This window comes from Argopecten irradians, chromosome 1, assembly GCF_041381155.1.
Source record: "Argopecten irradians isolate NY chromosome 1, Ai_NY, whole genome shotgun sequence".
Lineage (NCBI taxonomy): Eukaryota > Metazoa > Mollusca > Bivalvia > Pectinida > Pectinidae > Argopecten > Argopecten irradians.
The window spans coordinates 21,327,663-21,616,020 of NC_091134.1; the positions used below are offsets into that span (position 1 = coordinate 21,327,663).

At 34.9% G+C, this 288,358-nt stretch overlaps 13 protein-coding genes, 4 long non-coding RNA genes, 1 other non-coding gene and 1 pseudogene across 21 annotated transcripts; 7 read left to right on the plus strand and 12 right to left on the minus strand.

Moving 5' to 3' along the window:
- Positions 1–397: 397 nt before the first annotated feature.
- Positions 398–25,156, minus strand: LOC138317666 (nose resistant to fluoxetine protein 6-like). Its single transcript, XM_069259522.1, has 13 exons — positions 24,756–25,156; positions 24,142–24,396; positions 23,675–23,771; positions 22,849–23,075; positions 22,076–22,243; positions 21,595–21,691; positions 19,638–19,730; positions 17,591–17,756; positions 17,004–17,083; positions 15,824–15,934; positions 14,776–14,893; positions 13,930–14,119; positions 398–405 (listed from the first exon to the last, which is right to left on the minus strand). The coding sequence occupies exons 1-13, from the start codon at positions 25,111–25,113 to the stop codon at positions 398–400; spliced, it is 1,968 nt and encodes a 655-aa protein (XP_069115623.1). The 5' UTR covers positions 25,114–25,156.
- A 1,025-nt stretch (positions 25,157–26,181) lies between these two features.
- On the plus strand, positions 26,182–30,804 carry LOC138320629 (uncharacterized). Its single transcript, XR_011208223.1, has 2 exons — positions 26,182–27,357; positions 28,938–30,804. It is a non-coding gene; the product is annotated as an uncharacterized lncRNA (long non-coding RNA).
- Positions 30,805–33,105: 2,301 nt separating this feature from the next.
- On the minus strand, positions 33,106–48,453 carry LOC138320609 (coatomer subunit beta'-like). Of its 2 annotated transcripts, XM_069263708.1 has the most exons (22): positions 48,311–48,453; positions 47,301–47,438; positions 46,883–46,969; positions 46,443–46,569; positions 45,700–45,848; positions 44,124–44,270; positions 43,743–43,842; positions 43,367–43,509; positions 42,883–43,082; positions 42,477–42,676; positions 41,898–42,004; positions 41,607–41,750; positions 41,094–41,224; positions 40,552–40,759; positions 40,179–40,289; positions 39,458–39,672; positions 38,820–38,912; positions 38,333–38,513; positions 37,980–38,114; positions 37,464–37,604; positions 36,950–36,982; positions 33,106–34,647 (listed from the first exon to the last, which is right to left on the minus strand). In XM_069263708.1, exons 1-22 carry the CDS (start codon positions 48,311–48,313, stop codon positions 34,612–34,614), a joined length of 2,829 nt encoding a protein of 942 aa, XP_069119809.1. In that variant the 5' UTR covers positions 48,314–48,453; the 3' UTR covers positions 33,106–34,611. The 2 variants fall into 2 exon arrangements, with proteins under 2 accessions (XP_069119809.1, XP_069119816.1); XM_069263715.1 differs by lacking the exon at positions 36,950–36,982.
- LOC138320618 (transmembrane protein 107-like) lies at positions 48,453–53,765 on the plus strand. Of its 2 annotated transcripts, none has more exons than XM_069263729.1 (4): positions 48,453–48,793; positions 51,003–51,070; positions 51,384–51,484; positions 52,481–53,765. In XM_069263729.1, the coding sequence occupies exons 1-4, from the start codon at positions 48,710–48,712 to the stop codon at positions 52,645–52,647; spliced, it is 420 nt and encodes a 139-aa protein (XP_069119830.1). In that variant the 5' UTR covers positions 48,453–48,709; the 3' UTR covers positions 52,648–53,765. The 2 variants fall into 2 exon arrangements, with proteins under 2 accessions (XP_069119830.1, XP_069119838.1); XM_069263737.1 differs by having other exon boundaries at positions 52,109–52,623.
- Positions 53,766–54,557: 792 nt separating this feature from the next.
- LOC138320634 (large ribosomal subunit protein mL51-like) lies at positions 54,558–58,795 on the minus strand. The gene is made up of 4 exons (XM_069263758.1): positions 58,453–58,795; positions 55,943–56,322; positions 55,395–55,499; positions 54,558–54,929 (listed from the first exon to the last, which is right to left on the minus strand). Exons 2-4 carry the CDS (start codon positions 56,274–56,276, stop codon positions 54,703–54,705), a joined length of 666 nt encoding a protein of 221 aa, XP_069119859.1. The 5' UTR covers positions 56,277–56,322; positions 58,453–58,795; the 3' UTR covers positions 54,558–54,702.
- Trnaa-agc (transfer RNA alanine (anticodon AGC)) lies at positions 58,621–58,693 on the plus strand. Its single transcript has one exon. It is a non-coding gene; the product is annotated as a tRNA-Ala (tRNA).
- Positions 58,796–76,161: 17,366 nt separating the features above from the next.
- Positions 76,162–178,530, minus strand: LOC138320646 (phosphatidylinositol 4,5-bisphosphate 3-kinase catalytic subunit beta isoform-like). Of its 2 annotated transcripts, none has more exons than XM_069263778.1 (24): positions 178,401–178,530; positions 100,278–100,463; positions 99,382–99,477; positions 95,791–95,926; positions 95,274–95,380; positions 93,778–93,900; positions 92,890–93,072; positions 92,011–92,080; positions 90,077–90,246; positions 89,649–89,828; positions 89,193–89,325; positions 88,365–88,462; positions 87,710–87,763; positions 87,149–87,346; positions 86,225–86,349; positions 85,754–85,897; positions 85,197–85,350; positions 84,320–84,438; positions 82,153–82,262; positions 81,693–81,771; positions 81,099–81,263; positions 80,622–80,739; positions 80,088–80,230; positions 76,162–79,770 (listed from the first exon to the last, which is right to left on the minus strand). In XM_069263778.1, exons 2-24 carry the CDS (start codon positions 100,422–100,424, stop codon positions 79,512–79,514), a joined length of 3,111 nt encoding a protein of 1,036 aa, XP_069119879.1. In that variant the 5' UTR covers positions 100,425–100,463; positions 178,401–178,530; the 3' UTR covers positions 76,162–79,511. The 2 variants fall into 2 exon arrangements, with proteins under 2 accessions (XP_069119879.1, XP_069119888.1); XM_069263787.1 differs by lacking the exon at positions 178,401–178,530 and adding an exon at positions 106,440–106,585.
- On the minus strand, positions 134,083–135,507 carry LOC138317812 (uncharacterized). Its single transcript, XM_069259764.1, has one exon. The coding sequence runs from the start codon at positions 135,505–135,507 to the stop codon at positions 134,083–134,085; it is 1,425 nt and encodes a 474-aa protein (XP_069115865.1).
- LOC138317877 (paraneoplastic antigen Ma1 homolog) lies at positions 135,504–136,505 on the minus strand. Its single transcript, XM_069259883.1, has one exon. It carries the CDS (start codon positions 136,503–136,505, stop codon positions 135,504–135,506), a length of 1,002 nt encoding a protein of 333 aa, XP_069115984.1.
- LOC138320641 (uncharacterized) lies at positions 139,300–140,757 on the minus strand. The gene is made up of 2 exons (XR_011208225.1): positions 140,296–140,757; positions 139,300–139,814 (listed from the first exon to the last, which is right to left on the minus strand). It is a non-coding gene; the product is annotated as an uncharacterized lncRNA (long non-coding RNA).
- A 4,842-nt stretch (positions 178,531–183,372) lies between the features above and the next one.
- LOC138320659 (mitotic checkpoint serine/threonine-protein kinase BUB1 beta-like) lies at positions 183,373–202,470 on the plus strand. The gene is made up of 15 exons (XM_069263807.1): positions 183,373–183,574; positions 183,962–184,021; positions 185,973–186,117; positions 187,037–187,233; positions 188,337–188,494; positions 192,154–192,344; positions 194,788–194,885; positions 195,294–195,335; positions 195,924–196,135; positions 196,668–196,824; positions 197,245–197,490; positions 197,890–198,022; positions 199,254–199,407; positions 200,500–200,611; positions 201,018–202,470. The coding sequence occupies exons 1-14, from the start codon at positions 183,450–183,452 to the stop codon at positions 200,592–200,594; spliced, it is 2,013 nt and encodes a 670-aa protein (XP_069119908.1). The 5' UTR covers positions 183,373–183,449; the 3' UTR covers positions 200,595–200,611; positions 201,018–202,470.
- On the minus strand, positions 195,313–206,673 carry LOC138320669 (uncharacterized). Its single transcript, XR_011208231.1, has 3 exons — positions 206,535–206,673; positions 195,865–196,104; positions 195,313–195,641 (listed from the first exon to the last, which is right to left on the minus strand). It is a non-coding gene; the product is annotated as an uncharacterized lncRNA (long non-coding RNA).
- On the plus strand, positions 202,987–204,995 carry LOC138320655 (uncharacterized). The gene is made up of 2 exons (XR_011208227.1): positions 202,987–203,121; positions 203,532–204,995. It is a non-coding gene; the product is annotated as an uncharacterized lncRNA (long non-coding RNA).
- Positions 206,674–218,611: 11,938 nt separating the features above from the next.
- Positions 218,612–220,716, minus strand: LOC138310030 (hepatic lectin-like). The gene is made up of 5 exons (XM_069251181.1): positions 220,576–220,716; positions 220,077–220,177; positions 219,813–219,903; positions 219,045–219,270; positions 218,612–218,690 (listed from the first exon to the last, which is right to left on the minus strand). The coding sequence occupies exons 1-5, from the start codon at positions 220,613–220,615 to the stop codon at positions 218,651–218,653; spliced, it is 498 nt and encodes a 165-aa protein (XP_069107282.1). The 5' UTR covers positions 220,616–220,716; the 3' UTR covers positions 218,612–218,650.
- Positions 220,717–222,488: 1,772 nt separating this feature from the next.
- Positions 222,489–227,361, minus strand: LOC138320676 (lactose-binding lectin l-2-like). Its single transcript, XM_069263828.1, has 5 exons — positions 227,208–227,361; positions 226,874–226,974; positions 226,356–226,446; positions 223,894–224,164; positions 222,489–222,595 (listed from the first exon to the last, which is right to left on the minus strand). The coding sequence occupies exons 1-5, from the start codon at positions 227,236–227,238 to the stop codon at positions 222,556–222,558; spliced, it is 534 nt and encodes a 177-aa protein (XP_069119929.1). The 5' UTR covers positions 227,239–227,361; the 3' UTR covers positions 222,489–222,555.
- Positions 227,362–231,043: 3,682 nt separating this feature from the next.
- On the minus strand, positions 231,044–236,880 carry LOC138320682 (perlucin-like). The gene is made up of 5 exons (XM_069263840.1): positions 236,252–236,880; positions 233,319–233,428; positions 232,386–232,476; positions 231,768–231,996; positions 231,044–231,127 (listed from the first exon to the last, which is right to left on the minus strand). Exons 1-5 carry the CDS (start codon positions 236,418–236,420, stop codon positions 231,097–231,099), a joined length of 630 nt encoding a protein of 209 aa, XP_069119941.1. The 5' UTR covers positions 236,421–236,880; the 3' UTR covers positions 231,044–231,096.
- Positions 236,881–238,992: 2,112 nt separating this feature from the next.
- On the plus strand, positions 238,993–245,499 carry LOC138318106 (C-type mannose receptor 2-like). The gene is made up of 10 exons (XM_069260255.1): positions 238,993–239,129; positions 239,549–239,649; positions 240,045–240,135; positions 240,454–240,682; positions 241,438–241,465; positions 242,445–242,541; positions 243,169–243,266; positions 244,308–244,398; positions 244,847–245,111; positions 245,399–245,499. The coding sequence occupies exons 1-10, from the start codon at positions 239,087–239,089 to the stop codon at positions 245,436–245,438; spliced, it is 1,083 nt and encodes a 360-aa protein (XP_069116356.1). The 5' UTR covers positions 238,993–239,086; the 3' UTR covers positions 245,439–245,499.
- A 13,041-nt stretch (positions 245,500–258,540) lies between these two features.
- On the plus strand, positions 258,541–269,452 carry LOC138320689 (uncharacterized). The gene is made up of 6 exons (XM_069263852.1): positions 258,541–258,667; positions 259,134–259,844; positions 260,515–260,808; positions 265,025–265,105; positions 266,038–266,331; positions 266,693–269,452. The coding sequence occupies exons 2-6, from the start codon at positions 259,679–259,681 to the stop codon at positions 267,472–267,474; spliced, it is 1,617 nt and encodes a 538-aa protein (XP_069119953.1). The 5' UTR covers positions 258,541–258,667; positions 259,134–259,678; the 3' UTR covers positions 267,475–269,452.
- Positions 269,453–272,864: 3,412 nt separating this feature from the next.
- On the minus strand, positions 272,865–285,921 carry LOC138320695 (uncharacterized; annotated as a pseudogene).
- Between the last annotated feature and the right edge of the window lie 2,437 nt (positions 285,922–288,358).

Sequence of the window (288,358 nt, forward strand, 5' to 3'; positions counted from 1 at the left end):
CCAGAACAATTCGTGCGTAAGTCTGTAACTACGTCTCGCTCTGCTTCAGACAATCCTAAGACTAGTTTGTTTAAAGAGCATACTATGGAACCACATGTGGTGACCACCAAGGAACCGGATGTGACATCAGCACCATCACCAGTGGTACCACCTCCTATTCCAGCACCTAGAGTGACCAGATCTGGAAGGATTGTGAAGGCACCAACCCGCCTAGATGTGTGATGTTCTTATAGACAGACTGTGTATATTTGTAAATATTCAAGTTTTGTGTTCGCGTTTAAAAGACTTATAATTCGTGTTTTCTAGTCAAACATCTTCATGCTAAGTTAGAAAGACAACAGACAATCTAGTGCAGTGAAACAAATTTATTTCTAATTATTCAGTTTTGAGTTTGTGTTCAATCAGCTACAGATAAACAAATGAACATTCAAGCTTAAGTGATTCTACAATTTACGAACTGTAATTGTGTTCTAGAGACAGTAAAAATACAAAGACATTTATCTGGTAATTTAAACTTATATGCTGAAGTATATTTCTAATAACTTGCAGTTATGATTTATAAATATACTATTGTGTTCTTAGATATCATATTCTTTGGTATGGTAAAGATTATCTAGAAGATAATAATTTAGTATACTTTGTGCTATATGCTTAAGGAGGGGGATGTAACGTATCTATCAGTTAGGTTCGCTTACTTGTGTAAAGTACTAGTAGCACTACTTACTGTATAACTGATATGCTTGTGTTGAGTAACTTGTTGAATAAAACATGGCTGTTCGATATACATGGTTGTTGTCTAGCTGCTGCATTGTGTGTGCTATAGAAGCCATTAACCCACGTAACAGTACTGATGACAGCTGTACAAGAATTATCTTGCCTGAGGGATGAATTTGACCTGAGAATTTATATTTGAAGGGGTTCACCACGTTTTAAAAATAATTGATAGATAGTCCAGACATGGGACGGGGGGGGGGGGGGGGGGGGGGGGGGGGTATTCTTCGATTCAGCAAGATTTGGAAGATGGAAAAACTAATAACGTTCAGTGTCACCTGTAGACATTTGAACCTCGTAGAAAAACAGATTGATTGTGAGATAACCATAAACTCAATTACATTAGTTACAAACAAAAAGCCGCCGCATTATGATTAGTGGCCTTGGTGCCAGTTCCTAACTCATCGGGTAATATTCGCCTCATTCAGCGATGCCTAGGCGACGCCAAATGATAGGTTATTGTTGGGTGGCTTTGTCCTTAGGAACGGAGATTACATAAATTCAATCACTTCATGTACTTACATGGATTTAAAAAAAAAGGATAAGGCGGGGGGATGTCCAAAAAACTAATCACAGCCTGGATGGTTTTCTCGCCAAAGGTGGATTCTGGAAAATGCATTATCGCTTCGGCTACAACTATTCATCCAAGCAATGTATATCATGGCAGTCAGGGTCTCAAGTGGGTCGTCTTCACTGGCGATTCGACCCCATCTTAAATGCTTTGACAGGCCAAAACTATCCGCTTTTGGATCAGCTTAAAAAGCCTCGCAATTTTTTAAAAATTTTAGCAACGTGTAAACAGTGGACTGTGTGGTAGGATTTTGCATAGGAATGTATAATATCAATTGGGTCAGATAACCTAGTTCTGATGATCTTTGCTGGTATTTGGTGAACCAGTTCAATCTAATGTTTTTTGCTTACCGTGGGCCCTACTACACACTTATCGCGCTTAGCTCACGTACTTATGGGTTTCGCTTATCTAAATGAGGTCAATAGGTCGAAGGCCCATCAAACTTCAGTCTGTTTTTATCGGGGTTTGTTTATTGATCACACGTGGTTATGATCTGGCTCTTATTTACCTGAGTCGAATTTGTGTTGTAATTTTCCGACTCAGCTACATGGCATTCTCCACTTAAAAGTCAGTGGCTAAGCCGAAAACATTTGGAGGACCTTGTGTGCGGATAAACTGATCTTGGTGCGTCCGCAGTAGATTTTCACAGGGGGGGCGTACCTTTCTAAGGGGTGATAATTGTGATCTGTAAAGTCTCTGTGGGGGGGGGGGGGGGGGGGGGGGGGGGGTGGGTGGGGGGGGGGGGCATCAGAGAAAGAAGAGCTGTCATTCATAAGAGTTTGTTATCCGAAGAGATTCCGATGCCGATTTAGATTTGGTGTGCTTTCGACTTTCTAAGGACATTCAAGGCGGTTAATCGTTTGATACAGGACGCCATAACCAATAAACCTCAATCCAAACGGACGCTTGCAACCACAGGGCATGTGAGTTATTTATGATGTGTGACTAATTTTACGTATTTTGGCAGGATAGACACACGCCGTTGATTTGAGTGTGCAAACATTAATGTGAAGGAACTTATTAGCAGTAAAAGCTTCGTCGTCTGTCGTTGGATTTCTGTGTTGGCCAATAAGCGAGTTATCATTTATTCTCGGACAACAAGTCCACACGTCGAGCAATGGGTGTTACACTACAAAGGGTTCTTCGGCGGAATAAACTGTCAATGATGATATTTGCGCGTTATTATTCTGGATATGTGCGTCTGTCAATGTCTCTCGCTAAAAGCAATATACCTACCTGAGCTCGCAAATGTAATCGGCTGATACTTGTTCTAGAGCTAGGCAGGAAAGAGAACTAAAAACTATACATTACTCTATGTATCCTCTCATTCCATCATATAATTGTGTCACTGCGAAACTTTTGACTTGCATGCAACTTGGGCTATATCATATGTCCTATTAAAACATTCATCTATTTCAAGATGGGGATTACCAGAGTTCCATGTCTCCTGTCTAAGGGGGGGGGGGACAGCGGAGGACTTCATGAAAAAGGCGTGGGGCTAAGTCTACCATCGTAGAACCTACCCTTCTCCGCCCCCCCCCCCCCCCCCCCCATGACGGCACTCACCAAGTTGTATTATACAGAGTTTTGTGACAAGATGAATTATATCTTCCTGGTACCAGCGACTTCCTAAGGATGCTGCAGTTGTAGTTTGGCATACTAGGCATCGAGTAAACATTTTCACTACAGTACATGTGGCGTCAGTAACCAGTCACAAATTGTTGGTTCACAACATAAACTTTCAGAAATATAAAATAATTAAAAATATTAACCCTGACCCGATTAAGGAGAGTCTGACAACATAATCCGTAGAGGGTTACGAGGGGTTAATACGGGCTTTAGGTAACGGCTCAAATCCTGTGGATCGCGTTAAGCCCCACAAGTGTATAATAAAGATCTATAATACTCCAGGATCGCTCTTCACAGGACAGTTGCCGCTTTCATTTTGGGTGTGCCTGTTTGTTGGGCATTTTATGGTCTCCTTAGGCCACAGCAGACTGTGGTCGTTACACTTCTACATTCAACAGGCACGACGGATCTACGAGCGTATTGATGTTTCCCCATGTTCATGGGGTTATCCTTTCTCCGTGTTCGTTGGACGAAAAACTATTCCGTATTCCGTGAGCAGTTTGGATGGAGGTTCTTACTACCACGAATAGTCCAGCAACCATGAAGTACTTTGGCCACTGCTCGGCAGCTATCGAGTTCAGATAATTAAAATCTTACAGCCCATTGGGCAGAACCGGCTTTTGAGTCGGCACGTTTCCTGTCATCTCTCGCGTCAAGCCCTTACTTACCAAGGAGAATTTCGCAGTTGTCTCGCGCAGTCTCATCGTTCCGTCTCTTAGCTGATGCTTGATCCTAATCAAACATTTAAGGTTTCATTCCTTTAGAGAGAGAGTGGATGCCATCCGAGTTGCACATAAGCAGGGTGTTCCCGTGGACGGCAGAATCAAGGACTATTGGGCCACTAGGCCATGTGATGCAGTGCTTCGTTTACATTGAACCGAAACTTTAAAAAACAATTGTCGACTCGTGGTCAAACTTGTGAGTCAGTCATATAGAGGCATGTGACAGAGGTCATTGTAATAATTGTGACTTGCCTGCTTACTGAAGCTAGCGAATACTTCAAATCTCTTATTTCGGATATTGGGGGGGGGGGGGGGGGGGGGGGGGGGGGGGGGGGGGGGGGGGGGGTGGGGGGGGGGGGGGGGGGGGTGATAAAGAGATTATAAAAAAGAATTACAGATGACTGACTTTACCCCTACCGGATTAATATTACTCCCATTATTCTTACTCATGAATCTTATAGACTGTACTTATCCAGTATCTTATATAACCTTCATTTCAAAGCAGCTGGGCTGGGGTAAATTATCCCTCTTCTATTATTTTGTTATAGGTGTTCTTAGTGTTTTTGTATACATTATAAAGTTCAGTGGCCACAGCACTTATGGTCCAGTATGTGTTTATTGGAAGTAAGATTGATAATTTAGTATAAAATTGAATGTTTATGTAGATTAAACATGTCAGGGGCTTTCGACAGGTGTATCCTGGTTATCTGCCGGCGCCCGGCGAACTCTTTTGTTGTGTTCGTCCCGCTAGGCTATCATGGGCCGACTCACAGCGTCAGTACGCCAGCGTGGCTCTGGCTCTTTCGTTCAAAACCCACCACTCCCCCCCAATGTTTTTATGCTTGTAGAGGGTTTGCGCTTATAGTCGTACTATAAGTAGCATTACTTTGTAACGCACTATCTTACCTATTGGACCCTTGCACGGGCTCCTATAGCTCTATATATTCATGTTTATTTTGTGTAGGGGAAATTATCCTCTTTATTAATTTGTATGTGTTCTTGTGTTTTTGTATAATTAAAGTTCATGCCCAGACGTATGTCCATTATTTGTTTATTGAAGTTAAAAGAACCCAAGTAAACCAAATAAGATTCATGTATATTTACATGTACATACATTCTATATACATGGTACATGTATAAATATTTACCGGTAATGTTTCATAAAATGAAAGGAAGACAAGTAGATTTCTTTAAATATCTGCTTAAGTAATACTCCCTCTCACTCTACAGAGTATTCCCTTAATGTGAAACTCATGAGGAACTCACCAGAGCAAACTTAGTACACTTTACTTATACTGATTAAAGCCATATTTTCATCATTATATATAGGCTAGTCCAGATACTGGTTTTAATCCGGCAAAATTGCAAAAGAATTTATTTTTAGTACAATCGAAAGAAAAATGTATTTTGAATTATATGTAAAAAGTCCCAAAAGAATCTATAATGGGAAAGTTGTCAGATTGATTGTCAAAGTTTGCCTATTTTCGCTTATTTTACGTGTTGTGTATGGTCCTCCATACATGTGAAATGGTGAACTTCCGGTTACGACGACACGACATGCCACTGTCTCATGAAACGATTGTAATGCAACTAAACACTATAAATCACATCTTGATTATCATAGTAAGTCAGTATTAACTGTTTATATGTGCAATTACGACAGCTATGACTTTAAAATGTGATTATTACTCTATAGTGGAAACAATTTTTAAAAAATCGTCTGCTTCGACCGAGTGATGCCGCTTGAGCACTATCAAAACAAAATAGATTAGGGCCTACTGACTTAGATATAGTAAGTTTGTTAAATTAAATCAGTGAATGGTAATAACGAAATCAAATCATACATTGATGAAATTGTGTCACGATATGTTTATTACTAGCGGTTTTGAAATGTAAACATTGAATAAAAAGTTGTTGGTCACAGCCATAGAAATATTGTATGGAAGCCTGTGGTTGCCGTTCCTTGCCGTTTTTAGGTCTTGCGTACTTTATTTGCAAGATCAAATAACACTTTTAAAGGACATTTATCGTTGTTTAAATATGTTCTGTTTTATTTTTATAAGATGTAATTTATAAATTTTATGTTTTAATTATTTTAATGTGTATAACATGTCTCGAATTTAAAAAGAAAACAACATTTTGGCTTAATCTTTCTGACAGCACATACTTTTCCGTCATGTACACATACATGTAAGGTAAGGGATGTTCAGGGCACATATATGGGTTGTTGTAGTTCAGTAATAACATGCATAATAAATTTGTGCTGTATTGTATTCGAGATTTTATTAATATCTCTTTGTTTTGTCACAAGACTCGCAAAATATTACTGCTTAGTAGAAATGACGTCACTATAGAATTACTTGACGTCACGAAAGATTTGCGTGACGTCATGAATAGGAGATACATTAACATGACCAAAGAGTTGCCTCATGGCTGTTGTATCTTCACAACTCATTCTGACGTTATCTTCTTCAATAATCAGGTAGTTTTATAAGTTATATACACCAGGAAGTGAGTTTAAATTTACTTCAATTGATACATTAAAACACTAATATATGTAGGTATGCATATGTCTATGTTATTGTCTAATATAAATGTATGGAATTTCTTTGTATTGAATTTCTTTTACTTAACGATTGGTTCGACATATTTTTATTCAATTTTCATTCTTAACAAGTATTATATGTTTCTGTTTTGTATTTTCCTAACTGTATAACTTATAAGGTTTGTGTTAAGTTAACACCGAATTTATCAAGTAATTCAAAATATCGGTTACTAAAAGATTTATCGTTTTCTCATAATTATTTCAAACCTAAAATGTAAACAAAATAGCAAATGAACCCTTAAATGCTAATACTTTACAAATTATTGGCATTAACACAAAGCTCAAAACTTCTAAAAACCGGGAAAATGAAAAATAAAACACATACACGCACACGAACAGAAAAATAAAAGTGCTTGCTTAACATTGAACGTAAATATGCTGGATTCCATCTTCACAGGAGTTTACGAGATTTTAGCGAATCGGAATTGCGCTTTCATAACCATTTATTATATGTATGTATGTAGAGTTTGTGTTTTTTAAATATTAATTTCGAAAATTAATATACATGACGCATTCCAGTATTCAGGACAATGGAGCCGAGTTTGGGACAATTACTTATAGTTAATTTTATCCTGAGCCATAGGATGGGAAATGATTGAAGAGTCGGCTTTTATGATCAAGATCGTGCATATCACAACCAGGGATATAAAGAAAACAGGATATGTGCAAAATGTATGTTTATTTAACAGAATATATATATATATATTAAATACCTTCCTATTTTCCACTATTCTCATTGGATAATACATGGTCACGTGACGGTCAATATTCCTTTGTGAACTTCATTGCACAAACGCTGCATTTCAGGGTGCCGTTCTTTGACAAACGCTTTTCTTTTGATTACTATGCACATTCGAAATTACGACATTTGTTGAAGAAACGACATATCTAAAATAAAAATTAAGGACCCCTCGGTCATTATTTGAAATTCTACTCAACAAAGGCTCAAAAATGAAAAATAAGTTTTATTGCTGAATTCTGATTTTTTAGAAATACTTTCAGTGTACATGTACGTCTGGTACTTTGTGGACTACTTGATAGTCAAGAATAAGTACGAACAGAAAAGTGATCATTAAGCCATCGGTAACCGAAAAACCCACCAATCAGAGTGTTCATAGACCATTTTAGAGGTCTTAGGTCTAAGGATGTAGATAAAAACTCGGTAAAACTCATATTCTACATGGATATATCATACGTAGTACAAGAAGGGGGAAAGTTCGCCGAGACAAAAAATCTCCCCCACCATGTTGATTTAAAGGCTTTCGGTTCTCAGCGGATATTCAGTCTTCAGAAAAACGGTTGCAGTACTACCGTTGGAAAGATCGATCATTTGTCGTTCAAAATCATCCTAAACAACAAAGTGTCGTCCCTAAGAGGATAGCAGCCTCGTTTCAAACAAAAATGACACAAAAATGTCCTCAATTGGATTTTGTATAAGGTAATCGCTTTAATCTCATTGGCTGACTGAAAATGAAAGATGTTATGCTCATTGCGGGACACATGCATTGCCGTTTATCTCTGGTGTAACACACACATCAGAGACATTCGTGAAAATGCATACTTAATGTATAAATTGTAAATTATTCTCAAACCTCTGTGTTTCGTGAGTCATAGGTCGCTCACTTGGAAATTAGTGATAGAGCGTGCAAGTGTCTACATCCTCCAAAGCGATTCATAGAAGATCATTATTTATGATTTTTGAATACACGTATAATATTTATTAAATTAATGAAAAGGCATTTTAATTTTCTTATTGTTTTAGTGCTAATTCAAAACCGAACATCATTGTATCAGTATTGACTTTGGCTATAAATGGTTATAAAGTTATATGTGTCATGACTGGATGAAGATATTGACATACTAATTTTTTCTTCAGTAATCTTTTGAAAACTGTCTGAAAATTATTCAAAGGCCAGGTCAAACACGTATGTTGCTTTCAAGACCGTGGTCGGAGTGTGTATGAGTTCCGGAAATAGCGATCGCCGAAGCTAGCGATTAAAAAAAACCCAGATTTGTAGGTTTGTCTTAGATACAATATTGTATTTGCAACCGGTATGATATGATAAATATTGGTATCCTATTCTTAAACTCACATAATCCACCTCTAAACACCAAAACTTTCATTCGAGTTTACTATTTATAAAATTCTAATAGTATATCTGATGAATTACAAAAGGATTCAGAACTGGGTTTTTTTTAATAATGGATGTATGGGGGAAACAATCAAACGTAATGGCGTGAAGTTACTCGCAGAAATGCCTGGATTGAGTACAATCGCAATCAATCTCAGGCTACTGTATGGTTTGTTGCCAAAATCGCTATCAACATACAGTGAAGGTGCTATAAAGTCGAGGACGTAAATAGCTTATAAATCCTTGATATATAAAACCATACGTTAACTTGTCGAAGGGTGATATTTAAATCACATCTCACACTACTTTTTTAAATGTCTATTTTTTATCTCTTGAATACCAGTTTTTGAAACGAGAAATAGTTCCAAATGCGATGAAAAATTACATACATTTTCTTAGAGTTAAAGGTTCTACGGGTAATTCTTGTATGAAAATTAGCGGGATAACCGACTCAAGGCAAGGATGACTGTGCTTGATTCGGTCCATTTTTTATGTGTTTAATTAGTATTGTTGTTAGAATATTTTCAGTTTATTTATAGATAATTTAGTCTTAATCAATTTCCACATCCATTTTCATAATAATGATAATATGTAGTAAACATCGTATTGATCCAATTAGGTCACTTTCTTCAACAATATATCTCACTTCGGCGATCGCTTATTTCCGGAATTCATACAGTGCACTTCGACCACTTTGAGATATTTTGAGTGTCTTTGAAAAAACAACACTTCTTAGGTTGCCCTTCCAGTAAAAAGTTTAGCTCGATCAGTGTTACATGAAACGTACAAGATAATCTGTGACACGTACATGTAACAATCTAATTCTACGATGTGACGGGGTGAAACACTGCGTGCTATGTGTAACAAAATATTTTCGCGTGTGATTTAGTTTCATGGTTTGGAATTTTAAAATGTTTTCGTTGGTAGAGATATTCATGGTTCGACAATGATACCATTAATAAATCAAATATGATATTTTTTTTTAATATTCATGGTTCCACAGCAACTGCCAAAAGAACAACTTCACGAGGAAAATTTCATGCAATGATATTGATTTGTATGTTCGTATTTAAAAAGTCAAAGATCTGTGCATTTGATTAAAGTTTACATGTATATGCTTCCAGATTCTTTTAACTAGAATGTTGGTATACGAATAGCATTAATGGAGTGACCGATATATACCGAAGGAGTCAAATAATATTACATTTATGCATAACCAGCTTTTAGCTACATGCACATGCATGCGTATGCGCTCATGTGCTAAGAATTGACGAAGTCCGAGTAGATGATGTAAATCAAACCGACAAAACTAAATTGAATGTGGATTAAATGATCAAATAAAAAGACTAATGTATGAAACATCGTATTCGGGTTAGATGAGGTTTTCAAACTAAGTACTAGTGAATCGAGCCCGAACCCTCCGATCTCTTTGCGTTCACCCTTGGAAACCACAGTGTACATGTCTAAACATCCGTCGTGTAGGCTGATTACATTGGTAATCAGTAATATATATTTTCAATTCCCCATGTTCCTTTCCGTATGACCGGAATAATGTCGTTCTATCTCATCCACAATACGGCATATAATATATACAATTATACGGATTTATATATATATCTTGTTATATCTATACATTCAAGATCCATCTTGTTTTTGTATCAGTTGTTCTTAATCTGATTATAGTGAGCTGGTTTGTTAAATGGTTTTTTAAACGATATGACGTGGACAGTTCATACATGCACTCGGGATCGAGCAAAGTGGCCACAATATACATGTATAGCACTCGGGAAATGGTGGTGGGGAAGGAGGTTATTATGGTAAACAAAGGCAATTCAGTTTAATAACTGTTGTGTTTTTTAATCAGATCAACATTTAAAACATTAAAACGATGTATGTCTTTTACTGGGTTTTTTTTCTGTTAAATGTGTGTTTTAAGTCAACTATTTAGATTTCTTAAACTGTGAATCAGGAAGTGTTCGTAGTTCTCCGATTCACACATTTTAAATTTTATATCATGTAGATATACTACTGGATTTAGTATACTGACCCAGTATGGCACATAAAACAAAAACCTGTGGATGGAGTGATCAAATTTAAGAAACGATTGATCGCATTTACATTTCAAACTCTTTCCTTTCAATATATCTTATAGACAACTCAAGAACTAAACCTATTGTTTAGAGTTCTACTTTATATATATTTCGGATAAAAAACGTTAAGAGAAATTGCAATACACACGATTGAAAAAAAAGACGAAAAAAACGTTTCAAACAGAGGGTTCTGAGAATTAGTAACAGTTTATATCAATTTGAACCCACCACAGTGCCAATAGATCACTATATAGAGGTCCTAATGCTCTGGATCAAAAGTTCCACAGTTTTTTTTATCTTGATTATAAGACCCCTAAAACCAATATATGTACACTCTGGTACACAGATAAAAAAAATGATATAAATTGTAACTAATTCTCACACCCCTGTGGTTTCTAAAATAGTTTTTTTTCTACATAAAGCTCTTTCTAGATGATGTAGATGAAATGAAAAATACTGTTTCACCCTAAGATTTAAGCACTGGAGTGATTTGACTAGACTGGGTGGGGTTGGTGTGCGGGATCCTCACAAAACTGTACAAAGTACAGTGTATATAAATCATCTTCGTCCCTTGACCACTCCCTGCATCATGTACTGTATAATGTCATCAAAATTAATGCTATGGTCACAATGATCGGTCGGGCCATTTTCCGATACTGGACAACACCGGTCAAAAAATTTGTCCGGGGGGGGGGGGGGGCTAAATCGACCGATTATCATATGATGTCCGGGCGATAACTGGCCTATTCACTGGACATCGTACGATTATCGCCTTAGTTGATTACGAACAACGAAGGACACTTGTACCCCAGGCCCGGCCAAATGTCGGGCGATGTGAAACCGGGAATATTCTATCTTCGAATTAAAAATCTTCGGGCACGTCCCCGATGCTGTCTGAGAGTCCCGTCCACCGGCCGGCCATGTCTGGTGTCCGTCCGGAGACCAGGCAAAAATGGCTAAAATGCATGCCGGGAATACATCTTAAGCCTAATCGGAAGGGGATTGACCAAAGCATAAGTACTGAACTCTACCGACGTCCACTATAAATACCACATTCCTTGTTATCATCGTTGCATAGTTCTACAAGAAAATAGACATCATTTGCACTGATCAGAAACTTAACTTATTCTCATACAAAATTAAAGATCATCCACAGGTGTTTGGTTCTATAGATATTTTTGTTCTATCTCTATCTACTCGAATTACATATGTATACATGTAAAGAGAAAACCAAACACCTGTGGTTCATCTACAGAATTCAATTCTCGCCTGATGAAATCTGCTTCCTTGTCCTCTTACAATTCAGACGGAATATTTCTAACACAATTTTCTTGCCTTTATTTTGTCTTTAAAACAACATCCCGTTGTTTGCATTTCAAGTTTCTGTACTCGTGATATGTTTGCTACATGTATATCAATGTATTCGGTATAATTTCAGTGACTTTTACGACTTTGATTTTCGATATTTTATTTTAAATATGTTCCGACGTATTGCAAAATATTATCAACTTGTGAAAGAGCAAAGCCTGTGGAATTTCCAGAATATCCGTGAAGAAACAATATTGCTAGATAAGATTTGAAAATGTTAAAACTGTATTAGATTTATTTATAAATATATTTGTCCGGATCCCCTGACATGTGGCATATTGGAATTTCAGTCGAAACTGATTGAGATAAATCAGAATTTGTTTCATTCTTATCTTTGATTGATTTGCCATGAATATATTAATTGTTATCTCTACCAACGAAGAGAAAAACAATCTCAATATTTTTTTCTAATGTCCTGTTTGCAGCTATATTTATTTATTTATTTGTATTTTTGTTAGAAAGTACCTACATGTATATACTGATCACCTGATACTCACCAGTCTACCCTTTATATTATGTATTGATACTGTACAGGTAGTTAAATTTATACATAAAATGCGGGCTTTATGAAACGTAGTTTATTGAGAGTTTCCGCAAATAAACGTGGTGACGTCGGCAAAAAATGTGCGTAACTTTATAACGTCATTTATTCCGACGTCATAATCGCCGCATCTGGGCCCATTTTGTCAGTCGCCGTCACATATATGTATGTAATATACATTTCAGTAAATTTATTTAAATATTACTTGAACATAAATGCTTATTAAAAGTGAGTCCGAAGGCTTAGAGATAAAGATGCCTAAGATGAAATTGCAAAACATGTTAGTGAAACCACAGGTGTTCGTTTCTAATATAAGTATAAGTATAATACTGGGTCAAGGTCTATAACTCGGCCGGCCATATAACACTACCCAATTTCAGAAAAAGTATGATTATTATCCAACCGTATAGGATATAATAATAGAAATACTCTCAATCGACAGCCAGATAATTTATCTTTAATTTGGTATATGATACAATATATATCATGCCGTATAAATGTCACTAGGTATCCAGAAACATCGGAAAACAGCCAGATTTCAACTGGTCGGACACTGTGGTGTCCTCCGATAAACACGCTAGGGCTCTAATGGGTAGTTCAAAAACCACTGCATGTCAACACTTCAGCTTCATAGGAATTAAAGTTTGGTAAAAAACAAACTTACCGGTATGTTAGTGTTTATCTATGTACCATCCATTTGCGCAATACAGCCTTTTGGAATTTCCGATTGAAAAAATGTGTGTCTCTGGCCGTCATGATGATATGTGTGTAGTACATTTGTTTTCTCGGCGTTGATTGGTCAATTAATTTTCGAGAGCCAATCAACGCCGACAAAACAAATCTACTGCACACATACTTACATGGCGGCTAGAGACATAATTTTTTTCAATCGGAAATTTCAAAGGGCTACGTTTGGCAAATGGATGGTATTTATCCAGGGATTTACTAACCGGTAAGTTTGTTTTCTACCAAACTTTCATTCTTATGACGCAGAAGTGTTGACATGCAGTGGTTTTTGAGCTACCCATTAGAGCCCTGGCGTGCTCATCGGAGGACACCACAGTGTCCGACCAGTTGAAATCTGGCTGTTTTCCGATGTTTTTGGATACCTAGTGACATTTATACGGCATGATATATATTGTATCATATACCAAAATAAAGATAAATTATCTGGCTGTCGATTGAGAGTACTTCTATTGTCATATCCTATACGGTTGGTTAATAATAATACTTTTTTCTGAAATTGGGTAGTGTTATATGACCGGCCGAGTTATAGACCTTGACCCAGTATTATACTTATGTTAGAAACGAACACCTGTGGAATGACCATTACTAAAACTCTAAGCCTAGGATTTTACAATATTTTGTGATCCTCCGGTAGAATATCCCTACTAGAGAGTCTTATTATGTATAACTTAGTTTCATAGTAGGCGTCTGAATCTGACTCTGGGTGGAATGTTGACTTGGAACAATTCTGAAAGTTGTACTGGCGCTACATACCTCCACTTCCGTTTGCGCATGAAAATATCACCCAGCATACGCATGCGCCCCATATACTTCTGTGAACAGAGTTATACAGTGCTGACACCTCGGTGCTCAAAGTTTCATTCCCTCTGATTGGTTCATATAGACCGTACAGTATGGCACAAGCCAAGGCAGTGGCTACTGCCCAGCCAACCAGATTAAGGATCTGTGAATAACATAATGTATAATATATTGTGTAATAAGACATTCTTACTGTGTCTATATGGATTGTTAATTATAAAGGACGAGGTTTTAAGTTGATCTTCAATTGCTGTTATGTGTCATGTCGTTGTTAATAGTCGTCGATAATACAAATATTGTATAACATTTAATGTTCGAGAGTTTGGAGTGTTCAAAGTATCTCATTATTCGTGGTTGACTCAAATAATGTAGGAAACAAAATTTCGTTATAGTGATTTTCATAACAACCGCCTTTTTGACCGATCAGAAACCTTTTTTTTTGTTTCCATGCCAACGTAGTTTTCCAAAATGGTACCATTGTGTGCGGCATGCCTCAAACCCTCTAAATAATATACAAAGTTACTATGTTGATGCTGAATTATGACAATATCTTAATTTTGATGAATCAAAAACCAGGGAGTAGCGACCATGTTAAAAGTAGTCCGACGGTTTTTTGAGAAAACGCGCGGACAAATATCGTGGCAGAAGAATTTCACTGAATGCAAAGAAAACTCATAAGTTCCACACTTCGTTTGGCGGAGTTAAATACAGAAGATAGTCACGAGTTAGATTTAATCTTACATTTACAGGCAATTATTTACTTTCGATTTCATTTCTGTATAGAAAGAACCTGAACCTTACCTTATTTATGTTGTATCTAAGTTTGGATCGATACAGAAAATACCCGGCCATGATACCAACAATATAAGGTCCCATTCGTGTCCACGGTTTTATATAGTAATAATCAAAGTAATGCTCACTAAAAACAAAGACAAGATAAAAACATATCAATATATTTACAGTTTGCAGTGACATGGACTCAATAACCATGCTTTCTAGTATTATCATTATCAGTGTATAATGTTAGCACAACACGCGCGGCGATTCTATTGTTACGTGATAGTCGATGACCCCACTTTTGGCGGGAACATATGAATGACTCGATTACAATCAGCTGTTCAATCGAATTCGTTGATGATGACGGGAGAGAAAAAAATATGGGTATTTTAATCAAAAATATGCAACTGCCGCGGGAAAAATAATATTCATTTACTTGAAAAACTGTAAATATAAGGAATAGATGTTTATTTTGTTGAGATTATGAGGGTATAATGATAATGGAGCACGTATAAATTATGTAACCCCGGCGAAAGCCGAAGAGCCGTTACATAATTTACACGTGCTCCATTATCATTATACCCTCATAACCTCAACAAAGTAGACATCTATTCCTTAAATATAACGTAGATCAGATGAAATGTGTTCATTTAAGAAAGCTCATTAATACCATAGTACTGACTGGAACATTTTACATAGTAGAGAAAACGGAGCAAATCTTTCAGATATATTCTTTTGTAACAAGGTTCACATTTTCATTTCTTAAGGTAAACATAAATGTGTAAAGTAGTGATATCAAAATCGTAAGATATTTACAAATCTATGTCAGCATTATATCTCGGTACATATTGAGTAATCGAGTTCTCATTTCAATGACATGAAATACAGTGTGACTGATTTCATATCGGCAATCGTAGTACTTATCAGGAAAAAGGCAGAATATTGTTTTACGGTAAAAGTGAAATGGCTGGCAATTGTTTTACGGAAAATGTCTCAAGATCAGGAAATGGCGAGGGCATCAGGCTATAGTCATCAAATAACTTGTCAACATCTTTCTGACCCATTGACTTACCTGGGTATGAAGCTAGAGACCGGGAGGTCATACACTGTGGAGATAACACCAGAGGCTATGAAGGTTCCCGTTAGGAACACCAGACACATGATGTTACCGATAATGCCGGAACTGGGATGTACAAGCAAAAGTCAAATAAATCGATTAAGATAGGACATACAAAACAAGATATGTTAAAAACGTAATACAGGATACACGAACAAAAGTACATTAAAACATAATACAGGATACACGAACAAAAGTACATTAAAACATAATACAGGATACACGAACAAAAGTACATTAAAACATAATACAGGAAAAAAATAGGTACATTAAAAAATAATACGGAAGAAACAAAAGTACATTAAAACATAATACAGGATACACGAACAAAAGTACATTAAAACATAATACGGGACAAAAAAATAGGTACAATAAAAATAATACAGGAAAAGAAACAAAAGTACATTAAAACATAATACAGGATACACGAACAAAAGTACATTAAAAATAATACAGGATACACAGAAAAAAAAGTACACATTAAAAATAATACGGATACCGAAAAAAAGTACATTAAAAATAATACAGGAACAAAAGTAAAATAAAAATAAAACAAAAAGGAAACAAAAGTACATTAAAACATAATACAGGATACACGAACAAAAGTACATTAAAACATAATACAGGAAAAAAACAAAAGTACAAAAAAATAATACAGGAAAAAAAAGGTACATTAAAAATAATACGGGAAAAAGAAACAAAAGTACATAAAAACATAATACAGGGAAAAAAAATAGGTACATTAAAAATAATACGGGAAAAAGAAACAAAAGTACATAAAAACATAATACAGGGAAAAAAAATAGGTACATTAAAAATAATACGGGAAAAAGAAACAAAAGTACATAAAAACATAATACAGGGAAAAAAAATAGGTACATTAAAAATAATACGGGAAAAAGAAACAAAAGTACATTAAAACATAATACAGGAAAAAAATAGGTACATTAAAAATAATACGGGAAAAAGAAACAAAAGTACATTAAAAATAATTGATGAAATATAAACAAAAGCACATTGATAGATGACTATTTACAAAATAGTTTCGTGTATGACTAGTTTAACTAATAACTTGGCATGTGAATAACACATTGATGACAACTTAGAAAATGTTTCAAATAGTTCGTTGACTTACTAGTATAATGGCACCAACATCAGAGGACTAAGAACGAAGAACTGCATATCATTTGCGAGATACCACGCCCAGCCAAAACACTGAAAACATATTAAACATTGAAAATGAAAACCAGCAAAAACGCTGAAAACAAAAACTGGCAAAAGAAAAATGCCTTAAACAACAACCAAAGCCTCTATAATTAAAAAAGCAAATATTACTGCAAATAAAAACACTTAAAAATCATAAACAAAATAAACAAACCACATAATGTAAAAAAAAAAACCCACTGGGAATGGAACAGTGCTGAAATTAAAATAGTAGTAAATAACCCACTGAAAAAAAAAAGAAAAAAATAGAACAAAACAAACAAACAAAAAGCAGCAAAAACACTATAAATGAAAAAATACTGCAAATAATAATCATAAAAAATACATAAACCACCTTATGTAAAAGAGTCAAAACACTGAAAATGAAACTGGACAAAAAATTCAATTGACGTTTCCATCTACCGAGACAATAGTGAGACGTCATATGAAGATAATGACGACATTACCACGATGTGTCTCACGATATTTATGATATGGTCTTACGCCGTAATTACTTACCGATTTATCTGTCTTTACTAGGTTGTTGATGTATAGTAAATTTGTCCACCAGGTGTCCTCGCAGAAATCAAACTCAAAACCTCCTTCGGGCCAGAGGGGACCATCACCGAAATATCGTACCAGAGCCACATCCACAAACAGTACCAACATATAGGGTGGGGTAAGTCTGTGGATATATAGAGCGGGGTTAGTCTGTGGATATATAGGGCGGGGGCAGTCTGTTGATATATAGGAAGGGGTTAGTCTGTGGACAAATATAGGAAAGGGTTAGTCTGTGGATATATAGGTCGGGGGTAGTCTGTGGATACATAGGGCGATGGGTAGTATATGGATGTATAGGGCGAGGTTAGTCTGTTGATACATAGGCAGGGGTTAGTCTGTGGATATAAAGGGCGGGGTAGTCTGTGGATATATAGGGCGGGGGTAGTCTGTGGATATATAGGGCGGGGTAGTCTGTGGATATGTAGGGCGGGGGTAGTCTGTGGATATATAGGGCGGGGGTAGTCTGTGGATATATAAGGCGGGGGTAGTATGTGGATATATAGGGCGGGGTAAGTCTGTGGATATATAGGGCGGTGTTAGTCTTTGGATAGTATTTTGGGTATATTATAATAGTCGATCCGGAAAAAGAATTTACTAATATTCACGTCTTTAAAAATAAAATCGGTATTTTTTTAGAATTTCGGTGTGAGTTTATTTTCAGACAAAATAAATTAATGATAATAAAATTATTAATAGCAAATTAATTAGAAGAAATCAAATTAAAAAGAAATCTACTGTTTTCTATCTCAGATTAAATTACATTTTGAATACTACTGTAACAATTATCTTAATTAAGTGCTTGTAAATTTATGAATATTTTTTTAATTAATTACCCATTATTTTGAAACATGGTAAACTTATTCAATTTAATATAGGGCGGGGGTAGTATGTGGATATATAAGATAATTGAAATAAAGGTAATAGGATTGAAATAAAGGCATTTTCCCCATTCTTTTAATTAATATAAATGAAATTTATATCTTTCTTGTGAATCCATTATAGTCATGATCATATGATCGGCAGATTTATATTTCCAAAATCATTTTTACTCAGAATAATTAAATAGATTTCCTAATATTACTTAGAAACTCAGACAGTTTAAAGCATTAAAAATTGATATTAAGTTGAACCAGAATTAAATAAACAACAAGACAGTTTTACAGATTTTTCCTTGTATTGGAAGTCGTCGATATAACCTTTTTGGCCCTCTGATGGTTATTTATCGCGGTCAAGGTGCCCTTTTCAAAACCTAGCACCATGCCCTTTTTTTCCCTGTGGGAAACACTAGTGGGTATATAGGGCGGGGTTAGTATATATGTGGATATATAGGGCGGGGGTAGTCTGTGGATATATAGGGCGGGGGTAGTATGTGGATATATAGGGCGGGGGTAGTATGTGAAGCTGAGTTAGCTGAAATATATTTAGCGGGGTAAATATATTTATTTTTCTCATACTATGCAGCACGTTATCTTTAAAAGTATTTTGAGTTACAATATTGCAGCAGGTGTATTACATGACTACCCCTGTCCACTCAACCTTCCTATAATATGAGCCTTTATGTTTTTAGACTATATATCAGGCAATAACAAAAGCCTCATGATATAGAAAGGTTCAGTGGACTAATGGCTACCCATGAATGCCTCGGGTTTTACTACATTTTGTGATCCTCGGGTAAAATACCTCTATCCTTTATATCCACGTATGAAAGAGTCTGCTAGTGAATGGTCGAGGCGTTGAAATAATGGCCGGAGTAACATTAGATGAGTTTGTGTGTATAAAGGACAATGTGAGTCTAGACTATTGATTAAGAAATTTATGGGACCATGGTACCACATCGAGTTGACCTAGTTTTAGAGGTAAGTTGACTTGAATAAATGTTTGGAACCAATTAAATTGTACGATTTAAACAAGGTCTCAACATAAAAAGATAAATGTTGAAAAGCATGGTGAAATACATGATGGTTTATTTTATTACCATTTAACAGAAATATAAAACAGGATCTACCTCCAGAATCGGTGAAAGTAGAACAATCCCCAGTTCATCTTTCCTTTTGTTTTCTCCATCTCTCGCATGAACAGGTAGGATACAAGCAACCCACTTTAATGATACAAGACAATAAGCATAATTTTCAAAGATATCAATTCGTCTATATCCTACAATTATTAGACATTTGGACATCTGAAAACTTCAATTGCTAGAAGAAGGATCATTACAGTTCTAATGGTATGTACCATTAAGTTTAATGAATTCAGCTGTGAAAATCATTCAAATGGACAAACATACATGTATGATGCCTTGTTAAACATTCGTTACAACCCAGAAGTTATACATTGCATAAATCTTGTTATACTTATCTTGTTGTTTAGATGGAAACATACATGCATTAATCACTTTATAATTACCATGATTACTAATGACACTGTTAAAATGTGAAACAGAATTGTAGACCACAACTTGTTTTCGTGCGTTGTTCGTATGTATTCATTTCACTACGTTGTAGATGAAGATATAATGAATTTAAACATTACTACCAAAAATCATTTTCAGCTCTTATTTGTACGCGTAAAATTAAAAAACCTATCCATTGTAATTTTCAAATTGTTGGTAATTTTGGTGGTTAATAAAGTATTAAAAGCTCTTTTTGATTGGTGAGTATGAAAACTACGGCACATATAACTTTAAAACAAGACTATACATATTCACATCGCTATTTGACGGACGGGCATAGGTAATACTAACACTCCATATCATAATGGGATAGGGATAAACCGTGATTTCACATGAATCACTCATCTTTGGTCAGTACTATACTGGAGTACATAGAATTCTACTTGTGGTTTGGGCTAGCTGTACAATGATTTTAGCATTCATAAAATAAAATGTGTTCTACATATTTTTCTCGAACTCTCGAAGTTTTAAACATTCGATATGGACAGACTTTTGTAAAGTTCGTATTAGCAAAGCTATTAAACAATTAAATAAAAATATCGATTTTTAATCTGTACAGATATTGCAGATATTGACCACGTGATACGGCTCGGGAGGTTCCGATCTGTACGGGTCTCGCCGATGTCGGTCACGTGATGCAGCGCGGTGTTCCGATATTACCCGAAAGTTGGAAACATGTCGTTGACTGCGGCGGTTCTTTCAAAAGGTGTGATATTTCATGCGACATTTACCGCTATGTCAAAAGTATATTGGTGCTTTCATGGATCTGAACCATCATATATTAGCATCCATATTCACAGATTGTATGTTTAATGAAAGTTTGTGATTGTCAAAATTACAAGAAATACAACTTTAAGAACGATTGTATGCTGTTGTAATCTAATTGAAAAAGGGAGGTGAAATTACACACTGTGAAAAGTAAACGAATGCATTTGAATTAAATGTAAAATATGTAAGGAAGGAAAATACACCAGATTTAAACAAATTTATTTAAAGGCACACTACTTATCCGGAGCAAAATAAATATGTTTCTTAAAAACATTAATAACAATAGAAAATATATATGGATGGCCTAAGATGAGGTTATAACACCAAGCATATGTACGTTTTTTCTGGGTGATAATAAAGGAGAGTCATTTCGCTGTTTTGCCGTCAGGCGTAGTGATAGTCAGCTACCACACGGTATTTAGGACGACGGCGGAAAAATAAGACGATCCGCGTTATGTAAATTAGCATTTTATTTATCTAAATCAAATTGTTCAGAAGCCGATAATACGTGTAGTTTATTAACGGTAAGTTAATAACTTTTGCGACTCTTCCAAGTTATCGATCTCGTTTTATATTCCCATTTTAAAAATTAAAAGCTCTTTTGGAAAGGAAGTGGATCTTTAACTGTAATTTGACATTCTCATTAGAAAACCTTTATAACTTATTTAGCATTTTTTTTTAACTTAGCCTTTCTCTATCAATGAACATGTAAACAGTCTAATATAATGCAGCATGAGTCGAATACCTTAGAGCAAAGAAAGTATCCACGGAAACCAGAGCATTTATAATAACCTGGAATGTCCATCTGTCACTCATTTCTGGTAAAAATGTGTTGACATTTTCTACAAATAAAACAGGGAAAATCAACTTATAGAAGTAGTTAAGAAACAATACCAGAAATTGTAGCAATGATAACAGATAGAACAATAACAAAAACATTGTCATGACAAAAATGATTACCAAAAAATTAATTGCGATATCGAGAATTTTTTTTCATAAAAAGATTAAATAACTCTTCAACTCTATTGCTTGAATGTTAAATGTTAAAAAAATTTAAAAGATTTTCTAACTATCCTTTCAATATTGCAAAAGCGATTCCATGAATTTAATTGAAAGCTTCATGATCAATTCCCGGACAACAATCTTTGGTAACTGTCGTCTGTGGCTGCAATACAGTCATCAAAGAGGCAAAGTGAAATAAAGAAGATTTCAAAGCGCTTACTCACGAGCATTATTCATCACAAAAGCGTAAGTGTGACCAAGAATCACCCAAGTCATGCTCAGGAAGCGGATACCATTAAGAGCAGTCAGACTTCCGGCAGGAACACTTGTGTTCAATAATTTGACGCCATTGGTGTAGACAGAAAACGCCACTAATATGTTGGATAATACCCCTGTATCAATAAGAAAAAAGGGGATTACATCTGTAACATTTTTTCCCGATAGACATTTTGCTTGTAGATGCGTAACGCAAAGGATAAAGTTGAGCATTTTCTAAGTATAAGAAGCAATTTCAACAGTAATTTCAAAAAGAAAACAAGGAATGAAATAAACTCAAGTGAAGCATATGTTACAAATAGTTTAATTCAATAACTAACGGGTATAAAGCAAATTATGGTGCGATCAATAATTAATACAACACAATTTTGTCATACTCCATACTGAGCACACCCAGATTTTCCTGTAATCATATTGTAATTATCTCTCAATTCATAACTAAACTAAAACAAAAAATCTGGTTTTTTCCTGTCATCTTATATTGGTTTGTTAAGCTGATAGAACCATCTCATTGGGATGGATTGCATGGTTCCCCCGAGGTTACCCAAGGAAGGTGTACCAGGTGCAAAACTAAATCTGACATGGCAACGAGACTGTTCTTTTTAAAAAAATAAGAGCAATGAAACTGAATCTAATATATTACAATTATAATAAACCACTATAACAGTCTGCGATATTTCAATTGTATAGTTAAGGAGGAGTTCCAAATGTCAATACTCACCGAGCTCTTCCGGTTGATCACGTGATACAACTGGATTTGGCGCCCCATGTTCGTTTGATATCAGTTTAGTCTTTTCGTTTTGTCCAGACAGAAACGAAGTTGTCTCCACTGTGTCTGGTAGGTTACCTGCTTGACTAGTTTTCTTCACACGTAGTAAATCCTTCACAACGATTACGTCGTACATAGTGCCCACAATCATCATCCCGAGGATAAAGCTACATACTATCCTAAAATACAAATTTATATTTTGAAATAATAGTTTGATGCCTATACACGTACATGCATCTCCCTCGTTGGCCAGCTTCTCCCGTTAAATAACTATCATAAATAACCAGGAGGGATTAGCTGTTCCCAAAATTGTAAAAAAAACAGTAGTGATTTTTTTAAGCATTATATTATAGTATTTCTTAATATTACAAGTCGAATTTTAAGCTAGTGTCATTCTTGTATTTGTTATTGAAATCTGCATATTTTTTTTATTAGATCTACGTATATTCAGTTTTAGTGCAAATATGAAAAGGCAGTATGTACCATGTTATCCTTTGTTAAATTGTGTCTCTTTGATATGTCATAATTACTTAAAACATAATGTATCATATGCACTATGCACTTTGAATTTCCTTTCTAAGTAGCACTCCGTTGATGATAATATCTAATGTCTCTGGCATTTCATCGGGTAATGTACCCGTTGTGAATATTTACTTGTAAGCAGTTTTTAGTGTATAAATGCCATTATACAATTATAAGAAGACATAAGGTCATTTGTAGTAATATGCCGACACCTCAACCACTTTTTTTCTCTCTTCTTTAAATGTGTTGTTCTTACACTGCTCCAATGGCTCTGTCATCAAAGTCAAGTACTTCTTTCTTACACTCCACATATTTCGCAGATACATTTCTTTCCGGCTGAATGGACACCAGAGCTTAATATATAATAACGTTATAATGTCAATATCATATGGTGGCATGTTCCCTCCACCAACACTAATTGTGATCATGTCGGCGATATAATAAATATTTATTCCAAATTCGATATGAAAAATAACAAAATCATTGCGAAACTTTTGGATAGTATATTCACAATACTTTTTTTTTATTATTTATTTTAAATCTGATTTGGTACCAATGAACTTCAATGAAGATTAGATTTAAGCAAAAAAGGAGCAAACATAATAAAATCATTAATCTTAATTGGAATATTCTTAAAACAAATAAAGAAAATATAGAATCATGCGTTCCTAAAGATTAAGCGTCTAATGCCTATATCTTTATAGAATGCGGCTACAAATGTACCTGCGTTAGCTAGTGCCCGGGCGTCTGACGGTGAGCAGGAATCCGGCAAACACAAACCGAGCTGTGCCTCCGGTAGCGTAATGTTAAGGATGTTCAATGGTAGACCTACTATACAATACTGTCCATTAAAGGGAGGCGGCGGTTGTCCGAACTCGGATTTGTCGTTCTTGACACTGAGACATTCATCATAAGAACCCAGCCAGTCGGTATTTCCGTTTATGATGTCACTGGGAGGTTTACCACTAGCGTCGATCACTACAAGGAATGTCATTAGTTAAAAATAACTTATACTTTGAAATCTGCATAAAATGGTACTTAATTTTAACGACATGAAATTGTATTATTTTTAACAACACAAAATTGTTTTTACTTTTGACGACATATTTTTTTTTAACTTTTAACGACAATAGATTGTTTTTTACTTTTAACGACATAAAATTGTTTTTACTTTTAACGACATGATATTGTTCTTGCTTTTAAAGACATAAAATTGTTCTTACTTTTAACGACATAATAATGTACTTAACTTTTATCGAAATAATTTTTAATTAATTTTACTACATATCATTTACATAGGATTATACTTACTTGTAACGACATATGATGCTACTTACTTTTGATGGCCCACAATTGCTTTACCATAGCGCTAGGGCCAATCATCTGAGTGTCATTATAACAGGCGTCCGACACATTAAACCCTGCCACCATGGCCCCTAAGCCCTGGCCTTCCATTGGGCCTGGTGGACCTGTCAGTATCTTGACGGGGTTAATAGAATCCTGTAGTCCTCTTAACTGGTCTATATTTACCTCGGATAGGTCTGGTGGTCGTAGAGCAGCGTGAACCTTTCCCACGGCATTCAAAAACAAAGTTTGGTAAGACATGTCTTTTGCAATTTCGGTTTTAACATAAACTGGTAGAAGAAATAGAATGCAAGTCGTTCTCATAGCAGACGCCATATTTAAAGGGTTCATTTTACAGATTTGCTCTGTCGTTAAGAGAACGTCAGACACAATAAAAAAGATAATTCACAGTGGTAAATAAACAGCTATATAGGACATTGATACTAAGTATGAGTAATGCTATGATAGATAGATAACTTATCAATACATGTGGATATGGTTACACAAGTATACATATACTTATATGGTGATGTCCCATATGTGTCGAAAGTCATGTTGATATGGTCAGTGTTGAGTACGTTATAACACGTGTATGATAGATGCTGTATTCGTGATTTGTGTCACGTCAGTTTGGTCTAAAACTAAAACTTGTGTATTGGTTCAAGTTTTTTTTTTCATTATCTTCGTTTATTTTTATTTCCTTTTTTTCAACAGGAAGGAGCAACCGTGGCAGACTGGTAAAGATGGTAACGTATTTACTAAGAGCCCTCGGCCTCTGGGTTGCGAAATCGAGTTGCCGAGTATTGATCGTGGTTGGTTTACCTCCTGGTACTCCGATTTTCTTCTGCCATCTAAACGGTTTTACAAAGTTTCAGAGGTTGAAGAAAACAGAAGTACCTGACGATAAATCAATGGCAGTACTGTTACTTAGCATATCTACTGTCCCACATCACGACCCCAGAAACCTATGATTACTTTACAAATGAGAGCAAGTAAATTTATAATCCAGAAAATGTTACTTACAAATGTTACAGTAGTTAAATTTTAAATCTCATAAATTATTATTTGAATACAGTTTTAGAGGATCAACATATTGCTCAGCTCTTTAAAATTAGTATATTTCTATTTATTTATTAACCCTTAACATCGTTATGAATGGTGACGTATCCCTCTATATTGAAATAAATAGTGTTTTTAAAATCCTCGGGTTATTACTCCCTGGGAAACCACAGTGTCTAAACTCCACTCCATAATTTTCATATACTTTTGAGTTCCGTGACATTGTATATGTTCAACCTTTTAAACAATACTTAATACTTTAGATAAACAACACATAATGATTGGTATCCTTACACGGTACTTTAAATGTTTAATGTTTATTTACTTTTTATAAACACAATAAAAATTTATATTGTTTGGGCTCTTTTTTGGTCCTCAAATCAATTTATTTTTTTCAACTAAAGAGTCAAGAAATCTGTTGACCTATTTGAAATATTGAGCTCATTCCTGAATCAATTGTAATTCTAATTTTGCAGCTTTAGTTGCCATGGTTACCATAAACATACAAACTATGCGTAAATTGAGCTAATTTTGAAAGTTTTCTTAGTTTTTAACTTAAAAACAATAGAGAACAAACCTAAAATTAACTGAGTATATGTAGGTATTTCAACTACATCTTAGAGGAAACATCAAGTTTCTTCAAGGATGCGCTCGATGGTAATAAAGGGACAAAGTTAAACAACAATATTAATCCATATTATTATTATCTATGAAATATACATGTTAACGATCGTTGCCATAGGTACTGTAGCTGAAATGATACACAACCACCATATCTAATGCACCAAGGGTGCACGAAATATTTGAAATTTAACAATTTAATCACTTAATAACAAATCTGAAAATTGGACAGATCTGCGGGACAAATAGTCACAGTCCATACATGTAGCTATTTCTATATTTATTATCTTGATTTTATCCGATAAATATAAAATTAAATGAATTTAAGTCCAAACTCGCACACCTGAAACACAAGACAGTTGTGTTTTAAGTCCATGATGTCATGAGAATTTTGAACGGAAAGCATTGCAGGTTAGTTTGGGTGTGCTTGTTGGGTAAGTCAATCTAAGCTTGCTGACAATAGCATCTTATTTGTAACTCGAAGTTTTAATTGTCACATTCTTAAATAAATATACAGAATATGTCAAGCGAAGTTATTATTATGAAAAATAAAAATTATGTTGTCAGACCGATAATTATTACATGGGAGTGACAACAATACAGACAGTTAATTTCAAAACCTACAAAACTGATGTTTAACGCTCATACAAAACCCAGGATCTACATTCAAAAGTAACAACCCGATAGTTATACAGCGGCGTGACTCGTAATTTAGTTTTCAGGCGACGTGACACGTATAGTTTAGTATACACGACATAATGTAAAAATAAACACAAACAAACATTTAATTATCACATGACCAGAGCGAATATATGGCAACAACACACTTTGAGACATCAGTTTTAAGAAGACGTCTCGTATCTATTGAACGGCTGATTCAACGAGAGTATTTAAGGGCATTCGCTCGGACAAACAGTAAGTAATATTCGTTATGAAGTAATACATTTGTAAAATATACCACATTTAGTAATTTTTATAGCAAGTTATATTGATTTTTTTTCATGAAATATCTATGCGTCATCATTTTAAATAAATATCCCCTATTTATTTAGTGATATTATATGTTACATTTGAATTAAGTTTGAAAAAAAAATCAAATGGCTAGTTATGGTTTGATCGGATTATTGAATATAAAGGGATAAATAACGTCGTTAATGTAGTTTTTGATGTTATAGAAATAATCAAATCTTGTTTATAACGAGCATTTTCATTGGCTTAACCGCCCATAACGGAAAATGATTCCAGTGAAAAAAGAGTCCCTTAATAAACTTGAAATTAAACAGTAGAGTGAATTATAAGTATCCATTTGGATAGACGTTTTTATGCTATGACGCTATAAAGCAAACAATTGAGTAGTCTGTCATCAGTACACAACAGACGTTTGTGTCACATAAGCATAAAACATGTAATAAGCTAACCCTTAAATATTCTACCCTGGAGTAGCTGAAATCTCCAATCCTGATGCTTTCAATTTGTTAAAACTTGTTAGTAACCCGTTAGAGTATATACACGTACGTCAAACGATTTTAATTTCAAGAAAATAAAACTTGATACATAATTTTAAATGAATTGCCGTTTTATGAATTTAAAGTGAATAGTCGGGCAAAGAAAACCAGTCTAAATGCGTTCATTGGCCTTCCAAAAGTTCTCACATATTAATACGACGGCCAAGTTCTGCTTACGTTTCCCAGTTCTGACCATTAAAGTAAAGGAAAGTTGAAAGCATTGAAAGCGAGGCTGCGTGTAAATGTAACCACGGACATAGTCAGCCGGGAGGACGTTTAAGGATTCCTATACTTTAAATTAATTTCTTCGTACGCAGACAGATTTTGGCGAGAGATTTTATTTTTCTATTTCATAAGAAATTAAACTGGATACATTCACACCATTTTTACCGACTTTAGCCATCCTTGCCCGACTGTTCAATTTAAGAGACATTTTATGTAAAAGCAGTCATCACGCCTGAACAGCAGACGTCTGATTTTTAATTAGAAAATCAACGATTTTTTTTCTCTAAACAGTTTTATAAGATTTACAATTAAGTCTATATTAAAACCTAGTACCGTTAACCAATATGTTTTTGTGTCCACAATATTTCTCGTTTTCAGAACATCCATGAATACATAAATTCGCGATTCAGAGCTCTCACTGACAATCGTACATTTATATGATTATTTTTTTATACAATCAGTCACGAAAATTTGTATCTAATTTTTTATACTAAAGCTTTTTGAAGTAATATATTTCGTAGCTGTACAATGCAAGTATAGACAATAATACAATGACAGTCATCTGTGCAGTTTTCTCTCGTGATATCTTTCATAAAAACATGGACATTTCATGCGTCACATCATATGATCTGTAAACAGATTAATACGACTCCAAGACGAATACGCATATGAAAGTTGTAAATCTGTACAAAAGAAAACATTTTCTAATATCTACTCTCCACATAGACCTAATGCTTCTCATTCTGGTTTATTTAAATGTTACAGCGATGCTGGTTTTTGTTTTCTTGGCCATGTGTGTAACAAGTGTAACAGCACAGTCTCATCATGAGCCACCAAGTAGGGTCCATGGATCATCTAACCAAGGCCCAGGTGGAGGGTCAATTCCCGCGCAACCCTCTCCCCCAAGCCACGGAGATAATATTAGAAATGAATCGATAATGATAACGCCGGGAACTGGTGGAAACTCTATCTCCGCAGAAGGCATAGATACCAATGAGCCGCCGGATTCCAAAGATAAAGATCGATTTCCGGATAAGACTCTCGCAGTGAACGAGTCTGGAAAATTTCCACGTAGAAGATTGTCCAATTCTGCGTTTCGATCATCTGATTTCGTCATTTGCGCCACCGTTATTGCGACCATGGCCGTCCTACACGGCTGTCTGTAACACTCAGAACTGCCATTATCGTAACTACACGTGTGTGCTTAGTTTGTGTCATTTTGATTTAGACCATATTGGAACATCCTCGTTACTCCGGGGATTACTATCATCGTCGTTATTTTACACTAAGTCATAGCAAAGCTGAAAGCAGTTCAGGAGGAAAGAAAGGCTAATCACAGGCCTACAAAAGCGTCACCAAGCCCCAATGTTAAGTCATACAGAGATACTGTTATTCGGTTCTTCTGGTGTACATCAAAGGACCAAACTACCTGTTTCATCTGTTCTATTGTCGCACACAGAGCCTTCAGTTTTGTTATGACTTAGTTCATATATAACCGTAGTTTTGAATCTGAATTAGTCTTCAGAGTCATATTTTAGCAGCTTAATTGTGACACGCTAACAATCTCATTTGTGAGGAAATTAGAATTTAATTGTGTGAAAAGATGTGCTCTGTTTTCTACTTGTCTGAAGTATTGCATGTACACAACAAGACACCTTCGTTCTCTCGTGAAGTATTGAGTACAGAAAAGTCAAACAAACTGTTGTTTACGATTTCCTGTACAGTATTATGTTACGGTTGGTGCTTGTTGATTATGTCCTGAAATGGTAGTAGAATGAACAAATTAATAAATTGAAGCTTGCACCAGACTCATCATCTTCGACATTTCAAGGGTTTCCTTTACTGTCGTTATGTCGACCCCCTTGACTATGCCATAGCAAAACTGGAGGCATTTCAGGAGTGAAAGAATAAACCAATCACATGACTACAAATATTGTAGTCTTTGTAGGATTGTGAATAGTCAATTTCTCTGTAGAGAGCGACGCCCAACTTCAAAAGCATACTGTTTACCGTTATTCGATTATTTTGATGTACATCAAAGAAGCAAACTGCCTTTGTTATTTGTTGGCGTAAAGAGCCTTCAGTTTTGCTTTGACATAGTCCAGTGATGGAGTGATTGTAGCCCTGGAGTATCGATTGTGGAGACTCATATGTGTGCACTGCTTTGTTTTGAGCCTGTTTTTATTTTTATTTTAATTTTTTTTTAATTTTTTTTAAAAATATTTTTTAATATCCACGTATTTATGATCAACTTTCGTTCTCCAAAAACATACATATTGTATTTCATTTCTTTGGTAATTTTTCTGGGTTTATGAAGTAAATATGGGCATATCGTTGACATATGCGTTATGACCATATCTGTCTTTTTCATCATTATTTCAACCCCATAACAAAAACAAAATAATTAAGCAAGAATTAATTACTTATATACATGTATACTAAACTGCAATTTACCTTTTAAAAATTACGTATTGGCGGTAAGCTAATAACTTAACGGGAAACATAAAACATTTGTTTACAGAGAACGAAAAATGATTACAAATGTACAGGAGCTTATCTTATTTTTTGTGTGTTATCCCAACTGTCATACGAGTACTATGCTAATTTGAATAAAAATGCTTATATCTCTTCACCTGTTGTCGGATAGTTGATTTGCATATTAGAATATGTTGGTGTTTAATCGGCTCGGTTTCGTAACACATTGTATAGTTATGATGTGATAAACAATGTACCAATTTTGCTGAACTTTTGAAATTCTCATTGACTTGAACTGTTACATTTTAATGATTCGATTTAAATAATAGAAGTAGCAGACAAAAGTATATTTATCACATAATCCGCCTGATACCCAATGGTTTCGCCCGTGTAATATTTTTGCATATGTTACTAGTGTGATATGACCTGTAGCGATTATCATTGGCTAAAAATTCATTGTGACGTCAGACAGAAATAATAAAATGACGTAAGGAAAAATGACGCGACGTCAAGATAACGAGGACGGCGGGACAAAATGGCGGCCTTTGCTGGATTTTCGGAATACATTTTGACGTAAATTCTTTGTTATGTAGGTATTTGTAGTTATGTGATAAGAAGTATCTTAAATTTGTGTTCATTTCATATTAGATTTTATGAAACTAGTCTCGCCAAGGCTCGCAAAAATAACTTCTTAGACTCGTTTTATAAAATCTCACATGATATGAACACTCATGTAAGATCCTATATATATACAAGTCTCACCAAAACCAGTACTCGTGATAAACCAGAGAAAATGTAAAATACATGTTCTGGGGCCACAAATTTTAAGTTATATGTGCCGTTAATTGTATTCATGAATCAAAAATATCTTTTGATAAGTTATTCACCAACGCAAATTACCAAATGTTTGAGATTTACGATACTTACATTGCATAGATTTTAATTTTACAAACGAAAATAAGAGCTGAAAATGATTTTTACAGCTTTCAATTACAACGTTGTGAAATGAGTACATACGGACAGTCCACGAAGAGAAGTTGTGATCTACAATTCCATTTCACATTTTTACAGTAATCTGCATGTACGTTTTCATCTTAAAATACAAAAGTCATAAAATATCGTTCTCTGGCTTCGAATGGTGTCATTGGCACGTCATACATTAATAGACGTCATCAGATTTAGATTCGTGATAGCGACGTGTAAATCCTTGTGTTCTATGTGCAGTCTGAGCGACATCGGGCATTACACAAATGATTTATCTCCGCTCGGTCACTCCGGTTGGTTTCCCATGCAGACCACTTCTCTATAGAGACCATCCACTTCCCCAGATGTGTATCGCTAAGGCTTTGATGACGTTGACTATTCCTCCTACAGCTCATCTAGATAACTATATGTGCCGGTGTCATGTTATTCACAAGAACACAGCGACCACCAAAGACTGATCTATGTCATGACTATGGAAAGAGGAATTTTTTATCTGTATTTCCTCTTCCTTGGAAATATTGAACACACATAGTGCTTCTTAAATACTTAGCAAAATCCCACTTCATTTGTCAAATTTAATTACCATTGCCTGCCATCTTGTGTATGGAGTTAAACTCTGAACAGGAACACACTAGGTAGGCCTATAAGTTTAATTTGAGAAAACTGGACCTCTTCAGTACTTTTCTGAGAAAGCGACAAGTTCCAAGATGGCTCCTTGTCAGTCATGAAGTTCCCTTTTCATTCACAAATTGCAATTAACAATATGTACAACTAAGGTCCATAGGAGTCCTACATATGAACTTTGAGAGATATCCCTGCAGTACATTCTGAGAAATACTGGTAAGTTAAACATACTTCAACTATCAAAATCAATGATGGCTGCCTGTTGGCCATCTTGTTGAGTGATCGGTCCCTAGGTACAATATGCACAACAAGGTTCCTAGATGAATCTATATATGAAAGAGAAACATCCCTAATGTACTTTCTGAGATATATCGACAAGAACTGTTATCAGACGGAGGGATAAACACAGACGAAAGGCGCTTTGCAGCGTACCATCATCAGATAGTTGACTAAGCTTATAGACTAATCTTTTCCACACACATATTCATGGCTATAGAAAGAGGATTGCTGAAATCCCATGAATACCTGGCATTACTTGCCAGGTGGTGACTAAGTCCTGAAAATGTTCAAGCAGATGACGTACATTGTTTTTTTCCTCTCCGACATGTAATATCTCTTCAACAAACAGATGGTCGTCTTTGAGCCTCTTTTAACAATTGACCTGGTCATGTGAAGGGGGACCATGTAATAATCTATCTCATTTCTGTTCGAGATAGGTTTGAAACGTGCTATCATGAGTTTGAGTGTTAGTTGTAGAAACAATATTAATAATTTGCTGTCACTTTAATTTTGACGACAATCGTCTGTCAGAAAGTGTGGTTCCCTAATGTTTGATGAAAAATAAAGACTCTTGTCTATCTCCAAGTCGTTTATTCATTCATTACTCTATATCCTTATTCCTTACATTAACATTCATACACATGCATTCCATAGAGAACCAACTCACATTATTTTCATTACTGGTAACGATACATCTCCAATTACTTATGACCACAATGATATCACAAGTTCAGAATTTAGAAAAACTGAAAAAAATGTACATTCAAACTTCAACAATGAAGTTTTTAAAATGAAAATTAATAACAACAGTGACCTTCCTATCTTTTTGGAAGGTTATTGTAGGTGCTGATTCTCTCAATATGATAATTATACACCTCTTTTTTCAAAGCACTTAATTTACAAAGCACAATTAGAAGTATGGCTACTATTAAATATAACAGAATAAAAATGCTTTCACATTTAATGAAGTTGTACTCATTTTAAGACAACTTAATTTTACACTTTAAACAATATAAATAATGTCTCTGTCATAAACGGACTGTTGTATTTATTTACAATAAAATACAATGCACATCAGTATCATCTTACCATCCACCCCAGCGTACAGAACATCAAAGAGTAGCTTTTTGTGTTCTGATACTAGAAAACAGTTGACTCTGGTATCTTTTAGTGCTTCAAATTGTTAAGTATGGCTTACAGTTTCTGTGGATTTTGTTGTTGTTGTTGTTGTTGGTTTAATTGAAATTTAGTTGAATGTGTCTTTAAATTTGCAGTTTGACAGGTACCATAAAAACAACAAATTTTTACGACATGACGAAAAGTTATAAAGAAATATTTTTTATAATTGCATTTGCACACAATTAGACCTTTGGTTTTTAAAAAGATCATTACTTAACCCCGAGTCACAGATTAAGTATTTAATTGAAAGTGTTTCCATACACATTATACAGAAACTGTTAGTAAAACAAAAGACTTTCTGTCACAACCTAATAAAGGTAGGAGCCCATTGTATTCAATAACTTAATGTTTTATCATTTCAATACTGATGATCACAGCATAATGTATTGAGACATAAAACATGTAATTACTGAACTCAATTTTGTTTTACCATGTAGACATGAAACATTATTTCCATTCATTGAGCCCAAAGCACTGTATCCAGTATACATTTCAGAATAATATATCTATTTCATCACTGAAGAAGATTATTAAATAATTCTACACAGTGATGGAGTCAATAATATTTTGATGATAAATAGAATTATTTCATTCAAATAAGTTATATGCTTTTTTAAAGTTCTTGGGCAAAACTTTCATGAATCACTTCCACAATAATTTCCAGTCAATCTTGGTTCATGATAAAAAACATCCATCAAACGCTTTAGGGAAATTTTACGAGAAACGAGACAAAGAAGACGAGAATCACTGGAAAATCACTTTGGCATATATGATTTGCTGAGTCTGTTGATGACTTCTGTGGACCATTCCAGCATCTGTACCTCTACATCCCTCTCCACTTAATTGCCTTGTTCCCAATAGTTATATATCACACTGTCTTTATAACAACACCTCTCCATCAATCCTCAAGAAACTCTTCATCCAAATTCACATCCTGGAACAGGAAAAAACAGAATGAAATTCACTTCCAGTTTAAAAGGAAATCAACTATTATTAAAATATTTGTATACATGTATGTGTAATTGTATGACCAATTTTCCTTCCCATAATTCCACAAAATTAGAGAAGCCTACAATAAAGGTGGATTATATTCTTCTCATAAATTCAAAGATATCTCCATTCAATTTCACAGCTGCAAAACTTGATCTCTGCGAAAATGATTTGAAACGGAAATCACAACATTACAAAGCTGCGAAAAATTTTTTAGTTTACAGTAGCTATTACATATTTAAAATCTAGTACTGATACTATCACACAACCCCACCCCTACTGAACTCATTTTAATGTAAATCGGCTATAGCCTATAGTGGCTCAGAAATTGTGTTACCATTTTGAGTATGTAGTAAGTTTTGTATTATATCACTGTTATCTCCTCAAAAATAAAAAATACAACTTGTAAGGGTTACAATGTTGACCTGACCCTGATTTCTCGAAACAAAAGTGCAGATTTAAGTCAAAACTTTAAGTTTTTCTCCTTATGTAACTTATATGAAAATTTATGACTTAAGTCAGTTTTTGACTTAAGTTTGTTTCGAGAAATCAGGGCCTGTTATGTTATAATTGGGTGTAAACACATAAAAGGTAAACAGTGACATAGTGTCACAGAATTATAAATGATATATCGTGTATAATATCAACATACAATTGAGGTTACACATATGCATAAATTGATTAAAGGCCACAGGACTAATTATTAAGGTGCTAAATCATGCTATTTGTCATCACCACCATGCCCTTATTTATTACCTAAATGGACTTCTTAGGCATCATCATTAAATTATGATTTTCTCTGGCTGGTTATAAACTGTGGCCTTCTAATTCTCAAACTAAAGCTTCGCCATACAAGCGTCCTAGTCAAAAAATACTAGACACTCAAAATCATCTTGAGCATTATTTTGGTCTAGCAAACTTCAGGATTTTGATATGTTTTACTGTATTAGTTTCAGGAAGACAAAATCAATATTGAACCCATCTTTGTCCTATGAACGAAAATATGTCCTTTTATCAACACTTTTATTTCACTGGCATTTTCATCTAAAGCAAACACACACAGCAAACATCTGGGAAATGTGATTTGACAAAGCATGCATTGCTTTCATCTCAATGTTGAGTTGTTGCAAGCCTTACATCCAGGCATGGGGTATTCATAATCGTGTAATATCATAATCGATTGTAATTAATTACATTTTCTCAAGAGTTACATCCATTGTTTTGTGGTTGGAACTTTTGATTTTAAAAACACATTGACAAAGACACTGAAAAGATTAGTAATCAAATGGTTATATAATTTACTCTTTCCTCCAAGAAGTCGTTAATAATTTTGTTAGAAACAACATTGTTACTTGGTTAAGTAATACTTTCGTCATACAAACTTGAGGATATATGTGTAAATGTATCAGAATTAGACATGCATTTTATATTTCTACCTACTAAGCAACACCAATTGTTATTATGGTTGATGTTGTTTAGATAATATGCTACACATTCACCAAATTTTAAGCCCCATTTGGAAAATTTGTAAACTAAACCAGGTAAAACAAAAAAAATTAGCACACTAAACCAGGTTAAAAGGACAAAATGGCAACCTTAACCAGGTTAAATGGGCGAATTGGCAAACTAAACCAGGTTAAACAGAAAACTGGCAAACTAAACCAGGTTTAACAGAAAATTGGCAAACTAAACCAGGTTAAAATGGCAAACTAAACCAGGTTAAAATGGCAAACTAAACAAGGTTAAACAGAAAATTTGCAAACTAAACCAGGTTAAACGGTCAAAATGGCAAACTAAACCAGGTCTAATGGGCAAAATGCAGTCCCCCAGATTTGGAAATAGAGGACTTATATCAATTAGATGTTATACTAGACCTATTCTTTTCACCAAATAGGGATTGGTACTAGTAAGAAAATAAATTAAAATTTCATTCAACTGCTGAAATTCATATCAAACATAGTTTTAAAATACATGTGCTAATAAAGTTTAAATCAAACTTTAAAATTCATATAAATTCAGCTAATCCTAAATTAAGGTTGTAGTTTTTTTTTAGCCTTCCATAATATATTTTTAGCCAATCATTGTCATTGAAATGAAAAAAAACCCACCAAAATGTGCCTTTTGGGGAGGTAAAGGATATCTTTATGAATATGTACCCTGGTAACACCACTAGAAGCATTCATTAGCTAAGTACATAATGCACCTAAACACCAAGGTGAAAAGACGATATACAGTGAGCCTCTTACCTCGTCATTTGTTAGCTCTTTGTCATCTACTGCCTAAAAGGAGAGTGGTGTGGTCACATTTAATAATAATCACTTTAACGAGGACCAAAGAAACATCGTTTGTTATCAAGCGGCAAAATAAACACAGATATTAAAGCAACCAAATCCCAGCAAAGAAAATAATGCAACAAAAACATTGAATAAACTTGGAATGGAAACATGGAGCCTTCTGTCCTTTGTGATATGTAGATCAGTCGAGTAATGCAAGACCTCAGGGTTTATAAATGTAAGATGAAAGATTCTGCATGTTTTGCCAAAACCGTCCTCACAACTACTACAAACCAGGTATTAGTCAACTTCAAAGTCATTGGGGGATTGAAAAAATTCAAAAAACAATAAAATTTAAAATGAATTCAATGTCATCACCTATATCAATAAGCAAAATACTTATATTGAAAAACAAGCACAAAGAACATTTGAAAAGAGATAATGTTTTGTGGTATCAATATCAAAGTTCTGGCCAAGTAGTACTTACCGACGCATCAATATTATCCATATTCAGATTCTCAAGGTCTAGTTCTAATTCTTGTTCAATGTCTGCCATGTCTGCGCTTGATAACTGTCCATCTTGTGTTGGTGCGTCAGCAGGCTTTTGGGAAGGTTCTGTGGCTGGTGCCTGTTACCATAAAAAATTATTATTTCTGTTCTGTAGTGATGTTATTATCTATATCCGAACTTGTCAATCTCTATTGTTCCCATAACAGAGAGTTTATAAATTATAAGATAATCGGTACTGATTCTTGTATACAGTATAAAGAGTAAATTATACACCTGTAACAGTTAATTATTACATCAGTAAATTATCTTATAAAAGTTTTAATACAATAATTTTTAATGAAATAAGAATGAGATTGTTTTAGACTAAGCCTTCATTTTTTTCTTCTTTTGCATCCTCTTTACAGCCAGAGTCATATCAAAGTCTATTTTTTGTATTTTTTTCCCAACCAATTACTAACATTCTGAAGTCAAGTGGCAGTGTCATAAGAGATACCTGTGGTACAGGGGCTGAGGCTTCCTCAAACTGTTCATCATCATCTTCATCTTGTGCTCCACTCGGAGTGAAGTGGAATGCCCCTCTCTCTTCAGCTTGATTCATTTCCTCAACTGGCACACGGCCTGAGTTGGGCTACAATATATAAATACATAGATGAGACTGCATCTAAAACCCAAGATCTCCAATGACATGTTAGACTACAACACACAACTTGCTGAAGTTAGTGGTGAAACGCTTTGCAGTGGTCAGTATTCTCACTTATTTATAGGAGTCACCGACAGAAATCAAACACTGAACATGAGAGGATATATATAATCAAGAGCAGATCAGAGATGATTTTGTTGACTTACCGGGACATTGGGGTAACTGTTAGCGGGAAGGAGTTGAGATCGCTGTGGCCGTAGGTATTGTTCTGTTTTCAGTGCCTCCTTCAGACCAGGAAACAGGTTTTCATACTCATCAGGAGCTGCCAGGGAGCTGGCTGCTTTCTGATTCACTTTGGCTAATTGTTCTCTCCACAGCTCTACTACCCTATAAACATACAACGCAGCTTTAATTTGTTAAGTGTGGATTCAGCAGTTTAAAATGAGCTAACTTATTGTTCTAACAGCTGTAGTGATTTAGGATGGCTTTTTGTGTTTGTGTGTCATGGATGCATGTATAGTAAAAGTTGCTGTCATCAGAACAGTTGCAAAAAGATAACTGGCCGATAATTTTTAACACCTTCATCATTTTATATAGCAGACGTCATATTATTCAAAAATGAGATAGAACTAATTATCATATGTATAACCTGTAAATCCTATATACAATTTTTATTGTTGATCTTATATTTACCTTGTCACCTGACTGGGCAGGTAGGTTCTGGCAAAAAAAGCCGCCTCTGGAATTCGTTCTGTCTTAATTAATACTTCTAAACACTCCTCCAATCTACAAATAATTACAATAAGGGCATGTAGAATTTACATAGAAATGTTAATGATTAAAATACAGAACAACCAAATACATGTTTAGGGATTAAAATCTACTGTTCATTTCATGTATTAATGAAGACAGAATTGTCTCCTACAGAGAATTTTCACGGAGATCAAAACATAATTCAAAGATTTGAGCCAATAATATGTAGTATTTTACATATATTTGATTCTAGAATGTCTTTTTTAATATGATTTTTCACAGACATGGTAAATAACTACTGTCTATGTTTTTCCTCGATAGACCTTCTTATAAATATGACAAATATTTCCCCCATTTCTGTAGCCAAGATTTAATGAGGGGAATAATCATAAATGTCACAAGAAATGATTGTGTAGCAGTACTGTTTTTTTGTTTTACTTCCAACAAAGAACTATCATGCAGCAATAAAAAAAACTTTTTGTAAAGCAACTTCATGTTCAAATCTACCCCTCCCCCCATATAAGGAGGTTTCAAATCTATAACCAAAACCTTAAGAAGTACCATATCAATTTACTTACTTCCCCAGTACAAAGTTAGAGATGAAAGCTACATTGTTTTGACCAGCTTTGGCGGCAGTTTCTCCAAGTCTGGCTACCATCTGACTGTTTCCTGCTGAGCTGGCGAGGAGTAAGAGACCACCGAAGTCCTGAGCTTGGTGTAAACATTCCTGGGCCAGCCCAAACTCACATTTACTTATCGCCAACTCTGCCAGCTGTTTCCATTTCTGTTCAGCCTATATGTGGTAAAAAAATCACTTGCTTATCTTTGAGGTTTTCAGGTTTATAGGATTACATTTCTATTTGTTCCTTCATTTGTCCTGTTTAAAGAACAACACACTGTACAAATCAGTAGAAAAATCTGTATTTAATCACCAGAAATATGAAACAAGTTTTAAAATTCCTATTGAAGAACAAATGTCTTACAGTCTTAGAGAAAAATAACTGAATATCTAGTTTGATAAACATGCATATTGTTTTCTTGAAAATGTGCTCTCTATCATTCATTTCATAAATGCTTATTCCAAAAAAAAAACCAATCTACTTGAAGGAAGGGGTCTCATGCTCTTTGAACATAATACTAAAAAGTAAGTAATTTGGTCAACAGTGACAAATGAAAGGAATGCCACAGTTAATTAAAACAGTACTAAAACAATGTTCATACTAGGCCCAGAGTCTTATCAGGCATAGATTTATTACAAAGAGTACTCTCATAAGTCCTGAAATCATAATTCAATCTTACCTCAGATTCTTTAGCTATTTGGTAAGCTATCTTCAGATCTCCTAGTTGTACAGCAAGTTCAAACTTATGTTCTGAGTCACAAGTTACAGCAAGAGCTTGAGACTTAAATCCCTGGAAAATTAAACAAACACAAATTCCCTTAATAATCCAAGCATTGATAATTCTGAAATGTAGTCTTGCACGAAATTTCTTATAAATTGCTTCAATATTTGTTACAATGCTGTAGGGTATTGAGAAATAATTTGTATTTATTTTAAGTAGTTTTATTTGTTCAAAGTTTTTATCATGTATGTATATAGTTATTTTAATGTATCAATACATATTTCATTGTAATAAGACCAGAATGTTGCCTACAATGAAAGCATCAACAAACCTGTTTTTCTAGGAAGTGGGCCACTCTTGTTCGATGTTCCTTGGGAACAGTAGGTAGAACCTTGTCGGCTGTTTCAAAGTCTCTCCTCATCACAGAAGTTTGATACTCAAGTACGGACAATAACAGCGAATAGCTGACCACGTTAAGTTCCTTATCACCAAGGTAAAGTCGGTTATCTTTGGGGATGTAGCCAAGCAGGTACATCATCCTAAAATAGAAAGAATTTATACATCACTGTCAGCACAGTATTATTACGTATGTATATAATCCTAAAATAGTGTACCATCGCCCAAACTGAATTAATACAAGATCAAATAGTGTGCCACTGTATAAACTGAATTTATTCATGATCGTAACACAACATCTTAGGTTGATGTCAAAACTATGTGCTTCATATGATCTGAAGTATCATGAAATTATATGCCACTGTCAAAATTGATTTACAAAGTATCATACATGATCCTATAATGGCTGAAAATGACACCATAAAAACTAATGAGTTTTTCGTTATACTAAAACAGATATTCTGACATTGATTTTACCTATCAAGGTGGGCGACTGTAACAATCTCTCCGCCGACATAGTAGTTGAGACGGTTGACACTGTTTGTGTAGATGAAACAGTCCCCAACCCAGATACCAGTTTTTACTGTCTCCTCAATTTCGCCAACCACCTGTTAAGAAATCAGGGTTTTATGTAGTAAAGTAAGATAATAGTATATTTGATTGAGGAGGTTAAGTAAGAAATAACAACAGTACAGAATGGTGTAACTATGAGAAAATTGACACAGGAGGACCAGACAATTTCTTTCATGAGTTATTTAACTTGTATCCAGAAGGAAAGAAATATTAATATTCAATTATTGTATCAAATCAATATGTTACCAAATGAGTTCCATTACTATACTCACTATAAATGGTTACCGATAACAATAACAAAGACAAATAAATGTTGTCCTCATGTCCACTAAACATCTATACACATGATTATCTCATCAATATTGTAGCCATCATTGTATTATCAGCACAGGGTACTAGTGTATAGAACAAACGTACATCGAAGGCCTCCTCGATTCCGTCCTCTGTGATGTCGTCCTTGTTCTCCTTGGCTTTCTCTACAGCCTCAGCATTGTATTTGAGTATAAAAAAGGAGTCGTCAGTGCATATACACACCAATTCACCATTCTCACTCCAGGACACCTAAAACAGTAGTAAATTTACTAAATGAGACAATCTACACATAAAAATCAAATAATCATGCACATGAGCAACAATATCCTTGCAAAAATGCTGTCTTTTCAAATATATGCAATTTTAAAATAAGTTGATTACAAGGTGAGTACTTACAAACTTGGGTGTGATTTCTATCCTTCTAATGAGTTCGGTACTGTCCCATTCATAAAAAGCCAGTCCACTGACTGACCTTACACCAAGCATGTGACCACCATATATACCTACAACAGAATCATTAACATGTGAACACAGGTACAACAGTACACAGGTACAACAGTACACAGGTACAACAGTACACAGGTACAACATATAACAGGTACAACAGTACACAGGTACAACATATAACACCCACAATGATGGAGTGATTTGTTTATAATAATAAAATTGGCTGCGTACGAACATAGCTGTTAGAAAAAATTGTCAAAATTGAAAATTACATATGGAGTTTAAGACAATAACTTATCTTATTTAACTCTATTCAAATCTTTTAATAATAGACATTTCTTTCCTTATTGCTCAGAACAGACATGAGATCTTAACACAAATCATGTTTGACATCACAAAATAAAGCATTTAATTGTTATAATATTGACTTGTTTTTGTTCATTTTACTTGTGAGGCCGTTCAAGTGAAAACAGATGACAACCTATTTGACAATTGAATAAATATTTGACATGAAGATCCAAACCTTACCTTCAGCACCAAAGTCAGGTTTAAAAGACTTCTGTTCTTTAAAGTTTTTGAAGATTTTCACCATACTGGTGCTTTCCCTTGTAGCATAGATGGACGAGTCGTTACTCCACACAAATTCCTGGGCTGACCCAAAGCTCTTGTTCCTTAAAGCCATAGCTGTGTATATAATGTATTCTCCATCTCCACAAACCACTACAAATCTACAAATAATAATGTGTAACATTAATAAACGAAATTTAACAGACAAAATTATGCAAATTTGCAGTTTCAGACGTTAAGTATGGCAGTATTTTTAGACTAAAATGACATAAAACCTCCACAATGCAAAGAAATTCACACCGATAACGAATGAACCCATCTCACTTGATTTCATTGAGGAGGCATCCTATTAGGGTATATTGCTTACCTTCCATTAGGGTTGTGGGCGACATTTTGAGGGTATATCTCACAGCTTCCCATATCTTTGACAGCTAGAGGTAGACGCTCGCCATCCTTGATCTCGGTATCACTGATGGCCTTGATATTGGCCTGTTGGATTTCTGAGTGTTTGGCCCAGATGATCTTTCCACTGTTATCCATAGACATTGCTGGCTCTTCTCTTCCGAGCTAGGAACAGATAATTTAAATGTACACGTCAATGTTATTTTTTCAGTGTCCAATAAATAGCACTTTTTCATTAAAATAGTAATTTTTTTCATAATTATACATACACATTTTATTTGTTGTTTTATCTGCTTATTTCCCTAACTCTGTCATAGTTTCAAAATGTCTTGTCCAGGGAATTTCCTGAGCTCTGTCAGTTATAAGATGTCTGGATCAAGAAATTTCCGTAGCTCTAATATCTATAAGATAAATTTCCCATGAAATTTGTAAACAATATATATGTTTACCTTGATGATAATGCTTCCTTCGTCATATCCAAGGGCAACATTATTGGATCCTTTCTGACAAGCAATAGTCCACACCCTCTCTAGTCCATAGTTCAACGTACTCTCCAATCTGTAGGTGTTAGCATGCCAGATACGAACTGTCCCTATAAATAATACAAGATCACATTGAACAATTGGTCATTAACAAAATTTTCCTACCAGATACAGTAAGAAATTATGGGGTAACCAAGTGTACCAATGTAGCATTATATTTACATTATAATTTACTCTCTCCTGGAAAATACATTATCATATCTTTCCACCTTAAAACCATTTTAAATACAGTAAGTAATGTTTTTTTTTTTAAAATTTCAGTCTCTTTTTAAACCTGACATACCATCTTCTGAGCCTGTCATGATAATGGGGAGTTCTGGGTGGAAGGAGACTGTTGAAATGTTTTGGGCGTGTCCTTCCAGTGTCTGTACACAGGTCTTGTTCTGTCAAAACATCAATGTTTTTATTATATATTTTTATATAAAACTTTTAATTTTCTTTTTACATATTAAATAATTTGCTTTAAATTTGTTGTTCTAATGATAGGAAAATAAATACGATTTTATTTTAAATATACAAGCATATAATTAAGACTGAACTGATATGTATTACAAGAATTTTTTTTTTTCCCACTGAACCAAGTGAACTTCAACATCTTCCAAAAAAAAAAATCATCCATTCATTACAGGGAAACATCACCATAATGTTTTATAATCTATGTTACCTGGTAGTCCCAGATTTTGATAAGTCTGTCATCAGCTCCAGAGATAAGGTATGGCTTATCTCCCCCTGTGTAATAATCTAGACAGTTAACGCCTTTCTCATGTCCTTCCAGGGTGAAGTTTGGTGTTGGGGAGCCCAGCTGCCAAACCTACAAAACATAACGTTCAGTCCTCATAAACATTAATCAAAATAAAATGACTCATATATCTCCAATTCTTAGTTTACAAAAATAATACAAGGCTATGGCATATCATTTTCAGTACACCAAGGCACAAATATCTAGAATATTTAAGAATAGATGAAAACTAATGAAATCTACATGAATCATAAGCATATTATAGATTTTTCCTAAATGGAAAAATGAGTGCTTCTATATTTTAATGGTTGTACACCTCTGAGAAGTCAAAATTTTCTTGTATTAAACTTTTTTTCTCATATAGATTTTTGGAAAAAGGAGTTCATACCATAAAAGAAAATGGAAGAAAAAACATATGTCCGTGTGCTCGTTTTTGAGCTATTGTCACTCAAAGATACCTAGTTGACAAAATATTGGATTTTATGGGAATTTTGCCGTTTTGACCATATAAGATAGAGATTAAAGCCATAATTTCCTAATGGGGTGTTTGATATGTATGAATGTTTGTAGAATTCATTTTCTAGTAGTCTTCTTTAAAAATATATCAGTTTTGATCAAATAGACTAATATTTTTTCTCAGAATAACAACATATGCTACCCCTACCCCTTAATTTTGAGCTAAAAAATGCACCATTTGCAGCCATTTTTGCCAAATTTAACCCTTTACAGAAAAAGTTCTGGTATTAAACTTTTGTTATTATTTTGCATATCAATAGGGAAACGGTTGTTCTTTCTAAATCAGGAAGAAAAATTGGGGGTCCGTGTGCTTACTTTTTTGCCCTATTTGAATTTTTGTTATTTTTTCAGTATTTTAGAGAAAAAAATAAAAGTGCCAAAATTATCATTAAATGTAAAAAGAAAGTCACAAAAGTGTATCATTTCACATATTAATGCTAAATATTTTAATTACTACTAAGCTAGTAACGATTTGCAGCAAAAATTAGTTAAATACAGCTAAAAATGATGGCGCAGTGATGATTTAAGTAAAAACAATTTCAGGAAAAAATGGTAAAACGGTGGCTCTACTTGAAGCGAAAAAAGACACAATTTCAAAATGGCCGCCAAATGGGCCATTTCTTAAAATCCCCGTATAAAATAATCTACTAAAAATAGAAATGTAATTTTTTGACAAAATTTGCATCTGGCAACTTGCTACATATACTGATACATTATATTTGAAAATCTCATAACTTCTTTGGTCTATGTTGAAACGAGACTTCAACGGGACTGAAACCTCAGAAGAATACATCCTTAATGGTCCTAGCTAGTCTTAAATGACATACAATGCAACACGATTATAAGACTCAGATAAAGCACTTCTCTACACTGTGACAATCATGTACATATTAATTTTAACATTATAAATTAATTACCAGTAACTACATAAAAGTGTTATTAGATATGTATCATATGAAATTGACTGAGACCTCATCCCGCCTACCTTGACAGTCCTGTCGAGAGAACCACTAGCGAATGTGTTGTTATCTTTAGGATTAATGATGATCTGCATCACATAGTGAGTATGGCCTTCAAACACTTGTGTGCACGTCCACTTCTTCTCCCAGTCCCACAACTTGATCAGCATGTCGTCTGTTAACACATACAATCTTGGTTAATGGAAAATAAATCTCACAAACAAAACTTAAGATGTCTTATGAAACTTGTATACATACTCCTAAAGTACTAAATGGCAGGAACAACCAGCATGTTAAACACTACTGTGGTTTGGTTAAGAAATATACCGTATTTTCCAGATAATAAGTCACACCCATGTATAAGTCGCAAAGGCCTTTATTACGATTTTTTCAAGTTTTGTACACGTTTAAGTAGCACTGGTAAGTATGTCACACCGTAAAGTTAGGTCAATCTATCCACATGATCCTCTGTGTGTCGCTTGATCACTACGTCTAATGAAATACTGTAATGATTACCGATCGATCAGAATAACTAAAACTGTCTGTAAACTTGTACTGTAAATAAATACCTATATATATCTCATTTGTGGTTTGGATAGCAAACCACATTACAATTATTTTTATGGTGACATGCAGAAATGTATTGCTTTGAATAATTGCTTGTAAATGTTTATACATGTTTTATGAAATTAAAACATTAAAACAATCAGATGTTGGCAATTGAGTATAAACATTAGAAGGACAAGAAATCTGAAATATTCAAACTGACCGCTGCTACTAAGGATAAATGGCTGTGTTGGATGAACGGCAAGAGAGCGGATGTAGTCCGAATGAGCCTCAAACTGGTGAACTCTCTCCAGTGTGTTGTAGTTAAACGCCCGGATTGACATGTCATCCTGGAAAGATCAAAGGGAATTATTCAGAGAAACAAAATTACAAAATACTGTTCAAGAAATTTAAATCATTAAGCTTGCATATATGCTTAATTAAAGACAAATATACATAAAATAATGATAATAAAAAGACTAAAACCAAAATTGGAATAAATATCACTACTTGCTCAGACAATATTCCTCTCTCTTTCTTTTTCAAATGTATGACATATGTCATATATTGTGTTAATGGGCGTTTACATACTACATCCAGAATTTAGTATGTAAACATTCCAACAATACTAATGACTTTTTTTGTGGTAACTCTTTGACTTACAGATCCCGTTATAATCCAATTCTTCCTAGGGATGAATCTTGCAGACCTCACAGGCAAATCACATACTTCAAAGGATTTTATCAATTGCTGAAATTCAAAAGCCAAAGAGTATTCAATATGTTAATGAATCATTAAAATACGGCCTGTTAAAAAGTATTGTCACTAGTTTCCTATTTGAAAGAAATGTATTTTATTTCATTTTAAAACACCCTTCTATTAAAGTGATTGGCCAGTTTGGGAGCCTTGCTATTCGAAATATAATTTCCTTCCGAAATTCACATCAAAACCCAAATCATTTTGAAGTTTTTTCTTTCAAATATGTGGTAAAAATATCTTTTTATGTCAGTAAAAGTAGTTTTTACAGGTATAATCTGGTTTTTTTCTCTCCAACAATTTAAACTGACAACAGTTTACTTACTTGTGATTCGTAGTTCCATATATGAACATTGCCGTTGTACAAACTAGCCAACATCCATGGCTCAGATGGGTGGAGGTCTACACATTTTACTCGGTCTGACCTAGCAGACAATTTCCGCTTGATATCTAAACGAAGCGGCTGAAAAGAAAAACAATAAATTGTTATAAATTATATAGCGACATAACAATCAATAAGCATAGTATCTTCAACTTGAAAATTTATTTTTTCATAGCAGGTGCTGTTATCATTTTTATGGAAACACAACATGTTATGAAAATAGGCCAATGACATGACCCTGAAATTTTTACAATTCCCCTATTTTTAGTCTAATTCACTCTGCGAAGACTCATTGCTCAACCCAGATACAGGTAAGATACCGACCTATTCAACATACTCCCTTTGCTTGAAATTAAGTATGAACAGAAAAATGCACACCCAAACATTGGTTCAAATCCAGGACCCTCCCCACTAGACACTAGCAGGATGCAAAACCAATTGACTGACATTAGATACACTTGACTGGTCATTGATTTCGTTGGTGATCGACCTGTCGTAGAACCATTACTACTAAAACAAGTAATGGACTGATCAGTGTGGCTTCTTCTTCATTTAGGACCAGACTCAAAAAATCAACGCAGCTGACCCTTTGGTCCTAAAGTAGGGAGGCGGCATTATTTTATGTTTGAAATTTTGTTTCAATGTTTATATAGCCTTTTTCCTTTCGTGTAATTTGGTGTAAACTAGCCTGTCGGCTTCACATCAGACGATATAAAAGACATTTCTGAGATTGATTCCATCTACAAAGCCGATCGTCCATAAATACGGTACTTAGTACAGACACTGCAACATACAACTAATTCTAAATTAGTTAGCCCCCCCCCCCCCCCCTTCTTCTGCAATTTTGACATGTGAAGTATGGTTATTTTTAATTCTTTGTTGCTACCATTACGATGCTAAGAGAGTAATTACATATTCAAGCGATACGGATGTTTATCACAACATAATCTTACCATCTTCGTCTGTTATTCTCGTAAGCAAATGCTATTCTGTTTACCACACGATAAAATAAGTGTACGTTTGCTAGAATTACGTGGCTCCGTCCGGCTTCGTGTCTGCCCATGCGTTACCGGAAATCTCGTTGCCGAGAACGACGCGAGACTGCTTCCGAAAATGGCCGCGAAACAAGCACAGACACTATCGCGTTCCTCATTATGAACTGAAATCGGGTGGTTTTCAAGCTTGATTCGTCAAAACACTTTGGACTAAATGTAGTCTGCGTGGTCATCATTCCATAAAAAGTAACCTGGTTGGTGAAAGGAAGGACTATTTAATTACTTGCAGCATAAAAAGTCTGTTGACAAGGAAGCAAACGGGTGTCTTCAAGTTTTGAGACGTCAATATTCGACAAAATGAGAGTGAACGGCCTTGTCCCGGCTCGATTTCTGACAATCATTGCACATATGGTTATCGTCATAGTAATTTTATGGTCACGAGTATGTTTCTCTTTTCCCCTCAACATTTTACATGTTTGTATCATATATCTATATGCCTATTAAAATGGTATCGGGTTGTTGCGGTAACAAGTCGTTTTGGTAACATAGCTGGTCGTTTCGGTACATTGTACGGTCGTTTCGGGACACATAGAAAAGTCGTTTCGGTACTTTTATGTAGTTTCGATAGGGTTATTTTATGACGCAATCAAGTTATTTCTCCCAGAGATTTACAACAAACACATATATATATATATTTCAATTGTTTTGCCTTTATCAGTGAAATAGATTATGATATTTACAATACTGCCTTAGGCTCAATAGGAAAAATGTAGTTTTCTCTAGATAGGTTCATAATTTTCACTGCGAATATACTTGTCTTTAAAAAAACTTCCAATCTCTTATAGAGTAGAGTTCATAAGCTGTGAAAATTTAATCGAATTTGATCATGTGTAGTAGTACGTACTCTTCGACATATAATTTTCTATGGTCAAAAACGGACACTTTAATAAATACATATGTAGTGACATTGGTATGGTAATAAGTACAAATAATGCATATTAATCCATTTATCTGTTTCCACAATGAAGTAATGTTACTTGTGGTAAATAGTTCTGTCGCTGACAAGTTCCTGTGGACGTCTCTTTGATGATGAGTGTGGATTCAGGTATGATTGACGGGCATGCGGCGCTTGATTTCTCCCCTTTCAAAACATCAATGGCAATCGTCACTAAGTCCCATGAGTACATGCATATGAGCCAGTTTCACAAGACGCATTGTAAAATTATCTAGATTTTTTTATCCGGAATGGTATGTTGATCTTATACCATTTTGATACTGGTTAATGCAGTATTACAGCAGTTTATGGTACAAACTTGTAATTGTATTTTAATTATGTACTTAAATAATGTCATTTCAAAGCTCTATTATTTGTGCTGATTATGGAAATAAAATGCAAAATTGCCTGATAAAAAAACTCTGTTTATAAAGTAATTTACGAGTGTTCTGTAGATTTTATAGAGGAGAATTTGGTTGCCAATTGAAATCTATTACACAGTACGTATTGAATTTAATACCATGCGTTGATGCAAAGAAAGTTGCTAATATATGCCATGAAAATACAAATAAATAAAGAAATGTTGAGTACAAAAAAACCACTAAAAAGTTCTTTTCGGTACTCCCGAAACAACTTGTTACCGAAACAACTTATTACCGAAACGACTTGTTACAGAAACGTCTAGAATTCTTTAAAAACACATCAGTGAGTACTTAGACACTAAATAAAAATCACTCTTCAGCCAAGTTCTGGCGTCATTTTGTCAAAGAGTGCTCTCTATTAGTAAATATTGTTAAAGCCTTTTCAGCAATGCATTTTATAAAGTGTAGTAGAAACATACATGTACAGTTCCATAACAATAGTCTGAAAAGTCAGGGTCATTTAAGACCGTACCAGGTTTAGAAACAGTACTGTACCTAGAGAAAAAAATATACTGACCAGCAGTCAGTACAGATGTACCTGGCAACGGTCCCACATGGTATTCAAACACGCAACTCAAAGGTAGAGGGCTTGTGGTAATATATTGAGACATCTTAACCGCACAGCATGCTCTAGAGCTACTTGGTCATTGAGAATAAAATCAGCCATGTCTCGCTTCACTTCCCCCTCATTTCTTGATATGTTACTGTTTGCCTTAAATCATCCTCGATACTCCAGGAGTTCCGATCACTTACAATCTCTACACCCCTGTTCAGATCTGTTATTAACTGCAATGATTTATTTTGTATATATTAATTAATCTACCTAACACCTGCTAAGTATGCCTCGAATTAAATCCTGATTAAATATATGTATGATTGTAAATTAATGAAAGCCCAAATCCTACTAGCCTATGTGACTCTGCCCCCGACACTAGACATGCACTTTTGACGGAAATATCAGAGTGTAGATACATATCAAAATGTGAAAATCTTTGGGAAAAAAGATAAGTTATAAGAAGTGTTAATGTAATATGCATAAAAAAGGAGAAAAGATAAGTTATAAGAAGTGTAAATGTAATGTGCATAAAAATTATGATGATTAAAAGAAAATAATAGATGAATACATAAAACAACTTTTCAGTTAATGAATATTTTGAAATATTATTTGTAACACATAATATAGATTGTAAATAATTTTGTGTTAGATAATTCAATTTCTGTCTAATTTTGTCAGGAGGATAATGTAAAGCAATGCCTCCCCTTGAACTACACAGCTGATGAATTCAACACAAAAGACACAGAGTAAGTATCATTTGAGAGTTATTTCCCTTTGCACATAAAAAAGAAATTATTGTACAATTACATATGCTAGATACTATTTAGCTAACGAGGTTTAAAATGAAAGATAAAAGCTGCATGTACATGTTACAGATATCACTCAATTAATTAAAAATTAACATATATATTATTAACATTCAAAAGAACTCCAATTATTTTTTAAAGATTCAGTGCCCTTGTATTCTATTCATGTGTGTATTTTGATTGAATAGTACATTTTAATTAGTAGATAAACCTACAAATTTATTCTCCTTTTGTTCCATTTTCCCTGTTACAGGATGATCATTGGGCTATCAGTGACGCTTGGTCTATTTGTAATAGAACTTATCGGCTTCATTGGTGGTATCTCCATGTTCATGCCATTCCAAAGTTTACTTTGTATCCTTTTTGTTGACTGATACAAGCATGGTACAATAATGGTCGGTATTCCATATGTAACAAGGGATAATTTATAACAATACTATAAAATAGGAAATTTCCCTAAATAATTTTTTCCTGAGCTTATAACTTTAGCCTGACGTAGGTAAAAAATATTGTGGGGAACGTTTACTTCAGTTGTTAACTTGAATGAATACCTGAATGGCAAATTTTCCCAGTTCATATCTTTAATGCTATAGAGAAAGCATTTGGAAATTTTGTTTGATCTCTATATCGTAGATGTCGGAAATATGTGTATTAGTTTAATATGTCCAAATGAAGCAAAAGAAGCATATCCATTATTGTAAAAGATAAAGTCACTTTTGTTTAAACAACTAGGGGCAAGTTGATAGTTTTAAATGCTGAAAAATTAAAGACTATTCTTATACTTGTATGCTTAGAGATATGAATGAATTTTGTTTCTGGCAATAGTGAACATACATACCATTGTAATATCAAAACAAAATTGTTTAAGTGTTGTTCCTTGATAAACGCCACAATTTAGATGACAAAAGTTCCCATAGGCCTGTGTCACCTGATGTATGTTAAGTCGTTAGAAATATTATTCCTTGACTCGTACCTCAGCTATAAGTGCTCACTGTGGGGCGTGTGTGTCGCTGTCCTACTACCTATTCTGGTCCTGGCCGTGCTATAGGTACTGGTACGTGTTCGCTTTCTGTAGTGCCCTACCCACGGTGACGGAGGTGATCACAATGATAGGCGTTGGTTGTTGCAGACGTGGGTTATAGCATTAATAAATCAATTAAGAAATTGTATCATCAACATTATCATTTTGATTTTACGCATCAATGTCATACATACTTGTCACCTTGCCTTCTGCTACCACTAGAAATGACAAACAATTCAAGCCAGAATTGAAGTAACTTGATAGTATGAAGAATGTCTTGTGAAGTTTTGACCCCTTGAATTTGATTTGTCTCCTTGACAACATACCAGCTACAGCAGCCCATGCCTCCGGTGCCGTGACTCTAGTATTCTTTCTTTTCCAATTATGGTCATGTGACTATTACTGGTACGTGTTTGCATTCTGTGTGGCTCTTCCAGCAGTTGGAGAAATCTTAACCATGATAGGAGTGGCATTCTTTAGGAAAGGTACAGCATAAAAAAGGACAGTTCCCTGCAAGCAGTGTGAGGGACTGGGTCCCAAATTGGATGACCAAAAGTAGAAGCCTTGATGTGTCAATACCATTCGTCTTCATAAGAACCAGATCTTATGAAAAATCACTGTCATACAATTCAATGTTATTGACATTTTTTGAGTGATTTAGTATATTAACTGATTTTAATCATTAATTTTTTGAAAATTTAGTGCATGTGCATTATTAACTTTGCCCAGTATAATTTGCAAGAAATATAAATTGCTTATAATGTACCATTTTTTATTGAAAGCACAAAATATCTATGAAAATAATATACTGTGTCTTATGCTAGATATGAAATTCAATAATGTAATTTGATGACACAAGGGTCATTAATATTGAGTAAACATATATAGATAGCAGTTTTCAATAATTCATATTTTTATCTGTTGAAATACAACTCTTTTAGTAAAAGTAAGAGTAGATGTAAATCATGAGTTTTGACAAAAAATATGAAATATACAAGTGATGTTTTTACAATGTAAAAGTATGCATCAGGAAAATGTGAATGGTTGTGAGATTATATTCATTGTTCATATTGCCGTCCAAAGTCATGTACCAAGCTGTAGACTTTTTGTAGAGCTACATGTATTCAGCTAGATCTGTATTGATAATGTAATCGCTTGAAATTGAATTATTTAATATCTATGAAAATAATACACAGCATTTTGTCAAATTGTAGACTGCAGAAGTGTATATAAATTGAATCTTGGTCTCAGATGTTGTTATTGAAAATGTAAACATAATTTTGTAAGTCTAAATTAAGATTTTACTCAAATGAATCATTGCTTTACCGTACGCACTCACTAAAATTTCAGTTAGAAGGGTATATGCAGGTTTACAGTTTACCAAGTCTGTTATCTCTTTTAAAAATCCTTTAAAGAGTGCAAAGCGATGTCTTTTTCCCCCCAAAAAGCAAGATTGAATGAAAATACAGTACAGCAGGAAATCAGAAAGAAATATATACATATATGTACTTAATATACATATCAGATGTGCATGTATGTGATTCAATTGTATATTTCTACTTATGTATAAAAATGACTGTATTTATTTAAGTAAATAAAAAAGATATATTTATATTCTTGATATCATGTTATGTATCATTTTAAAAACTAAGCCTTCGATTCCAAAACAGTTGAACTGGACTAATATCCTTTTGTCTATAAAATGAATAACCAAAATATGGATGATTGTCATATTGCTCATTAGACTATTTGGGTATATAGAGGTTTCCCAACAAGTGACTGTTGATTATCATGTTTATCAAACTTCAATTTACATTGTATATGTTAATTTAGAAAGACAAGAGTTTGGCCTAGATAAACAAGTCATTTGTTGGAGAACTTGTTTACACCGTGGTGATCAGTTATTTCTTGTTTAGATTCAGGTAAACCAACCACCACATAATTATTGCATTATACAAAAGGATACCAACTTGTTCAAGGTCATTTTGAACACATTGAACCACATTCAAGGTCATTTTTGATAGAAACCAAACTGAATTTTCAACAACTTGTTCTCTGTAATTATGTACTGGGTAAGTTAAATGTCCAATGATATATAATGTCTCACTCCATTCTACCTTCAATATCTAGGTCTTGTGTTTCAAACCACCAGGGAGTTGTCCAGTATTAGGTTTGCCTGATAACACACCACTCGCTGCCATAACCTGACACATCCTTAAATGCCCTTACTACATTAATCCAAGTCAAAATGGAGTCAAATGAAGAGTAATCTTGGCCTTGACCTACTTTCAAGGTCACAAGTTTTAAATCTTATGAAGCCTTGATTAGAATTCAGAGTAATATGGTTAACTATTAACTGGTCTATTATGATATTTAAAGACAACAAAGATTAAAGGATTTTTTTTTTCTTTTTCATAATTTAATAATGTAAACTCTTCTCTTTAATATTATAACACATACAGTTGACACTCATAAACGGCTGGCACATAGTATTAAGATCCATACAAAAGCTGTTTCAGGAAGTCACAAATTAAAGTTTTCTAAATATTCATCAACCACCTAATCTATGAGAACGCCGTTTATTGTATCTCCTATACAGGTATCGCACCCTCTTGTTCATGTCGTGATGTTTAGATGGGAATGTTTCCCTTAATTTTTCCCCATCAAATCGTAGTCTACGAAGGAGTCTGTGTAGTTCAGACCTGTCTTTCTGACCAATCAGCCAAGATGGACCCTTTTGAAGATCTGCAGGATGAATGTCCCCATCTCCAAGAATATCTGATGAAAAAAAAACCATCAAAAGTTAGGAAAGGCTTCTTTTTTAACCCAAACTCCATACACAACTAGGAAAGGTTTCTGGATTTTTTTTAACCTTTTACCCAAACTCCATACAATATAAATACATGACTAATTGAATAATGTCATACCAATTGTGAACAACATCCTTAGTTAAATAGCGGGTTGAACAATGGTAGAATCCGAATGGTAGACACAAAGCTCAACCTAAAAAGTGTTTAATTTTCATCATCTCTAAAAATAAACCTGGAAATATATTAGACATGCAATAAAAAATTGTTTTACAATCCTGTATAATTACATCATGTACTTACAATATCGCCATCTCTTCTAGGCTTTTAAACAAATAAATTTCTATACTTAATTAACTTATTCCAAGCTGAAAATTGAGGAATTTTATTACTCTAAGGGAAACTAGATGTCCAATGTTCTATTTTATCAACCTACCTATATAGTCATTTTGTCCAAATAGAGCATGCTTTTCATCCCATCTATCCTTTGGTTTATATTTCGTCATACTCCTAAATGGTTTGTCATCACGTGGAAGTAGACCTAAAACAAGAGGATCAACAGTCATCTGACAAATTTGGATCATACGAAGCATTTTTGTACTGAAAATGAGTTGATTCTATGGAATCTAATGAAGAGCAATTAGTTCAAATCATATCTCTGCTAGATCTCTATTGTAGACCTAAGTACAGATGTTTGAAATACCGTTATGTTTTTCAAGATGGTGGCTGTGGTAACCATCTCGAATTTCTTACCGACCCTATAGCTAAAATAATGACACTTTGCCAGAACCATCTTCAGATCTTCACTTGCATATGTTTAGCTCAATCTAAGTGATGACTCTTGGAAAGTTTAAATTGTAAGAAGCACATAATAAATGTGCGACAATGCACTAGGGCTATCAATCAAAAAAGTATTACAGTCTACTCCAATGCTTTACTAAAAAAGAGTTTATAATATTAAATACAAATTAAAATTTAGCTCACCTCCCTTGAACATATTTTCATGATATCCGTACGACCTTGGGGTACTAATCTTGAATGGTGACTTTGGCTGATATTTGTTAGGTCCATCTTGATATCGAGTTCCGGGAATTTCATCTTCATTTTCAAACTTTTTCTTCTTGTTGGCTTTAGGTTTTTGGCGTTGAGACCAGTTACTACAACATGATACTGGTATACAGGACACCAATGGTTGTCCAAGAAGCAAGGACTCCTGACTGACCAGAAGAGGTTTTACTGAACCCTTAGCTACTGAGAGTTTAGACACAGCAAAAGGTTTTGATAGATGGCTGAATAATTTTCCTATAGTGCAGGCCATGGTAAATGTTGTTTATAGTTCAGCTGTAAATCTGGACAGATATCATCTGAAAGGAAAAATAAATAATAGATGCTTATAAATTATAAACAGTTTTCAAATAACGACTAAAAATTATTGTTAGGTCAAAGATATGCAATTGATGCCTATAGTTTCTTCCAGTGAGAAATGCACATTATACAAAGTTTCACTGAGAGGCTTCATCTGGCTGAAAATCTGGATGCATTAATCGTATACAGAATGAACGTTTTTAGCACAAATACAATTGTATATCAATTAATTTATTATCACATAATCTGTCTGATATCCAGTGAATTTGCCAGTGTAATATTTTTGAATGATGTCACATATCCAGGAGCATTTTTATTGGCTGTGCTGGGCAGGAAATTCCTTTTGACATCCATGACAGAAACAATAAGTGACATAAAAAAATAATACATGATATTACGCCATGTATGTCAGAATTTCACGACGGTGAAATGAAATGGCTGTCTCTAATTGGCGGGGTTTACAAAATTTGATCATAGTCATGGATATGAATCTGGTTATTTGCATAGTCTTTTGGAAAATGAACTATGCAAATAAGTGCCCTCCTTAACTAGCTAGCTGGCAAACTTTACAAAAATTTCATTATTATGTGCAGATGCATGCAAAGCTGCAATGATGTAGCTTGACTGAAGGCTGGCGGTCGATTTCTGACAGATGGTCCACGTCTTCCGGAAGGGAGTGGATGATTACTTGTTCTAGTGTGTGTGGACATTATATTACATGTACATAACATTAGTGTAAAAGTTTCTTTTTTCTCAAATAAATTGTAATTGATGTACATGTCCACAAATAGCCTGAGATACTCTGGTCCTGACAGCAGACTTAGACATTATAACAGATTGATGTCTGGTCAGGGCCAGAGCGCACTGCTATTTCAAAAGGTGGAAATCGTCAACACTGTTTGGTATCTAGGCCATCTCCGATTCAGACTGCTTACAAAACTTCACTGAGAAACTTCACTTACCATGGTCTTTTCAACAAATGAATGCAATCCATTTTCTCATGCAAGTATGTTATATTATATCAATAAAGTAGTTTCTTTTCCACAACTCTAAATTTCCCTTCTTGTCATCCATATTTTCTCACAGTATGCAAATCATCTCTAAATGACGGATTGCTTTACATGTATTTGTATTCATTTGTTGAAAAGACCAATGTTAATACTTAAATGTTGCTTTTTGGTACATCAATCTGTCATAATGGGGCTCAACGATTTACTCAAAACCACCCAAAACTACCAAAACATGTACATAACTTCTCATTAAATTAGTAACATTTGCTGAATCTAGATTATTTAGATTGAATGACGTAATTGATATTCAAAGAGCAGGGTTCGACATTGATGGTTGCCAAATAGCTCAGAACAAGTAGAACACTGGTCCGGGCAATTGAACTCTGACTTCTATTTGCTCGATTGGGTAACCTAGATTTTCACTGACAGTGAATTAAAACTAACCTTGTAACATGTAATATGCAGAATAAATATTTCATCAATCCTTGCTGATACATCGCTGTGTTATTTTATTTAAATCTTCATAATGACATCATTATTATGATAAATTAATGTCTAAGTCAGGTGACAGGGACACAGTATCTCAGGCTAGTCTACAAACACCTGTGGTTTTGTGATCATGATCAGGTGTGTCCCTACAAATACAACCTCGTCCATTCAGTCAATAACAGTTTATTGTTAATTTTGACCCATGCACCACTGAACACGCATTTAAATTTTAAGCTTTGATTTCTTCTAATTCATTGAAAACACTCTATTTTTGGAATTTCAAGGTGAATGACTTGGACATAAAGTTGATTACCGGCAAGTACATGCTATTTTAATTGAACACTGATATTTCTACGTGCATATAGTAGACTCTAAATATATGAGTGTAATTGTCCCTATCGGCTTTTGAAAAGGCCTGCTGAGCAGCCGATCAGTTTCCTTTTCCGTTCAACTTTGCCTTTCACATTCTTCAGCGTAATGTTAGGTCGAACTTCAAAAAAAGGATACTAGAAAGTGCAGAAACTAAACTTTTCATATAAAATATCGTTAGAGTAGAGCTTGAAGTTAACATTATTCAGGCAAATATGTGTATTGTTTCGTTGACATAAAGAAACCTGTATGTTTACTTACAATTATTAAACCACAAAAGTGGTAATGCTTCTCTCTTGCTCGTTCGCCATTATAAACAAGCTGCCCAGGGACCATGATCAAATTTGAAACCGAGCGCTTCAAACATTTAGGTGACCGAGAGATGCTTACAACGTTTATATAATATGTTTTGCCTTCTGCTACATGTGAGGGGAATTAGCTCAAGTGGTAGAGCGCTCGCTTAGCATGTGAGAGGTACCGGGATCGATACCCGGATTCTCCAAAGTTTTTTTATTTTTTTTGTATGTTTTAATTATTTTATTTTTGTCGATGTGGTGAGTTAAGTCTATGATTCAATTTTGATAGAACAACCATTTTTTTTTTTTTTTTTTTACTTTAATGTAATTTTGGTATTTTTTTTACTTTAATGTTTTAACATATAGTCTCTGAGACGGTTGCAGTCTATGATTGAAAACTGCCATCGAGTTGCCGACTTACGACTTAATGATGTCGACATAATTTAGGCATTAAACAGAAGAATATGTCGACTTAACACATGTGCCTGCCCACATAATGATTCAAAGATAATTATGTACAAAGTCGGTTACTCGGCGATTAATCGTGTTCACCTCGGGTGTGACACCGACTTGTTTGTTATATTGATGTCGACATGTAAACTAAACGAAGTCGACATCTGGTCTTGAAAGTGGAAACAAAAGGCCACCCTTTCATAAAGCACTGTATGATGCTGCAAGGCACCAAACAGCAGATATCGGCGTTGATTTATTAATTCAGGTTTTTATTTATTTAATAAAAAAAAATGTGATCCTGCACATCCCGGCCATGCAGCTGTAGCCTGCGTGTATAAATGTACGTAGCTGTTAGTCCGAGCTGAGGAAGCTAGAGTGCAAATTTCCATCCTCTTGGCCAAAGGGTAGAGTGATATTAAGGTTTTTTTTTACCGTAAATACGTTTTTTAAATTATTTCCATTTGTTGCCAAATGATTTTGGGCGCAATTGATAGTTGTTTGGTTAGGTTTTATGTCATATTAATTAATAGTTTTTATTCGTGCTATGTCTCTTTGCAATAGTGGAATATCTTGTCCATTTATAGTGCTATCTCACTGAAACATGCAGGCAGAGACACATCCCCTCGGTCATTTATACTGACAACGGGCAAACTCACTCACTCCCTTTTATGCTAAAGTGTTTACACCCCCAAGTACGAGTAGTGTACGGGAATGTAGTAGTTAGCGGAACGCCAGGTTCGTCCCAGGAAAACTAAATGGAACACGCTGCAGATCTTACACTTGAAGCCTCTACTTGACAGTGTGAACTGAATATGCATACCATATTTCATATGAAGCCGGTACCGTTGGGTAGTTTCACATTTATATTTCAAAATCTCTTTGGTCTGTAGTCAAATAAACTGTCAATTAAACTTGCGATTTCTTATTGCTATATACAATTGTAGTGTATATAAACCTCAAGCTTCATAAAACATAATTATGTACAAAAATGACATGGACATGCAGTATTGTAATATTTTTTATGAGTTCTAAAACGTGAGGTGATATTTATTTACCGAAATATTGACTGGTATATATAGGAATGTATGCCGTTATCGCTATGGAGAATCCATATAATACATGTACTATAGAATATGTGTGTTAAGGCCGCGAATTAGTTTGTTGTACTGTGACCAAATAAAGCTTTTTGTTGGCAAACAAAGCATAACAATTATTATATAGCAGACGCATGTTTCGGTACGACCCCGGTCATCCTGTAAACATGTTCTCCTATGTCGTTTTTATTGACGAGATGACAAGGAGAATAAAATATAACACAATGTATACAGGATAAATGAGCAGCATAGTGTATTGATAAGAATATAGTGATATAACATTAATAAAATTGTCTCTCTATTCTGTGTAATGCACATGAAACTGAATGAATAACAAGTAATAGGCCTAAAAATCGGTGGAAATGTCTGGATTAAGATGACGTCTATCCTTTGTAAATGACGTCATGCTATGTCATATTTGACGTCATAAAATGACGTCGGTTGAAATTTTGGAAGATATTTATTTACGGTCATTTACGTTAATTCAGTCATATATACGCAAATATCAAATTAAAGCAAAATGGGGTCTGGTATTTTTGAGATCGGCCCAATCGGCCCTCTGGCACTCTGGAAACCCGAAGATCGGCCCAATCGGCCCTCTGGCACTCTGGAAACCCGAAGATCGGCCCAAATCGGCCCTACGGCACTATAAGGGTTAATAAAATTGTTAAGAAACATTTTAGAAATTGTAGAATCCTTTGATAGACTTTTTTAGTCTAGTTCATGTTCATTGAATTTTTATTATTAATGGTTTGAACTTATGTGCTTTAACGTTTTAGGAAATGCGCCGCAAAGCGGCAAAATTTTCTAATATGAAGTACGAAAAATGTGCAGGAGGACCCTTTTTCTTCCTACGCCCATGCAGTTGCACATTAAAGTTTAATGAATTGACTGATGTAATTCATGCCAATAAAGGATGGATCTTTTCTCTATTTCTGTAATTCTTTACCTTTTTCTTTCCTCTTGGAAATGTTTTATAACATGGGAAAACTAAAAATGAAGTCTATATAGCAGTAATAATAATAATAAAAAAAAAAAAAACAACAGCCACCTGTCAGCCATGTTTTTTTCTGATTGTCACCTGAGTTCGAATACAAAATGAAACAAAAACATACACTGTATATAAGGACCATATATTGACCGATCAGGCCCATGAAACCAGTCAGTGATGAGGTATCAACTTAACCTTTTAATCTATGAAGAGTATTTGATTCCATTACATCTGTTACATTTCCTATGAAAATTGAGCAAATGATGCTCACAAAATTAATGTGTTTCCCAAAATAAACTATGGTAAATTTGACCCTCTCCCCTGGGGAAAATTCCGAGACCCCAGAGCCATGAAATTCATAATATTGGTAGAGGGCCTTGAGACCTTTCAATCTATGAAGAGTATTTCTGACAAACAAAATAATACATAATGGGTTAGGTCCTAGGTCCCAATTTACCAGGAGCGAATTAAGCTGCCATGTTTACACGCACATAAAGCCGTGCATGCTCATCATGAGCTAAGTGGGCTACGCAGAAGCTTTACCATTTGTTTGGAAAGAATATGGAAAATAAGCAATTTCAAATGGTGGAAATGAAACCACGATCCGCGAGGGATTTTCCCCATAATGGTACAAAACACAGGTCCTTTGTACAATCGGAACACCTCGCCCACTTCTTCGAACATAGGCTCGGACCTAACTGTATGAATACACATGAAAATGATGTATTTTGTGGTCCGCCGGACAATGACCAAATTACCACTACCTGTAGGACTATATCATTGAGGGTTACCTCCCTTGTGAAACATACAGCGTTATTTTTGTCTGCTTCAAATCTCTATATGTACCACAAAGAAGAACTTAAAACAAACTCCCTGATTTATACTATCTAAATTTGTGTTTTACAAGACGTATGCGATATATTTATTGGAATGAACATGAATGCTCGAACAAGAAACTTTGAAATGTTTTAGAAAATTTATCCAACGGTAACCTTTTATGAATGGAATATATGACTTAATACATTATACTTCTTTGAAGAATGTTCATAAATTGTACCTCAGTTCGTGCGTTATTTATACCATTAAAACCGCCGACCAATGGTATTTTTTTTCTATAGTATAAAAAACCGGAGCGGACGAATCAAGTTTTTTTTTCAGTTTCAAAAGTTACATACTTTACACCATTACCGTCATTGGAAAGTTTGAGCTTCTAATTTTACTTCAAAATAAAAAATGTCAAAAATAATTAATTGCTTTCCAAAAAAGTCCATAGCACTATGTCCTATATGGAATAAAGTACTGATCACGCATGCACCATTTAGTAAAATATACTATTTTACATATTTTTGTGTTAGTAAGACATACATTTACATGAGTAAACACTATTTTTTTCAAATGATGAGTATCGTTTATTCTCTGTCGGCGATGGAGCTTCTTAAAACACATTTGTACCGAAATATCCATTTATTTGTGTGGTGACTGTTCCAACTTGAAGACCAGATAAGATACATTTTTTTTTCATATGAAAACGATATAGACAATAATCTAATTTGTTTACATGCTTCATCCGTGATTCCGGTCGCGTGGCATTATCAGTTCAATTAATATATCATTAAAAATTTAATTCTCCATAGTTAAAACTTTTATTCCTCGAATAAGAGATACAGAAAATGAGATATAAATACAATGTATATATATATATACACGTGAACATATATACAATCAAGGAAACATTATCGTAATTATTACAAACTCCTCTTCTGATTTTACTTATCAGCCATTATAATCATACATGTACAAACAAATTTACTAATACTGCAGCTATTAATATACCGCTAATTTCATTAGTTTGTAATCATGGTTTTAAAGAAGTTCATAGAATATTCAAAACCTTTTGAATGATATCCTTAATCATCATTTTAATAATACGTAAAGATAAAACAATTACATGTTACAAGACATTCACTTTTAACAAAATTGGTGATGTCCATTAAAAACACATTTTGAGTCCGATATCGCTGTTTGAAGTAGCCACATGTACCCCATTCCTAGCATTAATGTACCATAAAGACGCTAATTGATTACCATTTCGTGTTTGGTTTTAGCTTTGTGTGGCTAAGTCATATTAAATCTAGAAATATACCTGTCTCTCATATCCCTACGGCCCAATAGTCCGAAGGCCAGTTAGTCCCTAAGGCCCGTTAGTCCGAAGGTCCGATAGTCCCAGAACAGATAATGTATCTGGAATTTATGCGAACACGGTACTCAAAATAAGACAAAATACTTTGTAGTTAACTTGCTAAGATAAAAGAGACACGGAAAATGCTATTGAAAAACGAAATGTAGCGAATTTTAAAAATTGCGAAAATGATCATAATCTTGAAATACGTAAACGTTTATGATGTTAAAGAGTATATACATGTACATTGCAATCACGTTTAACATTTTCCGAGAAAGTAATATTATGGAACAATTTTCATCATTTAAATAAATCAAAGAAAGGGGGAATGAGACGAAAATAAAAGTCGTTAGTCGTTAAATTGTACAATATAGCGACGTACAGTAACTTTCAAGAGCGGGACGCGTGGGTAACTGACTTGTGTGTAAAAAAAAAAAAAAAACACACAACACACACACACACACACACACAAAAAAACCCAAACATACCGGCCCCTCCTTAAATCAAAAAGGTTATCTATATATGTTGCAATTGATGGTTCACAAGATCAATTGCATTTATGATTTAACTTTTTTTTCTTATTTTACAATAACTCATCTTCGTTACCACAAGAAATTTGAAGACATTACAACTATCGGACACTACATTGTATATTCAAAGTAGGGATACGTAATGAAAAAAACCTTTTTATAGCATATTTTCTCTACCATTACTCCTAGGGTAGATTTTTTAAAGAGACTGTGCAAAAATTTGAGTAATTTGTTCACAGGATCCCCTCCAATATGCTAAATTATCATACTACCGCTAGATAAAATTCAATTCTAGACATTTAGATATATACTTTTAGATAGTATAAGTTTGAAATATTGAACGTAAACGGTTGAAAAATGAATAAACAACAAAGTCGTAAAATGTTTCTTGAATTTTAATTTTTACATTGATAACTCTAAATAACGGAACTGTTTTCACTGGGACCTTTTGAATCAAGGCCTGCTGTTTGACCGTACACCGCCCAAAAGAGAGCGACTGAGTCATTATCAAAAATGAGGCAATTAATCAAATTTCTAGTTGTAATCTATATACAAAATCAAAGATACCATCATCTATAACTCATGTACAGTAGATATAGATGCAATCGAGGAATAAATACCTCTTATAGCCAACTGATTACGTTGAAGCGTGCTACCATGGGCGCCGCCATTTTTTCCGAAAGTAGTTCAAAATGGTTACTACTTAGGTCCGAGTCTAGTTTCGGAGAAAATGACGAGGTGATCCGATTGGTCCTTTGTAGTCAAACGTAGTAACACAAGTCACGTGCTTATACCTCATTCATGCAATTGGCCGAAAAAAATATGTAATTGTAATATGAGTAACTACGGTGATCACATGAGTGTGTGTTTACTTCCAAATATAGTGATTTCTCTGACCTGGTAAAATTTAGTATATATAATTTGGTCTTATTTTTTCTGTGTTATATGTATCTGTTCTGAAACCTAAAGCAGGTAATTATATATCAGTATAAATTTAGAATTCTACGAATTTAGCCGGGAGTAGCCGATCTTCGCTGATCCTAGATTAGACGGTTAGACCTATTGAATTGGTCAATTCGCATTATATCATTTGTTTACAAAACATGAAATGGCAGTTTCATAACTCATTTCAGTTCATTATTTATGCTAAAACAGTACATATGTGCAAGTCAAAAATGATATGCATTCAATATTAATAACATTTTGGAGTCTTAATATTTTCAATTAAACCAATTTTTCCGAAGAAATGGCAAGCAAACGATCACCATATTTGGAAGTAAACACACAATCACGTGATCACTAGTTACCCATAATACAGTTGTATATTCCGGCCAATGGCATGAATGAGGCATAAGCACGTGACTTGTTTTACTATGTTTTACTACAAAGAACGCGTGTTTTTACTTCAAAAATTATGGTGGCATATGTCTGCCATCGATTTGCCGACTTACGACTTAATAATGTCGACATCGTTAAGGCATTAAGTCGACATCATATCGATAGATGTCGACATAAACAGAAGAATATGTCGACTTACCACATGTACATGCCCACATAATGATTCCAAGATATTTATGTAGACAGTCGGTAACTCGGCGATTAATGTGTTTATGCTCGGGTGTGACACCGACTTGTCAGTTATTGATGTCGACATCTAAACTAAAAGATGTCGACATCTGGTCTTGAAAGTGGAAATCAAAGGCCACCATAAAGCACTGTGTATATGCAGCAAAAGCCATACAGCAGAGATCGACGTTGATTGTTTTATTTATTTGATTTCAAAAAAAAAAAAAAAAATTAAAAAAAAAAAAAAATTGTGATCCTGCACATTCCGGCCATGAAACTGTAGCCTGCGTGTACGTAGCTGTTAGCCCAAGCTAAGGAAGTGTACAACGAATTATTAATATATATAACCGTGTGTTGAAAATTCGTTTCAAAGCTGTGTGTGTGTTTTGTTGATTGCCATTCGTACCAAGTCCATGTAGTACATACCGTACTATACTATATTAAAAGAATGAATGAAAAAAAAAAAAAAAAAAAAAAAATTTTTTTATGTTGTATTTTCTTGTGAATCCCGAAAAATACCAGTTACGTAATTTAAAAGCCATAAAGGTCACAGTACAGGTACACAATACACATTGGGAAACCAGCTTTACTTGTTAGCTTGGCCTGTCCATATATATATAATATACATAAATATTTACATCCCTCGATACACTTATATAAAGGCACAACGAATTTTTGTTACGGTCTCAATGGTCAGATACAACCTTTGGGCTAAAAATCCTCCAGGGACGCGGTTTTAAACTCCCAACTCGCGATACATCTGCATGTATTTTTCGTAGTAAAAACATGCATTCTTTGTAGTCAAACGTAGTAAAAAAAAGTCACGTGCTTGTACCACATTCATGCCATTGGCCGGAATATACAATTGTATTATGGGTAACTAGTGATCACGTGATTTTGTGTTTACTTCCAAATATGGTGATAGTTTGCTTGCCATTTCTTCGGGGAAATTGATTTATTTGAAAATATTTAGACTCCAAAATGCTATTAATATTGCATGCATATCATTTTGACTTGCACATATGCACTGTTTTACTATAAATAATGAACTGAAATGAGTTGTAAAACTGCCATTTTCCCGTTTTGTAAATAAATGATACAATACGAATTTACCAATTCAATAGGTCTAACCGTCTAATCTAAAATCAGCGAAGATCGGCTACTCCCGGCTAAATTCGTAGAATTCTAAATTTATATTTATATATATTATTACCTGCTTTAGGGTTCAGAACATATACATATAACACAGAGAAAATAAGATCTTCTTCAAAAGGCCTAATTATGTATAAATACCAGGTCAGAGAAATCACTCTATTTGGAAGTAAACACACACTCATGTGATCACTAGTTACCCACTAATACAATTCCATATTTATTTCGGCCAATGGCATGAATGAGGTATAATCACGTGACTTGTTTTACTACGTTTTACTACAAAGAACGCGTGTTTTGTACCATTATGGGGGAAATCCTCCGCGGATCGTGGCTTCATTTCCACAATTTGAAATTGTTAGCAATACTATCATATCATAGTTTATTTTCCATATTATTTCCAAACACATAGTATAAGCTTCCGCATAGCCCACTTAGCTTTTTGGGAATCTAATACATACATGTATGTACACATATACTAAGAAACACGGGTTTATGTGCTTACATGGCAGCTTCCCGCCTGGTAAATTGGGACCTAGGACCTAACTCATCATATGCTTCGGTAGGTTCCGTACGAAAATGTATCATTTTGTTTGTCAGAATAACTCTTCATAGATTGAAAGGTCTCAAGGCCCTCTACCAATATTGTGAATTTCATGGCCCTGGGGTCTCGGAATTTTCCCCAGGGGATAGGGTCTGTACCATAGTTTTATATAGGGAAACACATTTATGAGCATTATTTGCTCAATTTTCATAGGAAACAGATGCAATTGAATCAAATACTCTTCATATATTAAAAGGTTAAATGGGTATCATCACTGGCTGATTTCATGGGCCTGATAGGCCAAATATATGGTGCTTATATACAGTGTATGTATTTGTTTCATTCTTTATCCGAACTCGGGTGACCAATCAGAAAAAAAAAAACATGCATGGCTGACAGGTGGCTATGTGTTTTGTTATTCCTGCTATATAGACTTCATTTTTAGTTTTCTCTTGTTATAAAACATTTCCAAGAGGAAAGAAAAAGGTAAAGAATAACAGAAATAGAGAAAAATCCATCTTTTATTGGCATGATTTACATCAGTCAGTAGTGGGTACCAAGTTCATTAAACTTTTTAAATGTGCAACTGCAGGGGCGTAGGAAGAAAAGGGTCCTCCTGCACATTTTTCGTACTTCATTATTTCCTAAAAGTTCAAGCACGTAATGTTCAAACCTTTAATGATAAAAATTAAATACACATGAACTAGACTAAAAATGTCTATCAAGGGATTCTACTATTTCAAAAATGTTTCTTAAAATATTATATTGTTTATATGTCTAAGCAAGACAATTAAATCAATTCATTATTTTTTTTAGTTAAACAACAATGTGCTGATGGTGTGAAGTCGTATGTTCAGATCGAGCAGGGTTGCATAATGATATGACGACATTCACAATTATAATTTCTAAATGCAGGTAAATGTAAATCGAAAAATTACCACGTTAAGAACGCAGGAGAGACCCCCGGACCTCCAAACACCAAAATCTCGACCCTTCGACGCTCGCACGCCATTTTGCATATTCATTAATTTCCTGTTAGCGTCGCCATTGATATGGATGTGTACAAGGATTATATGTAATGATTTATGAGAAAAAGTATATAAAGTATATATGGTTGTGTGTTGAATTAATCTCCCCCTGTGTGACCTATTGCAATTGTCTTTTGGCCGGCAACATCCAGTGTCTGTTGTAAACAATTTACAATCTTCTTTATAACCAAGAACCTCATACATGGACATGTTATTGGGCCATAGCATGCTGGGATGAAGGAATACAAAGTTTGTTCAAATCGATGATCTTGACCTATGTGCCAAGTCACATGGCTGAGACATATTTATTTGTTTGTTTAAAAGCAAAACATTATTTATAACTGTGCATATCGGAATTCAGGTGACTGTTAGACATATATATCCTCATTGCCTTCTGCTCATTCTCAACTCTCATCCATTTGTAAACAATTCAAATTTTAACAAACTTCTTCTCCACAACACGGTTTTTCTCATTTTACAGCAAGTACAAAAACAACAACAATCAAATTACAATCATGAATATTTTGTATTGATATTAATTTTTTTTTTTGCAAATTTTCAGCAAAACAAACATGTTTCAAATTAAATTAATACACATATTTGATTAATATATTTGATCTGCATTCATTATTGAATTTAAAAAAAAAATGAAAAAATTCAAGTTTTAATCAAGGGAGATAAATCCGTTTTGAAGGATTTTCCACGAAGTGGAAAAGTTAAGATTAATCAGAGATTTACTATTTAAATCTCTGGATTAATTCACTTCCCATGCATTATTCAACCAAAATTTAGCCTGGTACATTAACACAAATTTATTAGATGAAGTAATTGTCGAGTATATATACATGAACTTCAATTTATCAATGTTTCACAATCAAAGTCTACTCTAAGCCTTCTGTTTCAAATGGTGGAAATGAAACCACGATCCGCGGAGGATTTCCCCCATAATGGTACAAAACACGCGTTCTTTGTAGTAAAACGTAGTAAAACAAGTCACGTGATTATACCTCATTCATGCCATTGGCCGAAATAAATATGGAATTGTATTAGTGGGTAACTAGTGATCACATGAGTGTGTGTTTACTTCCAAATAGAGTGATTTCTCTGATCTGGTATTTATACATAATTAGGCCTTTTGAAGAAGATCTTATTTTCTCTGTGTTATATGAATATGTTCTGAACCCTAAAGCTGGTAATAATACATATAAATATAAATTTAGAATTCTACGAATTTAGCCGGGAGTAGCCGATCTTCGCTGATCCTAGATTAGACGGTTAGACCTATTGACTTAGTCAATCATTTATTTACAAAACGTGGAAATGACAGTTTTATAACTCATTTCAGTTCATTATTTTTAGTAAAACAGTGCATATGTGTAAGTCAAAATGATATGCATGCAATATTAATAACATTTTGGAGTCTAAATATTTTCAAATAAATCAATTTCTCCGAAGAAATGGCAAGCAAACTATCACCATATTTGGAAGTAAACACAAAATCACGTGATCACTAGTTACCCATAATACAATTGTATATTCCGGCCAATGGCATGAATGAGGTATAAGCACGTGACTTTTTTACTACGTTTTTACTACAAAAAATAGATGCAGATACAATGTATATCCCGAGTTTGGAGCTAAAACCGCGTCCCGCGGGAGGATTTTTAGCCCAAAGGTTGAATCTGGCCATTAAGACCGTAACAAAAATTCGTTGTGCCTTTATTTAAGTGTATCGAGGGATGTAAATATTTATGTATACATGTATATATGGACAGGGCAAGCTAACAAGTAAAGCTGGTTTCCAAATGGGTATTGTGTATCTGTACTGTGACCTTTTTGGCTTTTAAATTACGTAACTGGTATTTTTCGTGATTCGCAAAAAAATGAAATCTTGAAAAAATCATTGTAATATAGTATAGTACGGTATGTACCACATGGACTTGGTACGAATGCTAATCCACAAAGCACAAACACAGCTTTTAAACGAATTTTCAACCCACGGTTATATATATTAATAAATGATTATGGCCAAGAAGATGGAAATTTGTTGTACAAAGCAGAGTCCTTTTGCACTCTAACTTCCTCAGCTCGAACTGACAGCTACAATGTGTACGTACACGCAGGCTACAGCTGCATGGCCGGGATGTGCAGGATCACAATTTTTAATTTTGAAATCAAATAAATAAAAAAACTTTTCTGAATTAACAAAATCAACGTCGATCTCTGCTGTATGGTGCCTTGCTGCATATATACAGTGCTTCATGAAAGAGTGGCCTTTGAATTCCACTTTTAAGACCAGATGTCGACATCTTTTAGTTTAGATGTCGACATCAATAACTGACAAGTCGGTGTCAGTCGACATATTCTGTTTATGTCGACATCTTCCGATATGATGTCGACTTAATGCCTTAATTATGTCGACATCATTATGTCGTAAGTCGGCAACTCGATGGCAGAAATATGCCACCATAAAAAATAGATGCAGATGTATACCGAGTATGGAGCCAAAACCACGTCCCGGGAGTATTTTTAGACCAAGGGTTGAATCTGGCCATAACAAAAATTCGCTGTACCTTTATATAAGTGTATCGAGGGATGTAAATATTTATGTATATATATGGACAGGGCAATTAAGCTAACAAGTAAAGCTGGTTTCCCAATGTCTGTTGTGTACTGTGACATTTATGACTTTTAAATTACGTAACTGGTATTTTTCGTGATTCGCAAGAAAATAAAACATGTTATAATCATTGTTTTGCATTTTTCATTTTTTATTCATTCTTTTGATATAGTATAGTACGGTATGTACTACATAGACTTGGTACGAATGACAATACACAAAACACACACGCAGCTTTTAAACGAATTTTCAACCCACGGTTATATATAGTAATAAATAATTATGGCCAAGAGGATGGAAATTTGCACACTAACTTCCTCAGCTCGGACTAACAGCTACGTACACGCAGGCTACAGCTGCATGACCGGGATGTGCAGGATCAAATTTTTTTAATTTTGAAATCAAATAAATAAAAACCTGAATTAACAAAATCAACGTCGATCTCTGCTGTATGGTGCCTTGCTGCATATATACACAGTGCTTTATGAAAGAGTGGCCTTTTATTTCCACTTTAAAGACCAGATGTCGACATCAATAACTGACAAGTCGGTGTCACACCCGAGCATAAACACGATTAATCGACGAGTTACCGACTTTCTACATAATCATCTTGGAATCATTATGTGGGCAGGTACATGTGGTAAGTCGACATATTCTTCTGTTTATGTCGACATCTTCCGATATGATGTCGACTTAATGCCTTAATTTTGTCGACATCATTAAGTCGTAAGTCGGCAACTCGATGACAGAAATATGCCACCATAATAGACTTTGTATATATAAACTTAGTTTTTCAAAATATGCAAGCAACCACGCAAATCAAATGTCAACAGCAACAGCAAAAACTAGTCATGGTGAAACTAAACCCTGTTATTCGCAACTAAAGTTTATCTAAAAGGAACGTCTACACCAAGAGCGAAGAACTCTGAAAAACGCCATGATTAGCTGATTTGATAAGATGTCAAACGTATTTTTCGAAACTGGTTGTAACTTGTTGAATTATTTGAATTAACACTTGTTAAACTACATCATTTGATGTCACGATTTAAATTTGTCTACATTTTAGAAAAACACACTTCACTATGAAGTGTATTTTTCTAAAATGTAGACAAATTTAAATCGTGACATCAAATGATTAGTGACTGTATTTTTTGACATTGCGTGATTGTGTTGAATTAAAAAATGATTTTATTTGTATGTTTTTGAATTTGTAAGACGGTTGCTTTTCATGTAGCCAAAACTTCTTCCGTTTCCATTTTTTTTTTCATTTCATTTTACATCCAATCTAATTAAAACCAGCTCTTCAATACGCTTACGCTATGAGCTGGTTTTAATCAGATTGGTTTACATCATATATGTTACCTGAAATTGTTTAGTCCCCGAAACTTGGCGCTACCAAATTATATTAAACTGTTTATTTTCATTTCTATTTTTGATTGTATATAACGTTTATCTTGCATTTTAATATTTATATATTTGAAATATCGTCTCAATTCTTAATCTTATCATCCCCAGTTATGTACGATTTTGATCCTTTGCGTCATTATCGAGTCCACTGAGAAGCCCAAAATAATTGCACTATACAATAACTGAGTGTTGGTTTACGATATTTCATACCATAGCCGCCATTCAGCGTACGTGTTAGGTGGTCGGTTAGCAACATTCAATGACATTCTGTCATGATTCTGTCTGGACTAAGAGTTGGTAGACATCAGCATGGGCAGACGTTGATTAAATATTGTTGAAATTCTCCAAAAGAATGAGTTTATTTTCAATCAGTTGTCCTGTAGTAATATGTAAGGAGTTGTTGAAATAGTTCTTTAGTTAATTTGGTTGGGTTGTGTTACGGCCAATGAACTGCTTTATTCACCACCGCAACATAGTCCTGGTGGCGTGAATACTCCATGGATGTTTGTGAATTCATTCCTCTAGACATTTATAATAAATGGTGAATGAAATTCGAAGGCAATTACGTTAACATACCACGTTATCGCGGAGATAAAATAGAACAATTTCCGTTATCATTTAGAACCTATCCTGGCATTGAAGAATACGTGAGACGCTCCTGGGATTGTGGAAATTAGCATTTGGTGTGAATGGATGCTAAAGTTATTTTACATACATGTACAGAGTTTGCCAGTTAAACACTCAACCAATTCGAATTGGTACATTGGACGGTGAGGAGAGGATGACACGAGATTGACGTGAAAGGTACATTAAAACATTGTCAGATCCGTTGGCAACATTTATAAGACGATTAAATATAATATTGCAAAAGATAAAAAAAAAAAAAAATACACCACACACACGAAAACAAAACAAGGATATCTCTCGTATGCTATAACATGACGTATCACCTGTTCCAAATAACTTAAGAAGTTTTACCTTATTAATTTTACATTGAGATGATCGATTTCAGTCTTTCCATCTGAAAACTATTTCAATTTCAATTCTATCATGAACATTCAAATAACAATATTTTCAATATCTTTATTTGTTGACAACTATGAGGCTACAAATGATTTTTTTCCTTGAAATAATACTGATTTGCAGAGATATCAAGACCTTGAGACGAGCGGCGCCGAATGGAACGCTACAATTGATCAAACAGCATGTCACTGAGAAGACACAAAGGTATGTCGTATATGTTGGTCAAAGTTTATGATCTATTGTGATGATCTTTTTAAACTTTCAATGCTTGAATCAATGTACGTAAATATGTTTCTAAACAAAAGTTAAAACTCGTTTACCATAGATTACTTTATGACATTTCAAAGGAATTGCAATCGCCCCTATGCCCGAGCCATTCACGATTTTTTTATTATTCATACCCAAAATGAAGTATCCAATCTATACTTAATGATAACTACAGCTGGATGTGGATCAAATGCTGACGAGCGACACACTCCACCATTTGACATTATTTACAGTTTCATTGCAGTCCCACTATATAACCTTACCAAGAGCAGTTGGCATTCACCATTCCATGAACTGCCATCCGCTTATTATGACGTCATTATCATTGTGGCGTCACAATTGTCGTGCAAACGATCACGGTAGATGGCTGTTCAATTGGCTGTTCCGTCTACGACGATAATGAATCCTTATGATTTCACCATAAAATTGTTATCAAACGTAAATATAAGCAGTGAGCGTATTTCAGTTGGCAATCATAGCCAGCTTATGAATGCCAACTGGACAGAGGCAAACTCAACATGAATCGCTCGGTCTACATGTATGTGGGCTACAATGACCAAACAAACAGAATAGAGACAAAACAAAGCTGTCAAGTAAAACAGTTTATTTGGAATGATAATGTATGTATGGATGAGAAATGAAGAACAATGTAATGATCAACATATTGTTCGATAAAAGTACCATACATCTATATTGTTTGCATATATAATTCGATATCGTAAGGCAACAAACGTTAAAAATTGTCATTTACATTAACAGTCGATGTTGGCGAACAGAAAGAATACTAGTCAAAATATCACAATTCTAATCTCAAATTGATATCGTGTAATTATTAATATAACTGCTAAATACATGTACTACATAGCTTGTTAATTTAGAAAAAAAAAGTTACTTAGCTTGCTAATTAAAAAAAATCGAAAAAAAAGTAATGGCATGGTTGCGAAAAATGATTATTTTTTTACCAATAATAATCCATGGATTAGTGTCATTCCCTTTAATACTGAATAGAAAACATTGATGGAATTAAAATTCCATTGTTAACACTCAATTGTTTTTACCACGCAAAACACGACTATGTTTCAATACACATATAGTACAATAAAGTGATATCTTCATTGTCGAAAGTGCATAATTTTTGATATAATGAAACATTTTTTGTCAAATTCAACAAAGACAGACGCAGGACAATTAGTTTCTTGGAATGCAGCAGTATTAGAAGACATTATGACGTAATGCTGAAATTTATACTGTAAACTGATATAAATATACATAAGTATAGAAGATTAATGGACGCTCTTAAGAGTATGGACATGCGAAAATGCGAAATGTGAAAATGGAAAGTTACAATAAGTATACTGTAAACAAACTTGTATGGATGCTTATTTTTGTGACTCCATTATATAAACCGTAGAAGTGAGAAGGTTATTATACCCTGTACACGTACCACGTAAGAAAGACATATAGTGAGATGTGAGAGTATGCCATCCCTAACCACAGCCAGGGACATTGTATGAACCCAGTAATCAAGTATTCTCGTTCTTTTATTCCACTGTGTTAATGATAAATAACAACGTACAGTATATATTTGGTCATTATAACATCCTCTATAGTAGAAGCCTTAAGAAGGCCTTTCTCTTTTTAAGCAGGCGAAAAAATCAAATCTTAAAATGTATGTCAATCGCTTTTGTCCAAACCTACTTCTATGATAAAATGTTTGAAGTTTTATTCATGACTGTAGCTCATAACAACTCTGATTTCGAAAGGTGATCTGAACGAAATACATTTTAATTTTTCGATTACATATGTTTGTGTAAGATGATCAAAATTATCATTAAAAGAACGAAGATACTTTAAATCCATGAAGCCTTCACAAAAAGTGATTAAGCGTATAAACTCCGTTTTTGTGTCAGGATCAATGACAACAAAAACTTCGTAAAAGCAATGTCAGAGAAGAGCTGAGTGGCTAAGTAAGATCTATTTTGTATTTATTTCGTTTCACAGTTTAAACTGATGCGATTAATTGGGTATACCAAAAACGCGGATATTTTATGTTGATTTGATTATCAAAGGACTTATTGGTAGAGTTTGGCGGCATAGCTTACCGTAAACAGTCCCATATAATTATGTTTTATAAGAAAATATTCAGTCCCAAATTATTGGGAAAAATAATCGGAAATATAACTAACACATACAGTCAATAAAAACATAAATACAATTTAGTTTTTAATATACAATGTAAATAGATGTCAATCTCTTTTTTATAAGAATCGTTCATACTTTATATTTTATAGTTTTATATACAAAACATAACCACAAAGCATATTTAGCACTTCAAAATTATTCAAAAAATAACTTTTATATATATAGCTATTCTAGACCAGCCACTAGTACTAGAATATTAACATCATCAATAACAAAGAATGTATCATTCCAGTTCACATTTATGGCTAATTTAAGGGTAGATACCCAAGTAGTTTGAAAAATTGTTCAAGAAATTCTCCAACAAAAACACCCGAAGAACAGTCCTGACCTCGACATTCAATCTATAGACAACAAAACTAGATAAGGCTGGTCATGATGTATTGTTTGCATTGGCACTGCGTTAAGATATAGCAACATCTAGTGTAGAAGGAATGTAAGAATTGACACAATAAAGAAATAAAATACAGAAACAAAACACAGGAAAAGGAAAGAACAACAGGTTATTCTTGTCAAAGATCCACTTCATAGATACCGATGAAGTAAGTTATTAATAATACATTTTATCCGTGGAACATGAATTTATGTACATTCATAGCATTTTTGTTAGTAATAAATGTGCGTGTATTTTATGGAAAATTATTTGGAAACATTAATCATTAACATCGTTGTAAAAAGTCTGCATCAGTTAATACAATTATCTTACTACTTATTGTTGAGAGTTGTATATTTGTATAACGATCCAAATGGACAGAAGTTCTCCTGGAATCTTCAAAGAGTTTTGTATTTTTTTTTTCTTAAACACAGCAAGCGTAAAGATATGTAATGATTATACCACCGGGACAAGTCAGGTTAGGTGTTTATGACAATACTGGAATGATACACTTGGAAAACTACCCAAATAACACATATACACTTTTCTTAACTACTGTCGCCCAAACATCACCCATACATTTTATTACTCAGAAAATGATTATCCTAATTTTATTGGAAACTACATTATATCAAACTAAAATATTGGTTTTAGTTATTTGTGATTTCAGAGACTAAAACTCATGATGTGATGTGTTTTTTCCGCGTGAGTAACGAGCAAAGTAATTGATATGGAATTAGTAATCAAACCAATGTGTTGAGCTTATTAGAAGAACTATGAAGATATGTTTATCTATATCGTGACACAATGAAGAACTACAAATAGTTTTGCTCGAGCATCATTAAGAGCATTTACAAAAACCTCCTTAACTCGAACATAGGGGGTTTGAGAAAATTCTATAAAAGATGGACCATAATTTATTGGTACAATGACATTTTCCATTATCGTTTGTTTCCATCTAAGAAACCACCAAACATTCGCCAATATGCTACTAAAATATCCCCATTTACGATTCACATCCAGTGTGTTATATCTGACCACGGGTAATCATTTTTAAAACTTAACATGTATTATAATTATAAACGTGGTTATTCAAATGTTAGGAGTTATTCAAATATTAGATATAAACCTTGTACTTTAATCAGAAGTTACTGAAAATAAACTCTGTTAAATAAATGTAAACACACATTAAACATTAACACATTTAAAGGCATACAATGTACAATCAACAGTTGTTTTTACACGATGTCATGTTTCGAAGAAGTGTTACATTGTATATTACCGACCACTGCTCTGTACTACAAAATTTCATGAGTATTTGTGGAGAGTAGATGTTTGTAAGGAATCTACAGAGGGAGCTATAAACATTGCTAGAGTATCTTAATTTATAGGATATTGTAATTATTTCAAAATAAAAAAAATATCTGTATGGAATGGTATTAAAGTAAGTATATAAACAAGGTTACTACAGGAGGTCAGCTTACGTAGTTACTACAGGAGGTCAGCTTACGTATCTCCAGTTAATTTTCAAGTTTCCCTCACTCCAAATAAATACAGTAATTCACATTTACAAGTAAACTACCAGTGAATGGAAAAGAAAATTGCATACAAAATATCTCTATAGTAATCCATTAAATCTTATACACATTCAACATATTTTCTGATTTATTTGCAATATCATTTAAGATGATCAGCTCAATAAATAAGTAATGAAAAAGAATATGACAGTAAACAATGCATATCTTGTACGTCTTGTTACAATACGATTTCACCAACAAGTAAACATATGGTATCATAATATAATATGATAAAGATATGAAATTACATCAAAAATAAAATGTTTAATTAAAGAAAAAAATAGATTTCAATATCAATATACTTTCTGACTTCTCCCACATGTCATAACTCTGCACCAAGTGTTCTAGCAATTTTACATACTAATGATGACCGAGAGACCGACGAATGTCCCTGTCTTGCTTTATAGACCCGACATTTGTATAATGGAGAGCAAAACTCTAGATCTACCACTTGACTTGAGATCTATGGAACAGACCAATATATAAGAATTATTTTATCCTTTCTAAGAAGGAATCATCAAACCTTAGTCTAAAAAATAAGAAATGTAAACCCTTCCGTTTACTTACACGATAGATCAACATATAACAATACAAAATATATTAGATAACAGTATAAAGTTTGTCATTATAGCAAATAATACATGATATTTGTATTTGTATGGAAATAACAAACTGAAATAACAAATATAATCCATCTGATAATCAGATTTAAAGTGCAGTTTCCGCAAGAGCAGATTGGAATGATAATAATATATATCATTTTAAAATATGATATTATAGATTTAATACGTCAATTTCCAGATACCAAAGCGATGTGGGTGGAGAAGGATTTACTGTCCATTAGTCTCTCGTTCCGGTGATATTTGAAACTTTAATAAACCTTTACCCACATCGTTTGAGTATCTAGAAAGCCCCCGTATTGATGGCACGTCATTAAGGAGAATGTTTTATATATATACATGTATATATATTAAATAGAATACATAATATTTTGAAAAAAAGTATCACACTTGATGGCACATTTAATGCAAAATGAGAAAATATAATTATATAAACTTAGTACATTTTTGTTTTTATAAATGTCATATGTAACAATTGTATGGGAATGAATCATATGAACGATACAAAGGGGTTAGTCTGATGGCACTATCAAAATCAATACAATATTTTATATTGGAATGGCAGATATTAGTCACAGATGGATAGAGGCCATTTCTGACATAAGAGTTTAAAATTAGAACTATATATTGTGTATTTTGCAGGGATTTATAGTACTTTAGAAGTGAAATCATTCACGGCATGGCAATTTTCACTTATTTCGATTTCTTTTAAATCTCTACAGATGCATTAATGCGTGAACATATTTACAAGTGCAAATGCCATATATAAATACTTTCATTGGATGCTCACCGTGACAATTGGCACAACATGAACAGTTTAAAAGCTGACTTAAACACGTAAAAATATCTAAGTTTACAAATAGCACATTCAAATCACTGTGGTAATTACTATATTTACCAGCATGAGGTATATAAGCTTAGTGTCTACTCTCAAAATAAAACTTTACAGTGCTCTAGACTTTTGCCAACTATCTGCATACTAGAATGTCTACTTCAGAATATATCTTAATAGGTCTTTTCACCACCAGTCTATATCATCTCTTGTCCTAATAAAAAAAAAAAAAAATGTACACTATTTTCTGGGTGAGCCTTTGGATGTAACCACCGGTTTCACCGGTTTCATTTAAGTTGTCAAGCTCACCCTAGTGAGCCCTTATATGTATTCACCAGTTCACTTTAGTTGTTCAGCTCACTCTAGTGGGCTTTTAGATGTATCCATCAATTCACTTAGTTGTCCAGTGCAACCTAATGAGTCTTTAGATGTATCCACCAGTTCACTCTAGTTGTCCAGCTCACCCTAATGAGTCTTTAGATGTATCCACAAGTTCACTTTAGTTGTCCAGCTCACCCTAGTGGGCCTTTAGATGTATCCACAAGTTCACTTTAGTTGTCTAGCTCACCCTAGTGGGCCTTTAGATGTATCCACCAGTTCACTTTAGTAGTCCAGCTACTATTTATGGCTTCCTGGAACTTCTGAAGGAATCGCTCCTTGGCCTCATCCTCGGATAGGTGGAGGGCCAAAGTCTCCTTCAGATATTCTACATCGTTAATACTGGTAAGCTGTGGAATTCCGGCCATCATCATCATCATAAAAAGTCGGATAAGAAGTGGGCCCTTCCGACGGATTATAAGATAGGCATCTACACAGACTTGCTGAAACCTATTATAATATAAGCAATTACAAATCTAACTCTCTTTTCTCTTATGAACAAAACATATTTGTCTCATTTAGCAGTTTCAAAATGCAAGTAATTTTATCATCTTTGTGTAAAAAATAAAATACCTGGAAGTTAAGAAAAACAGACCTTGTTGATCTTTGACTTTGGGGTCAAGGTTATAATAACCTTATTAAGCTACATAGTGCATTGTCAATATCTAATTAAGTTACTCAACGATATAAAAAACAAAATGAAGTATTCAAATCTCTCACAAACATTTGATTTTACAAGAGATCACCTGTCCTCAATTAAAACTTACTTGGTGAAGTCTTCCATTACTGTTCCTCCTTTGGAGATGACATAGGCAAAGTGTTCTGTTAGGATGAAGGGCACCCTCTCTCTCTTCACACCAAATTTACTTTTGAAGTTTCCAAGGAAATGTCCAAAATCAATATGGAATAGCTACAAATATCAATCAAATAATAATGTATTTTTTTATTGCACGGTAAAAAGTAGATCAGTATGACCTAGTTTTAGTACATGATACAATATTAATGTCTAATTCAGGTGAACCCATGATACATGTATGAAGCTTCATCTACTATTCATGTCAAATATTCCAAACTTGATCCTCGTAACATAATAACCAGTGATTTATTATCAGAACTACGGTATTACAATACTCTTACTTCCTAATCGTTGACAAACACTGGCCATAATACTTGTTTACACACAAAAATATGTCTAGAATAACTGTCACCAACAAGATATGAATCAAAAGTTAGCAATGACTTGGACAACATGTGGTTAATACTGGTAAATAAGTTTCCAAGGTATCATCTCCAATAGTTACCTGGCCCGACTCCTTTAACATGATGTTATCGTTGTGTCTGTCACCGATACCGAGAATGTAGGTGGCGACACTGTAGCCAGCACATGACAGGGTGAATTCATTCACTGCTTTCAGTAAACTGAATAAAATAATAAAATAACTTGTCTCAGGTCAGGGTGAATGTTTGTGACAAAAAAAAAATCCCTATTCATATTGTTTTTATACCTTATAACTGAGATCAATAGAATATTCAAATGTTTCAAATAGATGACATGCATGACAGAATATACAGTAAATTATCAGATGTGCTAACTTTTGAAATATAAAAACTCTGAAATCATATCAGGAATACAATACAAAGAAAAGCATTGATTGACAGCATTGTTTGACAGTAGATTGTATTGTGTTAATATACATAATTCTAATTTGCATGGCTTTAATTGCATGCTTTTAGGCTTCCAAACCTTTGAACCTAGATTTTTCACGGACCCTACTCACTTTTCCTCAAGTGGGTTTTTCTGTTTTAACCATTCAAAAAGGGCTGTCTTGTTGAAGGCCGACGACTGCCCCTTACATTGTATCTTTGCAATGGTAGCAGAGTTCTGTACCACCTCGATCATCCCTTCTTTTAAACCTGTTGCCACACATTGGTATGGGTTCATTCTGAGGGTACACAGAAATCAATTATTATATTAATTCTATAACAAGTCAGACAGCTGATTCTGTACCACAAGATCTACAAGACTGTGAGGTTATAACGCCACCAAAATCTTACGTCACACTTAATTAATATTATTACATATTTTATCTTAGCCGCTTACAGTATAACATCATAAAAGGTTGTGTCATTATAACCCACTCAACGTCTATGTCTGTCTGTCTCTCTGTAGACACAATGATCGACCAACTATTCATCCTAATCTACTGGAGGTAATAAACTATACATACTATACATAAAAGTGTTTCATTCTGCTGTTCCTGTTTTGTGGCAGGAAAGAAATCTGAATGAGTGTACCAATAATTCCTCCATTTTGCATTATTTTCTAAATATCCTAGGTATTAATTTGATCTAGTAGAAATATGTATAGTTACCTGAGATCAAGATCCTCCGCTCTCCATATATTATCCATGATGGTGAACATTTGTAAGGTCAACATATCCTGACGCAGATCTGAAACATGAAAAGACATCTTTATCTTCATTTATGTGTGTTCAATAGTCGCTAAAGTCACTGAAACAGCCATCAATATACCAGCTGTCTTATTTCATATTCCTTGAATATAGCACCAATGAAATTAACCGCTATAATTTTCTATAGGAGCATTCTGTGTACTGCAATCAATGATTACAATTCTAATGATTGGTAAAATATTTACAACTGGGAAGTCAATGGTACCACTCAAATTGTTAATGAAAGATTTGAGTGGCACCATTGTGCAGAAAGATTTGAGTGGCACCATTGTGCATAAGCAATGGTATTTTTTTTATCAAAACATATATATATTTTTTTAAATTTAGAGTAGATGTGATAAGATCTTTCCTGTAGACTTACCGTCCCCATTCTTGTACATAATTAGGATATCTTGACCTCTCTCATCAGCATTTGTCCAGTGTAACCAGAGGGGTTTCTTCTTAGAATCCATCACATTACATTTCTCATGTCTGAAGATACACAGGTGTTACATTATCATTATAATGTCTCATCCTTATCCCTTTGTCAGGGACATTAAAACACATTCTAAATATATATTACACAATGACAATAAAAGTAGATTCAATATTGAAATCATACATGTACATATGAATTATATGACTTATAAAAACTCATTCTCCCACAATTGCTATGAACAAATTAAACTTCTCTGCATAATGTTGTTTTATAGGTGTCATAAAATTACCCTACCCTTAATAATTTCAAAAGTGGTTTAAACTACCACAGGCTAAAATACTGTGCAAGTTGTATCCTTTGAAATTATCCCAAAATGACTCAAAATGATATACAGATTTGTAGACTTACCTGAGATATCCAACCTTGAAGAGCTTCGTCAGTGGAGTATACAGATCTGTACTTACCTGAGATATCTGACCTTGAAGAGCGGCGTAAGTGGAGTATAAAGATCTTTACTTACCTGAAATATCTGACCTTGAATGGCGGCGTCAGTGAGTATACAGATCTGTACTTACCTGATATATCCAACCTTGAAGAGCTGCGTCAGTGAGTATACAGATTTGTACTTACCTGATATATCTGAACCTTGAAGAGTGGCGTCAGTGGAGTATACAGATCTGTACTTACCTGAGATATCCAACCTTGAAGAGTGGCGTCAGTGGAGTATACAGATCTGTACTTACCTGAGATATCTGACCTTGAAGAGCTGCGTCAGTGGAGTATACAGATCTGTACTTACCTGAGATATCCAACCTTGAAGAGCTTCGTTAGTGGAGTATACAGATCTGTACTTACCTGAGATATCTGACCTTGAAGAGCGGCGTCATTGGAGTACACAGATCTGTACTTACCTGAGATATCTGACCTTGAAGAGCTACGTCAGTGGAGTATAAAGATCTTTACTTACCTGAGATATCTGACCTTGTAGAGCGGCATCAGTGGAGTATACAGATCTGTACTTACCTGAGATATCCAACCTTGAAGAGTGGTATCAGTGGAGTATAAAGATCTTTACTTACCTGAGATATCTGAACTTGAAGAGCGGCGTCAGTGGAGTATAAAGATCTTTACTTACCTGAGATATCTGACCTTGAAGAGCGGTGTCAGTGGAGTTTACAAATTTGTAAACTTACCTGAGATATCCGACCTTGAAGAGCTGCGTCAGTGGAGTATACAGATCTGTACTTACCTGAGATATCTGACCTTGAAGAGCGGCGTAAGTGGAGTATAAAGATCTTTACTTACCTGAAATATCTGACCTTGAATGGCGGCGTCAGTAGAGTACACAGATCTGTACTTACCTGAGATATCTGACCTTGAAGAGCGGCGTCAGTGGTGTATACAGATCTGTACTTACCTGAGATATCCAACTTTGAAGAGTGGCGTCAGTGAGTATACAGATTTGTACTTACCTGAGATATCCAACCTTGAAGAGCTTCGTCAGTGGAGTATACAGATCTGTACTTACCTGAGATATCCAACCTTGAAGAGTGGTGTCAGTGGAGTGTACAGATTTGTACTTACCTGAGATATCTGACCTTGAAGAGCGGCGTCATTGGAGTATACAGATCTGTACTTACCTGAGATATCTGACCTTGAAGAGTGGCGTCAGTGGAGTATAAAGATCTTTACTTACCTGAGATATCCAACCTTGAAGAGTGGTGTCAGTGGAGTATACAGATCTGTACTTACCTGAGATATCCAACCTTGAAGAGTGGTGTCAGTGGAGTATACAGATCTGTACTTACCTGAGAACTTAAGAGCGTCTGAGTATACAGATATACCAACCTTGAAGAGCGGCGTCAGTGAGTATACAAATCTGTACTTACCTGAGATATCCAACCTTGAAGAGTGGTGTCAGTGGTGTATACAGATCTGTACTTACCTGAGATATCCAACCTTGAAGAGTGGCGTCAGTGAGTATACAGATTTGTACTTACCTGAGATATCTGACCTTGAAGAGCTGCGTCAGTGAGTATACAGATTTGTACTTACCTGAGATATCCAACCTTGAAGAGCGGCGTCAGTGAGTATACAGATTTGTACTTACCTGAGATATCCAACCTTGAAGAGTGGTGTCAGTGGAGTGTACATATCCGTTAGGTGTTCGCTGTATGTTTTGTGCATCAGTAGAGGTCTTATTCTATCTGCTGCTTTCACATTGTTTTTCTACAATATAAAGTATGACAAAATGGTTGCAATGGTCTATGATAAGGAATGTTGTAATGGTTGTAAATTCTGTTTTATATGGACGGTTACTTTCACAGGTCAACATGAATTGTCGATCTATTCATCCAATAAGTTTGAGTAGGCTTATATGTGATAAAGCTAAAAAAAATCCTAATTCATGTAGTTTGGAATAGCCCTGTGATAGAAACCCAGCATTTTTATTGAGAGATCAACCATTGACTGCATCTGTCCATTTTGGTGTTTTGAAGTAATTGCTTCAGTGATTATTTGTAATTTTGCACTCATCCTCTATACTCCAGGGGTTACTTTCACTGTTGTTAAATTCACTCCTGAACTATCCCATAGTAAAACTGAAGGCAGTTCAGGAAGATAAAAAACTGATTAATATCATGCCTGCAGAAATGTACATCAAAAGATTTGAAAAACAGTGCATTATGGTTGACTGAGGTGTTTTGAGATGGGCATCACTCTCCCTACGATCTTCAAAGGAAATCTCTGTAGGACTGTGATATTTTAGTCAGTCTTTTCCTCCTGAACTGCCTACAGTTATACGAGATATTCCAGGGGTAAATATATTGACAGTAAAAGTAACCCCTGACATATCAAGGATGTTTTGGAGCCAGACCTATATTTATGAGTTTGATCACTTTTTTGTTTGCAGCTTAATATAAAACTTTTTTATTCATTAAACTTGTCAATGAAAACGATTCAAAGCAGTTTAATAGACCTTCACTTACGGTTTTCTGCTTGGCTATTGCATTGAGACCACACAGCTTAGATAGTGATTCCTGTTGTTTACAGATGTTTGGGATGTGATCCCGACTAAACTTGAGGTACATCTCCAGAATCAGACCAAATTGAACTGTGACTTTAGGGTCATGAAGTTCTGACCTGTAGAAAAAGAACACACAAGTGTTGGTCAAGTTTTATTCTAACTTCTGTCCTGTTACATGAGAATAACCAGGGTCATTTGAGGTCATGCCAGGCTCAGGAGGAGGAAGAATAGCTAGAGTGCCTAAAGCAAAATCATCAACCTACATTTGGTACCAAGGAACTGCCTTACATGGAAATCATATACCAGAGATTGAAGGCAAGTGATTATGTGACAGAACTTCTAACCACTTTGCCACAGCCAAGTGTCGGTCAAGGCAAGCAAAATCATAAAATTCCAACAATCCACTTTAAGGAGGTGAAGTCTATTATTTATCCATACTATTGTACTTAAAAAAATCTTTTCATACCTTGGTAATTATTGCTGGAAGGAAATAATGTGAGTAGCAAGCACAAGACTTACTTTAGAAGCCAATATAATTGGTGACCCATGTGTTGGTTACGTAGACATCTGTCCAACAGAAATTTGGCCAGTTCTGAGTACAGGTAAGACTCAAACTTGAGAGATTGGACCAGCTGTAGCATATACTGGGACAACTCCTCATCCCTGTATCAACACCAGCACAATGTGATTATTGTACAACTTCACATTAACTAGTCAGAAAAATTCATCATTACGGAACAAAACGAAAGAATAAAATGAGAAGATTATTGACATTTTGCACCATTCTTAATAATTACTCATCACTGTTACAACAAACAAAATGTTAACAAATCTAAATGGCTTTCTTCTGAATGGTTATTTGTTTTAAAGAACAGAGAGTCTTGTCCAGATATTCTTTGGCTTTTTTATCAATGAATAGCTATTTAACTGGTACATAAAAGGGAGCAGTATCCAACGATCCAATACAACAGACATCAAACTGGTACATACGAGAGAGTCTCATCCAGCCATTCTATGGCTTTTTTGCGGACATTTTTGTCAGGGAAGTTGTAATCCAGAAGAGATAGGACACAGTCGAGTGGGATCGGCCTCCAAGTCTGCAGCAGGGCCTGCATCTATACAAACAAACAAACATTAGCAATAGACCAAGCCACACATACATCAAGAGATACATCGTGAATAAATTCCTTTATCTATTTAAGTCTATGCTTTACAACTACATAAATCACAGTCACAATCATAAAACACTGTCAAGCTGCTTATTTTCGCAAACCAAAATTTTTGCAATTTGATCTAAAAACGAGAAAATCATGTGTTAGCGATATTAGATTTTCGTGATATAGATTTTAAAGATAGATACCATTCAACTATTTCTCATTACTTCGCTGTTCAAATTTTCGTGGTAACAGCAATGTGCCATAAAATTGTGAAAATATCATTCCTGTGACACATTATTTCTCAATACTGAAGCATTAAAAGTTCTCAAAAGTCTATGTAGATATTGAAAATCAGACACATATCTATAAGCCTATAATATTGACACATTTTGGCTTGAACAGAGCAATCATCAAAACTATAAATCATATAAGAATTTCTAATGACAGCATTTCACAAGCTGAAGTATCCAGGTATGTCCAAATGTATCTGAATTTCAACCCAAACATTTCATACCCTCTTTTACATAAATGTATGATTATTGCTTCAATCACCTACATAAGTAGTGAAAATGGGATTGAAGTTTATAATAAATACCATTTGTGGCACCTAAGCTGAAAATCATTTTTGAGACATTTAAACTATTGAGGATACATTTCTTGAAGCAATTTATATGAACTAATTGATAGTTACATTACTTGTTTATCTTTTAAACCAAATTGAATGTTCAATTTTCTGTTTGAGAACTTCTTTAGTTACCTTGGCAACATCCTTGTAGTTGTACCATTTGACTGAGGAGAGGAGTTGAGGAAGGGCGTGAGGGTAGTTGTCACGGCATTCATACCGTAATAACCACATCAACTCCTTTTCCTGCTCGGCCAACTGACATGTATTTGTAGAGTCCGTAGCCAAGATCTGTTGTAGTTGTATAAGGTGGGAGTTACTGGGGTGCCACGTCTGAAAGTTGAACAGGAAAAGAAAGATTGATATTACAATGTGTATACAACAAGAGGCCAATGGATCTGAATCTTTAAACTCATTCTTCCATTTCTAATAGATATTGAGAATTTTTTTTAAGAATTTGACATTTATAACATACTGCATTGATTTATAGAACTCCCTGAGATAAGTCCTGGACTTGCAATTTTCTTTTGGGACTCAAAACTTTGAGAACTCTCTACATTTCTTTGAAATGGATTTAATCAAAACTAGTTTCCAAGATAAGCTGATTGCAAAGAAAACTTAATACATGTGCTTTTCTATATCATGTACACCCCCATCTACCAGTAAAGCAGGGGCATAAAATGAATTCCAACTTACAGGAGACCCAAGGCTATCGGGATCCTCCATATTATCGCTGGCACACTGTAGCACCTTGAAAGTAAATGAATCTCCATATCATAATCAAAAACATAAAATGCATTTTTCATGTAATGATATTTGTTACACAACCAATGAGTAGATTATTTAATGAGTGACTTTTCAATGGCTAGTATGATGTGTACCTTGTTCATTAAACAAATGACAAAGCAACATAGGTGTAAAAGTGTACAAGTTGTCCTGCAAATGAAAATCAAAGATTGATAAAGATTGATGCTCATATAACAAAATTCCCACTAAACAAATGACAAAGCAACATAGGTGTAAAAGTGTACAAGTTGTCATGCAAATGAAAATCAAAGATTGATAAAGATTGATGCTCATATAACAAAATTCCCACTAATCTGGGTACTCAGCCCTCTCAGACCCTATAAAACCCACAAAACATCGTCGTTCCATGCTTTTTTGCCAGTCAGATGTGTGACAGAGCATGCGAGCTGGTACTGCCCGCCTCTATTTAGAACGATTACATGATGGCGATACTCAGATTCAACCTGATAAGCCGGTGTGGCTTGAATGAAAGAGAATCTGTATTACATTATATACTGTACAGTATTAGAAATCTTGATGGTTTACAATCCTGATTACACCATACCTCTTTGTCTGAAGGGAAGACGATCGGAACTGCTCTGTTGAAGTTAGGCACTGTGATAGCAATTACTGTAGCATCCTCTGGGTTCTGGGAGACAGTACCTGGAATAAGAATTAAGAAATCATGAGTTTCAATGTTAAAGATACCTTTGTGCTGAGTCTCGTGACAAGTCAGATTAACGGTCAGATATATGTATATATATATGATAAATTTAAAGAAAAATCCTTACGGACGAAATCTATAAGAAATAAAAACAATAACGACTGACTAGTGAGCGCTTTCGCCCCATTCAGTCTGAAGAGCTCCCTTGAATGGGGCGAAAGCGCTCACTAGTCAGTCGTTATTGTTTTTATTTCTTGTATATATATATATATATACACTCAACTCTGAAAGTTGTTATGCAACGGTAGTAGATATCCTTATGACCTGTCTGCACTGTCAACTATTACAGTCAGTTTGTGCTAAAATATCTTGTCTCCAGTGTACATTAATGGTAACTTTGCAATGAGTGTGTCAACTTAGCCCACAGAAGCATCATGGTGAGTGGACTTCAGTAATTTATATTTTTATTCGAACAGCAAAGGATATTAAAACTAGTTGGACCAATGTGAATTTACTTGCTTTTATTTATTGTGCAGAAGCAAATTATCTATTTATCTATTTCAAGTTTTGGGTTTTCTACTTTCAACAATCTGAATTATGAACAGAAAAGTGATTCCAAGCAACCGCATTTAGTAAGGAAAAGTCTGTACTGGTTTTATTGGCCTAGAGACTTGAACGTTTTGGGAATGAAAATGTATGCACTTTTTTGTTATAAATAAAATTGTATACCCATAGGATAGAAATTCTCATCCTGTTGTTGATGGTCTGATCTGCCCCACATGGAAAACTTGTACTCCCCTCTCATTAGTCGAGATTTGTAGTTAAACAATGGGACATTCACCCAAGCAATCAGAGTATTTTCCTGCAATTGAAATTACAATAATAGAAGATAAATTCCCTAAACTCCTAGCATTTGACAAAGACACACATGTATTTCATAAATTCTGTAGCTGAAAAGGTTTTTCATTGCAGGCACCCTTTTCAGTGATGGGCTTTTAGCTCAATAACATGGAATTAACAGTGTGAATATGATTTGTAATTATTGTGTCTTTTATAACCTAGATTTGCTATAATTGAAAAATATGAATATTTGAAATGCAACACAGAAGAAATAATTAATTTAAGTAAATCAGTAACAGCATTGAAAATTAAAAAATTGAAAATTTGGATTTTTGTTTTACAGACCTTGCCTTTGCGTCCATGCAGTGCCATACAGAGGCGGCACATATGTGGGATTTCGCTGACCTCTGTTTTGAAGGTCATTTCAACATTCCAGGTACACTGGCTATCAGAGATGACCATGTCCTCTGTACTGATTGTCTCAAGAGACTCTGGTCCATAAAACAGACCAGCGTAAAACTTCACCTGTAATTATACATAGCGTAAAACTTCATCTGTAATGCATTGTGCAGAAATTACATTTCACCTGTAACTCTTTATTTATGACAATAGGCTACGGTTATTTAAGTTAAACATACACACGTATCCAGCACTGGTACAGTATGATCTGTGAGTTGATTATGCCAAAATAAGTCTGTTTAAATGATCTTTAATCAAAGGTCCAGGGAGATTTTTTACAAACTGAATTAGCTTGAAGAAACTTAATGACTTACCTTATTACCATTAGGAATCTCTATGTTTTTAGCGTACTGTAGTTTAAAGGTGAATGGTTCCAGGACATGCCAGACAGACGTGGGTGACTTCATTGACTGAGAGGACATCAAACTCGTTGGGGGTCGTGCTGGGATACTGGGACGAGGACGAGCTACTATCTCAGTTTTTTCTGGAAGACATAATAAATATCTCAGATGTGACTATTATTATAATGACATCAAAACAGAATTCACATAGTACAATTATAATAAATTGATAGGTTAACATTTGCATTTTATGAAACTATAATGTTCTACGTTGTCTCCCTTTTTCAAACCGAGGAATTTGTGTGTAGACGAGATGTGAAAAGAACCTCATCACAATATTTTTTCAAATTAACAGCTCATTTACAGATCTTGAAAAATGTTTTAAGTTGATTGTTTCTGGCGTAAATCGTGAACTGATTCATTAAGTGAATGAAGCAATAATATACAGTTGTTGACTGGGATTGAGGGCAACAGATGATTTGGTGCACCCCAAGACCAATTGTTACCTGAGGCCGACACAGATGAAAACTCAGTCAATAACTGTTTTGTTATACCCATTAACTCAAAACAATGCATTGAAGTCACAAATTGTATGTGTGACATCACTCCAGTCCAACAGCACATTTTAACAGTCGATTTCAACAGTTCTTTGGACCTCTTGGCAGAACAGTTCATTTATTGGCATTTTTCTCAATAGAGTTTATAACGAAACGATTGTATAGGGGTATATACAACACTTTCATCTATTTACCTAGTCACATGTGTGTAGGGTCAAAGGGATGAACAAAATTCCATTTCCACCTCTATATTAAGTACTTTGTTTATTTGCATATTTTCTTCTGAAAAAAACCTATGCAAATAAGTGGATTCCTCTGTACTGTACTTAGCCCTGTATTACGGAGCAGACCTGGCCTTTAAATTCTAACTCCACTATGGCTTGCAGCTGTTTACCAATATTTACATTTTGCCACTGGGACTCCCATTACTCTAATGATAATCGTGATCTGCATTATGAGCCAATAAATGCAGCCTTAGACTTGGTGTAGTAATATCTACATAAATGAATGTGAGTCTTTGTTTACCGACACCATTTTGATTATGAAACTTATGAAAAAAATGTTTTTAAATATCTGAATAATTGAAAGTAAACTGAAAAGCTATTGAAAAAATTGAAATTTTGTTATCTTTTCATTTTGTTATAGGGACTATTTTTATCGCATTGAACTTGGCTGTTGAGGTTAAATGGCTGAAGCAGGAAATTCAAATGTTCACTCGCATCTAAATTCTTTGAACTAGAAAGTAAAATGTAAATATAACAATCAAAGGATTGTTAGTTTGCATTTATTGGAGATATAAATGCAATATGGGTAGCAGATAAATAGAATAGCGCCCTAACGGGCTTATCTGCCACCCAGATTGCATTTATATCTCCAATAAATGCAATCTAACAATCCTTTAATTGTTAAATAAGGATAATCATTAGTGTTGGACCGATTCTCAATTTTAATCGATGATCCATAGATTATTTAAATGGGAGATAACCTGTGCTTATTTTATACTGTTCTGAACCTTTATCATGTAATATTTATGTGTAAAACCACATTTCAAAATGTCTTAAATATGTTAAGATACACCATAATTCAAATTTGAATCAAAGAAAAAAATTGTTTCAAAATCATATTGTTGGTTCATTTCTCTATTTTTTTTTTGGGATAGAAATTAAAAGATTAATTAAATACATAAATATAGCAGAGTTTTCTGTAAATGGTATCTGATTATAAAATCGATGATTAGTAGGTTGTCCTAAAGCGATCATCGATCATGATTTTACAATCGATTCCCACCACTAATAATTATCCTTTTTTAAAACACGGAGCTTTACATTGCGAGCTTTAACCAGTTCTTACCCAATATGCTATCTTTGTGCTGTAACAGGAAAGCTGGCGCCTCATTCTTCATAATACAGTCATTCACATACTGAAATAAAAGTCTGCCATTATCATTGAGAATGGAAATGAGAATTCTATGGGATGCGAACATCACAACTTTTCAAATATATACTCCACTTGCCATGGGTAAACTATCCATTCACAATTAACTACAAGAAAAACAATATTAGGATAATTTAGCAATTGTATCAATGATAGCAGTAATAATATTGGAATTGGAACTTGTGCAAAGAGTATAATAATTAATCAAATGTTTGATTTAATTTATTTGACATTTCAGGATCTTTTAAAGACAAGCCAGATGTGATAAACACATGAAATCTGGAGTATCTGGAGCAAAAAAAAACAAAGTTCAGTACCTATAGCAACTGCTCCATATTGGTATTAAATAGCTCTCAAACCAAAGGATTACAGCAAGTAGTAGAATATCAGAACATTTGAACAGCTTTGTCACCACAGTCTATATCCATTGGACATACTCAAGTAAGAATCAATATGACTGATATATACTATAAACCAACTCCACAGTGACTTAGCTTTGTGTTTTGTGTCCATAATGACATTTTCACAGCGACTTAATTTAGTATTTTATGCCCATAATGACATTTTCACAGCGACTTAATTTTGTATTTTTATGCCAATAATGACATTTTCACTGTGATTTGATTTTGCAACATAAAGGTAAATTCTTCATAGTATTGTACTTACAACAAATTAATTTTCACAAAAACTTGTTTTCTCAAACTCTTATCAGACATAAAACACTTGAAAATAAATCACACACCAGTGACCAAAAACCAGTCGTTTTACAGTACATAGGTTTCCAGTTTTTCTTACCTTATACTTTTCTAGAGAGTGTTCGCCGTATACATAATCAGACAGACCAACAGCCTTGAGGAGGTAGTGATCCGGGACACGACCCTGTCGTCCCGTCTTAGTAGCCCATTTATTTAACGCTTGGCTGATCAATTGGTTAGGGGTGCTTTTAATAGATTCCCTCATCATAAAGGATATCTGGTTCTGAAAAAATAAGGGAAAGATGAAATTCCCTCATCATAAGATATATCTGGTTCTGCAAATATAATGGAAAGATGAAATTCCCTCATCATAAAAGATATCTGGTTCTGCATTCTTACACCGCAAATATTATACATTGTAATTTATCACATAATCTGCCTGATATCCAGTGACATCACCTGCATAATATTTTTGTAAATGTCACTAATGTAATATGACCTGGAGCGATTTTCATAGGCTGTAGCGGGCAGGAAATCCATTGTAACATCACGACAGAAACAATATACCAGTAGTGACATCAGAAAGTTATGATATCACGTCAGGATTTTGAGGACGGCGGGACAAAATAGTGGCCTTGAATGGACTTTAGCAATACATTTTGACATGTGATTCATCGAAATATAGATTGTTGTAGTTATGTGATAATAAGTTATTGTGTTAAATTGATATGAGATTTATAAAACTTGTTTCAAAGTTTTAATTTTTGCTGACAAATGCTCCCAAAAATAAAAACTTCCTATTCATGAAGATTGATAGTAGACTTGTAACTCTTTCATTAATAAATAATTGAACTAAGTCTAATAAGTAAATAATCCCTCTGCCGATACGTCTTATCATTATGAAAGACATATAGAACATAACCTCCATCTTTGATTTATTTTGATTAGTGTACCAGTAATTAAATCAGTGCTAGTAACTGATACATACCCCAGCAGGTTCTTCTACGTACACAGTTAGGACAAGGCCTTCACTGGTTATATCCCTTCCATAGATAGAGATGCCAGTGTTGGTCAGACGGATAGGGTACTTCACCACAAACGCCTGCCAACCCTACAATTGTAAATAGCAATCAATGATAAAACAAAACACACTATCATAACAAAAACCTTTAATTTCTGTAAGACTTAAATGCCAACACCTCTATTTGAAATTGAAACAATGTAATATTTCTTATTTTAAACTAGAAGTATGTTTGTTAGACATTAAGTGCTCACTAACTACTTCCTAACCTTAATTTCCAGTATAAAATCATCCTCGACAACAGGTGTATGTAGCACTTTTGCTCATTATCCTTGGGACTATTGCAAGGAGATGGTTTACGCCCCTGGTGTATTGCAATAAATACTTTTCTTTACTTCATCAGAACTTTAAATGTGAAATTACTTTAAACTTTGTTAAGTGTGTTCTTTGTAACATAAAAGTGTCTTTCTTATTATCATGATGATATTGATACAGTATGTTTCGCTGTTCAAAATAGTTATCCATTAGAACACTGTCCAGTCTCTGTGCACGTGGTGACTTACCTGTGCCATACTTGAACGCCTTTCTGGGGTACATTATATCTAGAGCTGAGACACTCAGACTGATATTCTATAATGTTTTTTTTATTCTGTTTCCCTTACGTAAGGCTGTGTCATTTTATAGATATTTATTAGAACTGAAGCAAATGCGGTCTGTGGTCACAGGGTTTAGTAAGCGATAGTGCAACGTACATTTAGGATAATGTGAAATAAATTAAATATGTGGCCGATACTAAAAGTTATCCATTTCGTCAGATTCTTTTATTGACTATATAAACCTGATATGCATTGTATTGTTCCGGAAGTATCAAAAGTCGATCATATGCTTAGAATATCGTGACCAATGCAAGAGTTTGTATGATATGCCGCTTGAAGTTTACACAAAACAAATGCGTTAAGTACAGTGTAATGTCACTGTTGTTATAGTAGATTACCGCTGACAAGTTTATCTTAGTATATGTTTTTGACAGGTTAGTGTCACTAAATCACGGCAAAATCTAGGTGGAATCTGCGCATAGCTGATGTACACAGACTCTACACCCGAAATGGAAAATAATACTTTAAATAAAATTCTTAGAAATACATATCATCTAATGACTCATCACAATACGTTATCAAAATATAAATTACACAGATGATCAACTAAATTATTGAAAAGAAAACAATATCTACTATTTGATACTGACAACACAAATAAAGCCAGATCAGGATATGGAATTCCAGAATTACATTTGTAACAAAAACGCTTTATAACATTTCCATGTTGGCGCTTTAAAAGTCAGTGTCTCTTTCAATTCAAACATGGTCGAATTTGAAATATTAAACCTATAAATACCCGTTTACCAAATAATTACATGAAGAAATGATACCATGGTGTAAAATGTCCTGTGGTAATTTACTTACTGAAGGGTCCTCATTTCTCTCGTAGGTAGCCTCGTTACCGACTGTCTGCATCTTGGATCGAAAGTCAGCTACCTCTGAAGCCTGCTGTGCTTCTATGATCTGTGTTGCTAAAACAAGACAATAGTAAATCATTACAAAGATTTCCATCACTAGCTGTTACATTTATTTCTTTATATTAAAATCTGTCGGGTCTTCAAACTGAAATCTGTTGAATAGCACACTTTAAAAGCAGGGCAAGAAACTTATTTTGAAAACCACTTGACTGAATTTAAGATTTCAGTCTAATTTTACCCAAAACAGGGTAATCAACATTAAAACCGGGCAAGTTTACACCAATTTTCACTTGCCCAGGAGCATATTTTACTGGTCTCTGCCCATCGGACCTGGGATATTTCTTGCCCTGAAAAGTATAGTCTTTGAATTAGAAGAACCTATATATGTCTTTGGGGATGAATGTAATATTGTTTAGCTTCGCCACCATTTACAGACAATACTTACCAAAAGACTTAAAGCTTACCTCTGGGCCCTATCAGCTGATTTTTCTGTCTATCAAGCGTCCGTTTTGGATCATCAGATTGTTTCTGTATGACCTTCAGGAACCTAACAGAAGGTCGGAGGTCATTTAAGCTCAAATCTTCATCTGTTACTTCATCCTGGAATAAGAAAACACAATATCTTTTTTTTAAATACACGTGTAGGTTTATTTTTAAAATACATGTACACACACAAGTTCTATTATTTCTATTATGAATTACAAGCGTGATAAGCAACTTGATCACATATTCCCCTGAATGTGATTGAATCACAGCTACCAGTGAAAAATAATTGAGTATTTCTATATACAAGTCTTTATCTCCCTGTAGAAAATCACCGAGATTAATATCAAAATCTAAATAACGATTTGTCTTGAAAAGCTTCAAGCAAGGAGAAGATAATCTAGAATAAAATCAAATTCAAGACCTATTAAGTATAGATAATCAAGGTTTTTAATAAAGCTTGATCAACTTCACAAAAATTATGAATATGAAAGGAATAATTACGATAGGCAATCATTTGCAAGAACTCCAAACTAAGGGAAGTTGATATTGATTTGCTAAATATTCATTAAAAGAACTCCTTTTGGATAGTATAGTACTACCCTCTTCAAAATTCCTTAACTAATTCGGGCTAAAAGTTAACTGCACCAAAAAGTGTAATATGCCATACAGTAAAAGTACAATACAAAGTTATTCGACATAAATTACACATAAAAAGAACAACTTATTACAATGCATGCAATACACTATGTTTGTAATAAAATATCAAGACTGCCATAGCTGAAAAAAGAAATGATGATCGAATGATAAAAATAGGTCTACCTTTTGTCCTGAACTGTTGATGTAAATCCATCTTTGAAGGAGTAAGACTGATGTTGACCAACAGCATTGAAGAGAGGGTAACCCTCAGCTATTTGAAATTGAAACCTTATTTTAAACTAGAAGTCATGTCTGTTAGACATTAAGTGCTCACTAACTACTTCCTAACCTTAATTTCCAGTATAAAATCATCCTCGACAACAGGTGTATGTAGCACTTTCGCTCATTATCCTTGGGACTATTGCAAGGAGATGGTTTTACGCCCTTGGTGTATTGTAATAAATACTTTTCTTTACTTCACCAGAACTTTAATGTGAAATGACTTTAAACTTTGTTAAGTGTGTTCTTTGTAACATAAAAGTGTCTTTCTTATTATCATGATGATATTGATACAGTATGTTTCGCTGTTCAAAATAGTATCCATTAGAACACTGTCCAGTCTCTGTGCACGTGGTGACTTACCTGTGCCATACTTGAACGCCTTTCTGGGGTACATTATATCTAGAGCTGAGACACTCAGACTGATATTCTATAATTTTTTTTTATTCTGTTTCCCTTACGTAAGGCTGTGTCATTTTATAGATATTTATTAGAACTGAAGCAAATGCGGTCTGTGGTCACAGGGTTTAGTAAGCGATAGTGCAACGTACATTTAGGATAATGTGAAATAAATTAAATATGTGGCCGATACTAAAAGTTATCCATTTCGTCAGATTCTTTTATTGACTATATAAACCTGATATGCATTGTATTGTTCCGGAAGTATCAAAAGTCGATCATATGCTTAGAATATCGTGACCAATGCAAGAGTTTGTATGATATGCCGCTTGAAGTTTACACAAAACAAATGCGTTTAGTACAGTGTAATGTCACTGTTGTTATAGTAGATTACCGCTGACAAGTTTATCTTAGTATATGTTTTTGACAGGTTAGTGTCACTAAATCACGGCAAAATCTAGGTGGAATCTGCGCATAGCGGATGTACACAGACTCTACAAACCCAACAAGGAAAATAATACTTTAAATAAAATTCTTAGAAATACATATCATCTAATGACTCATCACAATACGTTATCAAAATATAAATTACAAAGATGATCAACTAAATTATTGAAAAGAAAACAATATCTACTATTTGATACTGACAACACAAATAAAGCCAGATCAGGATATGGAATTCCAGAATTACATTTGTAACAAAAACACTTTATAACATTTCCATGTTGGCGCTTTAAAAGTCAGTGTCTCTTTCAATTCAAACAAGATCGAATTTGAAATATTAAACCTATAAATACCCGTTTACCAAATAATTACATGAAGAAATGATACCATGGTGTAAAATGTCCTGTGGTAATTTACTTACTGAAGGGTCCTCATTTCTCTCGTAGGTAGCCTCGTTACCGACTGTCTGCATCTTGGATCGAAAGTCAGCTACCTCTGAAGCCTGCTGTGCTTCTATGATCTGTGTTGCTAAAACAAGACAATAGTAAATCATTACAAAGATTTCCATCACTAGCTGTTACATTTATTTCTTTATATTAAAATCTGTCGGGTCTTCAAACTGAAATCTGTTGAATAGCACACTTTAAAAGCAGGGCAAGAAACTTATTTTGAAAACCACTTGACTGAATTTAAGATTTCAGTCTAATTTTACCCAAAACAGGGTAATTAACATTAAAACCGGGCAAGTTTACACCAATTTTCACTTGCCCGGGAGCATATTTTACTGGTCTCTGCCCATCGGACCTGGGATATTTCTTGCCCTGAAAAGTAGTGTCTTTGAATTAGAAGAACCTATATATGTCTTTGGGGATGAATGTAACATTGTTTAGCTTCGCCACCATTTACAGACAATACTTACCAAAAGACTTAAAGCTTACCTCTGGGCCCTATCAGCTGATTTTTCTGTCTATCAAGCGTCCGTTTTGGATCATCAGATTGTTTCTGTATGACCTTAAGGAACCTAACAGAAGGCCGGAGGTCATTTAAGCTCAAATCTTCATCTGTTACTTCATCCTGGAATAAGAATACACAATATCTATTTTTAAAATACTTATGTAGGTTCTATCTTTAAAATACATGTACACACACAAGTTCTATTTTTGTTGTAATATTATAATATCCAGTTACAATATGGGAGGATGAACTACAAGCGTGATAAGCAACTTGATCACATATTCCCCTGAATGTGATTGAATCACAGCTACCAGTGAAAAATAATTGAGTATTTCTATATACAAGTCTTTATCTCCCTGTAGAAAATCACCAAGATTAATATCAAAATCTAAATGAGGATTTGTCTTGAAAAGCCTCAAGCAAGGAGAAGATAATCTAGAATAAAATCAAATTCAAGACCTATTAAGTATAGATAATCAAGGCTTTTAATAAAGCTTGATCAAATTCACAAAAATTATGAATATGGAAGGAATAATTACGATAGGCAATCGTTTGCAAGAACTCCAAACTAAGGGAAGTTGATATTGATTTGCTAAATATTCATTAAAAGAACTCCTTTTGGATAGTATAGTACTACCCTCTTCAAAATTCCTTAACTAATTCGGGCTAAAAGTTAACTGCACCAAAAAGTGTAATATGCCATACAGTAAAAGTACAATACAAAGTTATTCGACATAAATTACACATAAAAAGAACAACTTATTACAATGCATGCAATACACTACGTTTGTAATGCAATATCAATACTGCCATTGCTGAAAAAAGAAATGATGATCGAATGATAAAAATAGGTCTACCTTTTGTCCTGAACTGTTGATGTAAATGAAGGAGTAAGACTGATGTTGACCAACAGCATTGAAGAGAGGGTAACCCTCAGCTTCCCTCCATAGTCTCTGCAACAGTTAAAGATTCTGTCAGCCATGCTCTTAAACTATATGTACAGTGGGACCCGGTAATATTGAAGTCCTCAGGGAATGGAAAATCTCTTCAAAGTTTCCAGATTTCAATATAACCAAGAAGAATGGCAATGGATAAGTGTGAACAGGGAGTTTCGTTAATTAATTTCAAATTAAGCAGTATTTCATAATAAACAATTTCAGATTAAGTGGGTTCCATTGTATATTGTAATTACATGTTTAGGAGAATAACAGTTTAACATATATACTGCAGTTATGACGATATTGTACAAGGACCTTTCAAGCTTTTGATTTCTGAAGTACAAAATATAGGTCACATTAGGTCATAGGATTTGTAGTGATTTATTTATGGTTTTATTTTGATAAACTTTTACTTCACTATTTAGAGAACAAAATGTAAGAAATAAAGTCAATGTATGGTAAACAGTATAAAATGCCATAAATGTTGATCAAATTCCAAATTGTTGTAGATCACAGTGACCTACTTTTGGTACAAGACACACAAACTTGTTTTGTTATATTATAAAGTTCCATTGACAGAAGATATTCAAATTTTCCAAAGACAAATCACTATTTGGAAGAGAATGGAAACAAAGAATTTGGATGGAAAATGCAAAACTATAGTGAATATTACAGTCAATCTGTAGTATACAAGCTTGTTTGGTTAGAATGAGTAAATGTGTAAAATAAATTGAATTTAAAAAGCTCAAACAATCAATCTCCTAATAATTTCAAATCATCTTTAACAAAATCAGTATGGATAGATCAAAAATTACCCTTTTCACTATTTCTAATGAGTCGTAAAAGTTGACCTTGAGGGGGATGAAGATTCCATTTGGCATGAGGAAGTCAATTTCCACACATTCATCAGCGCTGACCTCCGACACAATGTCAAGGTCAGGCACGACGACGATTGGTGGCATGGTGATATCCTACGGTATTGTCTCCATCATGTCAACATCCTAAAACAGAGAAAACGGATACATTAGACCACTTACATCACTGTCATTCTATTGGCCTTAAATCATATTCCCAATGGTACAAAAGACTTAGGGTTCTATCCCCCAGCCTATAATATTTCAGTTCCTACTTCACTTTTATCAGCAATCTAGGTAAAATTAATATAATGCCTCTTATTGATAAAATTCAATCAAATAGAAATTATTGTTCATTTCATTCAGACAGCACTATCTAATTATAAACTTCACGATAGTTCGTCTCTATTGCATACAGTCAGATATGAACACTGCCGAACAAAAATACTAGATAAGCTTTATTCTATGTACTTTGGTTTCCCTGAGGGCGCCAGCCACACGTTTCTATCTCGGATGAAAAGAGTTAAAAACATGTTTGCTTGGTAGATAAATACATATCTGTTAACATATAAACAGTTGGGTTCATGCTAACACAACTGTTTGGTCACAGGAGTGGAAAACAAGCTTTATATTTCACACTATATAAATATATTTGATTTGTAATTTTAAGCTTTTTAGATGAATGAAATTTATTTCTGAAAATCCTCTTATCTGATTTATAACAATAAGAGGCCCAAAGGACCTATATCGCTCACCTGGTTGTAATGCCAAGTAATGTTCTGAATACAAGATCATTATTTCTTTTCTGAAGGAATTTAAAGATCCAACTCTAATTTCCCTATTGGGTCCAACTCTTTCTGCTCCAGCACAAGGACGTATATATCTCACTTATAAATCAAGGGGTTTACATAAACAATTATAAAATTCTAAGATTGATCAAAATAGTGTTATTTTCTTTATTAATTATTAATTAATCGACAATATGAATTCAGGAAGGTATGGACACTCATAATCTCTACATAAACTGCATGCAGTTCAAGGTTTTGGAGATACACACACATGTAATGTACGACTTGTCGTACTGTATATACGTGAAGGAATCTTTCTGGTAGTTTTTGTATATATTTTGCCTATAATACTGAAAGGTTATAATTTTGTTACAGGCATAGGACTATAACATCTAATTTTAAATTGTAGGCGAATGTTTGTGACACAAGGAAAATAAGGACACAGGGTTTGTTTTAAATTGATACCACTCAAATTTGACCTGAATATTAATTTTACGGGGGGAATAAAAAATTAAAAACCATTAGGATTTCTGTAATAAACTGGTACAAATTACTATGTATGTGTTAAATGCAATATATGGTAATACAGATTTAAAAAAGCTTATAATCAGGTTCCGTGTGACCCATCATGATCTAATAAACGAGGAGTTTTTAAAAATGAAAGGCAGATACATATACGAAAACCTTAATGATTCCTCTTATAAAACCGAAACAATATTTGCTAAATGAATTTTTATGACAGCGAAATGTATGATTGAAGTAATAAAAACACCTTTTATGGTAAAAGAACATAATTTCAACGATAATATAAATTACAACACAATTTTCAAATCTTACCGGTAGGTGGATTTAGATATCGTTAGGTTTTGAAAATAATAAAGTTTATTAAATAATATTTAAAGTCGGATAAGCAGCGAACAATTACTTAAAAAAAAAAATGAAAACTTTTATAAAATGCCAGCATAAAACCATCTCCAAATATTATAAAAGATAGATTGTCATCACCTAAAGTTCCCCCTTCTGAATCAATTAAAACCCCTATGACCAATTTTCATTGAGACTGAAACCTGAAAACAGGAAGCGGGCCAGCAGCCATCTTGGAATACCAAAATCTTTACAAAAATGTTTGCATGTTATTCGTCATCAATTAAAAAACCCCTATAGACCAATTTTCATTGAGATCAGAGACTGAAACCTGAAAACAGGAAGTCGGGCCAGCTAAAATTAAGAAAATTTGCCCATTTTGGGCCCCGACACCCCTCAGCCCCTAGGGGTTGGACCAGACTTATTTTTATAAAATAAAATTGTCATTCCCCAATGATGTTTTCACACCAAATATGAATGAAATTCAATGAAGGATGAAGGAGGAGTAGGATTTAAAGCTAAAATTAAGAAAATTTCCCCTTATGGGGCCCCACCCCCTCAGCCCCTAGGGGTCGGACCAGGCTCATTTATAATAAAATATAATCGTCCGTCCCTAATGATGTTTCACACCAAATATTGATGAAATCCATCTAAGGATGAAGGAGATAGGATTTTAAAGCTAAAATTAAGAAAAATTTCCCCATTTGGGGCCCCGACCATCAGCCCCTAGAGGTGGACCAGCTCACTTTTATAAAATATAATTGTCCTTCCACAATGATGTTTCACACCAATATATGGATGAAATCTATCCAAGGATGAAGGATGAGTAGGATTTTAAAGCTAAAATTACGAAAATTTGCCCTTTTGGGGCCCTGCCCCTCTGCCCCTAGGGGTCGGACCAGGCTCATTTATATAAAATATGATTGTCCTTGCCCAAATGATGTTTCACACCAAATATGGATGAAATCGATCCAAGGATGAAGGAGGAAATAGGTTTTTAAACCTAAAATAAGAAAATTTGCCCTTTTGGGGCCCCTGCCCCTCAGCCCCTAGGGGTCGGACCATCTCATTTATAAAAAATATGATTGTCCTTCCCCAATGATGTTTTCACAACCAAATATAGATGTAATCCACTCAAGGGTTAAGGAGGAGTAGGCTTTTGTATAAATAGTCTAATGCACGTACGACGCGGACGGTGGACAGCGGACGGCGCACGACGACAGACAAAACATGATGACAATAGGTCATCTTGACCTTCGGTCAGATGTAAGCCAAGAAATATAATGATTTAAACACAATCAGATATAATCCACATGAATCTATATTCCGGGCTATGAGAATTTGTTTTGTAACATATCATTTTGTGAATAAAACAAATCTGTATAATCATGACAAATATCATACAATTAAAGCATTTTGATGAGGTCGATGCATGTTTTTATTGACCGAAGAAAAATTATCGACCAAGGACATAGTCCGAGGTTGATAATTTTTCTTTGATCAATAAAAACATGCATTGACTGAATTCAAAATGCTAAAATTGTTTTATTATTTGAATTATTGCTAAAAGGAAATAGAACTTTTTGTCAACGGAAGTCTAGAGCTACAATATTGATTAAAAGATTGATGTTTTAGGTAAATGAAATCAAGTTCATTTCAAATTCTCCATTCTACATGCAGATAAGCTGAATTACACATGAAATAATTATCACTAAGGTTTATGATCAATACGTTTAAAAATAGTTTTGGCCTCGCTCATGCATATTCTACCAGCAGGAGACACTATGAATTTTAATTAGATGATTGTAAAAAATCTAGAGAAATGTTTAGTAATTCTTAGTGACGAGACTTTATATAGATGTGTAGGATGATTTTGAAAGGAAAATTATCGCTCTTTCCAGTGGAAGTAGCCATTTTTTATGAAGATGTGCTAGAAATGGTGTCTTTATAGCCACTAAAGGTAGACCAGGTAGACCAGGTAGACCACCTTAGGGTGAGTGGGACTCGACTATCTTGTAGTATCACATCATTCAATACAATGTACACTTGCTACAGTAGTATAGTACTTTTGTTGTTCACAGATAGGGCTCAACGGCAGTAAAGGATTTACATGTACCTCTATTTCCCTTATTGGGCCCTGCCCCCACAGTCCTCAGGGGGTTAGAGCCAAAATTTATACAAACTCTGTTCCTGTTCCTCCAAGGATGTTTCTGGCCAAATTTGGTTAGAATCCATGCAGAACTCTATGAAAGGTCTTTAATATCAATCGTACATGAAATGTCAAATGTCCAAGCAAAATTCAAATTATTTACTTATCAAAATCATGAAAATAATTTACATTAGAAATAATCACATTTACAGTACGTACATCAAACAAACTAATCTGTATTCCGAAATGTTTTACCTAACAAGTCCTGCTGTATCTACAGGGAAATATACATATATAACATTGTTTCCTCATTAAACAAAATTCTCTAGGATTGGGAAGTATATAAGATTAAATGTGGAAAATAAGCCACCTATTTCCTGAACGTGTCAAAACTAATCAATTGTTTACACAGTTTCTATACACAACACAAATTTACTGTTCATTCTATAGAGAAAAATAAAACCATTTGTACAACACAGATTGTCTTTCTTCTTTAAAATTCAAATTTCTTTACAGGATACAATTTTAAATTCAGAGGAGTAACCAGTATGTATAATTTGTGACCTACTATGATCTGTAGGGGTTCTTTCAAAATACATGATATTTTATTTGATATTTCCCTCCATCTCAACACTACAGTATGTATTCTCTATTATTTATTATATAATCCAACATTTCCCTCTATCTCAACGCTACAGGATGTATTCTCTATCGTGGACAAAACAAAATTATATAATCCAACATTTCCCTCTATCAAAACGCTACAGTATGTATTCTCTATTATTACGAATAGTAATCCAACATTTCCCTCTAATCTCAATGGTACAGTATTGTATTCTCTATTATTATTATTATATAATCAAATATTTCCCTCTATCTCAATGGTACAGTATGTATTCTCTATTATTATTATTAATATAATCCAATATTTCCCTCTATCTCAATGGTACAGTATGTATTCTCTATTATTATTATAATATAATCCAACATTTCCCTCTATCTCAAGTGGCTACTTAGTATGTATTCTCTATTATTATTATTATTTAATCCAAAATTTCCCTTTATCTAAATGGTACAGTATGTATTCTCTATTATTATTATATAATCCAACATTTCCCTCTATCTCAATGGTACAGTATGTATTCTCTATCCAACATTTCCCTCTATCTCAATGGTACAGTATTTATTCTCTATCTCAACATTTCCCTCTATCTCTATGGTACATTATGTATTCTCTATCCAAAATTTCCCTTTATCTCAATGGTACAGTATGTATTCTCTATTATTATGATATAATCCAACATTTCCCTTTATCTAAATGGTACAGTATGTATTCTCTATCCAACATTTCCCTCGTTATGAACCCTACAGTATGTATTCTTTGTTATTATTATAAAATCCAATATTTCCCTCTATCTCTATGGTACATAATGTTTTTATGGATCAGAACCATCGCAGATATGCATCCATATTCATACATTGTACGTTATATAACAGGTTTTTAGCATAAAAATTGCATGAAATTAACTTCAACACAGCAAAAGATATCTTCCTTTTTAACTTAAGACAGAAAGCGTTATGATTTTTAACTATTTATTATGCTTATGATGTTGAATGAGTACGAAAATTGTTTTCACTGTTGGCATTTCAAATCAAAGATACAAAATGTATCTAGTGTGTGTTAATATATGGCCGGCACATTAACATCAATAGAATGAAGCAGGAGAGAATGTTTATATAGAGACAGCAACTAAAATAAACATTACTATCAGTAAGATGTTGTAAAGAGGTACTGATGAGGCTTTAAGTGGTGCATAGCACTTATAAATAATGTCATTTACTCATTTTCAAATATACAATTATTGAAAAGCCACTCAGGAAATATGTGAAATTGAAAAAGTAAAATGCATAAGACATAAATTTCCCCATCTCCACACAAAATCTGGAAGGAATACATGTAGTTCATTAGACGTGGTAGGACAAGCAATGGAGACAAGGACGTCACTGTATGTCCCCCTCCCCATCTTTCCAGCCATTCCTATCATGTTGAATTAAGGCATTTAAAAACTTCTAATAATTAAAAAAAATGTAGCTTTCAAATACAGATCACTTTAACTCAATATCTTAAGAACCTTAGGTTGAAAAATTGGGCTTCCCGAGAATCTGAACTAGGACAAGTGGTTTGTTATAGCCTAATCTGAATGTATGTATATATACATACCTCATGTAGATCTGTATTATATATTATATATTGTATATACTTTTTTCTTTTACTTGTTTATATCATGAAATGTAATATGATTTTTGTAATAGTTTACTTACCAAGCAGCGGTGATACTTTTGAACTTAGGATCATGACATATATCAATATTATTTGTATCCGTGAAACAAGGCCAAATAATGAAGTGAATAATTAAAAGGGATAGGGTACACAAGGATGTGTTAAGGCATCCTGGTCTATATATATGTGTAGTGATGATATCCGGATGTAAATACCATTACAAACAGAGGACTTAATAAACAATGCACTTCAAACTATATACTAATATACACAATAACTACACACATAGCAGGGTTCAACTTCATACACATAGTCACTAATTCAATTTCTCTTTTAATTTATGATCACATGGGCAAGTTCTGCCCTTACTCAATGGTATAGTTTAGGATGTATTTCCCCCAACTTCATGTAATTCAGAACTTGTTTACCACACTCTATATAATTGAATTAGGCCTTGTTTTCCCTACTCTATGCAATTTAGGTATAATGTTTGTCCTACCATAATTTAGGACTTGCTTGCCCTACTCTACATAATTTAAGTACAATGTTTGTCCTAGATGTAATTTAGGACTTATTAGATCACTCTATGTAATTTGGGACTTGTTTGCCTCAGTCTATGTAATTTAGGACTTGTTTGCCTCTCATTATATGTAATTAAAGGACTTGTTTGTCTCACTCTATGTAATTTAGGACTTGTTTGTTTCACTCTAGGTAATTTAGGACTTGTATTGCCTCACTCTATGTAATTTAGGACTTGTTTGCCTCACTCTATGTAATTTAGGACTTGTTTGTCTCATCATATGTAATTTAAGGACTTGTTTGTCTCATTCTATGTAATTTAGGACTTGTTTGTCTCATTCTATGTAATTTAGGACTTGTTTGTCTCACTCTATGTAATTTAGGACTTGTTTGTCTCACTCTATGTAATTTAGGACTTGTTTGTCTCACTCTATGTAATTTAGGACTTGTTTGTCTCACTCTAGGTTAATTTAGGACTTGTTTGCCTCACTCTATGTAATTTAGGACTTGTTTGTCTCATTATATGTAATTTAGGACTTGTTTGTCTCATTCTATCTAATTAAGGACTTGTTTGCCTCACTCTATGTAATTTAGGACTTGTTTGTCTCATTTTTGTAATTAAGGACTTGTTTGTCTCATTATATGTAATTTAGGACTTGTTTGCCCCATTCTATGTAATTTAGGACTTGTTTACCTCATTCTATGTAATTTTAGGACTTGTTTGTCTCATTCTTTGTAATTAAGGACTTGTTTGTCTCATTAAATGTAATTTAGGACTTGTTTGTCTCATTATATGTAATTTAGGACTTGTTTGCCTCATTCTATGTAATTTAGGACTTGTTTGCCTCATTCTATGTAATTTAGGACTTGTTTGTCTCATTCTTTGTAATTAAGGACTTGTTTGTCTCATTCTTTGTAATTAAGGACTTGTTTGTCTCATTATATGTAATTAAGGACTTGTTTGCCTCACTCTATTGTAATTTTAGGACTTGTTTGTCTCATTTTATATGTAATTAAGGACTTGTTTGTCTCATTCTTTGTAATTAAGGACTTGTTTGTCTCATTATATCTATTTAAGGACTTGTTTGCCTCACTCTATGTAATTTAGGACTTGTTTGTCTCATTATATGTAATTAAGGACTTGTTTGTCTCATTCTTTGTAATTAAGGACTTGTTTGTCTCATTCTTCTGTAATTAAGGACTTGTTTGTCTCATTCTTTGTAATTAAGGACTTGTTTGCCTCACTCTATGTAATTTAGGACTTGTTTGCCTCATTATATGCAATTAAGAAATTGTTTGTCTCATTCTTTGTAATTAAGGAGACTTGTTTGTCTCATTATATGTAATTTAGGACTTGTTTGCCCCATTCTATGTAATTTTAGGACTTGTTTACCTCATTCTATGTAATTTAGGACTTGTTTGTCTCATTCTTTGTAATTAAAGACTTGTTTGTCTCATTATATGTAATTTAGGACTTGTTTGTCTCATTATATGTAATTTAGGACTTGTTTGCCTCATTCTATGTAATTTTAGGACTTGTTTGCTTCATTCTTTGTAATTAAGGACTTGTTTGTCTCATTATATGTAATTTAGGACTTGTTTGTCTCATTCTTTGTAATTAAGGACTTGTTTGTCTCATTCTTTGTAATTAAGGACTTGTTTGCCTCACTCTATGTAATTTAGGACTTGTTTGCCTCATTTATATGCAATTAAGAAATTGTTTGTCTCATTCTTTGTAATTAAGGACTTGTTTGTCTCATTATATGTAATTTAGGACTTGTTTGCCCCATTCTATGTAATTTAGGACTTGTTTACCTCATTCTATGTAATTTAGGACTTGTTTGTCTCATTCTTTGTAATTAAGGACTTGTTTGTCTCATTATATGTAATTTAGGACTTGTTTGTCTCATTATATGTAATTTAGGACTTGTTTGCCTCATTCTATGTAATTTAGGACTTGTTTGCCTCATTCTTTGTAATTAAGGACTTGTTTGTCTCATTATATGTAATTTAGGACTTGTTTGTCTCATTATATGCAATTAAGGACTTGTTTGTCTCATTCTTTGTAATTAACTGACTTGTTTGTCTCACTCTATGTAATTTAGGACTTTTTTGTCTCAGTCTATGTAATTTAGGACTTGTTTGCCTCATTCTATGTAATTTAGGACTTATTTGTCTCATTCAATGCAATTTAGGACTTGTTTGTCCTGCACTCTATGTAATAATTGAAAATTTGTTTGTCCTACACTTATACTGTTATTTTTAAAAGGATCTATTTGCACCAATCTATGTAATTTAGGACTTGTTTGTCTCATTCTATGTAATTTAGGACTTGTTTGTCTCATTCTATGTAATTTAGGACTTTTTTTTTCTCATTCTATGTAATTTAGGACTTGTTTGCCTCACTCTATGTAATTTAGGACTTGTTTGTCTCATTCTATGTAATTTAGGACTTGTTTGTCTCATTTTATGTAATTTTAGGACTTGTTTGTCTCATTCTATGTCATTTATGACTTGCTTGTCCCTGCACTCTATGTAAACTGAGAATTTGTTTGTCCTACTCTTTCAATGCTATTAAGACTCTGTTTGCCCAAATCTATGTAATTTAGGACTTGTTTGTCTCACTCTATGTAATTTAGGACTTGTTTGTCTCATTATATGTAATTAAGGACTTGTTTGTCTCATTCTTTGTAATTAAGGACTTGTTTGTCTCATTATATCTAATTAAGGACTTGTTTGTCTCACTCTATGTAATTTAGGACTTGTTTGTCTCACTCTATGTAATTTAGGACTTGTTTGTCTCACTCTATGTAATTTAGGACTTGTTTGTCTCACTCTTTGTAATTTAGGACTTGTTTGTCTCACTCTTTGTAATTTAGGACTTGTTTGTCTCACTCTTTGTAATTTAGGACTTGTTTGTCTCACTCTTTGTAATTTAGGATTGTTGTTTGTCTCACTCTATGTAATTTAGGACTTGTTTGTCTCACTCTATGTAATTTAGGACTTGTTTGTCTCACTCTATGTAATTTAGGACTTGTTTGTCTCACTCTTTGTAATTTAGGACTTGTTTGTCTCACTCTTTGTAATTTAGGACTTGTTTGTCTCACTCTATGTAATTTAGGACTTGTTTGTCTCACTCTATGTTAATTTAGGACTTGTTTGTCTCACTCTATGTAATTTAGGACTTGTTTGCCTCTCACTCTATGTAATTTAGGACTTGTTTGTCTCACTCTATGTAATTTGGTTTGGTTTTGTGGGATGTCCTACTTAATCTTTGTATGTACTTTACAGTGAGACTGCACTACAAAGGAAGCAATGGTTTATCACTGTAATAAGAACACAGTAGCTTGTTATTTCCTCAAAAAAATGCACATTTGTCTAATTTGTCCACTATAGCTCATGCTCATGAGCTGTTCAAGCACTTTCATGGAAATATTTTCATCTACCTCAGTTTCCACCCCTGTTATAAACTTCAATAGTGAAGCAATCAGTGATAAACCTAGATATATTTTTAATCATTAAAATGTCATTTTAAGTCATGATAGCAAAATTGGGATCCCTCATACTAGATTAACTGGCCACAGTGTATCTACAACATCAAAATCATCTTTCTTCTAACAACAAAATTGTTTACTCACCTATACTCTTATCAAAATTCTGGTTTAATTTATATATGAATAACTCTATCATAGATAATATAAATCAGCATTTAAAGGAAAATGAAGCAAAAACTGACATAGACAATAATAAAACTACAATTACCAGGTTAAGAACCACATAATATTCTATTGTTTTTCTGCTTCATTTGTATATATGTATGCATATATCTAATAAATCAGAGATAACGGCTTAGCCGGCATGTAAACAATGATGGTCTGTAATACAATTCAGGAAGACTTCCTTATTGATATATTATACGGAGGACCCTTGAAGCCCAGCAATATCATGACCTTATGAGAGGAAAGACATTAATGGGATTATTGGAACTTTACCCTAGTAGATTATATGATCAATGGGAGGGGGGGAAAGGAGGTAGAGGTTGAAGGACATTGGAAATATGTGTTGAAGGAAGGGAGGGCAGAAAGAGCTGTTGAGAGAAGAGTGGAGGGGCCTTGTTTAAAGAAAGAGGGAAATGTTGTAGGGAGGGCATGAAGGGAGGGCAGAGGAAACTGAAGGAAGGGTGGAGTGAACTGTTGAAGGGAGGGCATGAAAGGAGGACAGAGGAAACTGAAGGAAGGGTGGAGTTAACTGTTGAAGGGAGGGCATGAAAGGAGGGCAGAGGGAACTGAAGGAAGGGTGGAGGGAAACTGTTGAAGGGAGGGCATGAAAGGAGAGAGGAAACTGAAGGAAGGGTGGAGGAAACTGAAGGAAGGTTGGAGGGAACTGTTGAAGGGAGGGCATGAAAGGAGGACAGAGGGAACTGAAGGAAGGGTGGAGGGAACTGTTGAAGAGAGGGCATGAAGGGAGGGCAGAGGGAACTGTAGGAAGGGTGAAGAAAACTGTTGAAGAGAGGGCATGAAGGGAGGGCAGAGTGAACTGTAGGAAGGGTAAAGAAAACTGTTGAAGGGAGGGCATAAAGGAGGGCAGAGGGAACTGAAGGAAGGGTGGAGGAAACTGAAGGAGGGTGGAGGGAAACTGTTGAAGAGAGGGCATGAAGGGAGGGCAGAGGGAACTGAAGGAAGGGTGGAGGAAACTGAAGGAAGGGTGGAGGGAACTGTTGAAGAGAGGGTGGCAGAGGAACTGGAAGAGAGGGCAAATGAAGGAGGGCAGAGGAAACTGAAGGAAGGGTGGAGGGAACTGTTGAAGGGAGGGCATGAAAGGAGAGAGGAAACTGAAGGAAGGGTAGGAGGAAACTGAAGGAAGGGTGGAGGGAACTGTTGAAGGGAGGGCATGAAAGGAGGGCAGAGGGAACTGAAGGAAGGGTGGAGGAAACTGAAGGAAGGGTGGAGGGAACTGTTGAAGAGAGGGCATGAAGGGAGGGCAGAGGGAACTGAAGGAAGGGTGGAGGAAACTGTTGAAGAGAGGGCATGAAGGGAGGGCAGAGGGAACTGAAGGAAGGGTGGAGAAAACTGTTGAAGGGAGGGCATAAAGGGAGGGCAGAGGGAACTGAAGGAAGGGTGGAGGAAACTGAAGGAAGGGTGGAGGGAACTGTTGAAGAGAGGGCATGAAGGGAGGGCAGAGGGAACTGAAGGAAGGGTGGAGGGAACTGTTGAAGAGAGGGCATGAAGGGAGGGCAGAGGGAACTGAAGGAAGGGTGGAGGAAACTGAAGGAAGGGTGGAGGGAACTGTTGAAGGGAGGGCATGAAAGGAGGACAGAGGGAACTGAAGGAAGGGTGGAGGAAACTGAAGGAAGGGTGGAGGGAACTGTTGAAGAGAGGGCATGAAGGGAGGGCAGAGGAAACTGAAGGAAGGGTGGAGGGAACTGTTGAAGGGAGGGCATGAAGGGAGGGCAGAGGAAACTGAAGGAAGGGTGGAGGAAACTGAAGGAAGGGTGGAGGAAACTGAAGGAAGGGTGGAGGGAACTGTTGAAGGGAGGGCATGAAAGGAGGACAGAGGAAACTGAAGGAAGGGTGGAGGGAACTGTTGAAGGGAGGGCATGAAAGGAGGGCAGAGGGAACTGAAGGAAGGGTGGAGGGAACTGTTGAAGAGAGGGCATGAAGGGAGGGCAGAGGGAACTGTAGGAAGGGTGAAGAAAACTGTTGAAGGGAGGGCATAAAGGGAGGGCAGAGGGAACTGAAGGAAGGGTGGAGGAAACTGTTGAAGGGAGGGCATGAAAGGAGGACAGAGGAAACTGAAGGAAGGGTGGAGGAAACTGTTGAAGAGAGGGCATGAAGGGAGGACAGAGGAAACTGAAGGAAGGGTGGAGGAAACTGTTGAAGAGAGGGCATGAAGGGAGGACAGAGGTAACTGAAGGAAGGGTGGAGGAAACTGTTGAAGAGAGGGTATAAAGGGGAGGGAAGAGGGAACTTGAGGAAGGGTGGAGGAAACTGAAGGAAGGGTGTAGGAAACAAAAGTTGAAGAGAGGGGCATGAAGCGAGGGTAGAGGGAACTGAAGGAAGGGTGGAGGGAACTGTTGAAGGGAGGACAAGGGGAATTTTTGAAAGAAGTGGTAAGGGTAAAATAAGATATTAGGGTTTTTTTTTTTTTTAAGTTAATTCAACAAGACCTTACATTTAACTTATGAACTTATGAATGAACATATAAGTACAGGACATGTACAAGTGAAGACTGGATGTAATTGTAGCACCATCTACATGCATTGAGTATGATAAAGTACACAGTTACTGACCAGGAACCGTGGCGATATCACGTTCATACTATATACTTTTATATAAAGCTCTATAATGGGTACTGTAGGCGAGGCTTTGTCGCAGACTGGAGATAATGTAATAAGGGATATTAGTGTAATGAGATCGGAATATAAAGATTTCAAATAGAAGAACAAGACTTGTTTTAATACGTGTACAAACATCCACTGGACACTTTAGAACTATTACCGGAACAACAGGTATCTGGGTTCTTCAATCATAGACACACATAGATGATATACATGTAACTTATTTCAGCACTAATATTTTCTGCGTTGGGTTGCTCTTCTTGAACATGTACTATTCAGTGATGAGCGATATGGCGATACGGCAACAAACTATATAGCACATACTACTTACTCTGTGAAAAAATCCCAGGTACAATAACTATTAATAGAATCATTGAAGACAGATATGGTTCAACTGGAGACTGCTGCGCTAGCCATGCCATCATAAGACAGTCACCTGTTCAGAGAGAAGAGTCTTTATCAAATACACAATATAGTCTACTGACTAGTCTTGGTAATGGTAACACCTTTAGGACTGAAGCTTTATTATATGGATAATGATGTAATTTAAACGAGTTTTGGTTGGAAAAAGTGCAAAATCTTTTAGAGACCAACCGACTAAAAATTTTTACATAGTTACAGTGATAAAATTTGTTAAAGTTTTGTAATGTACAATGTATTATTAAAACAACTGACTATTAGTTAGCTACTGTGGTCTATAATTTAAGTCTAGGTTATTACATAACACTAGATATAAAAAAAAAGTTTCAGTCCTTCAGATCAAACTCCAACCGGGGTATTCATTTTGAAAAAAAGTATAATTATTTGTAGGAATAATGATCTGTCAGAAAACAATTTTAAATTTGAAATTCATATTTCACCATCTAATCAGTGGCCGGGTCAAAATTCTATCCTGGGCTTAATTTTCTTTACAAAAGGGCAATTTCGAAGGTCTTTTATGTTTGACTTGAAACACAAATACATATCTTTAAAGTCATGATTATTCAAGCACACAATGGCAGTGTCAATATGGTAAAGCAGAATAAAGGTTAGGGAAAAGAGACGTGCTTGTTTGGTGAGAGGAACAAACTGGTAAGGTATATTCGTCACCTAAATGATCAGGTGTCGCAAGCGATGATGAAAGGATAAGACCCAGGTGACCGTAACGACATATGCATGTGTACTCTAACATGTAGATTTATATAGTATCACATAAGTATTTACCTTATCATTCACAATAATGTATGACTATTGCCATATTTATCAATAACAGGCAGACGGACACACAAATAGCACCGATTGCAGACAAACTAATTGCGTCCTATTGCCCCATATATGTACATCGTTATGTCGAATTTGCTGTATATCAAATCTACGCACATTTTGGTATATATCAAAATAGTTCAGTTTATTTTTCTCCGTATTTTTGACTTCGGACTATTTTACCTTGCCCAGGTATTACCGTCACCAAGTTCAAGAGATAAAACGACTTACAATACAACCCTTGTCATTATAGTATTCACATAAAAAACTAACAAGCATTCAAACAAAGGGTTTATATCAATACAAGAATGAAAAATTATTCTTTATTCATTTATGATACGAAAAAAATAAACAAATGAACAATAAACAAACATGTTTTCAAACAATCGTGACAATCAGTACACTGTTTTGAACATGTGTTATTAAGTGAAGCGGTATACGTAACTGAAATTAGACGCCAAGCCCACAAAATCCTTACGTTATTATAAGAAGTTTCGTGTTCATGGCTCGTAAACATACTCCGTTTTTTATCATTGAAATAAAAAAATCATTATTTTGCGAAAGTTTTTTATCCAATACGTTTAAATTCAATTTATTGGCCTTAAACCATCCATTAGTACGATTGAACCATGCAGCCGTTCACACAGCGTAATATATATTCTCATATTGTTTTTCACAAAGTAAACAGTATGACCATACACACGTATGTACATAGCTAGTACTATTCTATAATATAAAAAAAAAAAAAAAAAAAAAAAAAAAAAAAGGGGGAAAAATATTCGGTGTTGCCTTGGCGTAATATAAATAACTAGATATTTGTACAAGAATCTGATATAAAGTGTACCTGTTGCTCATGGGTCACACCGTTCACAATTGAGTCTTGGAACTTTACAAACTAATACCTCTGAAATTAGAATATCAAAATTACGATCTAATTAACAAGCCAAAGGATACTGTCCTTTGAGCTAAAGGCTTTTCTCATCAGCACATGTTATTACAACTTTGAACAATTAAAACGAGCATGCCTAATCAACGCCTGTAACACGATCAGAGCTCTAATGAAATAATCATTGACACAAAATCATAGTAGCTATTACATGTACTGTCCATTTTGTTGATAATGTCGTAATTAAGTGAAAATAGGAATTTTTAGAAAAGGAAAGATTTCTACATCAACTCCTCAGAGAGGGTATTTCAAGTTTGTACTATTACTCTCCATGACAATTATATTTTGGTGGAGATAAATAACAGGCTTAAAATGCGTTCCATTGGAATAGAAATTTAACATATAAAGAAATTATTATAACCTAAAGAACCGGTAACTTGGTTATTCATATGACGAATATGAATGATATGGAACCAAACATAGCTACAGAAGTCATCGCAATCCTGTATTATAATTAAGAATTAAAACCCAGCTAAGTAAAAGATTCCCTTTGGTTGGTATAAATGACCAAAATAGGAATACATAGAATGTTAACACCTATTAGTCCATTATGTAACTCACTTGTTCCTTTTATTATATGGTGCGCCGGATCCATTAAGTACCCCTAAATAAATGGACAGTAAATTATTTTTCTGCGAAACAAAGGAAAAAAAAAACGCTGCTGTATGGAAAAACTAAACATGTTTATTTGACTATCCAAAATTTTAACATTTAAGTTCACTCCTCCATCCGAAATTATTACTTCCCCTTCCTAGCTGTTACTGTCTTTCTGAAAAGAAAAAAAAAAACATAATTAGATTCTTGCATTATTATTTGTTACATCTTTTTAAAACTTGTAATTGACGAGGAATAGGAACTCTAAGATTCTTGACTGAGGTGGGATAATATGCAGTCTTTTAGATCAGATATCTCACAACCCTTATAACATAATAATCTGATGATATTATGTTATAAACATAATATACTTAAGAGCGAAAACCTGTCTAATCTGACACCTGCTTGTCCCTATCCTATTCTGCTAAACTGTTCCGTATTCAACAATCATCCAAGCAAATAATTATACAACAAAGATACTCTACCTTGACTTTTCTATTCTACAGCCCTGAAATAATCTGACCAGAAACCCCCACGTTGAGTGTCGGGATTTAGACAGGTTTTCATTGTTATTACCATAGTGCAAATGCCTATCACGTATGCAATCAGCATAATGGAGTTTATTTTATCATAATCTATAGACATTGCGTATTGTAGATATTAGTTGTATCGGAAAACACAGTAATGATGTGTTTGCTAGTCTGTAGCGAACCAAACACACCTTGTGCTTGTATGTTATTTCTGAATGTAGTAAGATTTAGGACGAATGCACCTGTCCTCTGATGCGAATAAATAGGTCACTTCTCAAACAGGCAAAACAATCAGAATCACAGCATGCGTACATCGCCTTTAACATGTAAAAGTGATAGGCCGAGATAAAGGAGAAAATATCAACTGATCACGACAATGTTCCAAAAACTCTGGATTTGTCAGACCGACCTAAATGGTATTAAAAAAAAACCTAACAAATGTAACTGTGTCATGCGATCCTCAACAATGTAGTTAGTACCATGTATATTTCACAGTGGTGAAGTGAAACAAACCTTTTGAAATTCTTCCTGAAAATGGGATTTCCCATTTCTCAAAACCGTTTACGAGCAATGTATTTGAGAAAGTAGTTAAGCGAATGGTCTTATTTTGTTAAAGTGAGATAAAAATTCTCTCTCACACTTGTCGCCATTTATTTATAGAGAAAGGATATGTACCTCGCCCCTGCGGGCTCGGTACACTATCCATTCTTCCATCTACTAAAGTGGAACATAGTTTAATATATGCGAAATTATTCCATTACATAGTATGCCCGATGGTCCACAACTATAAGTGTTAATAACCAATCTACATTCCATGTTGTCAGTGATACCTAACGACTGAGTCTGTTAAAACTGTGCGCCCAGTCCAAACTAATATCCAACCACATGATAAGCATTGATAAAAACAGTAAAAAGTACTAAGAGTGTCTCTGAGTAACGTATTACGTTAATCTCGATTTCGTCTGGAGTAGTAGTTGAATTAAACAAGAAATCTGATATTTATTATTTTTCGTGTTGAAACCAATCAATGATCATCATGTTAATTATCGATAACGTCTTGTATATATAGATACAATACAAAGACAGAATAACAGTCATCTATTTGTAAACACTAGAAGTAATATATATATATTCATATAGACAGGCTCTATAAAGCTTTCACCATGTGTCCTATATTTACATTGGCTAATACATGGTTCATGATTGACATACAAGATTATAAAGAATATAATGTACAAATTTACCACGATGTTGTCTAATATTCGAAACAAATCGAGTCAAATCATTAATCCTTTTTTAATAGCGATATAAACCAATCCAGAAAGCACCTCAACAAAGTGAGTTTCCTGAACTTGATTATCTAAAAGTTATAGAGAGCTATTTTCGAACACAAGGCTAATCACGATTTATAATAATCCTTTCAAGTATAACCTAAGAGCAACTATTTAAATTATTATTTATGTTTAAATTTTTGTTTTTTTTTTTGTACACAACAATGACCATTTCAAAAACAAATATGGGTTAACAAAATATTAAAATCACTTGAGCGTCTTCTCTTTTTTCTCAATAAGTATCGTAATAACCAACTTGAAATGCTTAAAATGATGATATTAATATTAAAGAAAATACCTAATTTAAAATCGCACTATTGATCCTGATGGCAAGAAATAGAAGAAGAGGTTCATAAGTGTTTGTAAAGTTGAAAGTGTGTCATTGTATATATATTACATTTACACACAGGGAATTATTAATGGGACTTAGTCTTTTATTTATAATTGTATTATATAAAAACTTGATAATGAAAGCGCCAAACACCCACCAATGTAATTTAACCATTAACGTAAATCATTTTTAAATACACACGCCGAATTAGCGGTTTTGTAAATTTAATGTATATCTGGTATATCCTATATATAGAAGGACCTTCATTTTGTACAATTGCCGCTCTAGTGTATGAACACTTGAACACCATTTCCATTCAAATAATTTTTCCCTTTCATAAATTAATTCCCAATTCATATGAATAATATTCCTTTGGTGCCAATACAAAAATGAGGTGGACATTTTCTTTTAGCTGCATTAACTGTGTAGTGCAGTCATGGGAAAACTGCCATCTGATTGTGGTGCGAATTCACAGTCTATGTTGTAGCATAATACCACAATCACACCTACTCCCCCTGATCTGTGCTTTACAATTGTATAAAGCAGTAAATATCAATAACACGAGTGTAGATGGAATACCGTGCCACAAAAAAGTAAACTAAATAGAGGTCGTAATTTAATCGTTGGTGAACATTTCAAATCATTGATCTTTTCGTAAAATATTAATACACATGAAAGGAGCCTTCCCCCTTCCTGAGTACAAGGTGTAAAACTAATACCTACATAAGTTTGCAACAATAAAGATGATTCAATAGTGTAGGACAAAAACTACATTTTATAATGAATAAACGACTTAAAGTTCATTACTTTATTGTAGCTAAATTATTATTATTATAGTGAAGTAGATAATAAAGAAGAATGTCAAACAAAACATTCTATACTTACACTGATATAATTTTTTATGTAAGTTCACCCCCCCTATCATACCAACGATTGTACTTCTGAGCTTGGTCCAGGGCTCATTACAACTCATGTCCGTCCTGAAGCTGAAATTGCAATGTGCTACCCATGCAAGTAAAGCCTCGTGACGTTACGGCTAATCAAAAAATTTAAAACAATTTTTATAAATTCACAAAAATATGGACTTTCGGTATTAAAACTATAAAAAGTATAGCTTAACAACGAAATTTTGTTGTTTGAAAATATCCACGACTTATTTATTCATGTAATGGAAAAATTGACTTCACAGTCTAGATTTCGTTATTTATCAAAATTGGCATGGATGATTAATACGTTTGTAAAAATTGCACAATAAAACGCTCGAGGTTTGAAAGCCTCGATGATTTTTTAACCACATTTTGTGACCCTGTCGGGTAATGATATCCCACATCCTTCATATCACACACATTAGAAAGAGATCTTATATTCTATGATCAATTTGAAGTAGTTATTAAGATTGATATCAACATTCGGTCCACAGCACAGGCCACCAGACATTAGATTGCTGGATAGATACACAAAAGCCATCAATTAAGCTTAATATTTCCAGGACATACAGTATCTGTTTTCTAGGGAATGGTACATCTCCCCAACATGTTGATGATTTTATAATGGATTGGTCAGATATTCACTATTAGGATTTTTTTCCACATGGTGTATCAAATGTCATAAAATCAACATAACTTGAAACTAATAAAAATAATTTTGAATTATATTATTATTTGTGGCAGTACTGAATTCATCAAATTCATTTGATTTCATTCTAATTTTTCTGTTTCTGCTGCGTTGTATTTGCTTTGATTTACAAATGTACATCGATTCGTTGAAGTATTGGCGTATCTCAACGATCTCAGGTGTTTGAAGAAATCACCGGCGTTCATAGAGTAACCAAGCGGTCATACCTGGAGAAAACTGAAAATAAACACTATAGTCGGTACATATTTTAAGAAGGAAAGGAAACAACTAGCTAAACACAGCTGAAACTTTTTTGGAAGGGAAAAAGGGAGACAACTAAAATTTCACAGATAACGCATCTATTTTGGAGGTGTGGGGAATAGGCGGAAGGAATCTTTAGTAGAAATGATAAATGAGATTAAAAAAACGTTTTTCTAGGCTACTTACCGGAATGTTGATGTGATGTAAAACAAAATAATTTAACTTCAACATCCTATTTTGTTAACAGCTTAAATGCAAAACTCGTTTATCTAAATCCAGCTAACGTTCTACACCCATTTCACTAAGTCAGTAAATAGCGGTTGTCTGTCTGTTGTCGCACCACAAATAAAATCTTTCTAAATGATCGTTAATTGTTGATCTTAAACCATTTTATATCTTCTAAGTGTGATTTTATTTTTATCCGTTTCCAAGCCATTCGGGGGTGAAACATCATGGGGGTAAAGGGGAGGGGGGGTGTAGGCTAACCGATTTCACATTTTTTTTTGCGTATTTTAGCAATTACATAAGCAAAATCTGTCTACATAGACCAAGAGAAAATTGGTTATTAGACCAAGTGGTCGTCATCCACAGGGCAAAATGTGCTGCAATTTACCAGTTGGGATCCTGAGAAAGTGGTCCCATCAACCAGATGGACTTTATACCAGATATAGTCGCTATTTGCAAGTTTGACTGTATTTGATGCATTAAGCAAGTTGTGTGTAGTGTATTTTCTACATACCTTTATACATAATGATAAATACACTCGACATCATCTCGGAATTCTGGTTTCAAACTGCAAAATAACCGAATGGTTTTTCACATATTGAAGATTAATAGTACATGATGGTCGGACAGAGAAATCTCTACCCGTGGAGAAAATAGCTTCTTTCTAACCCGAGGCTTGTCGATTTTCCTTTCCAGCAAATACGCAAATTCATTCAAAGCGTTGTCAATTGATTAAAAAAGGCTATGTTTGTGCAGGTAGTTTTAACAAAAATGAATGCGAAGATTTCAGGCCCTTTAGGCCTTTTGAAAATCACAAACGGAAAAAGTAATATGATTTTAAAGGGATAACTAGTAGTACTTTTGATATGCAAAGTTTCAAGAAAATTGGACTGTGGGCAGTTTCTATGAGATTTTTTAACATAAGCTTGAACACCACCTTTACATCAAGATCATGCTAGCTTTATTTTGTTTGGTTGGAACATCGTGTTCTCGTGGATGTGGATATTCGAATATAGTAATAGCTGGTTACTGGCTAGGGTTTGTGTCTGTCCTCTCTCGATTTATCTAGGTTTAATGCTAAATTCAAAATGCTGTACAAAAGAATGTCACTTTGACATGCGTCTATATAGAGATTGAACAGTGTTTTGATTGCGTTAAAGGTGGTATGAACGCAATGGGATACAGACATATTCAATGTAGCGCGTTAGCGCTACATGTAGAATATGTCTGTATCCCATTGCGTTCATACCACCTTTAACGCAATCAAAACACTGTTCAATCTATATATTTACATAAATAAGTCTGCTTTTACGTCAAATTTAAAACGGTGATGGTTGCTAAGTTGGGTAACTACGGTAGTCAGGATGACCGAAGATATAGTTCCGATTGTTGAATGTTATAGCTGCAGTTTCGTTTGAAATATAACAATGACACCTTTCAATTATTTTTAAAATATGTTTTTTTTTTTCAATTTGATAATATATCAATAATGTCCATTTCGAATAAAAATTGAGATAACCGAGGCGGAACGACTACCGGTACGGTATCGTTGTCAGGGTAGTGATGCGGTCCGAAGTGGAGCGAACCGCCATATTTGATTTTCAACCGAGGAAAGTTACTGTGATATAGTCTATTGATGGTATGACCGTTGAGCTACTGAATGTTTGTCATGTATGTATAGGTCTACGAATACGATATAGACTAAATTCTTCATAGTCATGACTTTTATTTTATTGTACGGATGATAGACAAGTGTTTGCGTGAGTGTAGGCCTATTTTGAATGCTAACGGTGGTAACGCTGATGATACTGTTTCGGATAGGCTTCCTGTAATGTTTATTTTCTGGAAACCTGTATATGATCTGTTAACCTATTGTTCGCTTAGATGCTCCAAGAATCATATTTAGGTGAAATGAGTGACCGTACACACATGTACTACTGAAGTAACTATGGAATTCCCCCGAACATTCCTGAGGAAAGCCCTCCGGTTGTAGCCCGACCAGCAAATCATTTTGTTGTTTACTGCCGTTACAATGCTAGAACACATCTTTTGTTTTGATGTCAAATAAATATTTAATTGGATCTAATAAAAACTCTTCATTGTTTTATTGAAATCCGTCAACTTATGACGCAAAATCTTATCGAAGCGTGAACTAGAAGTAGTCCGAACCTGTACTGCGTTTGTATTCATACGTCATTGCGATTACGTTAATTTGAACGCAACGCCCCTCCCATTGACTATATAGGGGCATATGTAAATATATTGAAAAGCAAATAGGTTCGAGCAGGTTTACCGCTGATCCACAAAACATGGCCATAAATCCACGCTACCGTTACCCGGAAGATGTTTCGCTAGTGTAATTCTGTGGTATGTGACAGAGTGACGTTGATTATTTAAACCAACTATAACATATAGATTCTGAAATCATTTATTTAGACTGTGAAAACGATTTATAACTCTGTTCGTCCTCGGTAAATCGGATGCGCTACTCTCCCAAGGAAAAGCTTAAATATATAAGTGCGATACAAAACTGACTAACTGGAGAGGTCTCAAAATGAACCTTCCTACAAATGTTTCTCACCCGGTAGTCCTGCTGCTATTTATGATACTCATCCTACCAGGGACTCTATCTCAAAGTAAGTAGTGTGTTTGTTTAGGAGATTTAGGATCTTAATATTGTATGAGAGGTGTGGTGTGTTTTTGTACAGTATGAAGTGTGTATTTTAGAGTACGAAGGGTGTATTTAAGAGTATGTATTGTATATTTTGGAGCATACAGTGTGTATTTTGGAGTATGAGGCGTGTATTTTAGAGTACGAAGTGTGTATTTTAGAGTATGAAGTGTGTATTTAATAGTATGAATTGTAGATTAAAGTATAAAGTGTGTATTTTGAGTATGAAGTGTGCATTTTGAGTATGAAGTGTTTCTTTTAGGGTATGGAGTGTTTAGTTTAGAGTATAAAGTGTGTTTTTGGAGTAGAAAGTGAGTATTTACAGTATGAAGTGTAGTTTACAGTATGCAGTGTATATTTTAGAGCATAAAATGTGTATTTCACGTTGATAAATCTTAGAGTGTACCTAATCCTTGTAACATTGAGAAGGAATTGAACACAATAAACGATTAGGTTAACATAATTAATTATGTTGAATTAGAGAAATGTAAAGTTAGCACCGGATTCGGGATTCGGGATTCGAATAACAAATCCGGTGCCAACACTTTATTCGTTATTCAGTTTTCAATTTTAATAACGAATCCGGTACCAGCACTTTATTCGTTATTCAGTAAAATATACAAAGACATCATTTAGAGACTTTAAAACCGTATAACACCTCTTTAGATCATTTTTCGATAATCAGTTTTAATAACGAATCCGGTGGTGGTATGTAAGTCGTACTGAGAAAAGAATAAGATGCCGGTACCTGATGCGTTATTCAGAATTGAAAACCGAATAACGAATACGGTGCTGGACCGTTAAAAAATTTTAATTGCTAAATGAATGTATTAATAACGAATCGTTTTTAATTATTAAAACAACTATTCCATGCATTTCTACTTACTGAACGTCTAAGAATAGCTACAATAGTTTGACAGTGCAAAAGCCTATATATAGTATCCAGTAGATGTTTCTATTAAACCATCTCTTGTTTTGATTTAATCTTTTACCAAAATTAAATATCTACAAATTCCTTCAGTAACCAAGTGGTGTTCTTATAAGAATGCTTATATTATTATTCCATAACACCGATACCCCTTATCATATTATCTCAACTGTAAGACAAAGCCTTGTTGTAAACATTTAGTTGTTGAAACTGTCAACATATGCCATAGCCTGCCTTACTACCCAATATGTGGTATTATCACGGTCAGCCTACAGTACGCCGTACATGTTTTAGTATTAGTACTTTATTTGTTGTGTTAGTATTTACTTTGTACTACTATAGGTGCTCCAACAGTACATGTAAGTATTGTCTACACTATCAAATCCGGGTTAATTCAGTTACACTAGCCTATACTGTGAATAATAATGAAAAAGCGCTGACTGGTGTAAGCTTGACACGAAATGGAGTTACTGTGCCAATAGATGGCACCAAGTACCAAAATGCGAACACTGGAACCCCCTCTCTTATCATTACTCGTGCTGATGATGGTACATATGTTTGTTGTGCTTCAAACAGTCAAAGGAACGATCTTACCGTGGTTTCAAGTTATTGATATGTACAACCTCTATTTATTACACAACGTTTACCATCAATTTTGACAAATAGTTTGAGTATGCAACATTTACTCCATTATTAAAAAGTACTTGTATTTAGATTGGGGTCTGGCTTGGCGATGCAGTTTTCCAGCGTCGTACTCGAAAATTGTACGTTTAGCTCTGGTTCTGAAGAAGGAAACACATTTACTAGACCAGCCAAATTTGAAATATTTCATTTAAAACATTTAGCAAACAGATTTATTTCAGGAATTCGGGGTTAAAGTATTTTAGACTGGTTATGTTTTGCAATTAGTTCAGTTTCTAACAAGTACAATGCTATAAATTAATAACAATTGGATTATTAGTGTGTGCTGATACGAGGGGTGTTCCAAAATAATGTCATCTGACCTCTGTTTTGTGAACATCATGACCTATGTACTCCAAACTGTCTGCTGACAGAGTGATCAATGGAGCATAACACAGGTTCACATTTTCATAACCTGACTGACCTTGTTACAACGCTCATTGTTTATAACGCATCCATTACACTCTATGCAATATAACTTAGAGCAGAACTTTAACATGCTATTGAAATTAGGGCCTACATATAAGGTAGGTCGTAAAACGATAGATATCACGGCAAAGCGTGCGACATTTATTGGGAAGGTATTAATTCTCGGACGTCTATTTGTTTTAGCACGTATCCGCACCGTCTATCATCGGTACACCGGAAATAGCTATACTCGAAGCGACAGCTCAAAAATACAGCATGACAGGGGATGATTCAGTCATTGTTTTAACTATACTTATAAGTATAAGTAAGGTTATAACTAACCGCACAATAATGCGGACTGTATCCTGGTCTCGTCGTTTCAGAAAAACATTCGAATTAAATTAAATGTAAAACTTGTGGAATTTTAATGCGTCTTTATTGAATAATCTGTGACTAGCGAAGTTGATGTGTCCAGTAAAATGACAAAATCAGTCAGTATCTATGGAAAAGCAGTCAAAACTGTTAATACGGCACCCGTAATAGAAAATGAATTTAAAACAGAGTTTGATTTCAAAGTTATAATTTAAATATAAAACAAGTTTTTTTTTAATTAATAGTTTTTAAACTATGGTATGCAGAAGTGAAACGATTGAATTTGGTATAACGTATTTACTTACGTGATCTTGTAATTCCCCAGTACATATATGTGTTACAGTGGATATATTTTCTGATGATAGTACAGTGTAATTGTAATTTTCTTATAAAAAGATATGTGAAGGAACCAGTCATGTGTTGGTGTACATGTTGTTCTGGCGATAGTATTGCTGTTTCCCTGTTTTACTTTTAACGTTATCATGAACGTTTGTCGCTTCGACACAAGACGAACAAGCAAATCTCCTTCATTCTCTTTGCTGACGGCAGAGGGACCATCGAGTTATAGGCTTAGTTTCCCTTAGCTAACTATTTTTTAGTGTATTTGTGCATAAATATAAAGTTTAAACATTATACCATGGTCTGATATAACTAGTTTTTTCAAATTAATATGATTAATATTAGTATGATTTTTGAAAGCATGAAAATAAGTTATTTTACCAGGTTTGTCCAAAACCTGACATTCAAAACCGACAGTGCATTTTCTTTTATTGGTGTATAAGTTAACATAATTTTATTATCCTACTGCATCTAACTATTTAGGAGTGTATTTAAAAACCCCAAGAGGCATACAGAGGTACATCTGTCGATCGTAAAAATGGTGAAGTTGCCAAGCTCTCTAATTAATATCATATTATAAGACTCTTTCATATGTGGATATGAAGGATAGGGATATTCTGCCACAACTAAAGTCAATTTTCCATACATGAAAAAGTAAGTGATATTTTCAGCATAAATTACATTGTATGCATCTTTTATAGTAAAACCAGCCAAGTTTGTGAAAAAATGTTAAAATTTTACCGAGGAAATATAAATTTTGTTGACGCCGTGACGTCACGAGGCTTTATTGTATGGGAGGCCATGCAATACAGCCTCATGCGACATGAGTGTATTGCCCTAGACGAGCCAGTATGAAACCCGTAGGTATGAAAGAAATATATATATGTTTCTGGTATGGAGCAATGTATACAAAGGGTGGACTAATCCCCGTGTGCCTGAGAGGTGCCATGACAGGAGAGATTTGGTTATATTGCTATAAACGACTATGAAAGTTATATATAGGATATTGCTGTTTTTTGTATGTATGTTTGTTTGTTTGTTTTAACGCCCTTTTAATAGCCAGGATCATGTAAGGACGGCCTCCCGTGTATGCAGTGCGTATCGCGTGTGAAGTGCGAGGTGCGTGTTTTGGGAGACTGCGGTATGTTCGTGTATTTATATTTATATTCTGTATGTATATACGGAAGGGAACTTCAAATTTCCCATGGGGTTATTGGAATACATGGCTAGTTGTGCCTTATTATAAGTCAGATAAATGTTGAATAAACCGTAGGAGCAAAACAGGTTATCTTGGAGAGCGGATTTAAGAAAACAGACAGATGGACGGATAAATTGAAATTGCATGCAATATCCCCTGTGTCGGTGAAAGCGGGTATAATTAAAAGTTAAAAACTTTGGAAATGTCTTATATTGTTTCGAAAGACTGTCCAAAGTGTTTGCATAACATCACTATTGTTATAGTATTGTATTGGAATGAGTGATGAAACGATCTAGTTGTGGGCAAGGGGGAAATAACTCTAAATCACATTTAGACTGGTTCCCGCCTCAGTTACCTCCCTTGCGTACGCTTCACTGAGGACCGGTAGCGGGTAGCCATCTTGAGTGGGAATTCCAACTCCAGAGTAGTGCGCATCATTTCTGCGCATGATATGTCATCATGGAGACGGCTACTTCCGTTAAGAGAAAATAACGTCATTAACGTCGTTCCTATGAACACTCTAAACTCTGTTAGCACGAAATGATTTCAAAACTTAAGATCTTATTTAATTTTGTTTATATATCGTTCAAATAAATTATTTATTCTTTACGTTAAGATCCGTCGCTTCGTGCGTAAAGGGGTTTCCCACGTCTAAAAAAAGTGGTACCAGCGAACCGGATATGTAGATTGACCAATCAAAAAAAATCATCATGGTTACCCGCTACCGGTCCCTAGTGAGCGGAGCGCAGCCTGGCGGAGAGTAGAGAACTAAGGGAAGGGAACCAGTCTAAATCACATTTGGAACTTTGGAACTCTTTTGTTGTGAAAGATAGAAAATTGAGAAACTGACGCGTCGCAAGATACTGGTGATACTTCGCGTAATCCGTACTTCGCGGTTTAGTATTAAACGTGATGCATTTAGTCAAGTTTCTAAATATGAAGTATTATATACCAAACGAACCGGAAGGATTCACAGATTTCAAATATGTAACTATTTGACAGATATGAAGAAAATATTTAGGAAAAATTCGTAGAAATTTGTCAACATAACGTCATTTTCTCGTTGTCCCATGTTACATCGCGGTTGCACAAATACGTAAGAAAGTCACGGTACTCTCGTAATTTTTCACTCAAAACTGTTAAAATTCGTCCATCTTAAGTACGATATATACTTATTTTGTAGATAACGGCATTTTGGAATTTGAGTCTTTTTTCAGTAGTAAAAGAGTAGAATAGAAAAAGAGCAAAAGTGTCCCATCTAGTATCAAGAAGTAGAACCGCGTTGTTTAGCTACGCTGAAATGTATTAATAAGACGATATAAGTGGACAATAAACAATCATTACAAAGTACAGGTTCAATAAAACTATCTGAGGTAGATATCATATGCAGAAATAAAACGGTATCTTAATTACATTGATTTTGCCGTGTCCAAAGCAAATGTCCCAAATGCGAATATGCCCGACCTTAATCAACGACATTACGTTTATGACGTACTCATACCAAAATCGCTTTGTTTTGTGTTGTTGGCTCTATAAGCATATAAAAGTACATTTTGTGTTGTTCATTTTCATATATAACATGACCCAAGTCAGTTGCAAATTATAAAAGATATATCCATTGCCGCATGTTACATAGAAATGTCCCAAGTTCACTTTTACGTCATACGTAAAAACTTGTTTCATCATGACGTCGCCGTTTATCCAACCATAAAACAACATTCACTCATACAATCATATATTGAAAATGTTTCCGTATGATAATACACTAAGTTTAATTAAAGTGAGTCCTTCTAAAGACTAGTCGAACAGTTATTATAACAATTAAACTTGTAACCCCCCCCTCCGCAACTGATACCCGATACCGATACTACTATAGCAAAACTTTATTTGCAAAAGTCATTGACGTTAGACGGCTACCATGTTTTACGGTAATTAATGAAAAAAGCTAAAGGCTTGCACTAAAGGTGCGAACTCCAAACTTCTCCCTACCACCTTCCATATATCAGTGTTGTGGGCATTTCGATTTCAGTGTTGTGGTCATGATATTACTTATCCTATTTATGCTATTGTTTATTTTCTTGTAAACATGTTTTTATCTGCAAATTAATGTCCCCAGAATATTGAAATGTTCCAGACATCTGCGTAATAAAATTTTAATACAAGCCGTGACGGTATCTGACGGGAACATTTTGGTTAAAATTTCAAACTATGAACACCGAAAAAATAGATTACACGCTTAGGCTTCCGTATCTATCTTATGTGCATGTGTAAATGTATTTCCATTTAATGAATTCATAGACGACAAGATTACTATACACTGAGAAGCTCGCGAGATGTCATAAGGGAAGTCTCAACAAATGGGAACTACGATAAGTCTGTGACCTTTCACGGTAACCTCTTCAAATGAATACTGATACTGGTATATAATTTATGTGCGTATGCTTACCTGAACATAATACTGTACATACAATACATGTAGCCCAGTATTAAAATTATGCAATATTATTGTTGCTGGGTTGGGTTAGGCCCAGATGATATAGATGATATGTAGTTAGAAAATGATGACACAACCATCTACTACGTCATGATGTTTTATTGTCTCTATACATGCGTAATCGAAGAAGCGTATAAACGTATAAACGTATAAACGTAGAAGCGTATAAACGTAGAAGCGTAGAGTCTGTAACAAGATAAAACAAGACTCATTAAGTACAAATTTCAATAATACATAGTAACATAACATTCATATTAATCATACATACATACAAGATCCCTGTGTAGCCTACAGTATATCAACATCAGATTCACAATATATATTTAAATATCAGAGTTAATCTATTTATAAACTCCAGAACAACTATTATAAATTAGACTTTATACTAATAGATATAGCTTCTGCTATCTATAATAAATACAAGGGGAGACAATCTGTTCCCTCTATGATCTAAAATCAGGGGAGATAATCTGTCTCCTCTATAGCATATGATATCAGGGGGAGACAATTCGCCCCTTTTCTACTATACAATAAATTACTCTAGTCTAAGGGGAGATAATCTACCCACTTAGACATTACAACATATAACACTATCAATGCATTACTTACATCATATTCTAATACAAATACAAAGATATACACATTATATAAATATACACCTGGCTATGGGCCGACTCAATTAGGCTTCGATCTTTGTTACATTGTTTAAATCTTTCGACCCAGGGTCCTATACATGAATAAAATATATAATATCACAAAAAGGTCTAAACTAATAAAATATCTCCATATAAAACACGATTTTCCATCTCTATAACAGTTATAATAAAGATCAATATATACATATCACTTTATATCAAATTGTCTATATAAATAAACAAATACTCTTAAATTCAAATACATACTTATGCTTTTACACTTTCAAGTCAATTCAACTTATTCAAAAATATAGTTTAACACATTCTGATAATTTTACCAAAATAAGGCAAATAAACAAAATAGTTTACTTTATGAACATTGCACAGGATATACAATATTAGTAAGAAATAGAAAAAGGAGACTTACAGAAGAAGAAGGAATTCCTCCTAGACAAATCCAAATTTCAACTAAATATCTGGGAGACCAGAACACAACTGTTCTCATGAAACTCTCTGTGAAACTGCCCACAGACAAAGAAAAGTTCTCCAAAGATAGAATTTTGGAGGGAAAGTTACACCAATAAAAACACACATTATTATATCTATAAACCAATAAAATCAATAAAAACAATCAGCTGACCAGCCAGGTAAGTCACCTGACTGGTACCTACCCACACCTATAGACAAAGAATGTGCTCATCCATCCATGCACTCTCTCATTCCAGGTAATATACAGGTATACAGGTAAACAAGACAGTGACATATAGACAGTACTGGAACAACACATACATGTAGTGCAGGGGTGCAGCTTAACTTATTACTATACATCAATACACTAATACTAATTACATAAACTAATTAGTTACTTAATTAATTACATAATTAATTACCCTGCCACATTCTCCCCCTGCTTAAGGATGTCGTCCCCGGCATCTGCAACTTTTAAAACAAATAATAAAGAACGATTAATCTGAAATTAATAATACATCTTAATTCTTCTGCATACCTGAAGAGAAATAAATTCAGTTAATAGCAGAAATATAATAATGTTATTTCTGGACTTCTGAAATAAAAGACATTTGAAACATTAGGCAATATTTCTATATAATCATAATTAAAACAATGATAAAACAAATTTAATCTGCATCATTATCTGTGATAACCTTCAGAAGTGCTCGAGTGAGGTCACTCTGAGCATTCTGGAATTCTCCAGACCTGGCGAGGCTTCTGATGTAGTTAGCCCTACTGACCCAATCTGGCTGCTGACTTAGGACATACTGCCCACTTTGCATCCATTTGGGTTGCATCCGTGTCCGCCTGGGTCGAGAGGTCGCTTCATCAAGGTCGAGGTCACCTTCTGGTTCCTCCTCTGACGGAGGATGTTGGACTTCTGCGTCCTCATTAGTCTCCTCCTGAACATCACTCTTCTGATCTTGCTCCTCCTCCTCTGATGGGGGATGCTGACTCCGTCCATCCTCCTCATCCTCCAATAACTGGTCGTCACCAGTACTCATGGGAGCATCATCATCATCTTGGTGGTCCTCATACTCCTCCAAGGTCACTTGGGGGTCAACCACACTCTTAGGAGTGACTTCTAATGTGACCTCTTCATCACTGTCATCCTGATAGGGGTCATTATCCTCCATCACAGTGATGTTGCGATGTTTTCGCCTCGGTGCAGGTTTCGGCCGTTTGACACTGGTGTCCGGTTCCTTAGTTGGTTGGTTTAATTCCAGTCCTACTGGCAGTAGGAGATTTCTGTGCAGTGTTCTCTTTCTCCCTGTACCATCCTGTCTCTGCACTTCGTACACTGGTACTTCATCATTTGGTTGCCTCAGAACTGTATAGAGTTCTTCCTCCCATCTGTCTGCTATCTTATGCTTTCCATCGAAAGCAACCACCTTAACCAGTACCCCGTCGCCTGGTTGTAGCACCGCACCTCTCGCTTTAAGGTCATAACCAGACTTCTGTTTCCTCTGTGCCTTGTTGACGTGTTTCTTGGCAAGGTCATAAGCCTCCTTCAGGCGGTTCTTCATCTGTTTGATGTAGACTGATGTCGGCTCTGTCCTTCCTGAAGTTCTGGTAAGACCAAAAGCAAGGTCTACTGGCAAAAGTGGTTCTCTCCCAAACATGAGGAAGTAAGGTGAAAATCCAGTACTCTCCTGTTTTGTACAGTTATATGCGTGTACCAATGTCGGAACGTGAGACTTCCAGTCCTGTTTTAATGGGTTTTCCAGAGTTCTTAACATTCCAAGGAGTGTCCTGTTGAATCTTTCGCATATTCCATTTCCCATGGGGTGATATGGAGTCGTGCGTGACTTGCTCATCCCTGTTAGTTGACATAGCTCCTTGATAAGCTTTCCTTCAAAATTAGGTCCTTGGTCACTGTGTATCCGCTGTGGGAGGCCGTAGTGAGTCACGAAGTGATTAAAGAAGACTTCGGCCGTGGTTTTGGCGTTGGTGTTCCTTGTTGGTATGGCAACCGCATATCTGGTAAAATGATCCACGATGACCAAGATGTTCTGAAATCCTCCTTTAGAAGTTTCCAAGGAGAGAAAGTCCATCATGACCAGCTCCAGGGGCTGTGAGGTGGTGATGTTGGTCAATGGTGCCCTATCCGTAGTCGTTCTCTTATGGCGACACCTACTACAGGAACGTATCCATGTTTCTGCGTCTTTCACCATCCCTGGCCAGAAGAATCTGTTCCTCAGAAGTGAAATGGTGCGTTCTCTCCCTTGGTGTCCCATATCATTGTGTAGATATTGCAGAACAGTTTTCTGGTGGATTTGTGGCAGGACCAACTGTTTAACCTCCTCTGTCTCCATAAGTACTTTTCGGTACAGTAATCCGTCCTCTATGGTTAGCTTATCATAGTTGTCGAGGAGTTTCTGGTGAGTCCTTATGCAGTTTGGTGGAAGATCCTGTTTCCTTGGTTTCCTGGACTCTCTAACCTTAGGTAGCCACCATCCTATTATAGGATCATTGGCTTGATCTTTACGGAGACTTCTTACAGGATAAGTCTTAGGCTCCGCTCCATTGGCATCTATAAGATTGCTGTCGGTTGTCAAGCATTCAGCGTATGGTGGTGTCGCCACGTTGCAGCAAACCGCTTGTACAGATTCCATTTCGATGACTTTGTTGCCCTCATCTGTTGTAGTGGTAAGTCCTGGTAGTCTGGACATTCCATCAGCATCAGCATTGCTGGAACCTGGTCTATATGTGATGGAAAAGTCATATGCTGCTAATGCTGCAACCCAAAGCTGAGATGTGGCATCTAGCTTGGCAGAGGTCAAGACGTATGTCAGTGGGTTGTTGTCTGTAAAGACGGAAAACTTGGAAGCAACCAGGTAGTCGTGGAACTTCTCACAGACAGACCACTTAAGGGCAAGGAATTCCTGCTTGTGGGCGGGGTATCGCTTCTCCGTCTTACTAAGTCCGCGACTGGCATAGGCTATAACCCTCTTCTGGTTGTCCTGTTGTTGGTAGAGGACTGCTCCTAACCCTAAGATACAGGCATCAGTGTGGAGTATGAAGGGCTTGCTAAAATCTGGATAGCCGAGGATGGGTGGCGACTGTAGTTGCTCCTTCAGGCTTTTATAAGCTTCCTCCTGGGCTCCTTCCCATATCCATCTAGGCTTGTCTCTATCAGCTTTGTTGCCCTTCCCTTTCCTAGGTGCTGGTATAAGATATGTTAAAGGTCTAGCAATCTTGGCGAAGTCCTTTATAAATCGGCGGTAGTATCCGACAAAGCCCAAGAATTGGCGTACCTGCTCTGGTGTTGTAGGGGTCGGCCATGTCCGCACCTTCTCCAGCTTTTCTGGGTCGGGTTCCACACCGTCCTCTGATACAATGTGTCCTACGAACTTGACCTTCTTCATGAACAGGGAGCACTTATCCGGGGAAAGTTTAAGACCCACATCCTCAAATCTTTTAAAGATGGCATTGAGTCGCTCCATGTGTTCCTCGTACGACTTGGCGAAGATTATGACGTCGTCCATGTAAACGTAGCATATTTTCAGGTTCATATCCTAGAGAATATACTCCATAAGGCGTTGGTAAGTCGCAGGGGAATTAGCGAGTCCAAAGGGCATCCTAACATACTCGTAGAATCCTAGTGGTCCTACCGTGAATGCTGTCCTTTCCTTATGACTCTCCTCTAACTCCACCTGGTGGTACCCTGCTTTCATGTCGACGGTGCTGTAGTAGCGGTTTCCTCCTAAGGCATCTAGTATCTCCTCTATACGTGGGAGGGCATGGGCATCCTTAATGGTCCGCTGATTCAGTTGCCGGTAATCCACGCACATACGGAGCTTGCCATTCTTCTTTCTGCATAGCACGACATTCGATGCCCAAGGTGAGTGCGACCTTTGTATTACTCCGCTCGCTAATAGTTGCTGGAGGTGATTCCTAACTTCTTCAAACATGGCTGGAGGTATCCGGCGATGTCTCTGTTTGAAGGGCACCTCATCTGTCAGTTCGATCCTGTGTTTTATGGTACTTGACAGGCCAAGGTCCGTATCTGAAGTGGAGAATATGTTGCGGTATCGGCTCAGCATCTCCTTAACTTCTGCTACCTTAGTCTGATCAAGGTCTTCTTTACATATGGTCACTTGGTCCAATATGTCGGTTGGTGTTTCATCTTCACCTGTGTCATCCATTCTCCCCTCAACTGACACTGGCTGGATCTCGCAGAGTATGGCTCTCGGTGATATGGTGACCGTCCTAGTGCTGACATTAGCTATATGTATGTCCAGTGATCTCCTCTCCTGTGGTCCATATGAAAGAAGTGTGGGTGTGATATCTAAATCATCAGGTATAGCCGATTCCTTGGTAGGGTGGACCATTGCACAAACCTGTTGATATCCAAGGCATTTGTCGAGGTATCCACTTAAAGTGATGTCGGTATTCGGCGAAATGGTAATTCTTTTATTGCCAGCTAGTTTCACAAGGGCGAGTCTATGGTGGTTCCTCTCTAGCTCCTTGTCTCTAAGATGCATACATCTGAAGGCGAGGTAATAAGGTGTTATAATATGCGTGTCTTGGAGGAATCTCGCTCCATGAATTTCTCTCATGCGAGTCATCAAAATATTCTGGATGTTGGTTCCAATCAACAGTGGGACATTGCTGTTGTAGTTACTGTCTGGAACAACGAGCAGGACACAAGACTCTACACGCTGGGTGCCGTTAATCCCATTTACCTCAAGATCAACTTCTATAATGCCGTCGTATGGAAGTTGCTGTCCATCAGCACACTCAATGTTGAGGACGGTTGAGAGTGGCTGTATATGAATGTCGCTCAAATAAGTCTTATGAAAGTGCCGGCTGATGGTGGAGACTGTTGATCCAGTGTCAAGTAATGCCTTGGTATCTTGTCCTCTCACCTTCATGCTTACTTCATTTGCCGTTCCTAGTAAATCTGGTGTCTGGGGGCGAGTCATCTCACTGCCGTTCATCTGCCCCCCGATGAAGGCTTCTTGGCGTTTAAATGATGTTTAGAGTGATCCATCCTCACCTTACAACCAATGCGTAGGTGTCCCGGCTGGTTACACCTCCGGCATATTGGCTCGTCTTTTTGATCGACATCTTTCCTCACTGTCTTCTCTGTACACCTGTTCGTTCTGTCGTGACCTTGGGCAGGGGCTTGTACCTTGGTGTCTCTAAGTCTCTCGACCTCTCCTGCCAGCTGATTGATCATTCCCTTCAGTTCCTCAAAGTGGCATTTCTGATCAATGGCCGCCTTAGCTGGGGTGATTTTCGCAGTCTCTGCTCGCCTCTTCTCTTGGTCTTTCTCTACTCTGCGAATAGCTACCCTCAATCTGTCGAAGTCCTTTATCGTCTCATAGAGATAGCCAGTAGTATCCTTTAAGGCTCCCTTGAGGCCACTCCAGAACACCTCCCTCAACATGTTGTTCTGCTCCATGGTGGGGAAAGGGTGTGTCTGGCATGCCTTTGAGATGAGATCCTCTAACCTACAGCCCCAGGTTGTGACATCTTCCTCTTTCCCTTGCCGGGCACTGTAGAAGGCAGCTAGGACTGACTCTGGCTTGTCGACAATTCCGTAAATACTCTCCATCTTCTGAAGAAGGTCCTCTATAGCAGTTCCAGATCCTAATCGCATGGCTATCCTGCTAGCCTCACCTCTCAGTGACCGTCTGACTGCTGCCGATATCTGCTCTGGTGTGAACTCTTCCTTTTGTAGAGACTCCACCTCATATCTCCAGAGGTCATAGGTGACATCTCCCTTTCCATCGCCAGAGAAGATAGGAAGTCTTGGAGGCTGGGTTACCAGGAAACGGGAATGGGGTTCCTTCTTCGTGGTCTTCCTACAAGTGTCAGCTTCCGAAACCCCAGGCTGGGACGTCATATGGCTACGGAACCAAGATACAGTCTGCTCCACTGAAGAGGCTTCTGGTCTAACCCTCATCTGCTTAAAAGCTGCGACAATGTTCATAACCTCCTGGAGTTAGCTCGCTGGGAGATGTAGCCTGGTTTGGTAAGTCCATGGTAATCTTGGAGTCCTTTACAGTGGAATTCTCATCTAAAGACTGGCTGTCATCACTGTCCAAAAGCTCTATTTCCGTATCCGACATAATTCCAGAATAATGTGTGGATATTATAACAAAATACTTACCACCTGAAAGAAAATACCTATCGCCTGAAAGAAAGTACTTACCAGCCAACACAGAAAATCCTTTGGTCAGCTTAAGTAACGCTATGTGACAAGTAACAAAACCAGCTCCTTGTGTAGGGTGTCTATAAAAACTATTAGTGTTGTAATGGAAGGTATGGTAATAATCAAAAGAAATCAATCTGTACTTAAAGCTATTGCTGTAAACAGTAGAGTTCCTGAAATCAGAAGTATTACTTATTACTAAGAACACAAGTAATACAACAACAATGTAAATGTGCATGTGAAGGGATGGGAATGACATATATATTCACTCAAACACAAATACAATCTCACAGACTCTTACCAAATACAACGAAGCAGATAAGAAAAATACAAACGACTGAAAACTGAACTCCATAGGTCTAGAAACCACACAGTAGAACAGAATAGAGCATAGTAGAACAATAGGATTAGCATGTATTCCTGTATAACTAAACCCTATCAAATTTTGAAAAAAAAAATGCAAAAATTTAAATGAATGGTAAATAGTGATAGAAAAATAAATATTAAGTGAATAAACAAATATATAAATGAATGAAAAAAAAATAATACCCAAGCAGACAACGCTATAATACAATTATTAAATAAATAAATTGACTAATTAAGACAAAGTACAAATACTGATAAAGTCTACAAGTACATGAAAAGTTATCAAACAAGATTTGTGAAAATATTATAGTAAGTAATTCTGAATGCAGAATATTTCCTATAATCCAATATCAACACAAAATAAAGAATAAATAAATGTCAGTTTCTAGGCAATAATGTCAATAGAATGCACACGGTTCACCATCACATCTGCAGCCTAACATAAATAAAGTGTCATGTGATCCTTTTCTGGCGTAGCGATTACGGAAAAGTCTGGACAGGTACATGATGTAACACCAAAGTCATCTCCACGGAAGAAGTTTCCAATGGGTCACGATAGACAAGCATATAAATATATAGTTCACAGGTTCACAGTACCTTAGTACACATCAGTAGTTGTGGTTCAGCATTATCCGGTATATCTGGTATATGTCTCTACTTCTGCCATCCTGGGTCCCTACATGGGCGCCATTGTTGCTGGGTTGGGTTAGGCCCAGATGATATAGATGATATGTTGTTAGAAAATGATGACACAACCATCTTCTACGTCATGATGTTTTATTGTCTCTATACATGCGTAATCGAAGAAGCGTATAAACGTATAAACGTAGAAGCGTAGAAGCGTAGAGTCTGTAACAAGATAAAACAAGACTCATTAAGTACAAATTTCAATAATACATAGTAACATAACATTCATATTAATCATACATACATACAAGATCCCTGTGTAGCCTACAGTATATCAACATCAGATTCACAATATATATTTAGATATCAGAGTTAATCTATTTATAAACTCCAGAACAACTATTATAAATTAGACTTTATACTAATAGATATAGCTTCTGCTATCTATAATAAATACAAGGGGAGACAATCTGTTCCCTCTATGATCTAAAATCAGGGGAGATAATCTGTCTCCTCTATAGCATATGATATCAGGGGGAGACAATTCGCCCCTTTTCTACTATACAATAAATTACTCTAGTCTAAGGGGAGATAATCTACCCACTTAGACATTACAACATATAACACTATCAATGCATTACTTACATCATATTCTAATACAAATACAAAGATATACACATTATATAAATACACACCTGGCTATGGGCCGACTCAATTAGGCTTCGATCTTTGTTACATTGTTTAAATCTTTCGACCCAGGGTCCTATACATGAATAAAATATATAATATCACAAAAAGGTCTAAACTAATAAAATATCTCCATATAAAACACGATTTTCCATCTCTATAACAGTTATAATAGAGATCAATATATAAATATCACTTTATATCAAATTGTCTATATAAATAGACAATTACTCTTAAATTCAAATACATACTTATGCTTTTACACTTTCAAGTCAATTCAACTTATTCAAAAATATAGTTTAACACATTCTGATAATTTTACCAAAATAAGGCAAATAAATATAAATAGTTTACTTTATGAACATTGCACAGGATATACAATATTAGAAAGAAATAGAAAAGGGAGACTTACAGAAGTAGAAGGAATTCCTCCTAGACAAATCCAAATTTCAACTAAATATCTGGGAGACCAGAACACAACTGTTCTCATGAAACTCTCTGTGAAACTGCCCACAGACAAAGGAAAGTTCTCCAAAGATAGAATTTTGGAGGGAAAGTTAGACCAATAAAAACACACATTATTATATCTATAAACCAATAAAATCAATAAAAACAATCAGCTGACCAGCCAGGTAAGTCACCTGACTGGTACCTACCCACACCTATAGACAAAGAATGTGCTCATCCATCCATGCACTCTCTCATTCCAGGTAATATACAGGTTTAAAACCCAGCTAGTAAAGTTTCCTTTGTTGTATATGACCATTATATTACATAATGGACACCTAGGAGTCCATTATGTAACTCACTGTCCATTATTATAGGGCCCCTGTCCATTATTCTCCAAAATAATGGACAGTCTATTTTGAACAAAGGAAAAAAAACGCTGCTGTATGGAAAACTAAACATGTTTATTTGACTATCCAAAATTTTACATTTAAGTTCACTCCTCCATCGAAATTATTACTTCCCCTTCCTAGCTGTTACTGTTCTGAAAATAAAAAAAAAACATAATTAGATTCTTGCATTATTATTTGTTACATCTTTTTAAAACTTGTAATTGACGAGGAATAGGAACTCTAGATTCTTGACTGAGGTGGGATAATATGCAGTCTTTTAGATCAGATATCTCACAACCCTTAAAACCCAGCTAGTAAAGTTTCCTTTGTTGTATATGACCATTATATTACATAATGGACACCTAGGAGTCCATTATGTAACTCACTGTCCATTATTATAGGGCCCCTGTCCATTATTCCCCAAAATAATGGACAGTCTATTTTGAACAAAGGAAAAAAAACGCTGCTGTATGGAAAACTAAACATGTTTATTTGACTATCCAAAATTTTACATTTAAGTTCACTCCTCCATCGAAATTATTACTTCCCCTTCCTAGCTGTTACTGTTCTGAAAATAAAAAAAAACATAATTAGATTCTTGCATTATTATTTGTTACATCTTTTTAAAACTTGTAATTGACGAGGAATAGGAACTCTAGATTCTTGACTGAGGTGGGATAATATGCAGTCTTTTAGATCAGATATCTCACAACCCTTATAACATATAATCTGATGATTATGGTTAAACATAATATACTTAAGAGCGAAACCTGTCTAATCTGACACCTGCTTTCCCTATCCTATCTGTAACTGTTCCGTATTCAACAATACTGAATAGCAACAATAGTATACAACAGTATCTGACTTTCCTACACCCTGAATAATCTGACCAAACACCCACGTGGTGTCGGATTAGACAGGTTTCATTGTATTCCAGTGCAATGCTATCATAGCAATCAGATATGGGTTTTTTTATCATATCTATAACATGCGTATGGTAGATTTTTTTTAGGAAAAACAGTTATGTTTAAATTGTAGCGAAAACTCACCTTGCTTGTATGTATTTGATGTAAAGTTAGACAATGCACCTGTCCTTGTGCGAATAAATAGGTCACTTCAAACAGGCAAACAATCTGAATCACAGCTGCGTACATCCCTACATGTAAATGATGGCCGAGTAAGGAAAATATCACTATCCGACATGTTCAAAAACACTGTTGTACCTCCAAAGGTGTAAAACTAAATGACTGTGCATGCATCTCAACATTGTTAGTCCATTATTTGTCACAGGTGAGTGAACACCTGTGCAATTCCTGAAATGGGATGTCCCATTTCTCAAACAGGGTACGCAAGGCAGTGAGTAGTGGTATGATGGGTTTTAAGTAGGATAAATTCCTCAAACTGTCCATTATTAGAGAGAATGGATTGTACCTCGCCCTGCGGGCTCGGTACTATCCATTCTCTCTAATAATGGACAGGTTTTCGGAAATTATCCATTACTTATAACATATAATCTGATGATTATGGTTAAACATAATATACTTAAGAGCGAAACCTGTCTAATCTGACACCTGCTTTCCCTATCCTATCTGTAACTGTTCCGTATTCAACAATACTGAATAGCAACAATAGTATACAACAGTATCTGACTTTCCTACACCCTGAATAATCTGACCAAACACCCACGTGGTGTCGGATTAGACAGGTTTCATTGTATTCCAGTGCAATGCTATCATAGCAATCAGATATGGGTTTTTTTTTTATCATATCTATAACATGCGTATGGTAGATTTTTTTTAGGAAAAACAGTTATGTTTAAATTGTAGCGAAAACTCACCTTGCTTGTATGTATTTGATGTAAAGTTAGACAATGCACCTGTCCTTGTGCGAATAAATAGGTCACTTCAAACAGGCAAACAATCTGAATCACAGCTGCGTACATCCCTACATGTAAATGATGGCCGAGTAAGGAAAATATCACTATCCGACATGTTCAAAAACACTGTTGTACCTCCAAAGGTGTAAAACTAAATGACTGTGCATGCATCTCAACATTGTTAGTCCATTATTTGTCACAGGTGAGTGAACACCTGTGCAATTCCTGAAATGGGATGTCCCATTTCTCAAACAGGGTACGCAAGGCAGTGAGTAGTGGTATGATGGGTTTTAAGTAGGATAAATTCCTCAAACTGTCCATTATTAGAGAGAATGGATTGTACCTCGCCCTGCGGGCTCGGTACTATCCATTCTCTCTAATAATGGACAGGTTTTCGGAAATTATCCATTACATACAGGTAAACAAGACAGTGACATATAGACAGTACTGGGACAACACATACATGTAGTGCAGGGGTGCAGCTTAACTTATTACTATACATCAATACACTAATACTAATTACATAAACTAATTAGTTACTTAATTAATTACATAATTAATTACCCTGCCACATTATTTGTACATTGACTTTTTGGTTTTAGTCATTTTGGTCTTGATCCCGGCCGAACACCAGACATGTCCGGCCGGTGGCCGAGGCTTTCAGGCATAATCGGAGGTACCCAAAGATTTTTGCTCGATGTTAAAATCTCTCCGGTGTCCCGTATATTTTCATAACCGGCAACATATTCTTCCCCTGGTTTAATATCGTCCGATATTCTTCCGGGAATCCAGTGGCAATCACACTGCCCGACATTCGGCCGGGCCTGGTACAACTATCGTTTGTTGTCCGTAAGATACTCGGGCGATATTCGTACGATGTCCGGTGAATAGACCGGTTATCGCCCGGACATCATATGATAATCGGCCGATCAGCATTATAATGTTCGGTTGATATTCACTGTCTCACCGGTCCCCTAAAAAATTTCTTTCGAAACAAATGCCATACGATTACCGTACGTGCGGCCTCCTTTTTATGTAAATGATGTGTGACAATTTTTGACCGTATTGTCCGATGTCGGAAAAATGGCAAAACCACCGGTACCGGTGTACTCCCGATTACCCTCTAACCTCGGATACTGGTGACCAAATTTAAAGCATAAGCGTCATGTACCGGACACTTTCATCAATTTCTGAACTTTTGAACATTTTTTGGATATAGACTGGGTTTAATATGGCGTATTTAGCCACAGGGACCTGGCACGATTTTTTTTAACTAACAGGATACATATATATATATATATTATAGTATCAAGGGTATGAACTCGGCGGTCGAGAAAAACGAACCTATTTTCTTAAAATCGTGATTATTTTAATAAATGGGTTCTATACAACATTGGCGGATATCTTACCTTAAAGAGAAATAATTTATCTTTCCATTGAGTGCTTGATGAACAAAATTGGCCAAGTATTGACGAAGTTATGGCTTGATGAATCGGGAATTTTGCTAAAAATATGCTAGGTAGACATTTCCTTGTCCGGTCGAAATGTCGTCTCGGCTCTAATGGGTACCTCAAAAACCAAGCCAAAATCACAAAATCTACGCTTGTGGTGGTAAACAGTACCCATAACTGTGTTCATCCACAATCTCCTTTGGAGGTGTCATGACCCTTACTTTGTAGAAACTCCATTTAAACATCGTGTAGCTCACTTACTTCAACCGTCACCGCCATGTTCATTTTTCTCTCGGAACGCTTCTCGACTTTACATATGGTGACTACATTATGCAAATTATGTAATGTTGTGCATGTGGGTAAACTCGAGAAGCGTTCCGAGAGAAAAATGAACATGGCGGTGACGGTTAAGGTAAGTGAGCTACACGATAAAATAATCACGGTTTTAAGAAAACAGGTTCGTTTTTTCTCGACCGCCGAGTTCATACCCTTGATACTATATATATATATATGTATACTATTGGTTAATTTTTTCGTGCCAGGTCCCTGTGTATTTAGCGATAGGTTTCTAACTTTTAGTCTATAAGAAAATCCATATAATTCCAAACTTGCATTGTTATGTTTAGTAAAAGAAACAGGTGGTCGTCAGCGGCACAGTACATGTACCTTGAAACTGTCAGGGTGTTGTTATTTCATTTAATTAACATCCTTATTATAACATATTAATTGGCTGCGCACAAAGCATATAAGGTGGAAAAGTAAAAGCATCAGAAGTAAAAACATCGACCTGTGGTCACTACATATTTTATGTATTTGTCCCACATTGGTTTCCAACTCATGACCCAGAGATGGACGGTTAGTGATACTACGCCGGGTTATCTTTATCACTCTATTATTGCACCAACCGCCAATCACTCCCCTACCCCAATCAGAATACGTTTAAAAGATTGATACATGTATACTAGTAATGGTTGGTCTCTTATTGTGTTGTCATTGTCAGGAAGCATGTGGCTACAAAATTGAGCGTTTCACGAATTAAGTATATCTAAATCACCTATACTTTTTGTTGATACATGTATGTATTATATTGTTCAGTAAAACCTTTGACCGTTTACGATGCTATCTTTAGTGTCCTTTTGCCGGGGTCGTAGAATTAGAGAACATTATGATCAAAAATTTGAGTCAAGCATTTTTTGTTAAAATATTCATGTAGTGAGTTCAACCTAGTCTTTATCGATCTGTATTTATCATGGTACTCTATATTTTATTTACAGGAAATACTACTGAACTGATGCCAAATAACAAATATCGTAATACTATCTTTTTCATTAAAACCTTACGTTAACGTTGCCTTATGAAAATACAATCGCTGTATTTGACTTCTAAACCGAGAACGGTTTAACTGCAGCTTTGTGTACAAGATTAGCATTTTATACCGTTATTATACATATGTACATTTTGGAAGTAAAATAAAGATGAAATATGATTATAGTCCTCAACATGAATATTGGAAACTTCATTCAAGCACAAGAGAAACATTACAGGAATCTTTAATTCGATTAAAATCAAAGAAAAGTCAGATACAGACACAATATACAGATGTATATACATACATTTTATATACATGGTCTTATAGGTCATATTAAAAGGATTCGATACATATATAACTTTTGTATTTCTATATTCGAAATTTCTTTAAATGCCATTTTTAATCCATGCCGCTGTCCGTATTTAACGCCGTTCGACGTCACGCTAGTGTAACGTTAAGTATCACCAGTATCTTGCGACGCGTCAAGAATAAAAGGAAGCCAAAATGAACGGACGTGTTGCTGTCACTCACTCCAACATTCCCCAAACATATGAAGCAACACACAACACTATTACCATTATCATGCGACTCTTTCGTCTGGAAGCTTTAATAACCGAGTATCAAATTTACGTGTACCAATCTATAGGTGTTAGTATTTGGTGATATATTTATAGCTCTTGATTTCTTTAGCAAGGGCTTTAATTGCTTGAACGTTTATAAAGTTCTATTTCTTAAAGACTTTGAACATAAAATATATAATTATGTGTCATGATCATACTAATTTTACATTCACTTTTGTGTAATCAGAAAAAGATGTCTCAAAACGAAATTCTCACCATTATTGTCAAATTTTAACGGCGACAGTATTTATATACGGGACACCTTCGTGCGAATATTACGCAACTGTTTTTTTTAATCAAGAATTTATAAGTGATACGTCATCTACGTCCTTGTTTTAACATAGTTTTCGGAGATGGCTTTATGCTGGCATTTTAAGAAAGTTTCCGATTTTATTTCAGTAATATATCAAATCAGTCTTCATTTAAAAATTACATGGTAGTTATTTCAAGTAGCGTTGCAAATCTATGAAATAGTTTTGAAACTATAAAATACGTTTTGAGCTGTATTCGCATTCACTGAAAGTTACATATCACACTTGCTCTGGTTTTACAAAGCATATATTGTATCGGTTATTCACGGTACTTTTATTATATATCTACCCTGCATTTGGCACATACAATGTACATTGTATACTTTATTATAGTTTTAATTAAAATTTATCTGTAATCGTAAATTTTTAGGTAAATTTTGTATTGAATACAAAACAAAAAACGAACTACCATGTTTTATGCATTGCTTTTGTCAACTATTAACTTACGATATAATATGACCTTTCAGTATTATAGACGAAAAACCAAAAAGACAGATAATACTGTTCCCATCTTAAACTGTGTATATGTTTTAAAGGTATCTTCTGTATTTCCTGGCCTTCCCAAGTTCATCACTGTCGTTACTAGCAGTATGACAACTAAACCGGGTACTAACTTGAAAAAACGCATTCTTAAAAAATATTAGCAATGATAATTCAACATAACAACATACTACATGTACTTTTATTTGTATTTATTCATGTTAGCACTCAACTGGTCATTATCAATTCTGTAGATTGGCCGAGTCACTACTGCACTGCACTTCAACCAAGGGATTAGCTCACGTGTCACTCTTACCTGTATGGGGAACCCCTGTAGTTAGCTTAAGCTACTCGTTGTTTCCCATGACTACCAATTACCAATAGTTGAAGAGTTGTCACACCTGTGGGTTATAGAGAAGAGAAGGTCAACGGAATCGGGATGGGCAAGGTACCCAATCGGACATCCTTGGGACTTTCCTACAAACACGGAAAGTGTACATGTATTCATGAATGCCCGAGGCACGGTACTCTCGACATAGGGGCGCTTCGACGGTATTGGGGTGAACTCGAAGGGAAAAAAAGGGATAAATTTTCACAGACGATACGAACATTAAAAATCAACAATTTTTACATGTTCAATGATTTCCATTCTATCGATGAGATGTAGTGATTGAGGCCAAGGAGGCGTTCGATTCGTATGCACATACGAGTAATTAAGAAATGCGAGTACGGGCGACAGGTGATTTGTTAACACTTTCGATGTAAAAAAAATCGGAGCACGTGGTGGTTTTACGTACTTTACAGTGTGTGTAAAGATACATTATTGATGTTAGATTATTGTAGATTTATTAGCATAGAAAGATATTGGGGACAGGAGGTGTGGTTGAGGAGGCCAGGAGCCGTGACAGCAGCCTGGGTGAGCACGTCATTATGAGAAAACTATTGTTATTTTGCCGCTTTGTAGAACTTTGTTAAGTCTTATTTAACACTGAGGCGTGTTCAGGATGACGAGAGCTCGCGCGACAAGAAATTTCCTGAACGGCAGCGGGTGCTCTGGTGTGCACTCGATATGGTGGTCTCTCGTTCATTTGTTTTCACACTATAATCAGAATATATGTGTATTTAAAAAATCCTTAAACAGGCACTGGTAACCCAAAATGTGTTAATCTTGCCGAAACTTGTTAGAATAACGGCAGAATACTTAATTTTTAACAAGTTTCGGCAGGATTAACATATGTGCTTTTTTATTCAGTATTAACCCTTTATATTAAGACTTTTCCTCAGAATTCCAATTCGATCAATAAAATTAAGTATTTCTGCCGTAAAATTAAGTATTTTTCTGTCCGCCGTGGATCGTGACGGCTGACGGCCGAATAACAGAGGGTATCAGTCACAATTACCCAACTTCGTTACGTGCACGGCTATTTATTGCTACATTGTCGGAGGTTGGGAATCGACAAACTTTTCCGATGCGACGGTGAAATTAACAGATTCGGCGATAGAATTAAGAGTTTCTGCGTTTATATTCAATGTTTCTGCGTTTATATTCAATGTTTCTGCGCTAATATTAACACATTTCGTCGCTTACATCGAGCGGGCGCGCCGAGCCGTGACGGCCGAGCACACGACTTACACAGGTAAACTTTACCTTGTGAAACGAGACTTACAGTACGTACAGCTGCCAGCCGATTGTACCTGTAAAATAATTATGTTTACAATTCTCTTTTCCCCTTTAAAATACATATATCCTCATTATCCTATTCTCCTATCTTTTGATGTTTTCTTTCCCGCGTCTCGTCATTTGAGCTATGCATTTTGCACCTTTTTTCGGAAGAGTTCCGATACGAGCGGTAACAAATGAATGTGTAAAATATGTGTATATACACGGGGATTCACTATGACAAACAAATTATGTGTTTGATTATGTGCAATTACATGTATGTATATTCTTCTCACAAATTTGAATTGTTGACGATATTTAAATAAGATCGTTTTCCATAAAATAAATAAATATTTGTTATTTACAGACGTTTTGAAAGATATTTTGCTGTTGCCTTTAATTGTAAAATGCTGATTAAGTGTTATACATAATGATCTGCTTTTCAGGTTTGCTGAATTGATTTGATATACATTAAACGACCGATATCATATTCTGGTAATATTTGATGTACTTTGTGGCACGTAATTCCAGTATTTATTTATTTCTGCGTTTATATTCAATGTTTCTGCGTTTATATTCAATGTTTCTGCGCTAATATTAACACATTTCGTAGCTTAATTACATCGAGCGGGCGCGCCGAGCCGTGACGGCCGAGCACACGGCTTACACGGGTAAACTTTACCTTGTGAAACGAGACTTACAGTACGTACAGCCGCCAGCCGATTGTACCTGAAAAACAATTATGTTTACAATTCTCTTTTCCCCTTTCAAAATACATATACCATAATTATCATATTCTCCTACATGTATATTTTGTTGTTTTCTTTCCCGCGTCTCGTCATTTGAGCTATGCATTTTGCATCTTTTTTTTCGGAAGAGTTCCGATATGAGCGGTAACAAATGTACACGGAGATTAACTATGACAAACAAATTATGTGTTTGATTATGTGCAATTACATGTATGTATATTCTTCTCACAAATTTGAATTGTTGACGATTTTAAATTAAGATCGTTTTCCATAAAATGAATAAATATTTGTTATTTACAGACGTTTTGCTGTTGCCTTTAATTGTAAAATGCTGATTAAGTGTTATACATAATGATCTGCTTTTCAGGTTTGCTGAATTGATTTGATATACATTAAACGACCGATATCATATTCTGGTAATTATTTGATGTACTTTGTTGCACGTAATGCCAGTATAGAGGCCAAACTTAACTGGTGAACTAATACGATAAAATTTAATTCATATTGTCAGAAACAATTATACATATATGTTTCTGATTAAATACATTTTTAGTTTTAAGAAGTATTCGTCAATTATTTATCATAAAATTATAAATAGTATACACGTGTCAATTTTCAGTTGTTTTTATTCATGCTAAAGATATATAATTCGTAATATATAAATGCGTATTTTCGAGTGTTCATGGGTCTTTTTGTGATATTTGGGTAGCCATGAAAATGGCTTTTTTTTATAAAGGATTGGCTGATTATAAGATCAAGCCCTCATGTGTCTGATGGCCCGGTCAATGCTGTTGGAGAAAGCAACTTCCGCCGACGGTTTCAGGTGTGTACCATCTTTAGCTCGGATTGAGGTTGTCTTCAACAAGTCTCTGTCGTGTTGGCAAATGATGTCAGGGTGTTGTTTCTTCATCATTCTGTTGATAAGTGATGCGGCTTGTTGAATTTGCGATCGTGTCTCGGAAAAAGCTCGCCGAACATCACCACTTCTACACCCTGGGCGATAAACAGTTGATGGATTTCTTGAAGAAGTCCAATTGTACGGGCCGTTGACTGGTCAGCGATGTCATTTTCGCCTATCTGTACAAAGACGGAGTGATAGATGGAAAAATCTTCGGCTAGTACGATGTCTCTCAGCTGTCGAAGCTTCAAACCACCTCGTCCGAAGGCATGGAATGACCAATTGGGTAGTGGTATTTCTTCTTTTCTCCATCGGGCGATGAGGCGTCTGATAAAGCTGTGACCGAGGATGCAGGTCTTCTTGGTGTCGCTGGACAGGTATCGGTAGGTTGCTTCTTGAAAGGTATTCATGTTGTATGATACTATAAGGATTGTGTGAGGGAGTATTTATAGCCTTGGCCACTGATATTTTTTGTCGGAATGACAAAGACTATAAAATCAAAACAAGATTCCGGCAATTAAGAAGTTTAATTGGTCATTAAAAGGATCACTCTTTCTCACAATTGTTTTTTTTTATTTGATATTACATAATTACATGTTTGACTTAAATAAACAATGGTGATATACTGTCTTTGCTAATTAGTCAGTGTTATGGTAAAGGTTTTTACTACTACCCTAATTACGAGGCCATGCCCAGGCCTATGTTATTACAACGAAGCGAACTTAGCTTGGTCATGTATGATTTCTTTTGTGTCGTCAAAGAGAGGTACTCTGGATACGACCATAAGGAGAGTAGTATAGGGAGCTGTATTCATCGATTGGTTAAATGATAAAACGTGTACATTTCTTCATATTCCAGTTTACACATAATGGTAGTGAGGTTTCAACGAATTTTTTAAAATCATTATTTCTTTGTCGATTAACTTATTGAATCTGAAACTTAACGACATACATTAATTTTTTATACGTTTCTGATTCAGTATGCATTTTTATACTCGTGACGTCGTTACACCTAAAAATATCTTTAAAAGGGTTTTTTCCTAATATTACTATCACTGGACAATATTAAAAACGTCTTTAAAAGCAACTGGTTAGCTGGGGATATTTGTTAGATCTATGTACAACTCGTTATAGGAAATGACATCGGGATATACCGGTGTCTGTATTAATCATCATATCTTATTTCTAAAAATGAGACACAAAAGTGAAAATAATATTGGTTTGAATAGATATCCTGATGAACCGTCATGGCAAGAATCGAATAAAGCACTAATAAGAAGGTCACATAATAACAGAATTTTCATACAATTTACAGTTTAAGAGCACACCTTTCGAAACCCAGTTACTGGGAGTTATAGCTGGCATGTTATTTATTACACCATAAAATACACATTTACATGGAATATTGTGTCAATACAAACCGACCAACGGCTAGCAATTTTTTCAAGGCTATATTTAGTGCGTGACGTAATCGATACACAACGTCACTATGATAAACATAAAATATCATATGAACGATCACTGTGCTATACATTTGTTAAAAATTATATACTCAAAATGCTAATCAACGAAAGACAGAGACTAGATTGTCAGTGAAGTTCGGGAAGACCCTTTTTAACCCAGTACACTTTAATGGGGGTTTACAAAGAATGAACTTTACAAAAAAAAAAACTTATTGCCAGTATATGTTCTTCTCTCTCTGTCAGGTGAATTATATTACCTGTACATTTACTTCGCTATAGATACACCTCTCAGGTGTACTGTGTACCGCACACGTGTCATCCGACTAATTAACTCCACAGATAACGGACGCCGTGGACAAATTTAGCTATATTGCTTGGGGCCATCCTGACACCACGGGTAGGAGCTAGCTAGCGGTACCCTGCGGGGTTACGAAGGGGATGCGTATGCATTTTGGGGAGCTCGAAGTGAGAAAAATGGCCGACGATAGTTGTATACACTTTTTCAATGCGATCATATGTGTATGATTTTTAACACCAGAAACACAGTCATACAGCTACCTAATAATTTAATGAGACCATAGTATATATAGTTTCATATGTAGTGTATGTCTAATTTCTGTGAGCACTTTTTCACACCGCGGTCGCTTATAATAAGATGATAATATGATACTAAGGATTTTTGTCTAAAATACATCCTTGATGATACCAAGGACGTATGTGAGGTGAATAAGTCACGCTGGGTTTTGGGCAAGTACGACGTAGGAGCTTTTGCGTTTGTGTACTGACCGTGACGTTGGGCGACGACTGATTTTCCGTTAATATCCGCCGGCGCAGCCTTTGATGTAGCTTGTGGGTGCGAGGGTTACCGTCTTACTTTCTGAAGCGTCATTTCATGAGTTGTTTTTTTTTAACAAAAATTTAAGACATATCTTCTAAATCTTCCGTCCTTAAAGCAAGTACTAAACGTTGTGAAATTTTATTAACTTTACATTGGTGTTTCGTTGGACTCGATTTCCCGGTTCGTCTAGCCAAGGATTTATAATTGAGACTCATATACGTCCTTGGTCTAGCGTTACGCGTGGTGTTTAGTAGGGTAAAGAGACAGTTCTCACTTATAAATCCTTGATGATACTTTTGACGATGTTGGGATACAAAATGGGGGTGGTTTCAGTACCAAGTATTTATGAATTGGCATATATAATACATTCACTTGACTTTATATATATATAATCATTGACACACACGCCATATTGCAAGTCAGCACTTTTAGGAGATTCATGTAACAGTACATCCGGGTACTCGGTAATCTGTACACATTTACATTTTTTATTATGATAAAATGGTGCGTTAGTCCGATAACTATTAGGCCTAAATCAAGTTCAAAAAGTGTAAATAAAATACGGAACACGATTACATATATACAAGGATTTATAAGCATTTATAATTCCGTGATATATTTAAAGGATTTGTGTAGTCAAAAATGATAATTTTTTAGTTTATGCTGGAAATGGCTTTATTAGACCGTGTAGAAACCTCTCCGTGCCGCGCGCGACCGGAATAACCTGTAAACCGCCGATATCGAGGTCAAATTTTCTGACCGCCCGATTATGCATATTTTCTAGCCCTAAACCGTGTGACGTCACAATAGTCCGTGGCTTATAGCTGTACTTTAACTGATGTGCTATCACTTACATCGACGGTCACAGGAAAAGCCGATCAAAGATTTTTTTTTTATGATTACTTTTGAGTGAAGTTAATCGTACAATAACTTTGTCTCGAATATACTCTAATTTATGCTCTAATAGCAGGTATCTTCGTGTAATTATAAAAGAAAATCCACACAGAAATAAAAGTTTCCGATTTTTTGTCGAGGAGTTCAGCAACGAATTCGCTTTAATTAAATAATATTTTCCTGTAATCTGTATCTTTGATACATTGTGAATTGCAAAGTTTGTGACTGTAGAATGAAATTTTACGTAACAGTTGAAGAAATTCTTGATTAAAGAATCAAGGATATGATGCTTGACATACGTACACACCGATGATTTATCATTACAAACATTGTGTTGTGTGTTGCTAACCGAATAAATCGAGATACATTTATTACAATACCGTAAAACGTTTCAACATGTGGTAGAAAGAATTTACTTTCGATATTATAAAAGATCTAAATATTCATATTAAGCAAAACAAACTATTTTTTCAGACCGTGCGGTCGCTTTCAATTTTTAATCGATATACTAGTAGATACACCGACATTATAGATATATAATTAGCCATGCCTTTGGTTTGATGGTTATGTAATACCTTGACCAGGATGTTGTTTACCTGTACACAACGCCATTCATCGAACTCACCTGTAATTACCTGGCCGCGGGCAATTTGCTATTCGGTGGACTATATCGGGTATTTGCTATTGTCTTACTGTCAATCAGGTTAGGACATCCGTTAATTGGATTGTGATTTGAATTATGGAAACCCCGTACATCTATGCTAAAGTTTTTTTTTATTGTCACCTCCATTTTTAGAATGAAGATGTAAAAGCAAATGGAAATAAAATATACCTGATCATACCTAGGAATATATATTACATATATATATGTCGTACACAGGTAAAACAAAAATGGAAGGTGACTTATTCAGAAACAAAAATGGTTCTAAGAACTAGTTCAACTAAAGGTTTAACCTTAAAAATTATTCCAGTCTAGACTGTAATTACGGAATCGTGGCATATAGCAATCTCCAGTAATTTTAAGGTATTAGTAAAAATTCTAAGCATGTATTTTCACCGTTTCGAATCTTAATGTACATGTATAGTCATACAAGAAGGGTTACAACATTATCACACTAAATATACTTATTTAAAGATCACTTAGTATATTTTTAAAAAGATACAAGATATTATATCTATTTTTAACGCCTGTATACGAATAATTTCAATTTTCATTTGAACACTGTATGTGGTTACTTTTTGGATAATACGATAAATGTTCATATATCATACTATTAAATCTCGGTATGATATACAAAACGGTCGACAATGAATATACTATTAAGGATTTAGTATAATTTTGAAATAATGAATTTAAATCTACACTTAAACTGTAATAAAGGAACATATATCAGAAATACCATTGATGTATTTCTGCTTTTTAGTAAACGTTATGGATAAAGTTTCAAAGGCAACAATATAGATATACATATATTATTTTCGGTATAAGTTCGGTACTGTAACTCCAATATCACATTTACTCAAAAACGGTGCCGTGTTTGCATCATATCATTATAGCAGAAGTTTGAATGAAATAAAAACACGGATTCTAGATATATTCATGCTAAATTTTGGGATTTTACTAGTAAAAAGATAGTGTTACATTATACTTTTTTTTATTACACTGAAATTTACATCATATGCTATCTAAATCTCAGTCCAGACTGATCCGAACATCATTTTGATATCGCTATCAAATTGGACTGATTATCTAATCTAAAGTTAAATATATGCTTGTTTGAATTTTTGAAGTGGTGTAAATGGAATGTTTTGAAACTGAAAATATCTACATCATAAAGCTAGAATAACCATTTACTCGAAAAACTCAAATTGTAGATCTAACGTATACGTATATATGCTGTATACATGTATAGTACTAGGCTTACCTTGCGTCACGGCTCGGCGCGCGCCCGCTCGATGTAAGCGACGAAATGTGTTGATATAAACGCAGAAACATTGAATATAAACGGAGAAACATTGAATATAAACGCAGAAATAAATAAATACTGGAATTACATGCAACAGAGTACAGCAAATATTACCAGAATATGATATCAGTCGTTTTATGTATATCAAATCAATTCAGCAAACCTGAAAAGCAGATCATTATGTATAACACTTAATCAGCATTTTACAATTAAAGGCAACAGCAAAATATCTTTCAAAATTTTTATTATAGTCTCCCAGACACATTTAAATGTGTTACATGGATTATAAAAATACAAGTTACATTTTTAACTGCACGTGGCAGGATGGACAATATATATCATTACCAATTACTAAAATATGGACAATTAATTTGGAAATTAATACTTATACCGTACTACTATCATAGCTTTTATTCACATCTACAAAAATACCATCATTTTTTTTAATGAATAGAGACACCTTCTTCAATAATTGGATATTACAAATACCTATAAGGCCACCCATTTTATGAAGACTGGGATTACTATAATAATGCTGTGGGATATATTTAATACGTATATTTTTTATTTCTTCGTGTTTACATACAAAAAGATAGTGAAATTCATCCCCGATATTTTCATTGCATAAATGGCATATTCTTTCACGTTTCTCAACATTACACCATCTTCCAGTCTCAATTGGAATTTTTAAATTTGATGTACGGAATTTAGTTATATATACATTTCCGATAATTTTATAAGATACTTGTCAATTCCAAATTTTTTTTTATATATTAGATAAGTTTGCCCTCTTGAGGAATTTTCCACATCTGAGACCCATTTTTGTGTGAACTGATCTTGAAGGCGCTGTTTCATAAAACTTTTATAAAAACTATTAATTATTTGTATTTCATTGAGGAAGATATTTGACTGACCAGATTCATCAAAAATATTTTTAATGAAAGATCATGAAAAAAATGATGATCTTAATGAAAAAACTATCTTTAATATCGTCAACAATTCAAATTTGTGAGAAGAATATACATACATGTAATTGCACATAATCAAACACATAATTTGTTTGTCATAGTTAATCCCCGTGTATATACACATATTTTACACATAACCTAGACAGTTATTCATTTGTTACCGCTCGTATCGGAACTCTTCCGAAAAAAGGTGCAAAATGCATAGCTCAAATGACGAGACGCGGGAAAGAAAACAACAAAAGATAGTAGAATAGGATAATGAGGATATATGTATTTTTAAAGGGGAAAAGAGAATTGTAAACATAATTATTTTACAGGTACAATCGGCTGTACGTATTGTAAGTCTCGTTTCACAAGGTAAAGTTTACCTGTGTAAGCCGTGTGCTCGACCGTCACGGCTCGGCGCGCCCGCTCGATGTAAGCGACGAAATGTGTTAATATTAGCGCAGAAACATTGAATATAAACGCAGAAACACTGAATATAAACGCAGAAACTCTTAATTCTATCGCCGAATCTGTTAATTTCACCGTCGCATCGGAAAAGTTTGTCGATTCCCAACCTCCGACAATGTAGCAATAAATAGCCGTGCACGTAACGAAGTTGGGTATATTGTGACTGATACCCTCTGTTATTCGGCCGTCAGCCGTCACGATCCACGGCGGACAGAAAAATACTTAATTTTACGGCAGAAATACTTAATTTTATTGATCGAATTGGAATTCTGAGGAAAAGTCTTAATATAAAGGGTTAATACTGAATAAAAAAGCACATATGTTAATCCTGCCGAAACTTGTTAAAAATTAAGTATTCTGCCGTTATTCTAACAAGTTTCGGCAAGATTAACACATTTTGGGTTACCAGTGAGGGCTCCGTTCATATCCGTTCAGAATAAATGAAAACTTCTCTTTAGCTCGATCGGTTGAGCGTCAGCCTAGTAATCCATAGGTCCCGAGTTCGATCCCTGGGTGAGATATTTTAAATCCTGCACCCTGTGACATTGGTGGCCATGTTTACGGACTCGAAAGTGACCTGCAAGGGAACCGATGTGACCTAAGGAAGCTCGAGGATAGCCGCAATATACCGCTTGGCTAGGGAGAGATTATCGGGACCTCTGGTTCTCCCTAGCTGAGCGGTATATTGCGGCTTGTAAACTATTGTCATGTGATCTCATTAGAAATTACAATTACTCGATATTCCAACTATACATGAAATCTGGTGAGATATACGCGTACATCTTATATAAATATCTTTCGTTTATTCAGGTAATTACTATATTAGACTTGTTGGACAAGGACCGGTGTCTGTGCATACCCGGGTCCGGATGTTAGTTACAGTATATTATATACAGTTGAAACAGTATGTGTGGTTTGGGTGGGGATAATTAGGGATCGTGTGGGAGATCAGAGGGTATTGTCTTAACTTTTATAGTAACACATGGAGTAGTCTGGTGATCTTTATTTTACTAGTTATGACTATACAGGTAGTTACAGAGTCTGTCACAGCATGATGTCAATTTAATTGAAGGCTATAAACGGACACCCTGGACACACGGGTCGACATTAACGCTTGTCCGCTTGCCCGGTACGTATACCAGACGAAAATCCCGGCGGACAAGTGAATACGTTAAAACACTTGTCCGATGGGACAAGTAACAATTTCTGTCTCTGTGTTTTTATTTACAACATATTTCTATTGTCAACATTCTGGCTGTCGAACATTCTGACGTAAGAAAACCAAGCAATACTCACGATAAAAAGTAAATAGAAAATGAAATCGGAAATTCTCTTGCCTGTAGTGTTAATGATTTCGGAACTCTATGATGATTATATGTAAAGACCTGAGGGGTTTCGAAAATACTCAATCTGCCTCACGGATACGTTTGAAATAATGTGCGAGTTTGTAAAGCATTACAGCAACACTGATAATTTGTGATTGAATATGGCAGGTGAGATCTCCGCAAGTTTGGCTTCGCTAGCAACAAACGAAAAAATACTGACGATGTCCAAATTAGTAATTCTAAAGAGGAGAAGAAAAAAGAGTATGAGAGAAAACGAATACGGAGGGATACTAGTGACTTTTAAATCATTTGTTTCTTAGTCACATGTTTTGATGGGTTAACAAAAAACAGACGCATGGTCATGATGATTACATGATTAAACTTTATTTCATTCAAGAACTCCACTTGCACATTTGTTATTGTATCATAATCGATGACATGTCATACCTTAAGTTAATGGAACTTAAAGCAGTAAAATAAGTTATGTCGGACAAGTAATAATTTCATTCGGACAAGTGAATTAACCTTTCACTTGTCCAAAGGGACAAGTACTGGCATCTTAAAGTTAATGTCGACCCCTGGGACATAGTAATTTTTGAAATTGATAATTATATATATTATGTTTCTCTATACAATGTATTTGTCAAAGAGAACTAATAAAGAAACTTGAAACTTGAAGCCTATAGGTAACTATAAAGTACATGCTGTGACGCTTGACTGATCATCATATCAGGTAAGGAGTTATATTTGGTGATGGGATGATGAATGACCCCAAAGAAATGACTCGAATGAGGGTGGAAAAGGCTCTTAAATGGTTATTCTAGCTTTATGATGTAGATATTTTCAGTTTCAAAACATTCCATTTACACCACTTCAAAAATTCAAACAAGTATATATCTAACTTTATATTAGATAATCATGCAGTCCAATTTGATAGCGATATCAAAATGATGTTCGGATCAGTCTGGACTTAGATTTAGATAGCATATGATGTAAATTTCAGTGTAAAAAAAAAAGTATAATGTAACACTATTGTTTTACGAGTAAAATTCCAAAATTTAGCATGAATATATCTAGAATCCGTGTGTTTTTATTTCAAACTTCTGCTATAACGATGCAAACACGGCACAGTTTTTGAGTAAAAATAAAATGTGGACGGTTATCAGTTATGTGATATTGGAGTAACAGTACCGAACTTATACCGAAAATAATATGTATATCCAGAGATTTAAATAGTATTTATATTTAAATCCTGGTATATCTATATTGTTGCCTTTGAAACTTTATCCATAACGTTTACTAAAAAGCAGAAATACATCGATGGTATTTCTGATATATGTTCCTAAATTACAGTTTAAGTGTAGATTTAAATTCATCATTTCAAAAATTATACTAAATCCTTAAAATAGTATGTTCATTATCGACCGTTTTGTATATCATACCGATATTTAATAGTATTATATATGAACATTTATCGTATAATCCAAAAAGTAACCACATAAAGTGTTCAAATGAAAATTGAAATTACTTGTATACAGGCATTATAAATAGATATAATATCTTGTACCTTTTTCATTTGCTTTTACATCTTCATTTTAAAAATCGAGGTGACAATAAAAAACCTAGAGCATAGATGTACGGGGTCTCATAATTCAAATCACAATCAAATTAACGGACGTCCTAACCTGATTGACAGTAAGACAATAGCAAATATCCTATATAGTTCATCGAATAGCAAATTGCCCGCGCCAGGTAATTGCAGGTGAGTTCGATGAATGGCGTTGTGTACAGGTAAACGACGAATTCCCCGAACACCTACTCTGGTAAAGACAAAGGGAGGTGTTTATGTAGGGAACCCTTTGAAGTTTAGTTATAGTCTGTTTCAAAATCTAACACCAACTCAGGTAACTTTTCAACCAGGTAATTTTTATACTCATACCTATGATAAGATACATAATAATAATAATGCATAATAATGTCACACATTTTTACACAACATTTACAATTTAAAAAAATATTCTTCATTAGTAAAAATGCCCAGCCATTAATTGGCTTAAGAGACACGAATGTACTAAAATTATGAACAATATATGTGAATAAAACAACATTATCAGTTAAAGTTATAATAAGTCAAAATTACTATTATAGAGATCGCCTTCTCCTCATCGCTAAACAGATATATTTAGCAAGACTAACTTGTAAAACATCACAATTCATTAAAAAGATAAGTTGATTATCAGAAAACATACTTTCAAAATGTTCACATAAAACAGTTACTGTATCAATTATGTAATCTTTCCTTATATCACAATACGCTTTACAGTTAAAAATAAAATGAACATAATGCATCCCAATTCTCCTGTAAGATATCGTTCCAGTAAGGTTTATATAACGACTTGCGTTTGTAACTATTATACAAGTTCTGTGTACGTAAATGTACACGGTATGATAAGATACCTCTTAAGATATACTACAGTTTTGTTAATGTTTAATTTGTATAAAATGTTGTACACTAGTGGAAGAGGGAAAGGGTTGATATAGGCACTGCCTGTTACCCAATCCCATTGTGTATAATTTATATCAAATAAAAAATATTTTTAATTGAATTGATATGAAAAATAGTTCCTGCCAATTTAACTGTGATGCTGATCATGAGTCGGCTTATGTCATCAAGTCAATGATTCCGTTCTGGTATCCCAAATAATGTCTGTATATTCTAAAATTGGTCTGATATAGGAGAGATACAAAGTTCTTGGTGAATTTCTATCTAGTTTTATGTTTCAATGTTCGTAATAAGTTCTGTCTTGATGAAACTTTTTCACAAATATTAAAGATGTGATCCGACCATGATCCTTTTTTTATCAGCCCATGAAGAAATTGACGATAGATCATCATCCAAGAACTCTGCATGTATTACTGTCAGTAAAAGGTCATCATGATTATCAATACAGAGATGTGTCATCAGCAAATATTTTTATATAAGATATAATATTATCTGTTAAGTCATTTATAAAACAATAGGAAAAGAAAAGACCAAGTACTGAACCTTGCGGTACTCAAGCATTTATCGGTTTTTCATTAGATTACCGGGTAATTGATATTCGTTTATGAATACGAGTTGTTTTCTGTCCGATAAGTAGGCTTCTAACCAATCATACAGTTTACCTTTAATTCCATTTTTTCAACTTATACATTAAGCTTTAATGTCTTACTCGATCAAAAGCTTATATCAAAGAAAATAGATGAAAATAGTGATCGATCCTATCAACAAAGGGAGGAAACATCTTCGCTTATGAGAGAAATCCCTCCACTAAGTGTTTAAAAGGGTCAATTTATAATATTTCAGATCATATCTGACATTATTTGTTTCTCCACAATATTGCCCAATCAAAAGAAATCCTCTGAATTAAAGAGGAAGATTCTCATCCTTGAAAACTGAAAAAATAACACAGTCAAGTATAGATCAATAATAAGCTGTAAATTCGACAATTCTAGTACAGATGTTTTACAAAGTGTATATTAATCTAAATCTGAAAACTAAAATAAGACAGAAAGTATAAGAAAATGATGAAATTGAATGATCTAGAATAGTATTTCTATTAAATATTTACACTTATAAAGCTGAGAAATAGCACAAAAATGTATAGCTTAAGACTAAGACAGTAAAGTCTACAAATACAAGTCAAGTTGATAATTTAACGTTCTATTCAAATATCATGGCAAGTATGATTATTTCTAAAGTATGCCTCTGTTTTATACACCATTCTGCAGCATCTTGACGATAACAGTTACTGATTTGCTGATCACCTACCAGGTGAGTTGATTTACCTGAGATTTACCTGTGATCTTACACTGAGAACAATTCTGAGATAGACTATAACTCCCTATCAACACACCATAACCCCTATGAAAACACCCCACCCTACCTAGAGTTGGTGTTCGGGGAAGACCCCAGGTAAACAACCTCCTGGTCAAGGTATTACATAACCATCAAACCAAAGGTTTTTCAGATTTTATTTCACTCTCAGACATACAAGTATGTAACAGGAGGTCACTATACGTAATATAAACATGCAAGTATATTGGGCCCATAGCACAACAGTGCATTACAATATGTATTAGTGATGTACATGCTCAATCAATAGTTTTTCATTTTTTTTTCAAAAACTTACATATATTTGTCAGAACAGTAATGTTACATATAGTAAACAGGCCTTTCATTTTGATAACACTATGGTTTCTATAATAGTAACTAGGTATAGATAGATAGATCGATAGATTTCTTTATTTCCTCTGGTTAGAGATTTACATCAATCATATCTTTTGTTTACATCAAATCAAAACAACAAAGTATATACAAAATCATAGAAGAGTGTTCATCTCTGAGATCATTGCAGGCACCAGATCAGCAATGTTCAACATCATTAAAGTCCACTTTTCGTGGTCCAAGTAAATGTCCTTTGAACTTCCAAGAATAAAATTGCATTGTCTTTCGTCTGTTAAATGGTCAAATTTTACGTAATCCGATACGTCTAATACGTTTACTAAAAACTCTAATAATGCATCGCGACTTTTGAATAGTGCCGGACACTGGACTAGAAAATGAACCGTTATATCATCAGTTTCTTTCTTACATATTTTACATGTCACCGTATTTTTCTCATGACGATATGATAATTTAACCAGTTCGGCAAGTTTCCATGTATATTTCGGGTATTCTAGACTCAGTAGCCATAGCGGGTTAGGACCATGAGTGTAGTGAATTGAATTGTATGTCTGTAGTCTTTTAGAAGATAACATAGCGTCTTGCCAGTTTTTATAATATAAATCCTCGACTGTTTTTCTGCAAAAATTCTTCCATGTTGTTCGCGAAGGACAAAATCCATCGAACACATAGTCCAGCAACAGGGATGAGATGTTTAGATTTCCTGCAATGATGAATATATCGTGAACAAAACTTTCTGTTTTCATCATTATATCACCGAATATAAAGGAGCACAGTCTAATCGTAAAGATAATTTTCCACACAAATTTACTATTTGCCACACAAAGCTTATTGAAGAACATGAGCTTTCTACGTTCAACCTCGGCGTAGATGTCTAATCTATCTATCTATCAGTATCTGTTTTCTGGGGAAAGGGACATCTTTCTAACATGTTGATGATTTTATAATGAATTGGTCAGATATTCACTATTAGGATTTTTTTCCACATGGTGTATCAAATGTCATAAAATCAACATAACTTGAAGCTAATAAAAATAATTTTGAATTATATTATTATTTGTGGCAGTACTGAATTCATCAAATTCATTTGATTTCATTCTAATTTTTCTGTTTCTGCTGCGTTGTATTTGCTTTGATTTACAAATGTACATCGATTCGTTGAAGTATTGGCGTATCTCAACGATCTCAGGTGTTTGAAGAAATCAATGAACAGAGATAAGAAAATTCAGCTCAGATGTTAGGGACACTTACATTCTGTAACTGCCAGTATTCATTGAATTTCGGCCTATGTCCGCTTACTCGAAATGAAAATACGTCGATCATATTATTTTCAAACTTTATTGGTCGACAAATCAAAAACGTTTTGCCCGCTGAGCTGTACTGAACATCATATGGATATGAAATATTAACCGTTACACGGTTTGCTACATACTATGCAGTATCGCTGTAAAGAGCAAAACTATGCATAGCAATGCATTCGTATGGGCCTATTTGGCTTTCATATCAAGCCAAACACAGGTAACACTATCCACGAAAACGGTAAACCATATAATCTGTATTTAAACGGCGACACTTCATATATTTAAAGTCCTTTACAATTCATTGAGGAAATCCAAATACATGTGAGCATGTTCGTTTTAAATGTTGAATTGTGCACAGATTTTGTATAATCAATACTCTCCATTGCGCTGCAAGAGGACAGAAATATATTTTACTGCAAATGCTATTGAAACATAATTTACACGGATGCAGACTAGTTATATGAATATGCATTAGTACGGCAATGTTTCACATTTTTACTAATCAACAATTGTGACACAGCAATACTATTTATAATATTTTTTTTTAATATTTGATTCATTTTACTATAAACATGTAGAATTCTTAATGCAGTACTTCACACCGAAGAAAATAGATTAACATGGTTAATATCAAAGAAACATCTATTATTAAAGAAGTGTATAGAACAAAGATAGAATAAAACGTTTGAGAATTCAGTTAATTTAAAAGTGCTATCTCATTTCCTTAACATCATAGAAACAAAAATTATGCAGATGCCACTGAATTTATCAAATCATTTTCCTATCAATTATACAGGATAAAAGCTTTCCGTTGGTTAGTCTATTTATCCCTCCGCTTCCCAACCAAGCGATATCACCACGGAGGAGACTCCAGGAAGTAAAAAGTTCTGCACAGTTATTAATATGATAAAGGCATATATATTGAGAATACTATTGACCGAAGTGTAAACACCGGCGTTCATAGAATAACCAAGCGGTCATACCTGGAGAAAACTGAAAATAAACACTATAGTCGGTACATATTTTAAGAAGGAAAGGGAGACAACTAGCTTAACACAGCTGAAACATCTAGGAAGGGAAAAAGGGAGACAACTAAAACTTCACAGATAACGCATCTATTTGGAGGTGTGGGGAATAGGCGGAAGGAATCTTTAGTAGAAATGATAAATGAGATTAAAAAACGTTTTTCTAGGCTACTTACCGGAATGTTGATGTGATGTAAAACAAAACAATTTAACTTCAACATCCTATTTTGTTAACAGCTTAAATGCAGAACTTGTTTATCTATATCCAGCTAACGTTCTACATCCATTTCACTAAGTCAGTAAATAGCGGTTGTCTGTCTGTTGTCGCACCACAAATAAAATCTTTCTAAATGATCGTTATTGTTGTTCTTAAACCATTTTATATCTTCTAAGTGTGATTTTTATTTTTATCCGTTTCCAAGGGGGGGGGGGGGTGTAGGCTAACCGATTTCACATTTTTTTGCGTATTTTAGCAATTACATAAGCAAAATCTGTCTACATAGACCAAGAGAAAATTGGTTATTAGACCAAGTGGTCGTCATCCACAGGGCAAAATGTGCTGCAATTTACCAGTTGGGATCCTGAGAAAGTGGTCCCATCAACCAGATGGACTTTATACCAGATATAGTCGCTATTGCAAGTTTGACTGTATTTGATGCATTGAGCAAGTTGTGTGTAGTGTATTTTCTACATACCTTTATACATAATGATAATACACTAGACATCATCTCGGAATTCTGGTTTCAAACTGCAGAATAACAGAATGGTTTTTCACTATTGAAGATTAATAGTACAATGATGGTCGGACAGAGAAATTTCTACCCGTGGAGAAAATAGTTTCTTTCTAACCCGAGGCTTGTCGATTTTCCTTTCCAGCAAATACGCAAATTCATTCAAAGCGTTGTCAATTGATTAAAATATTAAAAGGCTTTAGAATTTATAAAAGGTGGGGTTGCAAAATCCGCCCATGCTCCATTTTTTTCACATTTTGCAGTATTAAAGGTCTAGATATATAACTACTTTATGTGTGCTTTTATCTGTTTTGTATTTTAAAAAAACCATAAAGGGCCTAAAATGATGTTTTCTAACAATACTATGGGTATGTGGCAAAGGGGCCCCTTGTGTCCGCTTTTTGAAAATATTTTTCTATTTTTTAATTATTTTTGTTAATAAGAGATATTTCATTATTGATCTTCTACCCATTTATAATAATATTTGCTAATTATTTTAACTAGAAATTGATTATTCAAGCAAAAACATTCAAATTTTTGGCAGGATAAAAATTGAGGATATTGGGTTTGCTCGAAATATTTGGCATGTTATCGATTTTTTGTCATACTTTTAAACCATTCTAAAAACATGCTTTAGGTATAATCTTATAACAGATACTTTTTCACAAAATTGAAATTTGGGAAAATAGCAATTTGTAGGCTGAAATTCAAATAATTTATGAATAAAAAAATGTAGAATGTTTAACAAAGGCTATGTTTGTGCAGGTAGTTTTAACAAAAATGAATGCGAAGAATTCAGGCCCTTTGGGCCTTTTGAAAATCACAAAAGGAAAAAGTAATGTGATTTTAAAGGGATAACTAGTATGTAGTACTTTTGATATGCAAAGTTTCAAGAAAATTGGACTGTGGGCAGTTTCTATGAGATTTTTAACATACGCTTGAACACCACCTTTACATCAAGATCATGCTAGCTTTATTTTGTTTGGTTTGAACATCGTGTTTTCGTGGATGTGGATATTCGAATATAGTAATAGCTGGTTACTGGCTAGGGTTGTGTCTGTCTCTCTCGATTTATCTAGGTTTAATGCTAACTTCAAAATGATGTACAAAAGAATGTCACTTTGACATGCGTCTATATTGAAAAGCAAGTAGGCGAGCAGGTTTACCGCTGATCCACAAAACATGGCCATAAATCCACGCTACCGTTACCCGGAAGATGTTTCGCTAGTGTAATTCTGTGGTATGTGACAGAGTGACGTTGATTATTTAAACCAACTATAACATATAGATTCTGAAATCATTTATTTAGACTGTGAAAACGATTTATAACTCTGTTCGTCCTCGGTACATCGGATGCGCGACTCTCCCAAGGAAAGGCTTAAATATATAAGTGTGATACAAAACTGACTAACTAGAGAGGTCTCAAAATGAACCTTCCTACAAATGTTTCTCACCCGGTTGTCCTGCTGCTATTTATGATACTCATCCTACCAGGGACTCTATCTCAAAGTAAGTAGTGTGTTTGTTTAGGAGATTTAGGATCTTGATTTTGTATGAGAGGTGTGGTGTGTTTTTGTACAGTATGAAGTGTGTATTTTAGAGTACGAAGTGTGTATTTAAGAGTATGTATTGTATATTTTGGAGTATACAGTGTGTATTTTGGAGTATGAGGCGTGTATTTTAGAGTACGAAGTGTGTATTTTAGAGTATGAAGTGTGTATTTAATAGTATGAATTGTAGATTAAAGTATAAAGTGTGTATTAAGAGTATGAAGTGGTTTTTTTAAGGTATGGGGTGTTTAGTTTGAGTATAAAGTGTGTTTTTGGAGTAGAAAGTGAGTATTTTACAGTATGAAGTGTAGTTTACAGTATGAAGTGTATATTTTAGAGCATAAAATGTGTATTTCACGTTGATAAATCTTAGAGTGTACCTGTTCCTTGTAACATTGAGAAGGAATTGAACACAATAAACGATTAGGTCAACATACAAGTGAATATATTACAAATGTATGTTGAATTAGAGAAATGTTATAAAGTTAGCACCGGATTCGGGATTTCGGGATTCGGGATTCGAATAACAAATCCGGATGGGCCAACACTTTATTCGTTATTCAGTTTTTCAATTTTTAATAACGAATCCGGTACCAGCACTTTATTCGTTATTCCGTAAAATATACAAAGACATCATTTGCGAGACTTGAAAACCGTTAAAACACCTCTTTAGATCGAATTTTCGATAATCAGTTTTAATAACGAATCCGGTGGTGTTGTATGTAAGTCGTACTGAGAAAAGAATAAGATGTTCGGTACCTGATGCGTTATTCAGAATTGTGAAAACCGAATAACGAATACGGTGCTGGACCGTTGAAAAAAATTTTAATTGCTAAATGATTGTATTAATAACGAATTAGTTTTAATTATTAAAACAACTATTCCATGTATTTCTACTTAACTGAACGTCTAAGAATAGCTACATGTAGTTTTTGACAGTGCAAAAGTCTATATATAGTATCCAGTAGATGTTTCCTATTAAACCATCTCTTGTTTTGATTTAATCTTTTACCAAAAATTAAATATCTACAAATTTCCTTCAGTAACCAATTGGTGTTCTTATTAACGAATGCTGTATTATTATTATTCCATAGACACCGATCACCCCTTAATCATATTTATCTCAACTGTAAGACAAAGCCTTGTTGTAGACTTTTAGTTGTTGCAACTGTCAAACATACATGTATGTCATAGTACCCTAGCCGAGTGCGCTCTAAACCGACTAGCTCCTGGTCAACACGAATTGATCGACCCAGTCCAATCCGCTACACACTCCTCCATTCCTTTCTCGATGTCTTCGCCCTCGAAGACACACGAGACCCTTCCAAACACCACCACCGTGGGTTATTAAGTGGTGCGGGCGCCAAGTTTGTAACAGGGAGGGGAGAAATGAGCTGTAGATGGGGGGGGGTGAGGACTCCCCCTCCCGGGATTCGAACCGGGACCCTTCAGAATACTAGCAGAGTGCTGATACCGACTGAGCTACACTGGTCACCGATGATCGACCAAGTCCAATCCAGCATCAAATTTTCACTCTTTTAGTTATTTATATTCGAGCCAAAAGTTATTGTACGATTAAATTCACTGCAAACAGTAATCATAAAAAAATCTTTGATCGGCTTTTTCCTGTGACCGTCGATGTAAGTGATAGCACATCAGTTACAGTACAGCTATAAGCCACGGTGACTATTATGACGTCACACGGTTTAGAGCTAGAAATTATGCAATCATATCGAGTGGTCAGATTAATAATAAAGCGTGCGGAATTGATGATATATTTAATTAATACATAAAAGTACAATTAATGAAATCGTTGCCCACATACCATAAACTTTTTAATATTGTATTGGACACAGGTTGTAATACCAGACAGTTGTGCACACTGGCATAATTAAGGCCAATTTTTAAGATAACAAAGGTGATTGTAAAGAATTAGATAATTACAGAGCTATAACGCTAGTCTCGTGCTTGGGTAAAGTTTTTTACGTCAATAATAAATTCCAGACTTTCTAAAACACTGTTCAGATGAAATTAATCTTATTAGTTGCGCTCAGGCGGGCTTTAGAAAAAGGACACTCGACCATAGATAATATTTTCATTTTACATGCTCTGACATCTTTGTATCTGGCTTCAGGTAAAAAGCTCTATTGTGCTTTTATTGATTTTAGGAAGGCCTTTCGACTCGGTCTGGCGTATAGGTTTATAGGGGAAAAAATGATAAAAAGTAACATAACTGGAAAGATATTTAATGTTTTATATGGTATGTATTCTAGCACTAAATCTTGTGTGAAAAAATGGTAATGAAATGTCACAAATGTTCACCTCTCCAACATCGGTTGGAAACAAGGGGAAAATTGCTCTCCGTTTTTGTTTGCTCTGTATTTGAACGACTTAGAAGAAACGCTTTTTAGTGAAAAAAATGTTGATTGCTTTGTCTAAAATTTATGAACTGTGTCGCGACAATATTGATATGTATGTTAAACTGTTTATTATTCTATACGCTGACGACACTGTTTTAATGTCCGAAAAACAGCGACTGGTTTACAAAATATGTTAAATATTGTTTGAAGAACAATGTCAAAAATGGAAACTTGAGGTTAAACACAAAGAAAACAAAAGTTGTAATTTTTTTCAAAACGAAAACCTACAGGAAGAAACCGATTTTTGGTGTTCAAAAAGCAACTAGATATATTCAAGATACTTTCTCATACTTAGGTGTATAACTATTTTAACTACAATGGAAGCTTCACAGCTGCCAAAAAACAATCGAGTATTCAAGCCAATAAAGCACTTTTTGCTCTTTACCGTAAAATAAAAAATATTAATTTACCTGTTGATATACAACTTAAGTCATTCGATTCATTAGTTACTCCAATATTATTTATATTCATGTGAAAATATGGGAGTACGAAAAAACTACAAGTATGTTGGAAAAAATACATCTACAAGTTCTTGTAAAAGAATTCTTGGTCTACGAAAAAATACATCTAATTTTATGATTTACGGAGAACACCGGCACGGTATCCTCTTACTGTTAATATAAAACTAAAATGATAAAATTTTGGTATACTCTTCTATCCAATGAAAGCAAACTGTCAAGTTTTATGTACAAATTGATGTATACTCTCCATGTAACTGGTCAGATTGAGTTTAAATGGATGAATATGTTAAAAATATTTTAGACAGTGTTGGAATTTAAGTTTTGTTTGGATACATTAATGGAATTGTTTTCCTAATATTAAATATCTACATTCAATCATTACTCAAAATTGCAAGAACCAATTTATACAAACATGGTTTAAACCAATTAGAAAACACGCCGAGAGGACAGACATAATACTCTATATTTAAATACCATTTTGGATTCGAAGATTATCTTATGCGATTAAATGTAAAAAGACAGGAAAACAAATATGTAAATTTAGAACCTCAAATATAAAATTTCCGGTTGAAACTGGAAGACGGGCTGGGATACAGCGTCAAGATAGAGTATGTCCACTTTGTAGCGCAGGTACTGGAGACGAGTTCCATTTCTTTATCTGTGGTGTAACAACCATAATGTAGCCCAATTGCGTAGTAAATATATCCCAAATTACTACTACAGCAATCCTAATTACTACAAATGAAAGGAATGGTTCTCATATTTTATAAGAAACTATATATTAATGTCAGGTTTGTTCATCCAAAAAAATAGTCAAGTTGTTATAAACACACTTGTATCACCCAAGCATTGTGATTATGTAGTAGGTAAGTTTATTATATTTAATAGTTACAATTATGAAATGTTAAAATGTATGTATTTTTCCATATTTTCTCTGCAGTAATAATGTGACATTTTTTGCTGTCATGCATCCATTACTGTTAAAAATTTCTGACCTCGTGTTATACACTTTTTCTGAGTGTGTCTGAGTGAATAAATCAGGGGAGAGGGAAAATCTTGAGAAAATTTGATGATCAGTAAGATGTTGGTAAACGTAAGGTACTGATGTGAGGGCTTCTAAGTGGTAGCATGGGCTAGCATTATAGAAATAATGTCAGTTTACTCATTGTTCAAAGTATACAATTATTGTGAAGAAGCCACTCAGGAAAATTATGTGATATTGAAAAAGTAAAATGCGCGATAAAGACATAGAATTTCCCCCATCGTCCACACAATAGATTGTCTGGAAGGAATAATGTAGGTTCATTAGATCGTGGGTGAGGACAGCGAATGGAAGAGAGCCATGGAGGGTCCAGACACGTTTATGTCCCCCTCCCTGTCTTTCCAGCCATTGGCCTATCAAGTTTGATATTAAGGCACTTTAAAAACTTCTAATAATTAAACAAAATGCTAGCGCTCTTTCAAATACAGATCGACGTTATTACCTTCAATAATCTTAGAGAAACCTGGTAGGTTTGAAAAATTGGGCTTCCCAGAGAATCTGCTAACTAGGACAGTGTGGTTTATTATATTAGCCTAATTGAGTGATGTTATATAGGATACCTCATGTAGATGCTGTGGGCTTTTAGTATATGTATATATTGCTAATACTTTTTTTTCTGTTTTACTTGTTTATATATAAGTGAATTGTAATATGATTTTTGTAATACTGGTTTACTGTACGAAGCGTGTGGTGATACTTTTGAACTTAGGATCATGACTTATATCAATAATTATTTGTACCGTGAAACAATGCCAAATAATGGAACGTGAATAATTAGAAGGCGGCGGATAGGGCTGCAGACGAAGGAGTGTGTTAAGGCAATCCTGTGGTCTATATATATGTGTAGTGAGACTGATGCCGGATGTAAATTCATTACAGATCAACAGAGGGACCTTAATTAAAAAAAGCAGAAAGCACTTGTCGAAACTGTTATACTGAAATATACACAAATAATCTACGACATCGCACTCGTATAGCAGGTTCAAGTGCTTCTCATAACAACTTAGTGCGAGACTAATTCAATTAGTCTCTTATGATTTATGAGATCACGTTGGGAAAGTTGTCTGGGCACCCCCTCGCCCCTTACTCAATGCGTATAGTTTTAGGACGTATTTCCTGCCCAAACTTCATGTAATTCAGAACTTAAGAGATGACCACGCATCTATGATAGAGTCTTGTAGGCAGGCATGCGGGAGGGGTGGAGGGGGGCGAGGTCGAGGGTAGACGGGGTTTGCTGAAGAAAGTGGGGAGGTTCGGGTGGATGCGCGGGGGGTGCGATGGGGCGGCAGGGCGAGGCGTAGGGCGGGAGTCGAGGCGAGGGGGGGCGAGGGAAAGGGTGGGGGGCAGGGGGGAGAGGGCGAAGGCCTGGGGCGGAGCTTTGTGTAGTTTTTCGCCGCGTACGTCATATGCAGATTTTAGAGGGTATTAATGTTGTGTCCTACCATAATTTAGGATTAGGCGTGCCCTACTCTACATAAGGTAGTACAAATGTTTGTCTAGATGTAAATTTTGGACTTATTAGATCTACTATAGTCGCGTAAGTATTAGGACGTTGTGTGTTTTGGCCTCACTCTATGTAAATTTAGCTTGTTTGTATGATTCATATGTACATTTCGGACTGTTTGTATCATTCTATGTGTAACTTTCGGGACTTGTTGTCGTCTTAGTATCGTAAATTGTGAGGACGTTGTTTGCCTCGTCCTATGTAATTTAGGAGACCTTGTTTGCCTTCCAGATTATGATGTCGATTAAGGACTTATTTTTTGTCTCATTCTATGTGAAAGTTTAGGGACTGTGGGTTGTGCGTCATCACTCTAGAGGTAATTTAGGACTTGTTTGCCTCACTCTATGTTTGTATGACTTGTTTGTCTGCATTATAGTGTAAGCTTAGGACGTGGTTTGGTCTCATTAGATAGTATGCTGAATTAAGGACTTGTTTGCCTCACTCTATGTAATTTAGGACTTGTTTTGTCGTCCACTCCTTTAGTATTTTATGGACTTAGTTCTGTCTCATTATATGTAATTTAGGACTTGTTTGCTCCAATTTCGTAATGTAATTGTAGGAACTTGGTTTGTAGCTCACTCGTATTGTAATTATAGGCAGCTTGTTTGTCTCACTGCTATGTATGTTAAGGACTTGTTTGGTCTCATTCCCTTCTCATTATGACGTAATTTAGTATGTCTCAATTATGTTGTACATTTAGGACTTTCTGCCCGTTTTGTCCTGGCTACTCGGTATGTAATTAAGATAGGTACACTGTTTGTCCTACAGGAAGGGGTGGACAGTACTGTTATGTTAATTGTAGGACTGCGTGTGTTGTCACCACTCTTCAGCTGTACAGATTGTAGGAGCTTGTTTGCTTCTCATCTATGAATGATAATAGATTAGGACTCTTGTTTGTACTCACGTCTTTGTGAATGTATAGGACTTTTTTTTTTTCATTCGATGTGCAATTAGGATCTTGTTTGCCTCAGGTATATGTAATTTAGAGGACTTTGTCTTGTGCTCGGACTCTATTGTAAGTCTTAGCGACTTGTTTGTCTGCTACTCTATGTAAATCGTCTAGGAGCTTGGTTTGTGCTCATTTAGTATGTCACGGATTTAGACTTGTTTGTCTCGTACCTCCGCTCTATGTAATTTAGAGACTATCTGTGTTTTGTAACCTCTCACTCTATGTGTCATTAGGACTTGTAATTGTCATCAACTCAATAAACAAATGCTCCAATCTATAAAGACAACCCACACTTAAGAAAAATTCCAATGGGTACATCAAACAACATGACTCTAACTCTTCCAATAATACACAAACAAATAACACAGGTACAATAAATATGAGGACTGAAAACAACACAAAATTACAATAAATACATCCCTAACGGAGCAATGGTTACTATCACTAAAGTGTAATTCTGAGACACAAAAATTAGAGTAGCTTCGACAATTAATTATCACACCCACTAACTACCAAACTTAGATTAAATGCACCACACAAATACCGAATATTACATGTAAATAATCACTACAAATAAAAGAAAATTACAAATAAATACAGCACAACCAAATGAACGAAAATAAATAACAATACATGAGACACACATTCAAAGCATCATTCCAAATAAATAAAAACACGACCTACATTACACAAACTTCCAATAAATAAGCACTCAAAATAACAAAAACTTAGTTGTAATATACACACACAACTGTATGAAAAAATGACTTACTCAATAAATGTACTACCCCAAATAACAAGAATTCCATTCTAGGTGATACACACAAATAAAAGATATACTGTTACAATAAATACACACACAAATACAAGTTATTTAGATTAAAATATGTCACTATTTTCGTCAATGATAGAAAAAATTATTGGATCTCCAATGTTAGATAGACATCAGACTACAAATAACCACAGTAGGTAAATCTATCTGACATCTATACACAATAGACACTCAAATTTACTTACCCTATAACATACTAAAATTGCAGCTAAATGGAGACCAGTACTTTTACAATAAATCACACCGTACACACATACAAAACTTCAGTGTGTAGAATACACCCTCAAATAACATAAATTCAATAAAATATGCTCAGTACACTAAGTATCATAGAAAAATTACACAATAAATCCACACATCACATAGTGCACAAGATATGAGCAATATACTGACTGACACATATAGTACTCAAATTAAATTAAAATATTTTAATTACCAGGTAAGCAACCAATTAGAGATACCAAAACCTATCATACATGTTTCATGCCATGTCATTAATGCCATTTATATCTCACATAACAACACACACATGATTTCTACTGTAAAAACCATCACCCGAATCACAAGATACAAAATATACACCCAAATCAGCAGTCAATTTCGAGACATGGTATACATAATGGATTAGGTCTGTAATCAGAATTATCATAGGAAGGACAGGACTTCCATTTGTGTGATAACTAATATCAACACACCCATAGTGAGGATCCACTCTGCACCAAAATCAATAACGAACAACTATAGCATACTGCAGAACCTATCTAGATACCTATATAAAAGTAAAAGGACAAGTCAGATATACTTTAACAGAATAACCTGATACAATGGCTCTAACAAGTTTATCCCTAAACAGTAAAACGATTCCACTATAACTACAACAACAAATACAATATGGTGAACAAACGCCATTACCTCCAAACCTTTTAATAGTGTGTCCCAGGTAACACAAAAGTGGATAAAATTGAAAAGTGAGACTATTGATAATAATATGTTGTTGACAGGATTTAGAACATAGAGCAAACTAAAACCCACGTCCAAACCATTACACCTACACTGTCCTCAAAAGTACAGTGCGACGTTCCCTCACCACATCCTCCCCACCAAGAACCCCTTATTCTAATCCTACAAATACTAAACACCATTATCGGAGGGCATAAAAAATAAAAACAAATTAATGAACAGGGCACGAACCATCGGATATCAGTTTTCCTCTTCATTCAGGACCCCCCAGGGTTACATACCCCCAACACTTCTACATCACATAACTATACTAAAATTACAAACAATGGCGCTTTATTGTTCCAAATGACATACACACCCCATCCAGAGGATCCCAACATCTCTTGGATTGGGAACATTGCAAAATTGAACGACCCCACTACTAAAAAATAACAAATTTGATAGGTGTCTAATTGGCATTTTACATGTGAATCATCTTAGGATCTTTTAAGGTGACAGTATCATGATGACCAAATATAATCTGACATTGAGATTTCGTATGGGGATTACATAGGACATGGGAAGTCCCTCCTCGATTCTTTTCCACTGAAGGACTCTCCAAGGGTGGCACGGCATATATACTGTTGGATGGCAGAGGGCTAATTTTTTTCTTGACTTATGATACGACCAGGCTAATTTATATATTATATGCTTCAGCCATCTATCAAGTTAAATATTCGTACATAATTAATTTATTCTTTTACCAGGTGATGGGCTCTCTGAGTCTCAAACTTTGTAGGATTTGGGTCAATATCATATAAACTGTAATTACAATTTAATACTCAATGGGGACTTAATAAGTTTTTATTTTCAAGCCATTGGGATCTTTCATGATTTCCAGGATAGGGTGGATTGGGATTCTTGTAAACTGAAGAGAGGGCTTTTCAATGGGGAGGGTCAGCTAGATGGAAACATAATAGGATAGGGGTGAATGAATGTACAAACTGTATGAATTTATTTGAGGGCAATTTTATTTCATCTTTTGAACGTAATTACATTTATTTATATTGAAACATAAGATGTAATAGTATTTAACTAAGTAGGTCAATATACTGTGTAGGTATTTCATTATTTTACCAATAATTAACTTTATTTATGAAGTACCATTGTATATCGGATTTATATTCAATGTTATATTCTTCTATATAATTAATATTTCATCATCCAATATAAGTTATACTTGTATGTGTATTGATATGATAAGTTAATAAAAACATGTAATAATGATATTTGATAAGAAGCTTATGTATTTCAATTATTTAAACATAATGTAAATTTTTTATTAAAATAATTTAATGTAGTGTATGGGTAACAGTATGGATCATATGACATTTGCCAATAATTTATTACATAGCGAAACTGAATGAAAGGGTCGGTGTACGAAACTGTTGAAGGTAAGGCGTTGAAAGGTAGGTACAAATGAAACTGAAGAAAGGGTGGAGGGAAGCTGAGTTTGAAAGGGGCGGGAGGGCGTGTGAGAAAGAAGAGGACAGAGGAAACGTGAAGGAAGGGTGGTAGAAACTGAAGGAGAGTGGAGGGAACTGATTGAAGGATGAGGGCCATGAAAGGAGGACAGTAGGAAAGCTGAAGGAGGGTGTGAGGGAACTGTTGAAGGAGAGGGCATGAAAGGGGGCGCAGAGGGGGGAATTTAAGGAAGGGTGGAGGTATGAACTGTTGAAGAGAGGGCGTCTGAAAGGAGGACAGAGGAAGAACTGAAGGAAGGGTGGACGGTATAACTGTTGAGGGAAAGGCGATGAATAGAGGGATGGACAGAGGGAACTGAAGGAAGGGAGTGGATGGGAACTGTTGGAGATGAGAGGGCATGAAGGGAGGACAGAGGTAACTGTAAGGAAGGTGAAGAAAAACTGAAGGAAGGGTGGAGGGAAACTGTTGAAGGGAGGGCATGAAAGGAGGACAGAGGAAACTGAAGGAAGGGTGGAGGAAACTGTTGAATGGAAGGCATGAATGGGGCAGAGGGAAATGAAGGAAGGGTGGAGGGAACTGTTGAAGGAGGGAGGAAAGGAGGACAGAGGAAACTGAAGGAAGGGTGAGGGAACTGTTGAAAGGAGGGCATGAAGGGGGCAGAGGAACTGAAGGAAGGGTGGAACTGTTGAAAGGAGGGCATGAAGGGAGGGCAGAGGGAACTGAGGAAGGAAACTGTAGGAAGGGAAACTGTTGAAGGGGCATGAAAGGAGGACAGAGGGCTGAAGGAAGGGTGGAGGGAAACTGTTGAAGGGAGGGCATGAAAGGAGGACAGAGGAAACTGAAGGAAGGGTGGAGGAAACTGTTGAAAGGGAGGGCAGAGGGAATGAAGGAAGGGTGGAGGAAACTGAAGGAAGGGTGAAGGAGGAAACTGTCTGAAGAGAGGGCATGAAGGGAGGACAGAGGAAACTGAAGGAAGGGTGAAGGGAACATGAAGGAAGGGTGAGGGAACTGAAGGAAGGGTGGAGGAAACTGAAGGAAGGGTGGAGGTAATTGTTGAAAGAGAGGGCATGAAGGGAGGGCAGAGGGAACTGAAGGAAGGGTGGAGGGAACTGTTGAAGGGGAGGACAAGGGGATTTTTTGAAAGAAGTGGTAAGGGTAAAATAAGATATTATTTAAGTTAATTCAACAAGACCTTACATTTAACTTATGAACTTATGAATGAACATAGTAAGTACAGGACATGTACAAGTGAAGACTGGATGTACATTGTAGCACCATCTACATGCATTGAGTATGATATGAAGTACACAGTTACTGACCAGGAATTAATTACACTCTGTGAAATCTGGGGTAACTATGTTTCCTTTTCCCCTATTATTACATGCATTAGTCAACCTTGTAACATTCTTGAAATAGTTGTCATTCAGGAGATATTTGAAATGGATATTATCTGTTTTAATATCACAATATTTTTTCTTTTCTTTTTCTTTCCATATGTTACTTAATTTAGGTTTTTTCTATCTACAATTTACCATACTTAATGACCTAATAAATGCCACACACCAGCATACCCTCTCTGATTGATAAATTACTGGTATATGCTTAATTTGAATGAAATAGGAAGTTTTGAAAATATGATTATGTTTAAAATGCTGATACTGTTTACTTTTTGTTGAAACTGATGCTTTACTTGCTTAAACAAGAACAACACTCTAATACATGTAGATAAACTTATAGGATACCATACAGTGAGTTTCATTTTCTGATGTCACAATGAATTACACTCACGGTAATATTTCATTAGTGATATATGCAAAAAATAATACACAGGCATACCGGTATATAGATATGTTTAAAATGCTGGCGCAGGGGTAGAAATAAGGATTGACTTCAGCTTGACCAAAGGGCTTTGGAGGCTGCTGTGGCCGAGTGTGGTTAAGATGTCTCAACATATTACCACAAGCCCACCACCTCTGAGATGCATGTTCGAATCCCATGTGGGGCAGTTACCAAGTACTGTCCGCTGGTGGGTGGTTTTTCTCCGGGTACTTCGGCTTTCTTTCCACCAACAAACCTGCCACGTCCTTACATGACCTGGCTGTTAATAGGATGTAAGGGTTTGCCACAAGAAAAATATACTGGCACTTCACTGATTAAAGTGGTACTGATTTTTGGAACTTGGAGCGAAGCAGCAGATCCAAAAGTGCAGGCCAAACCCCCTCCCCAAGATAATTCTAAAAAAGTAGAAACCCTTTGGTGCATTCTAGAGTATTTTTAACCTAAAAACTCAGAATTGGAAATCAGTGGTTTTTTTTTTTTTTTTTTTTTTGAAAACTCATAAGCCGAGCATCTATGAATGATTTGTTATACAAAATAAATTAAGGTTTAATTTTGATTTGAAGGACACTCTTTTGGTTACAGTATCAACAAGACCAACAGACCAGCTCATCGAATTACCAATTGGCCCTTCATTAAACTTAAAGGCCCCAGGCCGACGGGCTTGCGGTTATTTCTACCTCTGCTCGTGTGCTGTATTACATAATTATATATATAATACGTTTTATATTTTTATACTCTCTGCTGAAATGATTTTTAATTGTTTAACAAGTATGGCTCAAATAGATAAACTTCGGATACCATACAATGAGAGCATTGTTTAGTGATGAACACTTGTAATCTGGACACATGTATATTTTATACATATACATTATATCTGATATACACCTTTTGTCTCTCATGTTATATACTTCAATGTATATAACCAAGCACTGTAAGATTTAATGTATTTGTAACAGTTTACTGCAGTTGACTACATATAAAAAATCAGTCTGATCAAATGTAAAAAGAAAAAAAAATAACAATTGTTAGGCCTATCCCAAATACAAATTCCCAGTGACTAAATTTTGAGAGGTGAAATCATGTCCCAAAATGGAGTAGGCATTATTCTACTTTCAAATTGAAACTCAACATTATAGAGTTCTTTAGGATTTTACAACATGTTTTGTCTGCTATAACTTTCACCCACATTATTAACAGAGCTCAGTAAAAATAAATACAGTTAAATATCCATAGTGTTCCGTTTTCTACATGAACAAAAACTTTAAAAATGTCAAGTTTTTCGCTTAAAGTTCAAATATACTATTTCCTCATTCTTGCCAGCGGATCGCACAGAAAATTGTCACTTCATTTACACAAGACTCAAACTGTGACAACGACTTGGCAGTGTTATTCTTTTCGTTTAATACAATTATGTTGCCAATGTCATGATCAACTGGTTGTCGTTCATATAACACTTGTAACACTTACCAGACGTCTATTTTTCTACTGGGTTGTTATCTAATGTGACACTAATGCGAAGTAATAAGTCATAGTTTATCCAAATTGGAAATATTTCATAAGCAAATGATAACAGTAGAAATCCTGACTTACCTCTCCGCAAACTTTGACATTATGTTGTTCTCGACTATGGACTTTCGCAAACACTTCCGCAAAACAGGAAGTGAAACTAGAAGGGAAAAGTAGTCCATAATTTATTATATTTTACCTAACACGAGAAAAACTGAAAATACTCAAAGGAGATGAAAGTTAAAATAACATATTATTTATTTGTGCATAATATTTACATTTACTATGAGTTATTCACACAAATACTTCAACGCAAGCTTCCAATGTGTACAAGAAAATACTTTGGGAATTATATTTTTAGCGGGAAAATACAAATAAGGTGAAAAAATAATTGACGGCATATTTCGCAAATGATGCATAATAAACGATCATATGTCATTTTAATTGATTCTTATCTACGCGTCGACTTAATTTGAGTGTTTCTTTCTGCTGTGCTGTGGCGTAGGAAGATGAAACGTAATGGGGGGGGGGCAAAGGCCCTCAAATATTCCGTAACCCCCCCCCCCCCCCAATCCGCACCCACAGGAGATACCTAAGATACCTTTTTCATATATCATTACACATAATCCTCGTATACTTCTATAGACAGAGGCGTCGCTAACAGGAATTTAATAATATATGCGCAAATTAGCGTGCGAGCGCCGAAGTCTCGAGATTTTTGGATGTTTGGGGTTAAAATGCATTTTGTGGCGTGGCGCAATATTTTGTTTATTGTGGAGTCCGGGGGGGGGTTACGATGTATTTTGATGAATTTGCCGAGCGCCGGAGGCGCGAGATTATTTTGTATATCGGTGGGTCGGAGGGAGTGTCCCCCGGGAAAAAATATTACGATTTAGAATGACTGAGATGAGTTTTATGATGTTATTTGATGAATTTGCGAGCGCCGAAGGCGCGAGATTTTGTTGTTTAAGGGGGTCTAGGGTGTCCCCCGAGAAAAAAATATTACGATTTAGAAAGGCTGAGATGAGTTTTACAATGTATTTTGACGATTTTAAAGCGTTCTTAACACGGTAATTCTTCGATTTAAAGTTACCTGCATTTAGAAATGATAATTGTGAATGTCGTCATATACATGTATACCATTGTGCAACCCTGCTCGATCTGAACATAACCGAATTCACACCATCAGCACATTGTTGTGTAACTCAAAATAATAATATCCCTTGATGGACATTTTTTTAGTCTAGCTTTCGTGTGCGTATAGAATTTTTAAATATTAAAAATTTGAACGTTACGTGGTTGAACGTAATAGGAAACGCACCGCGCCGAGCTGAAAAATTTTCTAAAATGAAGTACGAAAAAATGGACAGGAGGACCTTTTTTTTCTTTCAAATGTGCATATTTAGAACATTTCACTCGGCGAAAAATAGGGGGCGGGGGTGGGGGCACAACAAAGACATGTTGGTTTTTTCATATACGAAAATATACGAAAATATATGTAACTTCGCTCTCATTACTAGGGAAATCGCTAGAGAGAGAATTAGAGAGAGAAGGTGTGTTATGTTAACATTCAATACGGAAAATGGTCTTGTCGGTCACTCCCTTGGTTTTTTTCATTATGAAAGGCCACACTGACCTTTCCGGAGCAATAAATAAAGGTTTCTTATAAAGACACTTGTTTAAAGTCGAGTACAGTGTAATTTTATGGTAGACGCATGCAGTGAGAATGTCATTTTGCTGTTTTGGGCCGTTCTGGTGTTGATTGGATAGTTCATAAGTTACATCTGTTGTACCGCGCTCGGAATTGGGAAAGAAGAAGAAGAGACATGACTTTCGTGGATCCGTTATCCACACATGTTATGCAAATGCGCGCAAGCGCATTCATTTCTTTTAGAATCAAAGATAGTTTAGCAAGGAGATGTATGATATGTAGTATAAACGGGTAAGTTAATAAACTGTGGCGAGCTCTAGATACAAAAAGATTTTCGTAGCTCTTTTATACATTCACATTTGTAAAAATTAAAAAAGTCGTTTGCTCGGGGGAAGGTTGTTGGGCCTTTTAAGGGAACCACACCTCGTACGTATGACAATTATTAAAGAAAAATCATGTTGATCTTAATGTTTGTTCAGAAAACTATTTCTTTGTAAACTTAATGATTTAATTTACCATGAGTATCGTCTTATAGATAAGTTAAGATTGTGTTTTCTCTGCGCGACACGATAAGAGATCAAAGTCAGAGTGAACATAAGAGTCATACAATGTTATTGTTACGTCCTCTTGGTATAGGCCACCGGACTGATTGGTCATAGGGACTTGGATTTCGGTTTTTATGTTTAACCATTAGCTTGGGTTTGGTAGCAATTCTCTCTTAGGACATTATATTATATGGGGGGCGTTGTTGAATATATTCTTAGAGGAATTGCTACATGACGAAGCGATGGTTAATCAGAAAAAACGAGAAGATCCAGATCCCTATATTTACACTCGGCACGTCGAATTTTGTATGTTTATATTTTTATGCAATTAAATTCGTCATTTGAAGAAGTGACGTTAATTATTCTTTAAAAGTCGGTCAAATGTGGAGGAGGAGCTTACTCAATTGAACAGCGATTGATGACGATGCACCCGGTGAAGGTAGAATTATTTCATCGAGACGTCGAGAGAAAAAGTTCTATATTTTAGTGTAAAAATAAACATGACACAAAGCAAAGTTAATTTATACAGACGCTAATTTTATTGGTAATCAGATTCAGAACTTTAAGTAGGTATCTAAAGTTGTGCAAAAAATGTTCGATGTTATAGCTGTAAATAACATAAAATTATTTGTTGCTGGTCGGGTAGCAGAAAAACAGTAGATTTGGGACAATCTAATGAAATGTAGAGGCGCCAACGCACTTGTAGGAATATATAGATATTAGTCAGTTTGTGTAAAGGCGTGTAGAAGAATAAATACCTGTACAAAAGTATATAATATTAGATTAAATCAGCACAAACTTTTGCTATTACAATTTTATATTTTGATACAGGATTTGGCGCCTACATGATTCCTGCGCTCGCTGTTTCAGTGATGGCATGAGAATAGCATCCACGGTAACAACAACAAATAAATACCTGAAAAATTGCTCTCGGACTAAAAAGATATCATGATTTTTAGCCCAAAATTGTCAGAGAGAAATCGTTACTCTTATTTGTTTCTTAGGAGTCCATACCTCAAATTGAGCAGTTCTTATGTCACATTGGCAAAATAAGACTAAGTCATTTCAGTTAGGGGCGATTAGGTCGGAGTTTTTCAAGATGATTTTTGACCTTCAAACCCGCGCCATAGATGTGTTCCCTTCAAGTATAGCTAGCATTTCAGGTTCAAGATCGGCACTATGCCGGAGGAAGCCCAGAACTGAATTGTAATCTCTAAGCCCATTTTTGTTATGTTTATTTGTTGGTATATAAAATAGTGAAAACTGTTATATCAGAATCACCTCCATATTGGATGTCACCAATTTCAGTAAATATATTTGATTGTTTAATTGTTGTATGCATGGCTCAAATCAGGGGGCTCCCTGTACTTAATAAAAAATATGTAGACCGTGGCCTGGCTGTTCGCTTCTTCTGGTTTGACTACCTCGGCCACATGTGTGAGAAGCTTCGGTGCTAGATAGACCGTTATTGTGCAGCGGAGGCGACGGCTGACGCAACGTTCTTACAACAGTGGAGTTTTCCGAAGAAATTGTGCAAAAGACACCAGTGTTCAAGTATCTAAAATTTGTGTTGTGATTCGTCGGCTGAACTTGACGGGGGGGGGGAATAATCATCCTTCGGAGCTATGAATTGATTATACTACTTCTACGCTTATATATCCATTCAGCCTTCTAGATATATAAGTGCTATAGATGGAACCTACTTCAATTGTGTTCGATGGCTGACAATAGTATTTTGTCGGTGGCGCGGTCGTAATGGAAAGCAAACTTTGTTGCCAACACGTGGATTACTATGCGGTAGCGGTTGTTCATGTTTTTAATAATAACTAGACTGATGTCATATTCTATCAATATTAGAAAGAGGGACAAGAAGTGATATGTTTTATAAACGTTGACATCTATTCAGAAGGTTCTTGTCATCGCCACGTCCTCACCAAAAAAGACTCTAGAATTTAGTATGTACGAACACAGATCAAACAGAAATGTAAGTAAATGTTTGAAATATATTTAGAATGACACCCTTCATTTTTAACAAAAAGAGTGAAAGAGCACGGTCGCCCGCCTGGGGTCGGGATAGGTACTTTTTCCGTTTCTTTTATGACAATTGGTAATTTTAAATTGGTTTTCGCTTGTTGTGTTTGTTTCAAGTTGAAGTCATATATAATTACTAAAATATACATGTAATTTGAATTGTTTTGACTCCTTATTAGTCCTATAAGTTTGTATGGATATAAAAACTCAATATTCATCGTAATGTGTGCAGTTCAAAATGTTAAACAAAGCCCGCATGTCGTTTGTTTTTAAAAAAAAAGTATTTCTTATTACGTATGCCATAGACACATTTTATTACGCAAGTGTCAAAGTTTTTCAATTGTTACCATGCAGTTAGTATGGTAAACAAAATCGGCTGCTGTTTTAGGCGATGCAAGTGGTTAATTTTATGATTTCCACATAGAGACCTTTTTTTTGGATTTACATAATGTACAACGTAAGCTTTCAAAAAAAATGTATAAAACTTAATTTGTGAATTTTCCTCATCTGATGTAAGTTTGTATCGTTGAAGCCATAAAAATATATCTTATACATATACAAAATCACCCTTTAGCACATATGTTTTTACAGATGCTGGCTGGCAACTCGGGGATTATCTATATATCTTTTTCTTTTTTTTGACAGAAATGCAGCAATATCATCAACATGTATAGTACACGTTGGTGTTTCTTTTTTGATAAATTATGTGTATCACGTGGCCAATTTAAATCGACAAATAATTGAATAAGTTAACTTTTACAGTGTGATACAGTGTAGTGCCCGGAATCCGTCAACGGTTTAAAATATTAGATTAAATAGGACATCACTGGGCATGCGCGAGGCGGCCATTACAAAGTTATTACAGAAGATAAGAACGCCTTGACCGAAATCAAATCGACTTTCATTATGGCTTCAGAACAAGACGATTGGGAGCTCAGCAAAGAAAATGTGCAACCACTTCGACAGGGCAGAAATATATCTCGCTTAACGGCTGCGTTACAGCCAGAAACTGATCTGCGACAACAAAAACAGTGAGATGTTTACAAAATGGTCAAATATTTTCCGCGCCTACTGTACTGATATCAGATGGGTCCTTCTATCATTAGAGTACTTTTGATCTCTGTACAATTAAAACCTGCTATTTTCCAATTTCCACATTCAAAACCTAAGTTGTATCTCCAAAGCAGCCTCATAGTCTCCTATATAATTTGCACTGGGATTAATAGTCTAGACTGTCTTGTCCATCACTGTGCCAAGAGCTAAATACGCTTGAGTTATTGTAAAAATTCAATAGGTAACCTACCCAAGATTTAGACACATGTCTTAGGAGAATGAAATATTGAATGATGGGCCATGATGTTTTGGTACCAAATGTGAAGTGAAATAATATGAAACTTGCAATTCTCTCCTCTTAACAGAGAATTTGAAGCAGAGCTGAGGACATACAGCAGTGATGACCCTCTAGATGTGTGGCACAGGTAAGTGTTGTAAATGTCATATGCATAGATTAATCAACATCATCTTTTACACATATGAATATAAAATAAATAAATAAATGAAATAAGGGCATCACCAGAGATTCAGAGAATGGAGAAGAGGTCCATTTTTAGCTCACTTGGCCTGAAGGGCCAGTGACCTTATGTCATGGTGAGGCGTCCGGCCATCAACATTTCCTTTAAATCGCTATTAGTCATAGAGTTCTCTATGGATTCTGACCAAATTTGCACAGAAACATCCTTGGGGGGAGGGGAACAGAGCTTGTATAAATTTTGGCTCTGACCCCCAGGGGCAGGAGGGGCAGGGCCCAATAGGGGAAATAGATGTAAATCTTTTAAATTGCTACTAGTCATAGAGTTCTACATGGATTGTAACCAAATTTGGCCAGAAACATCATCGGGGGAAGGGGAACAGAGCTTGTATAAGTTTTGGCTCTGACCCCCCCCCCCCCCCCCCCCCCCCCCCCCCCCGGGGGCAGGAGGGGCGGGGACCAATAGGGGAAATAGAGGTAAATCCTTTTAATCGCTACTTGTCCTAGAGTTCAGCATGGATTGTAACCATATTTGCCCAGAAACATCATTAGGGAAAGCGGAACCGAGCTTGTATAAATTTTGGCTCTGACCACCTGGGGGCAGTAGCTCGAGGGGCGGGCCCAATAGGGGAAATAGAGGTAAATCCTTAAAATTGCTACTTGTCATAGAGTTCTACATGGACTGTAACCAAATTTGGCCACAGACATCCTTGGGGGAAGGGGAACAGAACTTGTAATACAGTATAAATTTTGGCTCTGACCCTCCGGGGGCAGGAGGGCCGTGGCCCAATAGGGGAAATAGAGGTAAATCCTATAAACCGATACTTGTCCTAGAGTTCTGCATGGATTGTTACCAATTTGGCCACAAACATCCTAGGGGGAAGGAAAATAGAACTTGTATAAATTTTGGCTCTCATCCCCCGGGGACAGGAGGGGGGCCCAATAGGGGAATAAGAGGTAAATCCTATAAATCGCTACTTGTCTTTGAATTCGGCATGGACTGTAACCAAATTTGGCCCCAAATATCCTTGGGGAAGGGGAACAGAGCTTATGAATTTTTGACCCTGACCCCCTGGGAGCAGGAGGGGTGGGACCCAATAGGGGAAAATGAGGTAAATCCTATAAATCGCTACTTGTCATAGAGTTCTGCATGGATTGTAACCAAATTTGGCACAAACATCCTTTGTGGAAAGGGAACTGAACTTGTATAGTTTGTTTGTTTTGTTTGATTAATTAACGTCCTATTAACAGCTATGGTCATGTATAGGACGACGCCTCCCATGGAACTGTGTGGGAAAGGGAACTGAACTTGTATAATTTTGGCCAAGACCCCCGGGGGCAGGAGCTTGAGGGACAGGTCACAAATAGGGGAAAATGAGGTAAATTCTATAAATCGCTACTTGTCCTAGAGTCCTGCATGGATTGTAACCAAATTTGGGTACAAACATCCTTGGGGGAAGGGGAACAGAACTTGTACAAGTTTTAGCTCTGACCGCATGGGGCCAGGATGGGTGCGGCTCAAAAGGGGAATGAGGGGTTAGTATTCAAATTCCTTCAGAAAAGAAGCAATGAACCTGTGTTCAGAACATTACTTGGCATTACAAACCAGGTGAGCGATACATGCCCTCTGGGCCTCTTGTTTGTTATCTGTTCTGAATTGTAATGCACAAAAAAATAAAAAGCGAATTCGAATGAATCAGTAATATTTCGCCTGAACACCGTTATCATAGAATATGAAGTTCCTTATGTTGTTAATGACCGTAATAATGTTTTCCACTAACAATCTTATATGTCACAGAAATATTTATTTGAGTGAAGAAACATTTGTAATTGTTAAATATGGTACACTATCGATAGTATTATTTGATACAGAATACTTACTGCTATGTTCACTATTCTAGGTACATGCAATGGATAGAACAGAACTACCCTAAAGGAGGAAAGGAGAGCAATCTAGCCGATCTGTTAGAGAGATGCCTTCGTACATTTTACAATGTACAGCATTACAAAAATGATCAGCGCTTTGTTACAGCATGGATCAAATATGTAAGAAAATATGATTATAACAGTGTTTTCGAGTCAGCATTTGGAACTTTCAAAGTTTTTTGAAAAGATAATGCCTTATGTTTTTCTTGTTCAAGAATCTGAGAGATGACATTTGTTAAAGAAGCTCCACCGCCGACAGAGCATAAATGATACTCATCATTTGAACAATAATTGATGTTTAATCATGTATATGTATGTCTAATTATACACAAAACAATAACAAAATAATTGTTTTGCTTTTGGTGCATTCGCAATCAGTAATTCATTCCATATAGGATATAGTGCCAGGAAATTTTTTCGGGATACAATTAATTTATTTTTTATATTTTTAAACTTTAAGTAAAATAGAAGCTCAAACTTTTCAATGGTGGGTAATGGTGTGAAGTAAGTAACTTTTGTAACTGAACAAAATACTAAATCGTCTGCTCCTGTTTTTGATAGTGAAAAAATACCATTTGTCAGCGGTGGAGCATCTTTAATAATTGCTTATTTTTAATGTACCTAAAGAATATAATTCCCCATAAAATTTCTGAAGTATCACACTGGTTTTTTTTTTCTATCAGTACAAAATATATTGTGCAAATATTTTTTATATCATTTAAAAAAAAAATCTGTGTGAAGAAAAAAAATACGAAAGCTGATATATACAATGTACTAAAATTGCCTGTTATGCAATATTGGTAGTATCATGTTTTGTAATTATAGTACTTAACAGGTAGATCTATACATTAGGTTAGTAAGCATTTTGTTGTTAGTTTTCCAATCTCTTATATTCTTGTAATCCCCAATTCGTATTCTAATGCTTTGTCTAAATGCATATATGTCATACCACCTAAATGATTCCACTTTGTGTTAGAAATGCAGGCCCTCTATGCCTTTTATTTTTCTGTAAGTTTCATTAATTTGTTGTTACCTATAGGCTGACTTCTGTAAAGAGCCACTGGAGATCTTCAACTTCATGAAGGACCAGGGTATAGGAGTAGATCTAGCCTGTTTCTATCAGGCATGGGCCTGGACCAACGAGCAGATAGGCAACAGTAAAAAGAGTGACCTCATCTTCCAGGAGGGAATTCGACGTTCAGCTCAACCCCTAGATGTCCTTGAACGCAGACACAAGTAACACATTAAAATCTTGTTGTATAGATTCACCAAGGTGGACCAGAACATATTTTTATGGCCCGAGCTGCCACCCTTTGTTTTTCTTGGCATAGCTGCAGTTTCTAATGACACAGTTAAATATAGGCATGATTGTTTTTTATTTTGGTATCCTTTCGCTACGAGTGCCAACTGTAACCGCCGCTATGCCAAGAAAAGCAAAGGGTAATAATTCGTGGCCATGAAAAAGACCTGTTCTGGTTTCCCATGGTGAGATTAAGAATAAGGTTTTAAAGTTAATGTCCCATGTTCGCTTTCTATGTCGCCTGCAACACAAGGGCGACACTTGGGTATCACTATGTCGGCGTCCGGGAAGTGGTTTCCGTGCGATAACTTAAGTATTTATTGTCCGATTTCAACCACACTTGGCATATAGCTTTATATTAATGAGATCTTGGATGAGTATGATAATGGTCAAAATCCGTCAATATTTGCAAGAGTTACGGGACTTTAAAATCGCCAAAACAGAAAAAACCAGGGTTTCCGCTCGACAACTGAAATATTTATCGTCCAATTTCAACCAAATTTTATAAAATGTTTTATATCAATCAGATCTCAGATGAGTTCAATAATGGTTAAAATCTGACTTTATTTGCAAGAGTAATGGGACTTTAAAATTGTCAAAACAGAAAAGTCCATGGTTTCTGCTCGATAACTTAAATATCTATTGTCCAATTTCAACCAAATTTTATACAATGTTTTATATCAATGAGATCTCACATGAGTTCAATAATGGTTAAAATCCGTCAATAATTGCAAGAATTATGTGACTTTAAAATTGTCAAAACAGATAAATCCATGGTTTCCACTTGACAACTTTAGTATTTATTGTCCGATTTCAACCAAATTTGGTATATTGCTTTATATAAATGAGATCTTCGATGGGTTCGATACTTCTGAAATCCATCAATATTTGCAAGAGTTACGGGACTTGATTACTTCACCTAATTATTAACAATATTTCAAACTGTAAATAACTAACACATCCACTTCCATGGAATTCTTGTGATTCAAGTATTTCTATGACAAATTTTCATCACAAATTATTAACTTTGTATTTTAAGAGAATTCCAGATGAGGATGATGAGAGAGGGAATGTCAGGACCTGTTACGCCAGAACCTGCTGGACAGGTGGAAGACCAAAGGGCAGTTCTTGGACGTCTCAGGCCGGAGGGACAAAAGAAAAAGGCTCCTGTACAGCGTATTGGGCAAGCCAAAATGTGTAAATATTCAGAATTTTAATTGAAGTGTTTCTATGGGAGGTGTTTAAAGTGTTTTTGGTTCACTATGATTACTAGACTAAAAGTAAACACAATTATTATTAAAAGTTAACAAAATTCCTTAGTCCTTGCTGCAAAATATATTTTACAGTTGAAAAAAAGTGAGAGAGAGTCTGAGAAAGATTGACAACAATAGGAGAAATCATCAAATCATCATTTGATTAAGCGAAATGAATCAGTTAGATAGTAGCTCTCATGATTATGAAGTGGTTAAATGGTAAGGTGGTTAATTATAAGCTATTTGCTATTTTCTCAATGGATCAGAGGTTAATTCTCAGATGTGAGGTTAGAGGTCCCCTGCACAATCACTTATATTTTCTAAGGACAATCCCAGTTTCCTCTTACACTAAGATCTCTTGTGTTCTTACATTTGGGCCATCGGACAAGTGATTTTTTACGAGTTGTGTATAAACATGTGTGTGCTAATCAATTATTTTATGGTTAATTCTATTGATTATTATGACAAAAAGTCAGGGATTACACAAAGTATTCAGGCATCTGCCACTGAAAAAAACTGGTTCTCACCATAGAAATGTTCAGTCTGCAACTTTAAGCATTAGTTTGATGCCCATGACTAGTAACTTTACAGGCTGGGATTAATGCCAATTGCAATGATACCAGTTCGATTAAACTTTGGAATAGTGACTCCTCATTTGAGTTAAAATTGTTGTTAAAATACTAAATTCACAAGAGTTGTGGATAAATTGCATTATTCAACTTTATTTTGAGTTCATTCTTTCTGCAATTATTTCAGTCCGGATGCATCATTTTGTGAGAATTTGTGTTCACGAAAGCATCCAGACTGTAATGTGGGTAAAAAATTGTAAACTGATCATGATTGAATTCGAAGTGCTGAAGCAAAACAGCTCTTCATTTTATTTTGACTAGTGATTAAATAGTCAGACTAATAAATTTTTGGGGTTTACAAGTCCAAATGACCAGCAGCAAAAAAAACTTAACGTCACTGACTGAATGTTGGCCTGATGTATGGTATACATATGGTATATGGTATGGTTTCTGATTGTCAAACATCAACTTGTTGCTCAAGCATTGATGTCACTCCGTGCGTTCCATTTGCAGATACACACTTGGTACGAACCCGCTGTATCTGTAATGGAATGCGCTGTACCAGACCGAACCGAACGGTACAAATGGTTTGATTTTACAGAAGCGTACCACTTGTATCCAAGATGGCGGACCCGAGATTCTTCTTTGTCACCCGGAATGTTTTTTTGTATGAAAACAATTGCAGAGTGTATCTATATCCGATAAAATTACATGAATCGTTTATTTCAATGTGTGCTGAAATTATTTAGGTGTTATTTTTTTATCCATTTCATTGTTAACACCAAATATATTACTAAGCTTTTATATATCGAAGGGTATCTTTCCTTATGGGTGCCGCCATCATTGAGATAAAATACAAACAGCTTTCCATGTCTTTGGCAGTGCCGTATCACTTCAGTGCCAACTGGTACGCACTTCCGCAAATGGAACTCACAGGACTATTTTTAACTTCATCGGGGTATGAAAGAAAATTTGTTTGCAAACTGTGATTCCTCATAGCGGATCATCACTAAATTTTGCAAACAAAATTTATTTCATAGCTTGTTGAAGTTAAAAAAATAGTTACATCAATGCTTATAATTAATTTTTGAGACTACTTGATAACACAATATATACGTTTAAACGTACAGTTCCATTGATTTTCCAAAGGATTATTTTTTCTTTATCAATACGCAATGTCAACGTCTCTATTGTGACGTCATAGGGAACCTTTGGTTTTCGTGCCATTCTCGGATTTTTTTAGCCTCCACCATCACAACGTAAGGGGTGGGCCTTCAAAATTGCTTTTTGTCCGTGGTCCGTCCTTTCTTTCCGGTGTCCCAGTTCCCGGTTCCGTCCGTTAACAATTCTTGTTACGGAGTGCTGAGTTTTCAGAAAGTACTGAGGTGATGTATTCTCAAAGTGACATATGTAGGTTCTCCTAGGGTCCCCTAAGATTGTGCATGATTGTATTTTGGGACCAATCGTTCAACAAAATGGCCGCGCAGGCAGCCATCTAAGGATTTTGATAGTTAAAGTTTTTTACCGCAATTTCTCAGAGAATGTACTGAAAGGGATCTTTCTCAAATTTACACATTTGTAAGTTTCCCTAGGGGCCTAGTTGTGCATATTGCATTTTGGGACCAATCGGTTAACAAGATGGCCAACAGGCCGCCATCTTTGGATTTTGATAGTTTAAAGTTTGTTACCGTTATTTCTCAGACAGTACCGAAAGAATTCTTCTCAAATTTCAGGTACAGGTTCCCCTAGGGCTCTAGTTGTGCATATTGCATTTTGGGACCGATCGGTAAACAAGATGGCCGACAGGCCGCCATCTTGGATTTTGACAATTGAAGTTTGTTACAGCTATTTCTCAGAAAGCACTGAAGGGATCTGTCTCAAATTGCATGTGCAGGTTCCCCTAGGGGTCTAGTTGTGCATATTGAATTTTGGGACCTGATTGATGAACAAGATGGCCGACAGGCTGCCATCTTGGATTTTGATAGTTAAGGTTTGTTACCGCTATTTCTCAGAAAGTGCCAAAAGAATTCTTCTCAAATTTCATGTACAGGTTCGTCGAGGGCCCTTGTTGTGCATATTGCATTTTGGGACCGATCGATGAACAAGATGGCTGATAGGCCGCCATCTTGGATTTTGACAATTGAAGTTTGTTACAGCTATTTCTCAGAAAGCACTGAAGGGATCTGTCTCAAATTGCATGTGCAGGTTCCCCTAGGGGTCTAGTTGTGCATATTGCATTTTCGGACCGATCGGTGAACAAGATGGCCGACAGGACGCCATCTTGGATTTTGATAGTTGAAGCTTGTTACCACTACTTCTTACAAGTACTGAAGGGATCTGTCTCAAGTTTCATGTGCAGGTTCCCCTAGGTCCCTGGTTATGCATATGCATTTTGGTACCGATCAGTGAACAAGATGGCCGACAGGACGCCATCTTGGATTTTGACGATTGAAGTTTTTTTTCCGCTATGTCTAAGAATGTACTGAAGGGATCTGTCTCAAATTGTATGTGCAGGTTCTTCTAAGGGTCTAGTTGTGCATATTGCATTTTAGGACCGATCGGTGAACAAGATGGCCGACAGGTAGCCATCTTGGATTTTGATAGTTAAAGTTTGTTACTGTTATATATCTCAGAAAGTATTCAAAGGATCTTTCTCAAATTTCATGTGTAATAATAATATGTAGTAAAAGCTTGAAAAGCAGAGAGAAAAGATCCCTCTTTCCTTTGTCAAACAAAATCTTCTTAGTGGCGCAAAGATCCCTCTAGGATCTCTTGTGTCTTCATAGTATATGAAGAAAAAGAATCTATCAATCAGAAAGTCAGATTTAGTGTGAAAACAAATAAAAGAAATTAATTATTAGATTTTCACACATGTAAAAATCATCAGCTGTTACAAGCCTTAGATGTGTCTCAGTCCATGCCTCAATTAATTTTTTCAGTGATTGCATTGGTTTATATTCTTGATTTGTATCTATATCTTACTGTCTTAGTATTTTAGTATAGTAAACAGTTTCATTTGATTGGTAAATTTCAGCATCCAGAGGTGGACTGAAGATGTTGGGTTTGGCTCCACAGCAAGTACAGGGTCAGAAGTTCACTGTATTTAATGATGAGAATGCCACTCCTAGCCTACCCGGCGAGGTTGGTGATTGGTCAGAGATGCCAACACAGGCATCACTTCACAAGGAAAACACCAAAAAGGCTGGGGTCTGGACCAAAGCAAAGGTACAGGGATTTTCTAGAATTATATAAGGAAAATATTACATAGTAGATTACATTATTTTCTTATATCATAGGTCTTTTATAGACTTCATATGTAGAACTATAATTATATCAAACAGTAGTCAAAGGAAAGAAAATTACTATTTCAATAAAATATCTATACATCCAATGTCTAAAACGATACTAGTAAAATGTCTACTCACCCCTGGGACTTCAGGCCTCGATTTCTTGAAACAAAAGTGCAGACTAAAAGTCAAAACTTCAGTTTTTCTTCTTATGTAACTTTCTGTAAACGTGGGGATTTTTGCGGGTGCTTGATTTCAGGATTTTCTTCAGTAAACTACTGTTAAACTCTGTTATTCTCCCTGGATTAATTCCTGTTTGTCCTTAAATTCTAACGGATGGTGTATGAACATAAAATCTGAACACATATTATAACATCATACAATTCTGAATACGATTTATTAACTTTAATTGGCCCTTTATTCTGACCAATTGCACATGCTTTTATACATACCTGCCGTGCAGCAACCAGTGGACAACTTGACATGTGACAGGCCGTCGGTCTTTTGTTATCTAATTATAAGATTTATGTTTGATGGGGAAAGTGTAATTAATTATCAATCTTTTGTTTATTAATCAAGGTATTATTTGTATACAGTGTAATTATCAATCTTTTACTATATAAATTTATAATGTTGGCGAACGACCGGTCGTTTTAGCCCCCCGTCATAGTTGTCACTTTTCGAGTACCGAGTACAGTGTGTGGGTATTACTTCCGGTACATAACATCCCTTAGTAAGCAAATGGCAGCCATTACTGAAGCCCCAAGCTATTAATTGTTTATACAGTACTGTTTTGGTTTATAACCTAGCCGGTCGTAACATTTGAGGTACAAATATGGTTGCCAACTTAAGGATGGAAGTTTTAACAACCGTTTATGCCTCTATCAAAGACTGAAATTAATGTTTGGTCGCCGAACGCCATGTGCACGAAAAGATCACTCGTAAAGCGTGATTTTGAAGCCACAACTCGGATGATACGGTAGGCAAAATAAAACAAAGCCGATTTATTTAATGTGTTCTGTTATTCATTGTCGTTTATTTAGCATTGTTTTATTACTAAAAAAATGCTGTTCTTAAGCTATTTCAAATTAGGCCAATAAATTTATGTTCTTCTGATTACAATTAGAGTCAGTCGGATTATTGCCCGTTGTGACCCGGGTATATTCTCGACCTGTTTATAAATAAAATACGGTCCCATTTCTTGGTAGAAATGTTACTGAAAGTTAATAAGTGTACCTGCATTGTGATTTTAATATTTTTTGAGACTGTATATTGTGAGAAAAAGCCTCCAAATCGATCTTTTCATGTTCCGAGATTAATCCGTCAAAACTGGTTACACGGCAATACAAACGACTTGCCAGCGAGAATGTGTTGTAAAAGTCAGTAATTAGGTAATGATTATGTTCATAGCTGAAAAAATCTACTATGTATCAAAACGAGTTGATTTTGTTATGATCGAAAATTCCGATTGCATTAAAAATAAAACGAACACAAGTCACGGAAATATATTGACACAATTATTTCTTAAAAAATGCACGGCATAAATCTGAACACATATTATACATCATACAATTTGGATACTATTTATTATTAACTTTAATTGGCCCTTTATTCTGACCAATTGCACATGCTTTTATACATACCTGACCGTGCAGCGACAGTGGACAACTTGACACGTGACAGGCCGTCGGTCTTTTGTTATCTAATTATAAGATTTATGTTTGATGGGGAAGGTGTAATTATCAATCTTTTGTTTATTAATCAAGGTATTATTTGTATATATATTTGTTGTTTTGTTGTTTGTTTGCCAATACAGAGTGTTTCCTACAATCTGTTATTATTGTATTCATGAAATCATCGTATGTCATCCGAGGTAAAGTCTACAATACAAAAATAAGTGTTTTATAAATTTCAATCACTCATGCCAAATAGATAAATTGTTCTTTCAAAGTAAATATTCTTCCCTACCTGTCATTAAGTATAAGTCCTTGATTTAGGAACAAAACAAATCATTAAGTGTTACTAGTCCATCTTTATAGTTTACTTTAATTGTGAAATTTACAAAATATTACGTTATACGCATGGGGAAAATTTTCGCGATCGAGCAAACTTCACATAATTAGCGTGAATTTCCCCCTTGGGTAAATTCCCATGTTAACAGTACATGTACATGAAAATTTATCACTTAAGTTAGTTATTTTACTTTTAATAGTTGTGTTTGTTCCGAGCAATCAGGACATGTGACTTATGACTCTTTTATATCAATGTATGCACCATGATTACCAGGTAGCAGGTAAGCGATTTTGGGCACATTGGGTTGAAGGTGCTTGTCAGTGAAGGTTCCATGGGTAAATAATCAGAATGGTTATCCTGTATTCCAGTTGGGACATAAAGGTGGAGTGGTACCTGTCCGCTCTGTCGGTTCTAACAAGCCAGCATTTACCATCCATGTAGAGGAGGGTGCAGACCAATCTATGGCGTAAGTATATCACTTTAACTTCAGTTTTCAAATTCCTCGTGTCAAATTAGCTTAATATCAATTCATGTGATTTGACTTAATAAAAGTTAAAAAAAAATATATATATGTCTACAATGATAGATTTTTCTTTAACTCATAAACCCATTTACTATTCTTTATATATTATAGAGTTAGCTCCCTTGCTGACAGGTATCCATTGTGATGTCATTATTTTTTGGGTGCAATTTATGTCTCCGAAAAGTGTGAAGTTACGCTTGCGAACTCATGACGTCACAATTAATACCTACCGGTACCCGCAAGGATAGATAACTCTGTAATATGCAAAAACAGAATTTCAATATTGAGATTAATAATGCACATTAATTCCTTCACTAAAAATTTAATACAAGAAGTTTTTACCTGTTACAGAACTCCTAGGAAAACATTGGAAATTGGAAATCCTGTCCTCAGGTAAATATCTCGGTAAAGATGGAACATATTTTATTTCAAGTAAATAGAATTTCAGAGAAGATTGGTTATAGACATTGAATTAGAGCCCAGGATTACATTAGTACTTCAACTGCATGTAAAGAAATTACACTCAAAGCAGCTCTAGGGACCAACTCTGTATCAAGACCACCTGCTAATACGTCCACTTTTTCCAGGGTTCCAATTGATCAATTTTATCACAATTTGTGCTGTGTGTAAAGTCCACATTGCTATTAAACATTTTTCTCGATCCCTTGGGTGGTCTTCATTGGAAGGTTTGACTGTATTCTGAAAATAATCGTTTTTATTTTAAATTATTCATAAGTTAAAGTGACTTATAACACATTCAGTAGAGTTTGTTCTATTCAAATATGTTAATAGTACAAAAATAAAATTTGAAAACAAGATAAAAAAAATGCTGGGTTGTAATCGGGTGTTCTTAATGTGTCTTATGACTTAAATAAAAATAATGAAACCTAAATGGAATTGTCCTGTAATACTAGTCTCATACCCTGAGTAAAGTTGTGAATCATTACGATTTGACAACTATGAAACTGTATTATGTTGCAGTGCCCGTAAACCAGACAAGTACGTTGATCCGCTCCTGCACATGCGGCAGACAGAGGACTGTAAAGAGAAACTCATGTGTTGTGTGGATAAGATTCAGTGTGGTACGGAGGAGTATTCATTTGAGGAGCTGCGTGCTGCTCGATGGAGGGCCCGTCGTAAACAGGAAGTGGAAAAGAAGAGACTGGAAGAACAACAAAGACAAATACTAAGTGGTAAAGCATTGATTAATCTGATAATAACGATATATTTTTAAACAGTTATTTTTAGGAAATCTGAAGGGTGTCAGTTGAACCATTGCTTATCGTTAGGTATGACTTCATGTAGGATAATTTTAATTTGGTTTGATGATGATCATGTGCTTCATGACAGATGTGAACTGAATGGACAATAGGCAAATATTTAGGCTTATTTACATCATTACGGCCGCACCAGGAAGTAGAGATGGGGTATTGTCCTGTAGTCTAGACCATCCCATCCTGTGTTGCTTTGACATATGGAGTGAAGATGGAGACATTTATGTCTGTAATACAAACATTTCTAGTTGACAGATAAACTGAATTTCATGCTATGGTATCAGTCAGTCATGTTATAGTAAAGACTTGGTGAAATTTTGATGGCCATTGGTCGAAGTTAGAAGTCGAAAGACACACCAACCACTCTGTTTCCTTAAATGGGACTATAATGCTGAAATAGACTTTTGTTCGTTTGTTACCATTGACTGAAATGTTTCATTATGTTAAATAGAATGCAGAGAAGAAATGCAGAGAAGTCGAGATACGTTGAAGGAAAAGGCAGAGAGAATAAAGCAGGAGCAGATTGCCTTACGACAGGAACAAGAGGCCATGATTCTACACTGTCGTCAGCAGATATTGATACAACAAGAACAGTTTAACAAAGAGAGGTAGAGACTGTCTATGTGTGAAATCATAGCTTGTTTGTATCTTACTCAGGAAAATATATACATCAGGAGACATTTTAAATGGGATGGTTTTGTTGGATATGTTAGCTTTAATACGTAGCTCACCCCATAAATATGTATATAGCTTTGTTGAGCAAGGAGAGTAAAACATTAACCAAATACTTCCTTCATATAACAGCACTGGGTTTTTTCTAATTCAGGTGAGCAACACAGGCCCTTTAGGTCTCTTATTTTAAAACTACTGACACTAAAATTAATCTGACAAGTTGCATACTAGAAATAATGGGATAGGAATTCAATCTAGGTTAAAACACATTTATCTTGTAGACTTGAAAAGCATTTATAATCATAAATTCATGGTTGAGCTGATGACCTTGGCAATTAATTCACTTTCTGTTTCAGGCAAATACAACTTCAACGGCAGCAAGAAATGTTAGAACAAGATATACAGAAAAGGATGTCATTTCAGCTCAACAACAGTGTTTCAAGTAATATCCAGGAATCTAGGACTTTAGTATCAAACAACCTTCAAAGTGGGTCACCAACATCGATTGATCAGACAGGGCCAGGAGGAGTATCCAACTCTTCACTGGAGACTCACCTGGGATTATCTAGTCATGTACATGACAAACCTATATCAAGGAAGAGGTGAGATCATTCAAAGTATTCATATTATACTGAATGAAATAAGTTTTTATTTGATGTAAAACAGTATCAAAATAAAAAATTTCCCTTTCTTTTTTATTTGAAAACAGAGTTATCAATATCTCGCAGTCATTTTTAGTTTTCTTTTTTATTATGGTCACCCATTGTGGCTGAAAAAATTCCAAATCTGACATTTCCTCAATAATATAAATGTTCACGGTAAAACTGGTCACCCCTTTTCAAAATATTTTTTGGTGAAACTTTATTGACAGAAAATAGTACATATAGATATATTAAAGTATAAGGAATTGGATTGGATACTAGCCTACCTTAGTACTATTTGTCTGTTACCTGGCACATTTTCTGTGTATCTTAATATATAAGATGAATATTGTTTCACAGGGAGGCTGGAGCCATGAAACAGCTTGTATTTAACGAATCCAAATCACTGAAGGATAAAGCAGAAAGCCCTAGAAATCATTCCACATCTCCCTGCTTATCCAGCAATAGAGACAAATCCAGCAGTAATGAACAGGTGAGTACAGATGTACTGATTCTTTACACGAACACCGATATTTTCGTCTTTTACCGTTCTCTTTCAGACATAATTACCTCCCCTGTTCACTTTGAATACAGGAGATTTTAACGATTAGCTCTTGCATTTATTTCTGGTCTGGTTCTTATTTCTAAACTAAGATATTTTGATAAAAATATTTTGATAAAAAAAACAGCAGAATTATTAATAGCATTGTCTAAAAACCAGCAGAATTATCAATAGCATTATCTAAAAACCATCAGAATTTTCAATAGCATTATCTAAAAACCATCAGAATTTTCAATAGCATTATCTAAAAACCATCAGAATTTTCAATAGCATTATCAAAAGCACCAGCAGAATTATCAATAGCATTATCTAAAAATAGTAGAATTATCAATAGCATTATCGAAAAAATCCAGCAGATTAATCAATAGCATTATCTAACAACAGGCACAGGAGCTAGTCAATTTAACCATAACTTTCATATAGCGTAAATAAAGTAGAGGTATAGTAACAATGTCTAAAAAATAGCAGAATTATCAATAGCATTATAGAAAAACCTGCAGAATTATCAATAGCAGTATCTTAAAACTAGCTGAATTATTAATAGCATTATCTAAAAACCTGCAGGATTATCAATAGCATTATCTTAAAACTGGCAGAATTATCAATAGCTTTATCTAAAAGAAAGCAGTATTATTAATAGCATTATCAAAAACACCAGCAGAATTATTTATAGCATTATCAAAAACACCAGCAGAATTATTAATAGCAATATAAAATTCACCAGCAGAATAATCAATAGCATTATCTAAAACCAGCAGAATTATCAATAGCATTATCTAAAGCAGTTGGATTAGGTGTGACAATATGCACACCAACAAATTAAATGGGAGAAGTAATATAGGCTAGGGTTTTAATCTTTGAATCACAGATTTAATATGTACAAGAAAATTGGTGATATCTGAAATTTTACAGGTCATTGATGTTAGTTTGACTTTCAAATTTATCAAGGTGAGGCCAAGGTTTCGTTATTTAAAAAGAAAATTTCTTTATTTCAAGTTTTATGTGTAAACCAATGAAGGTTTAAAACACTTAACGGATTTCTTGTCTTTAAACATACTGTCTGACATTGAACTTAATGACATTAAAAGTTTAATTGGTACAAACAGATTTTTGGTATGTATCAAACATTGGTTGATACATAGGATGTCCTTTTTTGTTGTAGAATGTGTCAACTTCATCTCCCATCGTAAACACTCGAGAAACTATGCAGCTTGTAAAAGGTTTATTTGATGCATCACTGGACATAGAGAGACAGCTCGACTGGAGTGACAACCTTTCACCACAGACAAACATTACTGCAGGTCAGGGGTCAAAAGGTAAGATAACAAAGTCAGGTCAAAAGCAAAAGTATTCCTAGGTCACTGTCGGGGTATTGGATTCAGAGGTCACTTGTCAATAATAGAAAATTTGAAATGAAGATGGTAATTACATATTAGTGAACAGCCATCATTAGACAGTCAATGTTATAAGAGAGCCAGTGTTCCAATCAGCATTTGGGTTTAATTTGCTACTTGTTACTGTTAAGCTCACCTCTCGAAGAGAGAGGGGGCTTATTGAATCACTTTGGCATCAGCGTTGGAAATCCCAGGTTAAGTTTTGTTGTTAGTGTTGTATTACTGTTATCCATCACAACTGACATTGAATTCTACAATAGAGTTGAATTATAGTTGTTGTAATGAGCATGGACAATCATTTAAAGGAGGAAAGACCCAATGTGCCAAAAGGGCCAGGTTAATGTTTTGGTGTAAGTGTTGTTATTTTACTATTATCCGTCACAACTGACATTGAATTCTATTATTATTTTGGATTATAATTGTTGTGATGGGTGTGGAAATCATTTAAAGGAGGAAATTGCTGGATTTTGAGAATTTGAAGAGGCCCAATGGGCCGAAAAGTTAAGTTAACTAATGACATTGCTATAAATTTCAAGAGGTGAGCTTTGCTGTTCTCAAACAGCTCGATCGTCAGCTCTAACATAACTGTAAAAACAAGTATGATAATTTTGTACAGTCTCACTGTTAATACCATGCTGATCAGCACATCCTGAACAATTGTAGATAGATAAATTAATTGGTAAATTCCATATGATGCAAGGTTGACTTATATTTCCTGGCGGCTTCCTATTTACAGCATTATCACTACCCCACATGGCAAAATGAAACTTCATTGTTCAGATTTAAACAGGAAACCTTGCATTCTAATAGTTGTTTTATGGATGTTCTGACGCTATGATTGTTATTTATAAACTTTTTTGTTTTGTTTTCGGAAACATGGTTGGACTTTAATATTTTGTTGGTTAAGATCCACCAAATAGCCAACATAAAGCTCTGCTAAAATTTTCCACTATATGGTATTTTTTATTAACTTTTTAACAGTAAATGAATCCTACTATGTCTGGTTATGTTTAGGAACAACTACCCAGTCTGCTCCTTCCAAACCCAGTTCTGGCTTGCCTTTTACCATATACGACGAGTCACAAGAAACAGAAAACTGTGGAAAATGAAGTTGATAGAACAGCAGGTATGATAAAAAACCCAACATTGATGCTTATTTTTAGGAATAGTAGCTTGAGCATCATATTATAGATGAGAAGAAAAGAGGATTGCATCTATGGGCATGGGTACTTATTGAAACAAACACTGTTATATATTTGATGTGCTAACTATCTGCATAAAGTGATACCATCCTACGTTTTCTTGATTGATGTCATTTGTTATAAATAGTAATTTTCAGGCCTCACACCCCCTTGCTATGAATTTGGGGCGGGGCATATAGTGTTACATTTTACTCAAACAATGCCCTGTCTTTTCTCACACTATCTTGTTCTAACTCATCTTATCACATTTCAATTTTCATATTGTATAGGAACAATTACCGGGGGTATGTCTCACAGAATTTTTTTCTGTTTTTTTCCCCTCCCCACTAGATTGTTTAGTGACTGAGGATCATCATACTAGCCAATGATTGGAGGCAGGATAATCAGGATCTACCTAGGGAGCTGGTACAGCAGTTCAGAGACAACTCAAGTGTCTACGTGTATCTAATCTAGAAATTAGTCCTGGAGATTAAACACTAGAAAAGCATGATATCGTAGAAGATGTGATCAGGAACACAATGAGACAGTGCCTAGAAAAGATCACCTTTCTTTAGAGATTAGCCCTTAGGATTGTGCTGTCTGAAGATCTGAAGACATAAGTGCTGGCTGTAGCTCGATGTCTTTGTAAATGCATGTGTGACAGTTGGGGTTGTGAAACGAAAATCAAGTGAAATAGGTCAATATTTCACTACAGGTTTAATGAACTAATTTTTGTCTACTAAAGTTAGATGTAATAGTGCAATATTTTCATATTGATTGTGTGTGTTAAAGGTTTTGTTAAGAATAAGAAATCTCATTAGAATTGTTTATTATGATTGTGAATCTAAGGATTTTTATACTAAGTGACTTCAGTAAAATATGGAGTCATGCTATCGATTCATGAACTCCTATATATACATTAATAGAGTCCATATCTCTTATACAGCTTAGTTATCACTCCAAAATGTGTATCCACTTCTAGTACATAAAGGTGGATACATCTGAAGAAGTAATATCTAATTAAAGACTGAGGTGATTAAAAAGGTAACTGACCTTAAATAAGTTGTGAAAAGACAACTTGACACAAACTGATTTCATTTCCTACATGAAATTTAGGGCTGTTCAGACAAAACATACAGGATATGACGTAAAGATAGCTTTAAGAGGGTCCATCTATAGAATCAACAAGAGGGCCCATCTGTAGGCTCAATTTCAAACTTTGATAGCCATATCCAATTTGTAGATAGAGATACCATAGTGCTGAATCCATTTTAGCTGGTAACTGGGGTAAGTCACCACATATATTGTGTATTAATATTGATTTTACAAGCGATGTGTTAATGCATCCACCAACTATATTTCTCTTACTTATGAAATAGTTTCAATTTTGTAACCACTCTGCCACCAGTGACTTATCAAATCCCCTTCCTGTCCCCTTACAATATATGGCTTTCTGGAACAGCTCTATGTTATCTTTACACTTTGTTTTCACCTGAAATCATGGACATCTCCCCTAAAAATTCGAACAAACATGTTTCCCTTATATAATTTGTTGCACTTTTTAATGGTCACGTGTTGTTGCAGAATCTGTGTTGTTGAATTGATAAGATAATTATGTTGAAGGTGCTCCAGTTCATAAAGATGTCAAGTTGTTTGCAAATTAAGCTTAATGACTTTATGTAGAATGCTGGAAGATTGTTGATATTGTTAGCATGTAGCCAGAGCATTATCACAGATCTATATGTAATATGTATGTACTCGTGTGTAAATATATGTTCCTAGTCATACATTAAAGTATCTATTACCTACCACCTATCGTTTTTTTCACAATTCATATTTTGTTTATTTACACCTATTGGATTTCATCTTATTCTATTTACTTCTACAGAAGGATTTTAAAGAATTTGTTACATTTTCCAGGTTCGGCTCCATCCCTCAGACCCCTGGGGGATCTGACCAACCGTTTATAGTAGAACTTATTCCCCTTAACGCAAGAAAACTTCAGACCGAATTAGAGTACATCCCTTATTTTTACAGAAGAAGGATTTTAAATAATTTGTTACATTTCCCCTGTCAGGCCCATCCCTTGGGGTACAGACCCACCGTTTACAGTATACAGAATTTGTTCCCTTCACCCAAGGAAGCTTCAGACTAAATTAAAACTAAATATCTTCATTCCAACTGCAGAAGAAGAATTTTTAAGAAGTTGCTATATTTCCCCTATTGAGCTTTGTTCCTCACGCTGGGAACCAGACTCTCCGTTTATACAACTAGAATTCCACAGAAGTGGATGTTGCGTCTGCACAGCAGTAAATGAATCCTACTATGTCTGGTTATGTTTAGGAACAACTACCCAGTCTGCTCCTTCCAAACCCAGTTCTGGCTTGCCTTTTACCATATACGACGAGTCACAAGAAACAGAAAACTGTGGAAAATGAAGTTAATAGAACAGCAGGTATGATAAAAAAAACCAACATTGATGCTTATTATTAGGAATAGTAGCTTGAGCATCATATTATAGATGAGAAGAAAAGAGGATTGCATCTACGGGCATGGGTACTTATTGAAACAAACACTGTTATATATTTGATGTGCTAACTATCTGCATAAAGTGATACCATCTTACGTTTTCTTGATTGATGTCATTTGTTATAAGTAGTAATTTTCAGGCCTCACACCCCCCTTGCTATGAATATGGGGCGGGGCATATAGTGTTACATTTTACTCAAACAATGCCCTGTCTTTTCTCACACTATCTTGTTCTAACTCATCTTATCACATTTCAATTTTCAAATTGAATAGGATCAATTACCTGGGGTATGTCTCACAGAATTTTTTTCCGTTTTTTTTCCCCCTCCCCACTAGATTGTTCAGTGACTGAGGTTCATCATACTAGCCAATGATTGGAGGCAGGATAATCAGGATCTACCTAGGGAGCTGGTACAGCAGTTCAGAGACAACTCAAGTGTCTACGTGTATCTAATCTAGAAATTAGTCCTGGAGATTAAACACTAGAAAAGCGTGATATCGTAGAAGATGTGATCAGGAACACAATGAGACAGTGCCTAGAAAAGATCACCTTTCTTTAGAGATTAGCCCTTAGGATTGTGCTGTCTGAAGATCTGAAGACATAAGTGCTGGCTGTAGCTCGATGTCTTTGTAAATGCATGTGTGACAGTTGGGGTTGTGAAACGAAAATCAAGTGAAATAGGTCAATATTTCACTGCAGGTTTAATGAACTAATTTTTTGTCTACTAAAGTTAGATGTAATAGTGCAATATTTTCATATTGATTGTGTGTGTTAAAGGTTTTGTTAAGAATAAGAAATCTCATTAGAATTGTTTATTATGATTGTGAATCTAAGGATTTTTATACTAAGTGACTTCAGTAAAATATGGAGTCATGCTATCGATTCATGAACTCCTATATATACATTAATAGAGTCCATATCTCTTATACAGCTTAGTTATCACTCCAAAATGTGTATCCATTTCTAGTACATAAAGGTCGATACATCTGAAGAAGTAATATCTAATTAAAGACTGAGGTGATTAAAAAGGTAACTGACCTTAATATTAAGTTGTGAAAAGACAACTTGACACAAACTGATTTCATTTCCTACATGAATATTTAGGGCTGTTCAGACAAAACATACAGGATATGACGTAAAGATAGCTAGCTTTAAGAGGGTCCATCTATAGAATCAACAAGAGGGTCCATCTGTAGGATCAATTTCAAACTTTGACAGCCATATCCAATTTGTAGATAGAGATACCATAGTGCTGAATCCATTTTAGCTGGTAACTGGGGTAAGTCACCACATATATTGTGTATTAATATTGATTTTACAAGCGATGTGTTAATGCATCCACCAACTATATTCTCTTACTTATGAAATAGTTTCAATTTTGTAACCACTCTGCCACCAGTGACTTATCAAATCCCCTTCCTGTCCCCTTACAATATATGGCTTTCTGGAACAGCTCTATATTATCTTTACACTTTGTTTTCACCTGAAATCATGGACATCTCCCCTAAAAATTCGAACAAACATGTTTCCCTATATAATTTGTTGCACTTTTTAATGGTCACGTGTTGTTGCAGAATCTGTGTTGTTGAATTGATAAGATAATTATGTTGAAGGTGCTCCAGTTCATAAAGATGTCAAGTTGTTAGCAAATTAAGCTTAATGACTTTATGTAGAATGCTGGAAGATTGTTGATATTGTTAGCATGTAGCCAGAGCATTATCATAGATCTATGTGTAATATGTATGTACTCGTGTGTAAATATGTTACTAGTCATACATTAAAGTATCTATTACCTACCACCTATCGTTTTTTTCACAATTCATATTTTGTTTATTTACACCTATTGGATTTCATCTTATTCTATTTACTTCTACAGAAGGATTTTAAAGAATTTGTTACATTTTCCAGGTTCGGCTCCATCCCTCAGACCCCTGGGGGATCTGACCAACTGTTTATAGTAGAATTTATTCCCCTTAATGCAAGAAAACTTCAGACCGAATTAGAGTACATCCCTTATTTTTACAGAAGAAGGATTTTAAATAATTTGTTACATTCCCCCTGTCAGGCCCATCCCTTGGGGTACAGACCCACCGTTTACAGTATACAGAATTTGTTCCCTTCACCCAAGGAAGCTTCAGACTATATTAAAACTAAATATCTTCATTCCAACTGCAGAAGCAGAATTTTTAAGAAGTTGCTATATTTCCCCAATTGAGCTTTGTTCCTCAGGCCGCTGGGGAACCAGACTCTCCGTTTATACAACAAGAATTCCACAGAAGTGGATGTTTCGTCTGTACAGCAGTTTAAAACATCACAAAAATAGTTATTTACAGTTGAAAACTTTTGTTAATAATTACGTAAAATTATCAATCACATATCTTGGCTCATCTTTTGAAATTTGACATTTGTCTAATACAACTTTCAGTTTATGATACAAAGGAAGTGAAATTTTATTAGAACTCATTATGATCTGAATTCTTGCAATCACCAATTCCAGCCAGATTAGCAAATTCTCTTGGAATTTTTTTTGACGATATTCAAGTCCCGTAACTCTTGCAAATATTGACAGATTTTGACCAGATCTCGTTGATATAAAGCAATATACAAAATTTGGTAAAAATCAGGTGATAAATATGTATAAGAATATATTAAAGTTATCGGACGGAAACCAAGAAATTATCTATTTTGACGATTTTAAAGTCCCGTTACTCTTGCAAATATTAAAGGATTTTGACCAATATCATTTTAATCGAATATTTCATTCATATAAAGCAATATACCTAATCTGGTTAAAATCTGACAAATAAATACTAAAGTTATCGAGCAGAAACCATGGATTTATCTGTTTTGACTATTTTAAAGTCCCGTAACTCTTGCAAAAATGACGGAATTTGACCAGTTTCCAACCAACCCTAGATATCATTAATATAGAGCAGTATACCAAATTTGGTTGAAATAGGACAATAAATACTAAAGTTATCGCACGGAAACCTTTTTGCCGGACGCCGCCGACGCCGACATAGTGTTACCTATAATTGCGTTGCAGGCGACACAAAAATGATCCCCTTCATCCAAGGAAGCTTGGGACCAAATTAGAATAAAAACCCTACATTCCTATGAAAGAAGAAAGATTTGAAAGAATTTGCAATATTTCCTCTACTGGGAACCGCCCCTCAGGCCCCTGGATAACCAGACTCACCGTTTTTACCAAATCGGTTCACTTCACCCAAGGAAGCTTCAGACCGAATTAGAACAAAACCCCTTCGTTCCTACATAAGAAGAATGATTTTAAATCATTTGCTATATTTCCCACACTGAGTCCTACCCCACAAACCCACCATTTATACAAGCTTTATTCCCTTCACTCTAGAATCCATTCAGCTAATCCATTCATGACTAGTAGGAATTTACGTAAAAAGTTGACGGACAACTGATGCCGTGCCATGACATGTACCTGCCCACATAATGATTCCAAGATAATTATTGTGACGTCACTTGGTAACAGGCGCCATTGTTCCGGTCTCCGGTAAATCGGAGACTTTTTATTAGTTTCTAACTTATATAGTTTATCAACGTCCAACGTGCTGAAAATTGTCATAGAGACTGTGTTTAACGATCTCTACACACGGGGAGTGGTGTTCGGAGTCCCCGTCCACCAAGGAGTTAGATTCAACCGACTTTCGCCATGCCACCCGCTGGAGGTCATGGAGGGTCCGCCAAAGCGACCGATAGGAAGGAGGCAGTGGTCACGCGTTCTTCGGAACGAAGAGGAAGCAACAACAGACGCAATTCCAACCCATTTTTGACAGATTCTTGGTTCTGCGAGATGTGCCAGAAGGTGGATAATGACCCTAATGCCAAAATGTTGGAATGCGAACGGTGCCGAGATCGCTTCTGTATTTCGTGCCTACAGATAACGGCCGAGGAATACAAGTTCCTCAATAAAACGGACTCTCTGTGGTTCTGTTCGCCATACATACAGAATCTATAGTGGAAAACAGATGTGTCGAAATTATGACAGCATTCGAGGACAGAATTAAGAGCTTGGAACTTGAGGTACAATCTAAATGTGGATCGGAAGAAGTGCGGGAAATAATCAAGGAAGAACTGGCCAAACTGGCAGGTTTTTCCCCAGACAACCCCCACACCACAGACTACAACATCTACTGTGCTGTCGGAACTCAACGACAAGAAACGCAGAGAAAACAACATTATCATTTTCGGGATGGTAGAAAAAGAAGACGGCGAGGAGGCAAAACGGGATGACAAGATAGTGGTATCGAAGATGCTCAAGACGTGTAGAGTCACAAGTGAGGCACTTGATAACATTCCAAAAATTATCCGATTAGGGAAAAAGCAGGAGGAGAAAACACGACCCATTTTAGTCACCTTTGGATGCATTGCCGATAAAATTGCGTTCTTCAAAAATATACGCAACCTACAAACATCCGAAAACTACAAATTAAATCGGATTAGCAACGATTTGACTAAAACAGAGAGAAAAGAGGAAGCTGTACTAAGAGAGGAAGCGAAAAACGGAACGATACGGAAACTGGGGGTTTCACCCACAGAGTAAAAGGTCCTCCCTGGAACAGAAAAATTGTGAAGATCAAAACGAAAACTCAGGGAGAAAACTAAAGAATAGTCCGGGCTGCTGCTACACAAACGCCGACAGTCTCCTAAACAAACTATATATTAGATGAGTTAAAACTAAGGGTTCAAGAGAACGAGAGCGGTATAGATGTTATAGGTATAACTGAAATCTACCCCAAAAATTACAGATTTTTACCAAGCAAAGCAGAGCTAAATATTCCCGGATATAAACTCTTCATCAACGAGAACGACCCTAATCGACACCGTGGGATAGGTATATATATCAAGGATGGCCTGAAACCAGTGGAAATGAGCATTAAAACCAGCTTTAAAGAGAGCGTCTGGGTTAAACTTACATCGCCAGATAACGGAAAAGTGTTGATCGGCTGTATCTATAGGAGTCCTAATTCCGATAAGGATAACAATGATGAGTTACATAATCTAATTAACAAAGTTTCGGCAGATAAAGAGTTTTTCACGCTTGTTTATATTTGGTGATTTTAACTTCCCAAGTATTGATTGGAGCACATGGATATCAAGGGGAGATAGACAAGGAGAAAACTTTATAGAGCTCTTAAGGGACAACTACCTCTATCAACATTTCAATAAATGCACCCGCGTCCGAGAGGAAAACGAGGCAAATATCCTTGATTTAATATTAAGTAACGAAGAAGAGATGGTAAATGATATTAATTATGATAGCCCTATAGGGAACAGTGATCACGTCCTTATATATTTTAAATACGCATTAATATTCCGCAAAACGGAATCCAAAAATGTTCAACCAGGTTATAACTTCCGCAAAGGAGACTATACCAACATGAAGAAGGAACTACGGGAAGTGGACTGGGACGAAACCTTGTCTAACCTAGATATTGAAGATGCTTACAACACCTTTCTTCGTATTTTTCATAATATTGCAGATAAGCATATTCCAAAAAGGAAGAGCGCATCCACAAATATAAAAAAAACGGCCTGGCTTTAAACAGGGACCTTACGAATAAAATTAACAAAAAGCATCGCGCATGGACAAGGTTTATGGAAACGAAAACACAAGATCGATATAAGGAGTATGCTAAACTCAGAAACCAAGTTAAATGGGAACTCCGGAAGGCAAAAAAGGAGATGGAAAAGGAGATTGCACTTACCGCTAAACATCAACCTAAACGATTCTGGAAATATATAAATGCTAAGAGAAAAGTGAGATCGAGGATTTCGGACCTAAAGGGACTGAACGGAGATCAAACACAAGTAGCAACAAGTGATTTGGATAAGGCAGAAGTATTGGTTAATTTCTTCAACAGTGTATTTACTAAAGAACCTCCCGGGGAACTACCTCCGTTCACAGCTAGACCTTTGAGTCAAGTATTTCAAGACACAACAATCAATGAAGTCGTAATTAAGAAACTATTTTTCAATTTAGATACTAACAAATCACCAGGACCCGACGGGATGCACCCGAAAGCCCTAAAAGAACTCCGCGACGTTCTATGTACACCAATTTCGATAATCTTCAACAAATCCCTATCTGAAGGTAAACTACCCCAGTCTTGGAAGGACGCAAATATCACAGCCATATACAAAAAGGGTTCAAAAACCGATCCCGGAAACTACCGACCTGTCAGTCTCACCAGCATCATCGTTAAAACAATGGAAAACTTATACGTGATAGTATAGTTCAACACATGCAACTGAATAATTTATTCAGCAAAAATCAGTTTGGATTTCTCCCCGGAAGATCAACAACACTTCAAATGCTAATTGTCCTAGATAAATGGACGCATATGCTGGATACGGGAGGAGAAATTGATGTCATCTATATGGATTTTATGAAAGCGTTTGACAAGGTACCCCATCGCCGTCTAATACACAAACTCTACAATTATGGAATCAGCACAAGAACTGTTAAATGGGTAGAAAATTTTCTAAGTGATAGACATCAAAAAGTGGTGGTAAACGGATCTGCATCTAATTTACAGAACGTACTTAGCGGAATTCCCCAAGGAAGCGTTTTAGGACCTATTCTTTTTGTCCTCTATATTAATGACATGCCAGAGAATACTGCTTCCTCATGTCCTCTATTCGCCGATGATACTAAATTATACCGCAAAATAGGAAATGAAGAGGATCGGGAAATTCTACAAGCAGACCTGGATAATCTTCAAAAGTGGTCAGATGACTGGCTTCTAAAATTTCACCCGAATAAATGCAAGGTACTGCAAGTTAAGGGATCGCCAAATAATAACAGAACATATCGTCTCGCGAACCAATCTGGAGAAGTCATACTGGAAAAAATCGTCAGCGAAAAAGACATAGGAGTAACGGTAGATGCCAATTTGGACTTTCGGACCCATATTCAAAATTCTATAAATAAAGCAAACTCAGTCCTCGGCATTATCAGAAGATCGTTTACATATCTGGACGAAACGATGTTTAAACAGTTATTTAAGGCACTGGTAAGACCGCACTTGGAATATGCAGCCAGCGCATGGAGCCCATATAAACTTAAAGACTGTCAGATGATAGGAAACGTACAAGGGAGGGCTACCAAGCTACTACCAAGATTTAAAGATCTGTCATACGAAGAGCGATTAAAAAAACCTGAAACTCCCAACACTTAAACATCGCAGGATTAGAGGGGATTTAATAAACGTTTTTAAGATTGTAAACAAAAAATTCGACGAGAGAGTTACCTCTAACATATTTGTTTATGATACGAACGAAAGAACTCGAGGCCATACATTTAAGCTGTATAAACAATGTTGCAACACGGAGCTAAGGAAAAACTCTTTCACGTTTAGGGTAGTTGATACCTGGAATTGTCTACCAGAGTCTGTCGTTAATGCAGAGACTACTAAAGATTTTGAGAGACTGCAAGATAACCATACGAAGGACAATATCTATAATAATTACTGATAAATAATTTTATTGAGTACTTCTATACAACTTTACCAGTGACAATATAATTAGTTTATATTATGTCTTATGATATGGACATAGAGGCTTCTAGCCTGCGTCCATTTTTTCCATTAAATCCATTAAAATTATGTAGAAAGTCGGTAACTCGGCGATTAATCGTGTTTATGCTCGGGTGTGACACCGACTTGTCAGTTATTGATGTCGACATCTAACTAAAAGATGTCGACATCTGGTCTTGAAAGTGGAAATAAAAGGCCACTCTTTCATAAGGCAGAGATCGACGTTGATTTTGTTAATTCATGTTTTTATTTATTTGATTCCAAATTAAAAATTGTGATCCTGCACATCCCGGTCATGCAGCTGTAGCCTGCGTGTACGTAGCTGTTAGTCCGAGCTGAGGAAGTTAGAGTGCAAATTTCCATCCTCTTGGCCATAATTATTTATTAATATATATAACAGTGGGTTGAACATTCGTTTAAAAGTTGCGTGTGTGTTTTGTGGATTAGCATTCGTACAAAGTCCATGTAGTACATACCGTACTATACTATATCAAAAGAATGAATAAAAAATGAAAAATGCAAAACAATGATTTTTACATGTTTTATTTTCTTGCGAATCATGAAAAATACCAGTTACGTAATTTAAAAGTCATAAATGTCACAGTACACAATAGACATTGGGAAACCAGCTTTACTTGTTAGCTTAATTGCCCTGTCCATATATATACATAAATATTTACATCCCTCGATACACTTATATAAAGGTACAGCGAATTTTTGTTATGGTCTTAATGGCCAGATTCAACCCTTGGACTAAAAATCCTCCCGGGACGTGGTTTTAGCTCCAAACTCGGTATACATCTGCATCTATTTTTTGTAGTAAAAACACGTGTTCTTTGTAGTCAAACATAGTAAAACAAGTCACGTGCTTATGCCTCATTCATGCCATTGGCCGGAATATACAATTGTATTATGGGTAACTAGTGATCACGTGATTGTGTGTTTACTTCCAAATATGGTGATCGTTTGCTTGCCATTTCTTCGGAAAAATTGATTTAATTGAAAATATTTAGACTCCAAAATGTTATTAATATTGAATGCATATCATTTTGACTTGCACATATGTACTGTTTTAGTATAAATAATGAACTGAAATGAGTTATAAAACTGCCATTTCATGTTTTGGAAATAAATGATATAATGCGAATTGACCAATTCAATAGGTCTAACCGTCTAATCTAGGATCAGCGAAGATCGGCTACTCCCGGCTAAATTCGTAGAATTCTAAATTTATATTGATATATATAATTACCTGCTTTAGGTTTCAGAACAGATACATATAACACAGAGAAAATAAGACCAAATTATGTATACTAAATACCAGGTCAGAGAAATCACTATATTTGGAAGTAAACACATACTCATGTGATCACTAGTTACCCATAATACAATTCCATATTTTTTCGGCCAATTGCATGAATGAGGTATAAGCACGTGACTTGTGTTACTACGTTTGACTACAAAGGACCTGTGTTTTGTACCATTATGGGGAAAATCCCCCGCGGATCGTGGTTTCATTTCCACCATTTGAAATTGCAATACTATCATATCATCGTTTATTTTCATATTCTTTCCAAACAAATGGTTAAGCTTCCGCGTAGCCCACTTAGCTCATACTAAGGAAAATGATGTGCATGCACGGGCTAATGTGCGTGTAAACATGGCAGCTTAATTCGCGCCTGGTAAATTGGGACCTAGGACCTAACTCATTATGTATCATTTTGTTTGTCAAATATACTCTTCATAGATTGAAAGGTCTCAAGGCCCTCTACCAATATTATAAATTTCATGGCCCTGGGGTCTCGGAATTTTCCCCAGGGGAGAGGGTCAAATTTACCATAGTTTATTTTGGGAAACACATTTATGAGCATCATTTGCTCAATTTTCATAGGAAATGTAACAGATGTAATGGAATCAAATACTCTTCATAGATTAAAAGGTTAAGTTGATACCTCATCACTGACTGGTTTCATGGGCCTGATAGGCCAATATATGGTGCTTATATACAGTGTATGTGTTTGTTTCATTCTGTATTCGAACTCAGGTGACAATCAGAAAAAAACATGGCTGACAGGTGGCTGTTTTTTTTTTTTTTTATTATTATTACTGCTATATAGACTTCATTTTTAGTTTTCCCATGTTATAAAACATTTCCAAGAGGAAAGAAAAAGGTAAATAATTACAGAAATAGAGAAAAGATCCATCTTTTATTGGCATGAATTACATCAGTCAAATCATTAAACTTTAATGTGCAACTGCAGGGGCGTAGGAAGAGAAAGGGTCCTCCTGCACATTTTTCGTACTTCATATTAGAAAATTTGGCCGCTTTGCGGCGCATTTCCTAAAACGTTCAAGCACGTAATGTTCAAACCTTTAATAATAAAAATTTAATACACATGAACTAGACTAAAAATGTCCATCAAGGGATTCTACTATTTCAAAAATGTTTCTTAAAATATTAATTTGTTTATACGTCTTAGCAAGACAATTAAATCAAATCATCATTTTTTTAGTTAAACAACAATGTGCCGATTGTGTGAAGCCGGTATGTTCAGATCGAGCAAGGTTGCATAATTATATGACGACATTCACAATTATAATTTCTTAATGCAGGTAACTTTAAATAAAACAAATTACCACGTTAAGAACGCTTTAAAAACCTCAAAATGTATCTTAAAGTTCATCTCAGCCATTCTAAATCGTAATATTTTTTCCCGGGAGAGACCCCCGGACCCCCAAACACCAAAATCTCGCGTATTCGGCGCTCGCAAAATCATCAAAATACACATCATAAAACTCATCTCAGCCATTCTCAATCGTAATATTTTTTCCGGGGGAGACCCCCGGACCCCCAAACACCAAAATCTCGACCCTTCGACGCTCGCACGCCATTTTGCATATTCATTAATTTCCTGTTAGCGACGCCACTGTCTATATATGTGCCGGAATGTGTACAAGGATTATATGTAATAATTTTGAGAAAAAGTATATAAAGTATATAATGGCTGTGTGTTGAATTAATCTCCACCTGTGGGAGCGAAGTCTCAAGTTTGGCCGGTAGCATCCAGTGTCTGTTGTAAGCAATTTGCAATCTTCTTCATAACTAAGAACCTCATACATGGACATGATATTGGGCCATAGCATGCTGGGATGAAGGGATACAAAGTTTGTTCAAATCAACGATCTTGACCTATGTGCCAATTCACATGGCTGAGACATATTTATTATTTGTTTAAAAGGAAAACATTATTTATAACTGTGCATATCGGAATTCAGGTGACTGTTAGACATATATATCCTTATTGCCTTCTGCTCATTCTCAACTCTCATCCATTTGTAAGCAATTCAAATTCTAACAAACTTCTTCTCCACAACATGGTTTTTCTCACTTTACAGCAAGTACAAAAACAACTACAATAAGATCATTTTGTATTGATATCATTGTTTTGCAAATTTTCAGCGAAACAAGCATGTTTCAAACTTAATTCATTAAAAAAATGAAGAAGAAAAAAAATAAATAAATCTATGAAGAGTAGTTCTGACGAACAAAATTATATTCTAATAACCAGTAGTATCTAGGCATTTTCGTACGGAACCTACCAAAGCAATTTAGCACATACAAGTGTAAGCCCGTGCATGCACATCGTTTTCCTTAGTATGTGTATTACAAGTGTATTCTAAGTACATGTATTAGATTCTCAAAAAGCTCAGTGGATACGCGGAAAACCATTTGTTTGGAAATAATTTGGAAATTAAACAATGATATGATAGTATTGCCTAGCAATTTCAAATGGTGGATATGAAACCACGATCCGCGGGGATTCTCCCCATTATGGTACAAAACACGGGTTCTTTGTAGTCAGACGTAGTAAAACATGTCACTTGCTTATACCTCATTCATGCCTTTGGGCGAAACGAATAAGTATTAAGGGTAACTAGTGATCACATGAGTGTGTGTTTACTTCCAAATATCGGGACTTCTATGACCTGGTATTTTGTATACATAATTTGGCCTTTTGACGAAGATCTTATTTTTTCTGTGTAGCAGGTAATAATATATATCAATTCAAATTTAGAATTCTACGAATTTAGCCGGGAGTAGCCGATCTTCGCTGATCCTAGATTAGACGGTTAGACCTATTGAATTGGTCAATTCGCATCATATCATTTATTTACAAAACGTGAAATGGCAGTTTTATAACTCATTTCAGTTCATTATTTATACTAAAACAGTACATATGTGCAAGTCAAAATGATATGAATGCAATATTAATAACATTTTGGAGTCTAAATATTTTCAAATAAATCATTTTTTCCGAAGAAATGGCAAGCAAACGATCACCATATTTGGAAGTAACACACAATCACGTGATCACTAGTTACCCATAATACAATTGTATATTCCGGCCAATGGCATGAATAAGGTATAAGCACGTGACTTTTTTTTTTTACTACGTTTTTACTACAAAAAAATAGATGCAGATATATCCTGATTCTGGAGATAAAACCGCGTCCCGGGAGGATTTTTAGCCCAAACGTTGAATCTGGCCATTAAGACCATAACAAAAATTCGCTGTGCCTTTATATTAGTGTATCGAGGGATGTAAACATTTATGTACATGTATATATATGGACAGGGCAAGCTAACAAGTAAAGCTGGTTTCCCAATGTGTATTGTGTACCTGTACTGTGACATTTATGGCTTTTAAATTACGTAACTGGTATTTTTCGTGATTCGCAAGAAAACAAATCATGAAAGAAAACATCATTCTTTTAATATATATAGTATAGTACGGTATGTACTACATGGATTTGGTACGAATGCTAATCCACAAAACTTTCAACTTGCGGTTATATATACATGTATTAATTAATAATTATGGCCAAGAGGAGGGACATTTGCACTCTAGCTTTCTCAGCTCGGACTAACAGCTATACGTACACGCAGGCTACAGCTGCATGGCCGGGATGTGCAGGATCAAATTTTTTTATTAAATAAATAGAAACCTGAATTAATAAAATCAACGTCGATCTCTGCTGTTTGGTGCCTTGCTGCGTATACACAGTGCTTTATGAAAGGGTGGCCTTTTATTTCCACTTTCAAGACCAGATGTCGACATCTTTTAGTTTAGATGTCGACATCAATAACTGACAAGTCGGTGTCACACCCGAGCATAAACACGATGAATCGCCGAGTTACTGACTTTCTACATAATTATCTTGGAATCATTATGTGGGCAGGTATATGTGGTCAGTCGACATATTCTTCTGTTGAATGCCTAAATTATGTCGACATCATAAAGTCAGCAACTCGATGACAGAAATATGCCACCATAAATAATCGTTAATTTCATCTAGACTAAATAATTTGCAAATCCTATACACCGTCTGCAAGGAGGTGTCCTTGGCCTATCGCTACCCACGATACTCTCGATCGTGGTCTTTCGCTACCCAGTATCTCATCAGTATCTCATCAGTCCAACATCACTGGAAAGTCATATTTGGCTTATATAGATATATGGTAATATTTACATAAATGGTTAAAAAGTTATACGTGTGATTGCGTTAGCATATGTATATATATAGTATAATAGTATTCCTAGTTTCTAGTAAGATATATGTGATGGGTCAGAGAGGCCTCCGGCCTATAATATGAAGACCTCCGGCCTATAATATATATATACTACCCACGATATTCTCGATCGTGGTCTTATATTATGTAACTTTTCATCGGATATTAAATCTAGATATATCCGTTTTCGACAGTTAAAATTTCTATGAACATGTGTAAAACAAGCAGTCTCAACTGCTATTCCGAGACCGTAAAATGCTATCTTGGTCACCTCAGCCAAAACACAGGGGCACGCAAATTATGACAGAAATGTTTACTGGTAAATTGATGCGTATGTCATTTAAAAGTATTGGAGACCTTTTGATATGCACATGTATATCATGACGTTTCAAGTGGCTCCCCGTATTATTTTTTGTGAAAATTTAACTATACATATATGTTATAAAATTCGGTTCGCTTTTTGATCATTATTGTTATATACACTGTGTGTGATATTTAAACGAAAACACAGATTTTACCTAAGAAGCCAATGATATATTATATATAATGTAAGTATCGGTTAGCTTGTAATGAAATAATATTTTTAAACGAAATTCAAGATGGCAGATTGTCAATTATTTTGTGTTCTGTTTGGTTCTCAAATTCGATACATCGATCAGTGCCTACACATATGTAATTTCAAAAAGATTCCTTTAGTAGTTCTTTAAATGTTAGCGATATGCAAGTTCAATACGGCGGTTTGAAGATCCCAAAACGACGTGGGTAACGTACAATTTACTGTTCGATTAGTCCCATCGAGTTGGGACTAATGGACGGTAAACTACCTTACCCGACGTCGCTTTGGGATTTCGAAACCCCCCATATTGTAAACATTCATATGAACTTTTATAACAATCCCTTCAAATGGTGAAAACAAACTTCATTAGTCAATATTAAAGATGGCTTCAAGGCGACTGTCTTGGATTGTGACTGGTCCGAATCCATTGTGCAATTGTAGGCGGCAAGAGGAATGCACAAATGAAATTTAGAAAGTATCCCTTACTTTGGTCTATATAGCGCATTATGAGATGATTTTCTGCAAAGCTCTGGCATCTATATAGACCATAGATGCAATAGGAAGATAGTTTAATTTATATTTTACATTATTAATTCATTTAGGGGTCTCTGAATTAACATTTCTTAAGTTAGACTAGGAAAACCGGTGACCAACGACGATTTATTCCACGAAATGGAACAGCAATTTTGACGTCACTACGTCAACATTAGTGCCGTTATAATAGTCACTTTTTGGGTGTCAGTTATACCCTCATATATTTTACTTTGCATTAGCTAGTTTATATAGTAGAAGTGGCGAGTAAATGTAATATTTAAGGAATAGATGTTTATTTTGTTGAGGTTATGAGGGTATAATGATAATGGAGTACGTGTAAATTATGTAACCCCAGCGAAGCCGGGTTACATAAAATTTACACGTGCTCCATTATCATTGTAACCTCAACAAAATAAACATCTATTTCTTATATTTACAGTTTTTCAAGTAAATAGATATCATTTATTCCCGCGGCAGTTGCGTATTTTTTTTTATTAAAATACCCATATTTTTTCTTTTCCGTCATCGTCAACGAATTCGATTGAACAGTTGATTGGAATCGAGTCATTCTTATGTTCCCGCCAAAAGAGGGGTCATGACCCCACGTTGCTACGCCATCGACTATTCCCGTAACAATAGAATCGCCGCGCGTGTTGTGCTAACATTATACACTGATAACGATAATGCTAGAAAGCATAGTTATTGAGTCCATGTCAGTGCAAACTGTAAATCTTAAATATCTATACATGGACCATGGTGTTGTTATGGCGTGTACTTGTAATTGTTTTTGAATGGGTCTCTGCGTATACGTTATTGATGCATGTGTTATAGGTGATATAGGCAACATGTTTGTTAGAGGGGCCTTATCCACAGTAACATGACACGGGAAAGGAAAGGGGCGTATGTATACTGAAATAGTATTCAACATACGTATGTCTATCTGCGGTGCGGTTACTTTTCCAAAGGTATCATGACTAATGAAATGGACAAATGAAATTGTAGCAAACTCTCTACTTACATAATTTTATAATAGTTCTATGAGCGTATGATAAACCCTGTCACCTTTAAAGTTTTCTTGTAAAGCGGATCCCAAAGTTATCAAAGGGAATATATTTACGTTGACAATGAAGCCTTAGATGATGATAGACTTTTGCCCTCATATACAATACAAAAACAACCAGAGAGGTTTGTACTGGTATATTGAAGTTTCAAAGATCATAATTAGCCAACCACATTGCCTGTTGGTTGGGTGGCGTTGCTCCTGGAAAATAAAAGAATAGCTTAATTCAGCATATGGCAAACTTATATATGCGTGTGGGAAGTATTTAAAAACATATCATGTAATTTGAATTGAATTATTAAGTTAAAGTTATTTAGATTACCCTTATATTTTTTCATCAAATCCATTCATCAGCTGCTGAATTTAATGACGTCTCAGTGATCCCATGTTTTCATTGAGGTGTAAAAAGTATATTTACCACGTAAATTATCACCCAAATAATCCGGCCTTTGTCATTCGCCCCACGAATACCACACATCTTAGAATTTACAGTTTACTATGCATCATTTTTCTATCGCGATAGACACAAAATTAATGTACATTTGCATTACTCACATTTTCTCACAGATAAAGTAATGGCCGTTCGAGCATCTTTCATCCTGCCAGAACAGATCTGTACCATTCCAGTTCAACATTAGACAGTTGTTTGTCCAGTTGCCGTTAGGATAGCCTGGCTGCCACTTAGTGAAGGGTCCTACATAACTTCCAGTCTCAACCCAACGGTATTGGCCTTCAAAGATGAAGTCGGTCGCTCCGATGAAGAATGGGTAGACTTTAAGTGCTGGCAATGAAAATAACGACGTCATATAACCACACCCATACAATAAAAAACGCTATTGTCCGATTATGTTAGTCGGCTAATAATGCTAAACCTCTAGCAGAGCATAATCAATACTTTTTATTCATAAAAAATGACATTTTTTCCCAGTATGTTTGCCATATCAACATTTTCAAATGAATTAAATGATTTGTTTGGCCTTTGACTATGATAGGTAAATGCCTTACAGCCAAATCGCGAAATCTTGACCAAAATTGAATTTTCTAAGTGTGTTACCTAAATCGCGAAAATCATGGTTTACCCATAAAGTAACCGACTATACGATTAGCGAAGTTGTATGGTATTGTATAAGTTGTACAAAGTTGTACGGTATGTTATAAGTTATAAGTTGTACAAAGTTGTACGGTATGTTATAAGTTATAAGTTGTACAAAGTTGTACGGTATGTTATAAGTTGTACGGTGTATATAAGTTAATTAGGCTAGTACATATGTTCATATACAGAACCTTGCTACTAATTGGTGCAAAAATGTGTCGGTTCCTTACTACTGAGAACGTTGGCCACGCTGTAGATGAAGTCGTGCTTATCCTGGGAATCATCAGACGCCAGCCAAGCGTGTAACTTCTTACATTCTATCTATAAAATCAAAACAAATACGTAACTAGAATTTTTAGAATTACTGTTGAAGCGAAAAACATTCTTCTAACGACTGTTGGATTTTACACTTCTTTTGTTTACTCTTGATTTCGGATTACTTTTTTGTTATTATTAATTTTTCACTTTCTGAATGTTTACATAAGTACTGTTACCTCTGCCTGGTTCCAGTTGGTTCTCTGTGAATTGAAATGAAGACAGTTCTCTTTGTACTGAACCCATCCGTGCTCACAATCAGAATGTACCAAGGCGACACCTAAACATATAACTATCATTTTATGTTCTTACAAACACCACAGACTACGTAACGGTAATAAAATATGAAGGAGGTGCTAAAGATGGATGATTTCAGGAAAGTTATCACAGAAGGGAAATATGGAAAATATACCAACAAATCTATTGAATGTTAAATTGATACACAGATATGTCTTTACTGCTTTTTATTCATATTAACTAAAACCCAAAATACATACATAAAATTAATATATATATATACATATATATATTGGATCAATCAAACTTAAAACAAACACTAGGCCAACACACAAGCACAAATATAACTAAACATAAAGGAATTATATTTGTGGACAAAGATTTTTTCCGAAAAAGCAGTACACAAATTCAGGTAATTTAAATGAACAAAGGCATACATACCTATTATGATAAAAATAAGGATGGTCTCTTTAATAAACATAGTTATGTCCTGGTAAATCTAATTGGGTGAGTTTACTATGGATGAGCCGCACTCCTTCTATCTCTGTAATGTCGACCTATACAGATAAGGTGGCCTCGTTATCAGAATAGTTAGTGCCAGGTAAACGTTGTCAAACTTTATGTAATTTCCCTAGTAAATTGACAAATGTGAACGATATATAAACACATACTACCATAATATTGGTGCACGAATTAAATTCGAGGCAAAAATTTCACTGTACAGTGTGTAAAATATTGCCTTTATGTATGTATGTGGTAGATTTATTGAAATATTATTAATTGCCTGCAACATATTTATATAGAATGAATCTCTGTTGTCATTCTTTGTTTCTTCGACGACAGCAATAGTTATGCCCAAAACATTTTGCCTTACAATGCCTTATGTAATGTAAAATTACTATTAACACAACACTGTGAAATGAAATTGCAGACTACAACATGACTTAAAAGTCTGACCACATGATCATTTCACTGCACTGTAGATGTCATGTAATATACTGTTTTCGGCAGTATTGCCAAAATAATTTTCCGCTCTTATATTCTCACAATGTTGGTAATTGATGGTTGGTGAATAAAATATTAAAATCTCAAATATGAATATTACGGCACATATAACTTTAATCACAGTATTAGTTTAACGCCTACCTGACTTATTATTATTGTATGCATTATTATATATTATCTTACTAAAGTTGGTGTTCTATAGTAATCGCAGTGTGACTATACTATGCTAATAGCACTGTATGTGTTGGTGGGGAAGTTAAAGATCCTCTTTGAGATATTTTTAACTTTGTGGCCGTGTTCTATCGAACCCCCACCTTAATATCGAGAAGTTCTAGATTATGTTATGTTTCATAATCTTTTTACATAATTTTATAAAACTGAATTATGTGTCATTTTGTTTGCATAATATTTATTTTATTATTTGATATGAGTTTTATACAATTCTTATAATAAATATGTCACATTATGGTGGCCATTTTCAATTCATTTAACTTTTTGTTTTCTGTATGTGGAGTGTGCATAAATGTTTTAACCATGTCGAGGAACGAGTCATTTTGTAATTTACAACCAGGAGGAGAGTCTAACTGTAATATCATAGGTAAACAAGCCACACCAGTACTTTACACCAGTACTTTACATGTGTGATGATAAGGCTGAAAGTTCGCTCAACGAAACTGTATGTTTACTGCATGTCTTTGAAATGCGATTTAAAAAAAATCTCATTGGAATATGTTAACTTTAATCAATTAAAGTTATATGCGGCATAACTGGGCGAATAATTTGACATGTGATGTCTTCTTCAGTAATCTATTGAAAACCTTGATGATTTGATGAATTCAGCTGTGAAAATCATTCAAAAGCACTGATAAACATGTATGGTGTTTAATAAGCATTTACAGCAACACCTAATTTATTAAATGTAATAGTTCAGTTTTCAATGCTTTATGTATGTTTAGATAAAATCACATCTGAAGAAGTCATTCAATATTTACTAATATCGATGGAAAAATGTGAAATGAAATTACAGACCGCTTCTTCGTTTCACCATGAGTACTCATGTCACTGCATTGTAGACGTAAATCTTATTTTTGTCAGTAAATCTTAATTTTGTCAGTACATTTTGAGCTCTTATTTAACTTCGAAAAATCAAAACCTATGCATTGCATTGTAAGTATTGTAATTCACAAAATGTTTCGAATGTTTCGTGGTGAATACAATATCAAGAGCTTTAAGTTATTCGTGAATATGAAATAACGGCACATAAAACTTTAAAAAGATGGAAGAAAAGTTTTACCTGTAAGGTTGTAACGACATTCAAAAGAAATTCAACAAAACAAGTCAAAGCTAAATGTAGTTGAATGATTTATTAATGAAGTAGTTTTTACATTTTAACTGATGGTTTTATTAATCCAACTTCTAGCGACCCACAACGTTAGGTCCATTTGTGTTGAGTAGCCTGCAAGACAATAAGGCATTGTTAAGTGTTTAGTGTAATTATGTATATACAAGGGTTTTGTGTTATTGCCAATGTATGCATGTCTAATTAATATATGATATATATGGAAAATGATATATAATAATGTTATATTTCACGAATGACAATTAGTCTTTTCCGTCGGTGCATTTACCAATTTACAAGTGAAATGATACTTTAGGGAAGGGATAGGCTGCTTGTGCATCTAGTATTATCTAGTGCTCTTGTAGACCCAGGAATAAATGTACCATAATAGTGAAATGGCAAAAGCAAAAATACGTGAATAAAAACGTCGATTAATCCTAACTATTTTTAAAAGATCTTGACAGACGCTAAATGAAATTGCTACACAAAGGTTTTTGATAATTTAAAAATAGCCATTAATTAGTTTTACGAAAAATAACACACAATTTTGGCCGCCTCTGTGGAGGGATTCGCCCTCGAGAAAATAACTCTCTCCAGAGATGTATCTCGACACATAGGGATAATATTATTTTCTTTTACCGAACAAAATTAAAAGAAATTCATAAATTTGTTACATCAACAAGCTATCTTTATCTCTTCCCATCAACGTTGCTATATTCGTTGGGCTGCAAAAAATAAGCAACAGCGTTGCCATAGTTGGTTGACGTTGCAGATGATGTCAACTTCCAATGACGTGCTGAGCTTCCAAGGGGTTATTTCCCTCAGGGTTTTTTCCCCGGAGTAATCTCCCTTGCCTTCCCATTCCGGTGAGATATCTAACTCATTTAATGTCATTTGATCAAATTTAATCCAATCAGAGCATTCTAAATGAAAGTGAGGTATGGTAATATTCGTTATATACATTGCTGTTCCTTCATATCTTATGTCCATTGTATGCGTCCATACCAACCCAAAAGTATCAAAAATAATTGTTTATTTAAGATTGGATGTTGTCGTGACGTCACATCGATGTTGGTTATTAATTTGGAAAAATAATCCTTTAAAATCAACGAAATTGTCCGTATTTTATCAAGTGGTCTGAGAAATGAATTATTCCGTATTTGCATATTACAGAGTTATCTGTCCTTGCGGGTAGGTATTGATTGTGACGTCACGTGTTTGCGAGCGTAACGTCATACTTTTCGGAGAAAACGGCGTGAATTGCGGTCACAAAATAATGACGTAACAATCGATACCTACCCGCAAGGGAGCTAACTCTGTAATATGCAAAGACGGAATAAGCAATGGTGCCACTAATAACATATTTTGGATTTTTTTCATACCCCGATGAACTTATCTAACATAAGTGTACGTACGGTTTTTCACATATGTAGTATTCTGCGCCATGTACATTTGATTTGTTTCCATGTGGATGATCTGAATGATATCCACAAGTCTCATCAGACCAGACGAGATCTCGATCGTTCTCAAACTTCAGCGATAAGCAGTTTTTACTGTTGTTACCATCCGGCTCACCCATCCCCCATCTTGTAAATGGACCGAGATTACGTCCAGTCTCTAGCCATCTCCACTGGTCTTCAAAAGTGATATCACTGCCACCAATGAAGAAGTGGTTGAAGTGGAATACTGAAAAATAAAACAATTTGGTTTGGTTACCATATTCCGGCAGACTTACCTCCCTCGTGGGTAGGTATCCATTGTTGCGTCAAATATAGAATAGTTGGTTGTTGGTAGTATTATATCGTTTGCTACACATATCCTGTGGCCGATGGGACATGGATGAAAGCAACACATATACATGTAGACAAAAAAGAAAGTAAAAAGATTTTATGATTAAGCAGAAGACATATTTTATAGATTGTCTAGGTCCATTACAGATGGATATGTTTAGTTAGTTTACAAAAACCCACCACAGAACAACTTAAATCACTATTTAAAGTTGTATGGTCTATAACTTTCGCTCTTTTTGTCATAGTGCAAACTGTTTAAGTGTTATGCATATTTTTCTCCGTCTGCCTGATTTTTAAACTTTCTAATTTTACCACTTTTTATAAAGTTGCAGCACTGGAAGTATTTTTAATTATAAAGGTAAAAAATCTTTTTAACGTGTTCACGTGAAAAATAGGCTCGAAAGATGCCGAATCATTCTGAACTCTTCCGAACATCGTCGCGACAATCTCGAAGTGAAACGAGAGTTGTGAAACCAAGAGAAAATGTCAACAATTTTTCATAAACAAAACATGTGGTCGACCTCAGCAGACTCTATCTACAAAGAAGATAATGCTCGCACATTACAATATTAGATAGACAATATTTTACGGCAATGTGTAAATTGAATGTTTCAAATACTCAATCTGTTGACATATACCAGCACGATTTGCTCATATTAGCCAGAAGGAAAACGTAAACAACCACATGTGAGCTTACGCTAGTTACCTGGCTCACCACGTGCAGGTCGTGTCGAACGTCAGCCACGTGATACGATTCGGAATCCGACAAAACCCGAAGTCACTGAACATGGCGGTGATTGAAGGCGCTTTATTCAAAACGATGAATATATGATCCCTAGATTTTGGCTCTCTTATAGGCCGACATATGCTTTTGGGGTGCTAAATCATCATCAAGTTACATGTCAATGTTTAAACATCAAATGTTTAAGTCACATATCGTTGCAGTGAAATTAGCAGCAATACAACTTTAAACTCAATCATAATCATACAATGAGCATCCCGTTTAAAGAGGGAGCTGGTAGAGTGAAATAATTGTTGGATGATTTTTAAAGATGCTCCACCGCCGACAGAGCATAAATGATATTCATCATTTGAACAATAATTCGTGTTTAATCGTGTATATAATAGTCTAATTAACACAAAATATAATATAAAATAATTTAGTTTGCCTTTGGTGCATGCGCATTCAGTAGTTCATTCCATATAGGATCTAGTGGTACGGAATTTTTTCGGGATGTTAATTATTTTTCATATTTTTAACTTGAAGTAAAATAAGAAGCTCAAACATTCTAATTGTGGTAATGGTGTAAAGTAAGTAACTTTTGTAACTGAAGAAAAATACAAAATCGTCTGCTCCTGTTTTTAATAGTGAAAAAATACCATTCGTCAGCGGTGGAGCATCTTTAAGGCCACCATTTTTCTTAATTTATGCTAACATATTAGATTGTATCACATACTGTTTTATTTCATATCTATTTGTAACAATTGAAATGATATTTTAATTAACTGTCATCATGTTTCGTCCATCGTCGTCCGCCGTGCGCCGTGCGTCAACGTTTAACATTTTAAACTTCTTCTCAAATTCTACCAGTGCAATTTGGATGAAACTTGCATGAAATGATCCTGACATGGTCCCGTCAAAGTGTTGTTATTTTTCGGGTCAATCCGATATCCATGATGGCCGCCACACCCGCCATCTTGAAAACACATTTGAACTTCTTCTCAAGTTCTACCGGTGCGATTTTGCTGAAACTTGCATGAAATGATCCTAAAATAGTCCCGAAAAAGTATTATTATTTTTCGGGTCGATCCGAAATCCAAGATGGCCGCAACAGCCGCCATCTTGAAAACACATTTTGAACTTCTTCTCAAGTTCTACCGGTACGAATTCGCTGAAACTTGCATGAAATGTCCTGACATGGTCCCGACAAAGTGTTGTTACATCTCTGGTTGATTCCAAATCGAAGATGGCTACCATGACACTATATCTTATCAATTTCCTAAAGAGTTATTGCCAACGTAGTCAGATGACCGTTAAGGCCCTTGGGCCACTTGTTTTACATACATGTCGGTAGAGATAGTCTTACCTCTGAATGCATATAAAATGTTGGACAGGAAATCGTGTTTATCTTCACTATCGTCAGACAGTAACCAGGAGTTTTTCTTGCGACAGTCAAACTGTTGAAAAGAAAACAATGGAACATTTTAAATTTATTTTTTAGATATATTTTCCATAAAAAAATCCTTGTATTGAATAGTCAGTGTATAACAGGCCAGTATATGAAGTAGTCTAAAGTCAAACACATACCCATCAATTCAAGTCCAAGTAACAACTCGAAGGAGATTAAATGCATTAAGAGTGTGATAAAATGCTCCCCACTTTCTGTGATACACACAGAGGGTGGTTTTACTCCGGGAACTTTCCACGGCTTCCTAAATCTGGCACGTAATTAAACGATACTGGCTGTTTACAGAACAAACCATACCAATGTCTTGAGGTTACCTGCTTTGTTTTGCTGTTGTAAACAACAACAATTTGCAATCAGCGCATGAGAAGGGTCTACTTTAATGAATATTAAATGTCTAATACTTCGTGTCATCTTACCTCTGCATCGATCCATGTTTTTGGTGTGTTACTAAACCAGATACAGTCTTCCTTATACTCGGTCCAGCCGGGCTCACAGGCAGGGTACACCACGCCCAAACCTGGGGAATAAACACACGAATGTTTACCCGTACTATAGACACACGGCGGTGGTATTACTGTTTGATCTGGCGATACAGTTAATATTATGGTATATAGATGGATATAATTTACAAAACAGTGACATCTAGTTATATTGGTTTGCAGAAGAAAACAATGAATTTGATTATAAATTTAATTATTGTTGTACACATCAAAAATCAAAGCAATTCACCAAAGAGTAAAGGAACCTTACCGCATAATAAAAGTATTATCGCCGCCTTCATCTTGGTCACTTGTCTGGAAATCCGACAGCTAGTGACGTGAACGCATATTTCGGACAAACGAGGTCAAATGCCAGGTCGCAAACAAGAACATTGCATAATAAGATAAGACCGTTTGGTCTAGAACGAGGAAAGGTTTTCTAATGGTGTCATGGTTTGGTAAGTGTAGATGTCGGTGAACATAAATAGAAACGCCAAGTTCATTCCATGTCTTATCTTGGTTACAATGTTGTTATGGATCTATGACAGACACCAGTAACCTAATTGATTATAGATTTGTTAGATAACGTTCCTGAAATAATTCACATTTGTAATATGTCCACACTAACAAGTCTTAGACTTTGTTGTCCAACCAGATGTCAATTAGAGAAGTCGTGCAGTTAATCCTGTTTGAACCTCATCCCCATGCGTGACCGAATTATAGGTCCGTATGTGTGTGGTGTGTGTGTGTGTGCGTGTTAGCACAGTCATCAATGCAGCTTAAGTACACGTAATATCTTTATGTATGTATTTTGATAAAGTATATAAATTATCTTTCTAATACTCTGAAGGAATGTAAACATAGGTAAATGACAACTATATGTTTTGATAACCAGTATCGTAGGTATTCGCAATATCAATATCTGTATATATATTATAGTATATTGGACAGCAGAATTTGGAACACTTGTCATGCGAAGTTAAGTTAAAATGTGAATAATAATTTATTCGGAATTTGGTTGGTTGACCAACGTTGTGACCGTTGTGATTAAAATGACATTAAAACAGCCATAACGATAAAAATCGGACGGGGCGTAATGTAAATAACTTTGTTCTATACAACTACCACATTTCACATTTGATTTAAAGCTTTATTGAAAAAAGTTTCACCCGAGATGCATTGTTTCAAATTAAATGAATTCTAACGTCATTGTACCCTAATGGATACACGCAGATTTCTCTTATATGACATTTGTTGCTTGGTGTGTTTCATTTTTTCTGTTTTGTTTTGAAGAAGAGCATACACACTTTTTTGATGCTTGGTTTGTCTTATTACAGTGCTTATTTTTTCTGTTAAAACGATTAATAGCATGTGTCGAAATTTAAAATGCTACAAACATAATTATGGATCAATCAAGTTACAAGATATTAGAATCTAGTAACAGTTTTAGCAAAAATTAAGATGGAGAAATAACGCTATACAAAGAACAATTTGCACTTGATTAAATAAAAAAAAATAAATAAGTCAACTATATTTTTTCTATTTCTGTTGAGTGTTTATATCTTAAATTTCATTATTTAATAAAATTTTCTTTGAGGAGGCCTTACGCTTTGAAAAAAACACATCATTATAGTACGAATAGTAATTGTCGCACGGTCACATTTCTAGGGATTAACACGTTTCAGAGCAAGTTATCAATTTCAAAGTTATATTTCAGAAGAAATAACAGAATTAGTTGCATAAAACGAGACGTAATTATTAATAAATGATGTATCTTTGGTATAACCACTGAGAAATGAGGTAAACTTTATCAAAACAATTGTTTCAGCTATTTTCTCAATTTGGGTATCAATTTGGGTATAGTATCAATTTGGGTACAATAACGTTATCTCTAGATGTTCCATTTCCCTAACACAGCAATTTTATACATTATCCTGGATTGAGATTCCCTTTCTTGATCGCAATATTATCATGTTTGTTTTTAGAATTATGCAAGCAGATATATAATTCCTTCAAAATCACGAATCAAATTAATTGCTACACAAGATCTCAAGAAATAGGCGTTCTTCGTGTGTCAAAACATTAGCAATGATTTGATCACCCTGTTTTAGTATTCTCTAAAAGTTATCTATTGGTAGAAGGTTTAGAATGGCAAAGCGACCAGCTAAATTCAGTATTTTATCCTGTAATATTCATAAGGATGATTCTATTCAAATTAACTTTTATCAAAACTGTTATAGAAATAACATATTAACCTTTCGAAATTATGCACTCGTTAAAATCATTATATCATCTTGTTCTTCCTTGTAAACTCAACTTGTTCCTCAATCCAGTAATAACAAATGTAATGGCACTGTACTGCCAAGTATTGTTCATAGATCGTCTTTCAGCACGAGAACAAAATGATTTGAGTACATCTATATGATATACCAAGTACTAAGAGGTATATAGATAATAATAACGCAAAAAAGAATTATAATGCTGAAGTATATTGCATCTGTTCCATGTTTTGGAATGTCACATCAATGAATATTTAAAAGAAATAAAAAAAAATCAGTATCAAAACTGTTTCTTTTAAACAAATTTCAACAAAAAAGCGTTCTTAATCAACTACGACCACGCTTTTGTAATCAATTACCAACAGAGATTAGTACCTATATTATATAACCACCACACGCAAATTTCAACAAAAAAGCGTTCTTAATCAACTAGGACCACGCTTTTGTAATCAATTACCAACAGAGATTAGTACCTATATTATATGACCACCACACGCAAATTTCAACAAAAAAGCGTTCTTAATCAACTAGGACCACGCCTTTGTAATCAATTACCAACAGAGATTAATACCTATATTATATAACCATCACACGCAAATTTCAACAAAAAAGCGTTCTAAATCAACTAGGACCACATTTTTTGTAATCAATTACACAACAGAGATTTGTACCTAGAGTTTATATAACCACGTTCTTATACACCAACAAATTTCAACAAAAAGCGTTCTTAATCAACTAGGACCCATTTTGTTTTTTAAATTACAAAAACTCTAGACCACAACAGAGAGATTAGTACCTATATTATATGACCACCACACGCAAATTTCAAAAAAAGCATTCTTAATCAACTAGGACCACGCCTTTGTAATCAATTACCAACTGAAATTGATACCTATATTATATAACCATCACACGCAAATTTCAACAAAAAAGCGTTCTTAATCAACTAGGACCACGCCTTTGTAATCAATTAACAACAGAGATTAGTACCCATAGTATATGACCACCACACGCAAATTTCAACAAAAAGCGTTCTAAATCAACTAGGACCACACCTTTGTAATCAATTACCAACAGAGATTAATACCTATATTATATAACCACCACAAGCAAATTTCAACAAAAAGCGTTCTAAATCAACTAGGACCACGCTTTTGTAATCAATTAACAACAGAGATTAATACCTATATTATATGACCACCACACGTAAATTTCAACAAAAAGCGTTCTAAATCAACTAGGACCACGCCTTTGTGATCAAAGAACAACGGAGATTAGTACCTATATTATATGACCACCACACGCGAATTTCAACAAAAAAGCGTTCCTAATCAACTAGGCCCACATTTTTGTAATCAATTAAAAACAGAGATTAATACCTATATTATATGACCACGACACGCAAATTTCAACAAAAAGCGTTCTAAATCAACTAGGATCACATTTTTTGTAATCAAAGAACAACGGAGATTAGTATCTATATTATATGACCACCACACGCAAATTTCAACAAAAAACGTTCTAAATCAAATAGGACCACATTTTTTGTAATCAAAGAACAACGGAGATTAGTACCTATATGATATGACCGCCACGTGTAATTGTGCATTGTGACAATAAAATATATCAGTGTCCTCCTTGTCTTAACTGGCCATGTTTAAATGTCGACAAAAGGTTGAAATATCTTGCTGTTGTCTCTTCGAAAGAACGACAACGATATAAGAGTATAGGTATTACCCAATCTTTAACAGTCTAATGAATCAATCATATACACACTATTTCGACGGGGGTTAAAAGTCTCTTGTCATTGCATTAAGGAGGAAAAACGTTATTAATTCATAACATTTTATTAGGTAGTTTTTATACAAAGAACACACAATTTCAGCCAATAATTGCCTGCTCCTCTGCAGCTCTGAAAGGTGTTCAAATCGTAATGATTTATCATAGGAAGTAACCAAAACATGCGGAATTGAAATATGAATCTAAAATCGCATTAAACAGGGAGTATTATACACTATTCATATTTAAAGTGAAGTTAGGATATGTGTCTATCTTTCTCAGGAAAATAAAACCTGCATGCATAATACAGAGTTATCTTTAAATTCATAAAACGCTATCATATAGTATGAATTTCTAACTATTGTTACTTAATTTGAAATAGATAGTTTGAGTGGCAGCGTTATTATAAATGCATGATGATAATCAACTAAAACATCTATACAAATAATATGTGGCAGTAGTTTGGTCTTTTCATTAAAATAGGCGAATAACGTTAAACTCTATAATTTTGAAGTTGAAAATCGTTCGGACTTTCTATATTCTTTTTGTAGGCCAATTATTATTAATTTTTCTCTTAAAATGTTTTCATTTTTACTATTATACAGTTCAGAAGTGGATATAGCGATAGTGATTGTAACCCTTTGGATATCGAGGATGAGGTTAAACAAATTTTGACATTGAATGTAAAATTTTAAGAGTGTTTTTTTTTGGGGGGGAGGAGGGGGGGGGTTTCCTCTCTCTTTATCCCATGTAAGATATTACCCATATCTTACTTCTTTTCGCAGATGAAGTGGTACTTGGCGTGACATCCATAGTCCTTCCAGACGAGAGTATTGGATGCGTTAACCATTGCTGCCACACAGTCTTGATCAGTATCGCCATTCGGCTGTCCTGGAGCCCAAAACGAGGTTGATCCTATCGAGACGCCTGTCTCTAACCATCTCCACTGGTCCTCGATGATGAAGTCACTGGCGCCGATCCAGAAGTGTGCTAAGTGCCAGGCTAAGAAGAAGAAAAACATTTTCTTATTGGCATCACTAAAGATATGGAAAAAGTAATTAAGAAAACCCAACGTTTTGGAAGCAAGGGAAACTTTGACAAAGCTTGAATTCATAAAGCGTCTCCCAAAAATATAGGAGTTATAAAACTAGATGTTCTGCATGATATATTTTCAACTTACTGCCGTCATTCTGGTCAGGTGGTGCTAGTGTTAGGTTAAACCAGTCGCCACTGGCATTCGCTTAGCCGGCCAGGATTCGATTCGCGGCACGGACGGGAAAAGGTCACCTGCGCTCTTACATTCGGGCCATTGGAAGGCAAAACAGCATCAATACTTTCATTTTAACATGCGTAATACACTTGTAATGATTAAGCTATTTTAAAGTACTTACTTTTGAAAATGTTGAGGAATATTTTGATGAAGGCATGTTTCTCCTGGTTGTCATCCGTCACCAAGTAACTCTGATAACTGCTGCAAACGTGCTGAGGTGAAATAGTAACAGGACATCAATACTTGATGGTGAATAGTTACCGAATTATCGTACTATGTAGTGAATAGTAAACGGACTATAGTACTTGGTGGTGAATAATAACCGGGCTACAGTACTTGATGGTGCATAATAACCGGGGTACAATGATTGGTGGTGAATAATAATAATAATAATAACCGGGCTATAGTACTTGATGAAGTGAATAGTAACCGGGTTATAGTACTTGATGAAGTGAATAGTAACCGGTCTATAGTACTTGATGAAGTGAATAGTAACCGGGTTATAGTACTTGATGAAGTGAATAGTAACCGGTCTATAGTACTTAGTGGTAAATGATAACCGGGCTACAGTACTTGATGGTGCATAATAACCGGGGTACAATGATTGGTGGTGAATAATAATAATAATAATAACCGGGCTATAGTACTTGTTGAAGTGAATAGTAACCGGGTTATAGTACTTGATGAAGTGAATAGTAACCGGTCTATAGTACTAAAGTTTAATACCTCGCGAAATTTATCAAGATCATGGTTGTACAAGTTATAGCTTGTAGTCTAAATGACCCCACGAATCAGTTCGAATCAGTAAATCACGATATTTTTCACAAGCTAAAATGGACAGCTATACAGTAATTGTTTGTAAATTGTAACTGGGCTATAGTATTGGAATACTTTATTCAAGATTTGGTGGTTCATCTTTAAGAGAAAGTTATTGCCTAAAGCATAATCAATCGGTATTGAGCATTATACTTGTACTACGTTCCCGTTTATTGAAATTCCTTCTTTATTCCAAAATCATTCTATAATAAAGAAATGTTATTGACAAATGACATACCTCAGCCTCGTGCCAACCCATGGATGTATTTGTCACAAACAACAGGCATTCTCCTTCTTCTTTATATTCAACCCACCCGACAGGACACGACGCTAGAACCAGATTCAAACCTGTAATACAAAAGCCTTTATATTTTTATTCATATTGGTATAAAACATGTTATCTGTGGGCCATTGGTTGGTCAAAAATCATTGGTCATCTGTTGTAAGCTACTGGTCAAAGGTCAAAGGTCATTTGTCATCAGTCAGATTTCATTGGAGGATGGCAACAAGACTGTTTGGATTTAACGGGAAAAACAAATTTGATTTGGCCAAAGGAGTATAATCGTATTTATCCAATACTTAATTTTTAGCCCACCATTATCAGATGGTGGACTATTCAAATCGCCTTCGATCGTGGTTCTTGGTCCGTCCTTCCGTCCGTTGAATTTGCCCATGAACGAATTTAACAAAAGCCATGTGCATTTTATAGTTCTATAACAGAAACCCTGTAAGATACCTACAAAACAAAAATCAAAAGGTCCCAGGGGCCTGTACAAGCGATAATTTAATGTTGCCATCTCGAGGGTTTCGTTTTTGGTCTATAAGCAATACCACCCATGTGTGTTGATCTGACGAGTAGGATCGCATGAGTTTGTTGTGCTAGTACACGAGTGATATTTTCCATCCGCGCAACAAACGAGTGCGTCCCACTCGTCAGATCACCACATATGGGTGGTTTTGCATTTATCACATACATATGCTATGTTACAATAGTGATACAACTAATTTCGCTGAACATTTTCTGTTGGTTTGTATCACACATGTGTGATACAAGAATTTCCTTTTCACACAACAAACGCATTTTAGGGAAATCTCTTCTGCAGTCGAACTATCATGATATAAAAAAAAATCAAGATCACAGCACCTGCATTTGAAATGCATTCATAAAATACCAAGCTAAAATTTTAGAATTAGGTTGAATATAGTTTAATAGAGCATTTCCCGTGAATTCTGGATCAATCAATTAAATATTGCGTTCGATCGTCCACGGATTCGCCGACTAAGGTTAGCTCGCGGTACAGTACAGATATAAAACCTAGCCAAAATGATTTAAGAAACAAACTGTAGATTTATCTACTCAACTGATAGGAAACGAATTAATTCCGTCCTTCCGTCCGTTGAATTTGCCCATGAACGAATTTAACAAAAGCCATGTGCATTTTATAGTTCTATAACAGAAACCCTGTAAGATACCTACAAAAAAAAAATCAAAAGGTCCCAGGGGCCTGTACAAGCGATAATTTAATGTTGCCATCTCGAGGGTTTCGTTTTTGGTCTATAAGCAATACCACCCATGTGTGTTGATCTGACGAGTAGGATCGCATGAGTTTGTTGTGCTAGTACACGAGTGATATTTTCCATCCGCGCAACAAACGAGTGCGTCCCACTCGTCAGATCACCACATATGGGTGGTTTTGCATTTATCACATACATATGCTATGTTACAATAGTGATACAACTAATTTCGCTGAACATTTTCTGTTGGTTTGTATCACACATGTATGATACAAGAATTTCCTTTTCACACAACAAACGCATTTTAGGGAAATCTCTTCTGCAGTCGAACTATCATGATATAAAAAAAAATCAAGATCACAGCACCTGCATTTGAAATGCATTCATAAAATACCAAGCTAAAATTTTAGAATTAGGTTGAATATAGTTTAATAGAGCATTTCCCGTGAATTCTGGATCAATCAATTAAATATTGCGTTCGATCGTCCACGGATTCGCCGACTAAGGTTAGCTCGCGGTACAGTACAGATATAAAACCTAGCCAAAATGATTTAAGAAACAAACTGTAGATTTATCTACTCAACTGATAGGAAACGAATTAATTCCGATGTCTTTAAACTGTTCCTATTCATGCGTTCAACTGAGCACTAGGCTTAGTCTAGACTAGGAATATTTAGCCACGAAAACTAGGCCTAGCAAGAACCGGCCACGATGACGAGGTTAGCTACCGAATAATGCAGACATGATTGTGTTTTCATTTTTATGAATGAATTGTTGCGCGTTTTGACGAGCTATGACGTAGTGACTATGTTGGGAGGGTTGATGTTATAGATGAGAAAACATTAGTTTAAGGAATTTTGATGTATCCATTCCTGAATCTATAGTTTGACCAGCATCATATGAATGTGAAATTCATATTTAAATACTCAGATTATATTTGCACAATATAGGCTAAATGAAATTTCGCGTGATTGGCAAATATTAAGGAGAATTTACGCACTCGGGAAACTGTGCTAGGATATACAGACATTTAAACCTAACGCGAAGCGGTTATGACTAAAATTTACAAAACTCTAAAAATAATTTAAACGTCACAATAATAACGGTACCCGGTATGTGATAAAAAACTTTTATAAAAAAAAAATTATTGCTCAATTTCGTATAACGGTATCATATTATCAAAAGTATTTATTTCTGCTTTTGGACGGAATATGCGTAACTTAAAAATTTGACTAAAATTTTTATAGAGTCTTTAAACCAAAAATGGCCAAAGAAGATCTATTTTTAGCAATATCGAATTTTTACCGAAGTTGCCCACCCACTTCCGGTTCTTGTACCCAAAAAGTATTTTGCAGTTATTTGGACTATAATGTCAACAAAAGATGGTTAAAATATAAAAAAAAAATCTGAAACCGGTAAAGTTTATATCTAAAGATAAGCTGTTGAAACTTCAGCAAATACTACAACTTTGCTCGCAGTTTTAGTATTTGTTCCAAGCGTTTCTAGTCAGTTTGTTGGCCATCGGTCAAAGTAATTGGTAAATTTCCCTAAATAATTAGTTGAAGAATGCGCGCTGTTTATCTCATGATTGATATCAGGAATTTTCACGCGAATCCGAGCATCAAGTCAATCAAAATAGTATATAAAAAACGTTACCTGAACACATAAGGACCACAAGCAAAAAACATGTCGCCATCTTGTCTTGGTTGTGGGAAAGACAAACGTCTGGTTCAGTATCGACAAGGCCTATAAAGCAAGTCAGTATGACAGGAAGTAAACTTTTTAATAACTCTATGAAAGCATAAGGCTTTACTAACAATAGCATGACGTGGTTTGGATATCATTAACTTCGATAAGAATTGCAAATCATAAGACAATATACAGAATATGTAGTCATTGCTGATCATTTGTGTATGTTCATTGATCTGTTGTATTTTTTTCCTATCTGTTATGCATGGAGTTATATAGAACATGAAACTATATTTGTGACATGGGTCAAACCAAGGTATGACATTTGTCTGATAGATAAAAGATATGTATGTATTTTTGTATCTTGTGTGGAATTAAAAAAGATCAGGACACAGACAGAACACGATCCAAAGCAGCACAACTGAAGTTATTTATGTAGTTACTAGTGTGGGAAATTAGTCACCCATGAGTCACTCTATAATTTAGTTTCCGTACATATGACATTTGATTTTTTTCAGACTCTGATTGATTAGCTGACTCACATTGATTGTGCCTTTTTTCAATTGCTACAAAACCGATGATCATATCGTCACTAAGAGCAGCGAATAAACATCTAATGAATGAACTGAAAGATATGAACAATATCATAAAAGTTTGTAAAGTTAGCATTACAAGAATTGTAATAGCTTACTCTGAAAATTGTCATTAAACTTTGATTAGTCTACTCACCCTTTGAACAACTGCGTCCAGATGTCAATTATATCGTTTATTTTACAGCATTTCTCTCAATTAAATAGAAGTTTACGAATTGATTTCTAGATAATATACACCAACTATAATCGACACCAAACGTATTTCGAAGATTTGGAAGTTTGATCTTTTCGCTTTGTTTCATCTACAACGTTCAATATGATACATACATATTTCTACACAAGGATCAAGATCATCGCATAGTTGTACTCATTAGTAAGATAATGTTATCAATTTTGACTGAAAAAGAGAAAATTCAATTTTTAGGGTCAGGATGACCTATTGTCATCATGCACCATCCGTCGTCGTGCGCCGTAAGCCGTGCGTCGTATGCCGTGCGTAAACTTTTCATTCAAACGACTTCTTCTCAATAACCGAAAGGCCAAGGGTACTGATATTTGGCATGTAGCATGCTGGAATGAAGGGTTACCAAGTTTGTTCAAATGAATGACCTCATTAAAGGTCACAGGGGTCAAATAGGCTAAAACCCTTCAAACACCTTCTTATCAATAACTAAGGGGCCTAGAGACCTGATATTGGGACCTTGACATGCTTGGATAAAGGGCTATCAAGTTTGTTCAAATGAATGACCTTGACCTACATTCAATGTCACAGGGGTCAAATAGGCTAAAAACCTTTAATCAACTTCTTGTCGATAACTAAGAGGCCTAGAGACCTGATATTGGGCCCTTGACATGCTTGGATGAAGGGCTATCAAGATTGTTCAAATGAATTACCTTGATCTTCATTCGAGGTCATGGGGGTCAAAAAAAATCTTTAAACGACTTCTTCTCAAGAACCGGAAGGCTCAGGGTACTGATATTAGGCCTGCAGCATGCTTTGATGAAGTGCTACCAAGTTTGTTCAAATAAAGAACCTTGACCTTTATTCAAGGTCACAGGGGTCAAATATGCTAAGATCTTTAAACGACTTCTTCTCAAGAACGAAAAGGCCCAGCATACTCATATTGGGCCTGCAGCATGCTGGGATGAAGGGCTACCAAGTTTGTTCAAATGAAGGACCTTAAACCTCATTCAAGGTCACAGGGGTCAAAATGGCTAAAATATTTAAATAACTTCTTATGAATAATTAAGAGGCCTAGAGACCTGATATTGGGCCTGTGACATGCTGGGATGATGGCTACCAAGTTTGTTCAAATGAATAACCTTGATCTTCAATCAAGGTCACAGGGGTCAAATAGGCTAAAATCATTAAACGACTATGTTGTATTGTACTAATAATCAGATGACCGTTAAGGCCCATGGACCTCTTGTTATGTACATTTTCTATCATGATATCGCGATCTGACTAAATCGGTACCTTTACATAATGCACCAATCTCTTATAACTTTGCGAATTGAATTTAAACAGAGCCTAACGAAATCCCTAGACTATTTTCTCCGTGAAAATGTCTGGCTTCATAGTATCTAGTATGCGGATTGTGTGTTGATTGATTTTATGATAAAACACTTTTGATAATTATCTGTGTGTGAAAAGATAATTCCTATATTGATGAACAAACTCTCTGTAAGTAAATAATTTAAAGGATCCCATTGCATCACCTGTTTAGCTTTTGTATGTACTTGACATGTTTTCTGTTTTCCGTCTACTTCATGTATGTAACAGAATAGAGGATTCCATTCATGCAGTGTACTTTTCCGTACGGAGAATTGGTGAATAATTTATAAGAACCATGGTAATTCCGATGTCTCGCTTAAAACATTTACTGCTAGTAATGCATTTTTCGAATTCTTTGGTTTATCATGTATTGGATGTATTTCTGTAAAAATTGACAGTTTATTATCGTGTACCGTATTCTTCTATAGCTTTTATATACAATATATTGTCTCTACAAAAGATATTTTCGTTAAGTAATACTACTCATTTCTTATACATGTAGGTCCGAGTTAGTGATACGTGTTTAAATGTGTTGTCTATAATATACCGACAAGAAATATGTGCTGATACCGCCACATGTGACACATGTGAGACGTGACACAGGTTTTATCTCAGACCAGTTCTGTACAGGTTACTAACACAGTCACTCTCAAAATGGCCGCCTCGTGGATCCTCTTTACTAGTGTAGCATTCTCAGGTAAATTAAACTGAATACTTTTATGTCTCCAAATTTTTTAGTGAATTCAAAAGATTAAGATGCTGCTAAAGCATGTTTCATAAATTTCGTTAGAGAGACATATTCATATTTGAGACAAACGTAGAAACTAAGGTTTAATCATTTCCTTACATTATTTATCCTGTTCTAATCTCAAATAATCCACTGTTCATATAATATATAATTCAAAATATTTACAAATTGCGATGGTGAATATTTAGTTAATTACAAGGAACGTTTCTGAATTCGTCATGTGAAACTTGCCGAGAACCGATACGCGACCATTCAAAGTTTTAATGTGTCATTTATTATATGATTTCCAGTTTTCTGATTTTAGATTAATTTTAACCAATAAATTATAAGAATCATTTGTGTTTTTTTTCTCACTATTTTTTTCTCAGGATTTTTCCTTGTGCTCAGTACGTGTCCTTCAGGTTGGATCGAATTCAATCAGGAATGTTTTTTGTTCGGAGCTTCAAAAAAGGATTGGAATGATGCGGAGGTTTGTTTTCCGATGACATTAATTATCATAATGCTGTAAACATTATTACTGGATTAATAAGCGTTATCACTGTCTTCTGATACAACATATGCACTGTTTTGCTGATATTTCCTAATGTATGTTTTTGTTTTTTTTATTTCATGTTAATAGTTTCCCCTCGTGGTGTTTATGTGCGTCGCTCCAGTGCTGCGACCAAAACCCTTTCATTGCTTTTCTCTCCTATCCCAGCCATAATGACGTCGCTACAATACTAACCTACAAATCTGTTCAGTAGTTTTTCTTTAGACGACCAGTGTATCTTTCTCAGGTATGACATTAACCATAATATGTCCATGTTTAGTCTTGATGTTAATGCTCACTCAATCATTTCATTGCTCTATTATCTGACATAACAGGCAGACTGTAGGAGGCACAGTAGCTACCTGTCCACTGATGACAATGCAGAGAAACATAGCTTCCTGAAAACTTACCTTAATATCTTTCACTGTAAGTAACTTTACACTTCTCCGATGTACCTGTCGTACATTGACCTCAGATATGATACGAGAGCATCCATTTAGAAATTAAGGGACTACAAAATAAAATCATGGTTGTCACCACGGGAACCACCCTTCGAAAATCGGCAGTTCTTTAAATGCTGTGTGTTGTAGTCGTATACAATATTTTAAAACATATTTTTAAAACAAAACCTCTGCTATTGTTGAAAGGTGTCTCCGCACACGATTTAAGACAATATTAAATTCTGATAATATTTTTTGTACTTAAGCTTTCTACTGTATTGATTCTATGTGATTTTTGGAACAGCATGGAAGTTAGGCCATTTCTGGCTGGGCGGCAATGACTTGGCCGTAGAGAATAGCTGGCGTTGGTTCGAGTCTGGCCATGCGATTGGACCGGCAACTTTCTGGGATGTCGGACAGCCCGACGGTAATAATTCGGCCAACTGTATGTCCTTCTACATGAACGCTGACAACAATCTGGTGTGGAGGGATGACAGATGTACGGCTCGTTATAACTACATTTGTGAGCAAAAGTAAGTATTTGCACCATGGCTGCTTTGTGATGTCACTCCCAGCGATCGGGTGAATAAACCAAAATTATCTCAAGCAGCATGTAACCCCAAGGAGGCATTCCATATTTGTATATTAAAGAGTAAACTGTCCTTGTGGGTAGGTATTGATCGTGACGTCATATGTTTACGAATATATCGTCATAGTTTTCGGAAAAATGACGTAAATTGCGCTCACAAAGTAATGACGTCACAGTGGATACCTACCTGCAAGGGAGTTAACTCTGTAATATGCGAAGATATGCACTTTTAGAGTTATTAAATCGGATGTAAATTAATTTTCTTTTGACAAATGAAAGTAACCTGCGAAAGTGATCAGATATGCTGTAAATGTACTTATTTTAGCTCAGTCAATTGTTATTGCAAATGCAAAAATAAAAAGAAAATAAAGAAAATGTATGATATGAGCGTGTATGTAATTTAGCGTTATTCGGTGGTTATATAACGGAAGCGAGAGCTGTTAAACATTCAGCGTTGTTTAAAATAAACACACTTTTACAGTACGTCAACATTAAAAGTGAATACTATTTGTTTTGTAATACAATGTTTATTATACGTTAAGTTAATCTTTGAAAATAATAGACGCTAAAGAAGTAAACTAAAATGAAAAAAGAAGTTGAAATCATAATCATCAGACAAAGGAGATCAGCATATTTTCCACTGATGGTCGAATCATTAAAATAGATCATAGCTATTTTCTTGATTTTTCTCTGTTTCAGTGCCACTGCATCCACACCAATGCCAGTGGTCGGTTAGATAGGAACAATGTCATCAATCAGGAGTATAATAAACATATATTGACGGTTATGTAAATTTCTCGTTATGTTCTTTTTTCGCTCTTAAACCTTGATATAACTGACGATAAGTACAGCTGACGGGATGTAGCTCCACATGCATAACGAGTAAGTTCGCAATATATATTCAAAGGCTTTTTAGTACGCTTACTCGTTCTAAATCATTTGATATAGAACTTAAAATGGTGCGCACACCCTTTTTACAAGTATGCTCCGTCAAAGTATTTTCAAGAAACATATGGTCTTGCCTTGTGTGTTGATTTGAGTCATTGAATCAATTTTTAAATGAAAAAAATACGATGATGTAAAACAAATGATTTGTTTCGATATTAACCACCTAAAGGACGGAAGGATTCAAAAATAATTTTTAAAATGCCAATCAACCAAAACCTGAAACACGAAAAATAAATAAATGAATTTGGCCGAGAAAGTGAAAACGACAACGTTAAGGCAAGATGGGTTATTCCAATTGCCTAATTTTCAATAACAAATTGAAACTTTTACAAGCAAAAGCATTTTGAATCATATCATTATACAAATGAAGAAACAGCATGTTGCAGTTAACAAAAAGAACACCGCCTTGAAAAGAAATCTTCGATAGAACAATATCGATACACATGAAAATGTTCAAGGAGAATAGAGGATTAAGGTGTTTCGGAGGAGTAAGCTTTCTATGACGAAACTTCGAATTGTGTATCTAATAATAAGATAGAAATTGTTATATAGTACTAAATTCTTCACATTGCACTTCTCCACCATCGATAAGACTTTATAATTGACCTCTTGTCACGAAGGAGTACATGGGAATGACCATTTGTACTGTGTGTATCAGAAGCTTGATGATATTGTGAGATAAGAAAACTCGCACGCATTTGGTGTGTCTCTTTATTTTTGGACATTTCGTCCCGACACATATACACACATAATGAAAGGGGCGATATGGGAACCAGAACAGTTGTTGGACGACTTGTCTGGACACGGTGGACCGAGGAGTAAACATGAGAGCTGCTATCTTCTTTCTGTTTTGTGGTAAATATGTTTAATCAATGAAATTATGAATACATTACAATACATTTTGTCAACATTTTATATATTTCGACATAATTCGCACTATTTGTCTTCATGCTGTGTATCACAAAAAAAGTATTTGCGATTTTATTTTGTAATGAAGCGTCAATCTAATGGCTTATACTTGATGATACTTGCCTATGATAAAACCAGTAACAACAATAGCATTCCAATAAAAAATGAAACACTGGTTATAGAAATCAAGTTAAGAAAGGATGATATTGAAAATATACGGTATTGATGAAGGTTTGACGATGATACGAGATTGGTTGTTTGTTCCCCTTTACAAGAATGAACAGTAAAGGACAGTATTTCTCTTGATAACTGCAAAAATATGTATTATTTTTCAGGTAGGGTTGTAATGCAAAATTACCAAGACCAAACGTTCGTGAAGGTTGAATTTCTTTAACCTATCATGCCTAAACTGGTTTACTTTAGTATACACCGTATTTATTGATTTATATATATAAAAACAAAGCATAAAATATTAAAATTTTGTAAATTGGAAAACAAGCTTAAAGCGTATATAAATTCCTTTCCAAGATTTCCTTTCAATTTGATATTTCATCCAATAATTTCTCGTTGAAGGGATTGTGTTCGGGGGACCATGTGAGCCTGGCTGGACACAGTATAAAGAGGACTGTCTGTGGTTTAGTAACACTGCCAAGACATGGCTCGCGTCTGAGGTAAGTACTAAAATCACAACCAAAAGGTGTGTGGATTATCAAATCGCTAAAGATACACTCGCTTAAAACAAAGGTTTTGCACATTATGTCACTACTGTGATTGAGTTTCTTTAAATATACGATTAATGAAAGTGAATACAGTATTATTCGCTTTAAGATATTCACTAAGAGAAACAATGTTTTCAGTTCCTACCTAGTATTCTATGCTTTTGTTTGCTTAAATTTTCTTTAAAACTTCTATGAATGTTAACGGTAATATCTACAATTGTATTACAATGGTTTAAATTAGACATATTGGTGATACCTTTTCTGTAAGTAATGATAAAGTAACGGTTAAACCTATCTAAACATATTTCCTCGACATGTGGGTGTTAGATGAGAGAGCAGTGTCTTTATCATCGTTCAATTTCGATTTTTTTTCACCAGGTAGTATCCTCTTCAAGCAACGTTACGTAGCTTTGTATCCGCAGCAACAAATGTCGTCTTATTTAAGGGAGTTTTAAGTCCGATGTTATGTATTCTTTTGGTCATTCCCCTGTTTAACTTATAACAATATTTTTTTGGTTTATTGGGTCATTAAAAGATGGCCTCCCGTGTATGCAGTGTGTGTTGTTGTTCTGGGAGGCTGCAGTATGTTCGTGTTTTGAAATTTTGCCCTCTAATAATGTTATCTCTCTGAAGCATGTCGTCAGAGACACAAAAACAAGTACCACCCACCCATCCGATCATATTAAACTGACTGACTATGGGAAGATCAGTCGTTCCATTTTTATTGTGCTAAGCGCCAAGCAGAAACAGAAACGATCACTTATATAGACTATAATATGTATCGGCCAGACCCTTCCTCACAAGGGCGAACGCTCAGCTGAAGGCAAAACGTCATGCGATGTCAGGGGAAACGTTATGAAGATTAAAGTCATTTAGAAAAAAATAGCCCAGATTAAGTCGCCTTTACGACCATACAATTATAACGCCATACGCCCAATCTAATAAAAATATCCATGTTACTTTGATGATTTTATGTGTGATGTGTTCAAACAGAATGATTGCAAAAATAAAGGTGGATGGCTGATGACGGACGATAACGAGGGAAAACATGAATTTCTTTCCACCATTATGTACGCTTTTAAAAGTACGTATTCCCTCTCCTTGTGGTCAATATCTTTATATCTCCTAAGTAGGTATATCTTAAGTGGTTCACGTCATATGTCTGTTGCTTACAGTAAACCAAATTTATTTCGCGGCTACTCGCTAGTTTTTTTTTGAAAACAAGATTAATTTTCTCAAATTTCAAAAGTAAATGGAAGTATATATCATTATAAGGAATATTTATAAACATTCGCGAAGATAGACGTTCGCGGATTTATCATGATTGCGAAATTCGTGCACGAAAGAAAGTTAAGCCATGTAATAATTAATGACAATACAAAATGAACATTGCATTACTATGTTACAACGGTTTTCTCCACATCACCAAAAAACTATTAATATCAAATATGTTGTATTACCTGAATATGAAAATAAAAAATGATTAATGGCTTTTTGGTTGTTCTATGAAAATAAATGTTTTTTCATTACAGATTTCCACTTTAATAAATTCTTCATTGGTGGTTCGGACACTGCGTTTGAGAATGTTTGGCGATGGCTAGAGACTGGTATCAATGTTGGTCCCTTTTCTAAGTGGGGTACGGGCGAGCCGGACGGTAATACCACCAAGAATTGTCTAGCTCTGAAGTGGGAAAACGATCGGGACCTGGTATGGTCTGACGAGTCATGTGGCCACGTGTCCACGTCCCACCATCACCACCACGGACACGGACTGCTGAATTACATCTGCGAAAAACCGTAATAAGTCTTTATTATTTATTAGAATATTCTTTATTCTTTTATTCTTTATAGATAAGAAAGGTTTGGATTAAGGCTGAAGATGTTAACGTCATATTAAGAGTGTCATCTAGAAACGGATTCCTCGCCAGATAAATTCATTTTAAAAAAATACGTTATTGAGTAAAAAGAGTTGTCTGCCAGTTAGTTTATGGATTGTAATTAGTAAGCAAAATGAACATCGCTTTCTCTAACACATCTCCATGAACCTATGTAATATCCAAATGATTTTGTGTTTTATTTTACAGAGTCAACAATTCGGGCTCCATGGTTATCGGCCGTCGTTGATTGAAATAGTATTAAAGAGTCTTTGTCGTTGTAATATTGTATAAATTGAAAGTGGAACCATTGCAAGTTTTCTGTTTTTCTTTTTTCCAATATAATCAATGATGTTAATGTTGTAATCATAACTTATGTATTTATCTATTTAAAAAAAAGTAATGAAGATCTAGGCCAGACTGGGTTTTGCCTTGGGAAAAACCGCCCAAGTTTGCATTAGCAGCACAGGGGGCCAATTGACAATGACAATGGATGTTGTCATACAGCTTTTGTATTTGGTGGATGAACTGATGAGCATACATGACAGTCATGCGATTTTTTTTCAGAAAATACGAGATTTGAAAAATTATTAAAAAATTGGGATATTTACTATAAAACAGAGAAAGGGACGACAGTCGCCATATTGGAATTTTTACCCCCTGTGGTTGGCAGTACCCTTTTTATTTGGTGTGATGATATACCAAGACAAATTGCCGCTACTCCTATAATATTTTCCATTCAATTAAATCAAAAAGTTCTCAGAATCCACATAATTATAGGTGTCTGCATGATTCGGTAGATGGCTATTGGCGTATATTCTTATTGAAAATGCCGCTTATTTTCAAAAGGGTTTGCAGTAGTTTGTTTACAATCGATGGACCTTTAAACAAAATAGTGACATCCAATGTTCAATATATAATGTACGACTCCATGGAATTAATAAGGTATTATTTTGTCGTAAACAAATCGTCACATTAATGACACATTTTTCTCCATTTCTAATTTCCATGGATGCATCGAACTTATGCATAAAGAATGCAGGACAAATAATGTGATAGAAGTAGGAATGACTGATATAAAACTGATATACAGAGCTCCCTCTATTAACAGTCACCCGATTTTACATCCACACACATCTACCGTCAACAGAAACCCCAGGAGGAATCTGTACACTATACAATTACTCCATATAGTTCGCCAACCTAGCGAATCGCCACCCGCTATATGGGTTATCAAACAATTGTTCTTAAGATCACCATTGTGTTGCCGAAATGCATTATTTTATACTGTCATCAAGTCAAACTTTTATTCAATGATATGACATCTTAGCTTAAGTTAAAAATGAAGAGCACTCTTAAGAACACACGATTGGTTCAATATATACTACAAGATACAATAACAAAATGAGATTTCATGTCATTCTCTTGCATGTTGTATCCTTAAATTTAACACCAAATCCCTCGTTATGTTAACATTTGAGAACGTTTTTATGGCTTTGGTTAAACATGTTATGTTTAATATGCTTTTTTGAAGTAAGAGAATTAAAGACAGGTTCTCCGACCAATCCAACGTCTTGGATAACATGGGAAACTAAATGAAAAACATTCAGCTTGTCATAACATGAGGCCATTGTGAATAAAAATGTGAAATAGCTTCGAATCAATCAATGTAATACGGGATATGATATCACAGAAATACTACCAATGAAAATTAAAATGTTTTCGGTACTAGTAATTACGCTTGCTAGGGACGCATTTACAGTTTTCATACGCGTAGTTTGATACATACTGCTTGTGTTGGAAAAAGAGAGCTGCGATCATTTTAACGCCGAAACATTTTAGAAAAAAAATGCTTTGAATAATGAATGCACATCAAACTGGTTACCATATTTTAGCTGTCATGTGGGTTAATTGTAGTATGCAATGAACATCAACAGTCTTTTAATATAACTTTCGAAGCAGAACGATCACATAAATCTACTGACATGCGCAGGAAAAACCCCCAATTAAATACGTTATTTATATTCTAAAACATAATTATATATAGCAAGTGTATGTTAATAAAACGTTTGTCGGTTGCAATTGTGAACATTTAGGCTGAAACTATGTAAATGGAATTTAATATTCATATTAATACTTAATGGTTCGTCATACAATAGCCACACGTTGGGATTTTTAAAGGACCTTATTTGTGTATGAGAGTATAACATGTTATGATTTAAACATTGGTAGTATGCGTATGCGCAACACGTCTTTCACTAATATGATTTAAAAACGACAAAATCATTAACCTTTAGTAACTACCTGAGTCAATATTCGTTTTTGTTAAAGAAAACTAACAATTCAACGTCTGTATGTTCATTTAAGCTTAATTAACACATTACAAAATGATCAAAAGCAATAAAACAATGTCGACAATGAGGAAACAACATGATCGTTGGTGGGGTAACGACCGATCACTGAAAGCCTAGGGAATTCAAACACGGAAACTGAACTATGAAATGGAAAGTGATCCATGGATTTATCCTTAATCTGAACGGTATATAAAATATTAAGAATCTGTATGGACATATCTTCCTCATGTTAATAATAAAGTTTCCACCGTCGGTTTAATTGTCTGTTACCGAGACAACAAACCTCGACAAACCGACACCATGTTGACTACATACGGAAGATCTATTACCAAATTCGAAAAACATCAACCATAAAAATAAGAAATCGAATAATGTATGGAATTATTTTCTAAATTTGCATAGTAAACGATTCACAGTTGACATGTCTAGCGAAGTTTGTCGCCAAGCGTATAAATTATTCATGCGAATCAAGCGTGTTGTGCATATAGGTTTTATGGCAAAATTAATTAAAAGCATATGAAATTACAGGGTTCTGTCGCACCAATTTATCTGTTTTCTAGTTCTAGTCAACACGGAACGAAAAAAAAATGTTTTCCCCTTTCTCCACATAGCTTTAACCAGTGTACATTGTTAACACTCAAGTCCATTGCATGTCTATATGATAAATTAGATTAAATAAATTGAATGATACTTATTATCATGGAAAATGTTAAGGATTATTTTTCGATAACTTCTGTTTTATCTCTATGATATCGAATTAACTATTCCATTGAATGTGTTTGTTTTAGCACATACGTTTTATTTAATACTATTTTGCATAACTAAATCTTTGACACGTTCTGCTATTAATTTACCAAATTTGAAAAACATAACTGGCAGAGGTTGACTTTTACAAATGAAATATATTCCTTTCATGTGAGAGCTATAGAACACACTGGTAAATGTGAATCATTCAATCAGGTCTAAATTTGATGAATAATGAGTCCGTAGCACAAATTTACAGCGATCAAAAGTGTTATTCCTAGGAAATCCTTAACACATGTATCCTTTCTTCCCTGACGCTTGTGGGAGACAAAAGGTGTGTTATTGTATATTTTAACATAATTTATCACTGTAAATGTGTGCTATGGTGCTCATTCCTCATGGTATTGACGTAACTGATATTCTCACAATCCAATAGTAGTCACGTGTTTTCAGATAATATTGGCATCACTAGCAACGACCCGAGCAATGTAAACGGCGAAGAGAAAGCCACCAAGTACACCAATACTGACGCATATATCTCGTACACACTGATGGACGTGTTCCTGATGCTGAGGGTAGTTTACGGGACGGTCAGGTTAACAGGTTAAGCTCGATTTAGCGCGAGATTTGAGAAGCGTGATGTTCGGGTACGGAGTAAAAGTCTTTTTCTGTCATAGCCTCATCTTTGTGGCGCTTGAGTTATCGCAAGGGATATTGTTGTTGTTGTCGTCGGTGTTTTTGTTGTTGTCATTGTCATGGAACTCATCGCTACAGTGGTTGTCTTCGATGTTGTGGTCGTTGTTAGTATATTTTAAACGTCTTGCAGAATTATCCATGAGTGTTTTTAATAGGATAAAAGATGTTTTCGGAAATAACTACAACAATCAAAACAACATTATATGTTAACGATCAAAGTAAACATTCGTAACGCGGCCTCAACCACGGCAAAGCTATTTATATGTGTAGCGTATTAATTATGTAGCTGTTTCGGTACTAAATCATACAGTACTCCACATTCATCATGAAAATTTGAAAGCATCTATAAGTCGCCATACCGCTGGGAACGTCTGTCATTTTCAGAACTGAAAGTTATATTTTGAGTAGCATTGTTAGGCCTCTGAGCTAAAAACTAACACTAATTTTGAGATACACACATTGTCAATAAAATTTAAAAAAGTGGTTTGGTCTTAATTTTGAAAGCAGTCGAAAATGTAACCACAGAAAATTTATCTAAAAATCTTTCTACATAGAAAAGTCGAACATGGGAAGATAGAGGAAACCATGGTATGTTTTTTTTTAAATGAATGTGAGCTAGTAGAACATCTATGTTTTGAAATTCATGTAAGCAAATCTCGTTCTCACAAAAATGACAAAGCGATAAGGATCGAGGAAATTAATATTTGTTTTTCGTAAACAATGATATATATATAGATATTTATTCATTTATAAGTACTCCCCAACTGATCTTTAGCCATTAAAGCATTCTAGATCTACAATTTACCGCAATATCGTAGGTAGTCAATTTCCGTTTTCATTTGAAAAAAAAGTACTTTTATTTTTGTTTTGTCCATATACAGTCGACACACTTGATGAACCGCGGCATCGAAACTATACAATATTTATAGAAAAGACTTTAAAGTATATCTGATAATGATCACAAACATATATGTGAATGTATATAGAGTTATTGATTTGTCATGTACCGAATTAACCTCGTATTTATAATTGATTGTTGCCATCTAGCAAATGACATCAATTCGTTTATTCACCAATACCATACGGTAGCATTCACTCTAATGTTTAATTTCAAAATATTGAGAACCTTTGCCTCCCCCCCAATTACGTTTCAACTTCCTACGCCACTGCATTGTCATCCTCAACTTTCGATTTGTCTTTGTTTGCCACCTTCGTCGAAAATCCCATTCTGATGTTCCTCAGCCCAATGGTAGTCACATGTACCCAGATGACTTTGACGTCACTAACAACGACCAGGGCGACGAGGACGACGATGAGCAAACCTCCGAGTACACCCATACTGACGGCGGATGGTCTGCTCTCATACACACTAATGTACTTGTTCCTGAAGCTGCTGAGGGTAGTTTTTGGGACGGTCAGGTTAAACTCGTCTTTAGGACGAGTTTTTAGGGGCGTTGGGGTAGGTCTGAGAGTAGAAGAAGTTATAACGGAGATATCGTCTTCATTTGTCCTCGTCTCATCGTCCTTTATTGTAGGTGCTTGGGTTATCGTCGGTGTTGTAGTTGTCGTTGGTGTTGTTGTTGGTGGTGTTGTTGTTGTCGTTCTTGTTGTTGTTGTTGGGTCATCTAAAATGAGCAATACATTTTAAGCATAGTTCAGGAAAATCTTTGAAGCATTAAGTTTTTCATATTATTATTGAAAAAAAATAAGTGAAGAAGACACATATAATTATGTACTTTTTAAAATAAATGTGAAAAAGAATGATTCTACGTCAGTAAACGCATATTTGTAACAAAAACACAACAATCTACATATGCATATTTGAAGGTGCATTGTAATATATGGAATATAAACTTACTTCTGCACCTTCTGAAGTGCACTTTGATATCAGGTATTGGGGACGATGACTGATCGAAGGTGAATCTGTTGGAGCCATAATAAAGGGAACAGTCTGATGAATACGTGACGATCAGAACGGCCTGGCACTCCAAACGTTCCACAGTCGAGGTCAGACAGCGGGTCAGACAAACGTCCATACTACTGTTATTTAACACCATATGGAAAATGTTGTTGTTTTCCATTTCTTTTTCAAGGGCCGAAAGTGAAGCCTCCATGAATGTACAGAATGGCAGAGCAACCTTTACTGGGTTTCCTAAGAAAAAAAAATGCAATGGATATTATAACAAAAATGACAATGATATTCTGTTCCGAATTCGCAATAATTTCAACTCTTTCAAACACCCAAAAACACCGACAGTCGTCAGTTTTCACCAAATTCTGAACTTTACTAAATTTTGGTCGATTCAAAAGACTGTCAGAACCAATAGCGGGAAGAAGTCATGGGGAAATCTAAAAATGTAAATCATCCGGTCTTATAAATCAAATACTTTCGGTTTATCTTGGAATCATACAAATCATGTGTAGAAGGAACAGTTTCTTACCTGGTTCGCCATCGGTTGTTTGACACTGACTTCTAGAATTTGATTCTATATCTGCAGACACTGGGGTGAATGCTAAGACAAAAAAAAAATATTTATCACACAATTTTCCCAATATCCAGTTATTTCGACCGCGTAATACTTAGTATTTTGCAAATGCAACTTAGAATAATATGACCTGGAGCGATTTTCATTGGCTGGAGATTCATTGTGACTTTGATACAAAAATATAAAATGACGTCAGGAAAACGACTTGACGTCAGGATTTCGAGTATTTTCGCAAGATATTTTGACATGAGATTCATCGAAATGTAGGTTATGTTAGTAAGGTGATAGAAAGTATCTAGAATTTGTGATAATTTTAATATGAGATTTAATGAAAATCTCCAAGGCTTGCGAAAATAAAAACTTTTCAAGACTCCTTTGATTAAATCTCATATGAAATGAACACTCATTTAAGATCCTATAACATAGCTGTTGTTGTATCCATTAAATGATATGTAATATTTATATGCCTGTTAGATTTACTAACACTGATGTTAATGATTTTAAATGTTCATATTTTTCTTTATACTTGACAGCTAAGGCTTTGCAATTAGGGAAATACTCATTATGACTTTGCTTTGATCATATTTTAGCTATTAGTAGCAGTGTCATGGCAAACAAATAATGAATATCAAAGAATGTATAATTCAAGTGTATTAAAGAACACTATGGAAGTAATCGAACTTTAATTACATCACGTAATGTAAACTAATTGAACAAAACCACATGGAAACTAATTGAACAAGAACATTAAGGAAACCATTGGAAATGGACACTATCATGTATACTTATTTGCAAGAACAACAGAACTATATGGAAACAACCATTGAACAAGACCATTATGTAAACTAATTGACCAAGAACACTTTGGAAACTAATCGAATGTTGATCAGATCAAAATAAAAATGTATCTGCCTAATAGTTTTACCTTCCACCAATCGCGCACAGGTCTTCACTTTAAATACCCTTCTTTGACTGCGATGTGTTTGAGATCCACCAGAGTTGGTTGTAACATTTATTGACATTTCCTGGGAACCAAAATACAGAAAACAGATTCCCTCGTCCACGATGTAGAGCCAGCACTCCTCCGTACGTCCTGTGTATATCTCGGTGGTCCGACACAGCGATTCACATTCTAACGCATTGGGGTTGGGGAGGCTGTACGTAATGAAGTTCGTGTGTTCTAAAGTCAGATCCCGCTCAGCAAAGGTACAATCTCCTATATAATACCATAATACATGAAACTTAATGTAAATTACAAAAGTTAACAAACAACCAAAGACGATAATTTTCTTGAACAAATTTTGGCGTAAAGATAAGAAAGTATAAAAATAAAAAAACTTTGTGCTTTTCTATTTTTTTTTACCTGATATTTTCTCGCACACTAACTTCCTTGATTTACCGCATCTTTCTGTCTTCCATTTTTGGTTACTAAAGATAGTGCATTTATTTTCTAAACAGTTTAGTGGTTGCTGTTGGTCCCATGGCACAGTGCTGCCGACTGAGGAACAGTTTCTCCAGAAAAACAAATCTTCATTGCAGGCAGTTTCGTTATTACTGTCATAGACTACATCCATCCACATTCCTCTAAAATGTCAATGAGAAGCACGTGAACATATTTGAAATAAATAACTTTAATTTAATTTTGTAAAAGATTATAATTTCAATCAAGCACTTAAACCATAAATAAACTAGGACAAGCTGCTGCTGAAACGTACACATTTGCACGCTTATTGCAAAAATGGAAATAACTGTTAAAAAATGAAACATGGCCGTTTCTTTTTCCGCTTGAATTTCTACCGAGCTCTTATGATAATACCAGTTTCGATTTGCGATGAACTCCCCCCTTTAAAAATCAAAGGAAAACAGGCTTAAACAGGCTCTATACAAAAAGCGACGACGAAAGTCAAGCACTGAGGTTACTTTATCATTGTGATTTTATCTTTATTTTTATTGACCCCCAATTGTGATGTCGACGTTGCGTATGAAATAATAGGAAAAAACAATAGAAATTGTAGTACAGAGAACGTCAACTTACTCTCTAACTAACAAAGTATCATCAAACAAACCAAGATGGTCTAGAATGTTGTATTTCCATTCACTGTCTATGGCCAGTAGCCTGCCTCCGATTGTAGAACAGATCTGTATTGCTGTTGAGTAAGACTTTAGATTCGTATCTTTTGTGTAAGTTGTCAACGGCGTTAGACCGACTACTGCTTCTGCAAAATGAGGAAATATATATGTACGAAAGCCGATTTGGCTCATTTTGGTAGAAGAAAAAAAATACGCAAAAGTTTTGCGGGATTATGCGAAAAAACTTTATATAATTACATTGTTTGAGCCCTCGGAAGACATATTTAGATTCCTGAAGTCATATTTAATACAGACGAGCAAGAACTTATACACATGTCATATATACACATAAAGTTGTCCGGAATTCTGAAGTTCATTCAAAATAAATGTTGAAAAAAAAATCTGAGAACTGTTTCGATCTTGTTAATTCTAATTGATTTGGATACCACTTTACAGTTGATTTAAGTAATTACACGTATGAAAACAATACAATTGCGCAATTGATCTGCTTTGTATTTCAAAGGGAAGTAGAAATTATTCCTGTATTAAACGTTTTTCCCATGAGTAGACTTTTCGAAATGAGATTTCCTACCTTAGTAGAAAATAGAATACAAAATGCACTGTTTCAATTTTTCAATACTAGTAATTGAATATTTATGTGTTTTTTTAATAATTTGGCCTAATAGCTCGACTTCTATTGAAAAAGAAAAGTCAAATGTCGAAATTGTTTCATTTCGGATATTGAGTATATAAAGATAATTTATAGAGAACTTTTTAAAGTACAATGGAAATTAGATATATACAACTAAAATACAAGCGTACTGATGATTGGCAAAATTAAGGCTCTTCTCAAAGTATTCCAAAATATTGAAATTTAATTGAATACAGAGTACAGATTTGCCTAGTGATATATAGGCAGGGATAGAAAAATCAATAGGACTTTATAAAGGATAATACAGAAATGAAGATTTTTAGTAAAAGGGGAAGGAAGGGTATTGGGTTTTGGCTAAAATAGCATACAGGAAATGTTAAATTAAACATTAGTTGAAAATCCGGATATGATTATGAACTTCCAAGAAGATCACCTTATGTTCGTGCATAGATAGTGTTTCGTTATTAAAAATGTAATATTATATGGTAGTGAACTTCCTTTCGAACATCGTTATACCTAGTAAATTCTAAACTTATACATTTCAATTTGACCACAACACGCCGTTTTGGTCACTGGACGATATTTTTGTTGGTAGAATAAGTAAAATAAATGCCTTACCTTCGATTTCCAGTAGGTAAAGTTTAATACATGTCCTTTAGAAAGACAGAATAAATATTTTCCTTAATGTTTAATTTTGGAATAGATAAAATAGATATTTCACCTGTTGTTAGAATGACCAGAATAAGAGAGATCCCAACAGCAGCCTGCAGCGTTGCCATGGCCACTTCTCAGATCCGTTCCCTTACCCAGTGTCGTCTACAAGTGAAGATATACACTGCGGATGCTTGTCAAAGGCATCAAACATTTATCCCTACCGCGTAGCGCCGTAAAGAAGACAACGAAGGTCTGATATAAATAATTGAAGTACAGTTAATGGATGGAAATGTGATCGAAATATGAAGTGATATTTTAGAGGATTGTTACAAAAGTAATATTTTAGTTTGGAATAATGATTAAGCTCCTAAAGAGTGTGTTTGTAATATGTAATGCATTGGCAAATGTATACTGCACTTAACCAAACGTGTTCTCTGAAATGCTTTGCAAGCGGGTTCATCTACATGTATACGAAAAATATGTTGGTTTCATAAATATCACATTAAAAGTTACATGACAATATATTATAAAGATTAAAAAAGAGATCATTTAAGCAAAAGAAAAAAAAAATTCTCGTCAGGTACTTGTGTATAGACATCTAGTTCATTAGCTAGTTATGGGAGCTGATTCAAAGAACGCATTCGTCATGAATATTTGAAGGTACCCATAACTCCAGACACTATCTATCGCGTTAGTAACTTGGGTAATAAAGCACTATAATATTTTGAAAGCACTAAGTAGCAATATCATTACATTTTTCCACCCTGGTGGCCGAGTGCATCATATAACATTTACATGTTCGCATCCCATGTGGGACAATTGTTTTGAACTGACCGTTGGTCAATTGTTTGTATCCGGGTACTCCGGATTTCATCCACCATCTAAACCTGGCACGTCCTTAAATGACCCCGGTTATTAAAAGCATGTCCAACCAACCCGAAGAAAACGTTTAGTAAAAATGTTTATTATGCATGAAAAATCTGTTCATAACATAAAATAAATATAAAATATGAAACCTAATAATAGCGGCGCTGGTAGATCTCTGTAGAACGCAGTATCAATAATTACCAGCCAGTGTATGGTTGTCAATCATATAAAATACACATTAGACGACTTTCGAAAAAGAAGAAGAATCGTTCAGTTTTCAAGCTCTAGATTATTTTCAGTTTTTTTTTGAAAATGTGCGAAATTGTTTTTTTAATTTTATTTTTAATATTATCTCTATTTAGATAACAACAATCGTCTGAAATCCATTGTTTGTCATTTCATCACTGCATTATTGATCAAAGCTGAACCAAATGACTGTAATACAAATAATCAGATTAACTCATGACGATGCGTTGCTCTGCACACCATAATCGGACATCTTGCCAAGTTATATAGTGAACAACTACTTGAATTTATGGACATCGTACTTCTTGCCAAATATGCCACGTATATATTCCTTCTTTCCATCCGCAGTCATTGGTTCAGAATGCTGCTTAACTTATGTCGTGGTGACAGAACGAAACGAAATGGCTGAAATCAGAAATCGCACTGACTAGATTAACGGTCGTTTGTAAATCTAGCACAACGATGTTGTATTTTTTTCTGAGTTGAATTTTTCTAGTTGCGGAATCTTATTTGTTAAATGTGGATCCAAGAGTGATTACTACCAGGCCATTTTGTTTGCCATTTTGAGGATTTGGTAGGTCCTGAATTAGAGAATGAGATGTGTTTATGGGCTCTGTTGTGCGGAAATTATAGTGCTAGTCCTACATGATTCTATTTGCCTTGTGTAAATAAATATATTCTAGAATGTTGCTGTATATAAAAGTAACGGATATACCACAGAACGTCTCGGATAACGTTAACAATGTTTGATCACTTGTGAATCACATTAAATGATAAACTATGGTATTTAAACATGCTCTTGTCTTTCCCTCTAGTTTTATATTGTGAAGCTTGAAGGTTACTTAATTATTCTTCCATGCAGAGTGTTTAAAAACAATTGCGTGAGTCCTCCCCTTTTTACGTATTTGCTACATGGAATTTTATTGGTGATATTTTTCGCTAATAATATCTATGGGTGATTCATATACAATTACGTTAGGTTTCGGTACATTAGCTGTTAATAAAATGATATTAGTATACAGGTATGGACGTCATCACACCGACTCCGAAGGTGTCTTACATTCAATGACGGACTGTGAATCCATGGCTTTGTTACAGCAGAAACTGGGGAAGAACTGATTTTTAAGTTATTTTGTACGCAGATTCCTAAAAAGGAAAATGTGTTTCAGAAAGCAATGTTCGCTAGATGACCATTCAAATCAGGTAAACTCGTGTTGGTCACCCTCCCAAATGTAAATAGGAAGAGTATAAATATCTACGTCAGAATTTATCATGGAGTTCATGATACATGGGGACAGGCAATTGAATCTATTCAGTCGGAAGTTGGGAAGTGTATACATTGTAAGTAGAAGAAATATTACAGCATCCAGATATACACATATAATATATCCCCTTCAAGAGAACGTTTATGTCCAACTGTCGACAAGAGGCATTGCAAGTATTTTTTCAAAAAACAATTGTATTGGTAGTAATATTACCAGGCAAGCAAGAGGATGTTACACTCGTGTTGACGCAATATTAAATTAATCAAATCCATTAAATAATTTATCAAATCATTGAAATATTTATCGAAAATATAGACATAACGTTCGTTTTCATATGTATATACAAAAGTGGCGATATCAAGGTCGTAGTTGATGTTTCCGTCTACCAAGCTAATCGTGCGATGTCATGTTTTGATTATAACGTCATTGATACATGTGATGTCACAATAGTGTTACACGTGTGTGTTCAATCCTTTCCAGGGTGCATTGCAGTCCCCACATTTACCTCGGCAAACGGCCTACGGAAATATCAAGATTATTGAAAAACGTATTTCGGACTCACTCTAAATTCTTTAATACATATTTTAAGTTTCCTTGTGTATCATTTGCCTATAAACGACTGCTATTTCTAACATAATTTAATCTGAGAAGGGTTATATATTTATTTATTTCTTCGTTTTAATTTTGTAATTTGACTATATATTAATTGTGTCCTTGATACAAGTTAAAATGTTACATGGCTTTTATTTGAGATAACATGTATCCTAGTCAACAGTGGTGAATATACGAAACAAAAGCGCAGACTTAACTCAAAATGTATGTGACTAATATTGACTTAAAGAGTTTTTGACTTAATAGCCACACTGATAACGAAATATAGTACCAAACAGAGAAACACATAAAAAATGGTGTCACATTTTAAAGCTTGAAAGATTAAAAGCTATTTAAGTCATACAATAGATTTGTTAATTATGTGAACAAGTGTATTAATGGAGAGTATTTCATGTATCAGGGGAGTTTGTTAAATCATAAACAACGGATTGTGTAAAATAGAATAAAAAATAAATAAAGCAATAATAAAAAGGAAAGAAATCATCATCCTATTTCCTTATCAGTACTGTAGTAAAATGTAGATTATCAAACAAGAGCATCAACATATCATAACTGTTATTTGTACTGTTCCCAACGGATGCTAACCTCAATTACTTTTTAAAAGCAGGAACCGTTTATCACGTTCTAACATAAATGAATCATTCATAAGAGTAAATTGTCATGTTATCCGATGCACAACGCGATTGGTTGCTGTAACTGATGCCTTTGCCATTCCTCTGCTATGTATAACTCCTGGACCAGTTGTTGGTTGTGCAGTAGCACGGAGTGGATGACCATGACTGTACAACACACTGCTATTTGTATCCTACCTACACTGGGCGCTTTAATCACAGGTAAGATATATATTTATATTCACCTTATACCACATAACAGTACATCTACTTAACATAATCATTCAATTAGCAACAGGTAATTTATTTTACATAAATTTACCCCAAGTAATATGTGTTACATAACTCTTATTATCTTTCATTTATTTAGCTTTAAAACAGTTATTCAGTTAGTTTACCTGATATTGTACCAAAGAAGTGGAGGTGCATTTAGTTTACTTTAAAATAGGTAGACAGTTATTTGGCCAAATCTTGCACGAAAGAAGGAGATGTGCGTTTATTGTGCTTTATACTTTCACTACACATCAGGTAGGTCACTTATTTTACTTTAGCTTACTAAATGACCAACTTTTCATTTATGATACTGCAATTTTCAATAACCATCGAATACGTAATTGGTTTTACACCCATAAGTAGGTGGGGTAGTTTGTGCGGGCATTATCAAATTTGGTTTATTTTTAATTTGTAGCAGTCTTTGGACTTACTCCAATGACAACGTTTACGGTATATGATCGTGATACAGTAACTTACCAAACAGCAGTGCAGACCTGTGCAGACAATGGAGGGAAGCTAGCTCCAGACAGCGACTGGAAATATAAGTTTCTCACTCATCTATTTGATCGCAATATCAGTGTATCTAGATTTAAGTATGTGTATGTTATTTCGATATTTTAATCGAATGTCAAATTACATATACTCCAGTTACAAACACGACTCAACGACCATAGCAGAAGCCATTATGAAGAATAAGCATTAGATTTTATTCAATTATGAGGATATAATGGTACTTCAATTGGTAATACTAATAGAAAAACTTAGACACTGTATAGTTTAAATAAAATACTGACGAGTCTAAATATACACTAAACATTTCATCGTTACAAATATTGTTCTATGTAAGATTAATCGAAGTAAATTTGTAGATTAATCTGGAATAACGTGTAGCATTGTTCTTTCAGGACATACTGGTCGGACGCTTTCTATATCGGTGGGCCAACTTCTTGTACCACAGATATGTTTGTCTGGAAAAATTGTTACACAGTCAACAGTATTGTGCTCTGGGACCATGGACAGCCAAGCGATTGTCAAGACAACCGGTGTACTACATTCAATAACCATGCGTGGTTCACATCAAACTGTAATAGTTCCAAACACTTTATCTGTGAGACGACAACAACAGGTAAATATTTTATTGATATTGGATTTTTAAATTCCAATATTTATTTAAGTGTCATTATATTTTATATACTTTTTTGTTTCTTTATTGTTTTCCTTTTCGGCTAAGTTGTTTATATCTTTGTGTTAGCTTGTCACAATATTGGTTTGTAGTTGTTTTTATTTTTTCATTCATAATATCATGATGTTTTGATGTTTGCTTACCAACATCATAATTGTTTGTTGTTCTTGTGTTGTTGCCCCTGTAGACATATGTAATCCGGGTTGATTGCGTGTTATTTTTTGATACGCTCTTTCTGAGACTACCCCTTTTCTATATTGTATGAGTGTTTCGTTTTTAATTTTTCACCTTAAGACACTGTTTTAACTTAATGAACTACATTTATTAATGTTTTCCATTGCTTTCACTATTATATGTTCAGGACATCGTGTCTCTAAGCATTTTTTTCAAATGTCTCAACGTTTGATAAAAAATTTTATTAGTTAGAACAATCGAACCAAAAACTAAAGTACATGTGAACAGTTATGAATAAAACCTTATCACGGAGATCCGTGCTCTGATTAGATTTGCCTCTCAGATCATGCCACATTGTTAACATATATAGTAATTTTAAAATAGTGCTTACGTCTATTGCTTATTTTACGATCGATTCGTTGTTATTTTCATTCTACAGGAGAGTGTACCTTTTCTAGGAAGCATCTGATAGAAGGACGGATGGAACGAGCACACTTTATAGAGCTGAACACTCCTGGTACGGGGGATAATGAATGTGCACGGATGTGTAGAATCACAGAGATGAATAGTATGGATGAATGTTGGCTCTACCGAGTAGATAACGATACATGCTTTCTGTATTTTGGTTCCCAAGAAATGTCAATAAATGTTACAACCGACTCGTGGGTATATCAAGCAACTGGCATGCAAAGGAATGTTTTTACCGTGAAGAGTTGCGCAACACTTAAGAAAGGTAAGTCTTTTCATATATAAGTTCGGATATGTAGCGTTAAAACGGTTATATATTTTTATGTTTTAATCATACATAAGGAACAAAGTGAACGTGGGCGTTCGCTAGGTCATTATTTTAAACTCTACAAGGCCGATATAACACCATATGGACCGAAACAAAGGTCCTTTATTTTTATATTGGATACGTCGTTTCTTCAACGAATATAAAAAACAATCTCTATTGTGCATATTAATTATAAGAAAAGCGTTGGTCAAAGATCGGCACCTTGAAGAATGCACCGTTTATGCAAGAAAATGTAAACACCGAGTCAATATGCTATATATTGAACGTAACATGACCATGTATTAGCCAATGGAAATAGGTAAAAATCAGAGAATTTCTACTACATGTATATCTATATGGTACATCATACCTTTCTAAACATCTGTTTGGAGCTACACAATTATTTGGTGCAAAAGAAATAGAATACACCTAGCATCACATTTAAGCTCCGAAAGCAACATGCTCAAATACATTGACATAAGCAATGATTACCATAAGCTATTCAGCTTCATACGCATTACCAGCATAATGTTTTGTTTATACACAGCAAAATGTCTTAACCTAGATTACATTGCTAGATTTTAATAAGTTCTATATACATGCTAAATGCAGTCTCTTTCTTATCATGATGTTTGGTTCAAGCTGGGGTCAATGTCTAGACAAGTGGTAGTTATTTCCCTGGTCAAGGCCTCTTTTATGTCTGTGTTAATTAAAATGCATACCCGATCCAACGGGCTTGTCCACTCTAACCATCCCAAGGACCCCTACTGACAATGGGCAAAACTAAAATAGTGTTATAAGAATATGTGCAAGAACCAATCGATGCACGTATAATACACGACGCCAGGCATACAGATACAACTGCCCTAATTGTTTAGCGTCAGTTTGGATGAAATTGTCGGGACATACAGATGCTGTTACATGTAACTTGAGAGTTAAACAATTCCTACAGGCTAACCCACCACCATTCCCAGCTTAGCCTCCACTTTTCTTCCTTGAAATTAGCATTCAGTGACGAAATGCTGCAATAGAAAGTAAGAATAAGTGTAAGTTGCTTACTTACCGGCATGAGACTGTTTCTGTACACCAGATTCCATTTGCTACAACATGTCATTCCCATTCAGTTTATTATATGAATGCCTAATGGCATCTACAGCATTTATCCCCATTCGAATTGCTATACATATATAAGATTTGCAATCAAATCCTTTTGTTTCTTTAACTCTTTCACAACTCCGGTCCCCACATAGGCTATGGTACCTTCGGTACCCATTTAATGTCGAGCACCAAAATAAAACTTGCATTGGAATATAATACCGTGTATTCTGTTTATCTTGCAACCAATTATGACATTTAAAACGAAAGCATATTGCCAGTTTTTTTTTATCTGATATCGCTCGAAGCGAGACACTTCTTTGATGCGGAGGATAAGATCCATTCAGTAAACCGAATGAGAGTATACATCTTTTTACCATCATGGGAAATATATAAGCGCATTCGCAAACAGTACCAGTAATTATATTCAGTGTGTAATATCACTGAAACAATGCAAAAATACTTAAAAACAACAATAAGGTTGGAATAAGGTCAAAATAACAATTATTCAAGCATAAATTGAAATGTATGCGAGTATTGTAAAACCGGAAAAAAATAACAGCAGGTAACAGAAAGAAACTGTAATTTGGTATTTTTGACTGAGTTTCCATAGTAATAGAAAAACAAAAAAATCCAAAAGTTGAAGGTCCGCAACAGCAAAAGGCACAACTAGGGCACTTGTCTGATATATACAGATAGTTTCATGGACCTGCGTTGAATGGTTTTTTGGAGTTACAGCCCGGAAACAAAAAGAAACAGTAATTTGGTATTTTTGACTAAGATTCCATGGTAACAAAAACGCCTTACATGGAAGGTCCGCAATTACAAAAGGTACAACTAGGACACTTGTATGATATATTCAGAAAATTGCATAGGGGTGCAATACATACCTTTACCATGGACCAAGCAAAAGGCATAAGAGATTTTCGATATCGTAAAAGTGAGTGATGTCATTCCGGTGAATGTGACGTCACTTTTAAGTGGGACTGAAAGACGTTTCATTCACCGGAAGGTTAAAGTTCGAGGTTAAGTTAGAAAATGTTCCGTCAGATGTGGAACAAATTCACGTGATCGTATAAAGCACAAGTTTATCCGGCAGTAGTTATCCGTCAGTATGTAGGGCAGTTGCAGGATTAATGTTTCGCTGCATGTTGTGACAAAACATTAATCAAGATGCTGATAATATGATATTATTGTTTATTCCTCTCAAAAATTTAAATTTGCTAAAGCTAGGAACATGATTTGAAAGACATATTAATAAACTTGTTATCTTTTTCTACATTATGAATTCGAGTCCTCTTACAGATGCCGATGTTGAATCCAAATATCGGCATCACTCTTTCAAAATCAGCATACAATGTACTTCCATACCTCGGATATACCAAATGAAAACAAAATATTTAAATACTAGAATACCTGATAGTATATGTTTATATTTGATTTTAGGTACCCATATTCCAAGTACTGCTGTGCCGGAAAGTACAACTCCTAATAATCAGTGTATAGCAGGCGACCATAATATGCCAGGTAATTGTAGTTTTCTTTTTATAAAATTTATTTATCACATAAATGTGATATCCAGTGACTTCGCCTATGTAATATTTTTGCATTCTTACTAGGGTCATATAATCTAGAGCGCTTCTCAAGGAGTCATGGTGACGTCATGATTCGACATCAGTAGACAATGATGTCAGAATTAGAGGACATAGTGGCAAAATGGCGGCCTCCGCCCTCATTCGCAAATGTTATAAATAAAAACTTTAAGATTAGTTTCATTCTTTCACAACTCCGGTCCCCACATAGGCTATGGTACCTTCGGTACCCATTTAATGTCGAGCACCAAAATAAAACTAGCATTGGAATATAGTACCGTGTATTCTGTTTATCTTGCAACCATTTATGACATTTAAAACGAAAGCATATTGCCAGTTTTTTATCTGATATCGCTCGAAGCGAGACACTTCTTTGATGCGGAGGATAAGATCCATTCAGTAAACCGAATGAGAGTATACATCTTTTTACCATCATGGGAAATATATAAGCGCATTCGCAAACAGTACCAGTAATTCTATTCCGTGTGTAATATCACTGAAACAATGCAAAAATACTTAAAAACAACAATAAGGTTGGAATAAGGTCAAAATAACAATTATTCAAGCATAAATTGAAATGTATGCGAGTATTGTAAAACCGGAAAAAAATAACAGCAGGTAACAAAAAGAACTGTAACTTGGTATTTTTGACTGAGTTTCCATAGTAATAGAAAAAAAATCCAAAAGTTGATGGTCCGCAACAGCAAAAGGCACAACTAGGGCACTTGTCTGATATATACAGCTAGTTTCATGGACCTGCGTTGAATGGTTTTGGAGTTACAGCCCGGAAACAAAAAGAAACAGTAATTTGGTATTTTTGACTAAGATTCCATGGTAACAAAAACGCCTTACATGGAAGGTCCGCAATTACAAAAGGTACAACTAGGACACTTATATGATATATTCAGAAAATTGCATAGGGGTGCAATACATACCTTTACCATGGACCAAGCAAAAGGCATAAGAGATTTTCGATATCGTAAAAGTGATGTCATTCCGGTGAATGTGACGTCACTTTTAAGTGGGACTGAAAGACGTTTCATTCACCGGAAGGTTAAAGTTCGAGGTTAAGTTAGAAAATGTTCCGTCAGATGTGGAACAAATTCACGTGATCGTATAAAGCACAAGTTTATCCGGCAGTAGTTATCCGTCAGTGTGTGGGGCAATTGCAGGATTAAAGTTTCGCTGCATGTTGTGACAAAACATTAATCAAGATGCTGATAATATGATATTATTGTTTATTCCTCTCAAAAATTTTAATTTGCTAAAGCTAGGAACATGATTTGAAAGACATATTAATAAACTTGTTATCTTTTTCTACATTATGAATTCGAGTCCTCTTACAGATGCCGATGTTGAATCCAAATATCGGCATCACTCTTTCAAAATCAGCATACAATGTACTTCCATATCTCGGATATACCAAATGAAAACAAAATATTTAAATACTAGAATACCTGATAGTATATGTTTATATTTGATTTTAGGTACCCATATGCCAAGTACTGCTGTGCCTGAAAGTACAACTCCTAATAATCAGTGTATAGCAGGCGACCATAATATGCCAGGTAATTGTAGTTTTCTTTTTATAAAATTTATTTATCACATAAATGTGATATCCAGTGACTTCGCCTATGTAATATTTTTGCATTCTTACTAGGGTCATATAATCTAGAGCGCTTCTCAAGGAGTCATGGTGACGTCATGATTCGACATCAGTAGACAATGATGTCAGAATAAGAGGACATAGTGGCAAAATGGCGGCCTCCGCCCTCATTCGCAAATGTTATAAATAAAAACTTTAAGATTAGTTTCATAAAGTCGTATATATAAATGAACACTCATTTATATATTAAATTCGTACAAATCTCTTTTCTGTGAATTTAAGTTGAAACGTATAATCTTTAATAGCATATAAAAAGTCAAAGGTGACATATTTATAAATTTTATCTGCATGGATATTTCGCTGTTCTGCATTTTGGTGAGTTCTAACATCGATAAACTAACGGAATTTATCACTCAACAAATTAGGCCTGAAGTGCAGGGAAAATGCATTCACATGCACGTGTTTATTTAAGATGCTCCATCGCCGACAGAGCATAAATGATATTCATAATTTGAACAATAGTTGATGTTTAATCATATATATATATGTTAAATTAACACAAAAAATAATATGAAATAATTTATTTTGCCTTTGGTCCATGCACAATCAGTACTTCATTCCATAAAGGATATAGTGCCACAGAATGTTTTCGGGATGCAATTAATTTTATTTTTATTTTTTTGTAACTTGAAGTAAAATTAGAAGCTCAAACTTGTCAATGGTGCTAATGGTGTAAAGTAAGTAAACTTTGTAAGTGAAAAAAATACCAAATCGTCTGCGTCTGCTCCTGTTTTTGATAGTGAAAAAATACAATTTGTCAGCGGTGGGGCATCTTTAAAGAAGAGGTATATTTGGCTTGAATTTGTTAGATTTATCTTTGTTTGCTTTAATCAGATCCAGGACTGAATGATCCGAATATATGTTCATTCGGAGAGGCTTCACTTTCGGCCCTCGGGAAAGAAATGGAAAACAACAGCGTTTTCCACATGGTGTTAAAGAACAGTAGTATGGACGTTTGTCTGACCCGCTGTATGACCTCGACTGTGGAAGGCTTGGAGTGCCAGGCCGTTCTGATCGTCACGTATACATCAGACTGCTCCCTTTATTATGGCTCCAACAGATTTACCTTCGATCAGTCATCGTTCTTTATACCCAATATCACTGTTCACTTCAGGAAGTCGTGCATACGTAAGTTGTTTACAGGTGTTTAAACTGATGTACGAATATTTGTTGTTGTCAGCTGTTTAGACTTAGAAGTTCTTTTAACAACTGAGAACTTTTTGCGTAGTCTTTCCGTAATATCTGCATTTTCAAACAATCCGTATTGCTTAAAATCTGTGCTGGGCATATTGACACGTTTAAAGTTGTGACTTTTCATATATATATCTCTTTCGGAATGACATTGGATTAAATATCAGTTAGATTTTTCTACTAGTCGTTGTGTGCAGACATGATACATGGAAGTCAAACTTCACCAGTTGAACTCTTCACTGTTGTTTTTTAATTTTTTATTTAGCAAGACAAAATATTACTGCTTATTTGTGTTTAGATGACTCAACAACTTCAACGACAACTTCGACTTCGACAACTACAGCAACAACGCCTACGATGACTAAAACACCGACATCATCAACGGTGGCTACACTACCGATACCAGCAACAACGACAACTTCAACTTTGACAACCAACTCAACAACATCGACGACGACTACACTACCAACACCAGGAGCAACGGCAACTTCAACTTTGACAACCACATCAACAACATCGACGATGACTACACTACCAACACCAGGAGCAACGGCAACTTCAACTTTGACAACCACATCAACAACATCAACGATGACTACACTACCGACAGCAGCAACGACTACAAATCCTACAACGATGAGTCCCACAACGCAGACGACAACTACAACATCGACGAAAGCAAAAACGACATCTACACAAGCGCCTAAAGTAATGGACAATGCGACCACAGCAGACAACTTTACTATTACTACTACCCCTAAAGCCACCACAACGCCCCCCAAACCTCGACCTAAAGACGAGTTTAATCTGACCGTCCCGAAAACTACCCTCAGCAACTTCAGGAACAAGTACATCAGTGTGTATGAGAGCAGACCATCCGCCGTCAGTATGGGTGTACTCGGAGGTTTGCTCATCGTCGTCCTCGTCGCTCTGGTCGTTGTTAGTGACGCCAAAGTCATCTGGGTACATGTGACTACCATAGGGCTGAGGAACATCAGAATGGGATTCTCGTCGAAGGTGGCAAACAAAGACAAAACGAATGTTGAAGATGACAGTGAGCCACAAGTGATGTCTGCATAATCAACAAATGTGATTGGAAAATGTTACACGTACAGTAAATGTATGACTAGGATATTACTAGAAATACCAGTATACTGTTATATCTATCAGAGATACCGTAGAGCCGGATATTTTCGCGGGTATGATATTGCTATGACCGCGAAATATTGAATAATGGTTGAACGATATACATGTTTACCCTTAAATCCATATCGCGCAAATTAGAAAAGAAACCCGTTAAAATAGGATTATTTTCGTTTTTACATCAAAACGCAAAAATTTTGGTCCGCGAAGATAACCGGCTATACGGTCTATGACGTTACTCATCATGGAAGTACAAACTCTTCTGGAGCAGTTCACACTACCTACTGACGAATATAGATTTTTATTGCATGAAGTAAAAATATAAATAATGCGTTGTAGATATTACTATATTTAATGTTTTAAAACATCAAATTATGAAAGAAAAGCGAATATGCAATCTTTACGCATAGCTTTTATTCAATTATTCGTCTGCCGATATTATCAACAATGAAACGTTTGCTCTGAGATATTAAAGTGTAAAACATAATTTCTCGAACACCAAGCGAATTACCATTATACTATTTATGTCGATGTGTATTGTGAAAAAGATATTTCTATATTAAACAGGCTATCTGACAAAGTATCTCGTGGTTATAACCGTTTTTAAACAGACTGGGGATGATTTAGTGCACATAGCATGTTAGGTCGAAATAACCCGCCATAAACATCAAGTAGGCTAAGACATTTCGTAGCTGCGCACAATAGATGTAAACAAACATAGACGAACACGTTGTGTTAGTGTTATGTTGGACTGAAGAAGGCCCTATAGTGGCTGAATATATATTCCATAGAAATGATTTTTGATTTTAGTTTGAATTTATTTTGGCCTTTTCTACTGTAGCTTTATACTGTTTTTACCTTATTATATAAAGCATGTGTCTGGCGAATTAGTTGAAGCCATAGTATATATTTTGTATCTATGAACTGATAGATAGTTGATTTTCTGCGAGAGATCTTGTTAACGTGTCAATGTGAAATGTTATTCGCCATTTATATAATGCGTGTATTTTATAAGATTATTATCAGAAATATTTCCCCCATCATCATAAATTCTGCATAAGTTCATCGGCACATGCTGTAAGATGTCAACGATAAATGTACGGACGTAATAAAAGTAAAATTTTGGAATGCAAATGTACCATTCATAATTATAGTCGGAAAACCATTTCACTTTTAGATGTTAATGATATTCCCTCGTGACACAGCCCATGAAATACTAAATTAATAACTAGATATCTACGTTTGAAGGTGTCACAGTTCATGAAAATACTAAATTAATAACTAGACATCTACGTTTGAAGGTATTAGAAATTAATGTTCTTTTCATTTATCGAATGTCCGTGTCTTTACTTGCCATCGCTGCGTATGATGTGTTTGGTTTCATTATCAGTTAGAGGTTTTTTATCAGTGTATTGGAATCTGTGCATATCGTAATTTATTATAGATTGTTTTCCTCCACGTATAACATTTTGATTCAGACATGAATCAGACAAAGAGCGTATATAGTACGGAGCCTTAATGTCCCCCTGTAGAAATAAGTCATTGATTGACATATGATGTTTGATGTTTTTTAATTAATATTTTCCCCTGTGAGTCAATTATGATATGACACTCTATTCTCTCAGCATCATTAAGAACTAACTGTCCTCGAAGTTGGTAAAGACCGTGTCACGTGATATTTTAGATTAAAATTACTTAATTGTTATCAAAAGTATACTGTGTGGGAATTCATCGGTTTTTGTTTGTTTGGTTTTTTTTGTATTTTTTACCATTTTTAATATTCAAACAAAATCCACTAATAGCTTGTGAAATAATAATAATTATATTATTACCAGGGTAGGAATCGCGAGAAATTAAACTTTAAGTAATTATTAGATTTTTCTTTCAACAAAAATAAAAACCGTATACCTATGCGTGTTTGATTATAGCAGCTATATCATTGATCTATAGATTTACATTGTAGCAGCTATATCATTGATTGATCTATAGATTTACATTGTAGCAGCTATATCATTGATCTATAGATTTACATTGTAGCAGCTATATCATTGATCTATAGATTTACATTGTAGCAGCTATATCATTGATCTATAGATTTACATTGAGCAGCTATATCATTGATCTATAGATACATGATCTATAGATTTACATTGAGCAGCTATATCATTGATCTTAGATTTACATTGTAGCAGCTATATCATTGATCTATAGATTTACATTGTAGCAGCTATATCATTGCTATATATACTTTGCCTATATAGACATTGTACATTGAGCAGCTATATACTGATTACATATATTTTACATTGTAGCAGCTATATCATTGATCTATAGATTTACATTGTAGCAGCTATATCATTGATCTATAGATTTACATTGTAGCAGCTATATCATTGATTTATATACATTGTAGCAGCTATATCACTGATCAATATATTTACATTGTAGCAGCTATATCATTGATCTATAGATTTACATTGTAGCAGCTATATCATTGATCTATAGATTTACATTGTAGCAGCTATATCATTGATCTATAGATTTATATTGTAGCAGCTATATCATTGATTTTTAGATTTACATTGTAGCAGCTATATCATTGATCTATAGATTTACATTGTAGCAGCTATATCATTGATCTATAGATTTACATTGTAGCAGCTATATCAGTTGATCTATAGATTTACATTGTAGCAGCTATATATCATGATCTATAGATTACATTGTAGCAGCTATATCATTGATTTATAAATTTACATTGTAGCAGCTATATCATTGATCTATACATTGTAGCATATATTGTAGCATCTATAATCATTGTGCATACGATGTATAGATTTACATTTGTAGCAGCTATATCGTTGATGTATAGATTTACATTGTAGCAGCTATATCATTGATTTTTAGATTTACATTTGCTATATCATTGACTATATACATGTATGATCTATAGATTTACATTGTAGCAGCTATATCATTGATCTATAGATTTACATTGTAGCAGCTATATCGTTGATCTATAGATTTACATTGTAGCAGCTATATCATTGATCTATAGATTTACATTGTAGCAGCTATATCATTGATCTGTAGATTTACATTGTAGCAGCTATATCATTGATCTATAGATTTACATTGTAGCAGCTATATCGTTGATCTATAGATTTACATTGTAGCAGCTATATCATTGATCTATAGATTTACATTGTAGCAGCTATATCATTGATTTATAGATTTACATTGTAGCAGCTATATCATTGATCTATAGATTTACATTGTAGCAGCTATATCATTGATCTATAGATTTACATTGTAGCAGCTATATCGTTGATCTATAGATTTACATTGTAGCAGCTATATCATTGATTTTTAAATTTACATTGTAGCAGCTATATCATTGATCTATAGATTTACATTGTAGCAGCTATATCATTGATCTATAGATTTACATTGTAGCAGCTATATCGTTGATGTATAGATTTACATTGTAGCAGCTATATCATTGATTTTTAAATTTACATTGTAGCAGCTATATCGTTGATCTATAGATTTATATTGTAGCAGGTATATCACTGATTTATAGATTTACATTGTAGCAGCTATATCATTGATTTTTAGATTTACATTGTAGCAGCTATATCACTGATCTGTAGATTTACATTGTAGCAGCTATATATTGATCTATAGATTTACATTGTAGCAGCTATATCGTTGATGTATAGATTTACATTGTAGCAGCTATATCATTGATTTAAATTTACATTGTAGCAGCTATATCATTGATCTATAGATTTACATTGTAGCAGCTATATCATGATCTATAGATTTACATTGTAGCAGCTATATCATGATTGATATTTACATTGTAGCAGTATATCATATATGATTTACATTGTAGCAGCTATATCATTGATCTATAGATTTACATTGTAGCAGCTATATCATTGATCTATAGATTTACATTGTAGCAGCTATATCATTGATTTTATAGATTTACATTGTAGCAGCTATATCATTGATCTATAGATTTACATTGTAGCAGCTATATCATTGATCTATAGATTTACATTGTAGCAGCTATATCATTGATCTATAGATTTACATTGTAGCAGCTATATCATTGATCTATAGATTTACATTGTAGCAGCTATATCATTGATCTATAGATTTACATTGTAGCAGCTATATCATTGATTTTTAAATTTACATTGTAGCAGCTATATCATTGATCTATAGATTTACATTGTAGCAGCTATATCGTTGATCTATAGATTTACATTGTAGCAGCTATATCATTGATCTATAGATTTACATTGTAGCAGCTATATCGTTGATCTATAGATTTACATTGTAGCAGCTATATCATTGATCTATAGATTTACATTGTAGCAGCTATATCATTGATCTATAGATTTACATTGTAGCAGCTATATCATTGATCTATAGATTTACATTGTAGCAGCTATATCATTGATCTATAGATTTACATTGTAGCAGGTATATCACTGATCTATAGATTTACATTGTAGCAGCTATATCATTGATCTATAGATTTACATTGTAGCAGTTAAATCATTGATATCTCGTTTTATTATTCAGTTGATACATTGTTCATAACAGTTTATTATAAACCAACTTTCTTACACGTGCGATTTATTTGTTAATATCTGCGAACTGTGAAATAGTAATCGCGAAAAATAGTCAGAAAGACGGTTTATGGTATTGGTTGGCAGGGTCTTGATACAGATCTCTGATTTTGAAAATCAAGTTGTTTTTAGGAACATTCAAAACTTCAAGTTTCGAAATCATTTAATAGTATTTTTGTTTGTTTGGTTGGTTTTTTGTTTTTGTCATTTCATCTTTCATTGTAATTTCATTCCTTAAGTGATGGGAGTATAAAATTGTGGGGCAGAAAGCACTGTAGCACAAATTAAACTATATTTTTATGTTTTTTTTTCTGTCAGAGAAGTTGTTATTTTGGATAGATAGGAAAATACCTTGTACACAGGTTTTTTTTACGACATTTCATACCTTTAGTATTACATTATAGGATCTAGTCGTCATATATCATTGTGAATATTTTAAATAAACCTTACTTTAATGTATGTATGTTGTATGCAAGGTATTGTACATAGCATCATAGTGTGTGTTTTAGTCAGCAGCATTAAATAACAATGTAAAGAAAACTTTACATCACCGCAGTGTGACTCCAGTCACATGATTAACGAGTCGGTGTTGAACAAACCTAGAGCGAACATTCGTAATTTGTTACCGGTAAATAAATAAATTAATTTCACTCAAAATTACAAACAACAAACGACACCACCGTCATGAAGACGTTTTTAATGGAGGAATGAGGTTGACAACTTGGATGTAGATTAATCAATAACAATAGTCGTCACTAATAAAAACAAGTAATATAACAACAGTTGATTCCAATTATATCACAATATAGCACTTATAATCTGTGCACTTTTGATTAAATATTTGATTTTTTGTTGACATGTGTTTTTCATTTATGGCTTTTTTTTCAAGTTTCCATTGGACAGTGACCTAGGTTTGAACACTGGCAATATACAAAACCAACATCAGGATTCAGTAAAATCTAAATAATCTCGTAAGACATATTACTTTGACTGCGTTGTATAATAGCATATAATGACATGAACAAGATCATACTCATGACTCGAAATTACACACGCACACTACCATACACATATATATTGCACACAGCGGCTTATACAATGTGGTTTGCACACATATCACTACACACATCGGAGATCGTCCGAAAATACCTGCAAATAAGAGGTCAAACAGGAGAAGCTTGAAAATACATAGATTATTTGGTAATGGTGAGATACTGTGTGGTTGATCTATTGTTTATATTTCATTATAGCACTTATAAAGCATTGTTATGAAAACAACAGTGAATCATTTAAATGTAATTTCATGAGTTTATCCTTTTTCATGAATAAATTTAACAAACAAACAAACACAAACAAAAACCAAAAAAACAAAATTAGGAACCGCGACAATTTTTCATACCGGGTAAAAGTCTAGTATATGCGAACAAAAAATGTCACAGTAACAGCCAATAGATAGAGTGATGTCCCTTTAAGTATCTAATATGATGGTTTTTCATATCACCACAGGGTCTGATATATTAGAAATGGTATTGTCACAATTAATGTAGACTGAAGATACATTTTATGAGCGATGAATTTAATGAATTTCGATCATAAACCATTAATTATGTCGACATCAGTCTTTTGAATATCATACGTTTTTTTATCAAACTGATATTTATTCTTAAGAGGCAAAATTATTATAATTAGCTCAGTAAGACAAAGGATACTAAACCGAGCTTTCAGAATCTTCCATAATACTCTTTATTTTACTTTTTTAGTGTTGATGTTTAAATTCAATTCGTTTACGTTTAATATTGCAAGATAAAAAGAAAGCATGGCTATTGTCTTCAAATATGAGCTATAATTTGAGAAAGACGAAAACATCGAGCCGTTGGAGAGCTAATTTGGCTTTCCTTACCCGATCCAAAAATATCTTTAATAACAATAACCATCTTTTCTGTTTATCGTGAAACATAAAACTGAGCATGTTAATGTTAGCCAAGGCTAGCAATGTTTTACAATGTGAACGATGCTTAATCACGTTGTCGCCATATCAGTATCTAAGGTGTATTGTTCACGATTCACGACATCAGTCTACAAAGGTACTTTCCTCTTGTCACAACAACCGGTTGCTCAGGAGTAGCTGTACATGAACTAAATACCTTTGCAACACTTCAGACATTTTAGATATATCACAGGGAGGCTACTTAATATATTAAGTACTTTAAATGTTAACAATATAATTTAATAATTTTGGCGCTAATTTGACTTTGCTAATAGTATTTTGTAATGTTGTTAACACAGTTCTTGCGAATGCGCTTATACTTATTGGGCTAGTGTGTTCATATTTAATTTTGAGGAAAATCTCTGAACTAAGCACATGTATTGTACTTACTTTGTTAAGCCATGTCGCTTCTTAAATAAATTATTAATCTATTCAAGTAACATATTTGTGGTAAGGTACAATCTCTGTAAAATTCTTTGGAATACAGTGTAGCATTCAATTTAGTTACAATCATAGGCTGACTGTAATGTCACTTAGAGAAATTATAAATGAGCGTATCAAAGACAGAAATCGGATTAATTAATGACTGAAGAACATTCAAAGGGAGATAACCGTTAAGAGACAGCATCACTTTCCGTCCTGTAGGTTGTTGTAAAAGTCAATGGGAGGTTTAGCTAGACTATCTGTTTGATATGTTCGTAGGTAATTCTCTGTCTCACTATTCAATGTGTTTTCTCTGCTCATATCAATGTCATCATACTGATTCGATTTTGCCGACGTCATAGTAGACGCATAGTCATCGTTGTTATGTTTGGCATCCGGGATTTCCACATAATGTTGATCAAAACTCTCTTTAAATACGGAATCATCATCGTCGTCGTCAAACTCTGTCTTCATGGTATCATAGTGTCCACCACAAGCCCCTTTCTTACTGGAAAGGTCAACCTGAAGGTCAGGTAAAGCATTCAGATAGTCTGATTTGCTGAATGTTTTACCGGAATCAACGTTTTTGATATTCAGCTTCCTGGGTAGGTCATACTGTGTGTTGTCATATGGATTGTCTTGTGACGTAGGATCAGAAGCAGTGACGTAGAGGTTTTCTGTTGCTCTAGAGTCAGTCATTTGTGCTCTCTGAGCTATAGAGACATGATCTGTACTCACAGAATATCCTACGTTGTCGAAGCCATTGGGAATACTAGCATTACGATTCTTCTCTGAAAGTTTACATCTGTAAGTAAAAATGACAATAGATGTCACCCTTTAGGCACACTAGTTTTGAGTAAGTTATCTTACTGTATATATCTATAACTAAAACAGCATATTGTACAAAATAACAAAAGTCTAAAGTAACAATAGGACAGTAAGATTACTATTCACGTTTTGGTTCAGTGCTCCAAACTACAGTATTAAAGTTCGATATACAGATTAGCTAGACGTTTCTTTTATCTGTGAACCATTGTAAGTATAACATGTTTTATAACGTTCAATTCACAGGAGTAAATAATTGAATTTTCTTTTATCCTAATAAGACATATAAGGAATATCAAACAGAGGACAGCGAAAAATGAAACAAAATGTACGTTTTGGTAGTTAAAATCTATATTCTTCTGATAAAACGAACAACCCCCATAGTATGCTTATTATGCATAAAGGATATTATTAAAATTCAAGTGAGAATCCTGATTGGTCGAGAGATATTTGGTATTTCACGCTATCACACGGCAGTTAGCATTATAACAATAGGAGACAATAGACACGTTCGTAACAACCCCAATAGCAACGGGTGATAGTGTGTTTTTGACAGTGTAAAACATTAACCACCCCAAAAAGATACACAGTCGTTTCTTTTTCGACGCCATCTTTGTTTTTTGAAGCGAGGCTTCAAAATTTATCTGGTTTTGCCAATTTAGTCTGTTTATCAATATTTTTTTCAAAAACTTGGGTGACAGGGATATTCTCGGGGTGACAGTAGGCTCTGTCACCCCCTAATGTGGGTAGTATTTATATATTACCTTCTCAAAAGCAGAAATCCTACAAGCGCAATGATGATGCAGACAGCCACTAGTAGTCCAACAATCAGGCCAATCAGAACATCTGTAACAGAAATGTTTTATCAGAACAATCAAATAATTTCTTACATGATTGAGAAACAAATTACATCATTCGTGATATTAGTGGGTAAACGAATAAAATTTCACGTAACAAAATATTAGATCATTTTTTTACTTTGAAATGCACCTGTAGTTCACTTAATTATCATTAACCGACGTTATATCAGACATTTAAGCATATGAAATATCCTTCGAACTTAACAAAACGAAACGATTGTATGGAAACAAAATTTCAATCTTATCAGGAAATAACAACAGTGAGATGGCCATATTGTACTGTGTTGTATTAAAGTCATAGAGCTGTTCTGGTTTACCTAATGAGCATATCATTGGTGGATATCTTACCAGTACTGAACGCCTCTGGAGAAACTCGGCCTGAAAAACCAAATTTACAAAAAAAATGTTAATACAAGTATGATACACTTTTTTCGAAATTTTCCTTTCTTTTCCGTTTCTTATATTTTTAAATGATGAGTATTTTCTCCAAAATTACCGCTTTGTGTGAGACTATAAATTGATTACATGGCACATAAGTGGATATGAAAACAGATATGTTAATGGTTCATCCTTATTTATAATTGTAAAAGTGACATTATTACCTTGGGCTACGGGTCCTTCTCCGCTGTCTCTGGAAGTTGTAGATGACGTGGGAGATATGGTTGTAGATGTGGTAGTTGTTGTGGGTATTGTAGTTTGAGTGGTAGTTGTGGTCGTTGGAGTTGTAGTTGTGGTTGTTGGAGTGGTAGTTGTGGTAGTTGTTGGAGTTGTAGTGTGTTGGAGTGGTAGATGTGGTTGTTGGAGTGGTGGTTGTGGTAGATGGAGTGGTAGATGTGGTTGTTGGAGTGGTAGATGTGGTTGTTGGAGTGGTAGTTGTGGTTGTTGGAGTGGTGGTTGTGGTTGTTGGAGTGGTAGTTGTGGTTGTTGGAGTGGTGGTTGTGGTACTTGTGGTCGTCGTAGTTGAAACTGGGCCCATATCTGAAACAAGGTAAGTTTAGAAAAATTGACAATAATTGCATCATTCCTTAATTTGAATAATATTTCGTTATTTGATTGAGTTTGTCAGTAATTTGTAGTTACCGAAGATTGTTGATTAACATATTTCCATCTTTTTTTCCACAAAGGGTTATCAACTCTCACAGTTTGATACCTACTATATTTTCGTGAGTGTCATCAAGTATCTGCTAACACTTACCATACTGACATATGTAGGTGTAATGATAACTGAAGCTATCACAGGGCTTGTCATGCCATTTGTAGTTGTGATTTAGGCGCATATTGGCACAATCCTCTATACAAAGAAAGAAACAGCTTTCCGGCTGTCCAGAGTCCCAGTAATTCCAGGTAACGGGATCACCTACAAACAACAAGTTCTGACAATCAGCATGAAGGTTTAGAGACGAGAACTTCTTCGTCAAATATCTTGAGGATAAATAGCAGGGAATCGTTATTACATGGCGCTTTCGTTGGGTGATATTTTGTACCGATATTTTGTCTAGTTTATATCGTTATTCTTTTGTGTATTTATCGAAAATGCAGTTTACTTATAATTATTCATATTCTCATTTCATTAATGTTCTTATCAAATCGAGACAAACATGTAAATCAACTACCAAACATATTTCCATTTCTAGCAAATAGAATGTGTAATGAACGCACAATAATTGCCTTATTCAAATATAACGTTCAACTTTTCTGCACACCTTCTATTACAATCGACAATGATGGACTGTTTTCTCTGAGAAATCATTTCACCGCTGTATTAGCAGCCAATCGCAAGCATTGTCACATTTACCAAATGGAAACTTTAACCCAATGAGAACGCTTGTTATAAACAATATTGACTTATTTTGAATGAAAGATGATATTGTCTCATTTACATATAATAACTTTTCTTTAAATTGTATACATTATCTATACCTGTGGTCCACCTCCAAGTCCCCTCCTGAGCGGTATCATGGGCTCCGATCCATATACCATTTGTTGACCAGTTCAGATCTTGGAGACTCCGCTCGACAAACTTTTGAGTTGCCAGGTTTCGAATCTCGATCAGATGACCGCCCTTGTTACCACAGGCTGAGCTAGCGGCTCCCCAATATAGTTCGTTAGTGATGAATTCATAACAATGACCATCGTGAGTCCTAAGGTAGCCATTCCGAGCAAGATTTAACGGACAACGGTACCATTCACTTGAGGTGTACGCAGACGATACTGGAAATGGAAAAGAAAACCTGATGGAAATTGTTTAATGTTATACAATTAATTAATAACTAACTACCAATACGATTTCATTAATTGCTTTGTTTCGATTGCTTAATTGTCATGATCAGTGCTTTGTCAGTGAGAGATGCTAGGCTAATAAGTCATAATTACAGTATAGATTAAAGGACACTTTCAAAAATAGTATTTATCTGTGTCAGCTGTTGTAACCCCGGAGTTCTTCACAAGATCATACAGCTTCATTTAAATATTTTTAATTATGAAGAAATGCCAAGGAGTGCATCTTACATGTCTCGCTAAAATCAAGTTTGAAATTTATTGAATGTTGGAAACAAAAATTTGATATTCTATAGGTCCCTTGTAAGGTAAAAAGCCATAATAAACTAATAATTCGATAACAATAAAATGTCCAGGAAACGCTCTGCTATTTCCTTGCCCTATCTGACAGCTAGCATCAGCTGGCAATATACGAGGTTAGTATTGCTAATAGTCGTATCGGTTTTCCACGTCAGTTTCAAAATTGCTCTCCAATAAGAAAGCGGATGAAACAAGCAATGGTCATAGATACAAGTTATCCATCACTTGGCATTTGAATGCAAAAGCCGTTCAATACATCTGGACATATGCTTACAATGATCAATTGATAGACAGTTGATGGAAAGAGGAGAGCAGCAGAATTTTATAGAATCACTTTTTATTTCTAATACCATTATGTTATCTATTATATATCTAAAAATAATGCCTTCATGAAGACATGGAAGAGAAAATAGTCCCTGCCGAAATTACGTCATTGCTACTTCTTTTGACCATTTCAGGACGTACTATTTATGTGGGAAAATATTGTTCGGGATTTGGTTCGATTAGACAATTGTTCGGCTCGAAAAATGAATACTGGAAACATACAATACTTTGACACATCAACATAATATAGTATGTTTAGTCGATATTTGGCGGTGTTTTAGATTTCGGTACAAAGCCGGTTTTAATGTTACAGAACCAGTTTAAAAAGAAAGTACGTATCCTCTGTATAGTTCCACCTCATATGTTGGTGTTACTAAATGTTAAGTTAATACTCTATGATTGTCGTATCAACCAAACCAACCGGTTATGACAACATTTGTGTCCTTCAGTTTACCTTTATCTACACATAAACCAAATATAGGTCATGGTGAAGTTGTAAAGGCATTCATGTGATATACAAACACAAAAGACATCGTGACAGGGTACGCCCTGTTCTCAAACTTAATTATAATAATATAAAATTTTCAATGAGCAATGAGCTTTTTTTCTGTTGAAATATATTTAATATATTTTTATTGGAATTTCTCTAAAATTGTCCATACTATCTGAGAGGCTAGTGCGGTCGATTCGTAAGTAAGCATTAAGGTATTGGTCTATATACTTGGGCACTTGTCTCTGTTAGTATTTGATAATTGTAGGTCGTATTTTTCTCCAGAAACTCTGGACTGTCCACCATCAAAACATGACTCATTCTCAACTAAACGTGTGACATTCATATTACATAAGTAAACATATCCTGATTCGTTATCATGATAAGTACAATGGACATATTCGCTAATAATGACTTGAATTATTAATTAGATGACACTTCATTGATCGGTGTTTTTATCAAAAGATAACGATACATTTATAACCGCAGACCATTTTAATGCATGCCATTGCCTTTAATACATGATATATAATATGTAAGGAACTGCTGGGGCGTATGTAATATCACACAACCATCAGTCAGTCCATGTCTTAGCTGTGGTTTTACCGTGCGAGTTGACACCTATCGCTTCTTGAACGATACAACCTTTACCTTTGCTAGGTAAAACTACGTACATTTGTACCGTACATAAGATGAATAGCAACAATAATAACAACATTCAAAACGCACAAACATCTAATCTGCAAGTTTAGTATTTTTGATGAATAAATCCAATTGAAAAAAGAAAACGAAAAAAATGTTAAGTCGACGCTCTTGTTAAAAAGAAGAAAGGAAAGAACAATACGTCTGATTGTTCTGTTGGATGGGTGACAGAGGATGGTGGTAGAGCCCCTATCATTGCCATCAACATGTGGATACTGATATATTGAGTACTATCCACTTGTTACCCAATGAAAAGAGAAAAAAGACACATACACAAGTCAAGAAGGTATGTAAGAGAAACAGAAACCTAAGGTATTCCACATAGGGACAACGTATGTAGTTTTTCTTTCTATCGATGGCCTGCTTATTCCACACGCTGCCATTTATTGATTTACAGTTGTATATTTACCTGGGCAGATGAATTCTTGATGAGCTGTAACACTTCTTACCTGTGAATACTAGACTACCGAAATCGAGTCAGAGAAGTTCTCTTCTGTTGTTGTTCAGACAATTGAGTAACATTTTAAACATCTACACGATATCAATTTTTTTATTGTCATCGAGGCTTTCTATGACCAATTCTGAATGTGCTAGGTTTTGGATAATGATGGAAGCCGCTTTTCCCGGAAGATAAACCTTCGACATTCGACTAGTAATTGGCAACAGGATATGTAAACAAAATTTGGTTTGCAAACGCTTTGCTTTTATTATCAGAACTGATGCCAGCTAAAATATAGTACCTAGTAGTACCTAGAAGAATAGGTTGATGGCTATAAGTAAAATATTGAGTGTCATCGCGATCAAGACTTGGTCGGCTAGGGCTTGGATCGAGCTGCCGCTAACCCTTTTTATGTAATAAACACTAATGTAGATGTCATATTAGTGTATCACAACTTCGATAACGACTTGCCACCACACCTGTCTATTGTTGTTTACCGCACGTGTAGCCTTAAGATAGATACCTATATATATACGTACCTGTACATCCTATTCCGTCGACACTTATATATACACATATTGTTCACTGTAAGGTATATGGACCCATACTTGTACTGGCTCGGGATTTAATGTTTGCCCAGAGTATTTATGTATAGCCCTCGAGATCAGCATTCCTCGAGAGATTATGTTATGGGTGAACTTACCATCAAAGATTTAGATATTTTCTTGTGGGTTATCAAGTAAAACCCATTCTGCCCTCAACCTAATAAATGTATTCCCCAAGGGCAACTAAGAGTTATCTACAATGATTGAACTTGTTAATTGATGGACAATACATCGTTCCATGAGTTTTTATGAAACTGAGAAATATGCAAATTTCAAGCGTCCGTTGTAAAGAGTCGGGAGCTGTGTTTCCTTGGTTACCTGAAGGGACTCGCGAAATATGTAAGATGACTGTGTCACCACTAACATGGTTATAGAGCGTAATCTAGGGACATAACGACAATAAACTGATATATCTACACGGATAAGCATGTAGGTACACAATGTAATGGTCAGGGAATACATTACACAGCACATCTTTATTTATCATGTATCAACTCCTCAGAAACATCATTATCGTCATCATCGTCGACGTCGTCGTCATCATTTTCATTTTAGGTCAAATTCGTTGTCGTCATCATTTTTATTTAAGGTCAGCTTATCGTCATCGTAGTCGTTGTTTTGATGTTAAAGCATAATACTTTACAGTTCTATTTACGAAAATTCATAAATCACGAAGTTTTGTGAAACGGTACCAATATATACATTTGTAATAGGGAAAAGGTCAAGCTAACGTCGATGGATGAAGATATAATGTCAACTGATGCCCCATTATGTACTTCAACTATCATGAATGTAATACCTTTGACAGAAATAAGGAATTACATTCAAAGTCAAAAAGTTTGTGAGCGTTATTTAATATATATGCATCCTTATAATTGTGGGCCTACGTCTGAAAGCACCAGAAATCCCCAAGTTTGACCTAAATAAATCACTTAAGTGTAGGTGTATTTAACTACTATTGGTGACATTAGCTGATACGGTTGGGTGATTTGGCTATTTATATAGCTGACTAACATTTTTTTTTATTTTGATGTACGTCATACGAATGGGTATTTTACGCAGACCAGGAAGATGACATCTTTCACTTAAACCAAGTAAATCCGAGTCCGCTGAAATGCTTGAAGAGGTTTGAAATAAATCGCTGCTATCTTTTTTACTTTTTTTTTTTATATCCAAGACATTTGGTGATGTAAATGCTGTTCTTATTCTACCTAGACAGAAAGTATTTTGCTTCTAACATAATAGCAGGTATAGTGAAATATGAAACCAAACGCACCACTACAATTGGCCGATTTCCCACCTAGATCTTATAACAAAATCTATATTGACCAAGTGATTCCCAAATAATGAAGGTAAGAATCATCCAATTATTTCCAGACCAGAATATAAAGACACACATAAGGTCGAGTGCAATACCTGATCAGCATTAACAGCCGGTAACTCATTGAGACATAAAAAAACAACAGCACAAACCGTAGTGTTTGCATAATAAAAATTAATATCTTCAATAATTTTACAAAAGTTCATTGCAATTAGTAACTGGTAAACTTTATCTAGGAATATATAAAATATATTTCACATCTTGTCAAAGGAGAATTATGAGCTGATTGAACCCATGCGATAGCAATGAATTCATCATAGATACCAATATATTTATCTCAGTCTTTATTAATGTGTTTTACATTCTCGTGTACTATTGTACTTGAAATGTAGAAATATAACTGTAATTCTATAGAACAATGGGAGTATATCGTGGATCAAGATAATGTCATGTAAGCATGTGGATCAATGCAAATTTTATATATGACAACTGATGATAGACTAATGGCATCATCAAACTGCTGTCTTGCAGACGACTGAATTGTAAATTCGATAATAGCGAGAACATTAAAAGAAAATTAATTCCATACTTTATTACGTTATTTAATATATGCATCCTTATAATTGCGGGCCTACGTCTGAAAGCACCAGAAATCCCCAAGTTTGACCTAAATAAATCACTTAAGTGTAGGCGTGTTTAACTACTGTTGGTGACAATAGCTGATACGGTTGGGTGATTTAGCTATTTATATATCTGACTCACATTTTTTTATTTTGATGTACGTCGTACGAATGGGTATTTTACGAAGTCCAGGAAGATGACATCTTTCACTTAAACCAAGAAGTAAATCCGAGTCCGCTGAAATGCTTGAAGAGGTTTGAAATAAATCGCTCTATCTTTTTTTTTACTTTTTTTTTATATCCAAGACATTTGGTGATGTAAATGCTGTTCTTATTCTACCTAGACAGAAAGTATTTTGCTTCTAACATAATAGCAGGTATATTGAAATATGAAACCAAACGCACCACTACAATTGGCCGATTTCCCACCTAGATCTTATAACAAAATCTATATTGACCAAGTGATTCCCAAATAATGAAGGTAAGAATCATCCAATTATTTCCAGACCAGAATATAAAGACACACATAAGGTTGAGTGCAATACCTGATCAGCATTAACAGCCGGTAACTCATTGAGACATAAAAAAAAACGTTTGCATAATAAAATATGATCTCTTCAATAATTGTACAAAAGTTCATTGCATTTAGTAACTGGTAAACTTTATCTAGGAATATATAAAATATATTTCACATCTTGTCAAAGGAGAATTATGAGCTGATTGAACCCATGCGATAGCAATGAATTCATCATAGATACCAATATATTTATCTCAGTCTTTATTAATGTGTTTTACATTCTCGTGTACTATTGTACTTGAAATGTAGAAATATAACTATAACTCTAAAGAACAATGGGAGTATATCGTGGATTAGGTAATATTATGTAAGCATGTGGATCAATGCAAATTTTATATATGACAACTGATGATAGACTTGAATGGCATTATAAAACTGCTGTCTTGCAGATGACTGAATTGTAAATTCGATAACAGCGAGAACATTAAAAGAAAATTAATTCCATACTTTTCGATTTACCCTTATACATTTTAACGGACCCTACAAGCAAAGCACACGACCAACCGTCTGCCCGAATCCTTTATTTCAGTCCCTCAGAGGACAAAAGTATCAGATTTACCTTAAGATTTACTGAAACAGTTATTATATAATTTGGGGTTTCCCAGTTTTGAAACGAACGAGAAAATGAATAGTGAATTAGAGTTGAGATATTTGCATATTTAAACATAAAATAATCACAATGTTATGAGTCATGTATATGTGGTAAACCAAATGATTTTAAGTAATTAAAAACTGTAATAGAGTCTTGTCTTTTAAACAATCGTACAGGTGAATAACAAATTACTTTTAATGGCAGGGAAGGCAAACTATACAAACGTGGTGTTCGGAAGAAGGAAGAAGAAGAAAAAGATGATGATCATGATGATGATTATTATTATTATGATTATTATGCTAGTTAAATAGTCGTATCAATATTCTAACACATGCAATGTACATATACAATTAATGGACAACGAATTATTATTATGTACAGTTTCGTCTTTGTCGAATGGCCCGATTGATAGATATGCCCATGCATATGACCTCGTATATATAGGTTCATGAATATGTTAGAATAGTCAATGCCTACATTATTTGTAAACAATGCCTGCTTATGGTACATCAAAGAAGGTTTAACCCATATAAATATTTATATATATACATATACCAAATATAACAGATTTACCACATTATAGTGCTAATATATAGGACAACATGCTTATTTGAGATTTGTTATTGTGATGGCAAACTTTTTTTCACAAACCGTACCTTGTCACCAACTAGCCATTGGTCAACCATGGTCAGTATCCAAGCTTATATTACTGACCACAACATAAATCAACAAAGCACAGCAGAGAGAGACTACGATATATATTAATTATGGTGTATACTAATATCGGACGCATGTCATCCTTACTGACTATTTGGATTTTATTTAAAAGATTTTCTTTCTGGATTAAAAAAGAAATGCAGATACTTAACTGACAGGATCACAGGCTAAAAACGATTTATGGCAAAGTGTAAACCAATATAGACAATATATAACACTACACTGGAGGGCTTCAAGGCAAACATAAACAACGTAGCCCTTGAAGCCCCCACTCACAAATAAACACCTCATTTTTATCATGTTTTTAACCTATCTACTTTTATCTATTCCAGCACCAGAATAGAAAAAAAATGCACTGTATATAACCCCTTCCCCCCACGCCACTGAGCCGATCACTCACCTAAAATCGAACAGTGAACAGATCTAACTGTACACAGGTAAATATTAAACCGGATCATCGATAACTTACCTTGCCACGTTAAAACCCAAACAGAGATCAATCCTAGAATACTGTGACGCAATCCCTCCATCGCTGTTAAAGTTGTGGTATGAACTGTAAGAATACTGATGTATCATATATAGAGAACACACAACGCTGAAATTAACAGTCTACGCCGCTGGCCCAGCACCAATGTACCAGATTTATGACAACGACTTGTTCGTCAGGCTATACAGCTCAGACAGGTAAATAAAGAATCACGTGGTAAAGAAAGTGGTCACGGTTGACTACATCACGTGTTTAAAGCTTTATTTGACATAGTTTGATCGAGGTGGCCGTTTGGTTAGGACTATATATTGTACCCATATGTGTATACCTGTCACCATTGCATTAAACTTGTATCGAAATTCTGCTGTTTAGCAGATGTTTTTCCCCGTCTATTCATCAAAAGAACGCCGCTGATAATGAGACGTCAATCAATTATAATTACGTATAACCTGTCATGCGTAACAATATGACGACCTAGCAGTTGTGATCGATGGCATCTAGACCGAAAATACTTTAGTCACGTAATGAAGCAAGGTTGTGGTAAGGAAAATGTCAGTCATAACGATAAACAACCATATGAAGTGTGTAGTGTAAAGAAAAGAAGACTACGTAAAAACAAAAAGAAGGAAAGCGATATTTTCAGCAAAAAACTACGGAAATAGAAATGTTAACTTCCATTTAGTTAGCTATATTGGAATAATACACAAGTCTCCGCGAATTTTAATGTATCTACGATCATACTTAGAAATGAATTCTACACAAGAATATAATTGTATATGGGTCGACATAATATAAACATATTACACAAAGATAAATAGATAAATCATAGCAAACCAAATATATATATACATATTTGATTTTCTTCATGAAAAAGCATTATGTGGAATTCAGATTAGTAAAACGAAATATTAATCATTTTGTGCGTAGAAACCATTGTCGTTCAGTCGTGTTGAGTCAGAATATGATACCACCATGTTTATGAATTTTGAGTATCAATGGTAGTTGAGTGTTATAATACCTTTTTTTATTTGATATCTTGATCCTTTGGCTAGTTTTCATAATAACGTTTTTCTAAGGATATAAAATATTTTTGATACCTTACCTCATGTCCGCTCAGAATGAAAAAAGTTCAAAAGTAAACTGTACCAGTTCTTTTTCTGATAAAGATACCTTGATGATAACGTGGAAGGACTCGAAATATTTTGTTAGATTATCATTTTAATATCTTAATATCAGACGAATATTAATTTATATCAACTTCTTACAATTATGTTTTTCCACTAAATATATCGATAAACTTTTTTTTTAAAACTTACAAGGATCATTCGAACATATGTAATATTTATGATTACATAAATTCATCGGGGCTTAAAATATAATTTCATCCGGACATGTACTTCTTTCTAAGAATGGCTAATTACAATATTCACCGATTTCCCTTAAATTGCACATATTTTATATCGTATTACTTTGTTTCACGTTTGTAAATCTGCAGCTTTCAATTGGCAGATTGATATTACATAGTCGAGTTCATTTTGGAAGGGGGTTTAATTCAGTACAAATTTCAATATTCAATACATTTTGGTGAAAACAATGTTATCTAATTTCTTCCATATTAACAAAAACCTCATTTCAGTTCAAATATTTCAAATTACAAAATGTAATAAACTAAAGTATTATTAAAATTAAATTAAAGACTGTTATCACTATTGAAGTCGTTGGATTCAACTATACTTGTCTTAAAAGTCGTTGGATTCAACTATACTTGTCTTAAAAGTTAACATGGATGACTAATAAAGTGATATTGTCTATAAAAATGGGTCAATGAAGCTGGAAAAATATCTAATGATGAAAGTATTTTACTAACTGTTAACTTGGCATACCAAAATGAGCTAAAACTTTCCCCTGTTAGTCGCCTGAATGTGAAAATCATTATATTGAAAGATGTACAAAATAATCCATATATCACATATAGCCACGCTCGCAATGAGAAATGTAAATTTATTTGATCCTAAATCTATATTTAACAACTAAGGTAAGGTAGTATCCAATCAGCAATTGTCAAACCTAAGACGTGTGTCCCAAATTTTACGTTCACTTTAAACCACTATTGACAAATTGACATTGTCCGATATGTCTAATAAAATTTTTCAATATCCCGTTGTTTTAATTTCCCATTTTTAGACAGCAGTATCCTTAATTATTCAATGACGGCATTTCTATGTTTCATTTCATATTAATTTCCAGATGACATGTTCTCTACCATTTCCACGACATTATCGACTCCTAACGAATGAGATTCTCTGGAGGATTAATGACGTCAATGACCAAACTCTGTTGACATAGATATAGATTATTTTGGATTTGTAATTTATTTATTTATTTGCAAAAATCCATCGTGAATAATAATCTAAGAAGTGTCCACGAGAAAGATTATCAATGTAAGAATATACTTCAGGTTCATATGAAACCAAAAAGACTGGCAACAGTAGTGATATTTTATGCATCTTAAAAATATGTATAAAATATGAATGCATAATATCCGAAAACATGCTTTAGATTTTATATCAATTTCTTATATATCTTTTAAAATTATTCGACATGTTTCTCATCTTTTCGGGGTATTTGC

What these genes read in the sequence shown, in the direction of transcription:
- LOC138320682 (XM_069263840.1), bottom strand. Translation starts at nt 236,420, where the DNA reads ATGCTATTGTTAGTAAAGCCTTATGCTTTCATAGAGTTATTAAAAAGT. An exon ending in TGTGGTCCTTATGTGTTCAG is followed by an intron (nt 233,429 to 236,251) that starts GTAACGTTTTTT and finishes TTTGTATTACAG; the next exon opens with GTTTGAATCTGGTTCTAGCG. An exon ending in TGGGTTGGCACGAGGCTGAG is followed by an intron (nt 232,477 to 233,318) that starts GTATGTCATTTG and finishes ATTTCACCTCAG; the next exon opens with CACGTTTGCAGCAGTTATCA.
- LOC138320618 (XM_069263729.1), top strand. Translation starts at nt 48,710, where the DNA reads ATGAGAGTGAACGGCCTTGTCCCGGCTCGATTTCTGACAATCATTGCA. An exon ending in TAGTAATTTTATGGTCACGA is followed by an intron (nt 48,794 to 51,002) that starts GTATGTTTCTCT and finishes TAATTTTGTCAG; the next exon opens with GAGGATAATGTAAAGCAATG. An exon ending in TTCAACACAAAAGACACAGA is followed by an intron (nt 51,071 to 51,383) that starts GTAAGTATCATT and finishes TCCCTGTTACAG; the next exon opens with GATGATCATTGGGCTATCAG.
- LOC138320634 (XM_069263758.1), bottom strand. Translation starts at nt 56,276, where the DNA reads ATGGCCTGCACTATAGGAAAATTATTCAGCCATCTATCAAAACCTTTT. An exon ending in TGAAAATATGTTCAAGGGAG is followed by an intron (nt 55,500 to 55,942) that starts GTGAGCTAAATT and finishes CTCTTGTTTTAG; the next exon opens with GTCTACTTCCACGTGATGAC. An exon ending in TGGACAAAATGACTATATAG is followed by an intron (nt 54,930 to 55,394) that starts GTAGGTTGATAA and finishes TTTTTTCATCAG; the next exon opens with ATATTCTTGGAGATGGGGAC.
- LOC138317666 (XM_069259522.1), bottom strand. Translation starts at nt 25,113, where the DNA reads ATGAACCCTTTAAATATGGCGTCTGCTATGAGAACGACTTGCATTCTA. An exon ending in CCGGGCACTAGCTAACGCAG is followed by an intron (nt 23,772 to 24,141) that starts GTACATTTGTAG and finishes TTATATATTAAG; the next exon opens with CTCTGGTGTCCATTCAGCCG. An exon ending in TTAGATACAACATAAATAAG is followed by an intron (nt 14,120 to 14,775) that starts GTAAGGTTCAGG and finishes TGTTATTCACAG; the next exon opens with ATCCTTAATCTGGTTGGCTG.
- LOC138310030 (XM_069251181.1), bottom strand. Translation starts at nt 220,615, where the DNA reads ATGTTTATTAAAGAGACCATCCTTATTTTTATCATAATAG. An exon ending in CCAACTGGAACCAGGCAGAG is followed by an intron (nt 219,904 to 220,076) that starts GTAACAGTACTT and finishes TTGATTTTATAG; the next exon opens with ATAGAATGTAAGAAGTTACA. An exon ending in CGTGGCCAACGTTCTCAGTA is followed by an intron (nt 219,271 to 219,812) that starts GTAAGGAACCGA and finishes TTTCATTGCCAG; the next exon opens with CACTTAAAGTCTACCCATTC.
- LOC138320646 (XM_069263778.1), bottom strand. Translation starts at nt 100,424, where the DNA reads ATGCCACCAATCGTCGTCGTGCCTGACCTTGACATTGTGTCGGAGGTC. An exon ending in AGATTCCTAATGGTAATAAG is followed by an intron (nt 89,829 to 90,076) that starts GTAAGTCATTAA and finishes GTATAATTACAG; the next exon opens with GTGAAGTTTTACGCTGGTCT. An exon ending in CCGATAGCCTTGGGTCTCCT is followed by an intron (nt 87,347 to 87,709) that starts GTAAGTTGGAAT and finishes TTCAACTTTCAG; the next exon opens with ACGTGGCACCCCAGTAACTC.
- LOC138318106 (XM_069260255.1), top strand. Translation starts at nt 239,087, where the DNA reads ATGGCCGCCTCGTGGATCCTCTTTACTAGTGTAGCATTCTCAG. An exon ending in AGGATTGGAATGATGCGGAG is followed by an intron (nt 239,650 to 240,044) that starts GTTTGTTTTCCG and finishes CTGACATAACAG; the next exon opens with GCAGACTGTAGGAGGCACAG. An exon ending in CATTATGTACGCTTTTAAAA is followed by an intron (nt 244,399 to 244,846) that starts GTACGTATTCCC and finishes TTTTCATTACAG; the next exon opens with ATTTCCACTTTAATAAATTC.
- LOC138320676 (XM_069263828.1), bottom strand. Translation starts at nt 227,238, where the DNA reads ATGAAGGCGGCGATAATACTTTTATTATGCG. An exon ending in AAACATGGATCGATGCAGAG is followed by an intron (nt 226,447 to 226,873) that starts GTAAGATGACAC and finishes TCTTTTCAACAG; the next exon opens with TTTGACTGTCGCAAGAAAAA. An exon ending in CATTTTATATGCATTCAGAG is followed by an intron (nt 224,165 to 226,355) that starts GTAAGACTATCT and finishes TTTATTTTTCAG; the next exon opens with TATTCCACTTCAACCACTTC.
- LOC138317877 (XM_069259883.1), bottom strand. Translation starts at nt 136,505, where the DNA reads ATGAACATTGTCGCAGCTTTTAAGCAGATGAGGGTTAGACCAGAAGCC.
- LOC138320609 (XM_069263708.1), bottom strand. An exon ending in CATGACAGGCTCAGAAGATG is followed by an intron (nt 43,510 to 43,742) that starts GTATGTCAGGTT and finishes TATTATTTATAG; the next exon opens with GGACAGTTCGTATCTGGCAT. An exon ending in AAGGAAGCATTATCATCAAG is followed by an intron (nt 43,083 to 43,366) that starts GTAAACATATAT and finishes ATCTGTTCCTAG; the next exon opens with CTCGGAAGAGAAGAGCCAGC.
- LOC138317812 (XM_069259764.1), bottom strand. Translation starts at nt 135,507, where the DNA reads ATGAACGGCAGTGAGATGACTCGCCCCCAGACACCAGATTTACTAGGA.
- LOC138320689 (XM_069263852.1), top strand. Translation starts at nt 259,679, where the DNA reads ATGTTTGTCTGGAAAAATTGTTACACAGTCAACAGTATTGTGCTCTGG. An exon ending in CTGTGAGACGACAACAACAG is followed by an intron (nt 259,845 to 260,514) that starts GTAAATATTTTA and finishes TTCATTCTACAG; the next exon opens with GAGAGTGTACCTTTTCTAGG. An exon ending in TTGCGCAACACTTAAGAAAG is followed by an intron (nt 260,809 to 265,024) that starts GTAAGTCTTTTC and finishes ATTTGATTTTAG; the next exon opens with GTACCCATATGCCAAGTACT.
- LOC138320659 (XM_069263807.1), top strand. Translation starts at nt 183,450, where the DNA reads ATGGCTTCAGAACAAGACGATTGGGAGCTCAGCAAAGAAAATGTGCAA. An exon ending in TATTGGGCAAGCCAAAATGT is followed by an intron (nt 188,495 to 192,153) that starts GTAAATATTCAG and finishes GGTAAATTTCAG; the next exon opens with CATCCAGAGGTGGACTGAAG. An exon ending in GGTGCAGACCAATCTATGGC is followed by an intron (nt 194,886 to 195,293) that starts GTAAGTATATCA and finishes TACCTGTTACAG; the next exon opens with AACTCCTAGGAAAACATTGG.